Raw genomic sequence first — 229,922 nt, forward strand, 5'->3', positions numbered from 1 at the left:
AGTTGTGAATAGGATTAGTAGCAAAAATATAATAAATTAAAATGTCATGCCCGATGCTGAAATTTGACTGTGTGAACAGAGAAAAATGTAGCAAGCGATAAACCTTTTTCTTTTCTTTATTTTATGTTCATATCAAATTAAAAAAAAAAAGTTTTGACTATGTTTGAAATTACGTATAAAGATTTTTGGAAGTTGCTAAGTCAACAAATTCTCATATACTGGATGAATATAATCAGGGTAATTTGCACGCCACAAGTTACGCTGCCTCAAGATATATACACAGCTTTTAATTTTAATACTTGTGTTAATGTGTTAAACCTTTAGGCCAGGATTATACCTCATAGTGAGCAGATTGTGACAGCATTTTAAATTTGGTCAGTAATTATATTAAGGGGACTGACCCGTGAATACCAGGGGAAACCTTGAAAAAATGGTCAGTTTTCTAAACCATGTAACTCAAAGAATAAGATTTGTAAGCCTATATAATGCTTACCATCTTTCAAAACATCTTTTCACATCATTTTTATGTATGACCCACAGCTTAAGCTCTCACACTTTTTTTTAATTGTATTTTTTTGTTGCAAGTGAAATAAACCTTGCTAATTATTTATGTATGTAATATGTACACATTATTCAAAATGCAAAGAAAATAGAAGGTTTATTTTTTCCTGTAAGTTCTTTACACTATTACCTTTAAAGCAGACTACTGAAAAGGTGGTGCTGTCATAAATTGTGGTACAAAAAATTTTAAGTATGATTATCAAAAATTCTGGAAATGAATTCAGGGTTTTTCTTTAAAAAAGCATTTTATTTTCAAAGTTAAGTCATAAGGGCAGTCTACTTTTTAGTTATGAATGTTTTAAGACAATATACAAAATTTCAGCTCTCTATCTTTGATAGTTTTTAGCCAAAGTGTATCATAATATGAAATAATTTAACTTCCAGGAAATTCAAGTTAAAGCTAAAAGTTGCTTTTTCTATTAAACTTGCATGAATCCATCCCAGGTCCATATTCATCTTGTTTCCTGTGTTGCTCTTCCTCCCTTCTCTTTTTCAAACTTTTTACTCTTATTCTTGCTTGTTTGGTGGCTGCCAACACTGATTTTTCTGCGTCGAAGAGCCTCCTTCGGTCAGTGGCTATTAAGAGCTCTATGCATATTTAGTCCATCAGGCACTCCCAACAGTTCCACAACATTGTGCCTTGACACTGCACAATTAGTCCACAAGGCACTCCCATCAGTTCCACAACATTAAGCTTTGATACTCCACCGTCATTGAAATATAGAACAGCATGTAGCACACCTATTTTCAAAGTATTTAGTCCTACTAGAACAGTTGTTGGTGTCCGTTTCCATATACAGTTGTTGAAACTTTCACTTGGATTTTGAGTCCTACCGTGTAAACATTTCTCTAATAATCTTGTGTCACTAAGATCCCCATATACTAGGTTTCATAACTTCCATTACAGCAAATGGCAAAGAATGTTTATGGCTGTAGGTCTCATCTTGAGTAACAGCCCCCTGGTAGCCACACCATGAATCGCTGCCAGGTGGGGCAGAGTGCATGACATGGGTTGTCATCTGTGGAGAATTTATGAAAGAAGGTAACCCATACTGTCTTTTTCATTCCCTCAAGGTCATTTATTTTGTCATGTGGCTTGTCCATAATAATGCTGCAACCTGTCTATTTCTTTGTCTGTAAGCCGACTACGTCCATTAATGCACTTACCATCAATTAATTTCTTTCCCTTCAAATTGCTCTACAGGTTCCTCAATCTTGTACCTAACCTATTATGGACATGGCAACGCATTCCATTTTTTCAATTTTTATGTCAGCCTAAGGTTTGGATTCACAAACTCATTGGTATCCTTTAGAGTCTCCATCTCCCAGTTAAGATGTATACATCACACCATATTTCTCCACTGACGTGAGAAATATCTTCACAACATCTTCAGATTCCATCCCTCCACTATAACCACTAAAATTAATCAAACATTTATGATTTCCAGTTCCACTAGTACAGCCACGACAGTACTTGGTAATATATTCCATTGTCCAAGGAGGTACCTGTCACTACACCTTTTGGGGAACTATGGCCTCTTCGCTCCCAGGATGCATCCAGAGGTGCAGACATACATGTATTACTGCCATTCATGTCTACACTTTCCTGAACAGCATTTTTCATACTATCATTTGCTACTTCTTCCAAAGTCTGTAAAATAATTTTATTGTACCTGTCAAACTTTGTAGGGGGAGGTAAGTCCATAAGAGCACAGAAAATTTCTGCACTTCTGTATCCTTTGCCTCTACACCTCATAGCATAATCAAGTTTAATATTTGTGTTATACACTCTTTGTTTAGTTATGCCACAAGTATAGCCAAATTTACTTAAATCACAAAAATTACAAACAATTCTTAATTTTGATGCACAACCTCTTCTAGCACGTATCTCCTCAACTACCTTCACGCCACTATTGCCACATTCCTTACACTGCAAAGCTTTATTTATTAGTTCAGATAAAGCAGAGAGTTGAACAATAACACAACCTGAATCAATAGTTGGCGTCTCTATATTATCAGCATTAATATTGCCAAGCACAATGTCCAAATATTTCAGTTTTAACTTTGAAGCACTTGGAGTAGTTGAAGCTGGGAGTAGTTGAAACTGATTTTTAAGTGTTGTTTCACATTGTATTTCAGTATTAGCAGAGCTAATCTGTTTGGTGAAGCGATTTCCATAAAATTTTCGTTGTGTAACACCAAACTTCTTAATTCTTCCCATTGCTTTCAAGTGGAATAAGAAACTCATGCACACAATTACTTCGCTGTAAACAAAATATTTGCACCAAAAAAACAGAAAACTTACTAAACTCTCTGTAGGAACAAAAACTAACTGTAAAACTTTCACAGGTTAGCCAACTTAAGGGACTAAAAAGCCATAAAAAAGAAACAAATGGGAGCAAAACTTTATTTTTAACAGAGCTTACCGTGTGCCGTGGGAATGTCGTGATGCGTGCTGCCACTTTTAAATTCCTTTAATTTTGGTACTTTCTGTGCTCCATTTTCCTGAAAGTAAACTTTTTCTAGTTCAGAAAACAACAGAAAATTTCTTAAGACAAAAGTGTAAAAATCGATTGTACTGACAGTTATTCACATACAAGCCCCCTTAAATATTGAAAATTAAATTTTTGTTACCCATGAAACCCTTGCTATTTATGTGTGTAAAATTCAGTGTGCAAAACGTATCCTGTTGTTGAATCACATAGGATAAACAGTTTTATGCGAAATTTGTCAGGTTTGTTTTTTATATCTGCACTGAAAATGACACTTTCTCTAAAACTACAAACACTTTTGGCAGTTGTATGAGTTTTCCTCGTGTAAAAATGATACTAGAAAAGTAAATGGTTCAGAGAGAGTCTTATTTTCTGCAGGAGATTGTGGCTAGTTTCATTTCTTGGTATGTATGATGGATTACTACTTACATGCAATCAAGAGAGAGAGTTGCAAAAAATATATTCCTAGCCAATTCTGAAACTGGAAACAGAGGGGTGACAGAGTTATTGTAAACCAGCAACTACACAGTCTTTTTATTTACTTCTTTTACTTGGCATATGTTGGATATAACAGTGAAGAACAAACACAGTTTATAAAGTTTTGTCTCAGTCTATGCGGTTCAGATGCTTGAGAGTTTCATGTTATTTAATCTACAATGGATTTTGCAGACTTGTTGGTTTCTGCCGTTATCATTGATTCAGGGGGAAATAGAAGTGGTAAAAGGACTGCTACTGCCAATCACTTCTGTTAGTCACAAACTTACTAAGATGATTTCAGGCAGCAATGATTCCTTATCAAATTTGATCCATCCTAATGAGAAGTATATCTTCTCATGCATGGTGGTTCTACAGGTGGTAATATATTTGTAGTATTATCTGATTCATTAAGAACTACATTATCCAACATTTTAGGTGGAATATAATCTGGTAATTGTATGAAAGTGTAAATTATGTAGCTTCTTTCCCAAGTAAAATCATGTAAAACTATGGTAATGTTGTAGTAATGTTATTTCCATACCTTAGCCTGATTCATAAGTGGTAGTGGCAGTGTCCTGCGGTTGGCAGGAAAGAACTAACAGTCACTGTGAACACACTTTATTATAATTAAAGAAAAACGCCTTCTTGTCATACACTAAGTGTTAAACACAAGAACAAACAGAAAGAAACCTCACAACTCTTGTGGAGGCAAACCAGATAAGGAAACAAGACAATGGAAGAAAATACTGACCAAAATCTACACTAAAAAATACAATGTGCTACTACAGTGCTACGGCGAGTGAATACAATGCTAGGGCCGGCATAAGTCTTGGCCGTAGCTGTTCCAAGCGATTGGTAAACACTGCTAGTCTGATGGTCTAACCGTGCTTATAAAGCCAGGTCGGCAGAACGCTACATGATTCATATAAGTTTCGTTTGGTGTAACACTGTCACATGTTGTCTGATGATGTAGTTCCATGTTTATTTGGAAAGTCTGTTATTGTTTCTGTCCACTGGCGATGTTTCTCTCCGCGCTCCTGAAAGGGGGTCGGCAACCCACCTTGCGTGTCAGTTGTGCAGACCCTCTAACAATAAGGGTTGCTAGGGCAAAAAAGTTCTCCTGGGACGCACAGTTCCAGCTGGTTCATTCATAATAATAATATAACAACAATGGTTTATTTGTCCATAATAACTTTTACGGTCGTGGACATAGTCAGTCTCAGTCAGTACATACATGAACAATAATAATAGTTTAGTAGTAGAAATAAAGTACGTTCAACATTAAAAATCCTTGATGGATTACAAACATTTAGCAATTAACAGCTGCTTTAATTTTATTTTAAATATGTTTCCTTTTAACATTTTTATGGTATTTGGCAGTCTGTTGTAAAAAAATCTTCCAGCAGAAAATGGATTATGATCGGTTGCTTTTTTATTTCTGAATTTTATGTGGTAATCCTCTTTCTTCCTTGTATTATAACTATGGATATAACTATTTATTATACTGTGCTCCATATTTTCTTTTACAAACAGTATAGTCCTTAGAACATATAATGAATACACTGTTGGTATATTATACTTAATGAAGTATTCTCTACAGGATTGAAGTTTACTAATATTCGCTAATATCCTAATTGCTCTCTTCTGGGCTCTAAAAGCCATATCCATGTATACCGTTGGTGCCCCGCCCCAAATCTCAATACCATATTATAGGTGGGAGTGTATTATACCAAAATAGATTTGTCTTAAGTCTGGTGACACTATTATGCTAGAAAGGCGTTTTAGCAGGTAGGTATTACACGAGATTTTTTTACACATGTAGCTGATGTGCTCCTTCCATGTAAGATGTTCATCAGCTATAATACCCAGGAATTTATGTTTATCAATTGTTTCAATTGATAACTCTGGCTCAGTATCCGCTTGTCTTGATTTGTAATTTAGCATAAGCTCCATTAGAATTATCTTTTCCTTATTTAGTGCCAATTTATTTTTAGTCATATATTCTGTGATAAGGCTGGTGTTCTTCATATTATTTTGCACTACTAGCTGTTTTGTAGGGCCCCAGCTTATGAAGAAGGGGTCATCAGCATAATTCACAAGGTCTGCATTTTTTGGAATTATTATATCATTGATGTACACAATGAACAGAAAAGGCCCAATAATACTTCCCTGAGGGACTCCACAGTTAAGAATTTTATAAGATGATTTTACTGTTTGTATAAGTCCTCCGGTTGTATGATACAACTTAACACCTGTCAGCAAGGTACGATCTTAACAAATCTAATGCCACTCCTCTGACCCCATAAGTTTCTAACTTATGTAGAAGAATGGAGTGATTTACAGTATCAAAAGCCTTAGATAGGTCTAGAAAGGTACCAATAACTTTGTTTCCACCATCAAGTTTATTCAATATTGCTTGAATAAATGTGGCTATGGCTGTTATTGTAGACTTGCCCTTACTGAAACCGTGTTGAGAACTTTTTAATACATTGTACTTAGAGAAAAATGATTCCATTTGATCAAGAAATAGCCTTTCCAACAACTTACTAAGTTCTGATGTCAATTAAATAGGCCTATAATTTTGTACATCAGTAGTTTTTCCCTTTTTGTGCACTGGTCTTATTTCAGTGACTTTTAACAAGGCAGGAAATGACACCTGACTGAAAGAGCTGTTTATTAAATGTTGCAGTGGCTTCATTAACTCATTACTGCATTATTTCAGAAATTTGGCTGAGATGTCATCCCAGCCACTGGATGTACTTGCTTTTAAGTTGGAAATGGTTCTCAGGATTTCCTGTTCTGTAACACCTCCTTACTCATCTTACTAAATTGATCTATGAATCTCTCACATACTTCTTTTGGGTCATTAACCAACTTTTCATTGCCCCTTATTATTATGTTGTTACACAATGCCTTGTCATTCCCCCCACTTTCCTTCTTTACTATATTCCACGCTGTTTTGCTAACATTACAGGATTGACTCATCTGTTCTGCATACTTCTGTGCCTTTAATGTCTTAAGTGCTTCCCTATAGGTTTTTCTACAGGCTTTGTATTTAGACTGAGAGTACTGCAGTTTGGTGTCTTTAAAAAGAATATATAGATCATTCATGTCATTCTTTAATTTCATCACCTTATGGGGGAGTTTAAGATTCCTGGAACTGTCAGTTTTCTGTAGTGTTTGACCCTTGGGCATACTTGATTTAGACAATGGGTTAATGTTGTATAAAATATTTCCCACTTTTCATTAATGTCTTCTGTTGCATATAGGCCTACCTGATACCAGTTTATGTGTGCCAGTTTTTCCTTTAATGCATGATAGTCAAGCTTTCTTTTATAAGTAAATTGTTACTTATGAGATACTATTTCTTTGTCAGTGTGAAGCTCTAAGACTAATGCACTATGATCCGAAATGTGGTTCTCAACAGTTCCAACTACAAGGTCCTCCTTATTTAAGTTTGTAATAACATGGTCAATACATATCTGAGAGTCACCTGTAATTCTTGTTGGTGTTGGATTCATGTTGTTGTAATTATAGGACTGTAATATATCAATATATCTAAGGTAACTTACACTATTAGTTAAGGAGTCAATGTTCACATCCCCTACTATTATAGTCTCTTTTTTTATGAGGTGAGAGTTTGTCAATTAGTTCCTCTAAACGGCAAAAGAATTCTTCCATGTTACTGGTAGGGGATCTGTACAGGCTAGCTATTATTAAACTGCTATATCTGAGCTTTATTCTTATGGCAGCTATTTCAAAGACCATCTCACATGAAAGTTTATCTATCCAATCAATTTTTTTTGCATTGGACATTATTTTTGACATAAATACCAGCACCGCCACCTTTATGTTGTTCCCTACAATAGACACTGACAATTTTATAATTACTTAAATTAATGCTGCATAATTCTTCAGTTTTGCACCCTAGTTCATTCACAAGGTAAATATGAGGGCTACTAACACTTAGAAATTCGTCAATTTGTTCAATTTTATTGGTAATATACTGGACATTTTGTGATATTATTTTGATTTTACTGTGATTTGCGATGTTCTCAAGTACTTCGCCTTCACATATGTATGGTGAAGGCTGAGTTAGTCTAAAAAAGTTTCTGTCAGACGTCTTTCAGTTGTGAACAAACTATTTTTATATATTAAGTTTTTCAGTTCGATTCTTTCTTTTATGATTAAATTTAATTTTTCACACAAATAGCATTTACCTGCATAATTTAATTGCAATCCGTGGGATGTGTGTTGACCTCTATCCAACTTTCCTATATCTAGAAGAGAACAATTTCCATAGTTTGAACATAGTGTCTTAATTCTAATATTCGTTTTTCGTATTTCCTTGTTTACGCACGAGTTGTAGATCAGATCGTGCCGATGCGGAACAGTAGCGACAATTGTATTTTTCTGCTTATTTTCTTCAAGGAAGTTCTTCAGGGCTTCAATGCAGATATCAGCTTCATTTCTTACCAGGTCATTTGCACCACTTACACAAAATATAAAGTCGTTGCTACGCAGCATTTTTCCTTTTAGGTCGGCGTCTTCTATGATGTTTTTTGTTTTCGCGCCGGGTTTCAAAACACTACTCACTTGAAGATGATTGCTCGTGTCATTTAGGATTTCCGCGACATTTCTTCCATGACTGTCTGAAAGTAAAAGCACATTGCACTTCAGAGTTTGTTTCATACTACAAGAATTATAATCTTCTTTATCCAAAAAGTCACAAACTTTGCCATATTTCTTATTAAAAACATATGAGGGAATTGTGAGGGGAAGAGGGGCATAGTGACCACATGAGTGTACTATGCATCGGTGCAACATTTTTGATAATTTCAGGTAGGGAGTAGGAAAAGATGATTAAGACTCAAGGAGCACAGATTGCAAAAGGGAGGTTAGATCCTCACATGTTTCTATTCAGAAAAATGTATTTCTAGGTGAAAACTCGTGTTTTTAATTTTAATTGTTTCTTCATTTGCTTGAAGTTGTTTATGACAGTAATAAAGGATATGAAAATTGACTTGTACATATGATTATTTATAACATTGGCCTCATCTTGAGATCCTGAGTGAGGTTTCCCATACTTTCCGTAACTTTTCATATGATTTGTTCTATAATGCCATAGGAAATCCCATTCTTTGACTATGTCCAAATGAGCTAGTACTCTGCCATTGATGACCGTCATGTTAAGATGAGATTAATTCTATTGGTGTTCTCCCTCAATGAAAATTCAGTTTCCTAACCACTATGCCATCTTATTTGTTTGGTGGTGCTGTAGGCTTTGTGCATAGCTATGTTGAAAGGGGACAACCCGCAGTATGTTCAGGTGGAAACGAACATCAGAAACAAAACAGTGATATAAAAATAACCAAGAAAATAAAGAAAAAGTGTGTATAGAAATGAAGTAACTGGAATAAAAGAAAACTGTATATAATTTAAGAACAAACTGTAAAAATAAACATACACAGAGTGAACCAGAAGTCCATTGATAAAGTTTCAGAGGTTGTAATAGGGACCAAACAAGAAACAAGTCCAGTAAACAGAGACTCTTAAATGTATACCTTAATAGCTATCAGCTCTACTTCACCTTCACTACTGTGAGAGACATCTCTTGTACTGAAAGCTCTTTGCTTTTCATATTTCTAGAGACGGTAGTAGTAGAGGGGGAGGGGTGTGTGTGTGTGTGTGTGTGTGTGTGTGTGTGTGTGTGAGAGAGAGAGAGAGAGAGAGAGAGAGAGAGAGAGAGAGGGGGGGGGGGGGGCATGGGCTGTGCATACCATTATATGTATGAACACTTGTTCATCTATGCTGCTGTGAAACACATCTCTTCTACGGAACTAGTCCTCATTGTGCGTAAAGTATGTATTTTAGAGCCTATACTTACTGGGCATTTTTTCCTTGTTTTGGTCCATATTACATCCTCCCAAAATATGGAAAGCAAAGAGCTTGCAGTAGAAGTTAGATATTTCATAGTATCAAAGATGAACGAGTGCTCATAGCTCTTAAGATACACATTTTAGAGATTTACTAGACTTTTTTCTTGTTTTGGTTCATTCTTGTGATAATTTGTCAATGGAGTTCTGGTTCACTCTGTATATGGCATGGTAAATATTTGTAAGTGGATAGATATTTGAAACAAATGAAAGAGGAGAGATAAAATGGGAAGTATTAAGAGAAAAAGAGAAGACAAAATTAGGATGTGTAGGAGATGAAATATCGTATAAATGCTAGTCTTTGTCTAGGTACTCCCTTTCTTTGAACCTTTGCCAGCTAAACTTTTTTTTATCTCTTTCTTACTTTTGACTTCCAACATGGATCTTTCGCATCCCTCTTGTGTAGGGTCTTGTGTACTATGTAAAAGTGTCCTGTCACTTGTGCCACTGTTCACACATTATCATTTTATTCTTGTAATCATAGATAAATATATTTCTGGTTTTAAAAGCTAGAAATGTTATTGGTGTAGGTGATATGTTTCAGTTGGATTGTATTAATGTGGATGCTTTTTATTCGTATGAATACATTTTTGCTAAGTTTTGTTACTCAAGAAAATCTTGAAATGTCTTCCTTAAATATTAACTGTAAATTTACTTACTAGAAAAATATTCTACAGTAAATATATCACTACTTAATAACCAAATTATATTTTGATGTTTTATCACATGGAGTCCTTATGTCTAAAGAGAACTCACATTGAAAAATCAATGAACAAATTTTCCTTAATTTTTTGTACACAATTGTTAGAGAGACAAATAATTTTTTTTGCTAATATTGCAGATATTGCAACTGGAATTTTTCATTAAAACATGTAGACAATTTAGTATTGAAAATGACTAAAGGTCAAAAAAATAAATATATTTTTGGAATTTATAAGGCTGTAGTTCCTGCATCTCATTGCTGGTGCTTGACCAAAAGTAAAAATTTCAAACTCAAAAGTTAGAGTTGTACAGAAAATTTTGTAGCTTTTATATTCACATGGGGAAACAATCTTCTACAATTGTTCAGCTAAATGGCTGTTTCCTGCAAATTAAATTTTATGAATGAATGTAATAAACTCAGTTTTTGTAAGTAAGTAATTTATAGAAGAATACTATTTATGCGCCATTAGACGCTGTATCTTTTTGTAAAATTATTACAAGATTTGTTTTTGCTGTGTCATGTTCAGTGTATACTTCTCAGATGAAGACTCAACAGACAGTCAGATATTGTATTTCATTTTATGGCTGAATTGTGCGAGAAGATCCATTGTTATTGAAAGGAGATTAAAACAAATTATATTTAACATACATCATTTAACATAAATAGTAATATTCATAAATGAAGGCAACCCAAGCAAAGAAGGGCAAGTTTGGTCATTTCAGTTGTGTGCTCCAGAAATCTGGCAATATCTGTTATTGGACCACACTCTACTGCGTCATGCTTGAAGTAAGTGTGTTCTATAAATGATTTCTCTTACTTCATTTATGGAGGACAATTTCCCAAGTAACGTCGATTTATTTATTTATTTTTTAAAAGTTCACACTGCCAGTTACCTTAGAAACAAAGTCGTAAAATATCTGGGCACTCATTGACTGCCAGTGTGTGCATCACATCAGACACACGAAATGAGTATGAACTCATTTCCCTTTGTTAGCGAATTCTACTATAAGTTTTTCATTATCACCATATGACAATTTTGGTACATACAAAAACCAGACTTGATTGAGGCACTATGATAGTTATAGTGTTCTATTAACTTGGTGATGAGAAAATACTGCAGAAATCGCAACAGAAAATTAGTACTTAATGAGGAAGATATTCAACCCCATTGTGTTGAGCATAAATATTTGTTAGTCCTTTCTTTCCATTTCTAGCATTTCTTTTTACCTAAACTGTTGATTGAGTATCATGTTACATGCCTTATGCTTCTTCTCATTCCTTCATGTTATATGCCTTATGCTTCTTCTCATTTTTTGAATTTTCATATTGGATATTTACAGCATTTTAACCAGCAGCATACCACAACTAAATAAAAAAAAAGTAATATTACTTGTACCATCATATCAAGACACAATTATGGTTTGCCTTTAATAGCTGTAGGTTAACCTGTCCCATATTATATAAAACACACACACACACACACACACACACACACACACAGAGAGAGTTCTTATAGGTCTGAGCAACAGAGTTAAACATAGGAGTTGTAGCCACAGGAAGTTTACCCAGTGACTTCACTTCTTCAGCATAAGTGCAGGAACAGTCCATTATTATTTATTGATGATGGCCCACCAATGACAACCACAAGGATTTTACCCAATAATGCCACTTCTTCAGGAATAAGCACAGGAAAACTCCTTTTTATAAGAGACTGAAAAGCTGCTCTTTGACAGAGTTCAGCTAACCATGAACAGTACAAGATTCTGAGGGAGATCCAAGCATAGGGATCAAAATATACGCCATGTAGAAAAATATGTGCCCTAACATCCAGAAGTTTTTACCTTCAATAAGAATACAGCCTGTTGATTGATGTGAGAAGGAGACTTTGTTACCTAAGGTTATGTTGGCCTGTCTGCCTTGTGGCAGGTTTTGACTGCATAGCCCTCCATGCTTCTCTGTCTTCTGTATTCCTCTTCATTCTTTGGTACCGTCCATGTGGCCTGCTGACATCATCCAGCATCTGGAACCTTCATCTGCCCTTCCCTCCCTTTCCCGGAATGAAACCTTCAATTGCCTCTACTAGAGGGCAATCTCTTCTCAGATTGTGGCCTATCCAGTTTAGTTTCCTGTTCTTCACCATCAGCAGCATCCTCTGTTCTTCTCCAACTCTCCTCAGTAATTCTTCATTCCAGACTTTATCAGTCTAGCTGATCTTCTCCATTCTATGCCATATCCACATTCCACAAGCTTCAATTCTCTTCTCATCCTGCTGTCTCAAAGTCCATGTTTATACTCCATATAAGGCCACACTCCATAGTAAGCACTTAACCAGTTGCTTCCTTGATTCAGTGTTTAAACAACTAGTTAGGTGTCTTTTCTGCATTGGAAATGCCTCTTTCGCCAGAGCCATTCTCACTTTGATATCTTGTTGGCAATCCATGTTCTCTGCAATCCAACTTCCCAGATACTTGAATACTCGTACCTGTTCTATGTTTATTCAACAGTGAACAGAAATTAGACCCTACATCACTCCTCTCTGGCCAGAAGTGCCTGAAGCCAGAGACAGGGAGAAGTTATTCACTGTGGTACTCAGTTTAAGTAAAATCATATCTAGGTGCCTGTGGCAAGCAGAGTCAGCAGCAAACAGCTAAGTCACCAATAACCATGTTGCAGACATTCTAGTGTTCCTAGCTCTCTGGCCTCCAGCCTACTCCAAGTGCTTGATTCATTTTTTTCTCCGCTGAATATAGCTAGCCTCCTTGCTTTTTGGCCTCCTTTCCCTTCTGACCTTCCCTACCTAAGCAGTTTCCTCAGGTTGTCTAGAGAGAGAGAGAGAGAGAGAGAGAGAGAGAGAGAGAGAGAGAGAGAGAGCAGCAGTTGTATGGAGTTCCCTTCTAACCTCTCATTCCTTTGCTGTCTTATCTTTAGCTCCTTTGTCACATTTACAATGCTAGTCCAGCATCTCCTCTACTCTAGGACCATATGGTTATTTCTGTATATTATTTTCTATCAGCCCATGTCCTGAAAAAAAGCACACTATTTAAAAGATGCACCAAATCTACAGTTTTGATGTAACAGATACCATACTTTACATGAAATTAACACATTTACTGTTAAATCCTTTGTATTAAAATTTATTGGGTTTATAAAAATAAATGTACAAAATTTCACAATTGTAACCTTCATAGATTCTAAAAAAAAGGTACGTAAACGTTAAAAAACATCATTTTTAGAAAATGCAGTTTAAGTTGAACCTAACATTTTTTCTTATGCCATCTCTTCGGAAGGTCCCAGATTTGTACACAGCAACCTCTTTCCCTTCAAGACTTCCCTTCTGGTTTCTTAGTTTCCATATTCTTTCCTATACCAAGTCTTCAGCTGACATTTGATGTGCAGAGAGGTGCAGTAAAGTTATTTTTCTCAAGATGTCTTGAGTGAAATTTCCTATCTTCAAGCCCATTTTCTCTAATACTTTCAAGCTCCCTATGTTGCCATCATTAAATATGAGAACTGCATCATAAGTTGCAATTCTGACAACTGTAGCAGATGAAAATGTGGTTTTAGGGCATTGTTTCCACGTGGGTGAATTTAGAGACTCATTTGGATTCTGTTTTTTTCCATGAACACTTTTTTTAGAAGTTCAGGATCAGCCAAAAACCTGTAAGTGTGCTATCCTGTGCAAGTTTGTTTGAAAGTAATCTTCAAAATGGTTGTTCACTGAGCTAGTATTGAAGTGTTGCTTCAAAAAGTGGGCATGGCAGGAAAATTGCGTCACATATTTAATTATTTTTCAGGCACTTTGTTGTGATTTCATCAGTGAATCTTTGGGAACTTACTTTCCATCACTAATAAATAAAAAAGAAATTGAAAATGGACATTTTGGCCAGTTTAATGATGTTCCCTCTTATTTCATTATCAACACCAGCTGTTAAAATTCACCACATCTGGCAGTCCCTGCAATGCCTTCTCTGGTTGAATAAACATTTGGATGCATTCTTTCTCATGCTTGCTGACAACAGGCCCTGTGTCTCCATTCATGCTCAGGTGTAACGCTACAGAGCCACACCTGCTTCTCTGACTAAACCCAGAGTGTATCATTCTGTTTAACATTCTTAGGATTTGATAGAACAACAGTGGAATCTGTTCCTTTAGAATACGAATTCTAATTAAATATGCCTTTGGCAAGTAGAACTAGTTGCACAATGGTTAAGTCGTGTACCTGTGCTGCAACCAGTACAAACCTTTCCTCTAAGCATTCACCAAACTCTGACCTCTTTCTGGTCCACTGTCCTTGAGTATTAGACTATTTTCCCTTTCTGTCCGCACTGTCTTAGCAGTGTCCTAGTCTTGTGTGAAGAAATAGAGATTCTTTAATTTATGTAGGTAGCTGATGAGTTGGTGTTAAAACATCTTGCTTTCATTAGTTTTTGGTGACATGATGAAGTCACTGTCATAAACCTTTACCCATCTCCCTCACACCTTACAAACTCTTCCACACCCAGAAGTGCCCTACATTTACATACATTCCCTGCAAGTCATCATATGGTGCGTGAAGAAGGGTACCATGTACCACTACTAGTCATTTCCTTTCCTGTTCCACTCACAGATAGAGCCAGCGAAGTCTATGTGCCTCTGTACAAGCCCTATCTCTTTGATGGTCCTTACTCGAAATTTTGCGTTGCCAGCAGTAGACTCATTCTGCAGTCAGCCTCAGATGCAATTTTCTCAATAATGCTCCTTGAAAAGAACATTGCCTTCCCTCCAGTAATTCCCTTTTGAGTTCCTGAAACATCTCCGTAACACTTGTGTGTTGGTTGAACATGTTGGTGACAAATTCTGGAATTTTTCGATGTCTTCCTTTAATATGAACTGGTGTGGATCCCAAACACTCAAACATTGCTCAACAGTGTGTTGCACTAGTGTCTTATATGCGGCGTCCTTTACAGATGAACCACACTTCCCCAAAATTTTCTCAGTAAACTGAAATCATCTGTCACCTTCCCTATTACAGTCCTTACATGCTCATTCTGTTTCATATTGCTTTGCAATGTTATGCCTAAATATTTATTAAACATGACCATGTCAAGCAGCACACTACTAATGCTGTACTTAAACATTATGAGCTCTAGGGCTTAACCTGTTACTGTCCATACATTTACTTCTGCTTGTTATGTTGTATCAGTGTAAAGATTAGCTTAGAAAATGGCTTTGTGGCTCAATGGTTACTCAGAAATTTTGATTAATTTATTTTCCATGTGCAGTTAAGGAGCATGGAATTAAGTCCTTATTCTATGAATGCTGCATTTTTCAGTTTTAATCAGTAGTCTAATTATATTTATCTTCTCAATGTTTGCAACAATTTTTTGTTGTTATTGTAGTGTGTTTAGTCTTTATTTGTTAATGTTGATTTGACATTGTTTAAATAGGCCATCATTGCAACATAATTCTAAAAATGGGTCCCTTGTACAAGTAAAAGTAGTGCGAATAAAAAATTCTTTAAAAAAGTGAGACTACAAGGCTGGGACTAATCACCAGTCGGTCCTAGGGTGTTTCTTTCCCCCCCCCCCCCCCCCCCCCCACCCCCTCCACCCCTCCGCTCCCCTTCTGTCACTTAATGCTCCTTTCATCATTGGAAATCATTTCTTAGTGTGGAAAATGCAGAGTTGCACTGTAGTTCTGAGACTGTGTTACTGTAGCTCCCTCTATAACTGGCTGAGTAAGACACTTTATAGATTGGAGGAAGGCAAGGGCATACCATCTCCAATAGTATCATACATAGTAAATCTTTGGGTTGTTCATACAAAACTTCAAATGAGAACCGATTTACTTTACTTAAACACTTGTCAATGTACATGACCTTTGACACATATTTGATGGTTCCCATGAAAATGTTTTGGTACATTCTTAATTATGCCAATCACTGGCCTTTTGTCTCAGCATGCTCTGGTCTGACAGTACATGCCTTCTTACCTAGCCATGCCCTAGAGTTCTTTCGGTATTGACTTGATTTTTCAAGCTCAGAATTACTTTGTTAATTGAGTAATCATTTGAAATGTACTGCTGCTTATGGTAGACAGCTCGTACAGTATCAATGACACATTGTTCTTTCCACAGCTCATTTCTGTTTTATAATAGATTACATATGCAAACTACAAACATAGAGTATTTAAAAAGATTATTACCATATCTGTTGACACTACTGCTCACCAGTAAATATATATGTAAAATATGAAATGCAGCTCATTCTAATGTAGATCTTGTACATCTTTCCACACTTTTGAATGCAGTACATATTGGTAAATTTTGGGAGTTCTTCAAAAGAACTGTACAGGTAATTGTGATTAAATTGCTGTAAGGGTGCAAAAATTTTTGACTTTTGATCTAAAGCACTTCCATCCTTTTGCAGGAATGATTTGTTATGAAATGTAGACATTTGCTGCATAATTTGTACAGGGACCTACTCCACAAAGTTATCACCTTCATAGTCTGATTCTACATCTGTTTTCATATTAGAAAGACATTGGATTTTGAGCAGATTCATCATCAGAACTTTTGCAGTAACAAATCTTCTTCCAGATACTGCAGAATGATATATGCACCTTCCTTTGCATCCAATTTCTCCACACAGAATGAAATATCATCAAAATAAAAATATATTGGACTAATTAATTTGTCAGTATAAATCTTCTACAACCAGTGGCTTTACGCAGGATTTGGGATATAAAATTATCTACAAAATTGTTAAGGCTTTCATGGCCACTCGTTGGCAAACTGCTTGTTGGCTTCTGTCTCAAATTCTTCAGCTGCTATTTGTTTGATGATGTTTCTAATGTTTCACCAGCACTGTTGGCTGGTATTATCGAAGTTTCACAATCCAGTCTGCCACCCGCAATGAAGGATGTGGCTTTGACGATGCCAGCTGCCCTTGCTGGCAAAATGTCAAAGTAATCATCAAACTTCCACTAAAGAATCTAAGACAGAATCCAACAGGCAATTTGCATAAAATTATCTACATGTTGATTTAATGACTGAGTACATCACTAAATTGTCTGTAATAACAGGTAGTTTAGCATATCCATAACTGTGAGGCAAATGCAAATAACTTCACTCTCTGCAGTTGCAACATAACCATATTTTAATGTCCGCACACTGCTTCATTTTTCGGAAAAAGGGCAACAGTGTAGCTCCGGCCCATGGGAGATTTAGGCAGTGTTAAATAGACTTCATCCATTTTAACTCTACCTTAATTGGATATGGGCTAGAGCTGTACTGTTGCCATTCTTCCACAAATGAATTCAGTGTGCGGATATTACAAATATGGTCTTCGTAAAATTGCAGAGTGTGGTCTTACATGTCTTTACCTCACAGGTACACAGAACCCACAAAAACTTCCACAGTGACAATGGCCACTTTATACAGTTGCATGGACAAGGGTAATGCAAGATATGTAGAATCAGTTTTCCAGCAAGTAGGCGATTCTTGAAAATGTAGTTCAGAAACTGATTTTGTATAGTTCATAACGTATTGTACAGTTTTGTTCCTGCATGGTATGCACCTTTCTTGCACAAGGTGATTTTGTAGTAGTGAATGTGTACTTCACTGAGTGTCATGCAGACACTTATTCTGTAAAAAAAAAAAATTGTTGTGTACTTTACAAGCATGCTTTAAATGCAGAACTGCAAGAAAAAGGTGAGATTTTTCTAAAAATGGTTTGCATGGTTTTCTAGTGTTTGTTTTTTGTTATATAATTGTTGGAGGTTTTCTGGAAATTGTTAAACCATCAAGAGCATTTCACTGTTGCTACTTGTTGAGTCTCAGTAACTAACGTACGTTAGCAGATTATACAGCTATAACCACTTCAGCACTCTTTGTCTTGCAGTGGATTCATAATATGTAAGTCGTTATTGACAGCTCAGAATTTAGAAATATGCTATGGGAGGTTCATTTAAAATTTTCGTTAATATGAATGTCAAGAAATTTAGTTTCAAGTACACTGTAATTTATTGTATTAGTCAGCATAATGTCGGTTTTATTGTCACTCTATTCTGACATGTGTGGAAGTGTATGGATGTTTTTTACCTTTTATTAATCTTTCCGGGCAAGCCTCTCAGAGCTACTTCAGAAAGAGCATTTGCTAGCACCGTAATATCTTCATGTCTTCTTTCACTTAGTAGACTGAAATCATTTGAAAACATGGGACCTGAATTTGTAACATGAGAAAGGAAATCATTTAAGTACATATAAAATAACATAAAATTAAGTCCTTTGGAATACCGTGAATTTGCATATATATGGTCTCGCAATATATAAGATGTGAGTTCATTTTCTTCTTGTGTGCCATATTTCTGTTATCTAAATGTAATTTCCAAATAGATTCAATCCATTCGTTTGGTGGTATCTTCACCATAACGTTTAATCTTTCTCTGGAGATCATCATCATCAATTAACACTGAGTGCTTCTGTTGGGTCTAAGAATATCCCTAAGATGTTCAAGTGATTGTCCATTGCATTGAGTAAATTGAGAACTTTAATACCTTATAGGTCTTCTGACACCATGTTGCACAGATTCCCATCCATCCAATAATGATAGAGCGTTTTTCGGAAGCTGTCTTGTTTCTCATATGTCACTGTACAATTTTCTGCATGATTTTTGTTTTGCTGGGTGACTCCATAATATATTAGTCATTTTCCTTCATGTTAGCTTTTTCTTCAAATCTATCTTACACTTTTTGAAGTTACTTAAAAGGTGTGGACTTCTGTTGGGTTTCAGAGAGCACTTGCATTCACAAGAGACTGTAATCTCCTTAATGTCATGGCTTTTTAATCTTTTTGTGCTTTTAGTAATTACTTTTTTTTTATCCTACTTCGGAGTTATGTCTGATAGCGCACAAAATCCACACCTTATTAAGGAGAATGGCACCTTGTGTATTGGAGAATTAATATTATGTCTGTGCTAAAACTGTGATAAAGTTGTAACAGTCCAAGTTGATAAGTAGTGCACCCATCCTCCACAGCTAGGGAAAAACACTGTTGGTTACACTATTACCAAGTTTCTCTGAACTCTCACAGTTACACAGAAACACAGAATCAAACTGTCCGTGTTTTTGCAAGCAGTATATGAAATCAAGGCTGCATTAGAATCTGTTCAAATTTTCAATCATGAGTGCGCAGTATGATCGTACTTCATTCATAGCCCACCTGTGCTATGTCAAGGAGATATTGTATTTCAAACAATGAAAAATCAAGGCTGGAATGTAACAATACAATGAAAAGGATAGTTGCTACTCACTATGTAGCGAAGATGCTGAGTCGCAGGAAGGCACAACAAAAAGACTGTTGCACAGTTAGCTTTCGGCCAACAAGGCCTATGTCAAAATTGGACAGCACACACACACACACACACACACACACACACACACACACACACACACACACACTTGCGCAAATGACACTCACACACACACAACCATAGTCTCTGGCAGCTAGAGCCAGACCATGAGCAGAAGGGCATTATGGGAGAGGGAACTGGTTGGGAGTGAGGAGGTAGGTGGGGGGAGGAGGGAGAGCAGGGTAGGGGTGGGGGTGGTAAAGTGCTGCTAGAAGCATGCAGGGATGAGGTGGAGAGTGGGGCAGCTAGGTGCAGTTGGGAGCTTAGCCAGATGCGTGGGAGGGGCGGGGGGAGGGGGGTTTAGCGGAAAAGGAGAGAAATAAAAAGACTGGGTGCATTTGTGGAATAGAGGGCTGTGTAGCGCTGGAATGGGAACACAGAAGGGACTAGATGCTTAAGGACAATGACTAACGAAGGTTGAGATCAGGAGGGTTACAGGGACGTAGGATATATTGCAGGGAGAGTTTGCATCTGTGCAGTTCAGAAAAGTTGGTGATTGCACAGGCTGTGAAGCAGTCTTTGAGATGAAGGTCAAGTTGGGCGGCGTATTCAGCAACAGGGCGGTCCAGTTGTTTATTGGTCACAGTTTGTTGGTGGCCGTTTATGCGGACAGACAGCTTGTTGGTTGTCATGCCCACGTAGAATGCAGCACAGTGTTTGCAGTTTAGCTTGTAGATCACAGACCTAGTTTCACGTTCCCTGCCTTTGATGGGATGTAACAGGACTGGAGTAGGTGGTGGGGCAAGGATGTATGGGACAGGCTATGCATCTAGGTCTATTACAGGGATATGAGCCATGGAACAAGGGGTTGGGAGCAGGGGTTGTGTAGGGATGATGAGAATATTGTGTAGGTTTGATGGGTGGTGGAATATCACTGTGGTATTCCACCTTATCCCTGCATGCTCTTAGCAGCACTTTACCATCCCCCAACCCCTACCCTGCTCTCTCTCCCCCTCCCTGCCCCAGCCTTCTCCTCACTCCCACCTGGTTGCCTCTCCCACAATGCCTTGCTCTTAGCTAATTGTGTGACAGTCTTTTTTGTTGTGCCTTTTTGCAACTCAGTATCTCCGCTGTATGGTGAGTAGCAACTCATTATATAATTAGATATTTCATTTCATGGGATTGTTATTACATAATACTTAAGACACTTCTTTGAGCCCAAAGTGCACTGGTATGAAAATTATTTCAAAATTTCCATGTGAAATAACAAAAATATATGGACATTCAGTTTACTATGTACACTAATTATTAAACTGGTCCTGTATTTTTTTTAAAATGAATGCCTATCAGTTATTACTAACTAGAAATATAAAATGTTAAAGATTTTCACGTTTTCATCACATTACCAATGAATTTTCAGTCTTTGCTACAGTCCAGTTATATTTCTAAAAGTCCACTTACATTCTAGAATCTGCTAGCATCTCTCCTTGTTCTGTATAAAATCAAAAATTCTGTTTCCAAGATTTGTTTCCTCTGGTTCTGCTACTGCTCTCTGCTGGCAACTCCTTGTCTGCACAGTCCCAAAATTCCTCTTTCAAGATTTATTCTCTCTACTGGCAGTTATTATTAACTTCTTGCCCACTCTGTTTCATTGTGTTGTTCATAGAGCAGGACTCCATCATGTAATAACAGCATCTTTCGATCATCCTCACCGAAGCAGTTACATATCAAAGAAAAGAATTTAGAGATTTATAATATTTTAGGATACATCATTCGTAACTCTTTCTCTTTACGTTACAAATTTTTCTGGAAGCTGGAATAAAGAAAGACAGAAAAAATTACATTGTAAACACATAACAGTTCTGCTGTTATTAATACCACTACTGAGACTTCGGAATGTTTTTCACTGTCCAATTGCTTATGGAAGCTAGTTTCTTATGTTCATGACTCACTCCACACCATTACAGGTAATCATAGAGTGATCAATGAAACATGAAAATAACTAAGTAATAAATGAAATAAGTAATTGATTTATGCTTAAGAAAGTTACATTTTAAAACTGCTTATATACATTTTATGCATCTTTATCTCTATTAGCCATTTCCACTTTGTTGTTTACACAGAGCCAATTGCATAGGCCATAGTTATCACATTCATATTCTGAATTCATTGTCTCCATTCGAGAGAAGCTGCGAAATATTTCTCCAAATCTTTGCTATGTTATTTCTCTTGTTATGAAAAAAATCATTACTGCATAACACTGAAATATGTTAATAACTTACTGCACTTGCTACATTCAAAATTGTGTCTTGCTTTACTCTGTTATTAACTTTATTATGAATATTTCTACATTGTAATTTGATGGGTGTAACTTGCCCTTGTGTACTAGCATATGTCAGTGTTATGCGGACTTATTGCTACAGGCTTTTAGGTTTACATTTGTGCTGACCACTAGTTTTACATTTTTAAATTTATTCTCTTGTTCATGAAAGGCAATAATTCCTCAGCATAATTCAGTAAGTTAATATTGTTCACAGAAACCTCATTTTCCTGAGATTATTTCTTGACATATCTTGTTTGTATTATCCTTGTTCTTTAAACACAGATTCCAACTGTTCAGTGCATTTGTAGTCCATATAAAAAATACGTAAAACAGTTGTTATTCTCAAAATTTGTGGTGATTACCTCAGTTGTTTATTATTGTTCTGGAATTGTACTTTTTTTCAACATTAACTCACTTTTGCCTCCACTTGTTATTTAAAAATATTGATTTTACCAATTATGAATTGCAAACTATAAATGCATTAGTTCTGCATTGCAATTTCATTTTTACAATTCGCTTACTTTTGTTTTTTCACCGCACAACTAACAATTTTTTGTGTAAAATACAAACAGACTTTCACAACAGCTACCATCGTAACACAATGCAGTTGCTGTAAATCAAATAATTTTGAAAAGTCATCCACAGAAACAAGTATGAACTGCTTTGAAAAATGATATATTTCAGGATATCAGGCTTGTTCCATTTATATTGACAAGACAGTACACAACCTTCTAACCTAAATAATACAGGTTTAATGATGCAGTAGAATAAAGAAGAAGCAGGCAGGTATCACAGCATTTGTTGAATATCTGTGAAGGTTACAAAGGCAGTATATGCAAATCTGAGCTAAGTAACAATCCAAACATCCAGTTGAAATACAAATTCAGTTTTGGACCATACTGCAAGTTGTAAAGGGATAGTGAAACATTTTCTTTCACATTTAGAAGCATAGCTGCTCAAGAACATAGACAGGTACACTTCATTTGGAATAATTCTTTCTTTTCTTTTACATTCTTTTATGTTTGTCTCCCACTACTTTGCAGTATGTATTGTGATTTTTTATTTAATGTAGATTCTTGACATAAGTTTTTGTCCCTCATGCATATTCTGAGACTAAACTAATGAGGAGGGGGGAAAAGGTAAATATATGCAATGAATGAGAAAAAGCTCATTTATGTTTTCATTATGTTGATCATTTACTACAAAAATAACTTGGATGTTTTAATTGATAAAAAATAAACTCCATGATGAGGTCCTGAAGACTATGCAATGTCAACCGGCTGTTCAATATAAGGGTGTTAATGTTTGTTGTAGTTACGAAACTTTCAGAAATGGAGGCGGCTGTGCTGTACTTCTGAAATAGTAAAAAGAAACAAATGTAGAGGACCAGTTTGTCAGCGCTGCTGTGTTTTTGAGTGACTCAAACATTTAACATTTTGTCTTTAGATTTTTATATGGCAGTCATTTTTACAGTATTAATTTTTGAATGGCACAAAATTTGTTAATTATTCCTAATTAGACTTTATATTTCAAAATTAATTTTTGGTACAATATTTATTGATGGCCAAGTGATGATGATGATTGTGATTTAAGCTAGTCGTCAGTATCAACATTATGAAGCCATATGTTGTGTGCCATTAATTAATCTTTTGTGGCCTGATGTTATTGTTAAAATGAAAAGAAATGTAAGTGGCAAAACAATAAAACATATTAGCATGGAATAATATACTTGGTAATATTTACCATAATGGCATGGAGCAATAGCAAATGGTCAGAATATAGTATGTAGTAAACAGTAGCGTGCAAGTGAAACTGTATACTACATACTGGATAATACTCTGGTCTTCTCTCCAGCATTTGAGTGTGGTTTAAAGTGTTAACTGCTTCTACCATGTTTCCTAAATCAATAATGTTTCATTACTGTTGTTGTACATACACATTTTGTATAATAAATATAAGTTTAATACCTGCTAATTTTCTGCACCTATAAGTTGTTGATCATTTGCATTACTTGTTTTTAGTATTTTTTTTGTATGACATGTACCTGATCTGTATAAGGTATTTTATATACTCTGCTGTAGGAAAACCAAGTACATTGTACCCATATTTAATGTTTTTCAGAGTTGATAGAAGGCTAATTAATAAAAAGTCAAAATAAAAAATCTTTTTAAAGAAATACTCGATTTTTAATTTGTACATAATGTTGTACATTTCATGTCCATCCTCTTTCAAAATTCTGTTTATTAGTTGTGCAAGCAATGTTGATATTAATAATAAAAAAAAAGGTCGAGTTAGACCTATTAGCAGCATCCATGTTGAAATGAAGAGAAAGACATTTACAATGGAACATCTGGAAAAAGATCTCATAAGAAAGGAAAAGACTGAAATGTGTTATAGGACGACAAAAAACTTGCAGATGTGCCATGTAAATGTTTAGTCTAGTGTAACCTGCAGTTACTGATTGTAAACCTGCTTTTTTAACTTTCTAATTTGGTATCTGACATCCATACACTGGAAACTACTGTGGGAATTGCATGACAGAGGGTACTTACAATTTTTCCAGGTATTGGGGCTCTTCTCATTCCATTTCCACATGGAGTACAGGAAGAATGGGTGTTTAAATATTTTTTGTGCATGCTGTAATTAATCTAATCTTGTCTTTGTCATGCCAACAGGAGTAATACATACGGGGTTGTTGTATAGTACTAGATTCATCACTTAAATCTGATTCTTGGAGAAATAATTTGTCAAAAATAAAATATGCCTCCATTAAATGTAAACTCACATTTTTCAACTATGTCTTTGAAATGTGAACCATTTTTAGGAAAGTTTCAAACTTCTGATCCACTTGTTCCCTATTTATTTTCACATTTGCAGATCATATTGTATGTGACTTGTTGGAGAGGTATATTAGGAATGACAGAATATCAAACACATCATCTTCCCTCTGCTCCTTGAATCTTACAAATAAATCTTACTTGTGTTACTTAAAAAAAGTAGATGATTTCAAACTAAAAAGTTACTAAGAATCATTTTACAGTGCGTGGAGGGTAAAAATCGTAGAGGGAGACCAAGAGGTGAATACACTAAGCAGATTCAGAAGGATATAGGTTGCAGTAGGTACTGGGAGATGAAAAAGCTTGCACAGGATAGAGTAGCATGGAGAGCTGCATCAAACCAGTCTCAGGACTGAAGACCGCAACAACATCAACAATCAAAACATTGACAACATTGCTAAAATTCCAAAGCAGTCTTTGCAGTGAAGCACTTACCTCTTTAGGACTAAACTTTAAAGCTTATTTAGAAACTGCTAGTTGATCTTCAAGACTAGATGACTTTTATTCATGTTTTATGATGGGTAATCAAAAATGCCAGCCAATTTGGCAAGTTATTAAACTGCCTTAAGTTTTTCATCCAGGAATGCAACAGTAGAGTGTGGTCTTTCAATAAGTAAAAATTTATGAGTCAAAAACCAGCACAAAAAAGTTTAGTTGCTCAAAGAATAGTAGAAAATGCAATAAGGTTCCATCAAAAGTGTTCAGAACATACAAAATTACCCAGGGACTGTTGGCCAATGTTAAGAGCTGCTCATAGAACCCCAAAGAGTCAAGGAAAGCTCAAAAAGAAAAAGAGTTGAAATTAGAAAATTATCATTAGAAATAAACAAACTTGAAAAATTGAAGAAACCTGAAGCTTTGATAGAAGAATATAAAGTCAAATCAAGAATTAAAATTTGTTGAATTCATGGATGTCTGCTCGGGTCACATTGTAGGTACTCCATGATATTTTGGCAAACAGATTTTTGCCATCTTCAGGTGGTTCCTAATGCCTGCTATTCTTCTTGGGTTGAAGTCCTCTATACACTGGCCATTACCTCATCTGTCACTGTGCTCCTACCATTATCCATGCTGCCACCCCAGTGGGAGATGGGCATTGGTGGTGGTGGTGGTGGTGGTGGTGGTGGTGGTGGTGGTGACAGCTACAAATTGGAGTCCCCACAGTATTACTGTTGAGCATGGACCAATCTGTATGGGAATGCTTTGTTTATATGGGCTCAGTGTATGGCTCATTTCTTTATTCAGTTGTTGGCTGCTATCTTTGTTTCTTAATTTGCGTTGAGCCAAAAAAGGAAAACATTCCCGTAAAGAGTGGTCTGCCCCCGACAGGATGGGGCAAATACTGGAGAGTGGTTGCACAAATAATGACAGAAGTGATGGTGGGGGTAATGGCCAACACATGCAGGGTGCCTGGCCCAAACAGAGCAAAATTGACCAGGAATCACTTGAAAATGGCAAAAGTCAGTTTTCTGAAATATCATGCAAAACTTATGACATGTCCTGACTAGACACCCAAGAATTCAACAAATTTTAATTTTTCATTTCAGAAGGGGGAATATTGCCAAGATTCTGAGGCAGCCTTTCTTCTTCTGGAATTACATGATTTAAAAACCAGCTATTGAAATAAAGGTTCAAGACAGTCTACTTAACAGAGATAGTGGCCTTCAACTGAGTCCAGCATGGATTCCCGTACTAAGCCAAGAGAACCAATGCATTCCTGTACAGTGTGATTCACACCCAGCAGTAGTATTGTGGAGACTGGATACTGCATTGGCAGCCAAGCATTGTAACCTCCGCCACTGCCATGACTCATTGCAGTGATTGTATTGGTAGCAAGAGGAGCAGAATAATGGAGGAATAAAAGTCAATGTGTATGGGAACCGACCTGAGCAGAACAGCAATCGTAAAGAGCCACTTGAAGACAGCAATGAATTTGTTTGCCAAAATATTGTGGACAACTTATGAAGGGAACTGGCTAAACACCCAAGAATTCTACAGTTAGAAATAAACTAGGAATACATCAGATCACATAAAAATTAAAATTTTGGAGAAAAAAATATATTAATGAATTCTTATCGGTGCAATTGTTAGCTTATTTCAGATTTGTTGTTGTAGAAGATGTAATTTGTTATGTTATTACTGGCAGTAATTTAGTACAATATAGAAAATAAAAATTATGTATTTATTTTGTGTTACAAGTTTTCCTGTGTGAACTACATTTTAAAATGTATTATATTAAAATTTAATGTACAAAAAATAATAATAACAATGGAAAGGAGAATGTGGAGGGTTATGGGGATGGTGGGAGTCTCTTGTAATCCTGTCAAACTTCTTGATGGATCAGTTGATGTAATGAAATACAGGGTGTTTATAATTAAAGTTAAACTTTACCACGTCCAGTCAGAATGATGTCAAATTGTAATGGAATATTATCGGAATAGGGTGAAAACGTATGGCGGAAGAGAAAGTAGTAGTGTGAAAATTGATCAATAGATGGTGCTGTATGTGTCAGAATATGTAAATGAAAACACCTGCTATATGCTCGAACCATTGTAGTTTGTATAAACACACCATGTTCACAGCTTTTCCTCTTTTCGTATCTGCCACGTTCGCCATGACTGTCTCAATGCGGGATTAAGCTCTGCTTGTGAAGCTGTATTACAAGAATCATGACTGTGCACATGTCGCACTGCAGAAGTTCTGGACACTGAAGGATTTGAAAAAAGGCATTGGTCCAATGACTGCCATGGGTCTGGAGAAAATGATTTGGAAATTCGAAGAGACAGGTTCTTTTGGTATGCAACCTGGTAGAGGCAGGAAACAAATTGATTCAATGTCAGTGGAAACAGTGGCCAGAGCAATTCAGGAGGAGACGAGTGGTGGTGTGCAAATGTGTAGTGCACAGAGAATTGCCCAAACATTGGACGTACCTGTGATCCAGGTGTATAAAATCCTACAAAACATCCTTCTTTGCTATCCATTCAAAATCACCCATGTGCACGAGTGGCTTCCTGGTGATGTGCCAGCAAGAGAGAGACCTTTGCTTTAGAATTTCTTGCTGGCGTGGAGTTGGTCAATGATTGTCCGTGGAAGATGTTGTGGACAGGCAAAGCCCACTTCCATCTGACAGGATATGTCACTAGACAGAATTATCGAACATGGGCAATGGAAAATCCATACACAAATCAACCAGTACCATTTCATCCTTCTCTCTTGCTGGCATGTCAACAGGAAGCAACTCTCGCACATGGGTAATTTTGAGTGGATAGCAAAGAAGGATGTTTCGTAGGATTTACAGCATCATTTATCATAGGGCCATATTTTCAAAGAGACAGGTGCTTCCAGTCCTGTTACCTGTACCGTCACTGGGAAGCTCTATGAATGTCTTTTGCGCAACTGCATCATTCCAGCTCTCCAACAGCATGGATGTGTGGATGGGATCATTTTTACACTATATGGCGCACCTCTGCACATTGCAAATCCTGTTAAGCACTTCTGAAGCACCATTTCGGAAATGCTAGAATTAGCAGGTGCCATTACCCTATTGCCTGGCCACCCCGATCACCTGGCCTTAATCCGTGTGGCTGGCTGTGGGGCTACCTGAAAGATGTTGAGTTCAATGTTCCAATTGCAAACTTAGCTGCAACGAATGCATGCATTGGACAGCACATTCTGAATGTGACCCCGGAAACACATCAATCAGTTGTGTAACATGCTGTTTCTCGAGTTCAACTTGTTGCAGAAAAAGGTGGACAGCATGTTGAACATGTTTTGCGCCAGTCACACAAAAATTAAGAATCCAAGTTGATACTGATTGATGCTTTTTGTGCAGTTTTTGGCCTCAGGACAATTAAAAACTGGTGTGATTGATGCTTTTTATGCGGATTTTGGCCTCAGGAAAATTAAAAACCGATGTGATTCATGCTTTTTATGTGGTTTTGGCCTCAGGACAATTAAAAACTGATTTTTTGCATCTGATGTGATATGGCCTCGCTGTGGTGGATGGGCTTACGTAACTAACAGTATCACACCTGTACACCAATGCACACTGAGTGGTACAGTTTGTTTAATGTCAAACGTACACCTTAGGCATTGTTATATGATTCATTGCTACATGTTGTAAGTATTTATTTTTCTTCTTCCATACGTTTCCCCACTTCTCCGATAATATTCCATTGCAATTTGACATCGTTCTTACCAGTGGTGTTATTTCTACAGCGGTTTGAAAGTTTAACTTCAATTATAATCACCCCCTATATGTCCAGTAAAATCACTAGGTCCAGAGCGATTAATCTGCCAGCACCAGGTCATGTGAGTAAACAACAGTGGCAGATTTATGGACTGCTGGGGAATGCCTTGGCTTCACTTGTATCAGCTCCCCAATATGTACTACATGCTCTTTGGTGGGCTTACTTATGGTGTCCGGGCTGTATTTGGCTGTTTTCTGGACAATGATTTGGATTAAAGCTATTCCCTGCCATCAACATTTGGCTTGCACGCACAAATATATATTTCCCTAATACAGTTGTGGCTTTTGTGAGTAAACTGATGGCATTTGTGTGCATCAAGAGGCTGGTTGATAATCAAGTTCTTCCCAGCTGGAACAAACTTACAGTGTTCTGAAGCACTAATGTTTGAGGTATTCAATAAAGAGGGTCATGAAAATTCATTTATTTAGTCATTGAAAGTGAATCAATCATTGTTGGCCTGGTGTTCTAGTGCCAAAGGGCATGGCTGGAAATTCAGAGCTAACAGGATCAAATCCCAGTTGGGCTACCGAAACTTAGTCTTCCTTTAATTTAGGTTTCACCTCTCAGTGATGTGAGGAGTGTCCAGGAATGACACATGGTTCAAATCCATGCTAAACTGTAGATCCCCTTTCCCCAGTTGTTTAACTGGAATATGTTAGGGACATTCAAGTCGCCGAAGTGGCATTCAGTTGGAAGACTTTGACCCGATCACTCAGTCACACGAAATTATTCTTTTTATCTTGTTTGTACAATCCTTAAGGGAGATATACAGGGTAGTCAGTAGAATCGAATATTAGTTTTTAATTTCACTCTATTGCATTAAAGGAAAATAAATTTTCTCTATCATAAATTTCGTGTAATGTTACTGAGTTTATCTGTAACACTCAACAGTTGGCTGAAAGATCCAATTATGGATTTAGCAGTATAAATCTAAATTATTTTTATCCCTCTTCAGATTTGACAAGATGAAGAGCTCAAATATGTAGTGTTCAGGAATTGATTTCAGTAGCATATTGTAAAGTGGCTCCTGTAGGGTTGTATTTCCACAATAGTCCAAAAAATATTATATATTTAGTTTTATCCTTAATGATATTTGTTGAATGCAAAGGCTATTTGGATGCAATTAGTAGTTTCAAACTTAAACAAGCTCAGTAAGTGAAACTGTTTAAATATATCTTTGTAATGGCCAGGTTTTGCTGTTATCAGCCTGATGTGCACGATCTCGGAGCCATCTGAAGGCGATTGTACTACAGATTAATTGGAGATATTTGCTTCATTTAGCACTGAATAGCACAGATTGTATAATTTCAATCCTCCTCCTCTTCTGTCAAAGTTGAATTTGTGGTTTTTAATTTCTACGGCCCCTCTGTCCACCCTAGCATAGCAATAATTGTATCTTGATAAAACTCTGGGATCAAAGAATGTGCTAATCTTCAGCTTCATAACACACTGGTTGGACACTGTGATCTCAAGCAGTGGTCTGATGACATTTTAACCTGATGCTTTTGAGTTTACAAATAAATAGTTCATCTTGCTATGAACAGTAACAAAACTGACCTGCAATATTACGGACCAATACCCTTAACATTGGTTTGCTGCAGTATTCTGAAACATATTCTAAGTTTGAATATAATATAGTTCCTTGAGATAGGAAAGCTTCTGTTCACAAATTTTCACAGGTTTAGAGAGCTTCGCACGTGCAGAACTCGGCTTGCTATTTCCTCACATGATATTCTGTGATCCATGGATGAAGGGCTAGAAGCAGATACTATATTCCTAGATTTGCAAAAAGTGCTTAGCACACTGCCCCACTGCAGACTATTAACAGAGATTTAAGCATATGGAACAGATTCCCAGATATGTAAACAGCTCAAAGCCTTCTTGTTCATCAGTGACAAGGGTATCGTTAGGAGTGACCAGGGAAATTTGATAGGATCTCTCTTGTGATTCTTCAGTTTCTCCCAGCGTATTTGGGATCTCTCTTGTTCATAAATGACCTGACAGAAAGGGTGAGTAGCACGTTACAAATCTTTGCATATAACACAATCATATGCAGGAAAATAATGTTGTTGAGTGAATTTAGAAGGATACAGGATGACATCTGGTGTGATGAATGGCAGCTTGAGTTAATGCAGAAGAATTGGATCTGTAATGTTTGAATATATTATTATGGGTGTGCTGCTTGACTCAGTGATGTCAAGTATATTTCTAGGTTTAACACTGCAAAGCGATATGAAATGGGAAGACATAAGGATGGTAGTAGGGGAGGCAAACGGTTGTTGTGCTGCTAGAGTTGTTACCAGTAGGTTTGATCAACAGGTGAGTATTATGAAAATGCCTTGTGAACATAAATGGGAATCGCTGGAAAGAAGACTACTTTCGTGTCATGAAACACCATTGAGAGAACGCAGAATGCTTCTGCCTCCGCCAACGTACATTTCATGTAAGGACTGCAGAGACAATATAGCAGAAATTGGGGCTCATATGGTGGCATAGACAGCTGTTTTTCCCTCGCTCCATTTACGAGTGGAGCAGAAGAGGAAATGACTTGTTGTGGTACAAGGTACCCTCCGCCATGCACCATATGATGGCTTGTGCATTATGTATACAAACATAATTTCTATGACTTCCCCGGTGAATTATTGTCACCTCGTAGAAACGGGTGTACTGCCGGTGGTCTGTCTCTTCCCAACACGATATTTCGACTTCGTAACTCAGTGTCATCATCAGGTGTTCCCTGAGACAGAAGAGAGCTGCAACAGGTGCGGACCAAAGATGAAGTGCCTAGAGACTGATACCACCACCAGAAATGGCCACAGTGGGTGCGGACAGCACAGGGAACGCCACACACCGCTCAGGCATAAATATGGGACAAGGTCAGCTCGTCAACCAGTCTCAGGGAACATGTGATGAAGACGATGTCGAAATATCGTGTTGGGGTGACGCGGACCACCGCCAGTACACTCGATCCTATGAGATGACATGTATACAGATGTTTTTGGCTGAAAATACTAACTGCATCCTAATAGTCTCTGACCTTCAGCATCAAGAGACAAAACAGTAGGCACAGAAACTTGCCCCTATAACAAAAATCACCAAGGATGAAAATACCAGTTGTGAAAGCATACATTTATATTACTGGTTCAGTGGCATATCACCACTGCTGCACTCGTGCACCTTATTATGTAGTTACTGGCATTGACAGACTTCATTCTGTTAGTTCTTTTAAAATATTTGTTTGCTTCTTGAGTTGTATCAGAAGTGGGCAATGGGAGCCATGCACCAAATAACGCAAGGTGTTTTTTTTTTTTCTTCATACAGAAAGAAATAATATTTTTGTTTTCTCTGGCATGTTGTCTACCAAAGAGAAAAAGGTGTAAAGTATCTGATGTTTTTTGTGCTTTCTAGCACTCTGACTTCGTCTCATTTTTTGATAATATTCCTCATTTTGAAACCAGTCGTATACCATTCCTTTCCCCTGAGCTTTCGCTTAAGGTTGTGTATACACATTAACACTTAAGAATTGACCATTGAAGACCAGTAATGTACTAAATATCGCTTTCATATTTCTCACTTTAATATTAACTTTGAGATTTCTCTTATTATTAGCGTTATTGAGTCAAACTTCACGTTCTATACTCTCAGAGATTGAAAATTGCAGAACCCAGCACTGAGCATTTTTAGTTGCTGTACATTGGAGAGCATTCAAGAACATTCCAGAAATTTGCAGAACATTTGAGAATTTTCCTACATTTATAGAACATTTGAAACAATTTAAGAAAAATCTCGAAATTTCTATAATATTCCTGTAATTTCCATAACATCTGATAACATTCAAGATCACTTCTTAACAGGAAGAAATCATTTAATTATGTTCATATAAAACAACAGGTGAATATTTTATTCATACACTCATTCATCATATTCCAAGAATCTCGTCTTGAGGGAGGGCTCTTGATGTCCGGAACAAATCATGGTAAGCATTAACAAAGAGTAATACACTCCTGGAAATTGAAATAAGAACACCGTGAATTCATTGTCCCAGGAAGGGGAAACTTTATTGACACATTCCTGGGGTCAGATACATCACATGATCACACTGACAGAACCACAGGCACATAGACACAGGCAACAGAGCATGCACAATGTCGGCACTAGTACAGTGTATATCCACCTTTCGCAGCAATGCAGGCTTCTATTCTCCCATGGACACGATCGTAGAGATGCTGGATGTAGTCCTGTGGAACGGCTTGCCATGCCATTTCCACCTGGCGCCTCAGTTGGACCAGCGTTCGTGCTAGACGTGCAGACCGCGTGAGACGCGCTTCATCCAGTCCCAAACATGCTCAATGGGGGACAGATCCGGAGATCTTGCTGGCCAGGGTAGTTGACTTACACCTTCTAGAGCACGTTGGGTGGCACGGGATACATGCGGACGTGCATTGTCCTGTTGGAACAGCAAGTTCCCTTGCCGGTCTAGGAATGGTAGAACGATGGGTTCGATGACGGTTTGGATGTACCGTGCACTATTCAGTGTCCCCTCGACGATCACCAGTGGTGTACGGCCAGTGTAGGAGATCGCTCCCCACACCATGATGCCGGGTGTTGGCCCTGTGTGCCTCAGTCGTATGCAGTCCTGATTGTGGCGCTCACCTGCACGGCGCCAAACACGCATACGACCATCATTGGCACCAAGGCAGAAGCGACTCTCATCGCTGAAGACGACACGTCTCCATTCGTCCCTCCATTCACGCCTGTCGCGACGCCACTGGAGGCGGGCTGCACGATGTTGGGACGTGAGCGGAAGACGGCCTAATGGTGTGCGGGACCGTAGCCCAGCTTCATGGAGACGGTTGCGAATGGTCCTCGCCGATACCCCAGGAGCAACAGTGTCCCTAATTTGCTGGGAAGTGGCGGTGCGGTCCCCTACGGCACTGCGTAGGATCCTACGGTCTTGGCGTGCATCCGTGCGTTGCTGCGGTTCGGTCCCAGGTCGACGGGCACGTGCACCTTCCGCCGACCACTGGCGACAACATCGATGTACTGTGGAGACCTCACGCCCCACGTGTTGAGCAATTCGGCGGTACGTCCACCCGGCCTCCCACATGCCCACTATACGCCCTCGCTCAAAGTCCGTCAACTGCAAATACGGTTCACGTCCATGCTGTCGCGGCATGCTACCAGTGTTAAAGACTGCGATGGAGCTCCATATGCCACGGCAAACTGGCTGACACTGACGGCGGCGGTGCACAAATGCTGCGCAGCTAGCGCCATTCGACGGCCAACACCGCGGTTCCTGGTGTGTCCGCTGTGCCGTGCGTGTGATCATTGCTTGTACAGCCCTCTCGCAGTGTCCGGAGCAAGTATGGTGGGTCTGACACACCGGTGTCAATGTGTTCTTTTTTCCATTTCCAGGAGTGTATTTGTCAGGAAATAATTTTGTAGACTATATTCAGAATTAGCTCTACTTAAACAGATACATATCTATCCATCTATACATGAAATTATTAAATTTATAAGAAATCCACTACTTTGGGGAAAAAAAGTTGTTGCTTTGTGTTACATTCAGTGCTGTTTCTCTGTTTAAATTTACAATGGCAGCCAGTCTAAAATTGTGTCATACATCTCTTCAAAAATTTGTGCATATTGCTAACAAAAAAAGTGTGTGCAGATTGGGAAGATGAGATTTGTAAATGAAATGAATGTGTATCCAGTCTATAATTTATGATCATTGCACTAAAAATTGATATTAATAAACGTCAAACAGCTAAATGTGACCACAGACAAAGTAAATATGCCTAAATTTCCAGCAAAAGTATCCTAGTGTGGAAGATAATTACACATCTTCTAAGAGTGTGACTAAAGCTGGCTTGTTTTTCTCCCAGTAATTTCAAATAGCATTTTTGTATAAAAAATATACTTTGCAGTTGATCTGTTTGGTCCAAACCCATCTTCTTATCTGTCCACTATAGGGTCTGCTGTCCACTATAGGGTCTGCTGACGACTATGGAAGTATATTCATTTGACAACATTTTGAACACTTGTGTCTGTGTCACGAATTATTTAATCTAATAGAAGGAAACATTCCACGTGGGAAAAATTATATATAAAAACAAAGATGAGGTGACTTACCGAACGAAAGCGCTGGCAGGTCGATAGACACACAAACAAACACAAACATACACACAAAATTCAAGCTTTCGCAACAAACTGTTGCCTCATCAGGAAAGAGGGAAGGAGAGGGGAAGACTAAAGGAAGTGGGTTTTAAGGGAGAGGGTAAGGAGTCATTCCAATCCCGGGAGCGGAAAGACTTATCTTAGGGGGAAAAAAGGACAGGTATACACTCGCACACACGCACATATCCATCCACATCCATCCATGTCTGCTTGTGTCTGTATGTGTGGATGGATATGTGCGTGTGTGCGAGTGTATACCTGTCCTTTTTTCCCCCTAAGGTAAGTCTTTCCGCTCCCGGGATTGGAATGACTCCTTACCCTCTCCCTTAAAACCCACTTCCTTTCGTCTTCCCCTCTCCTTCCCTCTTTCCTGATGAGGCAACAGTTTGTTGCGAAAGCTTGAATTTTGTGTGTATGTTTGTGTGTCTATCGACCTGCCAGCACTTTCGTTCGGTAAGTCACCTCATCTTTGTTTTTATATAGAATTATTTAATCTGTAAGATACTTCACAAGACGATGGAAAGAACATCCCTTATTGTCTTCTCTATTAACAGTGAAGAACAGTGTAGAAGACACATCCCTGCCTGGATGTACAGGGTCCCCCCCCCCCCCCCCCAAAAAAAAAAACCTCTTATGTGTGTTATGTGGGAAAGCACACTGATTGGTTTTCAAGAAGGAACCCATATCTGCAAATGCACTGCTTGTGCACTGGAGAGCATCGAAGTTTGAGATGGGTGTGCATTCCACATTATGTCAATTAAAACACAACATGGTAGCACTAACGGGCTTCAAACTGCGTGCCTCCTACATCAATGCAGAGCCTACACTGGTGGTACTGAGCCTCCTATACATGAGCCAATACTTGCAGTTGTCTTTGAAGTACTTCAGTTGCTCTGTGGACTCCAGCAATAAGGTCCTCCACTGCTGTGACATGTGTGCCATACACCATACTCTTCATTTTACCCCACAGGAAATAGTCAAGAGGTGTCAGATCTGGTGACCGTGCTGGCCATGGAATTGGTCCACCCCTACCAATCCATCAACTGGGATAGGTAACGTTGAGATGATTCCACACATCAACATCAAAGTGTGCTGGAGTTCCACTGTGTTGTAGCCACATTTCCATCCAAACACTCAGTGGAATTACATCTGACAGGGTAGTGTAATCTACCCCTCCCTCACATCATTTGTTGATTGTCACTGACTTCATAATTAAATCTTTTAATAAGCTTCGAGAGGAGTAAGATTTACAATAAACTTTGAACTTATCTTCTTTTCTCGTAGTTGGCTCCAGTCCTTCATGTCTAGGGGCTGATTCTTGAAGCTGAAATTTTTGACATTATACATACTCATGGTTCCAGTCGATGTAAATAATGCTGAAGTATTGCATGAGCAGTTAATTTTATTCTCTCAAATATGTCCGATCACAACAGAAGGATGCCCACTATTAATCCATTCTGCAGTAGTAACAATATTCCAAAGAGTTTACAAATTTTCATGACAAATGAATCTCCACTAATTTATATCATTATTTTATAGATGAATCCAGAAGTAAACATAATAAATATCATCATATTGGACAATTAATAACAGGAATTTTAAGAGTGCTGAATATTTCGTAATTCAAATGTTTCTAAAGGAGAAGTAATTTTAACTGTACACATCAACTATAACAATGAAAATAAAGTAATTTCTTTTTATGAATTATAGCCTGAAGTGTACCACATCATGTACAAAATCATATGCAATTCTTTTAGAAAAACAGTTGAGATAATATTAACATGTTTAAAAGACTGTAATTATTTTTGGTATCAGTTACTTCTATTGAGGAAAAGTAATGCTAGAGGAGGGTACCCCTTTACAGTAGGCAAAACATCTCTAATAAATGTGGACAACAATCTAAGGAAAAGATAGATTGTTACTTACTGTAAATATGACACTTGAAGTTGCAGGCAGACACAATTTAAAGACACTGACACAAAGCCTTCAGCCACAGTCTTTGTCAGAAAAACACAATCACATTCATTCACACAAGTTAGCACACCACATGCACACGTCTGCTCTCTCTGACAGCTTGGACTGGAATGCAACTGTCACATGCAATGGAAACAGGAATGTGGAGGAGACGGGGAAGGGAAGGGGATAGCAGTGTAGAGATGTGGGAAGAGAGGAGCAGCACTGTCTAGCAGAGAGTTTAGGAACTAGACTCCCAATAGGCACAATGACAAGAGACAATGACAAGAGACTGTGGGATAGGGAGGTGGGGTGGGGAGGGGACAGAGAAAACAAGGAGAGGAGCAGGTAGAGACAGGCGGGTGCATTGGCAGAGGGCGCCACACAAAGAAGGTAGGAGGTGAGAGTGGGCAGGAGGTGATAAGGATAGAGGGGGTGGAAACTGTTGGGTGGAGCATGGTGGACAGTATATTACTGCAGGTTCAGGTCACAATAACTTTGGCAGCGAAGATTGTGTTGTAAGGATAACTCTCATCTGCGCAGTTCAGAAAAGCTGGTGACAGAGGGATGGATCCAGATAGCTCAGGTAGTGAAGAAGCCATTGAAATAAAGCATGTTATGTTTGGCTGCATATTGTGCCACACAGTGGTCTACTTTGCACTTGGTCACAGTTTGGCTGTGGCCGTTCATCTTGATGGACAGCTGGTTGGTAGTCATACCAATATAAAAAGCTGTGCAATGTTTGCATCAGAGCTGATATATGATATGGCTGCTTTCACAGGTAGCCCGGCCTCTGATGGGGTAGGACAAGCCTGTGACAGGACTGGAATAGGATGTTCTGGGTGGTTGGATAGGGCAGCTCTTACACCTGGGTCTTGTATAGGGACATGATCTTTGTGGCACAAAGTTAGGATTGGGAATGGCATAGGGAAGGACTAGGATGTCATTGAGGTTGGGTGGGCGATGGAATACCGGTTTGGGAGGGCTATGGATTTTGTGTTGAATGTCCCTCATTTCTGTGCAAGACAATAGGTAATCAAAGCCCTGAAAAAGGATGTGGTTCAGTTGCACCGGTCCGGGATGATTTTGGGTGACAAAGGTGACACTCCTTTGTGGCTGGTTCTTGGGGGCAGTGGAAGGACTGAGTGTGTGAGGGGTCATAGTGTGGGAGATCTGTTTGTGATGTAGGTCTAGGGGATAGTGCTTGTTTGTGAAGGCCTTGGTAAGAACCTCAACATACTGGGCAACAGAGTTCTTGTCACTGCAGACACACCGTCCCTGGGTGACCTGCTGGATGGGAGAGATTTTTTGGTTTGGAAGGGACAGCAGCTGTCGGGTGCAGGTACTGTTGGTGGCTAGTGGGTTTAATGTGGTCAGAAGTGTGAATGACACCATTAGGCAGGTGGAGGTCAACGTCCAAGAAGGTGGCATGCTGGGTTGAGGAAGACCAGATGAAGTGGATGGTAGAGAAAGTGTTGACATTGTAAAAGAATAAAGATAGCGTGTCTTGGCCCTGATTCCAAATCATGAAGATATCACCAAGGAACCTGAAACATACTAGGGGTTTGGCATTTTGGGAGACTGGGAAGGTCGCTAGATGGTCCATAAACAGGTTGGTATAGGAGGGTGGCATGTGGCTGCCAATGGCTGTGCTGTAGATTTGTTTATATACCTTCCCTTCAGAAGAGTAGTAGTAGTGAGCTAGGATAAAGTTACTGAGGTATATAAGGAGTGAGGTAGTGGATTTGGAGTCTGAAAGATATTGAGAAGATAGTGTTCTATAGTGATAAGACCATTGGCATCAGACATGTTAGATGCTGATGTATAGGGAGGTGGCACCAGCAGTGACAAGATAAAGGAGTGGGGATGGTGAAGAGTCATTAAAGGAAGTGGCTGGTATCTTTGATGTGTGAGGCTAGATTACAGGCAACTGGTTGGAGGTGTTGGTCAATGTGGGCCGACATTCTTTCAATGGGGGCATAATAACAGCAACAATGGGGTATCCAGGATTGTTGGGTTTGGGGAGTATGTATGTAGAAGGTGGAGGTGTGAGGTGTCTTAGGGGTGAGAGGGAAATGGATTCAGGGGAGAGATTCTGAGAAGAGCCTAAGGCTTTAAGAAGGAATTGGAGGTTGTGTTGGGCTTCTGGGATGGGACCACTCTGGCAGACGCACGTGCGCGTGTGTGTGTGTGTGTGTGTGTGTGTGTGTGTTCTTTTTCTGACAAAGGCTGTGGCTGAAGGCTTTGTGTAAGTGTGTTTTAATTATGCCTGACTGCAACTTCATGTGTCATCTTTATAGTAAGTAGAAGTCTATCTTTTTCTTATGTTGTTGATATTCCAACTGGGAGTTTCCACTGTCTAATAAATGTGAGGTAGACTGGTCCTATTAGTCTGTTTGGCAGTAAATATGGCCCTATGATATGGTCACCAATTATCCTGTCCCAGATGTTAATACCGACTCTGTACTGCCGATTTTGAATCACCTGTACATTCAGATTTACATCCACCTAAACATGCATGTTGTGTGAGTTTAATATGCTATCTCTTGTAAATATGCATTTGTCCATGAATAGCACCAACTTCGAAAATTATGGCTGGGGTATGCATTGTTGTAAATAACACTGTGCAGACTGCACCTGTTGTGAGTAGTCCTCCTGTAATGCCTGGCCTTTCTGCAGATGGTATTGATGGAACCAGTGTTCAAAGAAAATACACTACATGGAAATTTTACCCTGTGTAGCACCAGTGCCATCTGCCAAGAACTGGTGGCTGGGTCGTCTTTGAACGTTGGCAGCATGTCCTCATCCAACTATAGTGTTTGAGCTGAGCTTGGACGACCCGCATCACGTTTCGGCACCTAGCAGAGTATGAACAGTAAACTGGTGATAGTATCTACAAGTACCAAGCACAAAGTGCTACTACTTTATTGTACAATGGACAACCTCAGGCAGAACATACCTGCATGCAAATTTCTGGCTTGTCTGAGTGTCTTTCGATGGCTGCTAACATGGAATGATGTGGGGCATGTCTGCTTGGAAAACATTCTGCATACAATCTTGCAGCAGCTCTCCCATTGCAACCCACTTTGCCATATGCAAGCAACATGTCAGTCATTTCTACAGCTGTGTACTGGTACATGTTGCACTGATGTCAACAACATTGCTGCGGGCTGTGTGGAGGAGTGTAGTGCTTGTGCAGGAATGTTATCAGGCTCAGGTCATCCACTGCAGTGCACAGATGGCTGAAGGGAGGCATACCTTCCATGTTTAAAACATCAAAATGAATTGAACACACCATCACAACTGTTTGCTTTCAGACTTTGATGCTCTTCAGCACCCAAGCCATATACTTCTGGATATGGGTTTCTTCTTGAAAACTGATCAGTGATCAGTTTTCCTTGCCACAAAACATATTAAGCGTTGTTGGGCATCTTTTTGGGACATCCTGTATAATCAAAATGGAGTTTCTTTTTATTGTTGTTGTCTTCAGTCCAAAGAATGGTTTGATGTAGCTCCCCATGCTACTTTATCCTGTGCAAGCCTCTTCAACTCAAATAACTACTGAAACCTACATACACTGAAGAGCCAAAGAAACTGACACACCAGCCTAATATAGTGTAAGACCCCTGCGAACTTGCAGTAGTGCCGAAAACACGACATGGCATGAACTCGACTAATGTCTGAAATAGTGCTGGAGGGAACTGACATAAATCTTGCACAGCTGTCCACAAATCTGTAAGAGTATGAGGGGGTGAAGATCTCCTCTGAACAGCACGTTGCAAGGCATGTCTCGTGAATTTGCTGGCCAGTGGAAGTGCTTAAACTCAGAAGAGTGTTCCTGGAGTCACTCTGTAGCAATTTTAGACATGTACGGTGTCGCATTGTCCTGCTGGAATTGCCCAAGTCTGTCAGGGTGCACAATGGACATAAATGGACGCATGTGATCAGACTGGATGCCTATGTACATGTCACCTGTCAGAGCTGTAACTAGACGTATCAGGGGTCCCATATCACTCCAACTGCACACGCCCCACACCGTTACAGAGTTTCCACCAGCTCGAAGAGTTCCCTGCTGACATGCAAGGTCTATGGATCCATGAGGTTGTCTCCATACCTGTACACATCCATCTGCTCAATACGATTTGAAATGAGACTCGTCCGACCAGGCGACATGTTTCTAGTCATCAACAGTCCAATGTCAGTGTTGACGGGCCCAGGCGAGGCATAAAGCTTTGTGTTGTGCAGTCATCAAAGGCACATGACTGGGCCTTCAGCTTCGAAAGCCCATATCAATGATATTTCATTGAATGATTCTCATGCTGACACTTGTTGATAGCCCAGCACTGAAATCTGCAGCAGTTTGCAAAAGTGTTGCATTTCTGTCATGTTGAATGATTCTTATCAGTCATCATTGGTCCCATTCTTGCAGGATCTTTTTCTGGTCGCAGTGGTGTCAGAGATTTGATGTTTTACCAGATTTCTGATATCCACGGTATACTCGTGAAATGGTCGTATGGGAAAATGTGGCAACCATAACACCACGTTCAAACTCACTTCAATCTTGATAACCCGCCATTGTAGGAGCGGTAACCGATTTAACAACTATGCCAGACATTTGTTGTCTTACCTAGGCAATGCCGACTGCAGTGTGGTATTCTGCCTGTTTACATATCTTTGTATTTGAATACACATGCCTATACTAGTTTCTCTGGCACTTCAGTGTACTTACTGTATTCATCTCTTGGTCTCCCTCTACAATTATCCCCCCTCCTCCCCACCCCTCCACCATATTTCCCTCGGTACTAAATTTGGTGATCTCTTGATGTCTCAGAACATGCCCAATCAGTCAGTCTCTTCCTGTAGTCAAATTATGCCATAAATTTATTTTCTCCCCAATTCTGTAACTTACTCAATCTACTCATTTCCATCTGTCCTTGAAAGCTCTCACACACTTACAAACTTTGCTGTGACTCATCACACTGGGGCCATACACCTCATTTACCTGTTGATGAATTTCCACTGCTGCAACATTCCTTTCTGTTTAAAACTGAATCACTAACCATCTTTTATAGTTGGTGGCCTGATCAATTGTTTTAAACATTTTGAACTGACACTGGATACAGTACACTGTGACGATACCAATGCAAATGGCATCGTTTGATAAGCAAGGCATACCGGAAGTGGGTTGCATTTCAGTGTTTGCGTGACATGCAATTAGCTACAGTGATTCGGACCTTACTTTCTGAATAACCCTCATATGTTAAATGTTAACAAATTTCTATTTTTCAGAAAGACATTCCTTGATATTTGCAATCTACATTTTGTATCCTCTTTACTTTGCCATCTTCGTTCACTTTGCTTTCCAAATAGCAAATGTCATCTACTATTTTCAGCTGCACATTTCTTAGTCTTAATACTTTTAGTATTGCCTCATTTAATTTGACTACACTCTATTATACCTATTTTATTTTTGTTGGTGTTTGTGTTGCAACCTCTTTTTAGATAACTATTGTTTCCATCCATCTGATCTCACCAGTGCTTTGCTGTCTGTGACAGGGGAATAGGCTACAACCTTGTTTCACTCACTTCTCAACCACAGCTTCCCTTTCATGTCCAACTCTATAATACTGCAGTATGGTTTCTGTGCAAGTTGTAGATAATATTTAGCTTCCTCCACGTTATACCAGTTACCTTCGTAATTTAAAAGTGTTTATTTCAATCAGTATTGTCAAAATCTTTCTAGAAATCTACAAATGTTATAAAACTAAATTTGCATTTCTTCAAACTACCTTCTAGTCTTGCAGTCATCTGATCAGTATTGGTTCATGTGTGCCTAAATTTCTCTGGAATCCAAACTGATCTTTCCCAACTTTGGCCTGTGCCAGTTTCTTCTGTAAATCTGTAAACAATTAGTGTCAGTATTTTGCAAGTTTGACTTATTAAACTGATAGTTTGGTAATATTGACATGTGGCTTCTTTGGAAAATGGGAATATTACATTGTTCTTGGAGTAGCTCTTTCAGTGCTTTGTCAAATTCTTCTCTTACTCATCTTCATGTACTTCTTCTTCCCTTTCTATAATGTTGCCTTCAGATTCATTTCCCTTCTTTTAATATATTCATTCCACGTTTCAGCTGTCCCTTCTTTGCTTAGTAATGGCTTGCCACGTGATCGCTTGACATTAATATAGCTGCTTCTCTTTGCTCCAAAGGATCTTTAATTGTCCTATTTTCAACTTTAGAACCTTACTTCCGTTCCCATTTTCTTATTCATTATTAGATCTACTTCTGAATTACCTCCATTTAATTTTGTGTTTGCAACCCTGTATTTGTCTGACCAGAAGTACCATCTTTCCTGCCACCAAACTTCACTAATTCTCTCTACAGTATGTGATCAAAAGTATCTGGACTCCCTCAAAAAGTACGTTTTTCATATTAGGTGCATTGTGCTGATGCCTACTGCCAGGTACTCCATATCAGTGACCTTGGTAGTCATTAGACATCGTGAGAGAGCAGAATAGGGTGCCCCGCAGAACTTACAGACTTCCAACGTGGTCAGGTGATTGTGTGTCACTTGTGTCATATGTCTGTACATGAGATTTCCACACTCCTAAACATCCCTAGGTCCACTGTTTCTGATGTGATAGTGAAGTGGAAATGTGAAGGGACATGTACAGCACAAAAGCGTACAGGCCAACCTTGTCTGTTGACTGACATAGAGCACCGACAGTTGAAGAGGGTTGTAATGTGTAATAGGCAGACATCTATTCAGACCATCACACAGGAATTCCAAACTGCATCATGATCCACTGCAAGTACTATGACAGTTAGGCAGAAGGTGAGAAAACTTGGATTTCAAGGTTGAGCGGCTGCTCATAAGCCACACATCACGTCTGTAAACGCCGAATGACGTCTCGCTTGGAGTAAGGAGCGTAAACATTGGACGATTGAATAGTGGAAAAACGTTGTGTGGAGTGACGAATCATGGTACACAATGTGGTGATCTGATGGCAGAGTGTGGGTATGGCGAATGCCCGGTGAACGTCATCTGCCAGCGTGTGTAGTGCCAACAGTAAAATTCGGAGGTGGTGGTGTTATGGTGTGGTCATGTTTTTCATGGAGGGGGCTTGCACCCCTTGTTGTTTTGCATGGCATTATCACAGCAGAGGCTTACATTGATATTTTAAGCACATTCTTGCTTCCCACTATTGAAGAGCAATTCGGGGATGGCAATTGCATCTTTCAACATGATCGAGCACCTGTTCAGAATGCACAGCCTGTGATGGAGTGGTTACATGACAATAACATCCCTGTAATGGACTGGCCTGCATAGAGTCCTGACCTGAATCATATAGAATACCTTTGGGATGTTTTAGAACGCTAACTTCATGCAAGGCCTCACCAACTGACATCGATACCTCTCCTCTGTGCAGCACTCCATGAAGAATGGACTGCCATTCCACGAGAAACCTTCCAACACCTGATTGAATGTGTGCCTGCAAGAGTGGAAGCTCTCATCAAGGCTAAGGGTGGGCCAACGCCATACTGAATTCCAGCATTACCAATGGAGGGCGCCACAAACTTGTAAGTCATTTTCAGCCAGGTGTCTGAATACACACATAGTGTATATTTAATTTAAAAAGTCATTTCCCTTTTTAAATTGTCTAGCCTACCTACCCTATTACAGGGTCTAACGTAACACACACTGACCTGTGGAATGTCAGTTTATTTTTCTTGATGATATCCTCCTAGAGGTCTGATGAGTCAGCCTGTTGTTGCCTCTGCAACTGTTAAAACAGCTGCTGCCCCTGTTTGGGAACCACATGTTTGTCTGGTCTCTCCACAGAAACCCCTCTGTTATGGTTGAACCTGGGTGTCTGTATTGATGAGGCATGCAGGGTGGAGGGGGAGTTAGGATAATAACGTGTGTTTGTCATACTATAGGTCACAAATGCCAAGTAAATCGGAAAAAAATACCTTTTTAAAAATTTTGCAATTTATTGATATTATCCACATTACAGCTAATACAAAAACACAAAAAGAATCACATTTTCTGATAGAACAGTGAAGTTAAACCATTAATAGACTATATTATGTTGCAGAAGAATAACCAGTTCCAAATCTTAAAGGTATATTTCTTCTGACTCTTAATTCTCTTTCCTTTTCTGTAGATTTTTAAACATATTAAATTAATTCAATTGAACAACTGACATGTTGTATAAAATACAGACAAATGATCATCCATGAAAATTATAATGCATCAAACCTGCATGTCATGCTGATTATACATTTTAATAGTGTAAGTAATAATTCTGCATCTGAATGTCACAGTGTAACTTCAGTATGAGTTACATGTTTTCAAGATTAACAGCTTGACTCATGAACAACAGTACAGTAGACTCATAATAATCTGACGTTTGACAGTCCGACGCGCTTGATAGTCTGGTGCTGCACCGTTTCGCAACAGGTACTTCCTCCCGTCTGCCCCAAGCCTCAGGCCAGTATAATTAATGTGTTATTGAGAGTGCTCCTTTCATGTTATTTGTGAATTTGAAACCTGCTGCATAGAATAATTGTTATGTTTTAATTTTTGTGTTGAAAAATTGACATCCCCAGAAACTGGCCTACCAGTGCAACATATGTTGGCAGAAGTTTTCTGCGGCTTATGTCTCTTACAGAAGGTAATAATGGTCTATCCCACCATTTTCAATGTCCGTACACTTTTTTCTTGGAATTTGCTCTCTGGTCAACGTCAGTTCAGTAATCAAGAAATACTGTCTACATAAAACACTATAGTAGCCATTGCTGAATGCCACATTGTGAAGTCTGGGTTGTTTTTTTTTCCCCTGTGGAAAACAAGTTATGAAGCAGTGCCAACTTAGTGCAAGTGGTATGCATGGTTCCTCAAAAAATAAAACTGATTGGAAACCTTGGGGAAGATTAGTTTAGGTTTTGGAGAAATGTAGGAATATGTGAGACAATACTGACCTTATGACTTATCTTAGAAGACAGGCTGAGGAAAAGAAATTTAATTTTATAGCATTTCTAGATTCAGAGGCAGCTTTTGACAATAATGATTGAAATACATTCTTTGAAACTCTGGAGGTAGGAAGGATAAAATACAGGGAGCTAAATGTTATCTACAACTTGTACAGAAACCAAACCGCTGTTATAAGAAGTGAAGTATGTGCAAGGGAAGCAGTAGTTAAGAAGAGAGTGAGGCGGGATTGTAGGCCATCGCTGATACTGTTCAATCTGTACAGTGGGTGAGCTCTGAAGGAAATCAAGGAGAAATCTGGAAATTGAGTTAGAAGTTCAGAAAGAGGAAATCATAACTTTCAGGTTTGTTGATAATATCATAACTGTATCAGAGGCAGCAAAGGACTTGGTAGAGCAGTTGAACCAAATGGGTGATGTGCTGAAAACGGGTTGCAAGTTGAATATAAAGAGAAGTAAAACAAGGGTAATGAAACATAGTTGATTAAATCAGGCATGAGAATTGTAAATAAAACATGAAAAGTAGTAGAAAAGTTTTGTTATTTGGGTACCAAAATAACTGACAGTAGTTGAAGTAGAGACGACATAAAAATGCAGACTGGTAAGGCAAGAAAAAGAAGGTCTGGAAAAGATAAATTTGTTAACATGGAGTACATATTTAAAAGTTAGGATGTCTTTTTCCGCAAGTATTTGGCTGGAGTCAAGGGTACCCATAAAGTAATTTGGGGGGGGGGGGGGGGGCAGAGTTCCAGTTCTGACCCTGTTAAAAAACCGCATAATACTTATTTTTAAATCGTTTTCTTGAAAGAACACCTGACTACACTACATTTTTTCCTTTCCCTGAGAGCGAGGGGTGGAGGGTCGGGATCCCCCTCGGCCCTGGGTATGGGTGCCTTTGTCTGGAGTGTAGCCTAGTACAGAAGTGAAATGAGGTGATAAACAAATGAGACAGTAAGAGACTATATGCTTATGTAATATGGTGCTGCAGAAGAATGTCAAAGACTGGGCAGGTAGATTGGACAACTTTTGAGGACGTACTCATTTAAACTGGGAGAAAATAAAACTAAGATAAGGGAACAGTCGAAGTTATCAGGCATCGAGGAATGGTCAGTTTGATAACGGTGGTGGTGGTGGGGTGAGGGATTAAAAACTGAAGAGGGAGGCCAAGGCTTGGCTATATTAAGCAGGCTCAGGTGGATGTAGGTTGTTGCAGTTATGTGGCAGTGAATAGGTTTGCACAAGATAGATAATGTAGAGAGTAGAGGATCGCAACAATAGCTGAAAAATCATTTTTAATTACTAGTTGGAGGAGACATGGCATGCTATCTCTGTGCCAATCCTGCCAGCATGTTAGTCTGATACTGGGAGGGGCTCACTTTTTCGGCTCAACTGGACGTGAAAATTAGGGAGAAAGTGCGGGTGACTTACACTTCATTCTGGGACGTACTTTTCGTTATAATTGTACGAAGACATATGAGATATGGGAGTCACTGGCTGTCAGCTACCAGAGTGTTTAAGATTCGCGCAGAACTTTTAGGAGAACCTTGTGGTCGCGCTTCTTGGCGACATCCACGGCGGTCTTCCCGTTGCGGTCTCTGACGTTGACATCCGCCCCGGCGGCCAGTAGCAAGCGTGCCGTCAGCACGGAGCCACTGCGCGCGGCGCACTGCAGCGCCGACCTACCGTTCCGGTTGGTCACTGTCACGTCTGCGCCGCCTGCCGTCAGCAGCGCGTCGACAGCGGCTGCGTGTCCGTACCAGGCGGCGAACAGCAGCGGCGAGCGGCCGTCTGCGCTGCGCGCGTCGCCAGTGGCGCCGCCGTCGAGCAGCGCGTGCACCGTCGCCACGGCTCCCGCGGCCGCCGCCAGGTGCAGCGGCCGCTCCTCCCTGGCGTCGGGCACGTTGGGCCCGGCGCCTGCCTCGAGCAGTGCGCGCACGTTGGCGGTGCGGCCCGTGGCGGCTGCACAGTGCAGCGGCGAGCGGCCGTCGCCCGCCCTCGCGTGCGGGTCTGCTCGCGCCTCCAGCAGCGCCCTCACGGCGCGCTCGCCGCAGTGGGCTGCCGCCAGGTGCAAAGCTGTCAGGCCGTCCGCGTCGGCAGCGTCCACCGGCGCCACCCCAGCCTGCAGAAGGCGCACCACCTCGTCGTCGTTGCCTTCCTCTGCTGCCCAATGAATTGCCTGTGCCGCAAACCAGTTTCGTGTAGTTTCCTGTTCGTAGGCGTATGTAAGGGTGGAGGAGGCAGTTGCCCCCTCCCTGGAATCGCAGATTTTACTACTTTATTTTCTAACTTGCTGAATATTTTCTTGGTTAAACTTCAGATTTAATCACAGATGTACAGTATCAAAACTGTGTCACTCCCATAACCTAACTAATAACACAAAGAGGTGAAATCATGCTTGCCTTTAAGAATCAAATTAATCTACCTCTAACAAATATTGAGTGGATAACTATCAGTTCTCTGGTGTATAATACGTTCATTGTGTCGCCTATAACATTTTCGCAGAGGTGACAAATGTCACTGGATAGCAATATGCACATACAGAGGGGTCCAAAAAAAATGTATGCACTGTTTAAAAGTCCATAACTGGCAAACTAATTGACGGAGTTGTCTCATTTTTTGTGAAAGTGTAGCTTAAAGTCCAACTTAAATATATGACTGTAGGTGTTCGAAATGGTCACCATTAACATCCACACACAAACGATGCCCCCGAACTGCAGCACGAACTACTGACTGCAACGTGTTCAGTTGGATATTTGCACATGAATGTACGATGGATGCTCGAAGTTCAGCCAATGTGCGTGGCTTTTTTCGATAAACGACGTCCTTTAGTGTTCCCCACAGGTAAAAGTCCAGAGAAGTTAGGTCTGAGGAACGTGGTGCATACTCCACAGCACCTCTATGGCCTATCCATCTTCCTGGTAGATTTTCGTCGAGATACGCCCTAACACGATTTTGGTAGTGGGGTGGGGCACCATCTTGCTGAAAGTAAACCCTTCCGTCTCCATACAAGTCTCAGATGGCAGGTAAAATTGATGTCTGAAGCTTCTGAAGGTACACCTCACTGGTAACTGTGCCGTCAAAGAAGAACGGCACAATCAAGCCCCGGTAAGACAACTCGCACCACACATTTACTCCTGGCAAGTTCACGGCTTTGTCTACATGGACGTTCGGATTTTCGGCGGCCCAATAGATGCAATTGTGGGGATTTACTGTGCCATTGAGTTTGAACTGTGCTTCATCAAGCAACACAATCATCTCTGCAAACTCTTCATCGTTGCACACCATGTTAGTAAACCACTGGCAGTACTCCATTCTACGATCTGGGTCGCCCTCGTTCATTGCGTGTAGCAATCGTGGGATGTACCACTTCCACTTTGTCTTCAAAATCCACTGAACACTTGAGCGACTCACTCCAGTTTCACGGGCACACTGTCTCACAGACTTCTGTGGTGAGCGAGTGAATTCTTGCAACACACGACGGGAAGATGGATAGGCCGTAGAGGTGCTGTGGAGTATCCACCACATTCCCCAGACCTAACTTCTCTGGACTTTTACCTGTGGGGAACACTAAAGGACGTCGTTTATCGCCAAAAGCCACGCACATTGGATGAACTTTGAGAATCCATTGTACATTCATGTGAAAATATCCAACTGAACACGTTGCAGTCAGTAGTTCGTGCTGCAGTTCGGCGGCATCGTTTGTGTGTGGATGTTAATGGTGACCATTTCGAACACCTACAGTGATATCTTTAAGTTGGACTTTAAGCTACACTTTCAGCAAAGATGAGACAACTCCTTCAATTAGTTTGCCAATTATGGACTTTTAAACAGTGGATACCTTTTTTGGACCCCTCTGTATACAGATAGCGGTAGTATCACATACACAAGGTATAAAAATGCATCGGCAGAGCAGTCATTTGTAGTTAGGTGATTTGTGTGAAAAAGTTTATGACGTGGTTATGGCCGCACGACAGGAATTAACAGACTTTGAATGCGGAATCGTAGTTTGAGCTAGTCACATGGGACATTCCTTTTCCGAAATCGTTAGGGAATTCAATATTCCGAGTTGCACAGTGTCAAGAGTGTGCCGGGAATAGCAAATTTCAAGCATTACCTCTCACCGTGGACAATGCGATGGCTGATGGCCTTCACTTAACGACCAGGAGCAGCGGCTTTTGCGTAGTGTTGTCAGTGCTAACAAGCAACACTGTAAAATAAACGCAGAAATCATTGTGGGATGTACAACGAACGTACCCATTGGCATAGTGCAGTGAAATCAGGTGTTAGTGGGCTATAACAGCAGACAACTGACGCTAGTACCTTTGCTACAGCACGGCATCACCTGCAACGCCTCTCCTGGGCTCATGACCATATCAATTGGACCGTAGACGACTGGAAAACCGCGCCCTGGTCAGATGAGTCCCAATTTCAGTTGGTAAGAGCTGATGGAAGATTCGAGTATGATGCATATCCCACAAAGCCATGGTCCCAAGTTGTCAACAAGGCACTGTGCAAGCTGCTGGTGGCACCATAATAGTGTGGGCTGTGTTTACAATGAATGGACTGGGTCCTCTGGTTCAACTGGATCGACCATGACTAGAAATGGTTATGGTCGGTTACTTGGAGACCATTTTCTGCCATTCATGAACTTCATGTTCCGAACAACGATGGTGTTTTTATGGATGACAATGCGCCATGTCACTGGGCCATAATTATTCACGATTGGTTTTAAAAACATTCTGGACATTTCGAGTGAATGATTTGGCCACCCAGATCGCCCGACATGAATTCCAGCGTACTTTTATCTGACATAATCAAGAGGTTGGTATGTGCACAAAATCCTGCACCGGCAACACTTCCGCAGTTATGGGCGGCTATAGAGACAGCGTGGCTCAATATTTCTACATGGGACTTCCAACAACTTGTTGAGTCCATGCCCTGTTGAGTTGCTGCACTACACTGAGCGAAAGGAGGTCCGACATATTGGAAGGCCTCCCATGACTTTTGTCAGCTCAGTGTAGTTCTTGTTGGATGACATGTACTGAAACTGATCACTTTATTTATACAAAAAATCGTAATTTTAGAGTTTGCTTCCCTCCCCTTCCCTGGTTAAGTTCTGCAGGCACCCATGTTCGTGCTTCTAAAGTTTCCACACGAGAAACACTTTCTTATTTATGAGTGGAGTTATGAATTTTCATTCTACCACAGTATTTATTCATAACAGCCCAGCAATATAATTGGATTAAGATGTGCGACTGACGTTTCAACAAATCTTGTTCTAAGTGCCAGGCATCAGCAGTTGTAGTTATTTCTCAAGCGCCATGTCAGAATAATCCATGTACTGAAACTTCCTGGAAGATTAAAACTGTGTGCCCGACCGAGACTCGAACTCGGACCTTTGCCTTTCGATGGTAGAGCACTTGCCCGCGAAAGGCAAAGGTCCCGAGTTCGAGTCTCGGCCGGGCACACAGTTTTAATCTGCCAGGAAGTTTCTTATCAGCGCACACTCCGCTGCAGAGTGAAAATCTCATTCTGGAATCCATGTACTATTGTACTCCTTAAGAAAATGTGAGAAGAAATTTAATACTACCGTCATTCAGTCTACTGGGGCGGTGTAAAATGAAATCATTTCGCAAAAGAGCAGCTGTACTTTCAACTGTTTCAATCAACTACGAGGGTAAGTCAATTATTATCCGCAAAGTAGTTATGAAATTTTATTTAATCAAATAGGAAACTTACAAGAACATCATTTTTCGACGTCGTCTCCTTGTGTTTCAACGCACTTGGTCCATAGTTGTACAAGCTTCCTGATGCCCTCATAAAAAAAGGTTCTTGGTTGAGCTGCGAGCCAGGAATGAACCGCTTCTTTCACTGCTTCGTCCGAGGCAAATCGACGGCCCCTTAATGCCTGTTTGAGTGGACCAAACAAGTGATAGTCAGAAGGGGCAAGACCGGAATTATATAGAGGATGATCCACTACTTCAAATTTGAGTTTCTGGAGCGTTTCAGCAGTGTGGGCAGCAGTATGCGGACGGGCATTGTCGTGCAACCACACAACACCTTTTGACAGCAGTCCTCGGCGTTAGCTTCGAATTGCTGGCTTTAGCCTGGCAGTAAGCATCTCACTGTAACGTAGACTGTTTATTGTTGTGCCCGTTTTCCCATAATGTTTCAGTATTGGACCTTGTGCGTCCCAAAACCCCGTAAGCATCAGTTTTCCTGCGGACGGCTGGGTCTTGAACCTTTTCTTGCACGGCGGATTTGGATGTTTCCATTCCATACTTTGCCGTTTACTCTGCGGCTCGCAATGATGGATCCATGTTTCGTCACCAGTAATGATCCTGTCTAAGAAGTTGTCCCCTACGTCACCATAGCGATTCAAATGTTTTTTGCAGATGCCCAAGCGCGTTTGTTTATGCAACTGTGTTAGTTGTTTTGGGGCCCATCTTGCACAAACTTTGTGAAACCCAAGTCTGTTGTGGATGATTTCGTAGGCACAATCGTGACTAATTTGCAGACGACGTGCCACTTCGTCAATAGTTAATCGTCTGTCTAAGAGAATCATTTCACGTAAACACTCAATGGTTTCTTCATTTGTGGCGGTAAACGGTCCTCCGGCTCCATCGTGCGTAACACTTGTGCGACCATTTCGCAATTTTTCAATCCATTCGTAGACACACCGTTGTGGCAAAACACTGTTCCCGTACTGTACCGAAAGTCATCGACGAATTTCGGCCCCTGATAGGGCTTCCGACCACAAAAAACGTATCACTGAACGTTGCTCTTCTTTGGTGCAAATAGACAGCGGAGCAGCCATGATTAACAGCACAGTAGTGGTAACGAAACTAACCTAGCAGCTTGAAAATTGCAAACAAATAACAAATAAATAAAGCATGCGTCACAACTAAAACGACAGTACTACCAAAATAAGCAAGAATATAACTAAATTGCGGATAATAATTGACTTACCCTCGTATGTTTGACCACACTAATTGAAGTGTTCAGACCAATGTTTACGAATAAGTTACCTGATGACGACATGGAGAGCGAGTTGCAGCCTGCCATGCTTTGTTGATGCAACTTTCAAATGCTGTATCTCACTGCAGAGTTTTATTTTCTGATGAATGTGTCGTATAGTGCAGTTCACATATAAGAAATATGGTTTTCTGGCTAATGAAATTTTCTGATGAATGTGTCGTATAGTGCAGTTCACATATAAGAAATATGTTTTTCTGGCTAATGAAATTTGTCACTGATTGAACGGAATTGGGTATAGGTATGATCTCAGAGAGTCTGCATTAGTTTTGTGTTAGCTGGAAGTTTTGAGAAGTGTGGAGAAATGAGAGGGAGAATGTGATAAGACGTAAAATTGGAGACTGGATTTCAAATTCAGGCTCAACTAAAAAAGAAGACGAAAATACACAACTTGCCATTAAAATTGTTACACCAAGAAGAAATGAAGATGATAAACGGGTATTCATTGGACAAATATATTATACTACAACTGACATGTGATTACATTTTCACGCAATTTGGGTGCATAGATCCTGAGAAATTAGTACCTAGAACAACCACCTCTGGCCGTAATAACGGCATTGATACGCCTGGGTATTGAGTCAAACACAGCTTGGATGGCGTGTACAGGTACAGCTGCCCAGGCAGCTTCAACATGATACCACAGTTCATCAAGAATAGTGAATGGCGTATTCTGACGAGTCAGTTGCTCGGCCACCATTGACCAGACGTTTTCAATTGGTGAGATATCTGGTGATTGTGCTGGCCATGGCAGCAGTCGAACATTTTCTGTGTCCAGAAAGGCCCTACAGGACCTGCAACAGGCGGTCGTGCATTATCCTGCTGAAATGTAGGGTTTTGCAGGGATCGAATGAAGGGTAGAGCCACGGGTCGTAACACATCTTAAATGTAACGTCCACTGTTCAAAGTGCCATCAATGCGAACGAGAGGTGACCGAGACGTGTAACCAATGGCACCCCATACCATCACACCGGGTGATGCGCCAGTGTGGCGATGACGAATACACGCTTCCAATGTGTGTTCACCGCGATGTCACCAAACACGGATGCGACCATCATGATGCTGTAAACAGAACCTGGATTCATCCGAAAAAATGACGTCTTGCCATTCGTGCACCCAGGTACGGCGTTTACACCATCGCAGGCGCTCCTGTCTGTGATGCAGCATCAAGGGTAACCGCACCCATGGTCTGCGAGCTGATGCTCCATGCTGCTGCAAATGTCATCGAACTGTTCGTGCAGATGGTTGTTGCCTTGCAAACGTCCCCATCTGTTGACTCAGAGATCGAGACGTGGCTGCACGATCCGTTACAGCCATGCGAATAAGATGCCTGTCATCTCGGCTGCTAGTGATACGAGGCCGTTGGGATCCAGAACGGCGTTCCGTATTACCCTCCTGAACCCACCGATTCCATATTCTGCTAACAGTCAATGGATCTCGACCAACACGAGCCGGCCGCGGTGGCCGTGCGGTTCTAGGCGCTGCAGTCGGGAACCGCGAGACTGCTACGGTCGCAGGTTCGAATCCTGCCTCGGGCATGGACGTGTGTGATGTCCTTAGGTTAGTTAGGTTTAAGTAGTTCTAAGTTATAGGGGACTGATGACCTAAGATGTTAAGTCCCATAGTGCTCAGAGCCATTTGAACCATTTCGACCAACACGAGCAGCAATGTCGCGATACGATAAACTGCAATTGCGATAGGCTACAATCCGACCTTTATCAAAGTCGGAAACGTGATGGTACGCATTTCTCCTCCTTACACAAGGCATCACAACAACGTTTCACCAGGCAACGCCGGTCAACTGCTGTTTGTGTATGAGAAATCGGTCGGAAACTTTCCTCATGTCAGCACGTTGTAGGTGTCGCCACCAGCGCCAACCTTGTGTGAATGCTCTGAAAAGCTAATCATTTGCGTATCACAGCATCTTTTTCCTGTCGGTTAAATTTCGCGTCTGTAGCACGTCATCTTCGTGGTGTAGCAATTTTAATGGCCAGTAGTGTAACTTTAAGAACAGACATTAATCAAACAGGGCAGCAGCAACTACACTCCTGGAAATTGAAATAAGAACACCGTGAATTCATTGTCCCAGGAAGGGGAAACTTTATTGACACATTCCTGGGGTCAGATACATCACATGATCACACTGACAGAACCACAGGCACATAGACACAGGCAACAGAGCATGCACAATGTCGGCACTAGTACAGTGTATATCCACCTTTCGCAGCAATGCAGGCTGCTATTCTCCCATGGAGACGATCGTAGAGATGCTGGATGTAGTCCTGTGGAACGGCTTGCCATGCCATTTCCACCTGGCGCCTCAGTTGGACCAGCGTTCGTGCTGGACGTGCAGACCGCGTGAGACAACACTTCATCCTGTCCCAAACATGCTCAATGGGGGACAGATCCGGAGATCTTGCTGGCCAGGGTAGTTGACTTACACCTTCTAGAGCACGTTGGGTGGCACGGGATATATGCAGACGTGCATTGTCCTGTTGGAACAGCAAGTTCCCTTGCCGGTCTAGGAATGGTAGAACGATGGGTTCGATGACGGTTTGGATGTACCGTGCACTATTTAGTGTCCCCTCGACGATCACCAGTGGTGTACGGCCAGTGTAGGAGATCGCTCCCTGCACGGCGCCAAACACGCATACGACCATCATTGGCACCAAGGCAGAAGCGACTCTCATCGCTGAAGACGACACGTCTCCATTCGTCCCTCCATTCACGCCTGTCGCGACACCAGTGGAGGCGGGCTGCACGATGTTGGGGCGTGAGCGGAAGACGGCCTAACGGTGTGCGGGACCGTAGCCCAGCTTCATGGAGACGGTTGCGAATGGTCCTCGCCGATACCCCAGGAGCAACAGTGTCCCTAATTTGCTGGGAAGTGGCGGTGCGGTCCCCTACGGCACTGCGTAGGGTCCTACGGTCTTGGCGTGCATCCGTGCGTCGCTGCGGTCCGGTCCCAGGTCGACGGGCACGTGCACCTTTCGCCGACCACTGGCGACAACATCGATGTACTGTGGAGACCTCACGCCCCACGTGTTGAGCAATTCGGCGGTACGTCCACCCGGCCTCCCGCATGCCCACTATACGCCCTCGCTCAAAGTCCGTCAACTGCACATACGGTTCACGTCCACGCTGTCGCGGCATGCTACCAGTGTTAAAGACTGCAATAGAGCACCGTATGCCACGGCAAACTGGCTGACACTGACGGCAGCGGTGCACAAATGCTGCGCAGCTAGCGCCATTCGACGGCCAACACCGCGGTTCCTGGTGTGTCCGCTGTGCCGTGCGTGTGATCATTGCTTGTACAGCCCTCTCGCAGTGTCTGGAGCAAGTATGGTGGGTCTGACACACCGGTGTCAATGTGTTCTTTTTTCCATTTCCAGGAGTGTATATATGAGAAGCTATGTTTGTGTAAATTACTTTGAGTTATGTATAATGACTGGTATTGTCAATGTTTGGTAAGTAAAGACCATGATAATTTAGTGAGATAGCAACATTTACTGCCAGTTTCCAAATGTGGTAGAGTTGTGATGGAAGCGTTAGAATACATGCGATGTAGTTTAGAAATTAAAGAGAAGATTATAGTGTGAGTGGCATTCAGTAAGTAAGGCAACACTTTCTTTTCTCGGCCAATTTCGGTTGAAAACGGAATTTGTTGTGGGACACTGTGCAAATATGCCCGTTTCAGCTCCTTTAGTGTCACGAAATTCCGACAGGTGCAGCGGTATACTCGCATGTAACCCTCAAAATAGCGTTCTGTAACGGAGTCGCATTCCAAGGTCAGAGGTATCACTGAGTTTCTTTAGGCGGAAAACCAGAGCATTAGAGGTGTGCACAGGCACTTGCGGAATGTCTACAGAGACGTGGCAGTGCCCAAAACCATGGTCAGTCGTTGGGTGAGGCGTGTTAGCATCGCAACGAGGTCGCAGAAACCTGTCTGATCTCCTGCATGCTAGCCGGCCACACACAGCTGTGACTCCTGCAGTGTTGGAACTTGCGGGCACTCTCATTATTCAAGGTGACTGACGGATCACAGTCAAACACCCTGCTGCTCAATTGGACGTTACTGTTAGTAGTGCTGAACCACTTGTCCATCAGTTGGGGTACTCGAAGTGTGTGCCCACTGGGTTTCTCCCCCATAACAGAAGACCACAAAGAGCAACGAAAGACTATCCGTGCGGAAGGAAACTGTGGTGTCACCACCAGACACCACATTTGCTAGGTGGTAGCCTTTAAATCGGCCGCGGTCCGTTAGTATACGTCGGACCCGCGTGTCGCCACTGTCAGTGATTGCAGACCGAGCGCCACCACACGGCAGGTCTAGAGAGACTTCCTAGCACTCGTTCCAGCTGTACAGCCGACGTTCATAGCAATGGTTCACTGACAAATACGCTCTCATTTACCGAGACGATAGTTAGCATAGCCTTCAGCTACTTCATTTGCTACGACCTAGCAAGGCGCCATTATCAGTTTATATTAAAATGGAAGTTATGTACAGTCAAGAGAGATGTTCACCAATTGTGGATTAAAGTTAAGTATTACATCAACTAAGTACTTTATTTGCTACTAAAAAATTCCCTTAACTGTTCCAGATCTCGCGCCAGTCTGCGTGAGCTTAACGCGTGCCTTTCGGCTACCTTACAGTGGCTTGGCTGTCTGGCCAAGTCACTACAGTTGGCGCCGAGGATTGTGTTCGTATTGATAGATTGATTTCATTGTGTCATGGCTTCGCCATAATCTCCAGATGTACTGTCCGAATTTTATCGCTTGCAGAATCAGCAGACGCAGGCCTTATTAGATGCCCTTGGACAGCTCATCCAGGGTCAACGTGCAATGCAAAACGATGCGGCGGCCCCCGCTTCACCGCTACCGCAGCCACAACATGCAGTTGCACCACCTTTTCGTCCTTTTGATGCTGCACTGGAAAGCTGGACGGAGTGGTGAAGCCAATTTGGATTCCATCTCGCCGCCTACAGAATGAGCGGCAGCCTTTTTTGTTGGCATCCGTCGGGGTGCACACGTACAGTGTGATAGTGAAATTATTTCCCCGACACGACGTAGCAACTCTGTCCTACGACGAACTTTTGTATGCATTAGATGCATATTTCAAAGTATCAGTCAATGTAGTTGCAAAAAGGTATACGTTCTTTCGTACAAAACGTACGGCCGGTCAGACTCATAGGGAGTGGGTTGCAACCTTGCAAGGCCTTACAAGGGATTGTGCTTTTGAGTGTGAATGTGGACTCCCTTATTCAGATACTATGGTGCGTGATGCGATTGCACAGAACGTTTCTGATGTTCGTATAAGGGAAAAGATTTTGAAACTAGTCAATCCCTCCCTTCAACAAGTGATAGACATATTGGATAGGCAAGACACACTTGACTTTGCTCAGGAATCATTTGCAACTTCGCCAGCCGTGTGTCACGTTAACTGGCCCACCGGGCGAGCTGCACGGAACAGTAAACAGCCCTCGCGCCCATCCGCGCAGCTGCCGCCAAGCTCTCCGCTAAGTGTGCCGCGCAAGCACGCAAATGCAGTGCTAAAATCATGCCCGCGGTGTGCTACTAGACATTCGCGTGACAATTGCCCGTCACGCCAAGCTATTTGCTTTTTCTGTAATAAAAAAGGATATGTTCAAAGTGTTTGCTAGAAAAAGCTCCGATCGGACACTCCCAACCAATCCAGGCCCTTTGCTTCGCGCCGGAATCGGAATCGAACCAAGAATACTCGGGCTTGTGAACCTTCGCCCATGGACATTCATGTAGTTCATTCCACTCCGCCCAGTGTCACTCTCTCTAACAGTGACTGTGTTCGTCCCACAAATAGTGTGCGTTGACATCAACGGAAATCACGTCAAGTTGCAAGTGATTCTGTACCAGCGTCGGTTCCCGTTGCATGAGACAGTCGCTCTTGTCGTCAGCAGGACAATAAACTTTTTGTAGATTTGGACATTAATGGCAAGGTCATCCCATTCCAGCTCGATACCGGAGCTGCGGTTTCACTGATCAATAAAAACGCGTACAAACAACTAGGCACACCTCCGTTGCGTGCCGCAAAGGTTAAGTTCACTAGCTATTCCGGTCAGATTATCCCTGTGTTCGGACAGTGCAGCCTTCTTGCAACATATAAGGGACAAACAAAACTTGTGTCATTTTACGTACTTCGTTCTTCTTCTGCAGTGAACTTGTTTAGGTTAGATTTATTTCAGTTGTTTAACTTGTCTATAGTCAATCAGGTCCTATCGGTGAACCAGACTGTGCCTTCAGCCAGTGTTTCTCGTCTATGTGAAGAATTGCGGACATTTTTGCACCGGGCCTTGGTTGTGCTAAGAACTATGAAGCACATTTGGAACTGAAAGTAAACGCGCAACCGAAATTTTTCAGAGCGCGCAATGTTCCCCATGCATTGCGTGATGAGGTTGCAAGAACGTTAAACGATTTGGAATCACAAGGTGTGATTGAACGTGTGCAGGCTTCTCTCTGGGCATCACCCTTAGTAATTTTGCCAAAACCTTCCGGAAAATTGAGACTTTGTGTGGACTTCAAGGCAACAGTGAATCCACAACTAGTGATTGCAACATTTCCTTTACCACACCCGGAAGATCTTTTTGACAAACTGTGCCCGGGTAAATATTTTTCGAAGGTGGACCTAGCAGATGCGTACTTGCAAATACCAGTGGACGACGAATCCCAGCGCGTCTTGGTGGTTAACACGCATCTGGGTTTGTACAGATTCAAAAGACTACCATTCGGGTGTGCATCCGCCCCTGCATTGTTTCAGCAGTATCTGCAAACTGTTTGTGTGTCGGTCCCTACTGCAGCAAACTATCTGGACGATATTGTGATCTCCGGAAAGACAGAAGAAGAACATTTAGCCAATCTCCGAACATTATTTCACATATTGCGACAAAATGGTCTTCGCTTGCGGAAGGACAAATGTGTGTTTTTTGCTCGGGACTTACCCTATCTGGGCCATGTACTCAATGCCCAAGGCATACATCCCAGTCCAGAGCACCTCCGTGCCATACAAGACTTGCCTTCGTCGTGGAATTTGAAGCAGCTACAGAGTGTGTTGGGGAAAATGAATTATTACCATCGCTATGTGCGCCATGCCTCTTCCATTTCAGCTCCGCTTCATCGCTTATGCCGTAAAGGTGTTCCGTTTGTCTGGACGACGGAATGCGAACGCGCCTTTCGCCAGTTGAAATCGGCGTTGCTTTCAAATACTTGCCTTACGCCATTCGATCCCCAGAAACCCCTTTTGTTGATGGTAGATGCATCGGATTTCGGGATCGGTGCTGTGCTTCCGCACAAAGATGGATCGCATAATCGCCCTATTGCCTTTGCATCCAAATTGCTTTCGTCTGCGCAAAGAAATTATTCACAGATCGAGAAAGCAGCCTTGGCTCTCGTATTTGGTGTTACAAAGTTTCATGATTTCTTGTATGGTCGTCACTTTACCATCACCACAGACCACAAACCTTTGACATCACTTTTTCATCCGACCAAGCCTGTACCTCCACGTACAGTGCAGAAATTCATTTGCTGGTCTATTTTCCTCTCACAGTACCGCTACGATGTCTTGTATCGGTCCACTGCTAAGCACGGAAACGCCGATGCGTTGTCCTGTTTGCCTGTTGCTGAGGATAGAGCATTCGATTCTTCCGAACTTGCTTGCATGTTCATTGATGCGGAAACCGATGACATGGTCGACTCGTTTCCGATTGATTTTCGTCGTGTGGCTACAGCCACAGCTGCTGACCCTGTCCTTGCTACCGTTTTGCGTTTTGTTGCTACGCAATGGCCCTTGTCAAAGTCACGGATAGAGGATCCGTTGGTTCGCCGATTTTTTGCTCACAAGGAGAGACTTTTTGTACGACATGGTGTTTTGCTGTTGCGTTCTGATAATGATCAGTCCAGGGTCTTGGTCCCACGTTCGTTACAGTCCTCTGTATTACGGCTTCTCCACCAAGGACATTGGGGTATAGTGCAAACGAAACAACTTGCTCGTCAGCACTGTACTTGGTTCAGAATCGATGCTGCAATTACGAATATGTGCTCTTCTTCCATGGCGTGTGCCGAACAACAATCCGCACTGCCGCGGAAATTCTTTGCATGGCCAAAAGCCACTTCCCCTTGGCAACGCTTACAGATCGATTTTGCTGGTCCATTCTGGAATGCTCGATGGTTGGTTGTGGTCGATTCATTCAGTAATTTTCCTTTTGTTGTCAAGATGTCTTCAACGACGTCATCTGCCACCATCCAAGCGTTATCTGCTATCTTTTGCATAGAAAGTCTTCCACAGACTATTGTTTCCGACAATGGCCCACAATTCATGTCCGCAGAATTTCAGTCATTCTGCAAGGCCAATGGTATTCAACATCTGACATTCACGCCGTTTTCGCCTCAGTCAAATGGTGCTGCTGAATGATTGGTCCGGACTTTCAAGTCACAGATGTTGAAGTTGAAAGAGTCGCATTCTCGGGAGGACGCATTATTGCTCTTTTTGTCCACGTATCGCTCTCAGCCCCGAGATGGTCGCTCGCCGGCTAAGTTGCTCCATGGTCGTCCTCATCGAACCTTGATGTCTTTGCTGCATCCGCCGCAACAGGTTCCTGTGCAGCGGCAGACGCCTGCTTTTGCTCCAGGCGACGTTGTATACTATCGCAACTATCGAGGTTCGCGGCGTTGGCTCGCAGGGCACATTCTTCGCTGCCTCGGCCGCGCTATGTCTCTGGTTTTGGGGGCCTCTGGTGAGGTGCGTCGGCGTCTCAATCAGCTGCGCCTCTGTCGTCACACGGGTTCTGCTGCTCCCCGTCTGCTTTCAGCGACGGTGCCATCAGGTCAGCATCCTGGGGACCCATCTACTGGCTCGCCTCATCCCCAGGTGTTACCGACACTGCCTTCCATTTTGCCCCATGGCGACGCGACGCCGCTGCCGCGCCTGTTCTCCAGCCGGCGATGCCCGCAGTGGACGCTTCGCTGCAGCCGCCAAGCACCTCCCTGGGTCACGCACCGCCGATCGCTTGCCGTGACCAGCTGTCCTCCGACATGGACCTCTTGCCCGCTCCGGACCATCTGTCGTCTTCGCCAGTCGGGTACTCCGACTCGAAGGAGGTCGACCCTTCGGCCCCTCCTGACTATCTCCAGGCGCATACACCGCATGTTGGCGTGCACCCTGGACCAGGTTTTCAGGCGTTTCCTAGCTCCCCTCGGACCGAATGGCCGGGTGCGGGTGGCACAGCCTCGCCTGTTGTTAGGCTCCCCACCTTGTCGCATACATCAACATGGGGTCCTCCCCACGGTGGGCAGAAGCCTTATAACACAACCGTACGCCGATTTGCGGGGGAGGAATGTGGTGTCACTGCCAGACACCACACTTGCTAGGTGGTAGCCTTTAAATCGGCCGCGGTCCGTTAGTATACGTCGGACCCGCGTGTCGCCACTGTCAGTGATAGCAGACCGAGCGCCATCACACGGCAGGTCTAGAGAGACTTCCTAGCACTCGCCCCAGTTGTACAGCCGACGTTCATAGCAATGGTTCACTGACAAATACGCTCTCATTTGCCGAGACGATAGTTAGCATAGCCTTCAGCTACTTCATTTGCTACGACCTAGCAAGGCGCCATTATCAGTTTATATTGAAATGGAAATTATGTACAGTCAAGACAGACGTTCACCAATTGTGGATTAAAGTTAAGTATTACATCAACTACGTACTTTATTTGCTACTAAAAAATTCCCTTAACTGTTCCAGACCTCGTGCCAGTCTGCGTGAGCTTAACGCGTGCCTTTCGGCTACCTTACAGTGGCTTGGCTGTCTGGCCAAGTCACTACAGAAACTATTGATGCAGCAACACGTTGGGCATGACATATTTAATGAAAATGCATGACGTATTGAAGTGAGTTGCTGAAGTGAGCAAGGTTTTACGAGAGATAATTTATGATTCACGAGGAGGGGGGGGGGGATGAACAAAAAAAACTGGGAATTCATCGCAACGTCTTTATTTCTTAATATTTTTACACCAAATTTTGATCACCTTCAAAGTATTCTCCGTTGACCACAAGGCACTTCTTCAAATGATCCTTCCATTGTTCAAAGCAGTTTTTAAATTCACTTATCCTGATGTTTTTTTATGCCTTCCAGCGATTTTTGTATTACCTTCTCTGCAGTGGCAAAACTCTTTCATGTTCTTTTGCTGATTCTGTGGGAAAAAAGAAATCTCAGTGGACTATATCTGGTGAGTAGGGGGGTTGGACAATCGGCGTCATGCCGTTTTTGGTCAAAAACTGCTTTACGGAGAGGGTGGTGTGGGCTGGCAGGTTGTCGTGATGGAAGAACCGGAAGAACCAGTCGCCTGTGCTCTAAAGATCTGCCCTTTTCTTGCAGATACTCCCCCTCAGTCTTTTCAAAACGTCCAAGTAGAACTCCTGGTTGACAGTTTGATCCAGGGGCACGAACTCCACATGCACAACAACTCTGAAATCGAAGACAAGTGAGCTTTTTCTTGATGTTTGATTTCACTTGACGAGCTTTTTTGGGATGAGGAGAACCACATGTCTCCCGCTGGCTTTATTACTGCTTTGTTTCAGGTTCGTATCCATAGCACCACGATTCATCACCAGTAATCAAATGGTTCAAATGGCTCTGAGCAGTATGGGACTTAACATCTGAGGTCATCAGTCCCCTAGAACTTATAACTACTTAAACCTAACTAACATAAGGACATCACACACATCCATGCCCGAGTCAGGATTCGAACCTGCGACCGTAGCAGTCGCGTGGTTCCAGACTGAAGTGTCTAGAACCGCTCAGCCACTTCGGCCGCCTCACCAGTAATCACCTGGGAAAAAAATTCAGGGTCTTCTTTCAGCTGATTTTGAAGCTTAAAACACACCTGAAGTCGACGCTCCCTTTGCTCGTCTGTGAGTAGGCGAGGGACAAATTTGGCTGCAACCCTTCTCTCTTTTGGCTCCTGCGGCTCTGGACATCCGGCTCAGATGCTTACTAGGAACTACCTCTTTGCGTCCTCCAGAGTTATGCCCCTGGCGTGGCCACATGTTCGATTAGCTGGCTCACATTCTTATCCTGGCCAATTACATTATTGTCCACTATCATTGTTAAATGTTTTTGTAACGCCTGTCACAGTCTCCATATTCTCACAGCAAGAATGGAGGAGCACATGCAGACCTTGTTTAGGGTACAATGGGTTCAATGGGCAATCTCCATTTCGCCAATTAAGAACAAGTATCCTTTGTCCCATCCATTTGTCACCTCGACTTCGTCCTCTGCTAAAACCTCCTTTGACTTCAGTGTGATCTTTCGCACCCTGTTCTTGGCAAGATAGAACACAGACAGTGATAGGCATTCGTAGTAAGCATTCTTTCTCTTAGCAAACTACATATAGTCATTTTACATTAGCATCTCACGTCCTGTAGAGAAATCCATTTTTCTCCTAGTTTGGCACACAGCTAGCTTCTTATCTAGTTTTAAAATATGTACACTTTCCACTTTTCTCAAGAGAATAGGAAAACAATACGGCGGGCGATAGCCTCAGTGTCCCAGAGGAAAGGGGGGGGAGGGCGCGTTCCTTTTCAGTCTGCCTCCTACAGGGGTAGTCAGTGTCTGGGGGCAGCAGCGGCCAGATTTCTGTCCTCAGGTCCATTACACCTTCATGGCCGTTCTGTGATGTGCACCTACAAGGAAGCAATATATTGGTTGGCCCTCGTAGGAATGTACGCTCTCGATATTTTAACAGAAAACCATTCCACACCATGATGCACAATGCCTCTCTTGCAACATATGTTACTGGAGTTGGCTGACCGTCTCTACGATGCTTCTGCACTTACTAAATGAACCTGCAATGAACTGCGTTGTTCTTATTTGGACCTTCTCTATTTCCTCTATCAATCCCATTTGGTTTGATTCCCAGATTTATGAGCAATATTCACGTACTAGTAGAACTACAGTTTTAGCAGCTTCGTGGGCAGATTACATTTCCTGAGGATTCTTCCAATGAAACTCAGTATGGCGTCTGCTTTACCTGCAATTAGTTTTATGTCGTTGTCCTGCTTTGAACCACTCATTACACATATTCTCAGTTACTTAATGGATGCGACTACTTCAAGTGACTTGTGCAACCGTGTAGTCATACAATGACGGGCCTCTCTACCTATTTATGCGCAATAGTTACATTCGTTTATGTTGAGGTTTAACTGCCAGTCCCTGCACCAAGCGTCAATTCTCTGCAGGTCTTCCTGCATTTCGCTACAGTTTTCTAGCATTGCATCTTCTCTGTGTGTAACAGAAAATTATGCGAAAAGCATCAAAGAACTTCCGATGTTATCCACTAGGTCAATATGCATACTGTGAAAAGAAACGGTCCTGTAACACTCCCTTGGGTTGAACCCAAAACTATTTTTATATATGGAGATTTTTCTCCATTAAGAGTGACATGCTCCACATGACGAGGAGGACATGGATAAGCGTAAATCACTGTGTAACGTTTCGTGGAGCATGTATAGATCATAGGCTACTGAGTTTTTAAACGTAAGCACTTCAATATACATAAAGTACAATTTTGACGCAGGGATAATGAGATTTCTCGGATATCGGTAGGCACATGTAGAGCCTTGACTTGCATGGCTTTCTGGACGATGGCGACGCTACTGTGCGGCCCCGCCCCACCTCCCGTCACTACAAACTGGCAATTACAAAGTGATTTTATTCGATCTATAGTCTGTAACATTGCAGTTGCTGTGTGTTGTTATAAAACTGGAGGATAGGAAAAGTTTAGTTTAGATGAATATTCCAAAGTGCAGTGGATCATGCACTGTTATGAAACTTCCTGGGCGATTAAAACAATGTGCCAAAGAGGGACTTCAACAAGGAATCTAACACTTTGGAGGTAGAAGTAAAGCTGTGAGGGAGGGGGGGGGGGAGGGGGTTGTGAGTTGTTTTTCGATAGCTCAGTCGGTAAGAGCATTGCCCATGAATGACAGGGTTCTGGGTATTGATCTTCCAAGATTTCCTAACAGCACAAACACCACTGCAGAATGAAAGTTACAATCTGTAAACAATCCCCTAGGCTGTGGCTAAGCCATTTTCTTTAATTCAGGGCAGGAGTATTTCTGTTAAGTTTGGAAAGTAGCAGAAAGGCACTGGCAGCAGTAAATCTATGAGGGAGGGTCATCACTCATGCGTGGATAGCACGAAATATACACTCAGGTGAAAAAGGCATGGTATTCAGATAGGCACACGTACAGATGGCGGTAGTATTGCGTACACAGGGTTTAAAAGGGCTGTGCATTGGCGAAACTGTCGTTCGTAGTCAAGTGATTCATATGAGAAAGTTTCCAACGTGATCAGGGGTCAGGGCCGCACTACAGGTATTAACAGACTTTAAATGCAGAGTGATAGTTGAAACTACACTCATGGGACATTCCATTTCGGAAATCGTTAGGGAATTAAATCTTGTGAGCAGGGGCGTTTGCTTAGTGTTGTCAGTGCTGACAAGCAACGCTGTGAAATAACCACAGAAATCAGTATAGAATATACGAAAAACGTATCCATTAGGAGAGAGTGGTGAAATTAAGCGTTACTGGGCTATAACAGCAGACGTCCAACTCTAGTGCCTTTGCTACACCACGATATCACCTGCAACGTCTCTCCTGGGCTCACGACCTATCAGTTGGACCAATGATCAATCAGTTGGACCATAGACGACTGGGAAACCGTGGCCTGGTCGAATGAATCCCGATTTCAGTTGGTAATAGCCGATGGGGTTCGATTGTGATGCAGAGCCCACAAAGCCAAGCTCCCAAGTTGTCAACAAGGCACTGAGCACGCTGGTTGTGACTCCATAATAGTGTGGGCTGTGTTTACATGGAATGGACTGGGTCCTATAGTCCAACTGAACCGATCACTGACTGTAAATTGTTATGTTCGGATACTTTGAAACCATTTGCAGCCATTCATGGACTTCATGTTCCCATAAAAAAGGGCATTTTTTTAAGGATGACAATCCGCCGTTTCAGTGGACCACAATTGTTCTCAGTTGGTTTGAAGAACATTCTGGACAATTCGAGTGAATGATATGGGCACCCAGATCGTCTGACATGAATCCCATCGATCATTTATAGGTCATACTCGAGAGGTCAGTTTGTGCACAAAATCCTACACTGCCAACAATTTCGCAATTATGGAGGTCTATAGAGGCAGACTGGCTGGATATTTCTGCAGGGGACTTCCAACAGTTGTTGAGTCAATGCCATATCAAGTTGCTGCACTACACTGGGAAAAGGATGTCTGACACGATATTAGAGGGATTGCCTCACTGTATTCATTGACAGCAGCAATTCTTGTTGGCTTTAACACCAAATGTCACTGACAAGGTGTGACACTTATATCCAGTCCCAGTTGGTAAGGATCTTTCTACTAACACTGTTCTTATGTCGTGTTGCGTACATGCCTGTGAGTGGGACAGCATTTCTTGTAGACACTTTGGTCAGTGCTCATTGATACATAACACTGTTCTTATGTCGTGTTGCGTACATGCCTGTGAGTGGGACAGCATTTCTTGTAGACACTTTGGTCAGTGCTCATTGATACATCAACAAATTGATTACAAGCAGGACGTAAATGTGTGGGGCAAGGCGATGTCTTGTGTGACCCATAGTGAGGTGATGGGCCTGGATGGTATGATTGTTTGACAGTCATTGTTATTCAGCTTTGTTATGGTAAGTGTTTTTTTGTTTGTCCTTGTATTAGCAATAGTCACCGGCGACCCCAGTCATGAGCAGTGTACCCACTCCGCTACAATTAATTGTGAGTGATTTTCTCCGAATGGACGTATCGACAGTGTGCGTTTGACATGACGACTGACCGGTGACTGACACTTGCCAGAGGGAGCTGTGTGGAGCGGAAGCAGCGAGCCTGGCCCCCACATAGACCGCCAGTTGTGGGGGAGGGAGAAGGGAACAAGCTACGCCTGCCTCCAGCACTCCAGGCACCTTAACCTATGCTTCATGCTATTGGGAAAGAAAAAGTCATGAAAGGAGGCACAAATAGGCTAAATGGTGACTGTAATTGAAACTGAAACCGACTAATGTATGGACATACTTTACGCAGTACCCAACTGCAACAGTGATGTATCACTAACCAAATGGAAAAACTACGAAACAGAGTGAAGTACAACACAGTAATACTATACAGCAGACAACAGTCGCTACCTCATACAGTACTGTCAGATGGGTTACGTTGGCTGCAACCAAAAATACCAGCAGGAGGCTTCCGACATCTACCAATTCAGGATTACGGAGCTCATTGGCCAGCAGTACTTCCTCTGTGATGGCACCCACGATCTGACCGTCATGCATTGCATTGATATTGTGCATATTTCCCTACGGTTGACTGGCACACTGATGGCCAGTGAAACATATAACGACATCTTAGTGACGTGACACGTCGAATTATTCCATACACAGTGGCAACAGGACTTCTTTATCACCAACACAGTAGTTATCACTAATCAAATTGATCATTAGTGTAGTGTGTTTCTGTTTACATAACGTAGAGATTGGCACTCAAGTGGATACAGACAAGTGTGCAAATTATCGCCAAGCTGGCAATCTTTTTCAGACTGAAGTGCTCTCTTTGTTTATTCCTCTTTTGAAACTCATAGTTGCTTGAGATATATCAGTGTTAGCACAAAATGAATTTTTCTGTGGGGCCTTTATCGTTAACTGCTAGTCATGGCTCAAAAATCTGTTTTAACTGATTTCATAATGGGATCTAAAATAAGGCAGTTACGTTAATAAACAACACTGAAGTTACAACAGTTCATATATTAGCACATTAAATCACCTTAACATATGTCTACGGGTCGCCAAAAATACTCTTCTCATTCTGAAATTTGGAGACATTTTCAACCTTCGTATCCAACCGGCACTGACCCTTCCCTTGTGTTTTTTGAGCTACCCAGTCACACCCCACAGCCTTACACTAGGATCAGTTTACCACTACTTCTCTACTTTTTCTATTTCAGTCCCAAAACAGCCGTTCGGCTCTGGCTAAGCCATTATTCCCCATATAATTCGTTGTAAAAGTGATAGTTTAGCAGAGTATGCAGAAGACCATCTGTGATGTATATAGAATCTCAGAACTGGAGTGAGTAAATAGTTTGATACCACAATAGGAAACAGAATTGTATGCAAAGTGCAAAGGCTCGATTTCGTTAACCACTCTAGGAGACAATTTTAATCGTGTATGAAGGATCACTACAATAAAGTGCCACTAGACGAGGCCTAATTCCTCGTTTTAATCGATATGCTAGGGTTATTCAGAGTTCCTCAATTGAGGTAAACAGAAAGCAAACACTGTTACCTGGGAATATTTGTTCAACTGGTGAAGCACTCGTTGACCCACTTGCAATCCAACCACTCTCGAGGTAATATGTTGTGGAATCAAATTTTTATCCTCAAACACACAAACTTTCTATCTGGAATTGGAACCAAATAGTGACAGCCCTCTACAGCTTTTCGCCATTATAAAAATACTGAATGATATTACTTCAGGTATAAGGGAAGATGGAAACCAACGGGAGCAAGAGTGCTACTGTGGGGTTCATAGCGAAACACATGGCAATATAGCACCTGCAGAAAATGTGCTGCACTTGGGTCTGCATGGGAGCAAGTAACTCGCGAATCAGCATAAAGTAACACCTGTTCTGTGGATTTGGCGCTTCTTGTTCTACATGGTATGCTACCATTTACAGGACATGTATGTGTGCAAAAAATTCTGCGTTCTATAATCATAAAGCGGCAGTTCTCACGGTGCTTTGCACCACCTGCTGTAGTTATAAAAATATGTTAAGTGAAATGGGTGATGGGAGTAGCTGGTTCGTCAGAAACAGAATTGAAGTGTTTCGGAATAATAAGTTTTGCATGGTGTAGTAAGACTTTAAAGTCTTCTCTTGGTTGTGCAACCTGGGTGGAAGGTCAACAAGGAAGGACCACTGGCGTTGCATATAAAACAGTCACAAGACAGAGTTATTTGCTACACACTGTAAGAACTGGGTGTATAAGGTGACAACACAGCAGAATGAGATCATAGGTACAGGCATTGCTGAGGCACGTTAACACACAGTGAACGTGTGTTAACGTGCATCTGCGACGTCTTGGTTACCGTCGTCGCTGGCGGCACAGTGTACCTGTGCATCGGAGCTTGAAAGCTGGACAGTTTAATAAACAGCAACTAATTGGAGGACCAAATGTTTTTCGTGGACTGCGTCTGAACTTCACTTGTGATGTACAAGCAGCGTTTGGAGGTAGTACATGGCTTACCTTGGCTGTTGGGCAATCACGCAGACTATGGTGGCCTTGAAGCATTTCCAGATGCAAATATTATTACATGGAAGACGTGGAATATAGCTGAGACTACAGAATTGTTGGCTAAACAGCCTTATGGTACTCTTGTTCCTAGTATGCCATTTGTTTTGTCTACCAGAAGAAAGAAGAAGTTGAATGTTGATGAGTACCTTTTTATATTCTAGAGAAGCTGCACGGTCATCAATGGTATCTGTTCTCTCGAGAACAGTTACTATCTTCATATATGTAGTTAAAGGCTACCCAGCCACTGACCTTTGTGCAAATGCGCACAGGTTGCCCGAACTCTTACGTGAACCGTCACCTTAGTGTGCGCGAGTAACGAGTGGATGGGAAAATACCTATTAGGTACATTACGTATTTAGATTGTGGACAGTTGGAAATGTGGGTCTCACGGGAAGCGTTCAACGGATAAGCCCCTGCAGTCGCGCTATTCATCTGTGTCCTCGGTGGCTCAGAAGGATAAAGGGTCTGCCATGTAAGCAGGAGATACCAGCTTCGAGTCCCGGTCGGGGCACACATTTTCAGCTGTCCCCATCGAGGTATTTCAGCAACACCTGTCGGCAGCTGAGGGGTTCAATTAATTATCATTTATTCTAGAGAAGCTGCACGGTCATCAATAGTATCTGTTCTTTCGAGAACAGTTACTATCTTCGTGTATACTATAAAACTGGCTTGTAATCTTGCAAAGAACAAAATCTGTGGTAATGCATCACGCGTCTTGCTCACCAACCCAAAAAAATAATAGCTGATGTTTTTGCTACTAATAAATAAACATTATGTATCACCTTGCCGGATACAGGTCTTTCGACGAAACTGTGAAAACACGAAGAAAGCCATAATCCGACTGCAAACTCGCCGTGGTGTCCAGCACAATTATATGCATTACAGGTGCACACAGGGGACGCTGGTTCACCCGCCATTCGGTGCAGCAGTTCTGGAGCACCAGCAGTGTTTTGCACGCACACTGCCTGCTTTGCATTTTTTTCAAACGACTTAACAGAAACTATTCGGTTAGAAAGTTTTATTCTTTCGTTGCTTATAGCTTTATACGTTGGCTTCATGGTAAACTACTTGCCTTTATGTAAGTCCTAAATTTCAAAATAAGTACATTTTGAACTTTAGGACTTACATATCTCACTGCCAAAGATTTGAATAGTTTGCTATGAAAAACATGTGTCGTTGGAGTTTGTGTTTGGTTCATGTTAGGTCATACATTGCTGTGTGTCAAATTTAGATCACCTATTTAATTTTTATTTAAATTTGGGAGGAGGTTTATTTCTGTCTTCAGTCTTGAGAAAATGGATCTTAAATGTTGCATTCAGTTCTGCCCGGCGAGCAACGATATGGCTAAAGCCGCTCATCCATCCATCACATTTCATAAACAGTTCTAGAGTATATCGCAAATGGTAGCACGCGAAAAGAAGTGTATTTTGGCATGTGGTTACCGGGTGAAAGTTTCACGTATATCGCGACAGAAGTAACTATAGGTATCTTCAATGGAATGATGTTTTTTTAAGGACTATTGGAAGCTGGTGAAAGGAGAAATTGTATGCAACAACGCAAGTGGAGAGATTGCTCATTCATTTTTATACTGACAATGAGTTATTGACCTGTCTTTTCATCAGCAGTTTGTTTAATAATACGGCACACTGTCGCAGTTACGATTACATTAGCATGTTACTGAAGTTAAAGTGTGTAATCACTGTTATTTTTGGTAAAAGAAGCCACATTTTACGTAGGAACAAGAGAATATAACTCAGAACTCGCTACTGATGACACTGCCCTGAAAGAAGAAAAATTTACGTCAGACTAAATACACCACCATTGCTGTTGCAACATCTGTGGTATCCTGTAACCTAGATGTTTCTAATAGAGAACATCACGAAAGGAAACCTAACAAAGGATTTTCACCCTACACTTCAATAATTTGACAAAGATGAAACAAATGAACCAAATTAGGTATCATCTCTTTGTCCCATCCCCATTCAGAGCGAAGTACTGAATGTTTTGTATGTGTATGTGTGCGTGCGTGTGTGTGTGTGTGTGTGTGTGTGTGTGTGTGTGTGTGTGTGTGTGTGTGTGTGTGTGTGTCCTTGAGACGAGTTATCATAAGTCGCTCATAAAAAATATGCAGCATGTTTTCGTAATCTTTATATTCATAGAGATGGAGGTATCAAACTGTGTCTTTTTTTTCAAACAGGACTATGCTGCTTTTTGGCTCCTGAATAATAATTCTCATTTAGAAAGTCTATTTCATAAAGTCGAACATGGTGACTTGCAGAAGCCAGCTGACTACTTGTCTAGATGAAAATAGTTTGTTAATATATCTCACAAACTACAAGATACTTGAAACGAAATAGTTTAGTCCTTCGCTCTGCACATAAGAAGGGACAAAAAGTTGGTACTCTATTTGCTTATTTTTTCATATTTCACAGATCTCTGAGGTGTAGAAATAAAATCCTTTATCAAGCTTATTTTTTCCTGACCTGTTAATCTTTTTTTTCCCTTCACAGAGGTGTCATCAGTGGCGAGTTCTGAGTAAGAAATTTCTCTTGTTGACCACGATAAATTCTGCTTCTTTTACCGAAACACAGCGGAGTTTACATAATTTCACCAGCATGCTAACGATGTTGTAATTGTGGCAGAATACTAAATCGTAGTCCATTATAATGAAGAACCAAGGATAGCTTATGAAATAGCTCGTTGTCAGTATAAAAATAAATGTTTAATCTCTTCACTTATGTTGTTGCACACCCACACAGTTTCTCCTTGCGATTTTGTGTGCTACCATTTGACAAAATCCTGTTTCGATATCTTGAATCGTTCATGAAATATGTTGGATGGATTGCTATAGCCATACTGTCACGGACACAGGTGGATGTAAGTGTGGTATATAAAATCCATTTCCTTAAGTTTGGATAAAAATGTAAATCTCCTCCCAAGTATAAAGGAAAATTTAATATGTTACCTACATTTCATACGCAACAACACATGACCTAACATGCACCAAACACAAATTCATAGCGACGGCGATTTTTCATTCAAACTATCTGTGATTATCGCAGTAAGTATAATCGGTAACGAAAAGATAGGCAGATAATCGTGAAGCTGTAAGTAACGAAAGAATCAATTTTTTAGCGAATAATTTCTGTAAAATTGTTTGAGAAAGACAGCAGAGCAGCTGATGTGAGCACGTGCACCTCTGTTCTACCCGATCAACGCGTCTTCCAACAGCGGCGCCAATTCTGGTAAACAATGTCTCATACATTCTAGCTCGGAGCATCTACACTGCCGTCAATGCCTCCACGCTGCATGCTACCCCATTAGATAACACAAGGATATTCTTCGTGCAGGATCAAGCCACCTCGCGCTGGCCCGATGTGCAGGTAAAATGTTTTTTCAGCACATATGTATCACCACTTCAGTGACTTGCATGTCAGTTTCGTTGTTTTTATATTCAAATAACATTATGGTTGGCCTTTCAAGGCTGAGTGGATATCCTACCAGACCATCCCACCAGAAAGACTCAAACAGGAGACCTTGGTATTATTAGCGAAAAACGCTGATAAAAAAGCAACTAGGCAATTTGGTTTTTGCTGTTGTGATATTAGCTTTCACTGTTGTGATATTAGTATACTTGAAAGGGCGTGCATCACGCCAGAAAGGTGTGTGATGACTACTGGGGGACAGATACATTAACAGGTGAGGAGACTCAAAACGTAATAAAATCAGTGCCATATATTTGAACAGAGAGTCGGCATAACAATTGTGACTAAAACAGCACTTGACAAATCAACGGACACTACTGTGGAAAATAGCGACTTCACTGAAGAATTTTATGAATACTACAGTAAAGCATCATGAGAAGTTAAGATGAGAAATATTGCACTTTCTGCTTCTGTTCTTGTTCCAAGTAGTTATTTCATTAAGTGGCTTGTTATATAATAGTGCTCCACTTGCACGGTTGTTGGAGCTGCAGCACTGTCAGATTTTTTTTTCGTGCTACGTTTGGACTACTCAGCCCCTTCGTCTAGTAAGTTTGGTGCAAGCTGTAATGCTCCATTCAGTCCATTTAGCCAGAACCAATGACTCACACCAAACAACTCTTGGCTTTGCAGCTGAGGCCATGGCCTCTGTTGTTCATGAAACACATTGTGGAGGTGGTGCCTTGTGGATATCTTTTGTCCTCCTTCTTTATGTAAATGGCACCTGTATTATACAAGGTTGGAACTTAAATAGTGGCAATACTGCTGTGGTGACACTATGCAATGGAATCTACTATTGTCGCTGACAGCACACGTTGTTGACACACCTACCTTACCTCCGAGCAAATGGACTCGCACGTCACCGGCGTGCACACAATCGAGGGAAACACAGTCACCTGTGAGCGAGCGGTCTAATGTATCAGTGTCACTATGTTTTCGAAATAGGAACAACGGAATTGGATCATGATTGAATGTGCCAGAGTTCGTACAGCACGACAGTGTCATCAAGGTCTCCAAGAGGCGTGCGGGGAATCGGCATTGCCGTACACAACAATGGCACTTTGCGTAAAAGCCTTCAACGAAGGTCGGCAAACTGTGGCAGACATGCATCGGACAGATCGTCCTAGCGTCTCTGAAGAAGAAGTGCATGTTGTTGCCGCGTTAGTGGACAGCTATCGACGCCGTACGATTCGTGAGCTCGCCCAGGAAACCGGATTAGGGCATACGATTGTGCTTCACAGCCTGAAGGAACGCCTGGCCATGCGAAAAATTGCATCACTATGGGTTCCGCATGACTTGACGGAGATGCAGAAATGGATGCGTTACGACGCTGTTCAGACGCACTTGGAGCGCTATGAGCGCGAAGGGAAGGCTTTCTTACGCCGTATTGTATCACTGGATGAGACATGGGCCACACCGTACCAGCCAAAACTGAAACGCCAATCCAACGAATGGTGTCTTTATGGGTCGCCGCGAAAGTCGAAAGTGCGTCAGAGCCCCTGTATGGTGAAAGTTATGGTGATTCTCGTGTACGACTGTGACGGTGTTATCCTAACGGATTACGTTGATCCACGGCAGACCGTCAATGCACAGTATTACTGTTCGTTTTTGGAGCATCACCTGCGACCAGCTTTACGAAAGAAGCGGCAACACTTTCTGTGCAACCCACCCATCATTTTGCACGACAATGCGTGGGCACACACAGCGCGAGCAGTGGCTGCTCCGTTCGGTCGATGGGACTGGGAAGTACTGTACCATCCACCATAATCCACGGACTTAAGTCCTTGTGACTATGATTTGACTCCGAAGATGAAGGAACCACTTCGTGGCGTTCGCTTCAGAACTGTTCCAGAGATTCGCACCATCAACAGAACAGGCTCTGCCAACGGTATAGTACGCCTTCCACATCGCTGGCAACGGGTTCTACACAACGCAAATCTGATAGGTAACAGTGGCACTTATGCTGAATTTTAACAGTGCATAACAATTCTAGCACTGTAAGGAACAACACGTCTGGTACCGCGCGCCACGAAATTTGAATCCCCGCCAGACGTCATGGACGTCAAAGACCCCTAGAGGTCTCTGCACCATCGCGCCGTAAGCTGTGGTCGCGCGCGCCTCCCAGCCCGCATTTAGCGTGAGGGCGCCACAGTGGGACACGTGGTTGCAGCGGCCAATAGCGGCGTCCCCGATAGAGTACTTAAGCGCCTGCCTCTCGCACAGCCAACTTCCTTTCCCCCATCTGCTCCTATTCCTTGAACATATCCGCATCCTCTACACCTCCCGCCGTCTTGAACCCCCTCACCCCCTGGTTGCTCCTCTCCTCTCCGATCCCTGCCCCCTGCCCCGTCTTCACTGTTGTGTCCCCCCTACCCTCCATCTCTACACCCTACATCTCCTTTCCCAAGGTGGCTTCCATCAACTCCCCCTCCCGGATGATGCCCTCTCTCCCTCCATTTATCCCTCCTATCAACTCTGATCCTCACTCCCCCTCCTTTCCTCTGTCCTTTTCCCAGGCTCCCTCTCCCCCCTTCCATCCTCTTTCTTCCCCACCTCCCCTCTCTTTGCCTCCTTCTCTCCTCCGCGTCCTTTTACATTTCCCTCCTCTGCCTCCTCTCATTCCCTCTCGCATCTGCCCTTCTCCCCCTTTATTAGTCCTCTCCCTCCTTGGTTCCCCCCCCCCCTTTTCGTTTTTTCCTCTCCTCCCTCCTTGTTTTTCCCCCTACTCCAGGTGTCCCCCCCCCCCATCTGCCTTGGGTTGGGAGTGCCATCTTTGTGCCGCCTTTTTCGTGCAGTGTTTTACAGTGTGTTTTTCCAGTGCGTGCTCCGTGTTGTGTCTTTTGGGAAGTGTAGCGAACAGCCATCATACTGTCGCTGGGTGTGCTTTTTATTACTTGCGAACAGAAACCAGACTGTCGCCATGTTTTTTAATTGTGTGTCTACTGTGTTACTTGTCTGATTCCTGTGTCTTTTATCTACATTGCCAACTCCCTTTTGCTTTCTGTTTTAACTTTCCGCAATTTTACGCCATTTTTCACTTTAAATCGCCATTTTATCGCCTGTTTTTCCTTGTTTCTTTCTTCTTCCTTTATTTAAAAAAAGTCTGTAGGCTGTAGAGCAGCGTAGTAAGCTGCTGCCGGCCCGCCCCCTTCGGGGGAATTGAAAATCAATAAAGAAAAAAAAAAAAAAAAAAGCACAGCCAACCATTGTAACATTGTGTACTTCTCTGGACATATCGCCTCGCCTTAGACAGCGTATTTACTTTCGTGTTTTGTTTACAAGTGTACGTGGTTGTCTAGTTAGGTTTTCTTTGTTGTCTCGTTGTTGTTGTTGTTGTAAGGTGCTTCGTTGGTCGTGTCCGTCGTCTCCGTTGTGTTGTTCGCGGGCCGCTCCGCGGGTCCCGCCGCGTTTTCCGTCATTTCAACCCTGCGACTCTTCCGGTCGCCGTAACAACATTATTTTGTGTTATGAAAATTGTTTAACTATTTAAAAAGTTATAAACAATTTTATTAGGGAGTTAATGCTGGGGCCACCCTGTATGTTTGTCGATGTATTGGTCACACTGAGTTAACCAGGCTCACTGGCTGTGGCTAAGTTATGTGAGATATGCGCCTGAATGATGACTGCAACTGTCAAACTGCTCTATGCTATGGTGATTATTTACAATGGCGGACCCGCTACAACCAGTGTACCCTCTACCAACTGAGGATGCATGAGTCAAGTTATTTTGTGTGCAGTCTACCTGTTACAATTCGAGTCTCGAACGGTAGATACTAACTAATTTAAGTCAGTCTACGGAGGGTCGTACAAACCGTGCGTTCGTCGACGACCGGGCTGTCGTCGTTCTCGTCCAGAAGCGCGGCCAGGTCGTGGCGGCCCTGGTCGAGCGCCACCCGTTGCGGGGAGAAGCCGGCCTTGTTGCAGACAGCCTTGTCGGCGCCGGCAGCTAGCAGGAGGGCGGCCGCCGCGATGCTGCCGCCGACGGCCGCGCAGTAGAGCGGCGTCTGCCCGTGGTCGTCGGGCCTGTTGACGTCCTGCGCACCGTCGGCCAGCAGCAGGCGTACGGTGGCGGGTCGCGCGTGAAACGCCGCGACGTGCAGCGGCGTTCGGCCGCCGGCGCACAGGGCGCGCCGGTAGGCGCCCGCGGCCAGCAGCGCGCGCACCGCGGCCACGCAGCCGGCTCGCGCCGCGTAGTGCAGCGGCGTCTGGCCGGTGGCGTCGGGCGGGTCGCACGTGCGGCCGCGGCACGCTTCCAGCAGCGCGGCGAGCGCGGCCGCGTTGCCCGCGGCGGCCGCCCAGTGCAGCGGCTGCGCCAGCTCGCCGTCCGCAGCGGCCGGGTCCGCGCCGGCGCGCAGCAGCGCCTCCAAGGTGGGCGCTCCGCAGCGGGCGGCGGCCGCGTGCAGCGCCGTCACGCCGTCCCGGTCCGCGGCGCGCACGTCTGCGCGGCCCTCCTCCAGCAGCAGCGCCACCGCCGCGTCCCGGCCGCGCGCCGCCGCCCACTGCAGCGCCGTGCTGCCCCACGCGTCGGGCCCGGCGGCCGCGGGCGCAGACAACGCGCGCACCGCCTCGCGGCAGCCGGCCTCGGCTGCCAGGCACAGCGCTCCGGCGCCCGCGTGCCTGTCCGTACAAATTGCGACGGTAGTCCGAAATGCGGTATTTTGTTCACGTTACATCGATATTCAGAAATAAGTAGTGTCCCTTCGGTAAAAGGCCAAAATCGACGCGTTTTCGGTAACTTTATTTTCTACGTACTTCTACAAGGCACTGAATGCAAGTAATAATTTTTTCATACTTCCTCTTACATGCTGTCAGAGTGCTCTAGACGCTCGACACTGGTTGGACGTACTGTAGCTCTTTGTGCCAAGGTGCTCTGAGCAAATCTCTTTATTTCTACATTATTCTTTATAACATTCATTTGAACCTGACTGTAATGTAATCAGGCCATGGTCTTCCTCCACAAATTTGAAACTTCCTGGCAGATTAAAACTGTGTGCCGGACCGAGACTCGAACTCCGGACCTCTGCCTTCTGAGGGCAAGTGATCTACCATCTGAGCTACCCAAGCACGACTCACGCCCCGTGCTCACAGCTTTACTTCTGCCAGTACCACGTCTCCTACCTTCTTTCAGAAATGCTACTTCTGCAAGGTCGCAGGAGAGCTTCTGTAAAGTTTGGAAAGTAGGAGACGAGGTACTGGTAGAAGTAAAGCAGTGAGGACGGGGCGTGAGTCGTGCTTGGGTAACTCAGATAGTAGAGCACTTGCTCGCGGAAGGCAAAGGTACCAAGTTCGGGTCCCGGTCTGGCACACAGTTTTAATCAGCCAGGAAGTTTCATATTAGTGCACACTCCAGTGCAGAGTGAAAATCTCATTCTCCACAAATTTGTCCCCTGGCTTTTCTTCATAAACAAATTAACTACTACTTGATGTATGAGGATCTGACCTAAAAGGTTTTTCAAGTTCTAAGAAAAACTCTGTCTCTCTCTGCCATACTGTCAGCGTAGGTGTGTGCGCGCGCGCCTTTGTGTGTGTGTGTGTGTGTGTGTGTGTGTGTGTGTGTGTGTGTGTGTGTGTTTAGTGTAAGTAACCAGTCCTATAAATTGTATTATAATCAACGTTAGTGTTAACTAGGTGTTAATAAAAATTAAACAAATTTCTTTAGGGCACTTGTGGCTAAATCAAGAACCACAGATTTCTCTTAGAACAAATGTCAATAGTCAGTTTACTCGAACCTAATAATGTCTCTGAAATAATAATCTACAATTCTGACACCTCGAAAATATCAGTGTTTTATATCCGATTAATTGTACTACGAAAACTTATGTAGCGAGATCCACTTCAATTATACTAAAACGTATTGAAACCACGACTGGTTTCAGGATTTCAAAATCCCATCTTCAAGTGTATGAAAGTACCATATTTGATAGCACATATCATGCGGTTGAGCCACTCAGTGGAAGAGCTCCAATCACTGCATACTGGCTGGAAAGCCAACATCAACCGCTACTGACAGTGGTGCAGCTCCCTTGCAACAGACAGTTTCTGTCAGTATGCAATGACTGAAGCTTTTGTACGGACTGGCCCGACCGCATCTTGTGTATTATAATAATCAATTATTTCACACACCTGAAAATGGGGTTATAAAATCACAAAACCAGTCACAGTATAAATAAACTTTAGTACAACTGAAACAGATCTCTCTAAACTAATTACCATGCCTCTCAGTTGCAAATGTCCTACATACCAAATCTTATGTAATTGTAGCATCATCATCTGTCGATTCATCAAAAGCCCAACACATCAAAAGCATAATGTATTGGAAACATAATTCGAGTATCTTGTAAAGAAGATAAATTGGAGTATATTGTAAAGAAGATATACGTAGACTGGAAATGGAAAGCATTCTGAATGTAAAGTCGCAGATTTCTCTGGAGAATCACAAAGGAATGAACTTTTTGCTGTATATAACTTATTTGTGTCCAAAAAACATGAGAAGGTATTCTGATACCCCAGAATTATGCCACCCACCTCCTCACTGTAAAAAATAATGAATGTAACTAGAAAATAAAGAATTTGTTAAGAATACTCTAAGTGCAACACAAGCAAACTGGTTGTGTTGATGTGCCAAGAAGAAAGTTTATGTTTGAAGTGTCATTAACACTGAGGCACTACATTTCATTTCTGATAATAGAAGTACAGAAATATAGCAATAACAGTTTCACTTTTAGACATGTACCCCAAAAAAAAAAAACTATTTCTCTTACTTTTAAATATTTTACAAGGGAATAAGAAAAGCGAATAAAGAAAAAAATCTGCTAACTTCAGTTTCTTACATAACTCTGTTCTGGTGGGATTGTATGTTGCAATGTTTATAGTTAAATCTGCCTGTGCTGTTGTGGAAGAATGGCAACATCGTCAACAAGTCTTTATGCGTTTCAACTGATAAATATGGTCAGTCTTTCGAATGAAGCATCGCATAGCATACATCAGCCATGGTATTTCCTCTTTTGAATACATTGCTTTATCTATTCTTCTATTTCAGAGTAAGAATTTTTAATATGTGTTTGAAATGAATGAGTACAAGACATTTTTATGGCACTGCATTTGGAGATCTTGCAACGTTTCAGCACCATTTTTAAAATAAAGAAGGCAGTTATATGCACTGAAATGATATGGAATAGATTCATAGCTTTAGATGGCTCAACAGTCTCGTATAAATCGTTTAGAACAAATGTCTTGCTTACCTTTCTTCGTTTATGTAAAATTACTCAGTCACAGAACCTTGTTTGTTACTTCTTCAAACCATACTAGGCAAAATGGAGATCTTAATACATGGTACGTGGGACTCCTGAAAGAAGCACGGTTTGGCACAAATACCAAGCTCCATCTAGTAATGAATGCTACAAACATTTTCTCCATGATGAACAAGTCTAGGAACATTCAACATAGTACCAAGATCACAACACGACTGAAAACGCGTGTTGTGTGAGAAAAGCAGTAGAGCATTTTGCATTTTTACTCTTCATATAATAATCCCAACATCCTACATCCTCAATGCATCATAATGTCGATGTAGCACAGTATCAACATATGTATACGTTGACATTGAAATGAATTTCGTTTGATACTGTACACTTACACTGAGCAGAATAAAAGTAAGTGTAATACAGGACACATCAAAAACACAAAACATTCATTACCAATTATTTCCTAACAATACTGCTTACATTCTAACATCATTCATTATGATAAACACTCTTCAACATTGTAAAATTCCTTTTTCCACCAGATAGTCTTTGAGTTTCTTTGGAAAGTTCGTGTCGCACACATTGCCATGCAGATTTTGCAGCAGGCTTTTTAGTAATTTCATATGAGAGTACTGAAGTCCTCTTTCAAGCATTGTCAGTCAGTCAGGTATGTTTCGTGTATAATTTTTCCTAGCATTTGTAATCCACGCTGCACTATCTTTTGTGAAATATATTACTGTTTCACTCACGTATTAGTGTTATGATGAGTGATGGTGATTAAGGGGAGGTTTACTACCTTTAGGTTAAAAAAATCGATTTTTTAAAATTGCATTTTTGGATCCATAAAAGTGTTTAGCATATACGCCTGAAACGGTTTTTCCGAATACGGAATGGAAATGTTTGTTATTCGCAGTTGAACAAAAAAATGCACCTGCCTGAAATCGGTCCTTTTCATGCACCAGTTTTTTTCTTTCGGAGGACGAGTTATCGTACCGGTGCTTGGGAGGAAACACACAAAATTCAAATGAAAGTTTGAACGCATGTGTTTGGAAGTTAGCCCCCAATCATCTGCATTCTGGTGCGAAGACTGTGGAGATTGCGACTTTCCTGACAATGAGCAGCTTCAACGAAGGGTATTCAGCAATTCTGAAGACCATGACAATGATGGACGTCACCCTGGTACTCTATTCGACGCAGTTCGCCAAGCATTCGGTCGACCACCGCATTCAAGCGGCCGAAAACCGTTTGTCACCGGCCGTACGAGCGGCTCTGGAGCAGCGCAGGATGGCCCAGATCGAGCAGAACGCCCTCTATGGGGAAGAGGAAGGATTCGTTTATGGACCCGGAATAGCAGATTGAACGTAAGTTGCATAATATTGCATTTATATGTAGTCAAAACTTCAAACGCGTTTTTCTCGAAATGCCTTTTTTTTATCGCGCAGTTCGGTAACTTCAAATGTACTGAACCGATTGGCATGGTTCTTTATTTCCGACGAAGCTAACTAAATTGTCTAGGAGTCGCACCACTTTTTTTCCGATCCATCAACTATAAATATTTTAACTTGGCCGACGAAGTCGAAAAATCGATGAAAAAACCCTATTTTTTTCAAATGGCCGCCATTTTGTTTCCTATGGTCCAAATAACTTAAGCGAGGTACAACTACTAAAGAATCTTGTATACTTCGCTAACGTCAACTCAATTTTGATTTCAGACGAACCGGCTGACCTGCGACATACCGCGCGTGGAGGTCTACATCGAAATTTTGTTTCGTTCCGACGGCACTTCCACCTTTGCTCTTCGACATTTCCGGTCGAAAAAATTCCAGTTTGTAGAGGAAATATCAATAAACATTTTTAGCAAATTTGACTAAACATTTTGACCAAATTTGATATTGATATCTATAACACACCCCGAGAAAAAAATTCTCAAGGAACATGCTTTTTTCGGACTAAAGATAGTAAACCTCCCCTTAAGTAAGATGACATATGTGCAATAACATCAGCTGCCCTCACGTGTTTTCCTGTTTGAGCAAGCATAACTCTTGATGTACTTTCCGCTCTCCCCTCTCCCACACTGTCCCAATGCCCTATGTGTCACAGCTGCGCAGTGCCTGTGGATGGGCATGGGCAGCAGCTCGCATCTATCTACACAATGTGCTACTGAAATAGTGTGGAAGTATGGATTAAAGATTGTGTAAGGATTCATTACTCTGAATTGTATTACACAGTACATATTGTAATCTACCCCTCCTTCCTTGTTGTTGCTTCTGACCACTATGGTAAACTCTTTTATAACAATTCGAGAGGAGTAAGATTTACAGTACACTTTTCTTGCACAGTTGGCTCTAGTTCTTCATGTCTATGGGTCTGATTCTTGAAGCTGAAATTCTCACATTCTAGGTTCCTATGGTTCAATTGATCTAAAAAATTTTGAAGAATGTCATTGCAGAATTTTTGTTTTTACGATAGTTTATTGTCTCACGTCTTTTGAATTTTCACATCAACAAAGCCAAAATTACATTGTTCGTCCAAAATACAAAAATATATCCGATCACATCAGAGGTGTGCTTAGTACTACGTCACTCTGCAGTAATAACAGTATTCCAAAGGCTTTACAATTTTTTTTTTGACAAATTAATTTCTATTAGTTTAGATTATTATTTTATAAATGAATCCAGAAATAAACAGAACTAAATTGCGTAATTAATAATAGAAAATATTTCGTAATTTCAAATGTTTCTAAAAAAACAATTTTAACTGTATACTCAGAGCTGGTACATATCGATTGTAACAACGAAAATAAAATAAATCCTTTTAATAAATTTTAGCTTGAAATATAACATTGTATATAAAAGCATGTGAAATTTTTCAGAAAAACAGCTGAGATAATACCGACCTGTCCAAAATTTGAAAAATATTACTGGTATCGACTAATACTGTTGCGGAAAAGTAATGCTAGAGGTAGATGTCCCTTTACAATATCAACCAATAAATGTATTTTCACAAGTATGATAAAGTTTATAAGTCAAAGAGTAAGTACTTTTCCCTATTTCGCCTAATGTTCTTCATGTCAATAAGTATCTGGTACTACAAACTTTCTGAAGTAACATATGTTCTTCTTCAGGATTCAAACTGTCTCTTTACCAAATTTCATCGAAATCGATTCAGCGGGTAAGTAATAATAAATTTAAACGTCAGCATGATGCGGCAATTTTTCTCAGTGTTTATGACTTCATTTATTCTGAACTATGTGTCGTACAATAATACAATTTTGCAGGTACATTCAGCGATGCATGTGAACATTGTCTGCAACATGTGTTGCGAATAAGTTAGTAGTAAAGAAATAATAAATTAAAAAGTCGTGCCTGCCACGAAAATGAACAGCGAAAATGTAGTAAGCGATAAATTTTTTTCCTTTCAGCATTTTGTGGGGAGTGTCAACGAGAAAAATTTTCGTTTAGGTTTCAAATTAAGTCTAAAATTTGTTGCAAGCCACTAAGTGCTCCTGTTCTCAAATACTAAATGAATACAATCTGGGTATTCGCACATCATGGCCTACATTTCATTTTCACATCCGCCCCAGCCTCTTTGACAAGGTAAATGGTTCTTACACCCACAGCGATTCTTTCCAGGCAATAAGTGGTATGTGTATCAAATTCGGTTGAAATCAGTTTTGTGGTTTTGGAGATATGGAACGTACACACATATGGAAATTCTTTATAATATGTATGGCTATCTTTTTTTTTTCTTTTCGTGATCCGATTTTGATGAAATAAAGCCTATAAGGTGCTCAAAGCTACATTCAACTTACCTGCAAACATACTATGAAAATTCATCTAGCAGTTTAGCAGATCAGCGTGTTGAAAGACAAACAGAGAGACATATCAGTTTTACATGTTTCTTATTCGTGTAGAAGATACATGTACACTGTTGTAAAAGTTAAAGTGCCATAGCTTTTAAGCAGCTTCTGTGTGTTTCAGAATCCTTTCTTCATAAAATGATCTTAACTGCTGGAGCTAGGGTTCAAACAGAACACAGTATACTCGTCATGTGCACAGAAGCTGTTGGTCCGCATAACGTGATATGAGCCACGATAACACCTAAGAATGTAGCACACACTACTTCTTCTTCGAGGCTTGTTTATTCACCTCTAAATCCATGTGCACAGCTTGCTCGTTGTTTATGAACACTGCATGCATAATCTGTTCAGTATCGTCACCTCATCTGCATGCAATATTTTATTCTCCTTCTTTTCAGCACCTATATCATTAATGAAGAGATTAAACAGCAATTGCCCGATTACCAATCCCTGCGGCACTCCAAATTTGATGGCATTGTTTCTGACTAGTACACTTTTTCGATTGATACATACTGTTTCCTGTTGCATAAGTATGACTGTATCCAATCTCCTGCTTGTTCTCGAACGACATAGCTTTCCAGTTTTCGCATCTGTGTTTCATGGCCATTGGTGCCGAGTACTTTGAAGAGATACAACGTTTTTTCATCTAAGGACTGTATAATGTATTCTGTCAGACTGGGGATTGCTGATTCTATAGGTTTACACTTTCTGAAAATAGGCTGTTATGGTACAGGAATGTTATGTATGTCCAGATAAATCCCACTGTAAGACAAGACGGTCTTTGCCTGCATGGAAACACGTTTGTGGTTGCCTACAGAGAGATGGTGGCACCCAAGTGTGTACCTCTTCATCCGAAGCAAGTTGATGGCCATGAATGCCTTTCTTCAGGGCTTCAAAAATATTGAAATCGCATGGGGAACGATTGGAACTTTGTGGAGGATGTTTAAAAGCTTCTCAGTATAACTTTTGCAGTGTAGTCGAAACAACCTAGGCAGTATGTTGACGACCATTATCCTGCAACAGAATGATTGCCATCCATGAACATTCCCGTGCATTTGGACTCAACAGCGGGCTTCAATTTTTGCTAAGTGTCCACATACCACTGTGCATTAACTGTGCAGCTGTGTTCCATAAAGATAATGAGGAGCAGGCCCTGGCAGTCAAACAAAAAGGCCATCATGGCTTCCTGGAGCAGACCAAAGTTTTGCTGGGAAGCCCTTACATATCCTAGAAACAGTCCTGATCTTTCCTCATGAGATTTCCATATTTTTGGAGCCTTGAAGAAAGACATTCATAGCTGTCGATTTTCTTCAGATGAAGAGGTGCACACTTGGGTACAATCATCATAAGTAGGATAAAGCCACTATGGCCCCAATCTGCATTGTTTCAAAATTTATTCAATATGGCGGATACAAGATGGCGGCCACAATGTTGCAATGTCGCAGTGACGTGATGGTGGGAAGTTCACATTTTTGAGGGAAAGTAGGTCAACTGGGCTACCTCCACTAATCTAACCATACCTCCCTCCCCTCCCCTCCCCTCCCTCATCTGGAAATTGGTGGGAAAAGGACTCAGTCTGTGCTGGGCTGCTGGATAGGACAGATGTAAGTCTTTATTTTGGATGCATTGTTTATTTAAACAATTCATGTTGTCATAGACAGTAGCTCCATCCAGTCTATTTATCATGAGATCCGAAGTCCAACTGACCCAGTTCACAATACTGCCACCAGAGGGCGTTGTTGGCCCTTCCCTTCCCATGATGTAATCTAAGATGGCGGTCTGAGGAAAATGGTGGGAAAAAGGACTCAGTCTGTGTCTAGCTGCTGGACTGGGAGCATAGATGTAATCATTTACTGTGTTCAATGGATGAGATGCCTGTGCTGGAGAATGAGGTGTTTAACAGGTATATAATCTGTAATCATGCAGCTGAGAACTGTGTGCACAGCCACCTGCACGATGTTTGGAAAGCAATGATATTTGGTGAAGATGAAAACGCTTCATTAAATAAGTTACACCTCGCAACTCAACTGTAGATCATTTGATACAAGCCCAGTCAGTCTTCTGAAGTGCAGGAGGCAAGACGTTCACCTGCTCCAGCACAAGCATCCATGTGTACAACTGAGGAAATGCTGATGATGAACAGGGATGCATTTAATAGTGTACACAGGCAAGCACACAGCTGACAACTGTATCCAAAGCCTCCTACACAGTGGAAAGAAAACATAATGGATGAGCATGGTGAATACTTTTCGACAAATAATGGCAATGCAGCAGGATGGCTTGGAGATGAATTTCAGTACTCACACAGATACATGCTTTTGCTGGAATAGCCCAACTTTTTTGAAATTGCCTAATACCCCACATCAACTTGGCACTATTCACAATGAACCATGTATGTTCACCTTGATGATTGGAGACCAACTGGCATAGTTCACCACACTGCCTATCCCCTCTGATGATGTCACCAAATATTGACATCCTATTGGCCAAAGCCTATCATGTGACCATATTCAGAGCACCTATTGGTTCCCATCCTTTTTTTCTGGACCACCATCTTGTATTACATCACAAGAGGGGGTGGGGGAGGGCCGACAGCGCACTCTGGTCGCCACTCACGCAGCCAGCCAGCAGCAGTGACAGACGGAGAAGAACGTGAAGTGTCAGCAGCAAGTCACGTTCCAGCACAGTCCAGCAGAACAGGAGGAAATGGAAAAGTAAGTATCCCATATAACATTTTTGTAAGTAGCATATTTTCGTGTCTTGGCCCATATGTAATGCCTCCTCCTTCTCTTTGTTCACCAGTAGCCTTCTAAATGTCGAAGCCTGCATGGGTGAGATCCAAAATGTTGACTTCTGCCGTCTCTGTACCTGCAGCAACCTCAGCTGCCACCTTGTCAGGACCTGCATCAACCTCTGCATCTGCAGTAGCAACAACCACCAGCATGTCCAAACGTGTAGCGACCATGTGAGATCCTGTAGCGCACATAGCCTACTTGCTGGCACAAGACAAGAAGCTGTTATTGCCTGTTCCACTCTTCGATTTGGGGGATGGGATGCCTGGTCTGTTCCTAATGCTTCAAATGCTGAAGGTGGTCCTAAACAACAGTAAGATGGAGATCAGTACTTATCGCTGACATGCGACCCATTCAGTCAGAACATCCCTTGCTAGTGCAGGAACAGAGTGCAGATAATGTGGATAGGAAGGTTCCACATACGAAGGTTCCACACATAGCTCACTTGCTGGAGCAGGGCACCGAGATGTTATTGTCTGATTTGTGTGATAAGGATACACGGTCTGCTCCCAGCACCTCGAATGCTGCTTCTGGTCCTAAACAGCAGTAAGACAGAGGATAGTACTGGTCACTGACACATGATCCATCCCCACAGAACATTCCTGTGCTAGCGCATGATGCTGTGGATAAGAAGGTATTAAGTGTGCCCATGCTTTTCAGTTCTACATACAATTTAACTCCTAGTGTAAAGAAACATGTAAATGTGTGTGATACGTAGCGCCACTGGCACAAGTCGCTTCTCTGTATTCATTTAAGATCTCTGTGATCGACTCTGTATCACATGACCACAATTTTCCTCTTTGGTTGCTTTTTGGCTATTTTAAGTGCATGACTCTGTGGGGAGTGGGCTGGTTTTGGTCGGTTTGTTGGCGCTCCTGTGTTCAGTCTGGTTGTCAGTGTTCACTCTTTGTGCATGCACTGCGTCTTTCTGTCACATGGGCAGTGGGGCTGCGAATGGAGATGTGCGTGCAGTTGGTGAGTGTGTACTGCGCCTAGTGAGAGGGTGATGGTGATGTTATTGTCTGTGCTGCTAAACGATGCGTATATGTGAAAGTGGTTTTGGAATGTATCAGCCTGCAACCGGATACGCTACAGAATCAAATGGTGGGAATTATTCAAGTTCTTAAAGTCCTGCTGTATATATGTATATTGAGTTTCGTGCTGTTTGCAGTTAACGGCTCTCCCAGTGTTTGGACGCCCATGTTACCTATTTCATATTGACCACTAGTGCACAAGTTGTTGAACAGTGGTTACCTGTATGAATGAGGTTTGCCTGTTTTGGATGCACTTGAGGTACAGGCAAGGAGTATACAGGGTGGTCCATTGATAGTGGCCGGGCCAAATATCTCACGAAATAAGCATCAAACGAAAAACTACAAAGAACGAAACTCGTCTGGCTTGAAGGGGGAAACCAGATGGCGCTATGGTTGGTCCGCTAGATGGCGCTGCCATAGGTCAATCGGATATCAACTGCGTTTTTTTAAAAATAGGAACCCCCATTTTTTTATTACATATTCGTGTAGTACGTAAGGAAATATGAATTTTTTAGTTGGACCGCCATATTTGGCCCGTGCGGACTTGTATCTGTTTCCTAAACTGAAATTTTCACTGAAAGGGAAGCGATTTGACTTGATTGAAGACATCCAGGTAAATACGGAGAGCGTTCGTAACACACTTCAGAAAAAAAAAATATTTGTAGGAATGTTTCCAAAAGTGGAAACACCATTGGAGTCGATATTTTCAGTCAGAAGGAGATTATTTTGAAGGAGATGCATCACAGTCGCATGTGAGCACCACCACTGTACAATTACAAGCCCATTCTTAAAACTTTCCAATCATACTTCGTATATATACAGACTGCACATACATTGTATATGAATAAATGAATATACAAATTTTTTTAATAAATATAATTTTTAGCCTTTTAGTTTTCTTTTTTTACTTTTTTCACACACATGGTGCGCATATTATATTAATATTTTTTCTTTTTATCTTTTTTCCACACATGGTGCATGTGTGTGTGTGTATACAGTTGTACATAGCACATAAATAATTACACCACACACACACACACACACACACACACACACACACACACACACACACGTTTCAATATCGCGATCACAAATCACAAATGATCCTTTTATCGTCATGAGGCAACAGGCCAATTTTCGACTGCAGCACAATGTACACCTCATGTCGTCTCGACGGAATACTAGTTTGCCATACTATATGCAGTGGCTGTGGTACAGCATCGTGAACACCATTGTACAGGCACTACAAACAGTCTTTGATAGAGAGGGCTCTTGATGCCATATGACACACACCCTTAGCCTATCTCTGGGTGGCACCTTCCAATGTGCGATATGCATACATTTTCGATTGCAGACCTACAAACTCCACTATTGGCAATCCATTCGCCTTGCCTGTCATAAGGCTGATAACCTTCTTGTTCCGTGAAACAATACCATAAGGATTATCGTCCATGTATGAAGACATGCTGAATTCATGACTGTAGTACCTCATTACTTCATATGGATCACAGTTCTTCACCCAATAGATGACGCTATCTGTATCTGTATAAGATAATATAGGATATCCAAAATGAGCTTTTGCAGGCTCATAATGAAAGTGGTACATGTGGAGTTTGGAGAGGTGTAGTACACACAACCCCACATAAATAGGTTTCGTAAACTCTACAGCAGTCTTCCTCATCTCCATAGCAACAAAGTTCTTATTGAATATGGTGACCGCTTAAAATTTAGTCTGGCAGTGCATTTTCTTACGCCATACTGCCCACTCCTTTCGGTTCTAATCATAATTCATGTCATTCCCTAAAATTTTCCATTGTTTTGCAGAAAATTGAATTATTCATTTAATTATATAAATCTTTCTCAAAGTCACACGTCACGGAAGCTCTCTGTCTCACATTCACATCAATACACTCCTTCAACCAAGGGGATTGCTTGAAGGAGATAGTCTGGATGATTCGAACCAACGCCATCCCCAAGTTGAGATACAGCTGGAGATTACAATAAGGAGTAATGTATCTCTGCTTATTCCTCAGCATTGTCATCAGTTTTGGGGTGGAGCCTCCTCGCAGAACTAGTTGCTCTGGACATAGCAGCAAATCGGTGTGCACATCATGCAAACTAATAGGATATATGAGTTCTGCCTCCACCACATACCCTACATCAGAATCAGCCACCATACACCCCCCCCCCCTAAGATTTTTCGATTCAGTCCCTTGCATTCGTCTTTGAGCACACATCAAAGCTCGCCAATCAGCAGTGATTGCTGCATGGCCTGCCCATATAAGTTATTTACCTACCAGGACTTTATGTAACTCAAATCAAGTGATGCATTGAATCTGTCGCCCATCCATGAGTTATTTGACTTCACATGGTGGTGGACGTATTGGCAGAGTCCCCCACAGATCCCCTGCTCAAAGAAAAGAAGCATGTCAGCATCAGTCAATAATTCGATGCTGCACTTCGTTCTCATAAGCACTGCACCCCAGTGCTGTGTAATAGAAGGCAGGATCCAGACAATGTGTGCTCATGCATAGACTCCTGAATTTCTCGAAAACGTCTGCAAGCAAGTGCAGGTCTGTGTCCATGCAAAGCTGTGCGTTCTCTCCTAAAGTGGAGACATTGAATTCCTGCCAGACATTCACGACATGCTCATACTCTGCATCCGTTATGGCATCGCCTGTAAGGTTGCTGGAGAATGCAGTTATGTCATAGCCTGGTTTTGTTGAGTTTCGCCATACTATCCACATACTCGTATGGGAAAATCCCCTTCCTAGTTACAAGTTGAAAATTTTCCTCATCGGGAAATGCAGCTCGAGTGATATGCTTATCCCCACAAGGTAGAGTTTCAGCGAGTTCCTTGAGTGGCACCTGCATAAAACGTTGCGTATCAAGGAAGCAGAGCGTAATTCTGGGCGTCATTCGTTTGGGGAATAAAATGTATTTCTCGACGGTCTCAGGTAGGACACTGACATGATCTTTCTCCATGCCAAAATCAACCAAGTGCTCAATTAAAAAGTGAACGTCATACCCTCTTAAATTATGAAGAAAACGGATATGTGCCTTGGTAACCAGTACTTCAAATTGCATGTATTGTGAGTTGCGCCACAGAACTTTTCCGTAAGATGACAGTGGTCTCTAAGAAGAGTTTCCGCTTTTTTATCTAATGGCAGCCCACAAATATGACAGTCAACCGCATTACTGTACAAATCTTCACTCTCCTTCGATTTGGTCATGGGAACGTTGTTGCTGTAAAGTTTATCAACCTCCCACGAAAGTTTCTCGAGCTCAGAGAGCACCCAAACAGCAGCATTATCACCGACATAAGATTTGTAGCGGTCAGGACTTGAATAATAGGATCATACAATTTGGTATGCTGTCACATATGGTACGTGTTTTCCTGTAAAGGTGGTATGTGAGGTAATGGGGGCACCTTCAGAGCGAGTCACATGAGCGAGGAGGCACTGAAAGTCAAAATTGCTCCTGATGGTGAGCATTTTTAAACTTTATAAATTTGTCTTCCTCAGCTGGCATAATAGCACTTACTAGGTTCTTGGAAGCGCTATGTACTGGAGGCGCTGCTAGTAACTTGTCTGAGGAAAAATAATTGAGCACCTTAATCAAATATGCTGTTTATGTCCACGTTTATTCATCTGGGAGGCGAAAAGGCGGACATATCTTTGATCCAAACATAGTGAGAATTATCGCCTTCAGAGAAGAGTAGCATGTTTACAAGCTTCTCAAACTCAATGGCAAATTTTGAGAAATTGAGGGGGCTGACGACTATAAGCGTGTCCAGCTCATCTGGCTTGCTTTTCTTCAAAATGGCTCTGAGCACTATGGGACTTAACTGCTGTGGTCATCAGTCCCCTAGAACTTAGAACTACTTAAACCTAACTAACCTAAGGACATCACACACATCCATGCTCGAGGCAGGATTCGAACCTGCGACCGAAGCAGTCGCGCGGTTCCAGACTGCAGCGCCTAGAACCGCTCGGCCACTCCGGCCGGCTTGCTTTTTTCTCCAGGCCAAGAACATGAACCGATATTCCAGTATTTTGCATCTCAAATTTAGCTATGTCCTGGTTCTCGGTGGGGAACTCGATACCATCAAAGTTATAGCACCCGCGAATATTATATCTACATGTTATGTTTCTGGACGCTCAGGATGATTCCTACGATTGTAATTTCCCTCGCAAGCCAGAACTGACCATGTAAAACAAACCTAACCCTTTCAATTTTCGACATTAATGCATGCTTGCTTATTAGCTATATCCTTTTTGGACTTTCCATTCACAGGATCATAGACATTTGTACGTATGTCCAGGTATAGTATTCAGCTGAGTGCTTTTTAGCTGAACCCCTCACTTCCATCTCAGAAAACTGGGTCAGTATAGCACTCAAGGTGGATTTACGAAACCAATTGGCGTTGATGTGCTCCATGTTATCATGCCATTTTCCCCCAAAAGATAATGAAGACTTGTCTCTTCAATGCCAAAGGCAACGTTGGGACAGTGCGATACTTCAAAGCAGAACACTGCACTGCATTCAATAGCGGGATACTATGGATCACTGACTACTTTGAGCTCTGTTCCCACAACAGGAAGGCATGCTCTTAGAAACCCGACAGGGTTACAGTACCCTCCTCCTGGATTCTTGATCCTTGTGAACGAGAGTAGCTCCTCAAAGGTATCTGCAATCAACGAATATTCTAACTGGGGTGTGGTGTCACTGACATGATGTCCTTGACTAAAATGACAGGAAAGGGAATTGCTGCTAGCCACAGGATCATCTGTATTACTATTAATACTAGTACTACAACAGGGTAATGATGTCCATCCTGTCGATGATGGAGTTGGAGAGATGCACAGGGGTATATGTCAGGGCACAAATACCTTCCATCGCAGGCGGTGATTCTGACAAGGCTGGTAGCGAGGATGAGGCAGCACTACTGTGTCAGGCCAGTGGGAACAGCCTGCCTGCAGAGACGGTTCTCGCTGCTGCTGCTGCAGCAGTCCTGACTCAGTACCCTGAGGGATTGTAGCGCCTTGTTCCGACCCACACACATGGTGCTGTAGGGGCTGTGGCGGCCGTGGCCAGGACGGCGTGGCAGGTCCGGCGGTGGCTTCCCGCGCATTGACTAGTGGTGTCCTTGCTAGCGAAGCATGTCGCACTGTACCCTGACTCGATGCTTTAGGCGTCGAATAACGGAAACAACATTAAGTACTACGTTCTAGAAATTGTTTGCTGCTGCTGATGCAAGAAAGGAAGAAACTCTGATTATTTGTAAGTAGAGTGATTAATTACCTGTCACACTCTGGGTTCATGGCCTCTAGAATTGTTGCTGTAACAAAACAATTTTTTTTATTTGAATCACATAGCTACTACTACATAGATATTTCTTTTTTCCTATACTTGTATTGCATTGTTTTGAACTGGGGACCTAGAAACGATGGAGAGGCTTCGTCTCCAATGTAGCCACAACAGGCTACAGCAGTCCACTCACCCCACCGCCGCCCCACACCGAACCCAGGGTTGTTGTGTGGTTCAGCCCGCAGTCGACTCCCCCCCCCCCCCCCCCTGGACACACACACACACACACACACACACACACACACACACACACACACACACACACCGGGAATGTCTCACCCCAGGCGAGTGTAACCGGAATGTTTGCGTCATAGAGTAATTATGTTGTACATGTATGTGGAGACAGTGTTTGCGCAGAAATCACCGATATGGGGTAACTGAGGTGGAATAAGGGGAACCAGTAGGCATTCACCAGGGCAAATGGAAAATCCCCTTAAAAACCATCCACAGACTAGCCGGCACACCAGACCTGGACGTTAATCCGCCAGGCGGATTCGTGCCGGGGACCGACACGCCTCCCCACTCAGAAAGCAGTGCCACACGGCTAACCGCGCGGGCTTCCTACTTACGCGACTGTTGGTGCCGTGTATTCACTGCTGGAGGCTGTTCCACAGCATGTGACTGCTACATTTTTTCAGCATCCAGCATTGCCTCCAGTTCGAGCTGCATTATCACCATGTGAGCTATAATAAGTAAAAATATGAAAGAAGATATAAACCAACGATACAAAAATACATGTTACACTACTACCACCATGAAATATTTTTCTTCTTTTTAATACTCACATGGTAACTCTAGTTGTAGGCTTTCCACAGTTGTAGGCATTCTTCGAATTCATTTCATTCACTTTCACTATTGCTTTTACTCTGACTGTCTAACATTTCGACATCATGACAGTAATCGTCTGATAAGGAAGTAAAACCGTTTGGGTAAATGCAAGAGTGCTTTTTGCACAGATTCATGCCATTTACATTCACAACACAAAAGTAGCAATCATCAAGGTGATTTCTTGACTCTGTCCATGTCATCCATATTGCAAACGGAAGCCATTTTTGTCCTCCATGACTCCAGTATCGAAGTGACTCCAGGCAAGTCTTACAAACATTGTGTGGGACCCGAAATTGTGCAAGCTGTTTTCCAAAATATGCCCAGTTGCTTTGTTTTACAAAATCATTTATAGTCCGTGGCTGCTTTTTTTGATAATGTTTACCATATACGTAGTACAAATGGTTGGGATTATTAACACAAGATTTCCGTGAAGAACTGATACTTTCTTTACCAAAAGCGCCCAAAGAGGACAGCTGCATGAAGTAAATGACACAATATCACGTTTGTTGAAAAACTGTAACGAATGAGCAACGTAAGAAGCTTACCTGCACAAAATAATTACTGAATGGCAAACAACAAATTCTCACCAGTGAAATGGCTGATAGTCACAGCCTCTGTGTGAGAAGAACAGATAGTTAACGTAGTTTGCCAAAGGCACGTGAGGTGCCATCTGTGGGATTCATGTCATAGTTACCAAGACTAAGGCACTAGGCCATATTGAGTCACAGACCATATTGTATAGTTACCTTATTTCGTAAAAGAAGCGTCAATGAGGATAAATTAGTAAAACACGTGCATTTTTTTTGTAGCACGGTTTATCAGGAGAAACAGAGTCTTTTCAAACAAAATAATATGTAGGCTAGGTGCTTCACCATCGTATGTATCTAAATACATTCTGTAAACTTATGCCACAGAATTTCTTTCCCCTGTGTTACTGGTGCTAACGAAAAAGCGTTATCGCCAACTAAAACTTCATCTTCCAACAGGCCGAGTGATCTCGAGTGTAATGCACGGAGTGTGATACGTAATTTCAGTTCTGGCGACAGTGCTTCCTACATTACAGTATCTTTTTCCGTACTGCAGTATTAAATCCATTTAGAAGAAATGTGAACTCTTCTGGTGACATTCTAAGATGACTGAAAGAACTTCTTGGGTCTTCCATTACAAATTCTTTCAGCAAGGTCGCTGAGTAGCCGACATATCTTTCCTTTATCCAGTCACCAATCGAAACACGTTTCTTACCTTTTTTCTTACTCAGCGATTCCACGCAAATAAGAATGAACTCCACCGCAACTTGTGAAGCTTCCAAAACTTTTAATTCAGACACGACTCAGACACCACAAGACGGTGAAACTGAAGTGTATACTGGTGTCGCAGTCTGTACAATCATGTGTGAAACCATTTGCGTTCAACTCGTTCTGCGCAATGAGTGGCGCAACCCATTGTCGGAGTGTAAACTAGGCTTCTACACTGAAGAGCCAAAGAAACTGGTACACCTGCCGAATATCGAGAACGGCCCCTCGAGCACGCAAATGTGCCGCAACACGACGTGGCGTGGATTCAACTAATGTCTGAAGTAGTGCTGAAGGGAACTGATGCCATGAATCCTGCAGGGCTGTCCGTAAATCAGTAAGAGTACGAGGGGGTGGAGATCTCTTCTGAACAGTAAGTTGCAAGGCATCCCAGATATGCTCAGTATTGTTCATGTCTGGGAATTTGTTGACCATTTAAACTCAGAAGAGTGTTCCTGGAGCCACTGTGTAGCAATTCTGGATATGTGGCGTGTCGCATTGTCCTGCTAGAATTGCCAATGTCTGTCAAAATTCATAATGGACATGAATAGATGCAGGTGATCACAGGATCCTTACGTACGTGTCACCTGTCAGAGTCGTATCTAGACGTATCAGGGTTCCATATAACTCCAACTGCACACACCCCACACCATTACAGAGCCTCCACCAGCTTAAATAGTCCCCTGCTGACGTGCAGTGTCTATAGATTCTTGAGGTTGTCTCCATATCGTACACGTCCATCCGCTCGATAGAATTTGAAACGAGACTCGCCCGACCAGGCAACATGTTTCCAGTCATCAACAGTGCAATGTCGGTGCTGACAAGCCCAGGCGAGGCGTAAAGCTTTGTGTCGTGCAGTCATCAAGGTACACAAGTGGGCCTTCAGCTCCGAATGCCGATGTCGGTGATCTTTCGTTGAATAGTTCACCCACTGACACTTATTGATGGCCCAGCACTGAAATCAGCAGCAATTTGGGAAAGGGTTGCATTTCTGTTACGTTAAACGATTCTCTTCAGTTATCGTTGGTCCTCGTCTTGCTGGATCTTTTTCCAGCCGCAGCGATGTCGGAGATTTCATATTCAGGAATCCGGTCGTACCGGAAAATCCATACTTCATCACTACCCCGAAGATGCTGTGTCCCATGCCTCTAGCGCCAAGTATAACACCACGTTCAAACTAACTTGGCTCTGTGGTCATCAGTCCCCTAGAACTTAGAACTACTTAAACCTAACTAACCTAAGGACATCACACACATCCATGCCCGAGGCAGGATTCGAACCTGCGACTGTAGCAGTCGCGCTGTTCCGGACTGAGCGCCTAGAACCGCTAGACCACCGCGGCCGGCAAACTCACTTGAATCCTGATAACTTGCCACTGTACCGATCTGACAACTGCACTAGACACTTGTCGTCTTATATAGGCGTTGCCGACCGCAGCGCAGTATTCTGTCTGTTAACATATCTCTGAATACGCACGCCTGTACCTGTTTCTTTGGCGCTTCACTGTATGCCATTCGGCGCCTCCTACCTCGCAGCGTTGCCACAAAATATTCGAAATTCCCCATCCTTTTGAGTTATCCTGTAAATAAGCATTTCCATAACGTCAACACGTGGAAACACAACAGTATCGAAAGTTGAAGTAATGAAAAACCGATATATTGAAAAGTCATTAAGTCGTAGTGTCTACATATCGAAAGGTCGACATATCGAAAGACAGTTACGTCTATACCACAGTCTACCATAACAGTCGCGACACTCACTGTTGTAAAAGTTGTTACCGTTTGACAGATGGAGTGACAGTACCGCTCCAAGCGGCGAGTAAGGTGACGTCAGACGCGTCGTAAGCATAATGTTTGTTTTGTATCCATTTCCTACGTAATTTACGAAATATTTGAGTTATTTTCTTGCCACCAAGGGTTTGTATAGTATCAGAAGGCATATATGTTTCTAACAATGATTCTAAAATAAGCGGAAGTATGGACAAAAACCATGAATCGAGTGGCAAGGTACAACATATTCGTGAAGAAACACTTGTGACGTTGCATAGAATTGCAGGTTACCACGTTGATATCAAAAGAATATAAACACACGGATTCAAACATAGGAAGCACAGACCTGTACCTCTACGAGAAAAAAACGACCAACAGCTCATTTATCGTTCTGTATGCCTATTGTGTTTGTCATTGTCACCTGTTGCCACAAGCACGACCTCCGTCTTTGTATTATTCTAAGTGGGACAAGCAACTGCCAAATAGACATTAGATTTCCCGCAAAACCAAATATTTGGATAATTTTCAAACAATCTGTCAGTGAACAAGGTGCTAACAAAATAATACCATCACACTAAGGAAGCATGGAAAATTAAGTGACTAACAACAGAAATGAATGAAATACATACCAAACATTACGCTTTTGTAAGACACGAATGTTGTTGTTGTGGTCTTCAGTCCAGAGACTGATTTGATGCAGCTCTCCAAGCTACTCTATCCTGTGCAAGCTTCATCTCCCAGTACCTACTGCAACCTACATCTTGGTCTCGTTCTACGATTTTTACCCTCCACGCTGACCTCCAATACTAAATTGGTGATCCCTCAGAATATGTCCTACCAACTGATCCCTTCTTCTAGTCAAGTTGTGCCACAAACTCCTCTTCTCCTCAATTCTATTCAATACCTCCTCACTAGTTATGTGATCTACCCATCTAACCTTCAGTATTCTTCTGAAGCACCACATTTCAAAAGCTTCTATTCTCTTCTTGTCTAAACTATTTATCGTCATACATGGCTACACTCCATACAAATACGAGGTGCATTCAAGTTCTAAGGTCTCCGATTTTTTTTCTCTGGACTGGAAAGAGATAGAAACATGCGCATTGTTCTGAAATGAGGCCGCGTTCATTGTCAATACGTCCCAGAGATGGCAGCACCGTACGGCAGATGGAATTTTACCGCCAGCGGCGAGAATGAGAACTGTTTTAAATACTTAAAATGGCGACATTTTCCTTACTTGAACAGCATGCAATCGTTCGTTTTCTGGATTTGCGTGGTGTGAAACCAATTGAAATTCATCGACAGTTGAAGGAGACATGTGGTGATGGAGTTATGGATGTGTCGAAAGTGCGTTCGTGGGTGCGACAGTTTAATGAAGGCCGAACATCGTGTGACAACAAACTTAAACAACCTCGGGCTCGCACATGCCGGTCTGACGACATGATCGAGAAAGTGGAGAGAATTGTTTTGGGTGATCGCCGAATGACTGTTGAACAGATCGCCTCCAGAGTTGGCATTTCTGTGGGTTCTGTGCACACAATCCTGCATGACGACCTGAAAATGCGAAAAGCGTCATCCAGGTGGGTGCCACGAATGCTGACGGACGACTACATGGCTGCCCGTGTGGCATGTTGCCAAGCAATGTTGACGCCCAACGACAGCATGAATGGGACTTCCTTTTCGTCGGTTGTGACAATGGATGAGACGTGGATGCCATTTTTCAATCCAGAAACAGAGCGCCAGTCAGCTCAATGGAAGCACACAGATTCACCGCCACCAAAAAAATTTCGGGTAACCGCCAGTGCTGAAAAAATGATGGTGTCTATATTCTGGGACAGCGAGGGCGTAATCCTTACCCATTGCGTTCCAAAGGGCACTACGGTAACAGGTGCATCCTACGAAAATGTTTTGAAGAACAAATTCCTTCCTGCACTGCAGCAAAAACGTCCGGGAAGGGCTGCACGTGTGCTGTTTCACCAAGACAACGCACCCGCACATCGAGCTAACGTTACGCAACAGTTTCTTCGTGATAACAACTTTGAAGTGATTCCTCATGCTCCCTACTCACCTGACCTGGCTCGTAGTGACTTTTGGCTTTTTCCAACAATGAAAGACACTCTCCGTGGCCGCACATTCACCAGCCGTGCTGCTATTGCCTCAGCGATTTTCCAGTGGTCAAAACAGACTCCTGAAGAAGCCTTCGCCACTGCCATGGAATCATGGCGTCAGCGTTGTGAAAAATGTGTACGTCTGCAGGGCGATTACGTCGAGAAGTAACGCCAGTTTCATCGATTTCAGGTGAGTGGTTAATTAGAAAAAAATCGAAGGCCTTAGATCTTGAATGCACGTCGTACTTTCAGAACCGACTTCATGACACTTAAATCTATACTCGATGTTAACAAATTTCTCGTCTTCAGAAACACTTTCCTTGCCACTGTCAGTCTACGTTTTATATCCTCTCTACTTCGACCATCAAGAGTTATTTTGCTCCGTAAATAGCAAAACTCATTTACTACTTTAAGCGTCTCATTTCCTAATCTAATTCCCGCAGCACCACCCGATTTAATTCGACTTCATTCCATTATCCTCGTTTTTCTTTTGTTGATGTTCATCTTATATCCTCCTCTTAAGACACTGTCCATTCCGTTCAACTGCTCTTCCAGGTCCTTTGCTGACTCTGACAGAATTACAATGTTATTGGCGAACCTCAAAGTTTTTATTTCAACTCCTACTCCGAATTTCTCTTTTGTTTCCTTGCCGCTTGCTCAATATACGGATTGAATAACATCGGGGACAGGCTACAGCCCTGTCTCACTCCCTTCCCAACTACTGCTTTCTTTTCATGCCTCTCGACTCTTATAACTGCCATCTGGTTTCTGTACAAATTGGAAATAGCCTTTCGCTCCCTGTTCAAAAATGGTTCAAATGGCTCTGAGCACTATGGGACTTAACGTCTGAGGTCATCAGTCCCCTAGAACATAGAACTACTTAAACCGAACTAACCTAAGGACATCACACAGAACCACGCCTGAGGCAGGATTCGAACCTGCGACCGTAGCAGTCCCGCGGTTTCGGACTGAAGGGCCTAGAACCGCTCGGCCACTGCGGCCGGCTTTCGCTCCCTGTATTTTACTCCTGCCACCTTCAGAATTAGAAAGAGAGTATTCCAATGAACATTGTCAAAAGCTTTCTCTAAGTCTACAAATGCCAGAAACGTAGGCTTGCCTTTCCTTAATCTATTCTCTAAGATATGTCGTAGGGTCAGTATTGCCTCACGCGTTCCAATATTTCTACGGAATCCAAACTGATCTTCCCCGAGGTTGGCTTCTACCAGTTTTTCCATTCGTCTGTAAAGAATTCGTGTTAGTATCTTAATCCAACCATTTCATCGTCAAAGCAGGTCTGTGTTGACGATTCACACTAATCTGGCACTGATACATGGAGAGTTGAACTGGCTGCTTCTGTGTCATAGTACTGATTAACAGCTTTAGACGGATTGTCAAATCTTTGTGGCAGTTTCCTCTTCATCGTCAGTTGAGGTGGCTTACATGGGATGTCAAACAGTGTGGGTACTGCATTCCATATAGTTTATTATTGTCTGCATTCATGAACTGGTTTTGTTCGAAATGTAGCGAACAAAACCTAACATTGTCATAAAGGTAAACTGGGTCTTTTTTCATAAGGTCTTCTCGTCTGCTATTAACTAGCCATTTTCTGCTCCTGAAACAAATACTGATCATTAATACACATGTAGTTCGCAAGTGAATCCTGACGATACAGTTTAGTAACATGATGGTATATATGGTGGTCCATTGATCGTGACTAGGCCAAATATCTCACGAAATAAGCGTCAAACGAAAAAACTACAAAGAACGAAACTTGTCTAGCTTGAAGGGGGAAACCAGATGGCGCTATGGCTGGCCCGCTAGATGGCGCTGCCATACGTGAAACGGATATCAACTGCGTTTTTTAAATAAGAACCCCCATTCTTTATTACATATTCGTGTAGTACGTAATGAAATATGAATGTTTCAGTTGGACCATTTTTTCCACTTTGTGATAGATGGCGCTGTAATGGTCACAAACATATGGCTCACAATTTTAGACAAACAGTTGGTAACAGGTAGGTTTTTTAAATTAAAATACAGAACGTAGGTACGTTTGAACATTTTATTCCGGTTGTTTCAATGTGATACATGTACCTTTGTGAACTTATCATTTCTGAGAACGCATGCTGTTACAGTGTGATTACCTGTCAATACCACATTAATGCAATAAATGCTCAAAATTATGTCAGTCAACCTCAATGTATTTGGCAATATGTATAACGACATTCCTCTCAACAGCGAGTAGTTCACCTTCCATAACGTTCGCACATGCATTGACAATGCGTTGACGCATGTTGTCAGGCGTTGTCGGTGGATCACGATAGCAAATATCCTTCCACTTTTCAACTTTCCCCACAGAATGAAATCCGGGGTCGGCTGGAGTGGCCGTGCGGTTCTAGGCACTACAGTCTGGAACCGAGCGACCGCTACGATCGCAGGTTCGAATCCTGCCTCGGTCATAGATGTGTGTGATGTCTTCAGGTTAGTTAGGTTTAATTAGTTCTAAGTTCTAGGCGACTGATGACCACAGAAGTTAAGTCGCATAGTGCTCAGAGCCATTTGAAATCCGGGGACGTCAGATCCGGTGAACGTGCGGGCCATGGTATGGTGCTTCGACGACCAATCCACCTGTCATGAAATATGTTATTCAATACCATTTCAACCGCACGCGAGCTATGTGCCGGACATCTACCATGTTGGAAGTACATCGCTGTTCTGTCATGCAGTGAAACATCTTGTAGTAACATCGGTAGAACATTACGCAGGAAATCAGCATACATTGCACCATTTAGATTGCCATCGATAAAATGGGGGCCAATTATCCTTCCATATTGCAGCACCATACATTAACCCGCCAAGGTCGCTGATGTTCCACTTGTCGCAGCCATCGTGGATTTTCCGTTGCCCAGTAGTGCATATTATGTCGGTTTACGTTACCACTGTTGGTGAATGACGCTTCGTCACTAAATAGAACGCGTGCAAAAGATCTGTCATCGTCCCGTAATTTCTCTTGTGACCAGTGGCAGAACTGTACACGACGTTCAAAGTCGTCGCCATGCAATTCGTGGTGCATAGAAATATGGTACGGGTGCAATCGATGTTTATGTAGCATTCTCAACACCGACGTTTTTGAGATTCCAGATTCTCGCACAATTAATCTGCTAATGATGTGCGGATTAGCCACGACAGCAGCTAAAACACCTACTTGGGCATCATTTGTTGCAGGTCGTGGTTAACGTTTCACATGTGGCTGAACACTTCCTGTTTCCTTAAATAACGTAACTATCCGGCGAACAGTCCGGACACTTGGATGATGTCGTTCAGGATACCGAGCAGCATACATAGCACACGCCGCTTGGGAATTTTGATCACAACAGCTATACATTAACACGATATAGACCTTTTCCGCAATTAGTAGACGGTCCATTTTAACACAGGTCATGTATCACGAAGCAAATACCGTCCGTACTGGCGGAATTTTACGTGATACCATGTACTTATACGTTTGTGACTATTACAGCGCCATCTATCACAAAGTGGTCCAGCTAAAAAAAAAAACATTCAAATGTCTATGTACTACACGAATATGTAATAAAAATGGGGGTTCCTATTTAAAAAAACGCAGTTGATATCAGTTTGACCTATGGCAGCGCCATCTTGCGGGCCAACCATAGGCCATCTGGTTTCCCCCTTCAAGCTAGACAAGTTTCGTTCTTTGTAGCTTTTATTCGTATGACGCTTATTTCGTGAGATATTTGACCCGGTCACTATCAATGGATCACCCTGTATACCTCTCAGGATCTTTAGGAAACCTAAAAAACACAGCTGTGGTATCTTCTTCCTGTTGTTGATGCAATTTATTGCGCTACAATCGCTCCCACTTGTAAAAACCATTGTAGAAATCAAAATAAAATACCACTATTCGCTTTCACGATCGCGCCGAACTCACAGTTTAAGTTACTGGCCGCTTGGGGCGCTGCTGGCGCGGTAGGCAACAAAATCGAGGCGAAGTGTCGCGACTGTTACGTTAGACTGTGTGTATACTCTGAGCTGACCTGCCGGCGCCCTGGGCGGCGCCCGCCTCGCACAGCAGCCGGACGGCGGGCCCGTGGCCGGCGCGCGCCGCGTACTGCAGCGCCGTGTGGCCCGTGTAGTCCCGCGCGTCGTGGCGCGCGCCCGCGGCCAGCAGCAGGCGCAGCGCGTCGGCGCAGCCGCCGGCCGCGGCGTGCAGCAGCGCCGTGCGGCCCCAGCGGTCGCCCGCCTCCACGTGGCCAGCGCCGCTCCGCAGCAGCAGCAGCCGCAGAGCCGCCGTCCGCCCGCGGCCCGCCGCCACGTGCAGCGGCGTCAGCCCCGACTCGGCCCGCGCCCCGGCCACCTCCGGCTGCTCCGACAGCGCGTACCTCAGCAGCGACAAGTGCTCGTTTTCGCAGAAGACGTTCACCAGCTTCACGGCCTCGCTCGTGCTCTTCAGCGCTTCCGGCAGCACCTTCAGCTCCCGCAACGATTTTCCGGCTCGCAGCATCCTTTCGACGAAATCCCAGGCACCTGTCACCTCTGCAAACTGCAGAGGCGTCCACATACTGATTTCTTCTTTCGTGTATTTCGTCTTCACAGGCGTCATTTTCAACAGGTCTTCTCGTATCATTCTGAAAACATGTTCATTTTTTTCAGTTATCAGTGACCATCTATCAGTCTTTCATAAGGCATGCAAGAGCACAGTGTACCAAATCTTATGAAGCTCGAATTTATATCTACAGACAGTAGAGTATAAGACCAATGGTTGGAAATTAATGTTTTAATGTGGTACAAAGTCTTGGAATACGGGCACGTGAGTAAAAGCCAGGTCCATGGTTTAACTTGCTGTTGATACTTGGATTTTTTTTTCTGTCACTTACTTCATTCACATCTGGTAATTATTTGCATAGGGGAGCTTGGAGTGAAATGTGATACTTAACGTTCAACAACTCTTATAAAATACATGAGCAGAAGAAAAAACTTCTTAAAGGTATAAGAGAATGGTTATCAGTACAAGACGCAGACTGTCCTATATTAAAATAGGGCAATCTACCATTAGCCAAGTAAGTCGATTTAAATACACTACTGGCCATTAAAATTGCTACACCACGAAGATGACGTGCTAAAGGCGCGAAATTTAACCGACAGGAAGAAGTTGCTGTGATATGCAAATGATTAGCTTTTCAGAGCATTCACACTAGTTTGGCGCTGGTGGCGACACCTACAACGTGCTGACATGAGGAAAGTTTCCAACCGATTTCTCATACACAAACAGCAGTTGACCGGCGTTGCCTGGTGAAATGTTGTTGTGATGCCTCGTGTAAGGAGGAGAAATCACGTTTCCGACTTTGATAAAGGTCGGATTGTAGCCTATCGCGGTTGCGGTTTATCGTATCGCGAATTTGCTGCTCGCGTTGGCCGAGATCCAATGACTGTTAGCAGAATATGGAATCGGTGGGTTCGGAAGGGTAATACGGAACGCCGTGCTGGATCCCAACGGCCTCGTATCACTAGCAGTCGAGATGACAGGCATCTTATCCGCATGGCTGTAACGGATCGTGCAGCCACGTCTCGATCCCTGAGTCAACAGATGGGGACGTTTGCAAGACAACAACCATCTGCACGAACAGTTCGACGACATTTGCAACAGCACGAACTATCAGCTCGGAGACCATGGCTGCGGTTACCCTTGACGCTGCATCACAGACAGGAGCGCCTGCGATGGTGCAATCAACGACGAACCTGGGTGCAAGAGTGGCAAAACGTCATTTATTTAGATGAATGCAGGTTATATTTACAGCATCATGATGGTCGCATCCGTGTTTGGCGACATCGCGGTGAACACACATTGCAAGCGTGTATTCGTCATCACCATACTGGCGTATCACCCAGTGTGATGGTATGGGGTGCCATTGGTTACACGTCACGGTCACCTCTTGTTCGCATTGACTCCACTTTGAACAGTGGACGTTACATTTCAGATGTGTTACGACTCGTGGCTCTACCCTTCATTCGATCCCTGCAAAACCCTACATTTCAGCAGGATAATGCACGACCGCATGTTGCAGGTCCTGTACGAGCCTTTCTGGATACAGAAAATGTTCGACTGCTGCCATGGCCAGCACATTCTCCAGATCTCTCACCAACTGAAAACGTCTGGTCAATGATGGCCGAGCAACTGGCTCGTCACAATACGCCAGTCATTACTCTTGATGAATTGTGGTATCATGTTGAACTGCATGGGCAGCTGTACCTGTACATGCCACCCAAGCTCTGTTTGACTCAATACCCAGGCGTATCAAGACCGTTATTACGGCCATAGGTGGTTGTTCTGGGTACTGATTTCTCAAGAAAATGTAATCATATGTCAGTTCTAATATAATATATTTGTCCAATGAATACCCGTTTATCATCTGCATTTCTTCTCGGTGTAGCAATTTTAAAGGCCAGTAGTGTATCTACAGACAGTAGAGTATAAGACCAATGGTTGGAAATTAATATTTTAATGTTGTATAAAGTCTTGGCATACAGCTACGTGAGTAAATGCCAGGTCCATAGTTTAATTTGCTGTTGATCCTTGGATTTTTTTCTGTCACTTACTCCATTCACCTCTGGTAATCATTTGCGTAGTGGAGCTTGGAGCAGAATGGCATACTTAACGTTCAACAACTTTTATAAAATACAGGAGCAGAAGAAAACACTTATTAAAGGTATAAGAGTATGCTCATCAGTACAAGACGCAGACTGTCCAATATTAAAATAGGACAATCTACATTAGCCAAGTAAGTGCATTTAAATACCTTGGAAGCACAATACCTGAAGACTTGAGATGTCACAAGGAGGTGAAAACTCGAATTGCCATAGTGAAGGAGGCATTCAACAGAAAGAGGCAAATTAGATAAATGTCTAAGGAAAAAGCTTGGCAATTGTTATGTCTGGAGTGTGGCACTCACTACAGGGTGTTACAAAAAGGTACGGCCAAACTTTCAGGAAACATTCCTCACACGCAAATAAAGAAAAGGTGTTATGTGGACATGTGTCTGGAAACGCTTAATTTCCATGTTAGAGCTCATTTTAGTTTCGTCAGTATGTACTGTACTTCCTCGATTCACCGCCAGTTGGCCCAATTGAAGGAAGGTAATGTTGACTTCGGTGATTGTGTTGACATGTGACTCATTGCTCTACAGTACTAGCATCAAGCACATCAGTACGTAGCATCAACAGGTTAGTGTTCATCACGAATGTGGTTTTGCAGTCAGTGCAATGTTTGCAAATGCGGAGTTGGCAGATGCCCATTTGATTTATGGATTAGCACGGGGCAATAGCCATGGCACGGTACGTTTGTATCGAGACAGATTTCCAGAACGAAGGTGTCCCGACAGGAAGACGTTCGAAGCAATTGATCGGCGTCTTAGGCAGCACGGAACATTCCAGCCTATGACTCGCGACTGGGGAAGACCTAGAACGACGAGGACACCTGCAATGGACGAGGCAATTCTTAGTGCAGTTGACGATAACCCTAATGTCAGCGTCAGAGAAGTTGCTGCTGTACAATGTAACGTTGACCACGTCACTGTATGGAGAGTGATACGGGAGAACCAGTTGTTTCCGTACCATGTACAGCGTGTGCAGGCACTATCAGCAGCTGATTGGCCTCCACAGGTACACTTCTGCGAATGGTTCATCCAACAATGTGTCAATCCTCATTTGAGTGCAAATGTTCTCTTTACGGATGAGGCTTCATTCCAACGTGATCAAATTGTAAATTTTCACAATCAACATGTGTGGGCTGACAGGAATCCGCACGCAATTGTGCAATCACGTCATCAACACAGATTTTCTGTGAACGTTTGGGCAGGCATTGTTGGTGATGTCTTGATTGGGCCCCATGTTCTTCCACCTACGCTCAATGGAGCACGTTATCATGATTTCATACAGGATACTCTACCTGTGCTGCTAGAACATTTGCCTTTATAAGTACGACACAACATGTGGTTCATGCACGATGGAGCTCCTGCACATTTCAGTCGAAGTGTTAGTACGCTTCTCAACAACAGATTCGGTGACCGATGGATTGGTAGAGGCGGACCAATTCCATGGCCTCCACGCTCGCCTGATCTCAACCCTCTTGACTTTCATTTATGGGGGCATTTGAAAGCTCTTGTCTACGCAACTCCGGTACCAAATGTAGAGACTCTTCGTGCTCGTATTGTGGACGGCTGTGATACAATACGCCATTCTCCAGGAATGCATCAGCGCATCAGGGATTCCATGCGACGGAGGGTGGATGCATGTATCCTCGCTAACGGAGGACATTTTGAACATTTCCTGAAACAAAGTGTTTGAAGTCACGCTGATACGTTCTGTTGCTGTATGTTTCCATTTCATGATTAATGTGATTTGAAGAGGAGTAATAAAATGAGCTCTAACATGGAAAGTAAGTGTTTCCGGACACATGTCCACATAACATATTTTCTTTCTTTGTGTTTCCTCAAAGTTTGGCCGTACCTTTTTGTAACACCCTGTATATGTGGCAGAAACATGAGCGCTGAGACGAGAGGATGAAAAGAGGTTAGAAGCATTTGAGATGTGGATGAGAATGGAGAGAATAAGCTGGATGGAAAGAGTGAGTAATGAACGAGTATTGGAAAGGGTTGGTGAGAGAAGATGTCTGCTGAAGGTTGCAAGAGAAAGGAAAAAGAACTGGTTGGGACATTCATTGAGAACGGAGTGTTTGCTAGCAGATGCTTTGGAAGGATTGGTTTGTGGGAGAAGACTGAGAGGAAGCAGGAGATACAAGATGATAGATGACATAAAAGCAAGAGGAAATTGTTCAGACCTGAAGAGGATGGCAGAAGACCAGACAGTCTTGAGAACTACCATGTGAAACCTGCCTTTTGGCTGAACATTGATGATAATGAAAGGTATGAAACATTGCCTTGTAGTTTAACCTAAGGTATTGCTCGTGCAGGGTATAGTGGGCTATGCACAGTGACCAGTTTTCGTCCATAGAGCTGGGTGAGTTCATTCGTTTGGTCAGAAGGGGAGGCCCATACATGTTTTCCATCTTTCGACTGGTCAGTGATGACAGAATCGAGGCGCGCACCCTGCCATCTTTCTCAATCTATTTTACAGTAACTATTCGTCTAAAAAATTGTCATTTTTTGTTTAATTATAGGTCAGGTTCATGATGATATGCCCATTATTTCGCTAATGGTCATAGCTGTTGTGATATTAACATGAAAGTAAGACATTGTGTGAAATTCGGAAGCACTACGGTCGAAGGTTCGAATCCTGCCTCGAGCATGGATGTGTGTGATGTCCTTAGGTTAGTTAGGTTTAAGTAGTTCTAAGTTCTAGGGGACTGATGACCGTAGAAGTTAAGTCCCATAGTGCTCAGAGTTATTTTTTTGAAATTCGGAAAAATGTGCAATGAAAAATACAGGTTGCTATTATTTTGCATTTTCTGCATATTACATAATATGTTATTATGCAAGGAATTTGGCTAACATATTGAATTTTTCTTAGACTTGCGTAGAGGTATCTGTGTGTCGAGAAAATTGATCTGATGTAGCACACTCGTTTGCGATCGCACTGTGCCAGTGATGAAGCCAGAATAAAATATCCACAACATTCCTCATATTTCATACACGGTTTCAGGTATCAAAATGATGTAAATGATAGCACGCAAAGAGGAGAGTATTTTACCTTATCGTTATTAAGTAAGACTTCATTATACATCGTATTATTCCAATCAGATTTTTTCGGTGAAAGAATGTAATTTTTAAGGGCTATCGATAGCTGGTGAAAAAGGAAATGCTATGGGTTTTGGAACAACAATGTGAAGACATTAAACTTTTTTTGTACCGAGGATGTGCTTTTTCATAAGCTACTGACTTTACTTTTCCTCAGTTCCTCACTTAATAAACCACATTTCAGAATTCTCTCACAATTGTGTCTGCTGATCATGTTAATGAGGAGTGACAGTGCAAATTTTGGCATGGCAACCAGAGAAATGTGTAGGTTTTTCTTAAAATTCGCAGCTCTTGACGCATTTTTCAAATTTACAAATGGTTAACAAGCTGGGCTGGGCTGTTTTGAGGGAAGAGACCAAACTGCTAGGTCATCGGTCTCATCGGTTTAGGGAAGGACGAGGAAGAAAGTCGGCCGTGCCCTTTCAAAGGAACCATCCCGGCATTTGCCTGGAGCGATTTTAGGGAAATCACGGAAAACCTAAATCAGGATGGCCAGAGGCGGGACTGAACCGTCGTCCTCCCGAATGCGAGTCCAGTGTGCTAACCACTGCGCCACCTCGCTCGGTGGTTAACAAGCCAGGCGAAAATAAATTGCTGCATTTTTGGAAGAAAGCACAGGCACAGTACATCTTTTTGAATGGTCACAATGTGAGTGTGGGCATGGAGGGGCCCTATTTAAAATTTACAAAAAATATGAGCATAGGCTTCAGTTTAGAAGAGTACTTCCCCTCCAGCACTCGGCATTTCCCCTACGGCGCTCTGAGCGATCTCCCCACCACTGCAACTCTCCCCACACTTCTCTTGCCGACTGCGCATCTAGCGGCCATGGCATTTTGTGTGCACTATACCTTACTTGAAAATCACTTAAAACTGCATACCATACTACATATTTTTTACATTTTTTCAAAGAAACGCTTGCATATTTGCGGTTTTGTCGCATCCATGGGGCACAATAGGACAAGGCAATTTTTTGCAAAATCGTTGCATGAACGTCGTAATTATTAGTAATATCATCTTAAAAATAAGACATAAAGTTGTTTAGTGAATGGCTTAGACTAATGAATATGGAATCACCAAAAAAATCCTTGAAATAAGAAAACATTTGAAGTAATTTCGAAAACAAAATTGGTTCAAATGGCTCTAAACACTATGCGACTTAACATCTGAGGTCATCAGTCCCCTACACTTAGAACTACGTAAAACTAACTAACCTAACGCCATCACACACATCCATGCCCGAGGCAGGATTCGAACCTGCGACCGTTGCAGCAGCGTGGTTCCAGACTGAAGCGCCTAGAACCGCTCGGCCACACCGGTCGGCAAAACAAATAGTAATGTCTACCAACATGGTCACTTTCATAGAATACAAATGAGACCCTGAGATCCATAAAGGCCTAAAGCGCACCGCCGTTGATCCCACATGTAAGTGAATATCAGAGAAACCAGTGATACAGCTGTTCGTGAATTTTCAGACGTACAGCACACATAAAACTGACTCACCCTAAGATCAACAGATCTCTGAAACGTGAATAAATGTACAATCTCACAATCGACGGTGATGTGCTGTAGGCCCTTATGATCCTCCCCTCAGATTTAGTGGTAAGAGGGTCCAGTGGACAGCAGGTCAAGAACTAAACATAGATCAAACATGAAAACAGGAAGAAGGTGTACTGAAAGGTGAAAAAAGCGAAATAGAAACAGTGAACGGTCCAAGTGGTAAAGCGGAGACAGTGTTGGACTGCAAAACGGACGACTCTGTGTTCAAAGCTCCATCGTGTCAATTTTCCTTTTTTACACAAAATTATGAACTGTGTGCCCGGTGATTGACGTGTCTGCTCGTTGTATTCAAATTTATGTGTGTGTTGTGATGTATCGTCCGATTGCAACAGTGTTGTGGAAAGAAGAGACCTATCATGAAAGCTGATTCTGTAAAACTACTCTATTAGCAGCCGAAAGGAAGTGGCTTTCGAGTGGGAATCGCAAACGTTTGATGACAAGGCCACAAAGAAAAGAAAAGAAAAAAAAAAAAACCAAACTCCTCCCGAACAGGCCATGAAGGCCCACCGGTAATGACCAGCAGCCGTGTCATCCTCAGCTCACACGCCACTGGATGCGGATATGGAGGGGCATGCGTCAGCCACCGCTCTCCCGGTTGGATGTCAGTTTACGGGACCGGAGCCGCTACTTCTCAATCAGGTAGCTCCTCAGTTTGCCTCACAAGGGTTGAGTGCACCCCGCTTGCCAACAGCGCTCGGCAGACCAGATGGTCACCCATCAAAGTGCTAGCCCAGCCCGACAGCGCTTAACTTCGGTGATCTGACGGCAGCCGGTGTTACCACTGCGGCAGGGCCGTTGGCATGACAGGGCGACAAGTCAACTGAATTCTCCACCATAAAACAGATCTGATGTGTGTCATACACGACATTAGGGACGGTATGTTTGTCATATGATAGGAATGTTTTATCGACGCACCTAACTTGAACGAATGATGAGCGAGTGAGATACGCCTCCCCTCCTGATGTAGGTGTTCGTATGAATGTGAATGTGATCAATCGAACAGAGGTGATGAAAACATGATAGTCTGTCACATAAGCTGCAGCAAATGAACGCAACAATTTCACAATTATACAGTTTTCTCTGTGCTCTGTCAAAACATACGTTTTTAACGTTTTTGAAGTTGCGCTCCGTTTTGGAAGTTTGGACTCTTGAATTCCTTTGTTGTAACATTGTTCAGACCCGTTTATTTGTTGTTTTCATTTCTGTGAAATGTCTACGTAGTATCTCGCCTGCTTTCACTACTCATCACATTTACTTGTGAAGTAATGTATTCTTACCACATAACTCATATTCTATAATCAATGAATAGTATGACAATTGCCAACACTACAGCAAGAGAACAAACATTTCAATGACTGGACGAACAGTTGATAATTTTGTGAAAATAATAAATAAAAACATGGCGCGAGGGAATTTTGAACACCGCTCATGCGCTTTGCGGTACAATATCGTGACCACTGAACCACAACGTCGTGGCTTATTCAATTCCACTTAATGTTATACTTCGTAAGTTTGGACCGTTCACTGTTTCTATTTTGCTTTTCTTTCACAATTCAGTACCCCCTGTTTTCATGCTTGATCTGTGTTCAGTTATTGACGTGTTAACCACTGGACATCTTACCACTAAATTTGAGGGGGGTGCGATGGGGAATTTCCCTTGTCAGCGCCTCAAATGGATTATTGTATAATAAAATTCATAACTTAATAGCCGGCCGGTGTGGCCGAGCGGTTCTAGGCGCTTCAGTCTGGAGCGACCGCTACAATCGACCTGCCTCGGGAATGGATGTGTGTGCTGTACTTAGGTTAGTTAGGTTTAAGTAGTTCTAAGTTCTAGGGGACTGATGACCGCAGGAGTTAAGTCCCATAGTGCTCAGAGCCATTTGAACCATAACTTAATAATACTATAACTCATTCAGAAACCCACAAAATAGGTTTACTGTTAGTACAGCTTTACCATATACTGGTATCTCATCTAATTTTAGTACAGCATATAGTGAGTGAATGAACAAATCTGAGGAGTGTGTTATCATCTAGCAGGATTTATGCCGCGCAAATGGGGTAAAAATCTGCCGCAGTGTGCTGCCACCCGGTGGCACTGACGTAAATTTTTAGTTGAGTAGCAAGAGGCCAGCTGTGCACATAGTGAACCGTGCACATTGTTTATCAAATCCGTATATATTTGGCCCGTAAGACAATTACATCATGCGAGTTGCGCATGCACAAAAGCCCCCTAAAACGTTGCCAACTGAAGGTGTGCTCGCAACCCTGATGCCAAATTTCACGGTGTCATAGAATAGCAGTAGTGCGGTGGGTTGAAGTGCCACATCTTTTCAGATTGCATCATCTATGTTACGTTAACAAAATGTCACTGGCAATCTGTCTATTTTTAATTCTTGTGCATAGTTATCTTTGTCCGTTGCCTTTTGTACTGTCCAGTTTAAAGTTGGCAACAGCGCCACAAATTGCCAGGGATCCTCTTTGTCCTTATGGAGCGAGACGCTAGCACTTAAAGGTAACGACTAATGTGGCCCAGTGTCGCAAATATGTCATTGTTCGAGATATGTGGCATGGCGAGAAAACTGTGAGACACAAGATGGTCAGTGGCAGTGTGAGAGAAAAATGCAATTGGACTGGTGCTGACAAGATTACATCCAACCGTTCACGAATTTTCCTATCTTTCGCACGACTGTAGTTCACATTTAGATATAATAATTGCTGTTCTAGTTGGACGTTCTTCTCAACCGTCTTCGAGAATTGGATGTCAAAAGTTTTACGTGTCTGTTGAATGCCATACCATAGGCAGCTGTGAAGTGGCAGTGTTAGTGCAACCGGAGGCGGCAGACTAGACGTCTGTACATATTACTTTCGATAGATATTAATTTCTTTTTTCTAAATTCCCACCAAACACTTGCATAGCTACAAGAAATCATGTTCCTTCAGAAAAGAACAATAATAATAATAATAAAGGTAATCATTGTGGTACATACGTGAACACGTGTAAACGAGGTTTCAAAAGGGGTCGTGATGAAATATCGACTCAGGCGCGTATTACAAATAGAGACTATGTCATTCAAAACAGTTACAGACCATAAGTAAATGACGACTTCATCACGATTCTTTATTACACTTGCCTGATTAAAAAATGTCCAGTGTCCAGATACCAATATGTAATGCGGAATTTACCACCAGATGTCACGAGTAGCGGATCCGCAAGTACAAAACGTGGTGGTCATGGTGGTGGTGGTGGGGAAGTATTGTGTTGCCAGTAGACAAGCAGTAACAGCTGTATGGGTCGGTCAGGAGGACTCTGTAACTTCGAACGTTAGCTAGTAATCATTGGAAGTCGCTTGAGTAACAAATACATCAGCGCCTTTTCAGTCTTTCGAAAGCTTCCCAAGTCGACCGTTGATGGTTTGATTGTGAAGTGGGAACGCGAATGAACAATCACAGCAAAACGAAATGAGCATTCGGAGAGTTGTTGCAAAAAATCGCGTAAAAGCAGCGGAAGAAACAACCCGCGAGTTCCCAAGTGCTGCAGGGAGTCCAGCTAGCAAAATGTGCGTAGAATGTTAAAAAGAATCGAGAACACTGGTCAAGCTGCTCCTCATAAACCACACACTCCTGTAGTCAGTACCAAGAGACGCTTTAGGTAGTGCAAAGAGCAGCGTTACTGGACAGTGGGTGGCTTGAAACGATTGATGTGGAGTGATGAATCACTCTATACCCTGTGACTGTTTGCTGGAAGGGTTTGGGTTTAGCGAATGCATTGAGAATGCTACCTGCCATCATGCGTGGTGCCAAGAGTGGTGTATAGAGGATGTGGTATTACATGGCATAGTGGTGCTTTTTTCGTCATTAGTGTGTGCTCTGGTTATATCCCTTAAGGAAGCGCTACGTGTGGAAGCATATGAATACATATGACACTGTTGAGTGCTTCGTACAGTGGACGAACGGTTCGGAGATAATGATTATTTATATCAGCATGACAATGCGCCCTGTCATAAAGCAGCATATCTGAGGCAATTGTTTATTCACAATAACTTTCCTGAAATGGAGTGGCCTCCCCAGAATCACGACCAGAAGCCAATGGAACACGTTTGGGATGAGTTGAACGTCGACATCGCCCCAGACCTGTGTGCCCAAAATCCCTACCTTCCTTGTTTCGGCTCTTGAGAAAGAATGAGCTGCCAATCTCCACAGACATTCCGACATTTCATTGTAAACATCTCCAGCAGAGTTGAAGCCATCATACAGGCTAAGAGTGGACTCATTCCATATTAATGTATACCAATAGGTGTCTGGAAACTTTTGGTTCAGATAGTGTGTATCTTGGTTATATCTCGCTACGAATGTATCACACTGACTGTCATTGTTATTGTTGTTCCTTTCCGAAGAAACATGATACTTCGTAGCGGCGCTAGTATTTCAAAGAATGTTAGCTAAAAATGGAAAAAAAGTAAACGTGACTGAAACGTAGTACGGCCTGACTTCTTATCTGCCGCCGGAGCCGGTTGCATTGATGTCACTGCTCGATATCGGGCGCTTTCCTGTAATATTCAACGGGCTGGTAAAACTTTGAACTTTGATTTCTCGGAAGCTCATCGTGTTAGAGCAGCATTTATTACATGTAAGTAAGTAAGTACTGCAATTGTGCGAAAGATGAGCAAAATTTGGGACCTCAGGTGTGTGCTTTCATTGCGACTATGGCTGCGCATTTCAACAACGGAAGACCAAAAAGATTAGGCCACGATCGTCAATGAGAAATTACATTACAGACAACGATAACTGTTTACTCTCGTATGCAGCCGATTACAAGTGATGGAAAAAGGCAACTCAAGGACAGTGTGTTTTCTGAGACGAGCAACAGAAATACACAGCAGGACACATTACCTGCAGTCCCAATTTAGTGGCGAGCCTGACTTTCGGTAGCACAAGGTGCTGCGGTTTAAAAGCTTGATTCCTCGCATTTAATGTAGTTGTGACCAAGTGCGTGTGTGAAAGCCGATCTTTACTAAACAGCAAGAACAAGTTACAGAAGCCGCTCCTTGTCTTCTTACGTACCAGTCTCTTCAGGCCACATCGCTCTTATACGTTCGGCAATAGTGAACCCACTCCATTTCTGCCACGAGTAAAAGTCACGCTCTGGCTACTTACAGTCAATATGGAGATTACACACTATCTGATCAAAAGCATTTGGTAACCTGTTACTAGACATTAATATGGGTTGTATCCAGCCTTCTCCTTTATGATGGCTTGAACTCTGCTGGGAAAACTTTCAGTGAGGTGTCTCAATATATGTGGCGGACTAGCAGACCATTCTTCCTCAAGAGCCAAAACCGGACGCTAAGGTCTGGAGCGAAATCGGAGTTTTATCTCATTCCATAGGTGTTTCACTGGGTTCAGGATGGGTTCTGGGAAGGCCAGTCAATTTCAGGATTGTTATTGTCTATAAATCATTGCCCCACAGGTGCTACGCTGTTACAAAATGGTTCAAATGGCTCTGAGCACTATGGGACTCAACTGCTGAGGTTATTAGTCCCCTAGAACTTGTTGTTGTTGTGGTCTTCGGTCCTGAGACTGGTTTGATGCAGCTCTCCATGCTACTCTATCCTGTGCAAGCTTCTTCATCTCCCAGTACCTACTGCAACCTACATCCTTCTGAATCTGCTTAGTGTATTCATCTCTTGGTCTCCCTCTACGATTTTTACCCTCCATGCTGCCCTCCAATGCTAAATTTGTGATCCCTTGATGCCTCAAAACATGTCCTACCTACCGATCCCTTCTTCTAGTCAAGTTGTGCCACAAACTTCTCTTCTCCCCAATCCTATTCAATACCTCCTCATTAGTTATGTGATCTACCCACCTTATCTTCAGCATTCTTCTGTAGCACCACATTTCGAAAGCTTCTATCCTCTTCTTCTCCAAACTAGTTATCGTCCATGTTTCACTTCCATACATGGCTACACTCCATATAAATACTTTCAGAAACGACTTCCTGATACTTAAATCTATACTCGATGTTAACAAATTTCTCTTCTTCAGAAACGATTTCCTTGCCATTGCCAGTCTACATTTTATATCCTCTCTACTTCGACCATCATCAGTTATTTTACTGCCTAAATAGCAAAACTCCTTTACTACTTTAAGTGTCTCATTTCCTAATCTAATTCCCTCAGCATCACCCGATTTAATTTGACTACATTCCATTATCCTCGTTTTGCTTTTGTTGATGTTCATCTTATATCCTCCTTTCAAGACACTGTCCATTCCGTTCAACTGCTCTTCCAAGTCCTTTGCTGTCTCTGACAGAATTACAATGTCATCGGCGAACCTCAAAGTTTTTACTTCTTCTCCATGAATTTTAATACCTACTCCGAATTTTTCTTTTGTTTCCTTTACTGCTTGCTCAATATACAGATTGAATAACATCGGGGAGAGGCTACAACCCTGTCTCACTCCTTTCCCAACCACTGCTTCCCTTTCATGCCCCTCGACTCTTATAACTGCCATCTGATTTCTGTACAAATTGTAAATAGCCTTTCGCTCCCTGTATTTTATACCTGCCACCTTCAGAATTTGAAAGAGTATTCCAGTTAACATTGTCAAAAGCTTTCTCTAAGTCTACAAATGCTAGAAACGTAGGTTTGCCTTTTCTTAATCTTTCTTCTAATATAAGTCGTAAGGTTAGTATTGCCTCACGTGTTCCAACATTTCTGCGGAATCCAAACTGATCTTCCCCGAGGTCCGCTTCTACCAGTTTTTCCATTCGTCTGTAAAGAATTCGCGTTAGTATTTTGCAGCTGTGACTTATTAAACTGATAGTTCGGTAATTTTCACATCTGTCAACACCTGATTTCTTTGGGATTGGAATTATTATATTCTTCTTGAAGTCTGAGGGTATTTCGCCTGTCTCATACATCTTGCTCACCAGATGGTAGAGTTTTGTCATGACTGGCTCTCCCAAGGCCATCAGTAGTTCTAATGGAATGTTGTCTACTCCCGGGGCCTTGTTTCGACTCAGGTCTTTCAGTGCTCTGTCAAACTCTTCACGCAGTATCTTATCTCCCATTTCGTCTTCATCTACATCCTCTTCCATTTCCATAATATTGTCCTCAAGTACATCGCCCTTGTATAAACCCTCTATATACTCCTTCCACCTTTGTGCCTTCCCTTCTTTGCTTAGAACTGGGTTGCCATCTGAGCTCTTGATATTCATACAAGTGGTTCTCTTCTCTCCAAAGGTCTCTTTAATTTTCCTGTAGGCAGTATCTATCTTACCCCTAGTGAGACAAGCCTCTACATCCTTACATTTGTCCTCTAGCCATCCCTGCTTAGCCATTTTGCACTTCCAGTCGATCTCATTTTTGAGACGTTTGTATTCCTTTTTGCCTGCTTCATTTACTGCATTTTTATATTTTCTCCTTTCATCAATTAAATTCAATATTTCTTCTATTACCCAAGGATTTCTATTAGCCCTCGCCTTTTTACCTACTTGATCGTCTGCTGCCTTCACTACTTCATATCTCAGAGCTACCCATTCTTCTTCTACTGTATTTCTTTCCCCCATTCCTGTCAATTGTTCCCTTATGCTGTCCCTAAAACTCTCTACAACCTCTGGTTCTTTCAGTTTATCCAGGTCCCATCTCCTTAGATTCCCACTTTTTTGCAGTTTCTTCAGTTTCAATCTGCAGTTCATAACCAATAGATTGTGGTCAGAATCCACATCTGCCCCTGGAAATGTCTTATAATTTAAAACCTGGTTCCTAAATCTCTATCTTACCATTATATAATCTATCTGATACCTTTTAGTATCTCCAGGATTCTTCCAGGTATACAACCTTCTTTTATGATTCTTGAACCAAGTGTTAGCTATGATTAAGTTATGCTGTGTGCAAAATTCTACAAGGCGGCTTCCTCTTTCATTTCTTCCCCCCTCGAGCCAAAAGTGCAAACTTAACACCATTTGCAATTGTAACAGCCCCAATACTCAGATATAGTCTTGTAATTTTATTAATTTTTTAATTATACCCATATTTGTACCTTCAACTAATTGTTTTTGTAACTATTAACTTTTCACTATTTTTCTGTGTCTGTAGCTCTAACCATTACTTAATTTTAGTTACTGCTAATTCTTTTTTCATTTTCTCAGTTTATTTCTTCCGTTCTGAAATAGTTCTATTGCAGTTATTAGTCTCTCCTTTAGTTCATTAATCACCCATCTCTTCAGTTTAAATTGTTCATAACAAAAATCACTATCAGTATCACTTTAGCAAATTTCAATCTAATTCTAGCTTCCTACGATAATCTATTAATTACTAAGCTTACTTCTCTCTGCTGGCAGCATCGGCCTCTTAAATCACTCCCTTCTCCCTTATTTCCACCCTAAGCTGTTTCAAATACGCTAATTACATTTCTCCTCGTACGACAGAGGATACACAGTGACACACAGCCGTCACTATTTTGGTCATATTCTCCTTGCACAGAATACCACTAATCCATTTTCTATACTCCCGCAACCTCAGGAAATCTTTAGCAGGCGCCTTTCCTTCGGCACTCGTGGTGTCACAAACAGGGCGTGCAAAATCTCGGACACCCCTGTGTTATGTCACTTGGCGGAAGCAGCGGCCAGTGCCCCTCGCGGCAGGTAGTGCCTAACAAAGGGACAAACCAGTCTGCCACCCTACTCCAGGCTGCTCGGCGGAACGCGTCAGAGCTTTTAGCAGCTCACTGCAACATCCAGTCTTTACCTGCGCATTACGAAGAACTTAGCCTCCTCTTCAACCAACTAAACTACCACGTAATCCTCTTATTCGAAACGTGGTTGAAACCACACATATCCTCTGCATCTTTTCATCTCCCAGGGTACACATTTCTTAGGGCAGACAGATCAAAAAAGCGAGGTGGCGGGGTCGGCGCGTATATACGAACAGATCTCAAAGCGAAAGTCTTATGTACGTCAAATCCTGCTGAAGAAAAAGAGGCTGAATTCATGTTCATTGAAATAAATATACAAAGTCGGAAATTCTTGACTGGCGTCGTGTACAAGCCGCCAAAAATAAGCTCAATGAGTTCCTTCCAGTCGGAATTACATTCACTTCAGTGTCAATACGAACATGTCATCGTAATGGGTGACTTGAACATAGAACTGCTAAGAGACACTCCCTCCGCAATAAACCTAAGAAGACTGTTTAGTTGCAATAGCATGAACATTCTTCCATTACAACCTACACACCATACGGCGCACAGTCATACTCTTATAGACGTAATCGCAACGAAACAGACTGACAAAGTAAGAGATGTTGGTCAAACATCGGCCCCTGGCCTCTCAGCACATGATGTAATATTCCTGGCCTACTCTGTGCAGCCCCCAAGGATCAAATCGCGTTACATAACTTGTAGGTACATGAAACGTATTGATCTTGACGCTCTAACAGCCGATTGCTCAGAAATCTCATGGCATCAAATAATCAGAAAACCCACAATCGACGGCAAAATTAATGAACTTGGTGATAAACTCACTGCCCTCTATGACAAACATGCACCTGTGCGCACAATCCGTGTAAGAAAATCTCCTGCTCCATGGCTGACAGCTGAATTACGTCAAATGATGACTAATAGGGATGCTGCCCACAGGCGTTTCAAGGCAGATCCGAAACCCGAGCGTTTCGAAGAATATAGAAAGCTACGGAACAGAGTGAAACAATGCATTCGCAATGCTAAAATCAGGCACGCTCGCTCCCTTGTATGCAGCGATCTGACGCCCACGACTCTATGGAAGAATCTTCGTAGCTTGGGTGTCGGAAAGGCAAAATCGGAAACTACTTTTCATGTGTCAGCTAACGAATTAAATGAATTCTTCTCTGCACCTCTGAATACCAGCACAGCTGATAATTACCGTCCACAAGAATCCCCAAACAGGATAACTAACAACGATACCTTCCATCTAAAACATGTAACAACAAATACGGCAAGAAAAGCAATAATGAGAATCTCTTCTGATGCAATAGGCAACGACAGTATCGGTATAACCATGATTAAGAATGTTGCCGATATCTTAGTACCTGTCTTAACTGACATATTTAATTTTTCCCTCGTGAACGGAATATATCCCACTGCATGGAAAAGTAGCCTAATTCGACCCATCCCTAAGATCGAAAACCCGCAACTGCCTAGTGATTACCGACCAATTAGCATACTGCCTGCTGTTTCCAAAGCACTTGAATATATTGTTCATGACCAAATCACTGAACACTTGCATGAATTCAGCCTATATGACAAATTTCAATCCGGTTTCCGTAAACATCACAGCACAAACACTGCTCTAATTAAAGTAACTGATGACCTGAAATATGCCATCGACAATCGAAAGGCAACAATATTGACGCTACTGGACTTCAGCAAAGCTTTTGACACTGTTAACTTTGACATATTGCTCAGAAAAATGCAACAGCTTAATTTCTCTGATAGTGCAATGAGATGGTTTGAAAGCTACTTAAAACACAGACAGCAATGTGTTGTATGCGTAAATGAAAAATCTTCCTGGAAACATGTTTCCTCGGGAGTGCCACAAGGATCAGTCTTAGGACCACTTTTGTTTTCTTTATATGTCAACGATATTTCGTCGGTTCTGTCCTCCTGTAAATATCATTTCTATGCCGACGACCTCCAGCTCTACCTAAGCGTCAGACCTGAAGATGTAAACACTGCAATCGCTCAGATGAATGATGATCTGTCTTCAGTAGTGAGATGGGCGAAAAACCTGGGGCTTAAACTAAATGCAAAAAAGACGCAAGTAATCTTAATAGCCCATCAGAAATTAATAAGTTCAGATTTACGCGAACGGCTACCTCCTATTCTGCTCGACGGTACTCCAATACCATATCAGAAAACAGTGAAGAACTTGGGTGTAACTTTGGATGAGCATCTCAACTGGGCGGAGAATACAGTCGCAGTGAGCCGAAAGACGTCTGCTTGTCTCTATGCTCTCAAAAAGTTTCGGAACATATTTTCACAGGACTTGAAACGCCAGCTCGTGCAAGCACTCGTTCTACCGAACCTCCACTATTGTGATGTGATTCAACAAGGCATGAGTAGTGAAAACAAAAGACGGCTAGAGCTAACCATGAATGCCTGTGTGCGTTACACCTGCAACATTCGCCGATATGATCATGTTAGTGCTTCATACTCCGAGCTAGGGTGGCTGCGGCCGGACAAATTGCGTGACTACCACACTCTATGTCTACTCCACCGACTCCTCATCGCGCAAGCACCCCAGTACCTTGCTTCAGAGATTAAAAACCTGTCATGTCATCATAATCGAAACACGAGGTCACTCTTATTTGGTATCCTAACTGTGCCCACTCACAAAACAAAAACTTTTGCAAACTCCTTCTCAGTTGCCGCTGTCCGCCTCTGGAACAAACTGCCCCTTACCTTGCGCAAAATTCGATCTCCTGCTGCTTTTAAGAAGAAGTTGAAGCATTTCCTACTATCATCCTCACAAAGTTCTCCACAAAATTAATGTACAAGGACAATCCCCTCATCTGTCAAATAGCAAAGCTAGCGTCTCCTATCTTGCTCCTGAGATGCCTTCCTCTTCATCTTTCTCTATTAGCCACGCAATCTTCTTTTCCTTTATATTTCCTTAATTATGTTTCATCATGTCTCTATTCTTCTCCTCCATTCACCATGAGTCTCCCTCATACTCCCTGCTGCCGGCACTCCTATCTAAAATCTGTCTCTTCAATAATGTCTAATTATAACAGTACTTGTGACGTAAGAATATAAACTCTATATGTATGTATTTTGCCAGGTGTACCTTTCAAATTGTTTATTTCACTTTTTGTACTAGATGTAGTTTAACATGACTACTAAAACATATGAATGTAAAATAAGTAGTATGCCTGGTTAGATGTAAGAGAGGGCCTGATGGCCCTAATCTTGCCAGGTTAAATAAATCAATAAATAAATAAAAAAAAATAAAAAATATTCACCTACTATGTTTCCTTCTCTCCCTTTTCCTACTGACGAATTCCAGTCACCCATGACTATTAAATTTTCGTCTCCCTTCACTACCTGAATAATTTCTTTTGTCTCGTCATACATTTCATCTATTTCTTCATCATCTGCAGAGCTAGTTGGCATATAAACTTGTACTACTGTAGTAGGCATGGGCTTTGTGTCTATCTTGGCCACAATAATGCGTTCACTATGCTGTTTGTAGTAGCTAACCCGCACTCCTATTTTTTTATTCATTATTAAACCTACGCCTGCATTACCCCTATTTGATTTTGTATTTATAACCCTGTACTCACCTGACCAAAAGTCTTGTTCCTCCTGCCACCGAACTTCACTAATTCCCACTATATCTAACTTTAACCTATCCATTTCCCTTTCTAAATTTTCTAACCTATCTGTCCGATTAAGGGATCTTACATTCCATGCTCCGATCCGTAGAACGCCAGTTTTCTTTCTCCTGATAACGACGTCCTCTTGAGTAGTCCCCGCCCGGAGATCCAAATGGGGGACTATTTTACCTCCGGAATATTTTACCCAAGAGGACGACATCATCATTTAATCATACAGTAAAGCTGCATGTAAAGCTGCATGTCCTCAAGAAAAATTACGGCTGTAGTTTCCCCTTGTTTTCAGCCGTTCGCAGTACCAGCACAGCAAGGCCGTTTTGGTTAATGTTACAAGGCCAGCCAGATCAGTCAATCATCCAGACTGTTGCCCGTGCAACTACTGAAAAGGCTGCTGCCCTCTTCAGGAACCAGATGTTTCTCTGGCCTCTCAACAGATACCCCTCCGTTGTGGTTGCACCTACGGTACGGCCATCTGTACCGCTGAGGCACGCAAGCCTCCCCACCAACGGCAAGGTCCATGGTTCATGGGGTTCATAGAACTTAGAACTAGTTAAACCTAACTAACCTAAGAACATCACAAACATCCATGCCCGAGGCAGGATTCGAACCTGCGACCGTAGCGGTCTTGCGGTTCCAGACTGCAGCGCCTTTAACCGCACGGCCACTTCGGCCGGCCTACGCTGTTACAAACAATCATCGTCTCCGAACTGGTCGTCCACTGTATGCAGTACACAATGATGTAAAATTGGTTCATATCCTTTAGCATTTAGCGTTTTTTTAAGCGCAATAAGGGGACCACACTCTAATCACGAAAAGCACCCCCATACCTTAACACCACCCCGTCCATACTACACTCTTGGTACTAAACATGATAGCAGGTACCTTATTCCAGTGATTCGCCACCCGGCCAGTGTAGCCGTGCGGTTCTAGGCGCTTCAGTGTGGAACCGCGTGACCGCTACGGTCGCAGGTTCGAATCCTGCCTCGGGCATGGATGTGCGTGCTGTCCTTAGGTTAGTTAGGTTTAAGTAGTTCTAAGTTCTAGGGGACTGATGACCACAGATGTTAAGTCCCATAGTGCTCAGAGCCATTTGAACCATTTTTTTGAGTCGCCACACCCACACTCTTCCATCGGATTGCCAAAGGGTATAGCGTGATACATCTCTCCAAGTCACTCGTTTCCAGTCATTCACTGTCTAGTGGTGTCACTTTTTACAGCACCTCTAAAGTGCTTAGGAATCACTACAGAAATGTGGAAAGTGTATGAAGAGCACTCGACCTTTGTACCCCATTCAACTATCCATGCACAGCTATTGTGGTGTGCGTACTGTAAGACCTTCAGTACACACACCATCAGATTATTTGACTTGTCGCTCTAACGAAGTAGGCGGGTGTCAGCAATGCAGGGTGTGACAAAAAGGTACGGCCAAACTTTCAGGAAACATTCCTCACACACAAAGAAAGAAAATATGTTATGTGGACATGTGTCCGGAAACGCTTACTTTCCATGTTAGAGCTCATTTTATTACTTCTCTTCAAATCACATTAATCATGGAATGGAAACACACAGCAACAGAACGTATCAGCGTGACTTCAAACACTTTGTTCAAAATGTCCTCCGTTAGTGAGGATACATGTATCCACCCTCCGTCGCACGGAATCCCTGATGCGCTGATGCAGCCCTGGAGAATGGCGTATTGTATCACAGCCGTCCACAATACGAGCACGAAGAGTCTCTACATTTGGTACCGGGTTTGCGTAGACAAGAGCTTTCAAATGCCCCCATAAATGAAAGTCACGAGGGTTGAGGTCAGGAGAACGTGGAGGCCATGGAATTGGTCCGCCTCTACCAATCCATCGGTCACCGAATCTGTTGTTGAGAAGCGTACGAACACTTCGACTGAAATGTGCAGGAGCTGCATCGTGCATGAACCACATGTGTCGTACTTGTAAAGGCACATGTTCTAGCAGCACAGGTAGAGTATCCCGTATGAAATTATGATAACGTGCTCCATGAGCGTAGGTGGAAGAACATGGGGCCCAATCAAGACATCACCAACAATGCCTGCCCAAACTGTCACAGAAAATCTGTGTTGATGACGTGATTGCACAATTGCGTGCGGATTTTCGTCAGCTCACACACGTTGATTGTGAAAATTTTCAATTTGATCACGTTGGAATGAAGCCTCATCCGTAAAGAGAACATTTGCACTGAAATGAGAATTGACAAATTGTTGGATGAACCATTCGCAGAAGTGTACCCTTGGAGGCCAATCAGCTGCTGATAGTGCCTGCACACGCTGTACATGGTACTGAAACAACTGGTTCTCCCGTCGCACTCTCCACACAGTGACGTGGTCAGCCGGCCGGAGTGGCCGTGCGGTTCTAGGTGCTACAGTCTGGAGCCGAGCGACCGCTACGGTTGCAGGTTCGAATCCTGCCTCTGGCATGGATGTGTGTGACGTCCTTAGGTCAGTTAGGTTTAATTAGTTCTAAGTTCTAGGCGACTGATGACCTCAGAAGTTAAGTCGCATAGTGCTCAGAGCTATTTGAACCATTTGACGTGGTCAGCGTTACCTTGTACAGCAGCAACTTCTCTGACGCTGACATTTGGGTTATCGTCAACTGCACGAAGAATTTCCTCGTCCATTTCAGGTGTCCTCGTCGTTCTAGGTCTTCCCCAATCGCGAGTCATAGGCTGGAATGTTCCGCGCTCCCTAAGACGCCGATCAATTGCTTCGAACGTCTTCTTGTCGGGACACCTTCGTTCTGGAAATCTGTCTCGATACAAACGTACCGCGCCACGGCTATTGCCCCGTGCTAATCCATACATCAAATGGGCATCTGCCAACTCCGCATTTGTAAACATTGCACTGACTGCAAAACCACGTTCGTGATGAACACTAACCTGTTGACGCTACGTACTGATGTGCTTGATGCTAGTACTGTAGAGCAATGAGTCGCATGTCAACACAAGCACTGAAGTCAACATTACCTTCCTTCAATTGGGCCAACTGGCGGTGAATCGAGGAAGTACAGTACATACTGACGAAACTAAAATGAGCTCTAACATGGAAATTAAGCGTTTCTGGACACATGTCCACATAACATCATTTCTTTATTTGTGTGTGCAGAATGTTTCCTGAAAGTTTGGCCATACCTTTTGGTAACATCCTGTATGGCTCGTGGTCTTATCGTGGTGTGTTTATCTTCTGCCATTAGGTCAGACGATAGAAATGCCACTTGCACGCTTAGAGTAGCAGATTGATGGTGACCAACTTTAAACAGAACTTGATTAATTTTCGCACACATTTATTAAAATAATAACAAGCGTAAAAATTACTTACCTTGGTTCTAGATGCTATTTACAATTGACAATCTGAAGTTCCTTTTATATTGGTACGTTAATCTTATTCTCACATATATCTCTGATACTTGACAAAAGTGTCTATACATTTATCTTCATGGCTATGTACAGCAATATGGTAATCTTATTAGGCGCAGACTGAAACTTGACTATAGACTGGTAGAGACTAATGCAGACTGACTAATCGGAGGTCTGTACACTCGTTATAATACCTCGTGTGTTCATGTATCACTGCACGAGTGTGATCCACGAGGAGAAAAGGTTCTACGTTAGCAGCAATCTCATTGGCTGCATTACACATTAATACGTGGATCGGCGGAAGCCGAATTTGGTCCGTCTCTAAGGCAGCGCCATCTTGTAGTGCGGAGACGGACGAGTGCTGCGCCTGCGCTGTTGTGCTTAGCGGGGCGCGCTCTAGTCGGAAAGTTGTGTACGTGCTGACTACGCGGAACTATGTACACAACAGCTATCGTGACACCTGGACTGCTGGTAGCACTTCGGAACTCATGAGTGATTGCTCTGGCTGGTTTCAAGCGATTTTTATAACCATCCTCTGCAGTACTAGACGATCCCTGTCTGTCAGAACATGAGATCTGCCTGGTCTTGATTTAGTCGTGGTTGTTCCTTCGTGTTCCACATCAGAATCACATCACCAACAGCCAACTTTAGGAGGACAGAAACGTCCCTGACTCATGTGTTGCTCAGGTGACATCCAATGGCCAGTCTCTGTTCGAAGTCACTGACAACGGGAATGCCTCAGACACGGTCAACCTTTTCGGCTCATACTTTACAAGTCGTTTGTGTACAACCTAAAATGAAAGATTCTTCAGTTATTTTGTCCCAACAACTACTGTTGGTACATCTCAAGCCAATCAGGCAAACTCGCCGTAATCAACGAGAGAATCACTCCACCAACGCATCAGGTTGGAGATAGTCGTTCGGAAAAAAAACACGTGTTCTTATGGATGAAGAAGTCTGTAACTGCTTCCAGAATGAGAGGTAGGAGACGAGGTACTGGCAGAAGTAAAGCTGTGAGTACCGGGCGTGAGTCGTGCTTCGGTAGCTCAGTTGGTAGAGCACTTGCCCGCGAAAGGCAAAGGTCCCGAGTTCGAGTCTCGGTCGGGCACACAGTTTTAATCTGCCAGGAAGTTTCTGTAACTGCTTGCTGCACATCTTTGTCGGACAGGAATCGACGACCCTACAAGGCCTTTTTTTTTTCTTTTTTAGAGGCGCTGAAGACGTGATAATCAGACGAGGAGCAATCAGGACCATGGGGCGGGTGCTCAAATGTTTCTCTGAGTATGCTCAACTTCTGCGTTACATTTCCTACATGGGGACGTCCGTTAACATGAAGGTCTCTAGAAGAGCGCAGCGTTCCAAAGGATTGGAAAAGGGCACAGGTCATCCCCGTTTTCAAGAAGGGACGTCGAACAGATGTGCAGAACTATAGATCTGTATCTCTAACGTCGATCAGTTGTAGAATTTATGGAACACGTATTATGTTCGAGTGTAATGACTTTTCTGGAGACTAGTAATTTACTCTGTAGGAATCAGCATGGGTTTCGAAAAGATCGTGTGAAACCCAGCTCACGCTATTAGTCCACGAGACTCAGAGGGTCATAGACACGGGTTCCCAGGTAGATGCCGTGTTTGACTTCCGCAAGGCGTTCGATACAGCTCCCCACAGTCGTTTAATGAACAAAGTAAGAGCATATGGTCTATCAGACCAATTGTGTGACTGGATTGAAGAGTTCCTAGATAACAGAACGCAGCATGTCATTCTCAATGGAGAGAAGTCTTCCGAAGTAAGAGTGATTTCAGATGTGCCGCAGGAGAGTGTCGTAGGACCGTTGCTATTCACAATATACATAAATGACCTTGTGGATAACATCGGAAGTTCACTGAGGCTTTTGGCGGTAGATGCTGTAGTATATTGAGAGGTTGTAACAATGGAAAATTGTACTGAAATGCAGGAGGATCTGCAACGAATTGACACATGGTGCAGGGAATGGCAACTGAATCTCAATGTAGACAAGTGCAACGTGCTGCGAATACATAGAAAGAAAGATCCTGTATCATTTAGCTACAATATGGCAAGTCGGCAAATGGAAGCAGTTAATTCCATAAATTATCTGAGAGTAGGCTTTAGGAGTGATTTAAAATGGAATGATCATATAAAGTTGATCGTCGGTAAAGCAGATGCCAGACTGAGATTCATTGGAAGAGTCCTAAGGAAATGCAATCCGAAAACAAAGGAAGTAGGTTACAGTACACTTGTTCGCCCACTGCTTGAATATTGCTCAGCAGTGTGGGATCCGTACCAGATAGGGTTGATAGAAGAGATAGAGAAGATCCAACGGAGAGCAGCGCGCTTCGTTACAGGATCATTTAGTGATCGCGAAAGCGTTGCGGAGATGACAGATAAACTCCAGTGTAAGACTTTGCAGGAGAGACGCTCAGTAGCTCGGTACGGGCTTTTGTTGAAGTTTCGAGAACATACCTTCACCGAGGAATCAAGCAGTATATTGCTTCCTCCTACGTATATCTCGCGAAGAGACCATGAGAATAAAATCAGAGGCATACCGACAATCTTTCTTTCCACGAACAATACGAGACTGGAATAGAAGGGAGAACCGATAGAATTACTCAAAGTACCCTCCGCCACGCACCGTCGGGTGGCTTGCGGAGTATGGATGTTGATGTAGATGTAGAAGCAGCAGCAACCCTCGTCGCAGTTTTCTCGGACGTTTCGCCTTAATGGCATACACATTTTTCATTCATGGATGGCTACCAGCGTTTGTCCTTCGGCAGTCATTAAAACAATAACAGCACGCTGGTCCTGTTTGTACACATTTTTTTAGTTATTTTCCTATAGTTCACGTTTCCGCTTTTACCACACGCACGTCGGAAAGACACGAATGCTTCACTAACCCATGTCTGTCCATAGATTCCCGCTTCGGAGTCGCGCTACGTTGCATGTACGCTGGAGGAACGCCCTGAAACGGAACCTTTTTTATCGCCCCTTGTATGAACATTCCAAGCAAGTAAACTCGCGGAACCAAGAACACCTATCCAATGCAGTGGTAGCACAACTACATCGTTCCTTCCGAAGATGCGAGCGAAACAAACTTGATTTACATTTAAAGATGGTACTTTTTCGGGAAGGAATTTTGAGGCATACCACGCATACGAAAAACATTGTCCGAAACATCGTTGCTGAAAGTTGACCATGCTGTGGTTATTTCAAACGCTCGTTGTGCCATACCCGGTGGGTTTCCAGAACCAGAGTGTAATTTTCAAGCCTCGAACAAGTTTTTAACTTGGCGATAAAACTAAAAATCAGTCGGGTAGCACTCAATTGGGCAGTTTGGCGGTGTTACTTCTGCCGTGCACATCGGTTGACCCTCGTCACTTATAAACATGCTATCACACATGACGGTTCAAATGACTCTGAGCACTATGGGACTTAACTTCTGACGTCATCAATCCCCTAGAACTTAGAACTACTTAAACCTAACTAACCTAAGGACATCACACACATCCATGCCCGAGGCAGGATTCAAACCTGCGACCGTAGCGGTCGCGCGGTTCCAGACTGTAGCGCCTGAACCGCTCGGTCACACCGGCCGGCCGCACATGACGGTTTTAGTTTGTCCACCCCAGGAATCCAATATTAGACAAAACTTGTTATCATCAACGTACGTTTTACATTCTCAAGATATGTTTTGTAAATTGGATTCTTCTATTTCCTTGATTTGTAGACAGTGAATTAAACTATTTTTAAAGTGTCAATTGAACGACTGACCTCTTCTGTACCCCTAGCACAAAATTAATCATTAGTTTCTTGTAAGCACGCGAAAACTTAAGACAGCAATTTTCTAAGCGCTGTGATGGAATATTGCATCGTCTACGACTGCATTATGTTGTGTACACTACCAACAGCGACAAGAGCAGTTTTTCTCTCTTATGCAGTAACGTGCACCAAATGTTCGTCTTTGCAGCAATCTTACTCGGAATTGTTTTCATACAACGAGGCTTAAAATTTTAATTCTTTACTAACCCAAGTCGTTCGACACGTTTATTTGACTGCTTTGCTACTATTCCTTGTTGATTCATTTACATCATTAACCCTCCTATTCCTGCCAGTTTCGATATAGAAGAAAATACAAATGAAAAAAAAATATGCAGAATGCATCTGGGAATCGAACACGAGTTCTCTGCCTCCGAGCCAGAGGCCTTGGTCGCTACGCCAGCGGCGCTTTCGTTTAACGGTAATGGGTACATAGCGGCACTCCGAAAAGTTTTTGTCCTCGATTCCTAGCAAAATATGCGTTTGCGGACTCGACGTACCTGCAAAATGCTCACTTTTCAATTTATCTGCATTATCTCATTTCAGTGCATGCAAGTGCCTGAATTTACGCGCGCAACGACCTGACTGGCTACCTTCAATGCTAAACAACTCTGACACGGGACATTGTATTGAACTTTTTTCTTAAAAACTATTTCTCAGTATAAATTTGAAAACTGAATAAATCACGGAATAATGTAGATAGAGAGGTACAAATTGATACACATGCTTGGAATGACATGGGGTTTTATTAGAACCAAAAAAATACAAAAGTTCAGAAAATGTACGACAGATGGCGCTTCATCTGATCAGAATAGCAAAAATTAGCGTAGCAAAGTAAGACAAAGCAAAGATGATGTTCTTTGCAGGAAATGCTCAGTATGTCCACCATTATTCCTCAACAATAGCTGTAGTCGAGGAATAATGTTGTGAACAGCGCTGTAAAAATGGTTGAAATGGCTCTGAGCACTATGGGACTTATGTGGTCATCAGTCCCCTAGAACTTAGAACTACTTAAACCTAAGGACATCACACAACACCCAGTCATCACGAGGCAGAGAAGCACTGTAAAGCATGTCCGGAGTTATGGTGAGGCATTGGCGTCGGATGTTGTTTTTCAGCATCCCCAGAGATGTCGGTCGATCACGATACACCTGCGACTTCAGGTAACCCCAAAGCCAATAATCGCACGGACTGAGGTCTGGGGACCTGGGAGGCCAAGCATGACGAAAGTGGCGGCTGAGCACACGATCATCATCAAACGACGCGCGCAAGAGATTTTTCACATGTATAGCAATATGGCTGGTTCTAATAAAACCCCCTGTCATTCCAAGCATGTGTGTCAATTTTTACCTCTGTATCTACATTATTCCGTGGTTTATTAAGGTTTCAAATTTATACTGACTTTTTGATCACTCGGTGTGTGTGTGTGTGTGTGTGTTGGGGTTTATGGGCGCTCAACATCGAGGTCATCAGCGCCCTGACACACATTAAAAGGAACGAATGTGGAGAGACCTAATAAAACTGAAAAACACATGCAAAGAAAACAGGAAGAGAGGGAAATTACTACATAAGAAAGTATAACCGAAGGGAAGGGAAAACAGAGCAACAAGAATGACACAGGAATGTGTCATTGGCTGGCCACTTACAGAAAAGATGGGCGAGCTTGTCACACAGTGAGAAAATTAAAATCCGCTCCCTAAAATCTTTGTAAAAACATTTGACAAGGCACAGAACTTTAAAACTTTAACCACATTCGTCCGAGTGTTGCCTAAAAGAGTTGGCAGGTCCGCTGGCAAATCAGCCGAGGCCCGCTGGTCAGAAAATAAAACACAATCCAGTAAAATGTGGCTCACAGTGACCTGGACGCCGCAAGCACCACACAATGGAGGGTCTTCTCGCCGGAGCAGGAAGCCATGCGTCATAGGGCTGTGGCCTATTCGAAGCCGAGTGAGGAGAACCTCGTCCCGGCGATGGGGCTGAAAGGAAGTACACCACACACGCGTTGTGGGCTTGACTAGACGGAGCTTATTGTCAGTCACTTCCAGCCACTCATCCTCCCACCGACACATGACTCTGGAGCTCAACAGCGAGGTGAGTGCGTGCAACGGGATAGCACACTGAGATACGTGTGGATCAAGACACGCCTCCTTGGCTGCGAGATCCGCCCGTTCATTCCCAGCAATGCCGACATGCCCCGGAACCCAGCAGAAAGCTACAACCTTCCCTAGTCGCTGTAGTCGGAGGAGGGCATCCTGGATGGTCTGGACTACTTTATCCGCCGGATACAAACGGTGCAAGGATTGAAGGGCACTGAGTGAATCGGAACAGACAAGAAATTTAAGAGAGGAAGAAAGTCTCATCGGCTCCAGTGCCCGCAAGATCGCAGACAATTCTGCATCAAAGACAGTAAAAGTCTGAGGCAGGCGGACCTTGAGGACACGATCCGGAAAAACAACTGAGCAACCCACGGAATCCCCTTGTTTCGACCCATCCGTAAAAACAGCTACATAGTCGTGGTGCTCAGATAAAATAGCAGAAAACGCTGCATTAAAAACGGTGGCAGGAGTGCAATCTCTCTTGTACTGCAATAAATCTAAAATCACACGTGGCCTCTTCAGTAACCAGGGTGGCAGGCGGTTAAAACCCAGGATTTGGGGTTGTACAGACTCCACACCGAGGGACTCAAGCACACGGTGCACTCTGATCCCAAACGGCAACGTAGCCCGGGGACGGCGGGAAAAAAGGCGATCCAGAGGTGGATGGGCAACAAGATGGTGAGCAGGCGAGCTGGGAGCTGCAAGAAACTTACAAGCTTGGCGCACCAGCAGGAGCTGCCGCCGGATGGTAAGTGGCGGTTCGCCAGCCTCAGCACAGAGGCTGGGTACGGGACTGGTCCGATAAGCACCAGTTGATCACTCGGTATATTAAGAAGTCATTCTTATGGGTGCAGCCCTCTTCACTTTTCTGTACAATGACTTCCTGTCTGTGAAGAAACGTGATTGACGTTTTAGACCTCTTTATTTGAGACTCATTCACAGAAAACGAAGTGATTTCAATAAGTAATGCAATATATTTATTTCTCGGCCAATATCTGTTGAAAAAATGCGGAATTTGTTGTGAAACATCGTGGAATATTCTCGCCTCAGGCTCTACAGTTTCATGAAGTCCCCATAGGTGGCGACACTATATGTAACCATCAAGAAGGTGTCTGTAATGGAGGTGCATTCCAAACAGAGAACTGTCACTGAGTTTCCTTTGGCGGGAATCCAGAGCATCGCAGATATCCCATAGGCGCTTGCTGAATGTCTACGGGGACCTAGCAGTGAAGGTGAACGAAAGCACGATAACTCGTTGGATAAGTGTCAGTCGTCATCGCAACAAGGTCGCACAAACCTGTGTTATCCCCCGCGTGCCGTCCGGCCGCACACAGCGTCAGAAAATTGAAGAAACGACGTCAGCGTGTTCGTCGCCAAAAAATGCAAATTAATTTCTCCTTCTCCGTGACAACGGAAGGCCTCACACAAGTCTGCGCACACGAGAGGAGCTCACAAAACTTCACTGGACTTTTCTTCTTCACCCTCCCTAAGCACGAATCTCGCACCTTCCGAATTTCATCTGCTTCGCCCAATGTAGGGTGCATTCCGCGGGAAGCAGTACGTCGACGATGGGAGGTTATTGAAGCAGCAATACGTTGGCTCCAACGTCATACAGTAGAGTAGTACCATGCAGACACACAGACCCTCCCAGTAAAATGGCGTAATTGAACGGGCATTGTATTGAATTGACATGGTGCACTGGAATCCTGAATAAAACCAACCTACTTTCAAAAGGAATGATGTGTTGCATTACTTATTGGACGCTTCTCTTATGATTCAGTTAATACCAGTTTCGGCCACATGCTGACCATCCTTTTATTCTGTTTCTTTTTATTCTGTTCTCTTTTCATCATTGAGGACATACACAGTCCACACACAGTCCAGCCACATTAATGTGGCTATCGCCCATGTTCAGCCTTATCGCGCAATAACCACCCACAAACTACAGGTGGCAGCACCAGCGCTAGAGGATATACAAACCATGTCGGGGAGGACGCAGAAAACAGTGCAGTCGTTGTCGTAACGCGGGAACTGAGCGGTTCATGTGACGTACAAAAGGGCACAATTATTCTCTTTCGCGCTAAAGATGGAAGCATTTCCGAAACGGATAAGTTTGTAAGCTATTCACATGTCGCCGTGGTTAAAGTACATCGCGGATGGCAAAATGGCGCTATCCAAAACTGGCGCCGAGGTAACTGTGGTGCGCCATGGGCCATAGGTGACAGGAGTGAACAGCGACTGTGGAGATGTATACAGGCAAATAGATGCGCAACTACTGAGCAACTGACCGCACAAATGAACGAAAGGGATACTAACAGTCTCCTCAACAGCCCGTCAGCGTACATTGCTACCCATGAGCCTCTGCTCTAGGCGTCTGGTTCATACACCCATGCTGACTGCTGTTCATCAGCGACGAAGGCTGGAACTTGCACACCAGTACCACGATTGGACGTCTACCGAGTAGCGACAGGTGGCCTTTTCAGATGAATCATGTTTCATGTTCCATTGGACAGATGGCCGTTAACCCTGCAACAGTGGGTGGACGAGGGAGCGTTATGGGCTGGAGAATGTTTTTGTGGTGTTCCTTGAGATATCTCGTCATTTTGGAAGGCTCTATGGATCAACACAAGTATGCATGTATTCTTGGGGACTAAGTCCACCCCTACAGTTTGTTTTTCCTCGGCATGTGGTATCTAACAGCAGGACAATCCAACGTGTCACATCTCGCAGTTTACGTGCGTGGTTGGAAGAGAACCTTTATGGGTTTTGCCGTAATCCCCTGACTACCAAACGCTCTGGATTAAAACCCAATCGAGTATCTGTGGGACTACCTCGATCGGGCTTAACCGAGAAACCTAGCGCAGCTGGTCCCGACACTCAAGTTGTCATGGATCCATCCCTGTCGCTACCTTCCAAAACTACTCTCTCTCTTCCTATACGTTTCACAGTGGTCCGCGCTGAAAATGTTGGCTATTCAGGTTTCTCACAGGTGTGACTGGACAGCGTGCATCACAGCAGCAGTCAGCACCCGCGAAGACTTTTCATGTCATCAGCACACACGTGGACTACAAAAACTGGAACATGCTTCTAATATCAACACAATTAAATTCTAAAAGACAACTATGAATTGCTGTTGAGCAGACCCTGTTGAGCACACAGATTCACAGTTGAATTCTGGCGGTATACGGACCAAATGCAATGTAACATCCAGTTATTGTGAATAATTCTGGATAGAAATCATCTGTACTGTGACTAGCCCTTTTCCCCGCCATATCTTTCTTCTGGAGGTGCTACTCAAGCAAGATCTGCTGGGAGCCTCCATTCAGTCTTCTAGGTAGGAGGAAGGTTCTGGCGAAAGGGGAGCAGTGAGAACGGGTCATCAGCTGTGGCTATGGCTAGGTATCTCAGTCGGCAAGAGCACTGTCCAGCAAAGGCAAGAGTCCCAGTCCTGCACACAGTTTCGATCTGCTCGGAAGCATCGGTATTAATAGCATTTGGCAAAGACTTCCTATTAAGTTTAAAAAAAACAAAACAAATTCAATTCACATCAATGTTACGCAGTTACCCAACGACCGATTTTTCGTTACAATGTAGTCGCTCCACGATTGTTATCTCAGCCAACACAGCGTGCTTCCACCAAGACAGCAGTTTTCTAAAATGGCTCTGAGCACTATGGGACTTAACTTCTAAGGTCATCAGTCCCCTAGAACTTAGAACTACTTAAACCTAACTAACCTAAGGACATCACACACATCCATGCCCGAGGCAAGATTCGAACCTGCGACCGTAGCGGTCGCACGGTTCCAGACTGTAGCGCTTAGAACCACTCGGCCACCCAGGCCGGCCGCAATTTTCTACCTCAACCAGCTGCGACAGCGCTGTTACAACCTTGCCACCTCTCGATATGTAATTCTAAATTGTATTGTAATGGAGATTTGATGTCCTGAGCACCGATGTGAGTAAACTTATCGCTTGACACAATATTTTGTACTAAGTTTTCTTCAACTAAGTATACTTAGTTACCTACGTGTATGAGTTGTTTTGTACTTCATGCGTCGTCTGTAATGTATGCTTTTATGACATTTGTGATGTTTTTTGACAGATATTCTGATGATGATATATGTCCGAAACGAGTAAATGAAGTTTTTATAACAAGTGGGTTATTGTTGTTCAGAGACCTGAAGCAGTGTTAAGGGCGTGCTCAGTTAATCGCACAACTGTCGCTGGCCTCCTGCACGACCTTGAGTCTCAAACTTTTGAGTTTGAGGGTTGTTAGAGGGACAATTTTTACTGCTGGCGTTCTGGAACTTCACTAACTTAAAATGTAATTATAATTTTGTTTACAATGAAATGACACAACATTAGTAATTTCTGGAATATGCTAATAACCGTGTAAATAAAAAATTAGCGGAGGTGTGGTATTTCGATTCATTTCTCACAACTCACTCAATCTGTTTTTAGGTAGAGATAAGCTTGTACGCAGGGACTCCAGAAAGGCTGAAGTACGCGGGGCAGTAGGATTCTTACGTGCAAGATGTCTAAGTTGCACACAGATTCACCGTGGAATTCTGGCGATATACGGACCAAATGCAGTGTCGCATCCAGCAATAGTAAAACACACCACACACGAGGGCAGCGACATCTGCAACAATCCGACGCCTTCGGTTCACTGTCATCGATAGCTCTCGATGCATTCCGCATAAAAATTCGGAGGCATTACTTTTCAGAACGCCCTCGTAGACACGAAGCCAACACTCATCACCGTAGTCCGAGTTTATATGCAAACCAGCTCCGCAGATAACGAAGAGATAGAAAGAATGTTTGTTGACACAAAAGAAATTATTCAGACAGCTAAGGTAGAGGAAAATTTAATATGATGAGTGACGGAAAGGAAAAATAGTAGATGAACATGGACTGGGGGAAACGAATGAAAGAGGAAGCCGCTAGGTAGAACTCTCCCAGGGCATAATTTAATCATCGTTAACATATTGTTTAAGAATCACAACAGAAGGTTGTATACATGAAAGAGACCTGGAGACACTGGAAGGTGCATATTACATACAGCTAAGACAAATCTCGGAACCAGATTTAAACTGTAAGACATTTTTAGGGGCAGATGTAGACTCTGACCACAATTTATTGGTTACCAACTGCAGATGAAAATTGAAGAAACTGCAAAAAGATAGGAAAGTAAGAAGATAGTACCTAGATAATTTGAAAGTACGAAGTCTCCGGACTGAAGACCACAAGAACATTATCGTCAATGGCCACCACAGGACCTTGTAGAAATAATTACGTGAAGAGAACTATGCTCGTACCAGAGCTAGTAACTTAATACATATTCTCATAATACATATTCTCATAATTAAACGGCGTTAAGTCACCATTTAAACGTAATAATGTATCGCTAATATAATATGCTTCTCGACGTATACTAAGGCCGGCCGGTGTGGCCGAGCGGTTCTAGGCGCTACAGTTTGGAACCGCGCGACCGCTACGGTCGCAGGTTCGAATCCTGCCTCGGGCATGGATGTGTGTGATGTCCTTAGGTTAGTTAGGTTTAAATAGTTCTAAGTTCTAGGGGACTGATGACCTCAGCAGTTAAGTCCCATAGCGCTCAGAGCCATTTGAACCTTTTTGACGTATACTAAGAAGATGAATCTCATTTGAAATGCCTTAGATGTCTAAGTATCCTTCGAACTGCTGTCTTTGCCATCCATTTTCGATCATAGATTAACTTGATAATTAACAAGGTCTACACCTTTGCTTCCGCTGTTTGCCGATAGGTGGCGGCAACGGTAAGTAGCGGTCGTAAGAAACAGATCGCAGACGTCAGGCAGTTAACTTGGACCTCGGTCAACGTAACCTCATTCAAATATTAGTCGATTTGTGTCTGCGAGATAAAGTGGTTCTTGATTGAAATGTCAGTTTACGAGCCTAATTATCGTCATTTGCGGGAGGTGTTACTGTCTTGTTTTAATATGAAGAAAACAGCGGCTGAGTCTCATCGAATGCTCTCAAGTAGGTATGGTAAGAATGCTATTAGTGAAAGAACGTGCCGTGGGTGGTTTCAACGCTTCAAGAACGGTGATTTTAACGTCGTAGACCGGCATAGTGGTGGAAGAGAGAATGTTTTCGAAGATGCAGAATTGGAGACATTGCTGAGTGAAGACTCACGTCAAACTCAAGAAGAATTGGCACGATTAGGGGGAGTGACACAGCAAGCCATTTCAAAGCGTCTCACGGCTATGGGCATGATTCAGAAAGAAGGAACTTGGGTCCCGTGTGAGCTGAAACCAAGAGACATTGAACGGCGTTTGTGTGTTTGTGAACATTTGCTTCAGAGGCAGAAACGGAAGGGATTTCTGCATCGCATTGTGACCGGGCACGAAAAATGGGTTCATTGCGATAACCCTAAACGCAAAAAATCGTGGGGATATCCCGGCCATGTGTAATCTCCCCATGGAAAATTACCCTCTACCACGCAATAATTAATAATGGTCAACCAAATCATCCACATGTATTTACGTTTGAAAAGTATCTGATCAGATTTTCTAGTAATATATGCGCCGACAGCTCGTCGACGCCAAGGTATTTTTCTAGTACGTTTATTCTTTGGAACAACGGAGGTACAGAAATGTATGCTCCATGGTTATTATAGAGAGAGAAGGAACAGCTTCGGAAAGTATCGGTTGGAAGATTATCGGATTGCTAAAGGAGATTTATTTACTCTTCTTCGCGCTAAAGCGAGCTAGGAAAGTTTGTGCCGCTAGCGTGATAGGTAAAGAGAAAGAAAAACCTGTAAAAGCAAATTACCTGAGATTTGGAACCAACAGAAAACGGAACATGTACGGAAATGGATTCAATATACAATTTTCCTCAGAAATAAGGTTTGTGACCATTTTATTCTAGAGTGAATGACGAATGAGTTCTCTGTTTGAATCATTGATGATTGTCTGGGCCCTGTAATTAACTGGGAAGTTTCAGCTGTGACGAAGAGAGCCTGCAATCTCTGAGTTTTTATATATCGTCCAAAAAGGCTTCGTCCACATCTAAAATTTTAGATCTGTCGTAAACTGAACGAATTGTTCAAACGATCGATTTTCCCAACTGAATGCAGCGCTTAAGAATAATAACAAATGTAAAGATCTTTTCCAGCAAGCCAGCCGCTGAATATTAAGACGAAGGGCTCCACCAGAGATTCTACTAGGCTGATTTCACGTAAATAATATAGTTAAGCTGTACACAGATAAAGGACAGAGAGAGAGAGAGAGCGAATGAAATTCGAGAAATTACTCAGAATCCTCCATTAGCATAATTGTTTGTCTGTCTTTTCACGGATCAGCCTAACTAGAAAACACGAAGCCGTGACTTTATTGTACCGATTTATGTGTGAGAGTGAAAGAGCGATAAAGGCGACAGATACACTTCTGTACAGACAAAACATTACACCAAGTTAGCGGCAAGCTGCATTCACATAGACTTTCATCATTAACAGAGTAGAATTCATTATAATGGCCAATCCGTGACAGGACACGTTTTTGGACGTTGTTAAAATAATTTTGTTCTCTGTTTCATGTGAACTACGACGAGACAACTTAACTTGGAAAGGAGAAGAAATACTCGCAGGCAAATTAAGTGGATCTACAAATAAAAGCAGCACGCTGGGCTTTCTGCCTGACTCATGTAGCACTATCACCGCCACACCTCCAAAGTGAATTGCAGTGACTGCGTCACTGCCCTGTGGAAATCCACTGCCTCACCAACACAGCCAGACCGCAATAGAGCGGTGATGCGGTATTGTAACATATCACCCCAGACTACAAAATAAAAAAAAAAAAAAAAAAAAAAAAAAAAAAAAAATCAGAATAAAAAGCGCGCTAGCACACAGCGGGGACTACATGTTCCACCGCCCATGTTAGGCTAAATTTTTCTGCCTGACACATGTAGCACTATCACCGTCAGAGGGTGGTACGGGACTACAAGTCCCACCGCCACACCTCCAAAGTGAATTGCAGTGACGCAGTCACTGCCCTGTGGAAATTTACTGCCTCACCAACACAGTTAGACCGGAATAGACCGGTGATGCTGTATTGTAACATATCACCCCGGACTACAAGTCCATTTCAAAAAAAAAAAAAATCAGAAAAAAGGCCAGATCTATAATTTTTTATTAAAGCTTGCTAGTATTGAGGAAGTAGACGTAGATTTGAACATTTACTAATTGTGTTCATGCCAGATGTAGTTTGATTGAACTGCCCTAGTTGCATTTACCTGTATAAGTACTATAAGAAAGTAGCCACAGAAGTATTCTTGTGTGAAGGGAGATATATACATATTGACTGTAGAACATTTGTATGGCTTTAACTAGGGCAATGTTTAAGATGAGTCAAACAGAGCAGAGCAACACGCAACAGCCTTCAGCTGTTAGCACTGATGATAATGATGGAGTAAGAAGTGTTGTAGAACCGATCACTACAGATAGCGCAATAGAACGCCCTGTAGACACGGCTGGAGATGCAACAGCAGGTATGCAACATGGATTAGATCCATTAGTAATTATCATGAGACAGATGCAGATGATAACCGAGAGTATGAATAATATGAAAATCGACATTAACGCGAAATTAGCCTCAGTTACTGAAGGGCAAAACCATTTGAATACAAAATTAGCCTCAGTTACTGAAGGGCAGGAAAATTTGAAAACCGACATTAACGCGAAACTAGCCTCAGTTACTGAAGGGCAAGAAAATCTGAAAATTGACATTAATGCGAAGTTAGCCTCAGTTACCGAGGGGCAAAATGATTTGAATTCGAAGTTAGCCTCAGTTACTGAGGGGCAAAATGATTTGAATACGAAGTTAGCCTCAGTTACGGAAGGGCAGGAGAATTTGAAAGCTGAGATTAAGCAGCAGTTACACGACAGTTTTTCCGAATTAGAGCAGCGGATAGAGGCGAAGACAAAGGAACTTAAAGATCAGGCCGAAGAGACGGAACGAAAATTAACTGCACAAATAGAATTGGTGAAAGCTCAATGTGAGGAATCTACTCACCGCGTACGTGTAGAAATGAAGGAGTATGTGGCTATTAAGATAGACACCGTACGGGAACAGGTGGAAATGGTTCCGCAATTAGTACAAAAGCAAGATGCCATGTCATGTGCAATTGCGCAACTACCTGAATTGGCACGTACGCAGACGAACCTAAAGGAAAGTGTGGAACATCTGACAGAACGTCAGGACGTTATAGACCACCAAATTAATGTATTAACGGGTAAATTATCCGAAATCACATTAGAAAACAAAAGGCTAATGTGTGAAAACGTTGAGCAAAATGTTAAAGCAGCATTCCAGAGTCTATCTGGCAAACAGGAAGAGAATTTGTTTGCGAAAGGACTTGAGGAAGTGCGACAGCAGTTAGGGGCTGATTTCGAGCATTGGAAACAAACGATAGCAGAGTCAATACGCGTTTCACAACAAGGCTCAGAACAAATGAATACAGGCCAGCAGCAGAAGTTGGCAGCGACTATAGAGCCAGTTACTGCACATTCGCACACGATACCGACTTGTGTGAGTAACTCGAATATTAAATTGCCACGAGCTAGTTGTTCGCGTGAAGTTTTATCTGACGGAGATTACGAAAGCCTTTGCCATGCCGAAGAAAAAATGCTAAAGCATCGGCAATTTCAGATTTTTAACACTGAGAAAAGGGGGGTCCATCCGATTGTTTTTATTCGAAGTTTTAGAGGAGTACTACCCAGAAATTGGTCGGAGTGGCAGAAGATCAGTTTCGTTACTGGGTATATACAAGGTTCGGGGGCGATCTGGGCCTCGGACATGACTTCTGTTTGCTCGACCTATGAAGATTTTGAGAAAGCGTTTTTAGCAAAATTCTGGTCAGAAGGGGTACAGGAACGCCTAAGGCAGGAGGTGCTCTACCCAGAGCCATTCTCTTTTTCAAAAGGAAGCCTTAGAAAGTATTTTGAAAAATATATAAATAAAACTAGATATTGGGACAGACCTATGCCTTTGCCAGACATAATAAACATACTTAAGGCAAGACGACTACCAACTAGTATACGGAATCAATTAATTTACGGCAACGATAAAGACCTGGAGTCGTTCCTCACGACGTTAGATCATATAGACATTATAGAAGAGAACAACCAGAAAGCCCGTAACAACAGATTCCAATATAGGGAGATAGAACCTCCGCCAAATGGTAGGCAAGTAAACGCACAGAGATTGATAAATAGTGGAGAAACCCCTCAAAATCTCAACAATAATACCGGCAATAGTCTTGCGAGGGGCTATCCAAGGAACAACAGGAATGGGAAAAGATACAATCCCGTATGGGGAAACGAAAGGAATTTCAGACCGCAAGCCTGGAACAATAACGGTAATAGAAAGTGGAATCAACCGGAGGGAATAAACTCAAATAACCAACATCAGTGGGGACGGACATCTGCGAATCAACCGGTAATTACCGAAGTGACGGACGATGTCAACCACCAGGCGAATCAAAATCCAACAAACTTGTAAGGACCCACTCGTGCCCCGGAGGAGCGGTCAACAATAGGTTGAGGGGCAACAGGATATGTGTACCCATGCTAACGTATAATGATGGACGATTACTGGCAGATGAATTGACCGAGGACTTAGAACCCCAAGATGAGGATAAGGAACAGGTGGCAGTAGCCGAAGTGCAAGTCATTTTGGAGACTGTACCTCTAGTGGCGGTTTTGGACACAGCTGCAACTACAAATGTTATTTCGGAGGCTCTATTCAACAAGATCAGAAATATAAGACGAGTACCAATTTTTCCAGTTCAAAATTGCAGAATAATAGGCGCCGTTGGGGCTAGATCGGCTAATGTAAAAGTGCAGTCACTACTTAGAGTAGAAGTCGGAAATGTAGCAATATTAAGCACATTCCTTGTTGTGAAAAATTTGGTGGTAGACTGCATTATCGGAGTCGACAGCCTACGTCAATACGGATGCAGAATAGATTTTAAAACAGGAAAAATTTGGTTAAATGTAAATAAACAAGAAATTGAGTTGGACTTGTTGAAAAGGGAAAGCCTTACCAGAAAATATAATAGTCGGATCAGTGTGCAAGTAATCAGGACTGCACAAAATTCTAAACAGCACGTAAAGAATGAGTTACAAGTCAAAGGAGATTTCGGTCAATTAGTGTATGAGAAGTTAAATGAATCCGACTGCATTATTGAAGATCAGAAGAAGCAGCTCAAAGAATTATTATTAGCGTATGAAAACGTGTTTGATGAAAGGCCAGGAGTTATTAAGGGATACATATGCCATCTCTACGTTAAGCCGCACGAAACGTATTGTAGAACTTTCTATCCTGTTCCCTGGAGGTTAAAGGCGCAAGTTCAAAAAGAAATAGATCGCATGTTGAAATGGGGTTTGATCGAACCCTCTACAAGCCCATACTGCTCCCCATTGTTGGTCGTGCCAAAAGCAAATGGAACTGTGAGACTGGTACTCGACGCCAGGGAAATAAATAAAATCATAATTCCAGTGAGAACACATCCGGAAAACATAGACGAACTGATACAACGGTTCCAGGATGTCCAATATTTGACGAGCATCGATTTGCGGAGTTCTTATTGGCAGGTCAAGCTGGATGAGTTATCAAGGAAATATACAGCTTTCATTTATGCCGGAAGAAGTTACCAATGTACTGTAGTTCCTTTCGGACTCAACATTAGTGCTGGAATCTTTATAGCAGCTCTAGATTATGCTCTAGGCCCAGAACTAAGAAGCAGGATAACAGTATTTGTTGATGATATGCTTATTGCATCGAAGACCTGGGAGGAGCATATTACTTTACTGAGTCGGGTGTTGGACGTGTTCAAAACCATGGGAATAACTGCTAACCTACAGAAATCCCATTTTGCACTAAACAGAAGTTCCTTTGGCATATAACTGACGCAAAGGGAATTTTACCAACCAAGGAGAAGCTAATTGCGATTAGTAAGTTTCCAACACCGAGAAATAGGAGGCAATTAAAAGGGTTTATGGGTCTTGCCTCATTTTTTAGAAGATTTATAACGAATCAGGCCATGAATGCAGCAGCTCTAAATAGTTTGCTGAAGAAGGATGTGCCCTGGCTCTGGACATTAGAGTGTCAAGAAGCATTCGAAGAGATAAAGAAGCAACTAGTAAATGCACCGCTTTTGTACCATCCGGACATGCAAGAGGAATTCTACTTGTCAACAGATTCGTCAAATGTGGGTCTTGGAGCGTGCCTTTTCCAAGTACGCAAGATAAAGGGACAGCTTACCTTTTGTCCTATTGCGTTTGCTAGTAGTGTTTTGTCCAACTGTGAACGAACGTATACGACGACAGAATTAGAGGCTCTTGCGGTCGTCTGGGGATTTAAAAAAATTCATTATTATTTATATGGGTCGAAGACTATCGTATATTGCGATCATCAATCATTAACGTTTTTACAAACGTGTAAACTGTTACACCCCAGACTGGCTAGATGGACTCTCGCTCTGCAACAATACCAGTTTAAAATCGTACATGTCTCAGGGCAGCAAAACATTATTGCTGACGCTCTATCAAGGTCACCGTTGGGTTTAACAAAAGAGATCGAAGTAAATAATTCCTCAGAATTCCCTGTATTGCTGCTGCAGGAAAATCCATTTAAGACGTACTACGTCAATTTGTGTGTGCATATGGCCCAGTTACAGAAAAAAGATGCTCAATGGGGAAGTGTCATTCAAAGGTTACAACAGCAACCTTCGGATCAGATGGCAAATTATTATAAGCTGGTAAATGGCGTATTATTTTTTCGCTGTGGAAGGCCAAACAAAGTCCGTTGGTGTGTTTGTATACCTGAGGCACAAATAGAGAAACTTGTATGGTTCACTCACTTAACCTGGGGACATTTCGGGGCGACAAAATGTGCAGACAAAATAAGTGGGTACTGTTATTTTCCCAACATAAAGCGCAGAGTGCATGAGATCTTAAAGAGATGCATAATCTGTCAAAAAACAAAGCCGGATTCAAAATGGACTAAGCATCCATTATGCTCTATATTAGTACAAAAACCAAAAGAATTAATTTCGTGCGATCTGTGTGGACCGTTACCTACTTCAAGAGGTTGTGTTAAATATGTGTTGGCATTTCTCGATGTGTGTACGAAATACGTAAAGCTATACCCGATAAAGGCGGCTACAGCCAAAGTAATTGTATTAAGATTGATAAGGGATTATCTTCCACATGTTGGTACACCTAAGGCGATCATAACAGACAATGCTAAAATATTCACGGGACTCCGATGGAAGCAGACTTTGTCTCAAGTCGGTGTGAAACATATACTAACATCATTTTACCACCCACAAGGCAATTTGGTTGAGAGGATTTTTAGAGAATTCAATCGATTTATGAGGACGTATTGCCATAATAAGCAAACTGCGTGGGCAAATTATGTGGAAGAGTATGAGCAGATATACAATAACATGCCCCACTCCTCAACAGGATATACACCTCGTGAATTGATGTTTGAAGCAAAAGAGGACAACTTCTGGACTGACCATATCCCCAAAACTCAGGAAACTGAGATGCCTTGGGAAGAAAAAATAAGACAAGCTATCATAAATATGACGAAAAAGGCTGATCAAAGAAAACAACGATATGACAAATTAATCAAAAGGGTACAGACATACCACGTCGGAGAGAAGGTACTAGTCAAACGACATACCAAATCATCCGTAATAAAGAAAAGTATAAAGAAATGGGAGTTACTATATACCGGACCATACATTATCCTACAAATTCCGAATCCGGGGGCTTATTGTTAGCATACCCGGGATCGAACAAAATAAAAGGGTTATTTCCTCATAACGACTTAAAAAGATATAATGAAGAGTAGAAGATAGTGAAGAATGGTGTTCCGAGTGACAGAAATGAACGCTCGTAAAAAACATAACAATAGACTATGTGTGTAGTGATAGAAACCTTTAAATTGAAATAGTTAAGCAGTGACATAGAGTATAGAAATAGTGACTAACTATTATTATCGAGTGTTGTAAAGAAGATAGTGGAGATAGGCTTCACCTGTGGTTTGGGTGAACATAGAACTTTAGCATTGCTAATGTCATCAAGAATGATTAAGGATCTAACTGACCTTCAAGAAGAATGAAATGTTTCCCGCAAATGACGCTGAATAATCTAAAGAGGTTCGAGTGAAGATTCATATATAATCTCATGTGAACGCTTACATGTGTAAACGTGTGAAGGAATGTGTTGTGGTAGTGAATCGTGAGTGACGGTTAACGCCGCAAAGATAATTTCCCGCGCAAAACAGTTGACGTTGGCGCGAGAGTTAAAATCGATATAGACGATACAGATATGCTTTGTAAGAGACTCGCAACAAACGCGAGGATAAACTGATTCATGTTGAACTTTAAAAAGGATAGGTGTTATAATTAGAAGTTAAGTTTTTAATTTATTAATGAATGATTAAAGAAAGTAATATTCATAGAATTAGGAGTTATTTAATGGTTCGTGTTCGTTTGGGAATTTTGTTTGGAAAATCCATTTCCATATATGAGCATGGATGAACACCGTATGAATCCGAGAGTAAATGAAAGAAGTGAATCCGCATTCCTCAATGCTAATAACTTTTACATTTCAGCACTCAAGCGTAGAAATACGTATATGTATTTAGAATAAAAAGTTTTTTGAGTATAGCTAAATTAGATGGCTTATCAAGGAAATATGGATGATGTCTTGGTATAAAATGAACTACACTTTCCATTATTCGATGATTTGAATCCAAAATCTATAGTAAGTTACATGAATCCCTCAAATTACGAAGAACAAATCAGTGATAGAAAATGTGTTAGAACTTTTGGACTTATAAGCACAAGTGGGGAGGCAAAGTCAAAAGGAGTATTCAAACGAGAGTAAATCGGATGATGCTTTTGGCAACATCATTAAGTAATGGTTGAATTCCTTGAAGTACGTCGTAACAAAAAGGATCCATGAAGCCATAAGGATTTTGCTTTCAAAAAGGAGAATCTTGGACGGTGCAACCTAATCAGTTCTCTTACAGGAAGAGTTTCCCTTTTGCTCATTGCTAATTCTTTTGGAATGAATGTTGCATGTGAATTCGAGTATCCCTGTTCCTTCTACTCTTCCCATTGTGGGCCGCGTAGAAGATCAACTGCAAAGGGGGCCGCGTAGAAGACCGACTACAAATGTGGACGTCGGGGACATGCAAGACCCGGGGGAGTTTAGCACCGCAAGATATTGTCCTAGGAGCAAGATTGTAAAACGAGAATTCACGTTATTTATTGTAAAACTTTTTTTTGCTAGAGGCACAAACCACTCTTCTCCAAATCGTGATACCAATTGATCCCTGTCTTTCCTTTAGCTATCTATTTCAAAATTATATTTTTTTTTCTTCTATAGGCTTTCCTATCTTCTATGTACCGTAGGCTGGGGGTCTAGGCTTAAGAGGTTTTCCAAGGTTTCCCTGCTTAAGAAAGTTCCCGAATGGGTAGACCCTGACATCAGTTCATGGAAGATCATCTTCCTTGGTTGTGCACAGCAAACATAACACCTAGATGCACGTAAAAGCAATACAGCCGCGGTACCTGTCTCTTCATTTCTTCTGTCTTCAACATTTCTTTTCTTCGTCTGTCTCAAACATAATATTCTTTTTCAGTCGGAGGACTGACAATCATCACTTCCGGGTTATCCACGCTAATAGATAGCTCGCGAAGTGTGTTAGATGAATCAAAATTGGGCTCACAAACTTTGCTCGCTGCGAGGGGCATTGTAATCTCCCCATGGAAAATTACCCTCTACCACGCAATAATTAATAATGGTCAACCAAATCATCCACATGTATTTACGTTTGAAAAGTATCTGATCAGATTTTCTAGTAATATATGCGCCGACAGCTCGTCGACGCCAAGGTATTTTTCTAGTACGTTTATTCTTTGGAACAACGGAGGTACAGAAATGTATGCTCCATGGTTATTATAGAGAGAGAAGGAACAGCTTCGGAAAGTATCGGTTGGAAGATTATCGGATTGCTAAAGGAGATTTATTTACTCTTCTTCGCGCTAAAGCGAGCTAGGAAAGTTTGTGCCGCTAGCGTGATAGGTAAAGAGAAAGAAAAACCTGTAAAAGCAAATTACCTGAGATTTGGAACCAACAGAAAACGGAACGTGTACGGAAATGGATTCAATATACAATTTTCCTCAGAAATAAGGTTTGTGACCATTTTATTCTAGAGTGAATGACGAATGAGTTCTCTGTTTGAATCACTGATGATTGTCTGGGCCCTGTAATTAACTGGGAAGTTTCAGCTGTGACGAAGAGAGCCTGCAATCTCTGAGTTTTTATAAATCGTCCAAAAAGGCTTCGTCCACATCTAAAATTTTAGATCTGTCGTAAACTGAACGAATTGTTCAAACGATCGATTTTCCCAACTGAATGCAGCGCTTAAGAATAATAACAAATGTAAAGATCTTTTCCAGCAAGCCAGCCGCTGAATATTAAGACGAAGGGCTCCACCAGAGATTCTACTAGGCTGATTTCACGTAAATAATATAGTTAAGCTGTACACAGATAAAGGACAGAGAGAGAGAGAGCGAATGAAATTCGAGAAATTACTCAGAATCCTCCATTAGCATAATTGTTTGTCTGTCTTTTCACGGATCAGCCTAACTAGAAAACACGAAGCCGTGACTTTATTGTACCGATTTATGTGTGAGAGTGAAAGAGCGATAAAGGCGACAGATACACTTCTGTACAGACAAAACATTACACCAAGTTAGCGGCAAGCTGCATTCACATAGACTTTCATCATTAACAGAGTAGAATTCATTATACATGGTTCCACGTCGACGGCCAAACCGAATATTCACGGCTCCAAGATCATGCTCTGCATTTGGTAGCACCAGTTTGGCGTCGGGTCCTATGAGGTGTTTAAATCAAGTGAAACAATCACAGGTGCTCGTTATTGAACTCAATTAACGCGTTTGAGCAGAGCATTAAAATACAAACGGCCGCAATACAGCGAGAGGCGCGATAAAGTGATTTTTCAGCACGACAAGGCTCGAGCCCACGTTGCAAAAGAGGTCAAAACGTACTTGGAAACGTTAAAATGGGAAGTCCTACCCCACCCGCCGTATTCTCCACACATTGCTCCCTCTGACTATCACCTGTTTAGATCAATGGCGCATGGCCTGGCTGACCAACACTTCTGATCTCATGAAGAAGTCACAAACTGGATCGATTCGTGGATCGCTTCAAAAGATGAACAATTTTTTCGACGCGTGACTCGTACACTGCCAGAAAGATGGGAGAAAGTAGTGGTCAGCGATGGAAAATACCTTGAATGATACATGTGTAACCAAATTGTTTCATTAAAGCCTCAAATGTTGGGGGAAATACGGCGGAAGCAAAGCTGTACACCTTGTAGTTCAAATCAGTTATTGGTATTGGTTATATTCAACAAATAGACTCTGTACAGAGCACCTTCAACAAAGGTATTGGTACTGCGTTAGTATATTTTGAGTCGTTCAACACGATAGGTAATGGTGTGTATCATTAAGAAACAGTGAATGCTGACAATAAAGAGAGATGCACGCAATTAAGATTCTGGTTTACTTATCTCTGAATAAATTACTCTGACTTGATACATATTTTTATGAGCGCTGCACATGATGCGGGGATAAACCAGCAAGTAATATCTCCAAGTTCTTGCATCTGCCTGTCATCTATAATTCCAGAGTCTTATCGGAGGGTAATTAAATAAAACAATACATATTATCTTCTTCGTGCAGTACTGAGACGCTGATAATAATTTCATGGCGGCAACGTATGCCCCCCCCCTTTCCCCTCCAACACTCACTCTCCCACACACGAAGACAGGCCGGCACAAGCTTGTGAGTAACAGCTTACGCAAGGAGCTACGCGTCATAACGGCTGTAACTCGATCCCGTTGTCTGAAGAAGCAAGCTGTGCACTCGGCGACGCCCACTTATGCGTTCTGATATAACGGGCGTCCGGTTTGTCTCTATGCATGGGAGGCGGAGGCCGGCGGGGGCGTACGGGGGGTGAGACGATAAACAGCAGCTCGAAGTACACATGCCCGACTGTGTATGATGGCAAGCCTTGTTGTCTCTTAGTACCGTTGAAAAATAACCTAAGCCTCAGATTGCAGACGGCAAGCGATGTGAGATTTACTGGTCGATGCCACTGTCCTACCTGACCAAATTGATTTTTAACGATGAGGTGGGCAATTGTGGGTTCATTAAGAGACAGAGCACAAAGGAAGCGAACTCCTCTCTGGCAGTGCTTCGAGTGTGCCAAAATACAAAAGTAATCAGGAAGCAGCGACCTTTCGGCTTATTATATTCGAAAAATATATTTTACTGACAAAATATGATATCATTCACGAAATCGGCGCCTAGTTATAACCACATCCGTTACGCAAGCATCTGCCAAATCTAGCCACGAGAATTTGCAATTTCCGTGTCGTAGCACGTATCAATGGGCCCTACGTCCCTCTTCATATTCTTTTGAGGGGCAAATTACCTGTTAGTAGTTTTCAATTGAAAGTAATAATACTGTTTTTGGGTTATAAGCGCTTGAACATGTAGTGATTTTAAAGCACTGGAATAGTAAAGTATTGACTTTACAGTATATGCTTTTTGCGAAGTTTGAAGAATACACGTAACGCAATTCAATTGTTATTATTATTAAACCACACTTTACGTTTAAAAATTGTCGACAGAGATTATTTGCATTACATTGGCAACAAAGCTCGCTTAAATTCTTGTCCAAAGCATCAACTTACTAGGGCTGTCATCAAAATGTTTGATCAGAATGTGAGAAAAAAACTTTAACCCTCGCAGTACCAAGTGGAACGCGTACCTTAAAATTTTGAAAAAAAATTGTTTTAATTAATTCCTCTGCCAGGTTCCATAAACATTATAAATTTTTCAGTTAAACTGAACCCAAAAATTTTAATCTCAGCTGTAGATGTCACTTTCCACAATGAATTTAATATTCAATATTTTCAGGTTCACGACTTTACTTACACATAAATATCTCTTTAAAATGTATGTTGTGATTAAAGGTTAACAACAAATTAACTAAATTTACATTTTTTGAAATTTTTTTTGTGGCGGTCTTGAAGTATTCCCAGCCTGGAAGTACACGTTACTGAAAACGCGATGATATTGTTGATAGTGTGCTAAACGATATTTTAAGGTTCTTGACTGTACTTACACATCAGTACCTCTTTAACAAGTATCTTTTTAATACAAGTCGACAACAATTTAACTTATTTTGGTGTGCACAATGTAATCCCCCTCCCCCGACCATCATCTTAATGCGCATTGTGGAAAATGCGTTGATATTGCTAAAGTCAACCTGGGCAGCGGCGGAAGTCTTATTTATAGTCGTGATGAATTCGGACCCTTGTAGAGAAATTCAACTAGCGGTTAACTTTCCAACGAGCGCCGCTACATGACAGACATCGACATGATCTGTGATAGCATTATGATGGTAATTTTTCCCTGACGGAGACAGTGGAAGTTATCATGGAACGCTCGAAGTTTTATTCTGATGCCGAGACTGTTTTACACAAGGTTTCTTTCGCGAGTAATTTTGTTTCGATATAACCTGGAGCTGTATAGTCAGACGTAAATTTGAACCCTCTTCTTTTCTAACCCAAATGCAGTACGTTTAATACCGTGCCACCTCGCTGCATCCGTTGTTCGCATTCCATATTAGCCCGTAGATATCCCTGCAGCTCACAGGCAGAGACTGTTCTCAGATCAGTGGATAGCACAATACCAAATAAACTACTTCAGTGTTCAAATCAATCTTCGGGTCGATGAAAGCTTTGATTTTTAATGTATGCAGACAAGGATCTGGTGGAATAATTGTTTTCGTTGACAAACGCAGGGCAGTCAAACAAAGACTTCAGTTGCAACATGACACGTAAGCATCTTTCTATTAACTCATCTAATGCGCGTGATGAAGGAGGACTACTACAAAGTACTCGAAATATGTTTATCGATAAGGCCGAGTAATCTTTCCGCCAACACAACTGTCAGGCAATAAAACGTTGTGTATGCTCGTGTAAAAGAACATAGAATTGATATGTAGATTACGGGCCAGAGAGTCCATACGACAATAGTTATACTACCTGTACAAATAAACGGGGAGCGCCTTCAGTTTTTTCTTCGAGGGCAGCTAGGAGGTGCCTGGCTGTTCGCTTTTGTCTTTTACCAGCCTGATCTTGTGTAAGCATCATTTTCAGTATTTTTTTTATTGTACAACCTAAACTCACACACATTCGAGGAAGTAGTCCGAGAATGTTAACTAATCACACAGCACAAATCGGTTATCAGAGAGCGATATGCAATCTGCATGTTAAAAAACTCTACCGGTCCGCATCTTTAGTTGTACCAACAACAATATGGGACACTTAAAATGTGCATTTCTTTTACTTCTTCGATATTTATTTGGTGAGTGGAGGAGAAAGCGAACTCGCAGGCGCTGGAATTCAAACCGTATTTTTATGTTAAGTAAGAAGGGCATATTTTTTAACAGATGAAAATGTAATACTAATCGTTTAGTATGCTGTTTACTCTAGGCTTTCATGAGAGCATAATTTTTGTAAAAATATTTTAGAGTTTTTAAAGTGGTTTTCCACTTTTATTTAGCGGTTAATCTTCCACATACCCAATATTTGGTAATTTTTTTAACATGTGATTTGATTTTTCTCAAAATTGTTAATTTTATTACATGTCACTTGGCTTTTACTATTTAATATCAATTTTAATAAAAATTGTACTGGTAATTTTGTCTCGGTGTTAGTGGTATGGACGGCGTTGCTCTACCCATGTGATGTAAGCTGCGATTGCTTGTACTGCTCGGTGAACGAGTCTCACAACGTTTGTCAAACGCTTAACGTGTCTGTAACACTCAATTTAAACGGTACGTTACATAACTTCGTCACTACTATTGTACAATGTCGTTTTATTGTAGCGCTTTTAAGCACTGATTCTTGTATATTCTTTTGTACTTTTTTAGCATTTGAAATAGTTATTCAATAGTTGAAATCTAGATCTTCAATTAAAAAATTCAGATTGTATTTACTACTGATTGCTGAATTCCTTTTACTTTTTTGATTTAATGGGATGCTGACACAAAATGGTTCAAATGGCTCTGAGCACTATGGGACTCAACTGCTGAGGTCATTAGTCCCCTAGAACTTAGAACTAGTTAAACCTAACTAACCTAAGGACATCACAAACATCCATGCCCGAGGCAGGATTCGAACCTGCGACCGTAGCGGTCTTGCGGTTCCAGACTGCAGCGCCTTTAACCGCACGGCCACTTCGGCCGGCCGATGCTGACACATAAAAAGGAGGAAGAGATCTAGCCAGAGTTGAATTGAAAGGAAGGAAACGGAAAGAACAGCGAAGAAATGAGGCAAACGAGGGGCGAGAAGAACGTTTAGTTTCACAACGAAAGAGAATGAACAAAGTGACAAAAAACTTAACAGAGGAATAAAGAGGTGAAATTAGAGAACAGGATCGAGTGAGTCAGTCAGCAAGAAGACAGATATAAACTGATGAATAAACAAGATTTACTAAATGAACTATGTAGAGGCGCAATTTGTGAAGTTCGTGAACGATAAGAATCACAAACGCATGAACAAAACATTAGTGTACGAGAAGTGCAAAGTAAAAGAAACAGATATTACACTTTGACAGGTGAAGCATTCCGTTACTATCCCAATAAAGAATACAACAAACACAAACACATTGTCATTAGCGAAACGGATCAACTGTGTCACTTATGCAGTGACAATAAATTCTGTAGAGAAACATCAGGAATGTGTTGACGGGCTGAGACATTCGATTAGCAGCATTGCAAGTGCCTCCACTGAAATTATTTCAGTACATGACCGGAATCAAAACATTTTCTAGAAAATATGGGAGTGCGATGGTTGCTATATCATTTGATGCTGCTTCCATGAGCAGTGAAGAACATCAATTAAATCACATGTTTTCGATTAAAGGACAAGTCTATCATAGAATGGGATTATTGTTACCACTAACGAATGTATCTTATAAATTTTTGCAAGCAGAAAAATGTTCTAGAATTATGACAGTTGCACCGCTTCGACATGGAATTTCATTGTCTTCCGTGATGAGTCCCGCTTCGAACTGAGTCGCGACGACCAGCGAAGTCGTGTCTGCAGAAGCCCTGGACAGTGCGATACCAACCTCACTGACGTCCGCCATTCTGCACGACAACCAGGACTGATGGCGCGGCGGTGGTATTTCTTTTTATAGCCAATTTGGTTGTTACGCGCGGCACCCTTACAGCGCAGCTGTACGTCGAAGACATTCTACCCCCCGTTTTGTTGCCCTTCATGGCAAGCTATCCTGGGCTTACATTTCAGCAAGACAATGCCCGCTCGCGCACGGCGAGAGTTTCTACTGTTTGTCTCTGTGTCTTCCAAACCGTACCTTGAACAACAACATCGCCGGATCTCCCTTCAATTGCGAACGTTTGGAGCATTATGGGCTGGGCCCTCCAAACATCTAGAGATTTTGACGATCTATCTTGCCAGTTGGACTGAATCTGGCACGATATCCCTCAGGAGGACATACACTCCTGGAAATGGAAAAAAGAACACATTGACACCGGTGTGTCAGACCCACCATACTTGCTCCAGACACTGCGAGAGGGCTGTACAAGCAATGATCGCACGCACGGCACAGCGGACACACCAGGAACCGCGGTGTTGGCCGTCGAATGGCGCTAGCTGCGCAGCATTTGTGCACCGCCGCCGTCAGTGTCAGCCAGTTTGCCGTGGCATACGGAGCTCCATCGCAGTCTTTAACACTGGTAGCATGCCGCGACAGCGTGGACGTGAACCGTATGTGCAGTTGACGGACTTTGAGCGAGGGCGTATAGTGGGCATGCGGGAGGCCGGGTGGACGTACCGCCGAATTGCTCAACACGTGGGGCGTGAGGTCTCCACAGTACATCGATGTTGTCGCCAGTGGTCGGCGGAAGGTGCACGTGCCCGTCGACCTGGGACCGGACCGCAGCGACGCACGGATGCACTCCAAGACCGTAGGATCCAACGCAGTGCCGTAGGGGACCGCACCGCCACTTCCCAGCAAATTAGGGACACTGTTGCTCCTGGGGTATCGGCGAGAACCATTCGCAACCGTCTCCATGAAGCTGGGCTACGGTCCCGCACACCGTTAGGCCGTCTTCCGCTCACGCCCCAACATCGTGCAGCCCGCCTCCAGTGGTGTCGCGACAGGCGTGAATGGAGGGACGAATGGAGACGTGTCGTCTTCAGCGATGAGAGTCGCTTCTGCCTTGGTGCCAATGATGGTCGTATGCGTGTTTGGCGCCGTGCAGGTGAGCGCCACAATCAGGACTGCATACGACCGAGGCACACAGGGCCAACACCCGGCATCATGGTGTGGGGAGCGATCTCCTACACTGGCCGTACACCACTGGTGTTCGTCGAGGGGACACTGAATAGTGCACGGTACATCCAAACCGTCATCGAACCCATCGTTCTACCATTCCTAGACCGGCAAGGGAACTTGCTGTTCCAACAGGACAATGCACGTCCGCATGTATCCCGTGCCACCCAACGTGCTCTAGAAGGTGTAAGTCAACTACCCTGGCCAGCAAGATCTCCGGATCTGTCCCCCATTGAGCATGTTTGGGACTGGATGAAGCGTCGTCTCACGCGGTCTGCACGTCCAGCACGAACGCTGGTCCAACTGAGGCGCCAGGTGGAAATGGCATGGCAAGCCGTTCCACAGGACTACATCCATCATCTCTACAATCGTCTCCATGGGAGAATAGCAGCCTGCATTGCTGCGAAAGGTGGATATACACTGTACTAGTGCCGACATTGTGCATGCTCTGTTGCCTGTGTCTATGTGCCTGTGGTTCTGTCAGTGTGATCATGTGATGTATCTGACCCCAGGAATGTGTCAATAAAGTTTCCCCTTCCTGGGACAATGAATTCACGGTGTTCTTATTTCAATTTCCAGGAGTGTATAACAACTCTACAAATCAATGCGAAGCCAAATAATTACTTACATAAGGGCCAGAGGTTGATCAAAGCTTTATTGACTTGCTCAATTTGTGAAGCTGTTTCTCTTGAATAAATCATCCAACTTATCTGAAATTGCATTAACTTTTTTGTCTGTATATGTACATCAGATTATTCAGTCCCATTCGGATAAATCCTTGGGGGTGCGTCATTCTTTTAGGATTTCGCGGCTCTATCTACAAAAATGGAATTCTTAGAGGATCGGTTTGTTGTCCACCTGTCCGTCCTACTATTAAGAACCCTTTTTCTCAGGAACGGGTAGCGTATCGAGTTCCGATTTATATCACATACTAGGGTCTATGGTCCCTTGGCGATGTATAAGTTTTAAGTTTCTAAGTCGCTTCAGTCAAATAATACGGACATTTATGTCATATTTTGATACTCGAAAACTCAGTCATCAAAACATATAGGGTACCTCCTGTTTACCTAGAATCATGAAATTTGGCAAGGAGCAGGTCTTCACAGTACAAGTACAGGAAAAAATCCCAAAACTATTCATTTGTAATTACATCAAAGGAAAATAAATATTTTTGTCATTTTTATCCGTCTGTCCGTCTTTTAAGAACCATTTTCCTCTGCGACATGTTGCCGCATCGCGTTCAAATTTATGTCACATACAGGTACTAAATTTAAGCTTCTAATTCAATGAAATCAAAAGATTCGGCCTTTTATGTCACCTAAGTTGATACTCGCAAACTCCATCAAAACCTATACAACGGTACTTCCAGTTGACATAGAATCATTAAATTCGGAAAGAAGCAAGGTTTGACAGTAAAAGTAAAGTAAAAAGTCTGAAACTTGTTGAACTGTAGTAATATCACATAATAAATATCTCTTGCCACATACCTCCATCAAAAGCATAACAAACGAACATTACTGCGTGCTAACATAATACGTAAATTGTAGTCATTTTATAGTAAGTAAATGAAATTTTTTTATTGAATAACCTCTCTCTACGTATATAAACTGAAGTCACCTGGTCGCTTCCTATTTATATTCAGGCTAGTCTGAGGAACTACTGTAAAAATTTTGATACGGTATTCGAATTCCTGGGACCAATATCTTGCCAGTACTGATACAGACAATACGCAACAGATAATACGCAAAAATCGTTGAGATGCTCGATTCCAAGGAAGGATAAAATTAAGTTTTGTACGGAAACCTCAGTGCAAGAGTTCTACACGCACTTTGCCATTTTTTTTGTCTTAGAATATATTAAGGGCTGGTAACGACAAATAACACAGGTAGATTTTGTGGTGTCACCGTCAGATACCACACTTGCAAGGTGGTAGCCTTTAAATCGACCGCGGTCCGTTAGTATACGTCGGACCCGCGTGACGCCACACGGCAGGTCTAGTCTAGAGAGACTCCCCAGCAGTCGCCCCAGTTGAACAGCCGACTTTGCTAGCGATGGTTCACTGTCTACTTACGCTCTCACTTGCAGAGACGACAGTTTAGCATAGCCTTCAGCTACGTCATTTGCTACGATCTAGCAAGGCGCCATATTCTTCAAGAATGTATTCTGAACAGATAGTATTGTGAATCATATACCGTCAAGAGCGACGTTCATCATTAATGGATTAAAGTTAAGTATCAAACTAATTATGTCCGCTTGCTGAATTCTAATTCCTTGTCATGTTCCAGACCTCACGTCAGTGTAGTTCTTCCCTCCTCACGCCAGCCTGCGTGAGCTAAGACGCGTGCATTTCGGCCTCCCTTCGTAACACGGTGTTGGCTCTTCAGCCAACACAACAGATTTCAAGTATGGGAATGAAAGATCTTCAATTTATGTTTAAACTGGGGCAGGGCTGGGATGAAATTTCGACTGTCGTCCAAGTCTGTACCTTGGGGTGATGAGATGGCTGCATTGCGAGGGCGCTCGTATTGGAAAGTGCTGCAAAGATCGAACGTCTTCAGCCGATGTCGGTCGTTGGCGGAATCCACCCATGTCAGTGGTACTGCGACAGTAGCCTTAGCTGTGAGACACATACACTGATCAATTGTCAAAAGAGTTCGAAGATTGGACGATGCTCACACTTCATGTTTGGTAGCTTTCAACCTACTTGGTCATAAAAACACGGCTACCCTCAACCAGAAGGTTGATTTGAACACCACACTGCTCTACTAGGCATGGTATCATTGTAGATCGGATGCCATTTCCTTTCTCAAACATCTGAACTAACTTAAACCGAGCCAGGTACACGGAGATCTAGTGTTTAGCGTGAACTCAGAACCGCGGTGCAACTCGGCATTTCTCACATATCCAAATCACAGGCAGAGATGACAGAAGCGGAAAGGTGATAAAGGCCGACCGAGGACTGAAGTTATTGCCTTGGAATTTGTAGTCTGACACTTACAGACTTAGCCCTTGAGTCACATTTTATGTGAATAGTGTTGTCTTCATATGAAATGATGTGCAGCTACTGTATTAACAGTTGTTTTTGGCACAGCAGTCTCCTTTTTCCTGACCTTCTCCCCTATCTACAAGGGGTGGGCCTGTTATTATGGATTTGGGAATGTTACTGGTACAGGTTGGCTGAATGCCTTTTTTTTCACTCTACCCTCCACCCCACCCCCTCTCCTCCGTGTCGGAATTTACGTACCCCATCTGTTTGCATCTAGTGTTATCCTATGTGAAAGGGCGATAACGTTTCCAAAATGTTTGCCAATCACGTAACTGAGGTGAGACGTGAATACCAGTACGATTCACCTAGTCGAATGTGGAAAACTGCCTAAAAACGCACGTCCTGCCTGGGCGCCACAACGACCCTCGGGCGAATTTGATCCGAGGTCTGCGCGCCTCCCCGAATCTCAGAAGCAGCGTATTATTAACCCGCGGGGCTATTGTTTCTATAGGTACATCGTAGAGTTGATTTAACAACTGTACGCGAAGAATTAGTAAAGTTGCGAATTGCAGTTCGCAGCAGTAACGATAGTGTTGTATAAGAAGACTGGATTACTTTCAAACACTGAAAAGATCTAAGAAAGGCTGCGAGGTTAATAGATTATTCACGGACCTCTACAAAGGCAACAGTGCTTCAGAGTTGAGAGACTGCGGACAACAGGTTCAGAAGCAATCTCGCAGCACAGGACATGATGTGCAAGCCAAGGCTAAAAGGGAAAGGATTATGGAGACCGGATAGGAAGGACTGCCTCTACAGTATATGCAGTCTCATAGGGCAGCCGTCCTCGACATTTCTCGTTAACTGGCCCCCTTCTAAAACAAAAAGTATTTTGCCTCGCCCCCATCCCCCCACCCCCTACTCTTCTTTCCTTACTCAGCACTTCTTATACTTGGCACAAAGGCTGCCCCCGATATCTATTCTTCAACCACACAATATGCTCCCCCACCCCCTCCTCCAGCCCCCTTCCCCACTCCCTTCGCAACAGCAATAAAAATCGCAAATTTCCATTTTTGAAAACTATACAACTTTTGTCTCACGTTAGCTCAAAAAGCGACAAAAATTGTGATAGGGTTTTCCATTACTTTTAACACGGTTGCGATCTATATATGTTGATACGATCACCGTCTATGTTGTACGTTAACGAACAGTAACCATTCACAGACGACAGGCGGCAGCAGTAGCAGTGGAGGATATACAGGATGATTTTTTCCATCGTGCACAAACTGTAGGGACTGATCGATGAGAGAATACGGAACAAAAAAAAAAAAAAAAGGAAAATGGCTCTAAGCACTTTGGGACTCAACTTCTGAGGTCATCAGTCCCCTAGAACTTAGAGCTACTTAAACCTAACTAACCTAAGGACATCACACACATCCATGCCCGAGGCAGGATTCGAACCTGCGACCGTAGGGGTCTTGCGGTTCCAGACTGTAGCGCCTAGAACCGCTAGGCCAGAATACGGAACAACAAAGGTCTAATGAACTTAAGTCCGGAACTGCATGGTTGCCAAACTAGAGCATATTTATTCAGTCATACTTTGTTACAACAGCTGAAAGTAAGGGGAAACAACAGCCGCAATTTTTCCCGAGGGCATTCAGCTTTACTGTACGGTTAAAGGATGACGGCGTTCTCTTAGGTAAAACATTCCAGAGGTAAAATAGTCCCCCATTTGGATCTCCGGGCGGGGAGTACTCAGGAGGACATCGTTATGAGGATAAAGGAACCTGTCGTTCTACGGATCGGAGCGTCAAATGTCAGATCCCTTAATCGGGTAGGTAGGTCAGAAAATTATAAAAGGGAAATGGATAGGTTTAAGTTAGATATAGTGGGAATAAGTGAAGTTCGGTGTCAGGAGGAACAAGACTTCTGGTAGGTGAATACATGGTTATAAATACAAAATCAAATAGGAGTAGGTTTAATAATGAATAAAAAAATAGGAATGCTGGTAAGCTACTACAAACAGCATAGTGAACGCATTATTGTGGCCAAGGTAGATACGAAGCCCACGCCTACCACAGTAGTACAAGTTTATATGCCAACTAGCTCCGCACATAATGAAAAGTGTGAAGAAATGCATGATGCAATAAAAGAAATTATTCAGATAGTTAAGGGACACGAAAATGTAATAGCCATGGGGGACTGGAACTCGATAATAGGAAAAGGAAGAGACGGAGAAGTTGTAGGTGAATATGGACTGAGGGTAAGGAATGAAAGAGGAAGCCGCCTGGTAGAATTTTGAACAGAGCACAACTTAATCGTAGCTAACACTTGGTTTAAAAATCATGAAAGAGGGTTTGGAAGGTTTCAGGTAGATTATGGAATGGTAAGACAGAGATTTAGGGATCAGGTTTTAAAATGAAAGACATTTCCAGGGGCAGATGTGGACTCTGACTACAATCTATTGGTTATGAACTGTAGATTAAAACTGAAGAAACGGCGAAAAAGTGGGAATTTAAGGAGATGGGATCTGGATAAATTGAAAGAACCAATGGCTATAGAGGGTTTCAGAGAGAGCATTAGGGAACGATTGACAAGAACGGAGGAAAGAAATACAGTAGAAGACGAATGGGTAGCTTTGAAAGATGAAATTATAAAGGCAGCAGAGGATCAAGCAGGTAAAAAGACGAGGAATAGCAGAAATCCTTGGGTAACAGAAGAGATATTGAACATAACTGATGAAAGGAGAAAATATAAGAATGCAGTAAATGAAGTAGGCATAAACGAATACAAACGTCTCAAAAATGAGAACGACAGGAAGTGCAATATGGCTAAGCAGGGATGGCTAGAGCACAAATGTAAGGATTTAGAGGCATATATCACTAGGGGTAAGATCGATACTGCCTACAGGACAATTAAAGAGACTTTTGGAGAAAAGAGAACCACTTGTAAGAATATCAAGAGCTTAGATGGAGAACCAGGTCTAAGCAAAGAAGGGAAAGCAGAAAGGAGGAAGGAGTATACAGAGAATCTATACGAGGGCGATGTACTTGAGAGCGATATTATGGTAAAAGACGAGAACGTAGATGAAATGGGAGATATGATACTGCGTGAAGAATTGGACAGAGCACTGAAAGAACTAAGTCGAAACAAGGCCCCAGCAGTAGACAACATTCCATTAGAGCTACTGACAGCCTTGGGAGAGCCAGCCCCGACAAAACTCTACCATCTAGTGAGCAAGATGTATGAGACAGGCGAAATACCCTTAGACTGCAAGAAGAATATAATAATTCCAATCCCAAGGAAAGCAGGTGTTAACAGGTGTGAAAATTTCCGAACTATCAGTTTAATTAGTCACGGCTGCAAAATGCAAACACAAATTCTTTACAGACGAATGGAAAAACTGGTAGAAGCCGGCCTCGGGGAGGATCAGTTCGGATTCCGTAGAAATGTTGGAACACATAAGGCAATACTGACCCTACGATTTATCTTAGAAGATAGAATCAGGAATGGTAAACCTATGTTTCTAGCATTTGTAGACTTAGAAGGCTTTTGACAATGTTGACTGGAATACTCTCTTTCAAATTCTGAAGGTTGCAGGGAACAAATACAGGGAACGAAAGGCTGTTTTACAATTTGTACAGAAACCAGATGGCAGTCATAAGAGTCGAGGGGCATGAGAGGGAAGAAGTGGTTGGGAAGGGAGTGAGACAGTGTTGTGGCCTATCCCCCATGTTATTCAATCTGTATATTGAGCAAGCAGTAACGGAAACAAAAGAAAAATTTAGAGTAGGAATTAAAGTGCATGGAGAAGAAATAAAAACTTTGAGGTTTGCCGACGACATTGTAATTCTGTCAGAGACAGCAAAGGACCTAGAAGAGCAGTTGAACGGAATGGACAGTGTCTTGAAAGAAGGATATAAGATGAACGTCAACAAAAGCAAAACGAGGATAATGGAATGTAGACTAATTAAATCAGATGATGCTGAGGGAATCAGATTAGGAAATGAGACACTTAGAGTAGTAGATGACTTTTGCTATTTGGGGAGCAAAATAACTGATGATGGTCGAAGTAGAGAGGATATAAAACGTAGACTGGCAATGGCAAGGAAAGCTTCTTGAAGAACAGAAATTTGTTAACATCGAGGATAGATTTAAGTGTCAGGAAATCGTTTCTGAAATTATTTGTATCGAGTGTACTCATGTATGGATGTGAAACATGGACGATAAATAGTTTGGATAAGAAGAGAATAGAAGCTTTCGAAATGTGGTGTTACAGAAAAATGCGCAAGATTAGATGGGTAGACCAAGTAACTAATGAGGAGGTACTGAATAGAATTGGGGAGAAGAGGAATTTGTGGAACGACTAGAAGAAGGGATCGGTTGATAGGACATGTTCTGAGCCATGAAGGGATCACCAGTTTAGTACTGGACGGCAACGTGGAGGGTAAAAATCGTAGTGGGAGACTAAGAGATAAATACACTAAGCAGATTCATGAGGACTTGTGTTGCAATAGTTACTTGGAGATGTAGAAGCTTGCGCAGGATAGAGTAGCGTGGAGGGCTGCATCAAACCAGTCTCTGCACTGAAGACCACACACACACACACACTTTGTTACAGAGACGGCGGTCTAATATGCGCTGTACTCTGTGGCCAATATATACGGCTTCCTTCGATAGCAGGGTTGCCGAACTTGATTATACCCATGACCTACTGTTTACTGACGAAACGCTGTGCGATCTACCACCTACATACTTCTTGAAATTTTAAATGAAACAGTGTAGTTCAGTACACAGTTATGTAGTACATTTGTTTTATTGAGAGGGAAAACATAAAACTGAAAATTATTCTTACTAACTGCTAATTCATATTAGTGTGAGCACTACCGCGTCTGAGCATCTTCCGCTAGATTAGCGAGGTCAGTTTTGTAGTTTTGTTAACCTCAAAGAATCAAATGTATGAGCGTTTGTAAGCGAGAACGGTGTTTATGTTTTGTTTATTTTAAGTCGGAAAATGCTGATTCACATACATATGTTGAACCAAAAGACGAATGCAGTCGTTTAACATATTCCTTCAAATTTGGATATTTCTCCTTGGGAACCAATGCTCCGAAATTTAGACCAAAAGATGACCTAGCTTTTACAAATACATCGCAGCGCAGAGTAATAATTTCATTTTTCAGTATTATGTGGACCATTTGAAATATATCTGCAAATTTTTAGTCATTTCGAAGGTTTCACTATGGTCAATGGAATTATTAAACGGATAACTGGTGAATTCCACCAAATTCCCAATTTTTTTTAATCACTAAAGTGAACATCGAAGTATTATGCCAATGCCTTTATTTCTGCCGTGTATTTGTCAGGAATGAAATTTTAGGTAGGCTGTTTTTCCATATGATCCTTGATGTTTACAAATTGTTGAATTTTTTTCCTTTCGATGTCAACTAGGATAGGCGCTGTTTTACTTTGGGAAGCTGCAGTGGATCTCATCATTTGTACTACTGTTTTATTTTTGTAATTTCAGATTTAAAGTGCTTAGTATTCCGGTACAATCCGCTACAAATGCTAAATCACACTGCCAGTCTAAATCACCCAGTTGCTGGACAATCATCACCTCTCTCTTCATGAAATTTTATTATTTCGTCAAATGGATCTCGAAATCGTTGCTAAAACTTGCTTCGACTCAGTCTCTTCACGTCAATGCGCAGTGCCAAATCTGGTTCCTTCTCATCTAATTGCCACTTAAAGAGCCACCTCTGCCGAGATTCTCCTTTTATGAAATTTACAATCTTGAAACAAGTATCCATTTTATCTTTTGCGTTTAGTCTCTTTCTAGCCAGTGCTTGTTGATGAATTACGCCGTCGTAGCTAATGAAGTCTGGAAAGTCTCCGCTTTTGTAACAGCGAGCAATAAAACCATTAATCAATATCTATCATTGCAAGAGCCCCATCAGTCGCCACTGATACGAGATTGTACAAAGGTAGCTTAATCTTGTTAGTATATGCTTTGAATTCTGTGAATATATCAAAGCCACAAGTTTTTCCTTTTAATGAAATCATATTTAGCAGTTCTTCTTTTGTCGACAAATCTTCAAAGACCATCCGAATAAAAATATGTAATTGAATGGTATGAGTATCACTGATATATCAGGTGTCTCGTCAAGTTGCAGCGAAAAAGCAACGCAAGAGACGATATCTCTTTGCAGTTGTTCGTTTATGTTTTTACTCATCGTTTCGAAACGGCGCATCACAGTATTTTGAGACAGCTGTTAATCATGAATAGCTTTTTAATTCCTTTTTTTGAAATTCACGAACACTAAATCTGACACTTCTTCAGAAATGACCTTGATGTATTCTCCATCGGAAAAAGGTTTGCACTTTAGTGCATTTTTGTAAGTCACTTGGAAAGAAGCTTCAGCTCCAGCCTTACTTTGCTCAATAGGCTTAGAGAAAACATGGTTTCTTGGACTCTTTCAGAGGAACCATCCCGGCATTTGCCTGGAGCGATTAAGGGAAATCACGGAAAACCTAATTCAGGATGGTCGGTCGCAGGATTGAACCGTCGTCCTCCCGAATGCGAGTCCAGTGTGCTAACACTGCGCCACCTCGCTCGGTAGTAAAGTAGTAGTCCAGTTCCTATTCTTGGTGAAACTGATAAGTTTTTCATTTCTTTGGAGCACTTTTTTCGAGGATCTACAAAAATAAAATTAAAATCTCAGTAACATAATTCGTATAATAAAAGTAGAGATATCCTACCACTAAATATGCATTAAATTTATTTTTGTAAGAATGGAAAAAAGACAGTGACTGAACATTATTTCTAAATTTTTCTTTAATTACGCTTTTGGTCAAGCAGGATGATTTCGGACACCGAGGGGATTTCGGACAGTATGGTTTATTTTCTTTCTCCCGCTGCGTAGCAACGAATTGTCGCTAGGTGTTACATCCGCGTGCTGCTTATTTTAAGCACGAGACTGTTTTTCACGCGTTCCGTGGCTTGTACGTTAGCGTGGTTGTTTATCTACGTAATTATCTGACGAACAGTCTGCCTGTTGAAAGTTCACGCAGTATTTTAAAGCGGAAGCTGCTATTGTTGTGGCCTGTGGAAAATTATTGTAGCTTTAGTTGTCAACTAGATCAGTAGCCTACTGCATTTTTTGTGACAATTGCTGTACAAGTTTGTCAAGATTTTCTTGCAATGTTACGCAATAATGAAAGTTGGTTTACAAAATTGTGTACTGTGTGGGCTGATTTCGGTATACATATACCACACCATGTCTGTAACAAACAATGAAATCCAACGAAACCTGTGAAAGTTATGCTGAAAATAATCTCAAAACCGTCCGAAATCACCCCGTTTGAATTAGTAGACGGGTAATTCGCTGGATCCACCGAGTAAAACAATACTGAAAATATTATCTTAATTTATCAGATAAACTTTCAGAAGCATTTCTTTCGGGGTTAGTTTAAAGTTCGTTCAGCGTTTCTCTTCAGCCACTTCCCCATAGCGTACGACGCACGATGCTGAGTCTAATCCTGATTTACGTTAAAAGTCGTCGACGTCGTAACTACGCTGTTCCCTGTCGTCAACCGACGGATTGACACCAGCCCTATCCCCGCTCCCACGCGATTTCCACCTATTCCCATAGCGTGAGATCTACTGCATGGAAAAGAGGCCAAATAACGCGACGGAACGGTGACCGAAAAATGCTACAAGATTTTGCACAGCAGTTGGTGATTACGCTGCGCGTAAATATTTTTGCGTTGCCACGAGCGACTGGACTAATAGCTGTGATCGACCGGTCGATCGCGATCGACCAGTTGGCCACCCCTGCCCTAGAGGATGGTACTGTTCCTCATAATCCATGCCCTAGCACCCTCCTGTCTTAGTAATTGGTAATGTTGTGTCCGATTCGCTTCTCTTGCTGACTCACCTTGTAGTAGATGTGATATAGCGTTGTACACAATTGTTCCGTATTCGAATCGAGAGCTTGCCGACATGGTGTTTACTTACGAAAGGCAAATAACAACGTGCGGCGGGCAGCAATGTTGTATCAGGAGACCTATCACCGCCGACAACAACCACAGCAGTCGGAGTTTGCAACAGTGTTTCGCTGTTTGTCTGAGACAGGGTCATTTCAGGAAGTATGATATCATGAAGAACGTACCCCAAATGTACGGACAGCAGACGTGGAGGAAAATGTGATTAACACTGTGGAGGCGACCGCCGTGTCAGTACCAGGCAGTTGGCCAGCCAGGAAAGGGTAAGTCAGACGACAGTAAGGAACATTCTCGATGACAATTATTACTACCGTTATCTTTTACAGTGTGTGCAGGGCTTACTATAGACAGACTTCCCACATTGGGAGCAGGTTTGTCACTAGTTTCTTCACCACGCAACCACGATTACGGGATTTTTGTCATCTGTCTATAATGGGTCATCCTCCTCTAACAATACCTTTTTTTATAGAAATAACCGATACCATGTGTACCAGCGATTCTTGCATATGTGGACATTGTATCAGCTGTTGAACTAAATGAACTTCATATGATTTTGTATACGATGTTTTATGTTTCAGGCTAAAATGTATAAAGATAAATTAACTTATTACAATCGATATGTACTAATGGTTAAAATTACTTTTATTTTAAAAATATTTGAAATTGAAAAAAATATCCGGCATATTTAAAATTCATATTATTAACTGCACAATCTAACACTAATTATTAAATTTAATTCTGGACTAATTTATACAATAATGGTATGAATTAGTACAGATTATTTTTGTGTCAAGAAAGTTATAAACTATTTTGCTTTGTAAACTCTTTGGAATATAATTAGTACCGCAAAATTTAGGATGTGATGGGCATGCTTCGGATGGAATCAGATGTGTTTTTGATTGTGTCAACAACAACGTAATTTGTGGCATGATAGAAGTGAAAATAGTAAAGTCGGTGTGATTTAGAAGAATGGGATGGAATAAAAAAATTCATAGCAACAGGCAAATCTTCATCAGTTATTTCGTCTTCAGGAACACAGAACGTTAAATCAAAACTTCACCTCAAGAATGTACCCCTAGACACAACAAGAATTAGAGTCCACAACAGGAAGAGAAAATCAAGATGAGTAAAGATTTCTTCTTTTGTGGCTTGCGCCTCTCGAAGCTTTCAAAATTTCTGCAAACACAGAGAATTTTAATAGTGATGTGTGGGAGGGTACGTTTATATGTCCCATTCACAGTTGAGACCACTTTTACACAGAGCCATATCTTCAATCTTCATAACAGTTATGAGGGATAGTAAGCAGAAACCCCATGGTATGATGACAGCGACTCATCAGCATCGGTGCAGGTGGTGTGGGCGACCATATTTTGGGTCCTGTCTTCCTTCCACATCGCCTAACAGACTGGAACTATTAGCGTTTCTTGTGGGTGACTTTCCCTCCCCTGCTGGAAGATGTGCCATTGATGATTCGTAGAATTATATGGCTGCTACATGATGGTGCTCGAGACCATATTGACATTACCGTCTGGAGGCACGCCAGTCGTGTCTTCCCCAGTTGACGGATCGGATGAGGGAGACCCGTCGCATGGTCATGCTCATTCACTGGATCTCAGCCCGTGGGATTTCTGGTTATGGGGCCATCTCAAAAGTATCCTGTATGCAGAGCCCATTCCAGATGTGGAGACACTGGAGCAGCATATTCATGCTGCCTTTGACACTGTTCGGATGCAGCCTAGTTGATGTGAACATGTGAGACAGAACATGCTACAGCACTTACACGCATGCACTGAGGCACATGGAATCAGTTTTCAACACATACTGTGACTGTGGCTGTATAGTACAGTGCGTATTAGACCACGGTCTCTGTAACAGTATATCATTGAATAAATGGTATCTAGCACGCAAATCATGCATTTCTGGACAAGTTCATTAGACCTTTTGTGTTCCGTATCCTCTCATCGATCAATCCCTAGAGTTTGTTCATGGTGGAAAAAACCACCCAGTATAAAGTGGAACACAGTGGAGTCGTAATGCATCAACGGGGAAATTTATCTGACGTCCGAAAGGGCACGATCATTGGCTTTTGGACCAAAGATAGAGGAATTTCCGAAATGGGTAAGTTTATAAACTGTCTGCAGTAGTAGGGAGACGAGGCTCCTGACGAAATTTTGATCTAAATTTGAATCAAATTGATATACAAATTAATTAAATCGATCAATTAATTACACCCCCTAAAACACGCCCCCCTCCCCCCAGCCACTCTCGAATAACGTCATGTATTTTCCTCAGCCTGAATGTTGGTCCCATACACCTCGATCCTTCCTCTCCCCCACATACCCTATTGGCGGGAATTGCTTGAGCTGAAATTTTGATTTAACGTCCTGGGTTCCTGAAGACGAAATAAGATTTACCTGTTGCTATGAATTTCTTTTTATTTTATCCCATTCTTCTAAATCACACCAACTTTACAATTTTCGCTTCTATCACGCCACAAATTACTTTATTGGTGAGAATTTCTTCGTCCCAGGGCTGTGCTGTCGCCTGACCCAACCTCCACCTGGGAAATTAAAACTGGCAATGCCCTTTCTGTGACTCAAACACTGGTCCTTCTTGACAGAAAGCCCAAGTACACCCCCAACATATGGAACTGTTTTGGTTGGGAAACTCAAGTAGAGATCGATCATAAGTACGTAATTAACCATAAAGATTAACCCTAATTACACAACTATATGCATAGCACTACACAAGGACTGCCTAAAATCGCAATATATCTCAAAAATTGACTATGCCATCTAACTGGTGTTATTCTGCGGAGAAAAAGTTTCACAATACCACTCGAAACTAGTGGCAGACACGCTCAAACTCTACCCTTCACCTACAAGCTGACGGAGAAATGGTTCGGGTGTAATGTCTCTCTTTATTCTTTTTCATGGGAAATATGTTCAACTGACGAGACGCTGATGTTGGACGTATAGGAGTTAAATATGTGTACTACCTGTAAGCATACAGCTGAGGACTGTATCTATCGCTGCATGGCCTCAGAGTTTGCTACATACGCCTGTTCGACAATAACACTGCCGTCCAATATATGCTGCCACAGCGGATGGAAAATGCATCACTGCTCTAATTACACATCGAATTTGTCCTGAAAAAAAAAATCGCACTCATAATGATCGGGTCATAATGCGACACATGTACTGGGGAAAATGGTCATCCTAAAAGATTGCTTAGGGGGCTGTAGTTGAATGTGCGTTTCCTCGAGGTACGAAAATTAGAGCTCCTCGTATCTCCCTGTTACCTCTCATCTCCCTCCCTGTCCCTCCATATATAGGGGAACCCAAGCTTCTCCAAACATTCGTTGGTAGAGCACTTGCCCGCGAGTTCGTGTATCGGACCGGCACCTAGTTTTAATCTGCCAGGAAGTTTCATCTGTTGGTTTGCAAACATGACGCCTTCTGCATAAGGCGACCGCAAACTCCGGAGCAGCCTCCCACCAATCTGATAGCAGAGTCTTCAGTACAATGTGTCCCCAACGAGAAAGTGGTTGGACTGTCAGCATTATCGATGCGGACAAAAGCTACACATACAATAAATTACTTTTGAATGCATTACGGGAACAGCAGTGATCAATGTCTTATAAATAATTACTATTAAAAACAGTCTTGATCACGATTTATTTAACAAGGTGACCGGTTTCGACCACTACTGTGGTCATCTTCAGACCATTTAGTAGGAACCTCTTTCTGTTGGAGAATCCAATAAATCGTGATCAAGACTGTTTTTAATAGTAATCATACACATACAATAGACTGAGACGCCGGCATCCTTCAGAAAAAAAACCGAGATAAATGAATGGTATCCAGACTGAGTTGTTTGTCTAAAAGGACAGCTGCAACCTCCTACAGAGCTCGCCCACCAAGGCTCTAGTAGCCCCGCCATCAAGCGACCACCATTTTGTGATGGAGAACACTTTTATAGAACGTTAACGCCTCCCTTAAAATCAAGCATCTTTTAAAAAAGAAAACACAAACGCGATGATGATAAATGTTCTCTTTCCACGAAAACAGGCAAATTCCATTTTCGTTTAGTCTATGAGCAAAATCGGTATAGTTTTTACGTTCGCCTGCAGGATACAATTCACATCTCGGTATTCTGCGACATCCAACACAGTGCACCACCGTCGATTATAAATCACCAAACTGCATAGACTTGTCCACCCTGCGGAAACAGCAGAATGTCCTCGTTATTTCGAAACCATCATCAGCGTAAAGAAAAAGCGAGAATTTAAACCCCGAAGAAAAAGCCTATGTTAAGCAATGTCTTTCAGCCTGACGAGCAAAATGCACGACCTGACTGTCTCTCGCGTTCAAAACTTTGTCTGTAAAAAAAACTGTCACGCACATGTGTATTGCAAACATTTCAGACACGTGAAATATTATAGAATACAATCTTTCACGCCTTATCCTCACATGTCGGGAAAAAAAAAAACAATCATTTTACGTTCGACAACAAAAAGCTACAATTCAAGAGGAAGCTGCTATTTTGTACACCACGGCAGGTCCCATTTTACCAGTGCGATGCTATATCACACTGGCGTTTACGAAACAAATCGTGAGAGCCTGTCTTGTAGTAGAACCTCCTGTAAGATTTTACCGCGTGTCTCTCTCTTCTGTTACATCGAAACCAATGCCATGCGCGTGCTCACATTTGACATTTTTGCTCCATAAGTGCCCTCTGCCGACATGTATGTAAAGTTTCTGCCACACAGCAGATTCTTGCGTTCTAGTTTTGTAAGCAATTTGATCATCACAACCTGTTTCATGCAATCTACTCACATGTAGGGTAAACCATTAACATTTCCAGGTTCCACAGTGAGTTATAATTCAAGTGGTGTCTGTTTTATGAGTAAAGGTTATGAAGTATAAAATAACACATGACTAGCGGTAACACGTATTTTTTAAACTTGAAATCATGACGATAATAGTAAAAGCAGTCATGATTCCATGAGAATAGATACACCCGATTTCTGTTAGTTTTATGCACAAAATCGATGTAGTTTTGAGAGAACTATCTGCATCCAGACTTTAACCAGTTATACCACTCCTTGTAATAGAACCTCCTGTAAGATTTTACCATGTCTCTAGCTTTCCATGTATGGAAAAAAAAACAATACTGCATGTGTGTTGGCATCGAACACGCCGGCCGCAGTGGCCGAGCGGTTCTTGGTGCTACAGTCTGGAACCGCGCGACCGCTACGGTCGCAGGTTCGAATCCTACCTCGGGCATGGATGTGTGTGATGTCCTTAGGTTAGTTAGGTTTAAGTAGTTCTATGTTCTAGGGGACTATTGACCTCAGAAGTTAAGTCCCATAGCGCTCAGAGCCATTTTTGCCACATCGAGCACATTACATATACACGTATCGCTCCATTGGAGCAGGTGGCCACTGCTCGCGAAGTCGACAGGACTGCATCGAGTTTTGTCGACTCTACTGGAGGGAGACCATATCCAACAGACAATCTCCACCAAATACTTTGTTTTTCTATCATGACTCTGAGGTGTGCGTTAGCTGCTACACTGACATTAACACATTTCGATCCTGTGGATCTCTCAGAAAGCTGAACATCGCATAGTGCAAACTATGCAGCTCCCACAACTCAGTTTTTATTATTATCGTCACGATTTCAAGTTTAAAAAATAGGTGTGTTATTTTATACTTCATAACCTCTAATTATAAAGTAGACACCACTTGAATTATAGCTCATTGTGGAACCTGGAAATGATAGTGGTTTTCCCCGGCATGTGAGTAGATTGCATGAAGCAGGTTGTGATGATCAAATTGCTACAAACATAGAACGCAAGGATCTGCTGTGCGATAACAACTTTACAGACGTCGGTAGAGGGGAGTTATGGAGCACAAATGTCGAATGTAAGCACACAGAAGAGACGTCGCAGTATAATCTTATAGGAGGTTTAACAACAAGACAGGATCTGATGATTTGTTTCCTAAATGTCAGTGTGATATAACAGCGCATTGGTAAAATGTGACCTGCCATAGCATACAGAAGAGCGATGTTATCTTTTTCCCCGATTTTACGCAGGGTGGACATGTCTCTGGTCATTTCTAATCGACGGTGGAGCACTGCATTGGATGTCGCAAAATACTGAGGTGCGAATCGTATCCTGCAGTCAAATACACTCCTGGAAATGGAAAAAAGAACACATTGACACCGGTGTGTCAGACCCACCATACTTGCTCCGGACACTGCGAGAGGGCTGTACAAGCAATGATCACACGCACGGCACAGCAGACACACCAGGAACCGCGGTGTTGGCCGTCGAATGGCGCTAGCTGCGCAGCATTTGTGCACCGCCGCCGTCAGTGTCAGCCAGTTTGCCGTGGCATACGGACCTCCATCGCAGTCTTTAACACTGGTAGCATGCCGCGACAGCGTGGACGTGAACCGTATGTGCAGTTGACGGACTTTGAGCGAGGGCGTATAGTGGGCATGCGGGAGGCCGGGTGGACGTACCGCCGAATTGCTCAACACGTGGGGCGTGAGGTCTCCACAGTACATCGATGTTGTCGCCAGTGGTCGGCGGAAGGTGCACGTGCCCGTCGACCTGGGACCGGACCGCAGCGACGCACGGATGCACGCCAAGACCGTAGGATCCTACGCAGTGCCGTAGGGGACCGCACCGCCACTTCCCAGCAAATTAGGGACACTGTTGCTCCTGGGGTATCGGCGAGAACCATTCGCAACCGTCTCCATGAAGCTGGGCTACGGTCCCGCACACCGTTAGGCCGTCTTCCGCTCACGCCCCAACATCGTGCAGCCCGCCTCCAGTGGTGTCGCGACAGGCGTGAATGGAGGAACGAATGGAGACGTGTCGTCTTCAGCGATGAGAGTCGCTTCTGCCTTGGTGCCAATGATGGTCGTATGCGTGTTTGGCGCCGTGCAGGTGAGCGCCACAATCAGGACTGCATACGACCGAGGCACACAGGGCCAACAACCGGCATCATGGTGTGGGGAGCGATCTTCTACACTGGCCGTACACCACTGGTGATCGTCGAGGGGACACTGAATAGTGCACGGTACATCCAAACCGTCATCGAACCCATCGTTCTACCATTCCTAGACCGGCAAGGGAACTTGCTGTTCCAACAGGACAATGCACGTCCGCATGTATCCCGTGCCACCCAACGTGCTCTAGAAGGTGTAAGTCAACTACCCTGGCCAGCAAGATCTCCGGATCTGTCCCCCATTGAGCATGTTTGGGACTGGATGAAGCGTCGTCTCACGCGGTCTGCACGTCCAGCACGAACGCTGGTCCAACTGAGGCGCCAGGTGGAAATGGCATGGCAAGCCGTTCCACAGGACTACATCCAGCATCTCTACGATCGTCTCCATGGGAGAATAGCAGCCTGCATTGCTGCGAAAGGTGGATATACACTGTACTAGTGCCGACATTGTGCATGCTCTGTTGCCTGTGTCTATGTGCCTGTGGTTCTGTCAGTGTGATCATGTGATGTATCTGACCCCAGGAATGTGTCAATAAAGTTTCCCCTTCCTGGGACAATGAATTCACGGTGTTCTTATTTCAATTTCCAGGAGTGTATAAAAACGATACCGATTTAGCTCATACAAGAAAAAGAATGCCCCTATTTTCACGAGACATTTATTATCGTCGCTTAAGAGTTGCGTTAACGTTAAATAAAAGTGATCTCCATCACAGAACGGCGGTCGCTTGATGGCGGGGCTACTAAAAGCGTGGTGGGCGAGCTGTGTAAGAGATCGCAGCTGTCCTTTTAGACAAACATCCCAGGGTCAGGATATCATTCATTTACCTCAGTTTTGTTCTGAAGGATGCTGGTGTCGCACTCTATTGTGTGTGTAAGTTTTGTCTATGTCGATAACACTGAGCGCCCAGCCACGTGCTGAAGACTCTGCTATCAGATTGGTGGGAGGCTGCTCCAGGGTCTGCAGTCTCTTTAGGTGGAGGGCTTCATGTTTTCAAGGCAGCGGAAGTTTGAAACAGCCTGTGTCTTCCCGTATGTAGATTGAGGGGGAGGGATGAGAGGAGGCAAGAGGGTTGCGTGTATTGGCCTCGATTAACTGGGCCACAGTGTCATTGTCGAACAGGCATCTGTAGCGAACTCTGAAACCATACAGCGATAGATACAGTGCTCAGCTGTATGCTTACATGTAATACACTTATTTAACTCCTCTCTGTCGAACATCAGCGTCTCGTCAGGTGAATACATTTCCTATCAAAATGAATAAAGATAGTACATTAGACGCTAACCATTTTCCGTCAGCTTGTAGGTGAAGGGTAGAGTTTGAGTACATCTGCCACTAGTTTCGGGTGGCATTGTGAAACTTTTTCTCCGCAGGATAACACCAGTTATAAGGCATCGCCAATTTGTGAGCTGTATTGGGATTTTTGGCAATCTTTGTGTAGTGCTATGCATATAGTTGTGCCATTAGGGCTGATATTTACGGTTAATTACGTAATTGCGACAGATCAGCCACCGAGGGCACAGAGGATAGTGTGACTGCAGGGAATATCTCGCGCACGCCTCCCGCGAGACCCACATTCTCACCTTGTATGTCCACACACTACATTCGTAGTGTCCCACCCCAACACACTCATTACTCGTGGAAGAAATTCTTACCAGTCCCGTAAGAGTTCGGGGAATATGTGTGCATCCGCACAGAAGAAGGTCATGGCCGGTATTGCCAGAACGAAATACACTCCTGGAAATGGAAAAAAGAACACATTGACACCGGTGTGTCAGACCCACCATACTTGCTCCGGACACTGCGAGAGGGCTGTACAAGCAATGATCACACGCACGGCACAGCGGACACACCAGGAACCGCGGTGTTGGCCGTCGAATGGCGCTAGCTGCGCAGCATTTGTGCACCGCAGCCGTCAGTGTCAGCCAGTTTGCCGTGGCATACGGAGCTCCATCGCAGTCTTTAACACTGGTAGCATGCCGCGACAGCGTGGACGTGAACCGTATGTGCAGTTGACGGACTTTGAGCGAGGGCGTATAGTGGGCATGCGGGAGGCCGGGTGGACGTACCGCCGAATTGCTCAACACGTGGGGCGTGAGGTCTCCACAGTACATCGATGTTGTCGCCAGTGGTCGGCGGAAGGTGCACGTGCCCGTCGACCTGGGACCGGACCGCAGCGACGCACGGATGCACGCCAAGACCGTAGGATCCTACGCAGTGCCGTAGGGGACCGCAACGCCACTTCCCAGCAAATTAGGGACACTGTTGCTCCTGGGGTATCGGCGAGGACCATTCGCAACCGTCTCCATGAAGCTGGGCTACGGTCCCGCACACCGTTAGGCCGTCTTCCGCTCACGCCCCAACATCGTGCAGCCCGCCTCCAGTGGTGTCGCGACAGGCGTGAATGGAGGGACGAATGGAGACGTGTCGTCTTCAGCGATGAGAGTCGCTTCTGCCTTGGTGCCAATGATGGTCGTATGCGTGTTTGGCGCCGTGCAGGTGAGCGCCACAATCAGGACTGCATACGACCGAGGCACACAGGGCCAACACCCGGCATCATGGTGTGGGGAGCGATCTCCTACACTGGCCGTACACCACTGGTGATCGTCGAGGGGACACTGAATAGTGCACGGTACATCCAAACCGTCATCGAACCCATCGTTCTACCATTCCTAGACCGGCAAGGGAACTTGCTGTTCCAACAGGACAATGCACGTCCGCATGTATCCCGTGCCTCCCAACGTGCTCTAGAAGGTGTAAGTCAACTACCCTGGCCAGCAAGATCTCCGGATCTGTCCCCCATTGAGCATGTTTGGGACTGGATGAAGCGTCGTCTCACGCGGTCTGCACGTCCAGCACGAACGCTGGTCCAACTGAGGCGCCAGGTGGAAATGGCATGGCAAGCCGTTCCACAGGACTACATCCAGCATCTCTACGATCGTCTCCATGGGAGAATAGCAGCCTGCATTGCTGCGAAAGGTGGATATACACTGTACTAGTGCCGACATTGTGCATGCTCTGTTGCCTGTGTCTATGTGCCTGTGGTTCTGTCAGTGTGATCATGTGATGTATCTGACCCCAGGAATGTGTCAATAAAGTTTCCCCTTCCTGGGACAATGAATTCACGGTGTTCTTATTTCAATTTCCAGGAGTGTACTTATATGGATATGGTGTCTGGAACAGACACCATATCCATATAAGATTTCTACTTCAGTTTTCCAGCCAAAATAAATAAAGCACACTAACCTAACGTTTCTCTGCTGCATATGGATAGTTTCCATGTGTTGCGGGGGGAGGGGTGGTGCACTTGGGCTTTCTGTACAGAAGAACCAGGGTTCGAGTCGTGAAAAGGGCATAGCCATTTTTAATTTCCCGCCAATACAAACGTGGGGGGTGGGGTCGAACGACAACACAACCCTGGGACAAAAAAGTATCACCAAAATTCGAAATTCCCACCAAATTTCGAAATTTCCGCGAATAGGGTAGGTGGGGGATGGGGAGGGGCATGGAGGGGGTGTTTGTGGGGACCCACATGCAGGCTGAGGAAAACACATTACGTCATCGTGGAGTGGATGGTAGTGTGGTAGCGGGCGTGGTTGAGGGGTAATTAATTGATCAATTTAATTACTTTGCATATCAATTTAATATTAAAATTGCACCAGAAACCCACCTCCCTACTACTATCCACATGCCTCCGTGGTTAAAGCATACTGTGCGAGGAAAAACGGCGCTACCCAAAACTGGCGCAGAGGCAACTGTGAAGTACTACGGGCCATAGATGACAGGGGTGAACTACGGCTGCGGAGATGTGTGCAGGCGAATACACGCGCAATTGTTAAGCAACTGACCACTCACATGAACTAAGGGGGCTATCAACAGTGTCTCCTCATCAATCAGCGTATGGCCTCTGCAGCAGGCGCCTGGTTTATGCACCCATGCTCAATGCTGTTCTTCAGCGACAACGGCTGGAATTTACGTGTCAGTACCGCAGCATGACGTCCAGTGAGTGGCAACAGTTGGTCTCTTCATATGAATCACGTTTTATGCTCCAATGGATAGATGGCCGTTGGCGTTTACGGCCCTGCAACAATCATTGGAACGGTCCAGATCGAAGGAGGAAGCGTTATGGTTTGGGGAACGTTTCCGTGGCATTTCCTGGGTGATCTTGTCCTTCTGGAAGGCACTATGTATCAACACAAGTATGCATCTATACTTGGGGACCATGTCCACTCCTATGTGCATTTCGTTTTTCCTCGGCATGATGGCATCTAAGTGCAAGACAGTGCAGCATGTCATACAGATCACAGTGTATGTGCATGTTGGAAGAGCACCAGGATGAGTTTACCATACTCCCCTGGCCATGAAACTCCCTGGATTTAATTCAATCGAGAATCTGTGGAACCATCTCGACTGAGCTTTTCCTGCCATGGAACCTCAACCGAGAAACCTTGCGCAGCTGGCCACGGTCCTGGATCTGGCAGAGCTCCACATCCCTGTCGATACGTATCTGAGCCTTGTTGACTGTCTTACTGCATGTCTCTTACTGTAAAACGTGATTTTTCAGGCTTTTGACAGTGTGAAATCAAAGCACTTTTGGTTTGAAGGAGAAATGGCTTCGTCCAGAAGCAGTGCTTCATATTTCTGATCAGATGAGATCAGATCTAATAAATAATTTAGTGTACAATGACTCATAACACGAGATGTCGCAATGGCGTTAGATCATTGCGGTTGCTGGAAGTGTGCACAGGCACACGCACAAAAACAGAGAGACAGAGAAAACCTGGCGCACGCCTCTACCCATCGGACCACGCTCGTTACCCATTATGACGTTCCCTGGTGCCGGCGCAGAGGAAAATTATAATCACGTGAACTATTTTAAACCTCCGGTGCTGACTTGTTCTAATGAGTTCAAAAAGACCCATGCGAGGTGCCGGAACGCCGTTCAGTCCAAAATTAAATCCTGCCTCTTACTACTGAGGATCACTGCTATAGTTGTCAATCTGAGAATACAGGATGCAGAGGAGATAGAGAACATCCAAAAAAGAGTGGCGCGTTTCGTCACATGGTTATTTGTTAAGCGTGATAGCGTTACGGAGATGCACTCTGCATCGCGGTGTAGCTTGCTGTTCAGGTTTCGAGAGGGTGCGTTTCTGCATGAGGTATCGAATATATTGCTTCCCCCTACTTATAACTCCCGAGGAGATCACGAATGTAAAATTAGAGAGATTCGAGCGCGCACGGAGGCTTTCCGGCAGTCGTTCTTCCCGCGAACCATACGCGACTGGAACAGGAAAGGGCGGTAATGACAGTGGCCCGTAAAGTGCCCTCCGCAACACACAGTTGGGTGGCTTGCGGAGTGTAAATGTAGATGTAGATGAAAAAGTTCGCTACAGCTTCAGTGTGCCAAAATAGCCAAACTAGTTAAGGTATTCGAAACATGAAACTTCCTGGCAGATTATAACTGTGTGCCCGACCGAGACTCGAACTCTGGACCTTTGCCTTTCGCGGGCAAGTGCTCTACCATCTGAGCTACCGAAGCACGACTCACGCCCGGTACTCACAGCTTTACTTCTGCCAGTACCTCGTCTCCTACCTTCCAAACTTTACAGAAGCTCTCCTGCGACCCTTGCAGAACTAGCACTCCTGAAAGAAAGGATATTGCGGAGACATGGCTTAGCCACAGCCTGGGGGATGTTTCCAGAATGAGATTTTCACTCTGCAGCGGAGTGTGCGCTGATATGAAACATCCTGGCAGATTAAACCGAGTACCGGGAGTGAGTCGTGCTTCGGTAGCTCAGATGGTAGAGCACTTGCCCGCGAAAGGCAAAGGTCCCGAGTTCGAGTCTCGGTCGGACACACAGTTTTAATCTGCCAGGAAGTTTCATATCAGCGCACACTCCACTGCAGAGTGAAAATCTCATTCTGGAAACATCCCCCAGGCTGTGGCTAAGGCATGTCTCCGCAGTATCCTTTCTTTCAGGAGTGCTAGTTCTGCAAGGGTCGCAGGAGAGCTTCTGTAAAATTTGGAAGGTAGGAGACGAGGTACTGGCAGAAGTAAAGCTGTGAGTACCGGGCGTGAGTCGTGCTTCGCTATCTCAGATGGTAGAGCACTTGCCCGCGAAAGGCAAAGGTCCCGAATTCGAGTCTCGGTCGGGCACACAGTTTTAATCTGCCAGGAAGTTTCATATCAGCGCACACTCCACTGCAGAGTGAAAATCTCATTCTGGAAACATCCCCCAGGCTGTGGCTAAGGCATGTCTCCGCAGTATCCTTTCTTTCAGGAGTGCTAGTTCTGCAAGGGTCGCAGGAGAGCTTCTGTAAAATTTGGAAGGTAGGAGACGAGGTACTGGCAGAAGTAAAGCTGTGAGTACCGGGCGTGAGTCGTGCTTCGGTATCTCAGATGGTAGAGCACTTGCCCGCGAAAGGCAAAGGTCCCGAATTCGAGTCTCGGTCGGGCACACAGTTTTAATCTGCCAGGAAGTTTCATATCAGCGCACACTCCGCTGCAGAGTGAAAATCTCATTCTGGAAGCATATTCGAAACATGTTTGGCTTATGTACAGACAAAGTTTTGTTTGTGAGTATTCCTGTTTGTGAGTATTCCACGTTGTGTTCATTGAAGCATAATGACAACGGTTCAAGGAAAGGTTCACTGTATGGAATGGTTTGTTGGACACGCTGGTTCAAACGAAGTTCCAAATACAGTATAGAAAGCACCCACCATTGTGGACGCCGATATAACGGTGATGCAGGAATTTTATGCACACAGGAAGCATTGATGTGAAGCACCATACTGAACGACCGATTCAGAATGGATACGGTTAGTGTTTCAACGTTCACTGCATATGTGTTTCTGGAGGACGTCGCAAGAGCTGCAAATCCCTAGGGCGACCGTGCACCGGGTCTTCGGAAACGTTTACAGATGTACCCACACTGATTGCAACTGTTGTAAGCATTGAAACCAGACAAGCAAAACTTACGTATGATTAACGTCTCGTGGTTGGGATTCACAGTCATATAACAGTTCTTAAAAGACATCATAGTCGCCGTTGACTGTATAAAATATTTATTGCTACTATTGCAATTTCAGCCTTATGGCCATTTTCAAGTAAACTGCAAAAGTTACATTCTGTCAGAATATAAAACTATCTGGCATGAGTACATGTCGTCGTCAAAATGCAGCCTTTTGAATGTGAGAGTCCCACTAGATCTGATGAGTACGACACTTATTACATCGTAATATGTTGTTAAATATATACTGAACTGTCGATGTTACCATCGTTCTAATAATCTATCACACATACAAGTTCAGGTGCACTGACAACATGTGGAGCTAAGTCAGTTGGCGCGAAAATACGTTTACTAAATGGATCATCGGATCTTGTGGGACTCTCACATTCAAAAGGCTGCATTTTGACGACGACATGTACTCATGTCAGATAGTTTTATATTCTGACAGAATGTTTTGAAAATGGCCATAAGGCATACAGTCAACGGCGACTATGATGTCTTAAAACCTTATGTAGTTCGCTGTGGGCAATCTTCTCCATATAGGATGGAAATTTTCTAAACAGCTTTGCATTATCTGACCTAGGAACATTCCAAGTGTGATAATGTAAACAGACAATGTTCGCATCTGGGGTACGAAGGAGATAAGTGGCAGCCCTAAAGTGAATAATGTGTGTGTGTTTGATGGTTGATGGCACTGTGGGACCATTTTTTTCCTCCGAAAAAAAAAAAATCAGTGAATTCTAACTCTTACCTTGATATGCTGGAACTGTTTACGTTACCACAACTGGCTGGGTGACAGCCGATACAATTTTTTCCAACAAGATGGTGCACCGCCATATTTGGCTCAGACTAAGCGAGATGTTCGGCACCAAATGTTTCCAAATTTCTGTATCGGCAGGGGTGGCCCAATTCCCTAGCCTCTTCGATCGTCTGACATTGCAAAGATGGACGTCTTTCTACCGCAGTATGTCGAGGCCAAAGTCTACCAAACGCCTGTAAACTGCATCAATGGTTTGAAGAACAGTTGCTGCCATTGCCAAAGTTCAAGTGGATAAGGTGTGCCAGGTGTGGATAGAAGTAGAATATGGACTGGCTGTTATGCGTGCCATCAAAGGTGTACATGTTGAATGAAACTGATTGAAAGGCATAAAATATGTGAGATGGCCTGTCACATACGCCAAACATTAAATAGCATCCAAACTAATTAAGATATTTACACAATGTTTGACTTATGTGAACGATAACCCACATAATTTTTATGCATTCAATCAGGCATCAAATCTCCTCATGAACCATGGACCTTGCCGTTGGTGGGGAGGCTTCTGAGCCTTAGCTGTACAGATAGCCATACCGTAGGTGCAACGACATCGGAGGGGTATCTGTTGAGAGGCCAGACAAACATGTGGTTCCTCAAGAGGGGCAGCAGTTTTTTCAGTAGTTGCAGGGGCAACAGTCTACATGATTGACTGTATGGCCTCGTAACATCAACACAATGACCTTGCTATGCTGGTACTGCGAATAGCTGGAAGCGAGGCAAAACTACAGTCTGAACTTTTCCCGAGGGATGCAGCTCTACTGTATGGTAAAATAATAATGGCATCCTCTTGCGTGAAATATTTCGGAGGTAAAATAGTCTCCCATTCAGATCTCCTGGTGGAGACTACTCAGGAGGATGTTGTAATCAGCAGGAACAAAACTGGCATTCTGCGGATCAGAACGTGGAATGTCAGATCCCTTAATAGGGCAGGTAGATTAGGAAAATTAAAAAGGGAAGTGGATGTGTTAAAGTTACATATCGTGGGAACTAGTGAAGTTCGTTGGCAGAAGGAACAAGACTTCTTGTCACGTGAATACAGGATTATAGAAAGAAATTAAAATGCTGTAGTAGGTTCAATAATGAATAAGAAAAAAGGAACATAGGTACGGCTCCTATGAAGAGCATAGTGAATGCATTACTGTAGCCATGGTATATACGAAGCCCAAACCCAACATAGTATTACAAATTTATACGCCTACTAGCTCCGCAGGTGATGAAGAGATTGAAGAAGTGCATGATGAGATAAAAGAAACTATTCAGATAATTAAGGGAGACGAAAATCTAATCGCCATGAGGGACTGGAATTCGATATTAGGAAAAGGAACAGAAGAAAAAACAGTAGGTGAATATGGACTGGGGAAAAGGAATGAAAGAGGAGGCCACCTTTTCGAAATTTGTACACAGAGCATAATTTGATCATCGCTAATACTTGGTTTAAGAATCATGAAAGAAGATTGTATACGTGGAAGAGACCTGGAGACACCGGAAGTTTTCAGATTGATTATATAACGGTAAGACAGAGATTCCAAATCCAGATTTTAAATTGTAGCACATTTCCAAGGGTAGATGTGGACTTGTAGCGCAATTCATTGATTCTGAACCGTAGAACAAAATTGAAGAAATTGCAAAAAAATAGGAAATTTAGGATATACGACTGGATAAGTTGAAGGAACTAGAAGTTGTTGAGGATTTCAGAGGGAGAATTAGGGAAATATTGACAAGAATAGGGGAAAGGAAAACAAGGAAGAAGAATGGATAGCTTTGAGAGATGAAAGCCGGCCGGTGTGGCCGAGCGGTTCAAGGTGCTTCAGTCTGGAACCGCGCGAACGCTACGGTCGTAGGTTCGAATCCTGCCTCGGGCATGGATGTGTGTGATGTCCTTAGGTTAGTTAAGTTTAAGTAGTTCTAAGTTCTAGGGGACTGTTGACCTCAGATGTAAAGTCCCATAGTGCTCAGAGCCATTTGAACCATTTTTTGAGAGCTGAAATACTGAAGGCAGCAGAGAAACAACTAGGTAAAAAGACGAGATCTAGCAGAAATCCAAGGGTAACACAATAGTCTTAAATGACAAGAGGTGAAAATATGAAAAAATGTGGCGGAAAGCAATACAAACGTCTAAAAAATGAGAGTGATCAAATACAAAATGGCTAAGTAGAAATGGCTAGAGGCCAAATTTAAGGACTTAGAAGCATTTATCACTAGGGGAGGGAGAGATACAGCCTGCCGGAAAATTAAAGAGTCTACATCTACATCCATACTCCGTAAGCCACCTGACGGTGTATGGCGGAGGGTACGCTGAGTACCTCTATCGGTTCTCCCTTCTATTCCAGTCTCGTATTGTTCGTGGAAAGAAGGATTGTCGGTATGCTTCTGTGTGGGCTCTAGTCTCTCTGATTTTATCCTCATGGTCTCTTCGCGAGATATACGTAGGAGGGAGCAATATACTGCTTGACTCTTCGGTGAAGGTATGTTCTCGAAACTTCAACAAAAGCCCGTACCGAGCTACTGAGCGTCTCTCCTGCAGAGTCTTCCACTGGAGTTTATCTATCATCTCCGTAACGCTTTCGCGATTACTAAATGATCCTGTAAGGAAGCGCTCTGCTCTCCGTTGGATCTTCTCTATCTCCTCTATCAACCCTATCTGGTACGGATCCCACACTGCTGAGCAATATTCAAGCAGTGGCCGAACAAGTGTACTGTAACCTACTTCCTTAGGATTCTTCCAATGAATCAGTCTGGCATCTGCTTTACCGACGATCAACTTTATATGATCATTTCATTTTAAATCACTCCTAATGCCTGCTCCCAGGTAATTTATGGAATTAACTGCTTCCAGTTGCTGACCTGCTATTTTGTAACTAAATGATAAGGGATCTATCTTTCTATGTATTCGCGGCACATTACACTTGTCTACATTGAGATTCAATTGCCATTCCCTGCACCATGCGTGAATTCGCTACAGATCCTCCTGTATTTCAGTACAATTTTCCATTGTTACAACCTCTCGATACACCACAGCATCATCTGCAAAAAGCCTCAGTGAACTTCCGATGTCATCCACAAGGTCACTTATGTATATTGTGAGTAGCAACGGTCCTACTACACTCCCCTGCGGCACACCTGAAATCACTCTTACTTCGGAAGACTTCTCTCCATTGAAAATGACATGCTGCGTTCTGTTATCTAGGAACTCTTCAATCCAATCACACAATTGGTCTGATAGTCCATATGCTCTTACTTTGTTCATTAAACGACTGTGGGGAACTGTATCGAACGCCTTGCGGAAGTCAAGAAACACGGCGTCTACCTGTGAACCCGTGTCTATGGCCCTCTGAGTCTCGTGGACGAATAGCGCGAGCTGGGTTTCACACGACCGTCTTTCTCCTTCGGAGAAAAGAGAATGAGCTGTGAATATCAAGAGCTAAGATGGAAAACAAGTCTTAAGAAAAGAAGGGAAAGGTGGAAGGTGGAAGAAGTATATAGAGGGTCGGTACAAGGGAGATGCACTTGAGGACAATATTACAGAAATGGAAGTCGAGGTAGACGAAGATGAGATGGGAGATACGATACTGCGAAAAGAATTTGATAAAGCACTAAAAGACCTAAGTTGCAACAAGGCTCTGGGAGCAGAAATCATTCTGTTAGAACTACTGATAGCCTTGGGAAAGCCAGCCATGACAAAGCTCTTCCATCTGGTGAGCAAGATGTGTGAGACAGGCGAAGTATCCTCAGACTTCAAGAAGAATATAATAATTCCTATTCCAAAGAAAGCAGGTGCCGACAGGTGTGAATACTATCGAACTATCAGTTTAATAAGTCATAGTTGCAAAATACTAACACGAATTCATTACAGAAGAATGGAAAAACTGGGAGAAGTCGATCTCGGGAAATACGAGTTTAAAAACTTTGTAAAGTTAGAGAAGGCTTGACTGGAACACTCTCTTGTCAATTTTGAGGGTGTCAAGGGTAGAATACAAGGAGCGAAAGGCTATTTAGAACTTGTGTAGAAGCCAGACGGCTCTTATAAGAGTCGAAGAGCATGAAAGGGATGCAGTAGTTGAGAAGGAAGTGAGATAGGGTTGTAGTCTGTCCCCTATGTTATCCAGCCTGTACACTGAGAAAGCAATAAGGAAACAAAAGAAAAACTTGGAGTAGGAATTAAAGTTCAGGGAGAAGAAATAAAACCTTCGAGATTTGTAGATGACATTGTAATTCTGTTTTGCAAGATCAGTTGAATGGAATGGACAGTGTGTTGAAATGAGGATAGAAGATGAACATCAACTAAAACAAAACAAGAATAATGGAATGTAGTCAAATAAAATCAAGTGATGCTGAGGCACGTAGCATAGAAAACGAGACACTTAAAGTAGTAGATGAGTTTTGCTATTTCTACAGAAAAAAAGATATGGTGGACGAAGTAGAGAGGATATAAAATACAGACGAGGAATGGTAAGAAAAGCATTTCCGATAAAGAGAAATTTGTTAACATTGAGTACCGGTTTACGTGTCAGGAAGTCGTTTCTAAAAGTATTTGTATGGGGTGTAGCCATGTATAGAAGTGAAACATAGACGATAAGCAGTTTAGACAAGAAGAGAACAGAAGCTTTTGAAATGTGATGCTACAGAATAATGGTGAAGATTAGATGGCAGATCGCTTAACTAATGAGAAAGTCCTGAACAGAATTGGGTAGAAAAGAAATTTGTGGCACAATCTGACTACAAGAAGAGATCGGTTGGTAGAACACATTCTGAGACATCAAGGTATCGCCAATGTAGTATTGGAGGGCAGTGTAGGAGGTAAAAATCGTAGAGGGAGACCAGGAGATCAATGCAGTAAGCAGTTTCAGAGGGATGTAGGCTGCAGTAGCTACTCGGGGATGAAGAGGCTTACATGGAGTAGCTTGGAGAGCTGCATCAAAGCAGTCTTCGGACTGAAGACTACAACAACAAGGCATTAAAGTTGTAGCGCACTTTTTGAGACTCTCTGTATAGATTAAAGAAATGTTAATGAATGTAAGTATGTTTGCACCTCACTATCCCTTACGTGATACCTGAGTGAACATTTTCTTTCTCCAGTACGATGTGAGGCTTGGGAGTGAGTACCATGGGTCACAGAGCCAGAAATGTCACAAGCCACGTCACGTTCCTCGTGTCAGAAAATGGGCCTGTTTATATGAGGGCCGTTCAGAAAGTAACCTCCGGTTGATTTAAAAAAATACACCAAGTTAAATAAAAATATTTTAATATATACATCTTACAACTACATCTCTGCACTATTTTTCTACATAGTCTCCATAGCGATTGAGGCACTTATCGTATCTCTTCACAAGCTTTGAAATTCCTTCTGCATAAAAATCACCCGCTTGTGCCTGGAGCCAGCCTGTGACCGCATCTTTGAGCTCTTCGTCGTCATCAAACCGCTGTGACCCGAGCCATTTCTTCAAATGCATGAAGAGGTGATAATCACTTGGCGCCAGGTCTGGGCTGTAAGGTGGATGGTTGATAACGTCCCACTTGAAGGACTCAAGAAGGGCCGTTGTTCTGCGAGCAGAGTGAGGACGGGCGTTATCGTGCAAAAAAACGATACCGGAACTCAGCATACCACGGCGTTTGTTCTGTATAGCCCGTCGTAACTTTTTTATTGTTTCACAGTACACGTCTTGATTAATGGTCGTACCACGTTCCATGAATTCAACAAACAACACCCCTTTGGCATCCCAAAACACCGTTGCCATCAGTTTTCTGGCAGAAAAATCTTGCGAGGCTTTTCTTGGTTTGGTAGGCGAATTTGAATGTGCACACATCTTTGATTGTTCTTTTGTCTCAGGGTTCACGTACTTAATCCAGGTTTCGTCACCAGTCACGATTCTGTTTAACAATGGTGCTCCTTCGTCCTCATAACGTGACAGAAAGTCTAATGCAGAGGCCATTCTTTGAGTTTTGTGGTGGTCGGTAAGAATTTTGGGCACCCATCGTGCACAGAACTTACGGTAACCCAATCTTGCTGTCACTATCTCGTACAAGAGAGTCTTAGAAATCTGTGGAAAACCAGTAGACAACTCCGACATTGAGAAACGTCGATTTTCACGAACTTTTGCATCAACTGTCTGAACGAGTTCGTCAGTCACCAATGATGGTCTACCACTCCTCTCTTCATCATGAACGTTTTTTCGTCCACTTTTAAATAAACGTACCCATTCACGGACAACTCCTTCACTCATAACTCTTGGTCCGTACACGGCACAAAGCTCACGATGAATAGCTGCTGCAGAATATCCTTTGGCTGTAAAAAACCTTATGACAGCACGCACTTCACATTTGGCGGGGTTTTCTATTGCAGCACACATTTCAAACTGCCACAAAAACTAAACTAGCGCAGGTACGACGTTCACTCGACCACGGCTTGATGCCGACTGACCTGTTGAGTGCGTGAACGCACAGATGGCGTCGCTACTCCCCCCACAACCCGCACTGTGACCAATCGGAGGTTACTTTCTGAACCGCCCTCGTATATATATTTAAAAAAATTGGAAGTGTTACTTGTAGGAAAAAATGGTTCAAATGGCTCTGAGCACTATGGGACTTATCTAAGGTCATCAGTCCCCTAGAACATAGAACTACTTAAACCTAACTAACCTAAGGACATCACACACATCCATGCACGAGGCAGGATTCGAACCTGCGACCGTAGCGGTCACGCGGTTCCAGACTGAAGTGCCTACAACCGGTCGGCCACTTACTCGTAGGATTTGTTTATTTATTTATTATATATTTTAAAAAATTGGAATTGTTACTTGTAGCAACGACCTCGCAATAGCAGAGCAAAAGCTAAACTGCTGAACTCGGTTTTCAAATGTTCCTTTACAAAGGAGTATACAGGGTTACTGCTCCAGTTAATGGATGATATCGATATCAGTGACTGCGGCATTGAGAAATAGCTGAAATCACTACACCTCCACAGGGGCCCACAATCTGACAGAATTCTACATCTACATCTACATCCATACTCCGCAAGCCACCTGACGGTGTGTGGCGGAGGGTACCTTGAGTACCTCTATCGGTTCTCCCTTCTATTCCAGTCTCCTATTGTTCGTGGAAAGAAGGATTGTCGGTATGCTTCTGTGTGGGCTCCAATCTCTCTAATTTTATCCTCATGGTCTCTTCGCGAGATATACGTAGGAGGGAGCAATATACTGCTTGACTCTTCGGTGAAGGTATGTTCTCGAACCTTTAACAAAAGCCCGTATCGAGCTACTGAGCGTCTCTCCTGCAGAGTCTTCCACTGGAGTTTATCCATCATCTCCGTAACGCTTTCGCGATTACTAAATGATCCTGTAAGGAAGCGCGCTGCTCTCCGTTGGATCTTCTCTATCTCTTCTATTAACCCTGTCTGGTACGGATCCCACACTGCTGAGCAGTATTCAAGCAGTGGGCGAACAAGCGTACTGTAACGTACTTCCTGTCAGGTTCTTTATTGAATTTCCAGCTGGGTTACCATTTTTCTTAAACATTCTATATCGAATCGCTTTATAGCGACATGGCCAACGGCGTTGCCGCAGTGGTAACACCGGTTCCCGTCAGATCACCGAAGTTAAGCGCTGTCGGGCTGGGATAGCACTTGGATGGGTAACCAACCGGTCTGCCAAGCGCTCTTGGCAAGCGGGACGCACTCAGCCCTTGTGAGGCAAACTGAGGAGCTACTTGATTGATCTCCATATCCGCATCCAGTGACGCTTGTAGGTGAGGATGACACGGCGGCCGGTCAGTACCGTTGGACCTTCATGGCCTTTTTGGGCGGGGTTTAGTTCAGTTTTTATAGCGACAGTGGTGATGGGCTTCTAAGGTGGGTGGTGGAACGGGTACTTCGTCTGGATGCCGGTAGCCCACTAACACGGCGAGATAGTGGTGAAGAGGTGTGTAGTGACGAAGTGTCCAAAAAGGCCAACTTTCGCAGTACTTAAGATGTGCACAACCGGTGAGGAAGGCGCTGTGGTCAGCACTTGGCTCATGGTCAAAGGCCGGTGGTGTGGTGCAGGCGAGGCAGTGATGCCAGCGGCAAGGTAAGGCCACCAACAGCAAGACGGCGCCCCACAGCGGCAGCCTCGCTGCCTACTGGGCGGGGCGCGAGTTCAAGCTGTGTGCTCACAGGGGAACCTCCCCATCACACCCCCCCTCAGATTTAGTTATAAGTTGGCACAGTGGATAGGCCTTGAAAAACTGAACACAGATCAATCGAGAAAACAAGAAGAAGTTGTGTGGAACTATGAAAAAAGTAAGCAAAATATACAAACTGAGTAGTCCATGTGCAAGATAGGCAACATCAAAGACAGTATGAGATTAGGAGCTCCGTGGTCCCGTGGTTAGCGTGAGCCGCTGTGGAACTAGGGGTCCTTGGTTCAAGTCTTCGCTCGGGTGAAAATTTTATTTTCGCAAAGTTATGATCTGTCCGTTCGTTCACTGACGTCTCTATTCACTGTAATAAGTTTAGCACCTGTGTTTTGCGACCGCACCGCAAAACCGTGCGATTGTTATTGAAGTCGCGAGCTATATTTGCTGGATTCATATTGCCCACGGAATACATCTCACGTATTTAATGCGCTCTCGTCCAGAGTAGCGAACAGTCAACTGCCAGCCAGGGAGCCTCGTTAGCAGGAATACTCTCTCTTCCGTGCGCTGTAGTCGACTGACGTAGTGTCTTTCGATGTTTGTTTAGGTGTGGCGTCCCCATACTACGGCGCAGTTACCTCGCATCGGACGGACGGACAGATAATAATTGTTTGAAAATAAAAAATTAAACTTTCCAGTCGATGGACGACTTGAACCAAGAACCTCTCCTTCCGCAGCCCCTCACGCTAACCACGGGACCACGGCGCTCTAAAGCTCAGATCGTCCTTGATGTTGCCTATGTTGCGCATTGACTACTCAGTTTGTATATTTTGCTTATTTTTTCATAGTTCCACACAACTTCTTCCTGTTTTCTCAACTGATCTGAATTCAGTTTTTCAAGGCCTATCCACTGTGCCAACTTATAACTAAATCTGAGGGGGGTGCGATGGGGAGGTTCCCTTGTCAGTATAGAGGAGTCAGTTCACAACAGCAGTAGCCCACACGAGCAGAGGCTGATGGGAAGGACTTTGCCTACCCAAGCGAAGGCGGATGAGCGGCCACACAGCCCCAGGCTCGAACTGCAGGCCACTAACAAGGAACTCCTTGAGTGCGAGGTGGCAGAAGGCCAAAGATGTTTACGGCATTCGAAGCCCCACATGTGGTCTACCATATTGGCTGCTAATGGCAACACGCGGCGTCACTGGTGTTATGCAATGGTGAGCAAAGCATGGGGGCAAGGAGCGTAGTTGAACTGCTTAATCGACGAGTAACCAAGCAATTTTGCAGATTGAGAAAGATGTGGCAGACGAAATATTAACGTTTCTGCAAGATGAGTCAGTGGGATTTGTGTTGTTGTATACGCTTCATTGTGCGGACAACATACATGAGGAGTACAGTGATAACGATAAGTTCTTAAGAAGTACAAGTGATACTAAAACAAGTGTCGAGCCATGTAGTTAGTCATCCTTATCGGACTGGGAGCCACAAATCCCGCCACCAGTGAAACACTGTAAAGGACAATCGTTGTCCAAGGAGCGAATACTAAACATAATTACGTACATAGATCAGCCGCAGCATAGTAAAAAAAATATGAACAGATTTCGAATTAAGTCCACAGTAAAGTGACCGTGTAGTGCATAAGAAAACATACGGATATTCAAGGGAGGACGAGGCACACTTATTACAAAAACTGGCGCCTGAGCGTTCAGGGCTGCTCGATACAATTTACAGGATGTGCATAATAGTGGCCTACTACGTTATGCACATCAAATTGTGCATGGCATATATTGCAGTGATTTCAATGAAGCAGTGGATGGTTGCATAATTTCGAACAGTGCTACAGAACTGCAAGACGCAGGGCAACGAAAATTCAAACAAAGCGTCAACCTGATGCACAGCAAACTGCAGAATCGACCCCAATTTGTAGATGAGATAAACTTATCCCATACTTCAGGAAGGAATTTGTTTGCAACTCCGACCACTCCGGATATGAAGAGGAAATGCATATGAAAGGAACCCTGTAAATTAGAGGTACCAAGAGAATTGTATCAAGATCAATTAATATCAATGCCTTAACGCATTCGTATACAATTATGCCGACTGTTAATCTGGAGGGCCAGTAGCTGGTCAAAATAACTTTCTTTTGCTTGATACCTGGTCTACGTATAAAAATCATACTCCTTTGGAGCAACTGTCTCTCCTGAAAAGTGAGTGGCATCGTACTTCATACCACCTGGAACCACTGGACAAATTCAACCTCTGGATGTTTTTCCGTGCCTATAAAATATATTATCGCACGATCACCAGCTACGCTTTAAAGGATAGCCAGTTTCACGATAAACTAAACGAGAGACTGTTTCGCATTTGGTTGCATGCCATCGCAGTCCATCAGTTCTCAAAATGTTCGCCTTCGATCTGGACGGTGCGATTCTTTGCGATCACTGCGGCGCGCCATTTTTCACTTGGTGTTCATGGTGCATGTTAATGGTATGTTTTGCACATTTTTTTAATGTCTATTTTGTGAAGTGTAATACATACATCTCACAGAAAGTTGACCTCTGCATCTCCCAAACACTCATTTTCTGGCGCCCTCCTGATGCATATGGTGAGTCATTAGCACCTAATATTTTTCCTGTGATAACTGTTAACACAACACTTTCAAATGACCCTTACTAAAGATTGAACTTGCGACCTCGCACTCATGGGGTTCGTAGCATGGGACCTGCTATTTGAAGGACGCTAAGTCCACAGCATTGGTCTCAACACAGACAGCAGTGTCGCAGTTAGCAGCAGCTAAGACCGGAGGAGAAGACTTGTAGTACCATGGAGATTCTTAGACCTTTAGACTCATGGACCAAGACCGTCCTAGGTCCCACCTCGGTGTTGTTCGCCATCAGATTATACCTCTGACTGCAAGTGAGAAATATTTGCATGCAACTGACCCGTCCCCGTTTTGCTAAAGCACCATTTTCCACCACATACGTCACAACGGAACCATGACGTGGGCACGAAGTAATGAGGCTACCCACGCCGTCGTCGTTCTGCGGGGTCAATGCTATTGCGCCGCTGGCCCCTCTGCTTGGTGACAACATGACGCAAACACCTTACTACCTCCGTGACAATAATCGCTGCAAAAGAAATTTACAGCTGAAATCGGAATTTCTCCATGGGGAGGACGAAGCATATTATTTTGAACGGAAGGTTATTGACAAGTGTAGAATTAAATTCAGGTGTACCTTAGTGACATTTGTTGGGACCCTTGCTGTTCATGTTGAATATTAAGACCTTTCAGGCAATACTGATAGAAACCTCAGACTTCTGACAGATGATACAATTATCTATAAAAAATTTCTAGTTAAAATATTGCACAAATATTGTCATACTTTTATAAAATTTCAGTGAGATGCAAAGATTGGCAACTGAGAATCAGTCAACTAATACAAACAGCTGGATGTAATAATGTATGGGGATATGAAATGCAATGATCACACAGGCAATTGCAGGTAAAATAGGTGTCAGATTTCGAATCACTGGTAGGATCTGGGAAAATGCAGTGACTCTGCAAAGGAATTGTCTTACAAAAAACGTGTGTGACCCATCGTGGAATACAGCTCAAGCGTGTGGGATCCAATTCAGACAGGACTAAAAGGGATGTTGAACTTATACATTGGAGAGCAGCGCGAATGGTCACGAGCTTGACAAATGGGAGAATGACATAGAAATGTTAGAAAACCTAAGGCTGCAGTCGCTTAAAGATAAACATCAATTATCGCTCGAAGACCTACAATTTACATAGTTTCAAGAGCCAGTATTATGTCAAGAATCTACGAATATACTACAGCATCCTGTGTAAGAAACAACAAAGACAAATTTAACTACAGAACACAGATATATTTAAACAGCCACTCTTCCCTCACGCCATACTCGAATAGTACACGAAGAAAACCTAATATTATTTCAATGGGAACTACCCTATTCAATCTAATTCACAGCAGTTTGCATGGTATGACTTTAGAGGTAGATGTTTCTTTGTTCGTGCCAGCATATTCATGTGACAGAGTGTCATGTACGCTTCCACATCTGCACCATCGGGGTTCAGGACTACCGTTTTCTGCTTTTCATTTCTGGCCCATTCTTGTCAAAATCAAGACGATGCTCAGTGTCTTATGATATATCAACACCATGTTAACCACTAAAAATATATAAAATAAAGACAGAGGAAATAGAGTCCCGTTGTGGTTGTTCTACAGTCTCACCAAAGAGGGCTGTGTTTATTTCCTTGTATTAACGCCTATGAGCTACTACATAATTTACATCCGTGCTTTGATCACACTAACACTTACTACACACAGATTTCTCTAGACTGCAATTTATTTATATACCATGTACAACTTTAAGCGTTAAAAACCATTCAACGGCCAAGATCGCAGACAATATTTCGCTATATAAGAGAATCGGTTTCCATAGACTATGGTGTCATCTTCAGGTCTTAAAATCCGTTTTTGTAAAACATGTTCATTTTTAGCTGACCTCACGCACAAGATGCCAAGTGGATCAAAACAGCACGTCATAAAAGGTTTGTCATAGCTAAAATATTTAAAAAGATAAAGCATCTTGTACAACAGGCGGTGTCGCTCTACATATCGCTCACTGTTGTTTGTTGCATCATAGAAACACGGTACACAATAAAACAACTGTTTTGGTTCAAATGGTTCAGATGGCTCTGAGCACTACGGGACTTAACTTCTAAGGTCATCATCCCCTAGAACTTAGAAATAATTAAACCTAAGTAACCTAAGGACATCACACACATCCATGCCCGAGGCAGGATTCGAACCAGCGACCGTAGCGGTCGCGCGATTCCAGACTGTAGCTCCTAGAACCGCTCGGCCACCGCGGCCGGCAAACAACTGTTTTCATATGCTGGACATATTCAAAACAGTGCACTGTCTAGAATGTGTCCAGCATATGTAAACAGCTGTATTATTGTGTACCGTGTTTGTATGACGCAACAAGCAACTGTGCGCATTATGTATATTGGACACAGCCTGTTGCACAAGATACTTTACCTTTTTAAGTATTTTAGCGATGACAAACCTTTTATGATGTGATTTTATCTAATCGACGTCTTTTGCGTGAGGTCCGCCTAAAATTAACAAGTTTCACAACAAAAAGATTTTAAGGTCTGAAGATGACAGCATTGTCTTTTGAAACCAGCTGTCTTAAATAAAGAAATATTTTATGCGATCTTGGTTGCTGAATGGTTTTTAACAATTAAACAGAGTTCCCATCAGTTGTCTCAAAATGAAAAAAATTCAAACAACTTTGAGTGTCTTGCAATTATCATCAGAATCTTTTTAAAACCGACAGAAAAACACAGATGAAATGCAGACTGCTGTTATTGTTTCACAAGTCCTATTACAGACTCCTAGTGGTTGCAGTGGGGGCTTAATAGATAAAGCTTTGGTAAGGAACCCATATGCGGAAATGTACAATCTGTATATAAAGAAACTTTGAAGATCTGATCACTTTCAAATCTCCCGCTTCACCTTACGTGTGCAATGAGAAGATAGCGCCACCATCAGTTGCTGTTGTAATTTTACCGTTTTCGACCGACCTCACAACAACGGCTCCAGGAAACAGGTACGTCCGCACCTTTTTGGCACCACTGTGTCATACTGTGAACCGAGAGGTATGAAAGTGACCAGATCTTCAAATTTATTTTACAGCCAAACGGTACATTTCCAGGCCTGAACTCCTTACCAAAACTTTATCGACTATGTCCCCTCTACAACCCGATAGAAATCAGTAATAGGAATTGTGAAACATGTTATAAAATTTCTTTAATTTTTAATGTGAGTAGGTTAGTAGTATTCATAATTTGTTGTTTGGTTACTTTACAGAAGTTGTCTGCAGAGCCTGCTTCTGCATGATTATCTGTAATTTGTCTCGTCTCACATCCATGAAGGCTTTCCTTAGTGATAGGGTTTAAGGAATACCATTGGTGAACAAATGAATAAACGCAGGTCACCAGTTACTCATTTGGTTTGATCAGGCAATATGTCGAGGTCTCCGCGGATAATTTCAAAGCTATCCACACCTGAAAGCCACTGATTCAGTTCCGTATGCCTTGGGTCCACGTCGACAAAAATTAAAATGTGTAGAGCTCTGGAAGCCATTCTTTACGCTGGAGATATTCGAGAACGTTAGCCTCGATTTACTTTTGTCTTCTTAACTCTGTATATTTTCTTCTACATTTCTTTTAGTATTAAAAAAACTATGACTTCAATTTGGCATCCTCATTGTTATGTGGCGAATCTAGGAACATTCTGCAGCATCTCACGTTTCTCTCTCGGAGGAACTGCAAAGGCAAGATAGAGTAATTAGAGTGAGCACAGACTTCTGACGCTGTGTAAATTGACAAGTCGCTCAAAAATGACGTTTTAGGAATGCTCTCTGAATTTTGTTTCAAATGTTTCACGATCTATCGGAAAAAATATTTGTCGCTTTTGAAACTGAGATCCTCATTAAAACATGCCGTTTATACGCTATCTTCATACTAGCAAGGATATGATTTATAAGGATCTAAACGCTACGCTTTCATTGAAGTTGTTCTAGATTTCTGTTTACCTCAAATTACCGTATTTGACAGCAATTTTTCCAGTCCTTCTGTTGTTTCGCTGAGATTACCTGTACTTTTACAGCTATTTAGATTGTATGCGCAAAGTTGCGACTTATTCAGTGTTAACAGTGCTGGCAAAGACGCTTCTTCTTTCAGTTTCGTATTAAGTCGTTATTTCTTTTGGTCTTACAATTGCGTTGGGATGCTCCTGGTCGCTCTTCAAATATATTCGTTTCTTTGTATTTTCGTTCTATCGACACAATATATGCTGCTAATATCACAATAGAATTTGGAGATCTCAATAAGGCAAACAAAAATCTGCACTCGTTTAAATAGAAAGGATAATACAAGAGAATGCCAGAATCAGGAGTACTGACAGAAACAGTATCTATAACGTGCCGTATTAACGCGGATTAGACCACGGATTTCTCACAATGAGTTAGCGAGGGCCAGAGAGATTTCAGAAACAGTGACTTGAACCATGTTAACGCCGATTCAGAACGCATTACCAGCTGTTCAGTGCGCCGGAGTATTGATACTCTACTTGTGTCACTATTTTTATCGAAGAAAACATTTTGAGGCCAGGTAGGCCTATACGACTGAGCTGTACTTGTTCCGCAGACACCGCATTAATGTAATGCTCAACGTGAGAGTGAAACCAACTGACTACGTTTTTCAGTATTTGACAGCGAATATTCAAACGTTAATATCTAATCGAGTAGCCTGAATAAATATTTAATGTGTCACCACGTACTTACCGTGCGACTGTCTCGAAATTTCTGAGGGCACTGTCGTTGTTTATTGGCGCAGCGTCAGCTGTCACATTTGCTGTCCGCAAATACAACTAACAAACACACACTACCAGTTTTCGTCACTGAAGTTTATATACCGCTATCTGATTTTACGCAGTTCTATTTTACGAACTTCAGCACTGCACGGCTGCCAACTACTCGCTATTCACAAATGAAACACTGTCACCAACTGAGAACGTGATCGACATTTCTTGTTGAGGGCGAATGATGAGAAGATAAATAAATATCACGTCACTGTTTGTAATGACCCTATTAGCTGAGTTATTAAGAATTTAATTAGTAGAGAAATATTCCAGAGCCTGTAGTCTGCAGCTTGGCACGTTCAACAGTTGAATCAAACCTTGACTTCCTAATACGAAATCATCTGCAGTGAGTGTTGATTGTGGAAATAATTCAGCGCTACGACGTTACGAAAGAAGAGACTAGCTGAACTTCGCGTAGTTATTTATATGTTGTGTAGTCATGCTAAAACGCAAACGAGTATGTTTCCTTCGTCAGTTCCGTTGGTCTTAACAGGCTACGCCCTACTGTCACTCTTACAACGATGCAGTCTCCGCTCATCACAGTTGTTCGTCTTTTTTCTGCATCACTCCCCGCCGTATCAGCTGCATGCGTCAAGTAGCTTCTGTAAGCCGATACGAGATGGCAGCAGCTGGCACAACACCGCAGCACAAGGAAAAACCGCACTCGTCGCTCACGTGCTCGGGCTTCTAACGTCAATTTTGCATGTGTGTGGCGTCGTCACACTATGGATGCATGAGGCACCGATCAACTTAAAAAAAAAAAAACTGACATCATTCCATTCTACTCTCGCCAAGTTTTGAAGAAATAAACTGCAAAGGAATGGCATGCACGATAGTGAGACAGAAGACACCGCTGTTCTGTCAGAGACGGCAAAGGACGTGGAAAATCAATTGGACAGAATGGACGCTCTTTTGAAAAGAGAGTATACGATTAATATCATCAAAATAGATACAATGATAATGCGATCTAGTCGAATTAAATCACGCGATGCTGAGGAGTGAGTGAATAAGATCGGGAAATGAAAGGCTAAAAGAAGTCAACAAAATCGTTCAAATGGCTCTGAGCGCTATGGGACTCAACATCTGAGGTCATCAGTTCCCCAGACTTATAACTACTTAAACCTAACTAATCTAAGGACATCACACACGTCCATGCCCGAGGCAGGATTCGAACCTACGACCGTAGCAGCCGCGTGGTTCCGGACTGAAGTCAACAAGTTTTGGTATTCGGGGAGCTAGATAACTGGCGGATGGCCGAAGTAATGAAGATTAAAATGCTACAGAAGAACGCATACGATAAGATGGGTAGACCGGGAAAGTAATAAAGAGATACTGAATTAAACTGGGAAGAAAATAAATTTATTGAACGGGGAACTGTTGCTAGGACGTCTTCATTCCTCGATCGATCAGTTCATCTGGTGTTCAGCAGTCTCCTGTAACACCACATTGTAAAGCCGTGTAATCGTTCGATTTCTCTTCAATCCATTTTCCACGTTTCGCAGCGGTTGACCTCTAAACATAACTTTTCATTAATATTTTTCTGGTCAAATTTCACAGTGTGTGGTGAAAGCTGCTGTTCTGCCTTGTGCTTTCCTTGTGTGACAAAGCATGTCATAGTTCCCATGGCTGGAGAGAGCCTAAGCAGCATATATAGGGGTTGGAAAAAAAATCTGGAAACACCGGGAGAAACGCTTGTTTGGACATTCATGCGAATGCTAGCTAAACCTACAAGTTGTGATGTTGTATCTGCACCTGCACATTGTCCACAATACATAGTGTCAGTGGTGGTCAGGCCAGTGTTCTGTTCGGTTTGGTTGTTTGGGGAAGGAGACCAGACAGCGTGGTCATCGGTCTCATCGGATTAGGGAAGGATAGGGAAGGAAGTCGGGCAGTGCCCTTTCAGAGGAACCATCCCGGCATTTACCTGGAGTGATTTAGGGAAATCACAGTGTTTTGTGTAATCGTGAGTACATTCTGTCGGTGCTCATGTGAATTTGAATGTGGGCATATTTTGTTGATGCTTGTATGGTGGTTGCTTCTGTAACCAGGGTAGCCGAAGTTTTTGCTGTTTCAAGAGGCACCACATCAAAATTTAACCCACTTACAGGGACAGTGGAGAAACATCCTCGCCCGCATCTCGTGGTCGTGCGGTAGCGTTCTCGCTTCCCACGCCCGGGTTCCCGGGTTCGATTCCCGGCGGGTCAGGGATTTTCTCTGCCTCGTGATGGCTGGGTGTTGTGTGCTGTCCTTAGGTTAGTTAGGTTTAAGTAGTTTTAAGTTCTAGGGGACTGATGACCCTAGATGTTAAGTCCCATAGTGCTCAGAGCCATTTTTGAAACATCATCCGCTAAATCACAACGGGAACGAAAGCTGTGTTGAGCGATCGTGTTGCGTATTATGCATGGTAATGTGTTGTTTGTCTTGTTTCCACGTGGTAATGTGTTGTTTGTCTTGTACGTATGGTGACCACAGCAGGTCAGTTGTGAGTAGTGCACGTGAGAAGATATCTTGCAGCATGACGTATAGATTGGAGGTGACTCGGGGAATGGGCGGCAAACTGTCGTAATATTAATCGTAAATATTGACAACAGTACTTCGTTTTTGATGTAATAAGGTCAGGTGAAGTCTATCAGTCATTGACATAGTTGTGGCATTATTACGGTGCAGTAAACTTCCAGTTTCGCTAAATAAATGGCGGGTTCAGAGTCAGCCAAGAGTATGCGAAGACAGGAAATAGTACGAGTAGTATTGATAGCATTGGTAGAGAAAGAAGCTTAAAAGTATGCGTAAAAGAGAAACTGGGAACCGATGACTTCTCTTTGTTTTTTTCGTTTGTCTGGTTGTTTACTTTGCACACAATTAGAATTGCACATGGTTCAGTGTTAGTCTATTGTGTATTTTACAGCCTTACAGAATAAAAATTACATTTTATAAGTAATAAAAATTATTTGATCGCGTAACTTCTGCGCCTTTATGTAACCAAAACAATTACTCTTGATGCAAGTACAGCTGACATGCACAAACATAAAAATATATATAATTATTGTTGTTATTTTGTACTCAATAGCCGGCCGGGGTGGCCGAGCGGTTCTAGGCGCTTCAGTCGGCAACCACGCGACCGCCACGGTCGCAGGTTCGAATCCTGCCCCGGGCATGGATGTGTGTGATGTCCTTAGGTTAGTTACGTTTAAGTAGTTCTAAGTTTAGGGAACTGATGACCTCAGATGTTAAGTCCCATAGTGCTCAGAGCCATTTGAACCATTTTTCTTTTTTTTTGGTACTCAATAGGACGTTTTTCATCAAGATCAAAGGCAAGAGCTTTTTTATTACTGATAATGCGAAAGTTGTTTATAGATAACAGACATGCTTTATATACGTTTGACGAAGTATTGAAGCGATGTTTGATATATGTTTGTTTTGCGTTTTTTATCATTTTACCTTTTTGAGGGAATTGCGTTTTCTAGCGGTATATGATAAATCTGTATCGTTTTCTTTGTTTTGACTGCAACGCCTCTCTGTTTCACCTTACAAATCAACAGTTTTCTAATAATATGTGAATTAAACACTGACAGTTCCAGTTTTACTATAAATACTCTTCATTTTTAAGTAATAGACAAGGGGATAACGATGTAGAACAAAACTATTCCGTAGGTTATGGGTACCTTTATATATCCTCACTCAGTTTTTAGACAGTTCACTGCTTCCTGTATCTAGGGGATTCTAGTGACATACTGATCGCATACGGGAAGAAAGCGACAGTTATGGGACAACGCCCGAGAGATATCCAACACACCTAAGGCACGTGTAGCACGCTTACCACCTTCACTGTCCAAGACTACTAGAAATACTACAGTAATCTAAGGTAGCCGACGCTACTTTTACAGTTCTACTTCTAACCACTGTCTGTGATTCTTCCATTATCTTTCAGACATGCTTCTGGGACAGCAATAAATATTATCTTAACACGATAGTATTCAGAAGCTTGAACTGAATAGGGTAAAATTTATTGGTTTTTCTTTACGTGTGTGCATTTTCGGAAAAGGGAATGAATTGAGGAAACACTCATTTCTCTTAAGTGGTTTACCACTGTGGACATACACAATGATAACAATTCACTTCGTCAAGGAAGGAGTACCAAATAGAGCTCAGAACCAGCTGGTCAGCTCTGAGATATTGTTCTAGTTATCGATGGATGTTAAGACTTATCTTCAACATATGGGAAATACGAAATCAGGTAATTAGGTTACAAGAAGTTTTCACGGAATTACGTGAGGAAGAGCAGAAAGAGAATGTGTTGGAGGAAATGTCACGAGCTAAGACTTTCATATGAGAAACTGAGAGCACAACTAAACCAATTGACAGAAACAGCACCACGGGACAGTTTGATGAACGAGGGAAGTTAGTGAAAACAGTATTTCGCCTGCAAGGCAATAAAGACATACAACTAGAACAAATGCGAGAAATAGCGGATACCACTAGAACTACAGCAGAATGGCATAATACGCAGTTGACGAACATGGAATATAATGTGTTTAATAACGAGAGAACGGTGAGAGAACTGACTACATAATTAGCGCAGTATACAGAAAATATCATTCGGACAACAGAAAACAACTTGCAATGAAATTCAGACTCGATCAAGTGCATTAGATGGGAGAACGAGCTTAGCTAGACTGTTGCGTACATTAGCAGATAGTTCGAATATCGCGAGGCCAGAAGCAGCAACGCTGCAAGATGCTGTTAACCACGCCATGCACGGACATCTGACTTCCACACTGTTGTCTCCAACACAATTCCTAGAAGGATTACGTCAGACACAAAAAGAACATCTAGTAACCTAGAGAAGCCTAGCCTTATACTACCACATAGCATCCGTTGAAGTTAGTTCAGACAGAGCTCTGATAGTGGTCATGAGTGCACAACATGCGTGTTTTATTTTTCATCCTTATCCGATAAAATAGGGAACGGTCAACAAGAGAATCCAAATACAAACACAAGAACTCAGAACAAAGATAACTTAAGTCGTCTGTCATTAGAGGAGTTACAAGACTGCTTAAGAGGAAGCATGATTTGTCCAGTCTGAGCGTGCAGGCACGTGAGGTATAGTTGTTATTAGCGAAAATGGAAGTACCAGAGTGTCAAAGAGAAGTGTTAGCCCCCACCCATATTTCCAGACAGTGGGGGTACACTGGATTTATTCAGTTTTTGCACTGACATCTGTCATAAACTGTTACGAAAGTGGGAAACCCATGGGAATGACCAACCAACAACTACGAAACAACGGTATATTAAGAAATGGTACAACTTGTGATATAGCAGGAGCACAGTTTCGGCTTCCAGTTACTATCACAGACACAATCACCGACCAATTCTGGCAACGTACGTTGTATCGGCCGCAAAAACCGTTAGAAGCATTATCCACACTTAACATAACATTTCCTCAAGAACACCTTAAATCCTCAACTTCTGCACTCACTAGACGAGCTGACAGTGCCACATAAAGGACGGATTTCAGCAGAATAAACGTTCTAACATATTCAGAACTATACAGATAAACGACGCAGTAACTTCATGATCATAAGCATTTCCACTACCTGTGCTGCCATGGTTCTACTAACGGCTTGTTCATCCTCCTTTTGCTTGAGGTATAAAACCACTCACTCACCTGAATCACCAATCCATAAAGTACCTGTCAAGCGGCTAAGTAGTAATAATAAGAAATAAAAAAAGTGTAACACAGAGTAAGACAGTAAACTTGTACTGGAACATAAAAACTCAACAGCCATAATATAGGGTAAGAACAGACTAAAAAAACATTGTGGATAAGCCTTTCTTTCAAACGTTTAAACAAGAGAAAACTTAACAGAGTATAATTACTTATTCGACATGCATTTCTTGAGATTGTTTCAGAGGCAAACTAAGAAAAATTTGGAATGAACTGTTTTAAAGAAGAGGGGAATGTTACACAGCCGAAACGTATTGTGGGTAATTGTAAAATTTTCTCGAAGTCATCTCCAGCCATCACCAACCAAACGCAGGCCAGGCCAAAGCTCCGCGTCACAATCATCACTACAAACAGACAGAACGCCGACGTTACGGAAAACAGGACAATCCTGGAAGTTGTTGCCTCATCTCGCAGGAATGAGAGGCTTAAATCGTAATCTCGGCAACATGATTTCAGCGAAGAGAAGCTATCATGTCATTCTAACAGCAAAGCTTTGTTTTGTAAGAGACAGTAGAAGTTTCATAGATACGCCTATCAGCCTGCTGAAATGACGGAAAGCCAACAAGGTGAAGCCCTTGAAAGTCATTCTGCGAAATAGGGGGTTTGTGAAGCCCGCAGATGAGCCCGTGGAAGTAGGCTACGTTCGTGTACCGCTTGTCACGCAGTAATAAATACTCAAGCTTTTGAGCCTTGGTCTCCATCCTTACGTTGCACTACAGCAGCTACGAGAACCTGTGATGTGCTGTTACCGATTCGGAAGTCCGTCTCCCTAAGCTGAGTGGTTTTTCTCCGCACAGGGAATGGGTGTTGTGTTGTCCTAATCATCATCATTTCATCCCCATCGACGCGCAAGTCGCCGAAGTGGCGTCCAATCGAAAGACTTGCACCCGGCGAACGGTCTCCCCGACGGATGGCCATAATCACACGAAATTTTAAACACGTTCATCGTGGAAAACGGTTACGTTCGAGAGCGTTTACCGATGTCCCGACAGTCGACATCGAAGGACGTGTACCATCTGCTTCTTCGACAGATCGCCCGGAATAGGGTGGGACAGAAACATCCAGCCGTTAAATGGCACGTGGTGTGGCGCACAGTACACCAACCCCACCTACCTTCAACAGTCAGATCAACATGGTACTTTGTAGTGAACCGGAAATACCCTTTTTTTTTTGGTCATCAGTCTACTGACTGGTTTGATTCGGCACGCCACGAATTCCTTTCCTGTGCTAACCTCTTCATTTCAGAGTAGCACTTGTAACCTACGTCCTCAATTATTTGCTTGACGTATTCCAATCTCTGTCTTCCTCTACAGTTTTTGCCCTCTACAGCTCCCTCTAGTACCATGGAAGTCATTCCCTCATGTCTCAGCAGATGTCCTATCATCCTGTCCCTTCTCCTTATCAGTGTTTTCCACATATTCCTTTCCTCTCCGATTCTGCATAGAACCTCCTCATTCCTTACCTTATCAGTCCACCTAATTTTCAACATTCGTCTATAGCACCACATCTCAAATGCTTCGATTCTCTTCTGTTCCGGTTTTCCCACAGTCCATGTTTCACTACCATACAATGCTGTACTCCAGACGTACATCCTCAGAAATTTCTTCCTCAAGTTAAGGCCGGTATTTGATATTAGTAGACTTCTCTTGGCCAGAAATGCCTTTTTTGCCATAGCGAGTCTGCTTTTGACGTCCTCCTTGCTCCGTCCGTCATTGGTTATTTTACTGCCTAGGTAGCAGAATTCCTTAACTTCATTGACTTCGTGACCATCAATCCTGATGTTAAGTTTCTCGCTGTTCTCATTTCTACTACTTCTTATTACCTTCGTCTTTCTCCAATTTACTCTCAAACCATACTGTGTACTGATTAGATTGTTCATTCCGTTCAGCAGATCATTTAACTCTTCTTCACTTTCACTCAGGATAGCAATGTCATCAGCGAATCGTATCATTGATATCCTTTCACCTTGTATTTTAATTCCACTCCTGAACCTTTCTTTTATTTCCATCATTGCTTCCTCGATGTACAGATTGAAGAGTAGGGGCGAAAGGCTACAGCCTTGTCTTACACCCTTCTTAATACGAGCACTTCGTTCTTGATCGTCCACTCTTATTATTCCCTCTTGGTTGTTGTACATACTGTATATGACCTGTCTCTCCCTATAGCTTACCCCTACTTTTTTCAGAATCTCAAACAGCTTGCACCATTTTATATTGTCGAACGCTTTTTCCAGGTCGACAAATCCTATGAAAGTGTCTTGATTTTTCTTTAGCCTTGCTTCCATTATTAGCCGTAACGTCAGAATTGCCTCTCTCTCGTCCCTTTACTTTTCCTAAAGCCAAACTGATCGTCACCTAGCGCATTCTCAATTTTCTTTTCCATTCTTCTGTATATTAATCTTGTAAGCAGCTTCGATGCATGAGCTGTTAAGCTGGTTGTGCGATAATTCTCGCACTTGTCAGCTCTTGCCGTCTTCGGAATTGTGTGGATGATGCTTTTCCGAAAGTCAGATGGTATGTCGCCAGACTCATATATTCTACACACCAACGTGAATAGTCGTTTTGTTGCCACTTCCCCCAATGATTTTAGAAATTCTGGGGGAATGTTATCTATCCATTCTGCCTTATTTGACCGTAAGTCCTCCAAACCTCTTTTAAATTCCGAGTCTAATACTGGATCCCCTGTTGTTGTTGTTGTGGTCTTCAGTCCTGAGACTGGTTTGATGCAGCTCTCCATGCTACTCTATCCTGTGCAAGCTTTTTCATCTCCCAGTACCTACTGCAACCTACATCCTTCTGAATCTGCTTAGTGTATTCATCTCTTGGTCCCCCTCTACGATTTTTACCCTCCACGCTCCCCTCCAATACTAAATTGGTGATCCCTTGATGCCTCAGAACATGTCCTACCAACCGATCCCTTCTTCTGGTCAAGTCTCTTCTCCCCAATCCTATTCAATACTTCCTCATTAGTTATGTGATCTACCCATCTAATCTTCAGCATTCTTCTGTAGCACCACATTTCGAAAGCTTCTATTCTCTTCTTGTCCAAACTATTTATCGTCCATGTTTCACTTCCATACATGGCTACACTCCATACGAATACTTTCAGAAATGACTTCCTGACACTTAAATCAATACTGGATGTTAACAAATTTCTCTTCTTCAGAAACGCTTTCCTTGCCATTGCCAGCCTACATTTTATATCCTCTCTACTTCGACCATCATCAGTTATTTTGCTCCCCAAATAGCAAAACTCCTTTACTACTTTAAGTGTCTCATTTCCTAATCTAATTCCCTCAGCATCACCCGACTTAATTAGACTACATTCCATTATCCTTGTTTTGCTTTTGTTGATGTTCATCTTATATCCCCTATCTCTTCTAAATCGACTCCTGTTCCTTCTTCTATCACATCAGACAAATCTTCACCCTCATAGAGGCTTTCAATGTATTCTTTCCACCTATCTGCTCTCTCTTCTGCATTTAACAGTGGAATTCCCGTTGCACTCTTAATGTTACCGCCGTTGCTTTTAGTGTCACCAAAGGTTGTTTTGACTTTCCTGTATGCTGAGTCTGTCCTTCAGACAATCATATCTTTTTCGATGTCTTCACATTTTTCCTGCAGCCATTTCGTCTTAGCTTCCCTGCTCTTTGCTCTTCCTATTTATTTCATTCCTGAGCGACTTGTATTTCTGTATTCCTGATTTTTCCGGAACATGTTTGTACTTCCTCCTTTCATCAATCAACTGAAGTATTTCTTCTGTTACCCATGGTTTCTTCGCAGCTACCTTCTTTGTACCTATGTTTTCCTTCCCAACTTCTGTGATGGCCCTTTTTAGAGATGTCCATTCCTCTTCAACTGTACTGCCTACTGCGCTATTCCTTATTGCTGTATCTTTAGCGTTAGAGAACTTGAAACGTATCTCGTCATTGCTTAGTACTTCCGTATCCCACTTCTTTGCGTATTGATTCTTCCTGACTGATGTCTTGAACTTCAGCCTACTCTTCATCACTACTATGTCGTGATCTGAGTCTGTATCTGCTCCTGGGTACGCCTTACAGTCCAGTATCTGATTTCGGAATCTCTGTCTGACCATGATGTAATCTAATTGAAATCTTCCCGTATCTCCAGGCCTTTTCCAAGTATACCTCCTCCTCTTGTGATTCTTGAACAGGGTATTCGCTATTACTAGCTGAAACTTGTTACAGAACTCAATTAGTCTTTCTCCTCTTTCATTCCTTGTCCCAAGCCCGTATTCTCCTGTAACCTTTTCTTCTACTCCTTCCCCTACAACTGCATTCCAGTCGCCCATGACTATTAGATTATCGTCCCCCTTTACATACTGCATTACCCTTTCAATATCCTCATACACTTTCTCTATCTGTTCATCTTCAGCTTGCGACGTCGGCATGTATACCTGAACTATCGTTGTCGGTGTTGGTCTGCTGTCGATTCTGATTAGAACAACCCGGTCACTGAACTGTTCACAGTAACACACCCTCTGCCCTACCTTCCTATTCATAACGAATCCTACACCTGTTATACCATTTTCTGCTGCTGTTGATATTACCCGATACTCATCTGACCAGAAATCCTTGTCTTCCTTCCACTTCACTTCACTGACCCCTACTATATCTAGATTGAGCCTTTGCATTTCTCTTTTCTGATTTTCTAGTTTCCCTACCACGTTCAAGTTTCTGACATTACACGCCCCGACTCGTAGAACATTATCCTTTCGTTGATTATTCAATCTTTTTCTCATGGTAACCTCCCCCTTGGCAGTCCCCTCCCGGAGATCCGAATGGGGGACTATTCCGGAATCTTTTGCCAATGGAGAGATCATCATGACACTTCTTCAATTACAGGCCACATGTCCTGTGGATACACGTTACGTGTCTTTAATGCAGTGGTTTCCATTGTCTTCTGCATCCTCATGTCGTTGATCATTGCTGATTCTTCCGCCTTTAGGGGCAATTTCCCACCCCTAGGACAAGAGAGTGCCCTGAACCTCTATCCGCTCCTCCGCCCTCTTTGACAAGGCCGTTGGCAGAATGAGGCTGACTTCTTATGCTGGAAGTCTTCGGCCGCCAATGCTGATTATTTATCAAAATTTAGGCAGTGGCGGGGATCGAACCCGGAACCGAAGACGTTTTTGATTACGAATCAAAGACGCTACCCCTAGACCACGGGTACATCCCCTGAAAATACCCTACGAATGGTAAAAAGTGCGAAGACCATTTGGCGGATTCGCCCATGTGTCAGCAATGCGGCGTGCTGGTTACTGACGACCATCGGCTGGTCTGCGGCGTGGCATTGGCTGTCTGGACTCTCGCAAGGAAGATAATAATGTTCATGTGACGCACTATCTATACAGCAGTCTCTTCTGACATAGTATTTTTTCCAGAGGAAACCTATTTTCCGCGTCATAAGACGAACGCAGTAGCGTGGATCACAGGTATGACGGTCCATTACATCTATAGAGACACACGTCTGAACCTACTGAACGTACTGGATTACTGCCAATACTTGCAAAATGGACACACACAACCGTTACGGCTACAAAAGTACAAGGATTGGTATGCAAATTTCCTAGTAACGTTTTTTGCGGACCCGCCATATACTTGGGGTGTGCCGGGTGCGCAAAGATGAGCAGCGGTGCTGTCGTTGTGAAACCGACCAAGTAAAGTGATCAGCTAAGGACAACTATGCGAGTATGCGATCTAGAAAAAACTAACGCTTGCACAGTTAGCAATGGGATGTACTTCTAATTTTGTTTTCATATGTATAAATACTTTTCTTTAGGGTGACGGAGGTGACCCCACTTTGACTTTGTTGTTATTTCATGCTGCATGGTAGGTCGGCAGCGAGGTTCCTTCCAGGACAGTTATAATGTGATAATGTGTAAGTACATACTATGATTATTTTGTGAATAATAAAGGTTTCTGCTTCTCCTAAAAAAAAAAAAAGAAGTGGTCAATGCAGTGGAATGCCATGCCAAGGGGTCCGAGTTCGATTCCCGGCTGGAGCAGGAGATTTTCTCGGCTCAGGAACTGGGTGTTGTGTTGTCCTCACTATCATTTCATCCCCATCTCCGACGCGCAAGTCGCCCAATGTGGCGTCTAATGCATAGTACTTGCCGTCGGCGGCCGAACTTCCCCGAAAGGGGGACTCCCTGCCCACAATGCCGTCCCCTCATTTCCATTTTACCGTTCGCAAGGTGACGTCTGACTTCGAGACTGCTATCTATCGGGCTGTACTCAGTCTCTGTGAGCTGCCGACCTCGCAACCACTGATGAGAAGACTTGGAGACTTCTACCTCTGGCTTAGTGAGCTGAAGTGATGGCGTATGGCGCACTGTCCACATATTGTAGTATTCAGGAGATGTGCTAATCGTTGCTGCCTGTAAGCACTCATCTATATTCTAGGTCTTCCTCGGTGGAAGAGCTATGCTCGTCTCCACACTGTGGAGAGCTGCTGAGAGATTACCGAAACACACTCTTTCGATGTCTATGAGAGTACTCTGCTAAAATCACAGTGTCAGTCCTGGGCAGCATTGCCTGTTATACGGACTACGCCGATCGCAAACGCAGTCTTGCCACTGCGCGACGCCGCGGTTAGGCGAGCAAGACGCCATGCGGTGACGTCCGCCAGAGATTGCTGGGACAGCAGTCATACGGTGACGTCCGCCAGAGATTGCTGAGACAGCATCAGCAAGTTCCGAGGCCGTGTGCTGCACTGCTGCCAGGCCGGGCGCTCACACACAGAACAAAACACGATTTTCAACTTTACTGTAGAAAATTCTTGTTCTGCTAATGTTGTATCATTAGCGCCCAGCCTGCCGACTGTCCTGCTCCTCCGAGCTCCGCCATCCTGACACAGTAGGGTCCCAAATCAGGCCCTTACAGTTCTTTCGAGTTATGAACTTCCTATGATTTTAAGGTCATTGTAAGTGGCTTCAGATGGGCCCAAACTTGTTCATCTTCCAGTCAGGATTCACTCCACGCATTGTAACCCGATTGAGTTTCGTATTCCTTTCGGTTGTGAGTTACAAGCCAGTTTAAGCGACTCAACTTTTTCTAGAAACTGGTAAATACTATCTTTTGTTGCTCTGTTGATGCTTGAGACTGCGCGTGAGCTCATGGGCGTCCATGTTGCATCATGATCAATTATGAAGCTTAATACAGTTTACCCTTCCATAACTGTAGTGTTCGGACTTTATACGTGTTCCATGTTTAATGAAATTCAGGAGTAAGCTCCATTTCTATGAATAAATATCCTTTAAGCATCAATTTAATTCGTTCAACTTTTCCCCAATGCGCATACCAGCACGCTCTCTCTCCTCCCCCGACCACTAATCTCATGTACCCTGCAAGATGAGTCACTAGGAAGCATTTAGTAAAGTTGAGTCCCTGATCGGTCGATCTGAACTCCGTTAGTTAGATTTCCGTTGCGCGTTTTCTTTGTAATAGACCCAAGGAACACATTAGTTAATATTTCTGGAAATTCAGACCACTTGGCATTCAGGGGAAGCTAGAGGATGTTAAGCACTGCTTTGATAAATAGGAAGCTCGTGGTTACGTAAAGTATATATATATATATATATATATATATATATATATATATATATATATATATATATATAATATAGCGAAAGAGCGTCCCATCGACAAATGAGTTACCAATATTTAAACGGTTTGGATAGTCAGTAAACAGTGGGCTCTTTTACAGAGGCCAACAGGACCTTCATATCCGTCACCGATAGAACGCGCGTCGCATCATCTCACATGTTATCTCCGCCCCACTGTAATTACCCAGGATATCAAAGGCAAGTTACAACAGTTGCCTCAAGAGAGGATACAACCAACGGCCTTACGACATCCTCCCTAACCGAATCAGTGTTACATCTAAGTCTGAGGGGGTGTAACAATTTCCTCATAAGTGGGTTGATGCTACTAAATTCTTTGAAAATTTGAGTCCATATTGTAATCACTGAAATAAGATCACATACACTCTCAACCCGTAAAGTTTCACTTCCTTTACTCCGCCACTTTCGGGTCCTTTACTTTTATTTGTCAAGCAGTGCAGCAGTAATAGATTATTTCAAAAATACAGCAGGCTCCCGGTTATCCAGGTTAATGCGGACACGAGAATGCACACACTCTAAAAAAAACAGATAACACAAAACAAACATGTTTTAATCGGAAACTGCTACTTTGTGCATTTACAAAACGCGGTACAAATAAGTTCGCAAGCCCGCAACATTACTTTCGCGTTACTTGCTATTAAGTGACAACTTGTTTAAAAAATCACTCTTAAAATACAAAGTCAGTTCAGAAAACTCCGAAACATTCGTAACTTCGTGCCAACGGTGTGTTGGAGCGAAATGCGGTTGGCATCCCTGCACACGCTGTGTTTAATGTGTAACTGCTAGATGTTTCACTGTTGTATGTCTGTTAGTTATTGTTCAGTTTGTGAATTGGAGATGAGAGAGTTGAGGAACAACGCGTCTGCATTAAATTTCTGCGTGAATCTCAAGAAAACCTTTACAGAGACTCAACTAATGATGCAGGAAGCGTACGGTGACGAGTTTTTATGCCATACTCGGTGTTACAAATGGTTCACGCTGTTTAAAAACGCCCAGATGCAAGTTAAAGACGACCTTCATTTAGGACGCCCTTCGACGTCTACCGACGACGCTCATGTTAGGAACGCCAATGAAATTGTGCTTGCCAATCGGAAACGGACTGTCCGAGAGATTGCAGAAGAATGCAACATTACAGTTGGATCATGTCATAAAATTCTGACACAGCATCTTGGAATACACCGTGTTGCCGCCAAGTTAGTTCCACGGCTCACGAATAGAGACCAAAAAACCATCGCCTGGCGACCTGTGAAGACCTTTTGGATCGCGCAAATAAGAACGAGATATACCTTAAGAAAGTCATCAGTGGTGATGAGATGTGGGTCTACAGTTATGATGTTGAGACCAAGGTTCAGTCTTCATAGGGGTCGGGAAATGTTCTACAAGATCAAAAAAAGCTTGTCAGGTCAGGTCAAATGTCAAAGCGATGCTGATACTTTTCTTTGACTTTGAAGGATTAGTTCAAATGGTTCAAATGGCTCTGAGCACTATGGGACTTAACATCTGTGGTCATCAGTCCCCTAGAACTTAGAACTACTTAAACCTAACTAACCTAAGGACATCACACACATCCATGCCCGAGGCAGGATTCGAACCTGCGACCGTAGCAGTCCCGCGGTTCCGGACTGAGCGCCTGAACCGCTAGACCACCGCGGCCGGCTTGAAGGATTAGTTCATCAGGAACTCGTGCCATGAGGACAAACAGTTAATCGATGGTACTATCAAAATGTGTTGCGACGCCTGCGAGAAAATGTGATAAGGAAACAGTCTGAAATATGACGACACAATTCATGGCTCTTGCTTCACGGTAACGAGTCAGCAAATTCATCCCGTTGGTGCGTGACCATTACACAAAAAACGAAATCTCTATGCTCCTTCTTCCTCCGCACTTTCCAGACCTATCCCCTGCGGACTTTTTTTTTATTTCCAAAGCTGAAAACTCCGTTGAAAGGACAAAAAAAAAAAAAAAAAAAAAACGGTTCAAATGGCTCTGAGCAATATGGGACTTAACATCTGAGGTCATTAGTCCCCTAGAACTTAGAACTACTTAAACCTACCTAACCTAAGGACATCACACACATTTAAGAAAAATATCGTCCACAAATTTCTGATGACAGCAAGGGCAGGAAAGTGCGAGAAATGTCATAAAGTCAGTTTAACAATTCATGCATTTAAGCTACTGACGAGAATAATATATAGAAAAACAGAAAAGAACGTTTAGTGTGTTAGAAAGGGGTCAGTTTGTCTTTAGGAAAGATGATGACATCAGTGAGACAGTTTTGTCGTTGCACTTGACAACGGAAGCAAGACTTAAGCAAGATCAAGACATATTCATATGTCGACCTAGAGAAAACGCTCGACGATGTGAAATGGTGTAAGATGTACGACACGCTAAGTACAATAAGCGTAGCTCATATGGACAAGAACCAAGAGGGGAAAATAAGAAAAGCCAAGAAAAGCCACAACTTTGATTAGGGATGCAGTCTTTCGCCCCTACTGTTCAATCTGTGCATTGAAGTAGTAATGAGGCAGGAGGGAAATAAAAGAAATATTTAGGAGTGGTGTTAAAATTCAGAGTAAAAGGATATCAATGGTAAGATTCGTTTATGACATTGCTATCCTCTATGAAAGAGAGGAAGAACACTGCAGAACATGTCAACTGAATGAACACTCTTATGTGCGCAAACTACGAGCTGAGAGTAAACCGAAGAAAGGCGAAAGTAATGAGCAGTAACAGAAATAAGATTGCGATAAACTTAACACCAAAACTGGAGACCACAAACTAGACGGAGTGAAGGAATTCCGGTAACTTGGAAAGAAAGTAACACAAGATGGACGAAAAATGGTAGGCATAAAAAACCACCTAGTACAGAAAAGAGTGCGTTCCTGGCCAAAAGATGCCTACTAGTCTCAAAAATTCTCATTTACTTGAGGAACAAATTTCTGAGAATATACGTCTGAAGCAGAGCGTTGTGTCGAAGTGAATTAGGGGCTGTGGGAAAACTAGAGGAGAGAAGAAGGGAATCGAGGACTCTGAGATGCTGAAAATTAGGTGGACTGATGATACAAGAAATGAGGAGGTTCTCCGTAAAACAGGCGGGAGGAGACGCACGTGGGAAATATTTGCAACAAGGAGCGACAGGATGAGAGGACGTCAGGTATGAGGTATAGCTTCCATGGTACTTGAAGCTGTGGAGGGTGTAAGAAATTAGGTGGAAGACAGAGATTGGAATATATCCAACAAATAATTGACGACATTGGATGGAATTGCTACTCTGGAACGAACAATTTGGTACAGCAGAGGAATTCCTCGCAGGTCGCATCACACTATTCAGAAAATTGATATGAGCGTCCCCCGCCACCGGCCCCGAAAAAAAGTGTCATAAACGTTCGCACATTCACGCACAAGTGTTTCAAAAGAAGCAAAGTCGCGATCAAGTATGTCGCGGGGTCTTATTCGGTTTCCCACCTGCTACGTACCCCAGTTGCGCGCGGTTGGCCATTTCATCTACTATTCGCCAAAAGCTACGCACTGGGACACTGTCGATTTTCTTGAAAAAGCCCTAAGCTTTGTTGAAAATATGGAACGACATCTGTTCTTTCTGAGGGGTAACTGACTTAGAAACGTTGGGAACCTGTCGGATAGAGCGATGGTAAGCAGCCAATGGCGTTACTGAGCGACGTGGTGACGCACTGATACTACGTCTGACGTCTGCCAACGTGGCCGGCCGTCGCGTTTCATCACAAGGGCTGCAAGCAGTGGCACATCATCAGTGTACAGGTGATGCAGCGGGAACGCCGTGCTGTGTCTTTATGATAAACGCGGGTTCCCGGTAAACACCGGTGCCGTACGCTTGAGGGGGTAACGGGAGCTGCAGTTGCCATGGAGACGGCTTGCGTCGCGGCTACCCCACTTCTGGGTGAGTCCTATTTGATTTTCTGCCCCATCTTGCATCTGCTGAGGCACTCTGTCGCTACCGCATGGGCACAACACTCGCCATTTTATCGGATGCTTCATATTGGTAGTCATTTCATAAGGTCTTTTTTAAAAACGTTTTCATTCTTTCGTTAGCTTTCAAGCCACAGCAGATTCATCCTCAGATGTCTGATATTTACAATCGCTGTATATTCTACAGTGCTTGAAAAAAAAAAAAAAAAAAAAGAAAAGAAAACTGCCATCTCAGGAGGATCTTGTTGTTTCTATAGCGTTGGGACTGGGGATGAAAGCTATGAAATATTAGTTGCGGAAGAAACAAAGCCTGTCCTACTTCTACTTTTCTTCAACTCGGTTGTGTTTATTGCATTAACTCATTTGCGACGTATTACGGGCTGTTTTCGATGGTCCTCCGTAATTACAGCCTGTTAAGGCACTCCTCTGCTATCGTAACTGTGACAGTCGTTTAGTTACCACAGTACAAAACGCTGGGGCACGTTCACGCTATATCTGGAACAATACAGGATAAAAGTACTAAATTGTCTAAAGACGAAGCTGCAGTTACTTCGAAACAGATTGCAATGAATTAACATAATAAGAGAACTGTGTGGAAGAAAGATAGAAAGAGAATATCCTTTTTTCTCTTTAAAGAAGTCTGAGGACGTGTGTGCTGTAGCTCGAAGGCTGGCTACTGGAAGAATTAAAAAAAAAAAAAAAGGTCGTTTAAAGTGACTGCTGGAATTATCAATACACAGCTCCCGGTATTTTAACCGCAGTCGTACGCTTAACGTCCGTAATCAATGGAATAAATTTACTAGTAATTTTTTGACTTTTAATACAGGGCAGACTCTCTCGTCTACGTAACACGATATTTAGAGTTAATAATTTTGTTAGATAAGTCTCAGCACTGAGGATGCATGACGTCTAATGCAAACTTTTACGCTTCTACCTCCGTGTTACAATGTGAAATTTTGTTCCGTGCGTTTTAAAAATAGAAAAGAATGTCCTAAGAAGAACAATGGCAACGCGAAAGAACAATGCATGCAGTTTGACTGAGCAGGAGTCTCTTATCATGGCTATATGTGTATTGAGGCATCATAACGGCCAACAAGAGAGAGGGAGCAGATGCATACTAGACGCCTTCGAAAAAATTACGCAACGAAACGGAAGCGAATATGAATAAATTTATGAATATTACTTGAAGAAGTACATACAGTCATTGTACACAGGCAGAAAGGAATAAAAATGTAAGAATGGTGGGATAATGATTAACTGTGGAAGCAAAAATGTGTATAGTTAGATTGAGTTTAAGAAATAACATTCTTATTGTGATGTTATTATGCTATACTCACAACGTTTCAATAATCACGGAGTGAAAGGTAAAATGAATAAACATACTTCAAATGTGCTGTTGCCCTTTATATCTTGTCAGTTATGTGCAACACCTTCAGCAAAAACTCTCACCGATAATTTAGAAAAATTAGTTTAGGGGAAAACATACTTTATTTTGTATTGGCTATTTGAGAGAAACCTTACAACCATTTACAAGTTTACTAGAAGCATTACAGTCATTCACAAGTGCTTATTAATGTTAGGTGAGACAGTTAAAGCTTACGTACACAGTTCTTTTATGCACATACTAATTTTCTAACTTCAACATTTAATGCTCAGAAATTTATGACGACGTCTTATCGATGCTGTATTAGTACACTAACGCAGCTTCCGCGAGTTCGTCCAAGTCGTTTACGCACAAAATTTTGACGTTCGATCAAGCCGTCTTCTTCATGTGCTATGAGTTGTGCTGTTGTGTGTAGGGTACTCTGGATGGATTCCAGGCAGAGAGTACACATAACAGAACAATTCGCAGCATCTGAACAAGACAGCTCGATCGCACGTCGAAATTTTGTGCGTAAATGGAAACAACCGCTCGATTAAACTCCTGAACGCTCACCTTTAATTAATCACGTCAGGTACCTGAAAGACTACTGTTACACTGTTCATCTAGAGAATGTGTCAGACTCATTATGATTTTGATGTTCCCAAGCAGGGGATTTCGCATCATTGCAAGGTTATCTACGGTTTATTATGTGGGTTCCTGTAGAGTTCGAGTACCCTGTAATTTGCCTCTGTTACGGAGGAGTGCTTCGTAACTTCTGGTATCAGACTTAGAATGAATGAGTCTGCAGTGGTGGATTTGAACCGCTTGGATTTGTAAATGCTATGATTTTGTTCGCTTCTTTGGGCACAAAAATTCAGCTATGAATAGATGAACTAAACAGAACAATTGATGGAATACACTGACGATGATACACTACTGGACATTAAAATTGCTACACCAAGAAGAAATGCAGATGATAAACGGGTATTCATTGGACAAATATGTTATAATAGAACTGACATGTGATTACATTTTCACGCAATTTGGGTGCATGCTCCTGAGAAATCAGTACCCAGAACAACCATCTCTGGCCGTGATAACGGCCTTGATACGCCTGGGCATTGGGTCAAACAGAGCTTGGATGGCTTGTACAGGTGCAGCTGCCCATGCAGCTTCTACACGATACCAGTTCATCAAGAGTAGTGACTGGCGTATTGTGACGAGCCAGTTGCTCGGCCATCATTGACCAGACGTTTTCAATTGGTAAGAGATCTGAAGAATGTGCTGGCCAGGGCAGCAGTCGAACATTTTCTGTATCCAGAAAGGCCCGTACAGGACCTGCAACATGCGGTCGTGCATTATACTGCTGAAATGTAGGGTATTGCAGCGATCGAATGAATGGTAGAGCCACGGGTCGTAACACATCTGAAATGAAACGTCCACTGTTCAAAGTGCCGTCAATGGGAACAAGAGGTGACAGATATGTGTAACCACTGGCACCCCATACCATCACGCCGGGTGATACGCCAGTATGGCGATGACGAATAACCGCTTCCAATGTGCGTTCACCGCGATGTCGCCAAACACGGATGCGACCATCATGATGCTGTAAACAGAACCTGGATTCATCCGAAAAAATGACGTTTTGCCATTCGTGCACCCAGGTTCGTCGTTGAGTACACCATCGCAGGCTCTTCTATCTGTGATGCAGCGTCAAGGGTAATCGCTGCCATGGTCTCCGAGCTGATAGTCGATGCTGCTGCAAACGTCGTCGAACTGTTCGTGGAGATGGTTGTTGCCTTGCAAACGTCCCCATCTGTTGACTCAGGGATCGAGACGTGGGTGCACGATCCGTTACAGCCACGCGGATAAGATGCCTGTCATCTCGGCTGCTAGTGATACGAGGCCGTTGGGATCTAGCACGGCGTTCCGTATTACCCTCCTGAACCCACTGATTCCATACTCTGTTAACAGTCATTGGATCTCGACCAACGCGAGCAGCAATGTCGCGATACGATAAACCACAATCGCGATAGGCTACAATCCGACCTTTATCAAAGTCGGAAACGTGATGCTACGCATTCCTCCTTCTTACACGAGGCCTCACAACAATGTTTCACCAGGCAACGGCGGTCAACTGCTGTTTGTGTATGAGAAATCGGTTGGAAACTTTCCTCATGTCAGCACGTTGTAGGTGTCGCCACCGGCGCCAACCTTGTGCGAATGCTCTGAGAAGTTAATCATTTGCATATCACAGCATCTTCTCCCTGCCGGTTAAATTTCGCGTCTGTAGCCCGTCATCTTCGTGGTGTAGCAATTTTAATGGCCAGTAGTGTAATAATACGGAAAGCTGGCCACTTATGATGAGAATGATCATATTGCAGTTATTAAAATTCTCAAATGTATTACTAAATGGAGTGGAGAAACAACTGTATCTACAAATTGAGCACCAAGGAGACTTAAGATAGGCCGGATCATGCGCGGAATAAACCTTGAATCTGAAACTGGTAATCGTGCATCAAAAACGAAGAAGCAAGAATTTCGTTATCACATTTGTAAACTTAAAGAAACCGTATGATTCAGTGAATGAACCAACACTGTTCTAAACATTGGAGGCGATGAATTTGGATGGAAGGTTCAGTAAACTGTTTAAGTAGACCTTAAGCAACATGAGATTGAAGACAAAATTCAAAGCAAAGCCTTCAGCGACCCTACAGATCAAAAACTGGCCAGGTGCGAGTAGAAATCGCGCACTGGGTGTTCCGTACAAACTTAATTATATGTGTAGACAATTCATCCACTCCGGTAAACGAGGATCTCAACGATTTTTGCCTCTTACCGACATTGATACTGGCGGTTCCAGAGATTCTAAGACTTTAGAGAATATTATAGTTTCAAGATTAAAGTAGGATAACAAGTGACAAAAACAGTTTTTTCGTGTGATATAATAACAAATTAATAATGTTCTGAATTTTAGAGTTTCGTATCTCAATCGCTAAAAACAGATCCATTACTAGATTACTTTGCTGTCCGTCTGTCTGTGAGTCTGTCTGTCTGTCCGACTGTTAAAAACCCTTTTTCTCAGAACGGGTTGACGTATCAAGTTGAAATTTATGTCACGTATTAAGGGCTACGGTCCCTCGACGGTGTAAAGCATTGAAGCTTCCAAGTCAATGAAATCAAAACATATGGCCGTTCATGTCACATATTTTGATACTCGAAAACTCACTCATTAAAACCTGTAGCATACTTCCTGTTGACGTAGAATCATGAAATTGGCAAGAAGCAAGGTTTCACGGGGCAGCTAAATGGAAAAAAATCCGAAAATTTTTCATTTGTAGTTATAATATACGCAAAAAAACTTTTTTCGTCATTTGTTATCTGACTGTCTGTCCGTTCTTTTGTTAAGACCCCCTTGTCTCAGGAACTGTGAAACATTCCTTCTTGCCAAATTTCATGATTCTACAACGAGGGAAAGGTTTGAATGAGTTATTTTGCGAGTATCAAAATATATGACATAAATGGCTGCATCTTTTGATTGCATTGATTTGGAAGCTTAACAGTTTTACACCATTAAACAACTATACACCACAGAGTGTGACAACAATCTAAACTTGACACGTCTACCCTTTACTGAGAAGAAGGGGTCTTAACAGGCGGACGGACAGACAGACTGTCTGATAACAAATGACAAATTTTTTTTTCGTCTGATATGGTTCCAGATTAACAATATTCGGATTTTTGTTTCCTTTGGTTGTAGTGTGAAACCTTTCTTCTTGGCAAATTTCATGACCCTAGGTCAACGGCAATTGCCCATTGGGTTTTGATGAACGAGTTTGCCAGTATCAAAATGTATGACACAAATGACCGTATCTTTTGATTGCACCTACTTAGAAACTTCACTTTTTTAAATCGCCAGGATACCATAGACGTTGATATGTTACACACGTTTCAACTTGATATATCTTCCCCTTCCTGAGAAAAACGTTTTTGAACAGATGGGCCGACAGAGGGACAGACGGACTTCAGAATGATCCTTTGAGGACTTCGTTTTTACCGGTTGAAGTACGGAACCTTAAAAACGGAATCAGTCTCCCCGCTTTGCTCTTTAACTGTGACCTTGATAGGGTAAACAGGGAACGGCAGCGAGAAATGAAAGGAATGGGTAGAATATGGCAGAGTTTGTAGAGAGAGGGAATACATTTAGATTGTATGGCATTCGCAGACAGTATTGTGATATTGTCGGAATAATTGGTGCACACTAAATATGGACATCTACATTAAGAAAAGTCTTACGATTAATGAAAAATTGAGACGTTGCCAAACAATGACCCGGCCTGTAGCCTTATATGCCGCAGAAATACTGACCGTTGTAAGAATATGGTTATGTAAGAGGCCAGAACTTGGAGAACGACAGATCCTCAGAAGTACATTGAGACCCTGAGGAACAGGAGACAGTCGATGTAGCACACTGTTCAATACAGAAGAACTGTGTAAACAGACGGAGTAAATCTGACACACCATCGGGAAAGGAGGAGCATGTTCTTCGAGCATATCCTCAGAAAAAAATTGCACATTATGTAATGTAGTTTGTTGTGGAGAAGAGCACCAAAATACGCTGGATCGAAGAGGTATGAAGGGATCTGGAAAAAATGGAAGTACAGGAAACAGATTTGTAGTAGAACGACTTTCAAATAAAAAATTCAGGCTGTCATAGGTTTCCAGGACAGAATTAAACCCAGAACAAAATCATCGTACGTAGATCAACAAAGGAGGCGTCAAAGTGTGGTCACTGCTCTTTTTCAGTTTTCTGCATTCTGACTTTTTTGAAACATATACACTTACTTCAGTCAATCTCACACTGCTAGATACAATTATTGTCTTTTTACATTGTTTCTTTTCGCTATCTTATAACAGTTTTCTCTTGTATCTCTTTTTACTTCTATTCTTTTCCACTTACTCCCAGATTTTATAAATAAGTCATATTTCATACGAAGTAAATCTAAAATCGAATTCGAAGATCAACTATCATTCCTTAAAACTTAACGAGTATTATAAGCTTCTTGATTTATTTGTATCTATCATAGGTCTTACTTTCCCTATACATTCATTCGTTTGTGTTGAAAGTTGTGTTTGTAATTTAGGTACGGTGAAATTAGTACCAATAAACACAAAGCTAAAAGCGTACGCAACGACAGGAGTGACAATAAAATAAACCACCACCTTTTAAAAAAGGTACAAAAGAAAGTTCTTAAAATGTGTTGTTATTTTTTTCCAACTTCTGTTTCTGCGTATTTAATAGCGTTGTCATCGCTATCTTTCACTCCATACGTAGTGACAACGGTCAGGAGTGCTTCGATTTCTCTCAACGGGGAGGCAGAGAAAGCTGGAGAGGCGCCTATTTATAATGGAAAGAGAAACTGTTCCGAGGTTGGCGTCGTTTGTGCAGGGGAACAATAAAGGCTGGGAACTTCGGTCGGATACTAGCCTCTGTTTTCTGTCGCAGGATCCTACAGCGTGATCAGCCGCCGTGAAAATCGATATTGGTTCAAAAAATTTGAGTGTAACCGTACCGCAGAAATGATTAAATCATGATAATGACTTTACCTTAGCATATAAATAAGTATGTTAGTAACACATGTCACTAAGACGTAGGCCAACTTCCTCCCACAAAATTAATTCGGATTGTACAATACCTCACAAAAAGTAAGGAGGAGGAGCACTGAGAGGTTGGGATGGTATGATTCAGACTAGTGGTATTTTGTGTACAGGATATGTCACGTGCTGGTGCTGGCTGTACGGCATAAATGAAGAATTATTGTGCAGGGTTTAGATATATAACCAATCACATGTATAAGGTTTTGTTTCAGAAATGTTACTGAGACACTACAGAGTTTTCAGAGTACGGTTTCATTCTCTAGGCTGATAATGGCTCTGACAGTGAGTCAACCTTATGCGAAGTAGATACTGCCTTGAAACTTCCTGGCAGATTAAAACTCTGATCCGGGCCGAGACTCGAACTCAGAACCTTTGCCTTTCGAGGGCAAGTGGTCTATCAACTGAGCTACCCAAGAACGACTCGTTACCTCTCCTCACAGATTTACTTCCGCCAGTGCCTCGCCCCTGTACAGCTGTGAGATCGGGTCGTGAGTCGTGTTTGGGTAGCTCATCTGGTTAAGCACTTACAGCGAAAGGCAAAGGTCCCGAATTCGAGCCACGGTCCGGCAAACTTATGTAATTCTCCAGGAAGTTTCGTACCAGCGCACACTCCGCTGCAGAGCGTAAATCTCATTCTAGTTCCTGCGTAGTGCTCGAGACATTAGGAACGAATAGCTAGGAGCGACCTTGACACACTCGTTCTGCTTTGAGACAAAGTCTAGGATGCGCACTTTTATTCAATATTCAAGATGACAAATTTTTGATTTATTCCTTCCTCTAGATCGTGGTTCCCAACTTGAGGGTAATTATCCTCTATGGAGTAAAAATGAAATTCTCTAAGGGGTAACAACTAAACGATTCGATTCTGTTTCAATCACGAAACTAAATTATTTTCAAAAGATCATTACTATTATCACAGTTTTATAAGACACTAATACACACATCAACTAAGTTTTGCATCACCCCAGTTCCCAGGACTCCCGAAGAAAGTCCTTGGCTGTAGACATTGTATCACAGACACATTCCCTTTGACTGTTCAGAGATGTCACGAAACCCTCCCAAAGATATAAACAACCATGCATGAGCAGCGCCTATTAGACGGAGGGGGTTCGACAGCAGATCAGTTCCAGTCATTCCACCAGGAAGGAGGTACACAGCTCGTGTTGTCTGTAGTTCAACCATGCCTAGACGGTCAATACCATGGTTCGGTCGCGTCCGCATTATTACTCTGTGCCAGGAATGGTTCTCAACAAGGGAAGTGTCCAGCCGTCTCGGAGTGAACCAAAGTGATGTTGCTCGGACATGGAAGAGATACACAGAGACAGGAACTGTCGATGACATGCCTCGCTCTGGCCGCCCTAGGGGCTCCACTGCAATACCACTATTATGGCTCGGAGGAAGCCTGACAGCAACGCCACCGTGTTGAATATATGTTTTTCGTGCTGCCACAGGAAGTCGTGTTACAACTCAAACTGTGCGCAATAGGCTGCATGATGCGCAATTTCACTCCCGAGGTCTATCTTTGCAACGACGACACCATGCAGCGCTGTACAGATGGGCACAACAACATGCCGAATGGACCACACAGTATTGGCATCAGGTTCTCTTCACTGATGAGTGTCGCATATGACTTCTACCAGACGATCGTCGGAGACATGTTAGGAGGCAACCCAGTCAGGCTGAACGCCTTAGATACACTCTCCAGCGAGGTGGAGGTTCCCTGCTGTTTTGGCGTGGTGTTATGTGGGGCCGACGTACGCTGCTGGTGGTCATGGAACGCGCCGTAACGGCTGTACGATACGTGAACGCCACCTCCGACCGATAGTGCATCCATATCAGCAGTATATTGGCGAGGCATTCGTCTTCATGGACGACAATCCCCGCCCTCATCGTGCACATCTTGTGAATGACTTATTTCAGAATAACGACATCGGCCAGCACGTTCTCCAGATATGAACCCTATCGAACATGCCTGGGATAGATTGAAAAGGGATGTTTATGGACGACGTGACTCACCAACCATTCTGAGGGATCTACGCCGAATCCCCGTTGAGGAGGGAGACAATGTGGACCAGCAGTGCCTTGATGAACTTGTTGATAGTATGCCACGACGAATACAGGCATGCATCAATGCAAGAGGACGTGCTACTGGGTATTAGAGGTACCGATGTGTACAGCAATCTGGACCACCACCTCTGTAGGTCCCGCTGTATGGTGGTACACATGCAATGTATGGTTTTCATGAGCAATAAAAAGGGCGGAAATGATTTTATGTTGATCTCTATTTCAATTTTCTGTACAGGTTGCGGAACTCTCGGAACTGAGGTGATGCAAAACTTTTCTTGATGTGTGTATTAGTGATAGAAGTTATGATTTTTCTTCTCAGTTAGTAGCATTAACGCTGTGGAGATATGGTACCTCAAATAGTCTGCTCTTTACGCACATCTATTGCGCTTTCTCCTGTGCATCGCTGATGATAAAAGTGAGACATATACATACCAAAAGCTATATATGTCAAGAAAATGTCTTTTCCAAGTTGCAGATAGCAACTGCAGTGTTCCAGAAATTGCTTCATTACTAGCTTCGTGACAGATATATGAATTAATTGACAGCACGATACAGCAGTAACTTCTTAAGGGCTACTATAGTTGTGTACACAGAGTTATTATTACTATTATTATTATTGTTATTATTAGAGTGGTTAGACACAACGGATTAACAATCTGAAGTCGCCCAGTTTCTGTCAGTTCAGAATTAAGGAGTATAGTAATAAAGTGATTTACAAATAGTATGTATATTGCACACATCTGGACCTGTCTGATTTTAAATGGGGTTGCAGTGTACAGGTCAAGCAAGAGCCGCAAGGGAGAGGTGTAATGCAGGGGAAGTATATTTTGTGTCCAGTGTCTACCTCACTGAGGAAGGGAGGGGTATGGAGAGGTACTACCTACTACCACTGCTCTAGATGGTGTTAGTAATAGTTCGTTCTTTTAAGGCCGTTCAGAACTTTTATCCTCAATGTTTCGATAGCGAACAATGTTATACTCCAGACAAATACTTTCAGAAAAGACTACCTAATAGTTAAATTGATATTAGATGATAAGAAATTCCTCTGTACAAAACTCCTTTTCGTGCTACAGCCAGTCATCATTTTATACCATCTGTTATTCCGCCGTCGTCAATTATTCTGGTGCTCAAATGGCAAACCTCATTTACGTCTTTTAGTGTCTCATTTCCTTATGTAACCTCCTCAGCATCATCTGATTTAATTTGACCCTCATTCCATTAGCTCAGTTTGGTAAGCCTCGAAATTTTTATCTCTTCTCATTGAGATCCTCTTTTCATAATTTGCCTTGGTGTCCTTTCTGCTTGCTAAATTTAAAAATCGAATAATCTAAAAAATTACTGAATTAATCCGGTTGTAATCTTTTTTACAGAGGTATGAAACATTATTGGGAAATGCTGTGGGCGCTATTAGTGAAAATGAGCCACGAGTTCAGCGCATGGTTTTAATTAATTAACCTTACAGTGACCAGTATTTAAAAATGTACTCAGTTGCTGACACTGCAGTGTGTATTTTCTGGCATCAGATTTCTTGTGTACGGTATTTGCTTTTGCAAAACACTTGGAGTATCTACTCACTTAACATGAAAAAAAGTAACCAACTACGTTTGAACAGGAAAATCTGAGCTACTATTTAAAAGTTACGTAAAGGACTTGTAAACACATTATTGATCAGTCTGTCATCGAAAATGAAAAGCATAAAAGAAAAGGTTATATGCATTTTTGGCAACACAGTCACCAGAAAACAATAACGAGAATACGACAAATGGTTATTTTTAAAAATTATAATACCATTTCAAAAATGAAAGTATAGAGCATTTTAAAACTGTTTAATATCTACATCTACATGGATACTCTGCAAATCGCACTTAAGTTCCTGGTACGGGGTTCATCGAACCACATTCCCAGCAATTCTCTATTCGAATCTCGCGGAAAAAACGAACGCCTTATTTCGTTATGATGATCGTTTCTTCCTATGTAGGTCGGCGGCAGCAAAATGTTTTCGCAATCGTAGGAGAAAGTTGGTGATTGGAATTTCGTGAGAAGATTCCGCAGCAACAAAAAACGCCATTGTTTTAATGATGTCCATCCCAAATTCTGTATCATGTCAGTGACACTCTCTCCCCTATTTTGCGCTACACATTAATTTTTATCAAGTAATTATCATAGAAGTTCGTGACCTAAATTCAAGAGGAGAACCACGGAAGATTGATTAATTGTAGAGTTATAGGCCTACTCCGAGTCTGAAGGCGTTTACCCGTGGTGGAAACCAAACAGAACAGTCACGACTTAGAAAGTGAGAAAAAGGTTTCACCGATTTCGCAAGACTGTCTTCTATATTATTGAAAACAGAATTTTGGGTTAAAATTTAAGTTACGCAAAGGGCTAGAAAGTTTTTATTCTGAATGGGAACATCACGTTTTACGAGGGTATATCTTTTACCGTCTCCGTAACTGAGGGATCAGCGTGACAGAATAGCATGCGTAGGACCCAGTTCCGATTTCTGGTGCCGCCAGGGGTTTTTTCTAGTGGGAGGACTGGAGTGCGGTGCACTCATCCTCTAGAGGCCAGCTGAGGGGTTCCAGGGTCAAGGGTAGCGACAGCTATGAGGGCAGCAGTGTGCTGACTACATGGCCCTCGACACCGCATCCTCTGAAGCCATGGCAGAGGATGGCACGGCGGTCAGTCACAGCCCGTCTAGGCCCACAACGCGGAACTTTACTTTTTCTTTATTTCTTTTACAAGCATGCGTGGTTAGCCATGAGTACTTTTGTTTAGGTTCATTTACTTTCACATATGTTTACTGCGTTCACTGGAGTTACTGCATTCACGACTTAAGCTACACGGCGCTGTGAATCGCCTTCAGTTGCTGACAGAGGAGGCACGTAGACGGAGAAGTTCACAAATTTCAACAAACAAAAAATCAGATACCGTGAGATCTGGCGACGATTGGAGACCAACCGTGCAATTAGAGATCCGTCCGCCCGATCCATTGCTGAGGCAGCTCTTTGTTACGAAATACTCCCACATGTAAGTGTCAGTATGGTGGGTCTCCGACTTTTAAAAAGGAGAGCGGAACAGCTTTTGTTCCTGTGTCAGTCAGCATTCTGTCCCGATTGAGGCCCACAGCAAAGACAGGCCGTGGTCCGTACATCGCGGCATGTGCCGATTTCCGGCAACCACCTCCGTCGGGCAGCGACTAATTATTTCAGACAAGTTTCATAGCTCTTGACTGCGCGTTTAAACGCATGCGAGCTCTCGATAGCATCGATGTGTGTGGTATCTTTAGGTTAGTTAGATTTAAGTAGTTCTAAGTTCTAGGGGACTGATGACCCTAGCTGTTAAGTCCCATAGTGCTCAGAGCCATTTGAACCATCTCGATAGCATACGACAAAGTTAAGGCCTTTACTGTGTACCTTTTCAATTATACGAGGTATGGAACTTAAATAGTGGCAACTATTTATTCACAACCGATACAAAAGAGGTACATGTTTGCACCTGTTACTGTTCTTCAAAGTAGTCACCAACGTTGTGTAGAACCCGTTGCTAGCGATGTGGAAGGTGTAGTAAACCGTTAGCAGAGCCTGTTCTGTTGATGGTGCGAATGGAGCGGTCTACGGCCTGTCGAATCTCTGGAACAGTTCTGAAACGAATGCCACGATGTAGTTCCTTCATCTTTGGAATCAAATCAAAGTCACAAGGACTTAAGTCCGGGGAGTATGGTGGATGGTACAGTACTTCCCAGTCCAATCGACCGAACAGAGCAGCCACAGCTTGCGCTGTATGCGCCCGCGCACTGTCGTGCAAAATGATGGGTGGGTTGCGCAGAAAGTGTCGCCGCATCTTTCGTAAAGCTGGTCGCAGGTGATGCTCCAAAAACGAACAGTAATACTATGCATTGACGGTTTGCCATGGATGAACGTAATCCGTTAGGACAACACCATCACAGTCGTACACGAGAATCCCCATAACTTTCATTATACTGGGGATCTGACGCACTTTCGACTTTCGCGGCCATAACGGCGCTGTTCGTTGGATTGGCGTTTCAGTTTTGGCTCGTACGATGTGGCACATGTCTCAGCCAGTGTTACGATACGGCGCGTGAAAGCCTCTCCTTCGCTCACAGCGCTCGAAGTGCGTCTGAGCAGCGTCGCAACGCAGCCATTTCTGCATTCCCGTCAAGTCATGCGGAACCCATCGTGATGAAATTTTTTGTATGCCCAGGCGTCCTTCAGGATGCGAAGCACAGTCGTATGCCCTAATGCGGTTTGATGGGCGAGCTCTCGAAACGTGTGGCGTCGATCACCGTCCACTAACGCGGCAACAGCATGCACTTCTTCTTCAGAGACGCTAGAACGACCTGGCCGATGCAGGTCTGCCACAGTTTGCCGACCTCCGTTGGAGGCTTTCACCCACTGCGCCACTGTTCTGTACAATGCTGATTCCCCGCACGCCTCTTGAAGATCTTGATGACACTGCCGTGCTGTACGACCTCTGGCACATTCAGTCTTGATCCAACTCCGTTGTTCCTGTTGCGAAAACATAGTGACACCGTTACGGTAGACCGCTCTCTCACAAGTGATGTGTTTCCCTCGACTGTGCGCACGCCGGTGACGTGGAACGGGCGAATCCAGTTGCTCGGAGGTAAGGTAGGTATGTCAACAACGTGTGCTATCAGCGACAATAGTAGATGCCATTGCGTAGTGTCTCCACAGTAGTGTTGCAACTATTTAAGCTCCAACCTACGTATATTGATTTCCTGTATGCCCTGCACGGAGATGAGCGTTCGCGAAGTGTGGCGGACAAGCACATGTTTGTTGCAGGGCCTGTGTTTCTGGTGGGACTCGACGCAACAGACGTTGAGTAATTAGCGACTGAGCTACTGCACCATCGATATCCCTACCGACAACCACGTGAAATAGCAACTTACAACTGGCGACAAGGTAAAGTTCAAAGAAGTTCAAATGGCTCTAATCACAGTGGGACTTAACATCTGAGCCGAGCCGGATTAGCCGAGCGGTCTAAGGCGCTGCACTCATGGACTGTACGGCTGGTCGCGGAGGAGGTTCGAGTCCTCCCTCTGGCAAGGGTGTGTATGTTTGTCCTTAGGATAATTTAGGTTAAGTAGTGTGTAAGCTTAGGAACTGATGACCTTAGCAGTTAAGTCCCATAAAGATTTCACACACACTTAACATCTGAGGTCATCAGTCCCCCAGACTTAGAACTTCTTAAAGCTAACCAACCTAAGGACATAACAAACATCCATGCCAGTAGCAGCAGCGCAGTTGGTTAACTTCAGTCTCTATGTATAAGTTAAAATACACCTCAGATTCCTATCTTAACTC

General features: G+C 42.8%; 1 protein-coding gene and 2 pseudogenes across 1 annotated transcript; 1 reads left to right on the top strand and 2 right to left on the bottom strand.

Annotated features, from left to right (window-relative positions):
• Positions 1-47,545: 47,545 nt before the first annotated feature.
• Positions 47,546-198,698, bottom strand: LOC126415795 (serine/threonine-protein phosphatase 6 regulatory ankyrin repeat subunit A-like). Its single transcript, XM_050083706.1, has 4 exons — positions 198,101-198,698; positions 104,301-104,891; positions 77,762-78,566; positions 47,546-48,208 (listed from the first exon to the last, which is right to left on the bottom strand). Exons 2-4 carry the CDS (start codon positions 104,888-104,890, stop codon positions 47,546-47,548), a joined length of 2,058 nt encoding a protein of 685 aa, XP_049939663.1. The 5' UTR covers position 104,891; positions 198,101-198,698.
• LOC126425123 (5S ribosomal RNA) lies at positions 112,255-112,372 on the bottom strand (annotated as a pseudogene).
• LOC126429914 (5S ribosomal RNA) lies at positions 190,155-190,272 on the top strand (annotated as a pseudogene).
• Positions 198,699-229,922: the final 31,224 nt, after the last annotated feature.

The sequence above is a fragment of the Schistocerca serialis genome, chromosome 1 (assembly GCF_023864345.2).
Source record: "Schistocerca serialis cubense isolate TAMUIC-IGC-003099 chromosome 1, iqSchSeri2.2, whole genome shotgun sequence".
NCBI classification, from domain to species: domain Eukaryota; kingdom Metazoa; phylum Arthropoda; class Insecta; order Orthoptera; family Acrididae; genus Schistocerca; species Schistocerca serialis.

What these genes read in the sequence shown, in the direction of transcription:
- LOC126415795 (XM_050083706.1), bottom strand. Translation starts at nt 104,890, where the DNA reads ATGATACGAGAAGACCTGTTGAAAATGACGCCTGTGAAGACGAAATAC. An exon ending in GCCGCCCAGGGCGCCGGCAG is followed by an intron (nt 78,567 to 104,300) that starts GTCAGCTCAGAG and finishes TTGTACGGACAG; the next exon opens with GCACGCGGGCGCCGGAGCGC. An exon ending in CGGTCGTCGACGAACGCACG is followed by an intron (nt 48,209 to 77,761) that starts GTTTGTACGACC and finishes TTTGCGGCACAG; the next exon opens with GCAATTCATTGGGCAGCAGA.